The following is a 288,358-nucleotide window of genomic DNA, read 5'->3' as shown; positions in this document are numbered from 1 at the left end:
CAAACTGATGGTGAGATCGGACGGCACCTTGGCACACTCTGTATACAGAAAACCTACGCATACCGACAGATACTTACAGGCATCCTCTCATCATCACCCAAGGCACCTACAATCCGTGATCATGTCCTTGGTGAAAAGGGCACATGACTTATGTGACCCTGAGCACCTGGACGGTGAACTAGCGCATGTCCAAGCTGTACTGGAAAAGAATGGATACCGAGGGGGGATGAAACGCAAGCCGAAGAGAACGGAAAGACAACCAGAGGTCAACAGACAACTAGCGTTCTTACCATATGTGAAAGGGATAACGGACAAAGTAGGAGCAGTACTTAAGAAATTCTCCATCAAGGCTGTCATCATCATTAACTTAAGAGTTATTCTCTTGTCGGTGGAGTATCTTCCAGCTTTCCCTATCCCGCGCCAGCTCTTTGACTTTTTGATACGACACGACCCCTACTTTTTCTTTCACTTGATCTAAAAAGCTGCGTCTGGGTTTTCCTCTACCCCGCTTCCTTCCTATCCGCCCCTCCAGGATAGTTTTAAAGAAGTAGTCGTGTCGTATTAAGTGTCCAATCATTTTCCCGCGTCTATTTGCAATAGTGTTCAGAATAGCTCTTCTTTCACTCACTCTTCTTAGCACCTCCTCATTCGTTATCCTGTCTCTCCAACTCTCCAACTCCAACTAATGTAATACTAATGTATATCAAGGCTGTATACAAGCCGTTATTCAAAGTAGCAGATCTTTTACGCAGTCCAAAAGATGTCATTTCGTACCAAAATCCGGGCGTTTACAAAATAGAATGTAGTTGCGGAAGTGTGTACATTGGTCAAACCAAACGAAGTGTGCAAGAGAGAGTGAAAGAACACATAGCGGCAGTAAAAAATCGCCAAGTAAACAAGTCCGCGATCGCCGAACATCTACTTACATGCGGCGCAAATCACTGGATTGAGCTTCATAAACCAAAAGTTGTCTCCACTGAACGCCATTATTATCCTCGAGTTGTGCGAGAAGCGATTGAAATCAAGAAGCACCCCAGAAATTTTAATAGGGAAGATGGTTTTAACTTATCGGCAACTTGGGGACCAGTGATCCAGAAGTTAAAGCCAAAGGATCTATCTTCGGATGTGTGCGCGGATGTTGTGAGTGTTGTGTGTCGGACTATTGACAATCTTCTCTTCTTCCTACCCTTATCCCACGTTATGTGGGGTCGGCACAACATGTTTTTCTCTTCCATTCTCCTCTATCTTTCGTCACCTCAGCACTCACTCCTTTCTTTCTCATATCCTCTTTTACACAATCCATCCATCGCTTTTTGGGTCTACCATACGCTCTCCGTCCATCAACATTCATCCCTAACATTCTTTTGCCTATATGGCATTCATCCCTCCTCATCACATGCCCATACCACGCTAACCTACTACTTCTTATCTTCTCCGTTACTGGTGCTACTTTCAAACTTCCCCTAATATACTCATTCTTAATCCGATCCTTCCTCGTCACTCCACACATCCATCTCAACATTCTCATTTCCGCTGCGTGCACTCTTCTTTCATCCGTCACTTTCGTCGCCCAGCATTCTGATCCATACATTACAACAGGTCTCACGATCGTCCTGTAAATTTTCCCCTTAAGTTTAAGAGGCATTCGTGGATCGCAAGTTGTTCCAGAGACCTGTCGCCATTTCATCCATCCCGCATTTATTCTATTTTTCACGTCACGGTCGATGCGTCCGTCGCTCTGGATCAATGACCCAAGGTACCGGAAGTCGGAGCAGACTGGTAGGGATACACCATCTAAGGCAATATGGGAAAAACTGGTTAGACCACCGAAATCGCAGAACATGTGCTCCGTTTTGGTTCTGCTTATTTTCAGTCCCACACTTTCCAGCTTTTCTTGCCATTTTACCAGCCTGCTCTGGACCTCAAGTGCATTATCTCCGACAAGAACAATGTCATCGGCAAACAGCATACACCAGGGTGCCTCCTCCTGTATGTTCGATGTCAGAGCATCCATAACCAGGAGGAACAAATACGGACTTAAAGCCGATCCCTGGTGTAAACCTACCGCCACATTGAACTTCGGACTATTGACAATAATTAACTTTTATGTGTAGTGGGTGGTTTGAAAATGTGATGTCTACCTCAAACTTTAAATGCACTTTTCGTGGAGTAGTCACACAAATCTCTGTTTTGACATTTTGCTGGGACGTCACCACGCCCAGTGAAACCTGTGTCGAAACGTCGGTAAATAAAGGTAACAAAATAAATTCGCGATAGACCCGTTTCTAAATGTGATTTAATATGTGAAATATCTTTCAAAATTTCATGAATATTTGTACCCTCAGAGTAATAATGGCTTTATTTTATTTTTCTACGAATTATCACATTACATTTTATTACGTATATTAAATCAATATTTCAAAATTCTATGGAAATAAGATAAAAATGCTCGTTTGGTGAAATCGACCCATTACACCAATCTTCTTCTTGCTGTGCCATATCCTCAGCGGATGTCGGCGACCATCTTACGGAACTTGGTTCTATCCTGTGCCAGTCTATACAAACTGGCAGTGTCATTAATATTGGACCAGCTTTTAATGTTGTCTATCCAGGTTAGCTTTCTCCTTCCTCTGCTCCTTTTGCCGTCGACTTTCCCTTCCAAGATGTTACGAATTATGTTATACTTGTCGTGTCTATAGATATGTCCAAAATATGAGGTTTTCCTTGTCTTTACGGTGGTCAAAAGTTCAAGTTTTTTGTTCATTCTATTCAGAACCCCAATGTTTAAAACTTTGTCTCTCCAGGAAATTTTTAACATTCTTCGGTATAACCACATTTCGAATGCATTGATCTTAGCCTCCATAGTCTTATTAATGGTCCACCCTTCGACACCATAGAGAAATATCGACAGCACGTAGCATTTGACCATGCGCCATCGTAACTTTAAGTTAATATCCTTATTTGTGTAAAGTTTCTTCATTTTCATGAACGTACTTCTGGCAATTTCTGTTCTGATGCGTATTTCTTTTTCTGGATCCCATTTCTCGTTAAGTGCGCTACCCAAATATTTATAACATTTAACTCTTTCTATTATATTACCGTTTATAGTCAATGAGGTCGGCTCAGTTACATTCTTACCCACAATCATGCATTTGGTCTTCGCTATATTCATTTTGAGGCCGTATTCTTCTACTACAGAGTTGAGACGATCTAGTAGCTGCTGAAGTTCGTCCATTGAGTGGGCAAGAATAACGGTGTCATCGGCAAATCTGAGGTTGTTAACTGTCATTCCGTAGATAAATATCGGCGCAACCGCTCATGCTATGATATATTGCAATAAATAAAGTTGTAGCAAATTTAATTACCTTTCATTTAAGTGCATGAAAGGGTCAGTAAGTCCTACAGTTCTCTTGTTATCATAAAAAATGAAATTGCTATAATGGGGAAGGCAACTAATGTATTGTTTAAGGCATTGTCAAAATCCCTACAAAAGCAGTACCAATCGTCGAGAGCGCAATCTACGATTAGCTATTGTCGGCCTTCCCCGATAGCAGCAGAGCGCTGTTAGAGATCAACCATTTTTAAAATGCACTCCACTCCTAAGCACTTCATTCATTCAGTAATGAAATCAGGATACAATCGGTAGTTTTGCTTGTTTTTCGGCCCCACTTTTTGGTCGTAACCATTGATCGTAGTCCACGATGCCGATTCTAATTTAACAAGTTGATCTTGTTTTGATACGACCTTGACGATAGTTCACGCTGATTGGCGAGGTGCTGGTGAACCGCACTGGAATTACTAGAAGTCGTGTCATTAGATATCTAGCTCGCGCTTATTGGTGCTCTTGAGTGTACTGTGAGTCGTGTCAATACAAGATCACGACAAGATCAAAACTATAACAAATTGATAAATCAGAATCAACCTCCATTGCCCACTCAGTCTTGTCAAGTTACCAGTATATTATATTATAACTTCTTCAGTGGTTTACTGTATTTACACAAAACAAATTACAAATTTATTTCCAATGGCTCAACGAGTTGTCAATCCACGGGTTTTAACTAGCAATACCTCTATCACTACATATGTACTAGTATTTACTGTATAAATTTATTTATAGTCTGGACCAATTCAAAAATAAAAATAATTGGTAAGTAATTGGACCAATTTTTAAATAGAAAAAAAAAACGATAAATATGAAATTCTCTGACTTACAAATTGGATTCCCAAACTTTAGTTATACCTAACTAAAATTTGGCATAGTACAGCTATGCTATAGCTTTACATTTCGTTACCAAATGATTGTCAATGTTAACATGATTAATTAATTTTGCCAATAGAATGTCTCATTGATAGAATGAAACGGAGGTATGCAACCCGCCCGGCTTGACACATCATGTTAACACACATAGATAAACAAAATAAGAACTAACCTACTTGTTTCGTTCAGTTCTTCTTCTATTGAGGATTTGGTTTGCCAAACTATACACCTATGTAGTAAAGACTCGTAGTAATAGGATACTGCTAGTTAAATAAAACCCGTGGATTATAGCACAAACGTATATCTAGTGGGTAATGGTAATGGTAGCTGATTCTAATCTATCAATTTGTTATGGTTTACATACATTTAGCCTTAACAGTCATTGAAAATGATTTTGTAATTTATTGTGTGTAAATAAGGTACACCACTGAAGAAGTTATAATATAGTGAGAACAATAATATGGTGAGACCATTTCGTGGCACTTTTTCTTTTTATTTATGTTTCTCTGTTTTGTATAATTTTCTATGTGTGTGTCTATGTTCTATTGTGTGTGCTAACGAATAAATTATTTCTATTTCTATTTCTATTTAATATACTGGTAACTACATGCCAGTAGGACAAACGTATGCCTATAGTGGGCAATCGAGGCTGATTCTGATTTATCAATTTGTTGTAGTTTTGATCTTGTCGTGATCTTGTATTAACACGACTCACAGTACACTCAAGAGTACGCGAGCTAGATATCTAATGACACGACTTCTAGTAATTCCAGTGCGGTTCGCCAGCACCTCGCCAATCAGCGTGAACTATCGTCAAAGTCGTATCTTATCACTTAAATGAAAGGTAATCAAATTTGCTACAACTTTATTTATTGCAATATATCATACATTAGCGGTTGCGCCGATATTTATCTTAAAATGTAAGCAAAACGAAACGGAACTATTAGACATACGGCGCTGTAAATAGGCTTACATTGACCAAAATATAATGTACTTTCAACATTACGAAGCAAGTTTTGACCAGAAACCCATAGTTTTATAATAAAACTGCAAAAACTAAAAAAAGTCCGAAAATTTTGCGGTTTTTTGCATATTACGCAGGGAGCACAACTTTTTTTTGCTTGCAAAATATAGTCTCACATTCCTCCAAGGTCTCCAAACAACTTATAAAAAATACAGAACTACATCACGCATTGTTTTTTTATTGTAAGATTTCACCGATGTACATGAATTTGGAACATTTTTATTTATATATTTATTTTCTTATGCAAGTACTACATGTACGATAATCAGGGCAGATCAGGAATATCAAAAGTCAATATAAAGTCAATATTATACAAAAACCAATGATTATTATAGTTTTATCTTATCAACTAGATAATTGTATCGAATTTGGTAAATTAAAACTAGTACAATATATATTTACACTAGTTTTAATTTACCTGCGGCAAAATGAAGTGTAGGCTATCCATCATTCTGTGTGTAGTTTTATTTGTAATTGATAGCGATGGAGCTGTAGTGTTCCCTGCAGACGAGAATGTGACGTACCCTGAAGTGCATAGTCCCGTAGGGCACATACGAGGACTGCGCGCTGAAGACGGGAACTACTCCATGTTCATGGGCATCCCGTATGCTCAAATTGATCCCGATAATCTGTTTGGTGTAAGTACAACTTTAACTTGGAAGTGTTAGTCAAAATGTCGAATACTTTTTTAGATCCAAAAGGACCAACAAATAGTAATGTGCTTTACAAGGGGGCAATGTTGTTGTTTAACCCCTCGTGCTAATGTTGAAACCCGAGCAAGCGAAAGATTCAAAAAACACAACACCTACTTAGCACTTACTAAAATACAAATCTCACTAACATAATTATATTTAGCAAATAGGCCACAAAGGCACTTTTACACGTCAAGTTGTTTAATAATAAAAGCAATAAAATTCACAAATAATTCAAATTCACCAAAAAAATTATAGTACAAATTATAAATGACGTCAATTCAATGAAATATTATTATTATTAGATAATTATTAAGAGATATACAGTCTCTAAATATCAACTTCTGTAACTTACACAAAAATAAACTTTTATTAATTAAACAGATCATTTTTAATAAATTTCAAATTCTTTAGAGATGTAAAAGTCTCTGAGAAGTGTCAGAACTAAAACAAAAATATACATAAAAACTACATATTATCGTTAACGATTAGGGTATACAAGTCTATATAACTATAATATTCATAAGGTGACTGCTGAGCAGTTGTCTTATGTTTGTATAATTCAACGACACCGCGCCGCGCTTCAAATAAAGTTTATTTAGTTAATATATCACTGTCAGTCATTTAACTTAGAGATTGAATTGCTGTGGACAAGAAAAAATAAATTATGTATGACTTATGAAATGAACCACCATTCCACCATTCATTCCATTTCGATAATTTTTAGATTAAGGATTTATAGAATTTATGTTTATATTTGTACTATATCTAACTTTATGCCAAATATCAAGGCTCCATGTTTTTTGGAAGTACCCTGGATTATTGATGAAGTTGCGTGAATCAGCGCAAAATAAGCCATTCTTCAAAAGCAAAATCTTTTATATGGATAACGACGGAACGTAAATTTTAGGGCTTAGCTATGAGATAAGTTATAGGACAAAATATAGTATCAAAAGATTAGATGCTTGGCTGTACTGGCAAAAAGAGGGTCGAAAAAGTGGCTCAAAAGGGTTCGTGTATGGCTTCTTCTTCGAACTTGGCCGGACACACTGCAGTGTGCCGTGTGTCGATCAATCAAATAATGAATCTAATCAATTTAACTAATCATATTGTATTACTCATATCAGGATTTAAAATAACAAGTCTATGTTACTACGGAACAAATCAAATTATTTTATGAAATAATTTTTATTTGTGTTTTTAGGGTTCCGTACCCAAAGAGTAATAAAAACGGGACGCTATTATCAGGGTTCCGTGCCCAAAGGGTAAAAACGGGACCCTATTACTAAGACTCCGCTGTCCATCTGTCCGTCTATCCGTCTGTCTGCCTGTCCGTCTGTCTGTCACCAGGCTGTATCTCATGAACCGTGATAGCTAGCCAGTTGAAATTTTCACAGATGAGTATTTCTGTTGCCGCTATAACAACAAATACTAAAAAGTACGGAACCCTCGGTGGGCGAGTCCGACTCGCACTTGGCCGGTATTTTTTAACAGTATGACTACTATTATATATTTTATAATCTGAAATAGATAAGAAAAATGGCTTCTTGAGCAGGCGTTCTACGACCACAAGGAGCTTTTTAATTGATTAATTATTAAGTTTAACCTTATGGTTTAGAATTTTATGATATTTGTATAGTTACACGCTGTAATGTAACATACTTATTGACATGTAATGTTATATTATGAATAAATTATTATGATTATGATTATGATACACTAAAGAAAAAGTGACCAAGTCCACCGGTGGCTAAGGCGGGAATCGAACCCGCGTCTTCAGCCGGCCGGTCTAGTGGTCAGGACGTTAGCCGCGTAAACTGAAGACGCGGGTTAGATTCCCGCCTCAGCCACCGGTGGACTTGGTCACTTATTCTTTAGTGTATGTTATCTATTTCAGTTTATAAGTCTGTTAATTTTTTGCAATTCTTTTTAAGCGAATTTAACCCGCCACCGTCCGTGCCCGCCTAAACTAGATTCTTTATCTCACTGAAACAAACTACTGCCATTGTCAAAGTGACACTTGCAGGCAAATCAGGGGTTCTCAAAGTAAGGGCTTGCAGAAAATTTACTCAAAGTTATTCCTTTACTTGTCAATGCACGCCGCGGGTGATAAGATAATATATATATTGTCTGCAGTACTGGATATGGATGGAACCCTTTGGCTTAGTTTCCCTTATTAAATTATTTCTAACTGGATTATTTTAACTAACGTATCAATTATTTTTTTTTTTTTTTCAGAATGCGAAACCCTACCGAAAGTTTGAAAGCACATTTGACGCATTTGACGATTCGTCAATTTGTCCTCAAGAAGAAGAGTTCAATTACACTATCGTCGGATCCCTCGATTGTCTTCATATCAATGTTTACGTGCCGGACTCGGCCAGCGATCAGAACCGCTTACCAGTTTTTGTTTGGATATTTGGAGGCGGCTTTTCCATAGGCTTTCCTGGCAAATTCTTATACGGACCCAGTTTTTTAGTTAGACATGATATAATTCTTGTTACTATAAACTATCGATTAGGGCCGTACGGTTTCATGTGCTTGGATATTCCTGAAGTACCTGGCAACCAAGGATTGAAAGATCAAGTGATGGCGTTAAAATGGATCAGAGATAACATTGAAGCGTTCGGTGGAGACAATACTAGGATAACTATCGGAGGAAATAGTGCAGGCGGGATGGCTGCCGATTTACATTTGTACTACGGAGAGGATGAAAACCTTTTCCACAAAATGATTCTGCAAAGCGGTGTGAGTTTGATTAGGGGCACAGTCGGCCGTCCAGATCCTAATGCGCCGTTTGAATTAGCAAAGCATCTTAACCATAATTCAAGTGACGTCAAAGACGCATTATCTTTCCTGGCCACAGTAGATCCACATCAACTAATTGCAGCAACTCTTGAATTGGAAATGTCAAATTTTATTCCTTGCATAGAAAATCAATTTGAGAATGTTCAAATATTTATAACAGAACATCCGCTGAACACTAATGTGCCGTTAATAAAAGACATTAACGTTTTAATTGGGTTAACTAACGAAGAAATGTGTCATGCTGTTGCCCAATTTCCCGATATCATGTTTCAGTTTGTGGATTTTGTACAAGTTTGTATAAATATGAACTTTGATTTTGAAGATGAAGATGAATTTTATGCCCAAATGCATGAGATTGTAACTCACTTTTATTTCGGTGACCAGGATAATAATATATCTGCCGAATTTAAACAACAGGTCTTAGAGTTGATGTCTGATTTTTTCATCAATTATCCAATTTTAAGAACTGTTAAGAAATATTTGGAAAATGCAGTGCAAACCATGTATTTATATATGTTTTCTTACTCGGGTGGAAGGAATTTTTCTAAACATAGAGTAAACATCACAGGAGGTGGAGCAAGTCACGCAGATGAACTTGGGTACCTGTTCGACATTTCTTACATGGATAAACCCCTAGATCCTGAGGATCAGCTGATTGTTGATCGCATAACAGAATTGTGGGCGAACTTCGTCAAATATGGGTACGTATAGTATATTATTTTCCATTATGTAGGTAAATTATAATTACGAGTATTGTAAAGCAAGTGATCTTCTTGTTTCGTCCAATTTAGGTATACCTATACCTAATGCAGATGTGTTCACAAGGAACCCGAAAGATTTAACCACGCTTTTATGAGGCCAAATGAAGGAAAAAATGCAATATGAATTAGGGCAATTTCGCAAAAAAAATTGTTGTTTTGTTTTTTCGAGTTTTTAATGTAATTGTACATAAAAAAGTAAATGTTATTGGTAAACTTGTCACTTAAAATTGATTTTTACTTTTTTGTAAAACCTAGTTTTTACAAAGTGTTACTTGTATTTTTTTGACATCTATCAATAAGGATATTTAGACTACGTCCCATAGTGGCAACATCGCCATCAAAAGTGCGTTTTGCACTATGTAACAATAAAACTGAAACTAGGCGAATTACAGAAAAGTTTATAGGACATTTTAGTCTTTAAATATAATCAATCAGGAATACGCTGGTAAAATTATTCGGTTTCCTCATGTTACACCTGTATAATTTACCAAACTATACCCTAATAACAACCCCTCCTAGTTAGGGCCGAGGGTGGATAATGGAACTCTTCAATGGTTGATAAATAATATTGTCTTTGGTTACCGTGGATGAAAACGGATTATATCGCGTATATTGAATTTATCGATAACGTCGAGATGTATTTATAATACATCTCGACGTTCCGAACCCTTTACAGCGACGTGGTCAACGGGTGACTGAGGAAAAACTACAAAGTGCTTTTAAATACCCACATAATAAAAATAATGAACCATCATAGACTATAAACTTTAACTACGGTCCGATACGCACGCTGACCACGCGTTGACCACGAACGCTGTAAAGGGTTCGGAACGTCGAGATGTATTATAAATTCAATATACGCGATATAATCCGTTTTCATTGTTTTATTCCATGGTTGATAAATGTTAAATACTTAAGTGATAAATTATCACATCCTTAGGAGGCTTATGTTGCTCTGTGTTCCCTGGCGCTGAGCACCATTTGCACCATCCCACTAACCCGGGGTTAACCGGTTAAATCGTTAACCCAGTGTCAAATGGTACTGGTAACTACAGGTTTAACCGGTTAACCCATGTTAGCATTCCGGTTAGCATTCTGCGCATTCTCCGTCGAAGACCCAACTACTACGACGGAGTCTACCACACCTGTCGAAATGTGCGCTCGCGAGACACACACATTCATACACTTACACCAAGTGAATATCTTCTACTGGGACAACAAGCCGACGGGCCGCGGCCTATTCTTCCTATAAGCGTATGTGGACGTGAAGGTCATGCAGTCGTCGACACGGGTAAATTAATGAAGAACTGCGGTAAGTTATTTACCCCTTCCACTTTGAGTAACAAGTATGCGAAAGGACAAGGAAGTTCTGAAGTAGAAGATATACTCTCCATAAACATCATTTTCATGTTAAAATGAATTTTATATTCTTCCCCGAAGCTACCGATAATGAGACTTTGCTAGGCATGGATTTCATTATCAGATCAGGATTAAGGGCTGATTTTGATAACCATACTTGGAGCTGTAGAGATGAACCCGACATTCAGTATAAACTACAATATGAACGTCAGAGATATCTCAGGCACTTCGTAATTATACACTCAATACTGAACAACGGGACAAGTTGTCCTCGCTCTTTAACAGTCACCGGGATGCTTTTAATCTAGGGGGAGAAGCAACCACTTATGCTGTCCATCGTGTTGAGTTGGTCAATAAAAATATACAGCCCATCTCTGTTCCACCTTACAGATCTGATTACCAGAGCCTAAGAAAGAAGCCCTGCGAGTAGAACTCGAGAAGATGCTGAAAGATTACATCATCGAACAGTGCGAGTCTCCATGGCCTGCTCCTGGCCTGTTCAGTACTAGTACCGAAGAAAGACAACACTATAAGAGTTTGTGTCGACTACAGAAAATTGAATGCTACTGCATTCAATTTCCAACCCCGACCAAGCCCAATCGATACCCACTGCCGAGAGTGGATGACATATTGCATGGAACTGGCAAGTTTAAATACATATCTGCCTTCAGACCGTCGTGCTGGATATTGACAAGTACCAGTCGCAATGGAAGACCGTGATAAAACCTCATTTGTAAAACCACTAGGAATGTACCGCTTAAGGCGAATGCCTATGGGACTGCGTAACTGGACCTACATTCCAAAGATTAATGGATAGATTTCGCTCCAACCTTCCCAGTGTAACAATACTGGCCTATCTCGATAATGTCCTGATCCTCTCAGATAGTTTTGAGGAGCACCTCCAAGACATTAGAAGCTGTATTTCAGAAATTCTAACTTTTCAAGCTGCGAGTGAACAGAGAAAAGAGCACTTATACCTGCGAATCAGTGAAGTACCTTGGACACATACTGCCAGCCGATGGAATCCAACCTGACATCGAGAAGACTAAAGCCATCAGTGAGATGAAGGAACCACAGAATGACAAACATCTGAAGACCTTCATCCAGACTTGCTCACTTAATCCATCGCTTTCACCCAATAGCCTAGTTCATTAATTTTAGATTCCATCAACTATTGGAATAGTCTTTACACCCTGGCGGGTGCTGCCTCTGTGTGCGTCCCATGACACAGGCAAAGGCAGCATCCGCTCGGTGTACCCCTTACATTTCATTAAAGCTTCGGTTCCGCGTACTCCTCCCAAAGGTCCGGAAAACCATTGTTCCGTGATGGGAAAGACGTAAAAATAATAATAAACGTTTATTTATTCAGACAACAAGATCCACAATTTGATAGTTTTCTTAAAAAACTAAAACCTAAAAACTTATCTGATCCATGATTCCATTCTTTTTCGTACAATAAACTTACTTACTATGGTAAATATTCGTAAATCACTAATGACAACGTATTTTTAATAAAGTGTTGCATTATTGAGCCCTCATTCCTTACATTCCTATTCTGTTCAGAACCGGTGCCATCTTTTTACGCAGCAAAACGCACAACACAAACTGTCTACGCATGCTTCCGCGAACATGGTGGATGCACTGCTGAACCGTGACAACTCCAGCAGCGCCCTAAAAGCATTATTGTACTGGACGCGCAGAGAGCTGAGCGACCGTTGCGTACAGTTCACCCACAGTCCAGTAATAATGCTATTCACTTCTGCTGTTCTATTCTCTTGTCGCCTCAACTCAATATTCGTTCCCCATCCAAACTTTCATCTCGTTTATACCAACCAATTTAGATGAAATTTGCAATGGAGGTAGGTTTTATCAATCATCATCATTCTATGCAGATGAAGTTGAGGGCAGAAGCTAGTAATATTATAAATGCCAAAGTAACTGTCTAGTGGACGCTAGTTATTAAATATGTTCTTACATTACTTCCTAGGAACCCAACTCCGGAACCAACCGAGCTGATCCCCGTCGTCTGGCAGCCAGTGACCCGAGACAAATGGCACTATCTGGAGCTGGACACAGAGCTCCGAGTCGCTACCAGACCCTTCCACGCTCGCACGGCCTTCCTCGACCTCTTCTACAAGCATAACGAAATCTATGAGATAGGCTACAGGACGGAACCTTCGTCGGGAAGCAACCTTGTTTTAGATTTAAGTTTACCCTTAATAATGTTCTTGGTTTTCTATTTTCTGCAATAAGCTTACGCAAAAATAGACGTTAGACACAAAGTTCTTTTTCAAGAATAAAGTACAGGGGTACACCTGTGTTGTCATGGTGAATTCTAGGGCCGTGGTCTTATAAAATTAGATACGTAATACAACGTACAGTATTCTGTATATATTAAAAGTGTTTTATATTTTCTTATTAGATATAGGCAATAACTGGCTTGTAATTTTAATTTTTTATTATTAATACATTGATTATGATTATGATTCTTTTCTACCATCTGTGGACGCAGCATAGAAACTAAAATTGAAAATGTATTAAAATATCAAAAATATTTATATATATATATGGATCGCCATATTATTTTGACCAAAGTTATTTCCACATGTTGTTGTTGTTATTTATTGATATGTGTTAAAATAGAAAGAAAGAAAGAAAGACATTTATTCCATAAAGCACACATACACAGGACAATACAATGAAAGAAAAAAGATGTTTAAAAAAGGGAATATAAAAATAATAGCAAAAACAAAAACAGAAAAAAAAAAAAATAGGATATTTTATTGTAGTTAAAATAAATTATTTCACATTATGCATGAAATATCGGATATTTATTGGAAAAACATAGATGAGGAGTTGTTTTTAAACACAAGTTGTATTTAATAAATCAGATAGAAAAAGAAAAAGAAAACAGGTAGTTGAGATGACCGTGAGACCGTGACGTCATTGGGTGGTGTTTCATATTATGAATTCCATGTTAGCGGAGCAATTTGACAATTGTAAAAAAGAAACTAGTTTGACTGGTGAGAGAATAGCTCTATTGTTAAGTACCGGAGGTATGGCGTCATCTGTTCGAGTGACTTTTTCTTGATTTCCGGTGAGCGTTTTTTTGCTTAGACTGCTTCTCCTGTACGAGTCGCATATATCTTTGCTGAAACTATTCCAGTATGGTACTCGAGTTTATCAAAAAAGTACGTCAAATACGTTTTCTTAATGTGTTGTATGGTTATAAATACCCCTGATCAAAGCGGGGGACGGATGATTCTATTTTTGTTCATCGGATTGTCACAATCTCTGGCTTATTCGTAGACGTTAAAACGTTACTTACGTTAGACGTTATTTTGACGGTTGAAAGCTTAACACGACGTAGCTATTATACTGCGTTTTGTCAAACTGTTCAATTGTTACTAAAATAACAATACTTACTTATTTTTGTGATTTTTAGTGTTCCGTGCAAAACTTTGTTTTGTTGGGATCACTTCGGTCTTGCAAATAAATGCGTTTTTCTCAGAGACCATTTGACGTAGATACCTAAAATTTGAAACAGTTGTAGCAATTACCACCACTAATATTGTAAATTAGACAAAATCGCTTATTTTTTATTGTAGGGGGAAGTTTAGGGGGTTGAGAGGGGTAATCAGATTTTTTATTTCATTTGTAAGAATCCTGTAGGGTACCATTAGAAAGCTTGCAAAAAATTGAGTCGATGGAATGATTTTGACTTCATTTTAGACTGCAGTAGTTTCGATAAAAAATGCATTTAAAGTTGCAAGTTTTCATACAAAAATATTCGCCTCTGTCCTGGGGATTTTCGAAAAAACTATAGCTAACCAGACAATAACCAACTAAAACGAGCATGAAGACGGCGGGAAAATTATCAGGATAACGTAACCTGTACTAGTTTTTTTTAACTGCAGCCTGATCTTAGGTTACTTAGGGAATCAGTACATGGTAATTCTGTACTTTACAATGGTTGCCCTATACCTTAAAAAAACAACCTTATTGGAATAGAAATAAGTTTAAATTTAAAACGGGATTTATCAAATACATAAGTCATTTAGTTAATTTGTTTGTGGAATTTATATGTGCATAGAGTTACTAAATCGTAGATAGATAAATTAATTTATTATTTATTTAATAGTGTTGATGATTTCTAATTTTGACTACGACTGACAGTTCAGTATCTGATTAGTCAAATTAATGTCGAGTTAAGTAAACCTGAATAAGGGCTGTGTGATGAACAGATATAGGAACCCAATACATATTACAAATTAATGGTCATTTATACAATATGGTACAACACAGTTTCATGGCAATAATGTATGTGCTACTAAAAAAAGGCGTTTTCCCTAGTTAAAACTAATTTTATTAAAACCCATTTTCACGAGTAAAACTAGTTTTCCACAACGCATTTTCAATAGTTGCAACTCCGATTTTTCAAAACTAGTTGTCTCAAAAGTACATTGGTGAAAACAAGGTATTAGATTTCACTAATTATTTCAAATTTATTGCAGTTAAAACTGTAGGTATTCTGCCAGAGTTAAAGGATAGGTGCGACGATGAGTAAAGCGAGATCCTTCTATGTGTGTTAGGCTAACCGTGACCAAACAGCGCGAATTCGAGAGAATGGCGAGAAATTAAATGTCCCAAAATTTAATAGCTACTGAAACAGGATTTAATGGAATGCACTTACTTTTATCATTTTGGCCTGACGTTTTGAACATCACATTACGTTCGCGGCTACAGGCAAACTCAAATCAATATATCTACCTAAATGTCTCAAGTGTTACCTCCTAGATAAAATGTATTTTTTCTTATTGCTACTTTCATGTACCTCGTGTATACCTCTTATTAAAAATTTCGGTAAAGGGGCATTTGTAAGAAACGAACCTAAGTGACAAAAAATTATTTTCCATTTTGAGTCGCGTCCAGTCTATAAGTTTCAAATACCTACAACAATTACGACTATGTCAATAATTGTCATAAGTTATCATAACTTGAGGTTTTAAACCTACTTACTGTTTTTGACTTATCTGGGGGCACGGCTGTGCCCCCGCCAAGACGAGACAAAGGGCAAAAGGCAGTGCATATCTTTTCTCGGCACGTTTCGCCATATTTTCGAACTCTCGTAGCTTCGTCTTGGACAATGCTAGAGAGCTGTAATTTTTTGTATACCATGTACTCAGTCACAGAATAACTAATAACTCAGTAGACTCAAAAACACCAAGTTTTATTAAGCTACCTATTATACTTAAAATTTTATAGTACCTTAATTTTCAATGTCCGAAACACATGAAATTCGCGTCATAGAAAATACAGACTACTTCCTGAAGTCTTAGAAGGCTGAAATTTGGCATGTAGGGATGGGTCTGTATGCAGACACATATGGTGACCAGAAATCTGTAACTTTCGTCCTGCAACCCCTTAAAATGGGGGTACCTAAAAATACCTCTAATCTTGAAAACATTGGTTCCTGAAGTCCTAGAATCGTGTAATTTTGTGTGGTAGCAGTGATCGGAATGCTAATACAAAAACAACAGTTAAAAAAACCAAAAAGTTTTCGAAGTACCGATTTGAACCAGGTTCACGTAAACCAGCCAAATAGCGCCCTCTATATTGGCACTGTTTCTTGTCGTAAACTTTTCAAAACCTTACTTCAAACACAAGCGCTGGTGGCCTAGCGGTAAGAGCGTGCGACTTTCAATCCGGAGGTCGCGGGTTCAAACCCCGGCCCGGCTTAATGTTAACAGAAGGCTGGTTGGAAAAAGTGATCGTATCTACATACATGTAGAAGCTTATATAGCTAAGTGCAGTGCACACTATGACACTACGGATTGGTTATGAACTATTACATATAATGACATAGCTAAACTAAGCTCATAGAGTACTTCTGCAAGTACACAAGAGTTTCGGTAGATGTCACCTTAATTATTTTAATTATTATATCATAGATAGATTTGAGAGACTTAATCTATCTAGATTAGGTAAGTATTAGGTATTTGCTTTGGTATTTGTATGGACTAATACCTACTTATTGTACCTTGTTAAGATAGGTTTTAACAGTCGCTTGTCCGGAAAGGAAAACATCGCGAGGAAACGGGACTAATCCTAATAATGGCAGTCGCTTTCGTAAAAAATTGTACCTTGATATTAGTTGCCAAGCGGACCCCAGGCTCCCATGAGCCGTGGCGTGGCTAAAAATGCCGGGATAACGCGAGGAAGATGATGAACTTTAAGCACAAGGGAGGTTCTGTGAGCTACTACAACCTCGCGAACAAAGCCTAAATAAATGTAGCCTATTAGAAAAAAAACAAAACTGTATTGATACAAAAATAATTTTACCGAACTTGATTAGCAGTTAAATTGTCTGAATGCCAAGGCCGATGGCGAGCACTTCGCAAGAAGGTGTTTGTGGAAGTCGCAAGAACCATGCATGCATACACTTGTAGGTACTAAAGTTTTGTGTTTGAACACTACAGAAGCGCGTCTCTCTTGGTCACTTCTGACCTTAATATCTTCGCGGAGCTCGACCTTCGGCCAAACCGTTCGCCATGAAGATACTTGGAGACGTTGCGGGTAGCGTGTACCTGTCATACGCTCCGGGCATACGGCCTTCAGTAGCCAAAATGGCAAAAACGGAATCCTTACAGTTTTGTTTAGTCCGTCTGTCCGTCCGGTCTTCCGTCTGTCTGTCAATATGTGACAGCCATTTTGGAACATTATGTGTATTTTGTGAGCAGACTATGATCAGTTGTTTTATAAACTACATTACATACTCGACTGACGACGTTCATGTGACTCGTAATTTCACGTAACAAAATATTGTTAATTAAATTAAATTTTCCGTATTGTGCAGCACAATCTATTTGTGCAGTATTCAGCGAAAGGTGAATAGTCATATCATAATAGGAAGTTTGCAGGCACATACGACTTTTTGTTTTCGGATGTCACAGTACCATCAAACAGTTCCCAACGATTTAGAAACTCGCATGCGTGTAGAGATCTCGAAACATCAGAGTAACGCGACCGTAAGATCCATAACAATGTATGCATATTCGGAGAGCTCATTTATATACCGGTTTCTTTACCTCTTGACTCGCGTGTGATAAGTCAGCTATTTTAATATTTTTTTTAAATAAATTCTGCTTACAAAATTTCCCGAAAATAAGTTGAGTAATACGTACGACTTACACAGAAGAACAGCCGGAGACTAGAAAATATTTTTGCCCAACTGTAACGAATACCTACGCTTAGCTCGCACTTCGCACTCGCTAAATTCAAATTTTAATTTAAAAAATACATGTCTGGGCATCAAACTCGAATCGTCGCACTACAAAGCCGCGGTTTTCCAACAGCACTGCGATAGCACTTACGTACCCACACAAAATTCACAAAAATCGGTTGAGTGAGCTGAATCGGAGACCTTAACTAACGCTTAGGTCATTAAAAACAATTCCGATTATGATAATAATGCTTTAAAATTTCTAGAAACTTACAATTTATAATACATAAAATTCCTGACTTATAATTTGTATAGGCTCTACATAGATGGCGCTAGCAATACGTAACTTTTATAACATTTTGATAAAATCTAATGTTAAAATATTTTAGAATTATGCCTGCTTATATATGATCCTGTATTATCGTAGATTCTTTAAACGAATAAGTAATTTCTAGCTGGTATATCAACTCTTACAAAAATGAATGAAATCCCACCAAAAACATTTCATGTAAAGTGTTGCCAAGACTAGGCGCATAAAGCTTTTACACTCAAAAGCTATCAGATCCCGTAGTAGGTACCAAGACTTTTACTCTGTAAGTCCTAACTTTATTAGCTCTAACTGTATAAAGCCAACATCTTGGTCAAACGTACAGTACGGCTTGGCCGTTTCGTTGCTGTCAAATGGGCAATCCCTTAATGACACTCAGAATTGTGATTGATTGCATACAGTATTAAAATCTTTATTGTGTTAAATGGTTCAAAATACAAAATAAATTAAAATCAAGTTTTGATGGGTTACTGGGGCTCGTACACTAAATATGATTAAAAGGTTTACACATTTTTATATTGGGTCAGATAGGGGAACAAAGCTATTTGAGGACATACAAAATAATTTTGTTATAGGGAGCTAGTAACAGGCGGGCCAGTTCACTAGTGACAATTGAGTTTTTCTATAATGACAAATACATAGGATATATAGGGATAGTATTTCAAATCCATATCTAATCAGTCTGCACATAAAAGATGATGGGTACCATAGAGTAACTTATACTAGAGCGGTACTGTCATAGTAAATTTTGTAACCCCAGTAAATTCACTGCCATCTGTCGACACACTTTAAAACTAAAAATGTAGATTTATAAAAATACGATAGAATATATTTAAATATGGATAAATGATTTTTTTTATTTGCATTAATTATTTTTATGATTTTGACCCATGTTCTTGCACTGATATGCGTTAAAATTGTTAAATAACAAACGAAACCGTCAACGCCATCTATACGACTGTAGGCCAAAGCTAGTAGCGCCTTCTGAACGAGAATCAAATTTTCTTGATTTTCGAGGCACGTTTTTTCCTTAGACTGTATCCATCTATTACGGAGTTATATCTATCTTTGTGGGTACTAAGGTTCACAACGTATTATTAGCACTAGACGATCACATGGCCAAATTTATCAATTTTTCTAAATTTTTCAAACAATTGAACAATTCTGGTCAAGTTTTATTAAAGTAGTATTAGGATAGATAGGTTAAGGTACAATTGGTCCAGTGGTACCTGAGCGTGCAGAAGTAACAAACACACACAAATTTTCGCCTTTATATTTAATAGTAGCGTGACAGCCGGTGCTGCTGCTCGAAGGGTTTGCCAGACTATAGTTAACTTCCGAATTTGACGCTCTCTTTTTCGGACCTATCATTCTAGTTTCCTAACTGGCTCTGTGATATGCTGATATGGCTCAATATAAGTAGATTAGCAAAAAAGTTTACAGTAGATACAGTCGCCATCAGATATATCGGAGCGACCGAGGTGCTAAAAATATCTGAACATGCACTCTAGCGCCTTGACAATGAAGGCATGTTCAGATATTTGTGAGCTCTTTGGCCGCCCCGATATATGGCGACTGTACCATCGGGGTTGTTTATCCGTGGGTGTAAACTAACGGGTGTCCCAAAAAGGACGCAAGATTTCAATTTGCCGCCATTTTTGTATTATAGTGCTGGCAACCCTAAAAAAAACTATTTGACAGCTGAATGTTTAGGGTTTGTAAAAATGGCGGGTTATACGAAAGATCAACGCGTTTTTATCATTGAACAATAAAAAAAATATAGGACATTCTTACACAGATTGACTAAAGTCCCACGGTAAGCCCAAGGAGGCTTGTGTTATGGGTACTCAGACAACGATATAATATATAAATATGTACTTAAATACATAGAAAACACCCATGACTCAGGAACAAATATCTGTGCTCATCACACAAATAAATGCCCTTACCGGGATTCGAATCCAGGACCATCGGCTTCACAGGCAGGGTCACTACCCACTAGGCAAGACCGGTCGTCCACAACAACATTAACAATGTTTCAAAAGTAATGAAAGTTTGGCGTGTACGGTTCGAAAATTCCTAGTGTGATCTCTCGATTCGGTGATCAGAATTGGCCCCCTAGATCTTGCGATTTTAGCCTTTAGACTTCTTTTCAGGGTTATTTTAAATTTAGTCTATGCCAATAAGCCCACAACCACTCATGCTTTAAAAGAGGAAATTCGACGCTGAATCGGAGAAATTCAGCCGCATCTATGCAAAATGGTCATAGAATTTTTTGACAAAAGAGTGCGTATGTGCCAGCAAAGCCTAGGAGGACATTTGCCTGACGTATTATTCCACAAATAACCCTATTTTATGTATTTCAAGATTTTAGTTACAAGTGTATTATAACGAAAAAAAAATGTGTTTTTCATCAATTTCAAATCTTGCGTCCTATTTGGGACACCCTTTACTAATATCTGTGACCAAAGACATTTCAGTGCAGGTGACAGATTTGACGTGCGGTCTGCAGCCGCAGTTGCAATATTTTATTTTATTTTTATTTTATTTATTTGGAAAGCAAACAGAAATAAGTGAGCAGGAGATGAGTTTACAAATACACATTAAGGACATTCACTTGTCGGTTTTTATTTATTTTAAAAACGTTACCTTACAATATCGAAATTCTAAAGCTATGAAATTACTATTTACGTTAAGATTGCTTTTTCTTCTTTTTTTGTTTATAGTATCACATAATAAATAACCGAGTAAAGTAGGATTAAAAGTCCGAGTTAGAGGTTACTTTGGGAATTAATTGTATCGAGCGAAGTGTCATAATTCGTGTATCGGAAGCTATGTTGTTAAAGATAATATAGTCAAGAACTACATATATTTTTTCCACGTCTACGAATATCAACGCCTCTTAGAAAAACATGATCATATAAGGAGATTTTTCTCCTTCTGGCCTTAACAGCTCTCACTAAAACATGTAATGGAAATATACTACACTTAAACTATTCTTAGCGTACTAACAGTTACCAATTTACTAATACTATACACCAAATACGCAAAAATGGCCATGCTACAGGTACAGTTGGTCTTGTCATTCATTTTACTATGGAAATTGACAACACCGACGTGTCGGAGCAGTAGTGCAGCTGCGGTCGGGAATACGTTAAAATCACCATATTACGCACAGTCGATATCGTCATTAATTTTATATGGAAATTGACAATAACACCGACGCGTTCAGGCCGCTGCAGTAGTGTCGGTGCAGTCGTGCAGCTGAGGTCACAAATGGACTGTCACCTTTATAGTATAGTAACACGATGAATGCTACCAAAATAGTAACTGTGGGCTATGACTTCTTTAAAATAGGGTTAGGTCATTTTCACAAATTTAATGTTACTTGCATATATTTCTATGGTCAATGTCCCTTATGCGAATTAATTTACGGCGACGCTTGATACAATCACAAATAGCTTGCTGAACCAATAAATAATGAGGATACTTAGCATTATTTTTATCTTGCTATCTTCTGGAATGTATTAGCGACTCATACAAGTCAATAGTACATTTCGATGCTAGTGCGGAAAGTATGTCATTACTTTACGAGTACCGAGATGCCACGAGCCGCAGGCGAGTGGCAAGACTCGGGACGAGTGAAGAATGACATTTCCGCACGTATATCGAACGACGTTTTTTAATACAGTTGCGAAAAAATAAGAAAAACAACAAGTAAGGAATTCGAAACTTTTATATTATTAATTTTGTGACACCATTGACATTGACATTATGAAGAGGTGTTTTTTTAGCTGGGTGTTATTATTATTGAACCCACTTTAATGAGTTTTTTTTTTAAATGCATGTTCTATAAGACAGAAACAATTGTAAATATAAAACATTGTACTATTATTACCCAAATATCGTTAATTACGATTATTTGTGTATCGTACATTTATAAAAACAATATCGAACGTTGCCTTTGGAAACTTAAAGCAGAAAGAAAAAACGCCTCTACTTTGACAGGCGTTCCGTTCCATTCAGAACGGTTTTTCAATATTCAATAATAAAATAGACGTGTTATAATGATGATGAGGTAAGTAATAAAATATGAAATATGTAGATTTTTCGTATTCTTACATTAACAGTAGGTTTTTATGTTGATTACGACGTTTAAAGGAAACTAATATTAACACTCATCAATAAGTAGTACTAAATTGGAACAAGTATAAATTTAAAAAAATTGGAAAAGTAAAAAGCACTAGTTCGCGAAAACCAACTTTCCGCACGCTAAACAGCTACGTAAAGTAGCACTTTTTGACCAACTGTATTAAAAAGGTTTTATACTGTGTTATTGTTTGAAGTTTGTATTTCTATAGAATCCATCGTCTAACACTTAACACGCTCAAATACGTTAAAAATGATGAAACGTTTTTACACCCTACATTTTGCATACAAATTTCATTTAGCATTACTATTTTGGAGGCAGATAAGCACTTGCTAGCTCTTAATCTAACTTGACTTCACGTTTTGTGCATAAATTTGAGATATATCTACCTTTTTTGCAACATAAGAAGAGATAAGTTTCGGTTTTTATGTAAGAACGCTGTATGTTCCTAGCTTCTTTTTTTTCGCATTTTATTCTTGTGTTTTTCTGCTTTTTGGTTGTCTCTCCATTCATTATCGTCTCCGCAACATTTTAGAAACACAAAACCTAATCTATTCTTGATATATTAATATTTTCACAAGTTTCTTTAACCTAAATCGAATTTTCCAATGCTTTTTGTGCAAAATGATTTCGCACCGTCATTGTTTAAAGCTCGTTATCATAAAAACGAATTATATAATTGACAACTATTGGGGTATCATATGTTCCTCATGCTATAGCGATTTTAAATTAAGTAAACAAAAAAAACACCCGTGACAAAAATTATAAGCAAAAAAATGTGTGCCCACGTTTTGGTGTGTTCAAGCTTTATTACTCTTTACAAAGCATAGTTACCAGGGGCCCCATACACACAAGGTTACACCTGTATCAACAAGATAAATGTAAATATCTAATTACATATATATGGTCAAACAAATCTTGTCAGTAAATTGGAACAAAGAAAACTATACTCATCCTTTTCTTTTGGGTGCTAGTAGGTACTAGTGTAAGACAAATATAGTATGATTCTCTCTGTCTATGTTTGAAATGAGACATTCCCTTGACAAACTATATATATTTGGACGAGATTTAATTTACCTGCGGCAAAATGAAGTTATCCATAATTCTGAGTGTAGTTTTATTTGTAATTGTTAGCGATGGAGCTGTAGTGTTTCCTGCAGACGAGAATGTGGCGTACCCTGAAGTGCATAGTCCCGTAGGGCACATACGAGGACTGCGCGCTGAAGACGAGAACTACTCCATGTTCATGGGCATCCCGTATGCCCAAGTTGATCCCGATAATCTGTTTGGTGTGAGTACAACTTTAACTTGGAAGTGTTAGTCAAAATGTCGAATACTTTTCTAAATCCATAAGGACCGGATTAGGGATTGCAATACCGGGATACCAGGATCCCGAAATACCGGGATCCCGCATGCAATTTGCGGGATTAATCCCGCGCGTAAATTAAGCGGGATCCCGCGGGATTTGCGGGATTGAAGAGCGACGTGGTTCTTACGTGTTACTAAGTACAAGACAAAGTCTGAAAGTTCTTCACGGAGCCTAGATGCATCTGTGGAGGAAGGGGAAAAGGATGCGGAAGAGAATTTCGCCCGAATTTGTCAATTTTTTGCTATCTTGTGAATTGAGTAATATTTGTTTTGATTAAATATTCAAAAATAAATATTTATTTATATGAATAAATATTTTTGCTTGTATGTACTGTTAAGTATGTTGGAGACGGTGTATAAAGAGTATAAAAATACTGGCAGTACAGCAACAGTACCTTCTAGGAAATTTACGCTCTGTGTGAAAGTATTTTCTGAAGGCGGAAGATTCGCAGTGCTAAATGCAAACTATAGGGCGTATTTTATACCAGTAATGCTAATCATTATTCTTTAAGAAGTTAAATAAAGATTTTTTTTAACTCACTTGCTTGTAAAAGGTGTTACCTATACACGTAGGCGATGCGGTCCGTAAATCGTAAATTTCGACCTGGGGTTGTAGTGTATTTCGACCTGGGGTTGTAGTGTATTTTTACGTCACAATTGCTACTGCGGTCCGTAAATCCTAAATTTGGACCTAGGGCTGTAATGTACGTACCGAAATTAAGCAGTAGTTTTATTTTTTCCCTCTTTTTTCTCTTGTGAGGAACATTTGGCGTGCTACGGTACAGGAATTATGAGATCGTGTTATTAAGCCACACACACTCGTTCGTACATTTTTCTTTACCGCCCATAATACACAATGTACTATTTCTAAATTTTGTTTACTTTTTGTTTTAAACCTTCAAATTTAGTACCAATTCGTAAAATTGTATAGTAACTTGCGGGATCCCGCAAATACCGGGATCCCGCGGGACTGAGCCTGACAATCCCGCTAAATACCGGGATTGAATTCCTCATGCGGAATTGCCGTCCCTAGACCGGATCCATAAGGCGCGCGCTGTTCGAATCGTCGATGATCCCAAACTCACAAGCGGTATTGAACCTTTAAAGGGGCCCACTGACTATCAGTCCGCCGGAGGATATCGGCCTGTCAGTTGTTCGGAACTGTCAAATTTTTGTTCTAACTGACAGGCCGGTATCGTCCGGCGGACTGATAGTCAGTGGGCCCCTTTACGGTAGTACTATTAGTTATTATGTGCCTTTAAGTCTAAGGAGAGACTTTGCCTCCTTGTGTGTGTTCAACCGCTTGTACAATGGGCTGTGCTCTGAAGAATTGTTGAACGGCTGCTTTCTATCACCGCACCCCTCGCCGTCGGCAGGGTGTTCATACTGTAACATGGCAAACCTGCATAGTGCAGCCACCGCGCGCACTTGCCGGTTGTAAAAAAAAATTGGCCAAGCCCGCAGTCACAACTGCGGCAGCAGTGTTCCGTGAGTAGGTAATCTATCTACTATCGTACGCATCGTTACGATGGATTAAATTTTAGGCATATATATATATCAAACACGATGAAATGCAGGACCTCATTTCATTTCATTTATTTCATTCACAAGCAATATTTACATCGCATTGGAAATTATACATTAAAATACTCATGCTAACACAAAAACAAATACACAATAACATACAAGGAATAAACGTTAATTTGCTCAAATATAACAAAAATAATTTACTAATGTAAAAAAAAAACAATTACAATTATAAAATGTCAGTCTTAACTTGTACAACTTAGACGTGTGCGCCGATTAAAAAATGATCGGCGGCGGCGTTTGGCAAAAAATTGGCGGCGGCGGCGTATTTTCGGCGTGAAATCGGCGTGACCTTGACTTTCAAGTTTCTTAAGAAAAATCATTAATTTGTTGTTTTTCTTGAAAATTTGATCAATCCAGGTGGCTGGCCAGTGATTCCAGTGAACTAATTATAGTTTAGTAAGCCTGGTGGCTTACTGAGACGTATCTTCTTTTTCCTTTTCTCATTGCTGAGGATCGCGATCACATGTAATTTGTCTCCATTTCGCGCGGTCATAAGCCATGTGGCCTGCACGGTACAGACTGCCGCAAGCCGACCTCTTCATTGCGTTCGACCTTCTCACACATGCTCCAACTCGAGCATGTTTGCCATCGGCCTAAATACATGTGTTTCTCCACATCATGCGTTGAAAACCGCATGATATGTCCGAGGAATCTAAGGGCTCGCCTATGGCATGTTGTGAAGAGGTGAGTAGCGATATTGAGCTCTCAGTTTGGGTTTTTTTTTTGTTCTAGCTGTCCAAGGTATAAGCAGCAGTCTTCGTCAACACCACATCTCAAAAGCACCTTTGTCACTTCGCACTTTTTGAGACTCCACGTTTCGGTATCATACTGGAATATTGAAAAGACGAGAGCACGCAAGCGCACTTAATTTGCACGTCGAATACCTCTGTTCTTCCAGATCCTGTCGAGGTTAGCCATAGCACTCTTAGCCATGCCAGCTCTGCGGCGTATCTCGGCGGTGCAACCACCGGCACTGGCGGCACTGGTTATCAACCCAAGATATACAAACTAGCTCGCTCTGGTAATCGCCGAGTGCTTCGGTAACGGGAAGAATATTTGCCCTGTCTACTACCATTATTTTTTTCCTGGAAAGGTTGATCTTAAGACTTCTCTAGAACTTTTATCTTAAATTTTCTTTAGAAGAGCCGCCATTTCGATGAATTTACTGTTGTTATTCCCGTCAGGCAGGCGACAATAGTAGCACAGTTTGTTACAAGAACTTTTGTACCAAGTCATATAATTCATCCTTGTTAGATGGCCCATTATGGAAAGGGCTTATAAGTTTATAACTATTACAAAAATGTTTGGTTAATTAAAAGCCCCAGTGACCCAGGTGAACTATAATCCATTTACAGCTTGGACTTAAATACAGTTTAAGACGCAAGCAAATAAGCAAGTATGATGGTCGCAATATTAGCCAGTTAGTTTTCCTTTTCAATTCCACCTTGATGGCCCATGGTACACGAGCCCTGTTTTTTCGTTGCTCGTAACTCGTAAGTCTTCTCATGACTGAGGATTCTGCCTTCGTATGTGAGGCAATGTGAATTCACAATTAATAAGAAAAAATCCTACTTCATATACCTATCGCTATCTCATCTTTCTTGACGCTGAATACTGAAGATTATTCAGTTACTTTAATCGGTGTGTCAAACAGTTTGTGCAACTGCCCAACTGGCTCTTCTGTTTTATTTAATTAATAATTAACGTATATCTGACAAAAAAATCCATATCCTAATTCAAATACCAACTTGGAATAGCTAATTAACAACACTCAAGGTCACGCCGAGTTCACGCCGATCATTTATCGGCGGCGGCGGCGTGGCAAAAAAGCCCGGCGGCGGCGGTGCTCCGGCGCGGCGCACACGTCTAGTACAACTACAGTTAAAAAAAAAAAAAAAATCAAAATATGTCAATTACGCAATAATTCTATTATTTATATTGTATATGAATGAATAATTCTAATTTGAGTGTATTTATATTTCTCAAGCTTCATTCTTCAGATATAAAAACCAGGTAGTCCTTTAACCTACTAGGCAACTCATCGCATGTTTAAAGTGGGTAGCAAAAACTTTAACTCAAACAGGTCTATCCCTACTTTTCCCCCTAGTCTTCATGGGGCGCGCGGCTTGCCGCCATTGCTCATTCTTTATTCTTGCGAGGCAACGAACGCACGTAAAATCATAATTTTGTTTCAAAGTTAGTGCAGTCATTATACGATTTATGCGAGAATACGACACGTAAGCTGTGGGATTATTCGTTTCGTATTCGTTGTGCAATATATTTGTTATTAAAATTGTTCATCATCCTGGAGGTTAGTCGAGAACTAACACGAAGGAATAAATCATCCTGGGGGTTGGTCGAGAATCAACACGAAGGAATAAATCATCCTGGGGGTTGGTCGTGAACCAACACGAAGGAAAAAATTATCTTGGGGGTTGGTCGTGAACCAACACGATGGAAAGTCTGTTCGTACTTCGAACACCGATTGCGCCCGGGGTTTGGTCGTGAACCAACCAAAGGTTTAATTTAGATCGGACAGCGCGCAACGAAACAAAGGGCCCTAAATAATCATATTGTGTTGTGTTAAAGAGACGAGGGAGGCTTTCTTTTTATTTGGTTTTAGATGGCCCAACAGAAGAAACTCAAGCAAAATTGCCGAGTGATAATAGATTCTTCAGATCCTGAAGAAAAATCAGATACTTACTTAAGTGTAACTATTTTAACTATTTTTGTAAAAAACTTACACTTTGTGATCAAATACCTTGCACTTACTTAGTACCGCGCGGGCCGTGAGTCCACGACTGGTAACTATAAACCTGGGGGGCGGCCTAGAGTCGTCACGAAGATAGAACTTGCTTGGGGTTGGCCGTGAGTCAACACGATAGCAATGCATAACACAATTTAATAAATCTATAGCGGTTCTCCATCAAAACCACGCACATTTTAAAACACCAAGTTCAAGTTTCTATGTGCAATAAAGAATTATCTTTTAAGTTCAAGTTCAAATATACTTTATTCATGTATAGGCCTATCTATGTAATCTAAAACCTTACGGGTTTTATTTTGAAAAACATTCGAAGTCTACCCTCGAATTAAAAATATTTCTTTTAAATTTTTTCACCAGCGCTCCGCGGTTCATTTTTGATTTGTGCGTGTCAGAGACACGTCGGTCTAGCTGCCGAAACGTTCGGCACAAGACTACATTGCCTTTTAAAATAAATCCTTACATATAAAATATATTTGGATTTTTAATATCCAATTATATGTGACAATAAATTTTACTCACACCTAACCCATAGTACGGTACTTTTATCCGCCCAGAGGTTGAATTTGAATAAACACGAGACTACCTCGTAAATTTATAATTGAAACAATATAATAGTACCTATATTGTTTTTATATTACCCACATAAGTATAACTTGTCTCTAAAATTGGGAATTGCTAAATAGGTGTACCTACATCACGTCACGTGATGTGAATCTGATCGAAATTCCTAAACTTAAGCTGGATAAAATCTCTTTTACCACAAATGAAATGGAATAAACTAAGTGGTAATACCCTGCACAATGCATATATTTTGGTGACGATTTTTGAATGTTTATATATGCATATAACCATACAAATTATTGGGATACGTACGCTAATATTGTTATGGGATATATAAAAATATAAATATATTTATAATACCGTGATCGCTTAAAGGCATAGGCGATGTCAGTATCTAAGTACCTTGTGTCTGTTTAAAAATATGATTTTACTTTTTTAAGTGATATTGAATAATTAAATAATTTGAATCATCCAATTGTAACAAAGACACCTAACTGAATTGAATTACAGGAAAATGGGTTTATTCATCGTTATCTATCTAATAAACCCAATGAAACAATTTGTGAGTACTGAATATGAAAGAAAGAAAGAAAGAAAATAACTTTATTTTGCATGAAATATGGTACAAAAGGTGGTCAGACAATATTATACATAAGTAACACATATTTCACCAGCATCTGGCATGCAAAAAACTAAACTTACAACGAAAGCTAAGAAACAAACGCAAACACGTTTTACGCTTATTTCTTCATAAATACAAGTTCATGCCGAAGCCTGACAAAGTGACCATTAGAGTACCATCTAACTGAGTTAATGATAAAGCGGTTTCGGTACAATTTGGCTAAATACACACACGAATATATTTGTTCGCATCTCTCACAGATATTTAATATTTATTTTTATGGTCGTAAATAATGGGTAACTAGGTAAATACCTATTAACCTGTATCAAAACTACAAAACGATTACCTTCCGATTATCTTTTAAAGGATTTTAATTTTATTAATAAATGATTGTATTGCATTGTATTGATCACCCTCAGATTATGCATATAAAAATATAAATACATAATTAAGAAGCTAATAGAAACCGTAAAAAATCAATAAATGACTAATGCACCTATGGTTCAACTCTCATGTGTCGGTCGCGATACTCTTTCAGCTATCATCAATACGATGTTACCATGCAATACGTTTTTGCCAAGTTTAAAATATATGTGCCTTGATATTATAAGTTTAGTAACTGTAGTTGGTGGGGACCCACCACTTGCAATACCGCTATGTCATTAATATAGCACATTCATGACATAAGTCATGGATTAAAATATTAAGATGAATCCACTTAATATAATATTTGTTTTCTGAACTCAACAATACAACCATAGTAGCAATACAGCAAAGGCAATTTTTATTATTATTCCGGCTTTAATGTTTACATTTTAAAAATATACAACATTACGTCGCACAGTCTTTCGTTCCTTGCAGAGCGAATACTTGAATGGAGGGCATAAGTTTTTAGATTTTCTGTGGATTGATATTCATTTCATTTCATTGATTGCGTGGTTGATTGCTGTGCTTGTCCCGTTCGCGTTGCGAGAATAGAAGCCGCTACACCATTATTTGTGAAAATATGGTCAATCGCGCCTTGCGGTCAATAATAGTAATTTAAATAAAATAAAAAAGGTTCATATCATTTATATATTCTATTTAAAGGTACTCGTCACATGCAGCTATTTATAAATATATGCTAAATTAATTCCTAATGATGTTTGTTAAACGCTGATTTTACCTACTCAGGTTTAACTGGATATTATTATGCATTTTAATAGCTCGAATATATGTACCTAAGGTACGTACATATAATTAAATGATAAATAAATATTCTGTTACCATTAATGGACCTTGGACCATTCATTATATGTAATATGAGCGCAATAATAAACATTTGAGTTTGAGTAAATTACAATCTTATTTGAAAGATTACTTCGAAAGCTGAGTAGACTGCTAGTCTTATAAATTATTTTTGTTTAGAATACCTTTGGTGATGCCACACATATGACATGCTTTATGCTTAATAACTGAACAGAAAGCATAATTTATGCACGTTCATATATTTTTTAGATTTCAGGAACGTGGTGGATTTTTTAATTTGATAAAAATCAAAATATAAACGACGTTAGACATGTTTCGAGCAAATACATGCTTTTTTGTTAAGTTGAAGCTCTCGAAAACGCGCTAGGCCGCGTGAGTCTTTGTCCATTGCACGCCGGGTCACTATTCGTTGATCAGGAGCTGCTGTAAGCCGATTTGCGCGTGCACGCGCCTAATAACTGAATTTTCTCATTGTCGTCGTCTGCTCAGAGATCATCGTAAACAGGATGAGTCGGCGTGAGACAGACATCACACGGCCTACGCGTCATAAGCGTCAAGACGCGGGGAAAGACATCACAGCCACAGCGTATCCCACCCTGTCTGGAGGTAACGCTGGGTTGTATCGTTAGCCTAAATTACGTCTTATCTTCGTAGATAATTACACTTAGACGAGCCTGAATCTTGTCATCAATAGTGTACTGTTCTAAGCGTTCAAAAATTCCGTATCGCGGACAAGCACTGCCAGTGAATTTTAATACATTTCACAAAAGGACATATGTCTTATGAGTTTACTCGTATTAAACTTTTTCAAATCGAATTAAACTTAATGCAAAGTTGACCACTAATTGTATGGAATCTTAGTCAACTAGGTTTTATGAAGAACAAATTAGATTTTGTTTAAATATCCTATCTTATTTTGTTGTATATATATATATATATATATATATACAACCTGGCAATACCTAATATATGTATACCTTTTTGAACCTGCATTGCTAAACTTTCCCGTGCTTCTTAACAATGCCTTATAACTCAATTGGAACAGTAAACTTGTGTATAACATACACATATGTACATGGTAGATAATTATTCATACAAATATGTTTTCAGAAATAAATATGCTATGATAATATTGATAATGGGAAAGAATGCAGCAAAACTTTCAACTCTTAACATCTACCTGGTTTTTATATCTGAAGAATGAAGCTTGAGAAATATAATACATGATCAAACGAACTTCAAAGTGAAGTTCGATCAGTATTATATGAGTAAGCTTCATTCGAAGATATAACTACCCTCCCTCCCCTATACCCGGAAAGAAAGTTTTGCTTTAGAAAGTAAAGTCTCTAAAAATAATGAGCAATGGCGGCAAGCCGCGCGCCCCATGAAGACTAGGGGGAAAAGTAGGGATAGACCTGTTTGAGTTAAAGTTTTTGCTACCCACTTTAAACATGCGATGAGTTGCCTAGTAGGTTAAAGGACTACCTGGTTTTTATATCTTCGAATGAAGCTTACTCATATAATACTGATCGAACTTCACTTTGAAGTTCGTTTGATCATGTAATAATGTCAATTCAATAAATAATTTTAATTAGTAGGCCTTAATTCAATTCAATTTATTTATTTCGCTTGAACATACACAGTTGTTGTTAGCTATAAAGCTTTTATCATTGCTGAAAGTTATTTCGAACAGGTTTAAGACGATAGTGGACGACTGCTTCGAAATCGAATAAATCTAACGGAGGGGTATCGCTGTGATGTGGTTAACATAAAGTCGAAAGTTTTAATTTATGACCCATTTTGTACCTTGTCACAGTGACAATGGTATGAGGTCTCTAGCATACATTAAGAGGATAGGGGACGATCGATTCTCCACACAAACGTAGTCCTCACTTTCCTCCCTAGATACTGACATTATGGAAAATATTTTTACACAATTTGATATATTTTAATCGTAGCTATGTTCGACCTATGGAGGTTTTTCAAAAATTGTATGAAACGTGGTTTTCGCTCCTAAATCTTATAATAATATAATATAATCTGGGGGAACGTGGTAAAAGAACCCCGAAGGCGACGGTGGACTTCGCGGCGATCTCTGCTGCCGCGGCCTCTGGGATCCACAGACGGAGGCATTATTTGATATCCGTGTCGTAGACACCGACTGTCCCTCTTATATCTCACGTCCAGTAGCATCCGTCCCAAAATCCGCCTAAGAAGAGAAAAAAAGAAAATACTCGGAATACCTGTGCCCTTAGTTACCTTGGATTGTTATCCAGTGTTGATTTGGGCTTTATAGACTGGTTGCCAGTTGCCTGATTCTTCACCCTCATTCACACCACCAACTCTACTACACTCACCACCAACTATGTAAGCATAAAGGTATATACGAAACTCTCTCTTTACTTACATCTTTATTTACCAAACACCAAAATAACAACAATGTAATATACGTCAGTTGACAATGAAAATGACACCTTCGTACGTGAAAAACCAAATACGTCAAAAACAGTAAGTAGGTATAAAACCTCATGTTATGATAACCTATGATTGTTGTTTGTTGTAGGTATGTGAAACTTATAGACTGGACACGACTCAAAATGGAAAGCCAGTTTGTGTCTCTTAAGTTCGTTTCTTACAAAGGGGTATTTGTACCGAATTTTTTTAATAAGAGCTATATGAAAGTAGCAATAAGAAAAAATACATTTTATCTAGGAGGTAAGGCTTGAGACATTTAGGTATATTGATTTGAGTTTGCCTGTAGCCGCGAACGTAAAGTGACGTTCAAAACTGAAGTTTTGAACCCAAAATGATAAAAGTAAGTGCATTCTATTAAATCCCGTTTCAGTATTAAATTTTGGGACATTTAATTTCTCGCCATTTTCTCGAATTCTCGCTGATTGGTCACGGTTAGCCTAACATACTCCTTCTCGCTTTGCTCATCGTCGCACCTTTCCTTTAACTCTGGCAGAATACCTACCGTGAAAACTAATTTCACCTAGTGAAAATGCGTTTTCCCGAGAAGTCAAAACTAGTTTTAACTGCAACCATTTTGAAATAATTAGTGGTCTACCTTGTTTTCACCAATGTACTTTGCGTCAACTAGTTTTGAAAAATCCGAGTTACAACTATGTGAAAATGCGTTTAGAAAACTAGTTTTACTCGTGAAATAGTTATTTGTGCAACAAGAGAGGAAAGTTGGTTTTTCTTGCGAGTGTTTATTTTGAGTCCCGAGAAAGCGAAAGATTCTATAATTGAATCACGAGCGAAGCGAGTGATTCTAAGGTAGAATCTTGAACGTAGCGAGGGACTCAAAAACACGAGATGTAAAATAACTTTGCTCTCATGTTGTACACATAATTTTTCACCTCAGTAGTGAGAACATATTAAAGGTTAAAATGTATTTCGAATTACACAGAATAAACAGAAAAAAAAAGTATTATAATATGTACGATACGATAAGATACGATACGATACGATACGATACGAGACGAGACCGGACCGGACCGGACATTAAAAAAATGTAATAAAAGTATGAAGTTCATGGCCTTCACTAAATTAAAAAGCTACATTGTTTCACTCCCTGGAGTGAGGAAAGTCGCACTTTCCTCACTCCAGGGAGTGACGAAAGTAGGCTTGTTCGAGCTGCTGAGGTGAAAATGGTTTTTACTGGGGTGTTACATAAAATTAATCTTAACTAGGGAAAACGCCTTTTTTATTAGCACATACATTATTGCCATGAAACTGTGTTGTACCACTTGTACCATATTGTATAAATGACCATTAATTTGTTATATGTACTAGGTTCCTATCTGTCCATCACACAACCCTCATCCAGGTTTATTTAACTCGACAGTAATTTGACTAGGCGAGACTTTGAGAGAGGGCGCTACTGTGCTACGGTTAACATTCTGTCCGTATAATTTTGCTACCAAAAATAAAAACACTAAGAATTTTAGAATAATTATCAGTTTGGAAGATAGTGCAAAGAAGAAAAATCAAGAAAACATTGTTTAAAGTACCTTAAAAATGTGAAGAATCAGTGCCAAAATAGACAAAAACAAGTTACACAACAAGCGATTTGATCTGTGCTAGTGAAGACTTTTATTCGAATTAAACACAACTGAAAGATCAGAGAACAATACTAGTAAAAAATACTATCATTACGCCAAGGTTATTTGAAAAATGAAATCAAATTCATCAAAATAACCTGCAAATATAACGGTAAACAAACTGCTTCACTCACCGAGGCATAGTTTTACCACAGAATAAGTAATAGTATTATCATACAGAACGGCCACGCACCGCCCCGCCCCGACTCGAATTACCTCGCCCCGCGACACCAGATTGACGGCCGTTTGCCGGCCGCTCAGTTCTATTTTTAAGCAACTCACACTATGACGCATGACGCGTGTACAGACGTGCCGTTCACACATAGAAATGCAAGTGATTTTTGATGTATAGCGTGTCCGCCCTGTGGTTTTGCTACTGCCCAATAGAGGGCGCAAAATTCAAAGAACCCTGGAGCGGTATTCGACATGCGTTAACTGAAGTTTCGTGCTGAACTTCCGTGGAATGGAAGAAATCGTGTGTTCTCGAATAGGTAAATTCGCTGACAGGTAATGAACATATTATCCACACTAGAGGTGGGGCGTTTTACTGGAATAGTTTTTGGAACAGGTATTTTTTAATGGACGACCTTTAGTTTGTCGAGTATTTAAAAGCACGGACTTTAATTCGGCTGCCCCAAGCAGAAAACAAGTATCTCGGTTTTGAAAATTTTTTAAGGAGAGCAAAAAAACGTAATTTGTCCATTTTGTTAGGTATTTTGTCTAAAATGTAACATTTGTTTATGCAATTATATGAAGGACGATAAAATTAAGTTTATACATAGTTTATTTTTTGATATTCTTGTATATTAAACTTTGTACAGGCAAAAATGGTTTTATTTATTTATTTATTTAATCTTTATTGCACAAAAAAAAATACAATCGTACAAAAGGCGGACTTAATGCTATGAGGCATTCTCTACCAGTCAACCTTCGGGAAAAGCAGATAGTTTGTAGGCGGTTGTAGGTTTTCTGTGTAGATTACTGCCCAAAAAATCTCAGAAGCATTCTACACAAATTCATGTATCTCGAGTTTATCTTTGAAATAGCAAGCACTAGCTTCTTAAATACTTCACATATTTGGTTCTCCGCTCAATAACTTTTCCAACTTTCATGCCACCCTGAAGAAAATGGTATCAAATTAAAGCTAATAATATAACCTACCGAAAATCTTGAGCTCTCTTGAGCTTGATTATATTTTGCACTCTTGAGGATAAAATCAAATTTTCTATCTGAATTTAAATAATACATTTTCGAGCTGGTGTGGTAATAATATAATTATATTGTCAGTAGCACAATATAATTTGCCTTAGTTTCCCTTGTCAAATTTTCTCTAATTGGATTTAAACTAATGTATCCATTTTTTTCTAATATTCAGAATGCAAAACCCTACCCAAAGTTTGAAAGCACATTTGACGCATTTAACGATTCGTCAATTTGTCCTCAAGAAGAAGAGTTCAATAACACTATCGTCGGATCCCTCGACTGTCTTCATATCAATGTTTACGTGCCGGACTCGGCCAGCGATCAGAACCGCTTACCAGTTTTTGTTTGGATATTTGGAGGCCGCTTTGCCTTTGGCTTTCCTGGCAGATTCTTATACGGACCCAGTTTTTTAGTTAGACATGATATAATTCTTGTTACTATAAACTATCGAGTTGGGCCGTACGGTTTCATGTGCTTAGATATTCCTGAAGTACCTGGCAACCAAGGATTGAAAGATCAAGTGATGGCGTTAAATTGGATCAGAGATAACATTGAAGCGTTCGGTGGAGACAATACCGCAATAACTATCGGAGGAAATAGTGCAGGCGGGATGGCTGCAGATTTACATTTGTACTACGGAGAGGATGAAAACCTTTTCCACAAAATTATTCTGCAAAGCGGTGTGAGTTTGTTTGGGGGCATAATCGGCCGTCCAGATCCTAACGCGCCGTTTGAATTAGCAAAGCATCTTAACCATACTTCAAGTGACGTCAAAGACGCATTATCTTTCCTGGCTACAGTAGATCCACATCAACTAATTGCAGCAACTCTTGAATTAGAAATGTCAAATTTTATTCCTTGCATAGAAAATCAATTTGAGAATGTTCAAAGATTTATAACAGAATATCCGCTGAACACTTATGTGCCGAGAGTAAAAGATATTGAAGTTTTAATTGGGCTAAACAACGAAGAAGCGTATATTAGTATTTCCCAATTGCCCGATATCATGTTTCAGATGTCGGATTTTGTACAAGAAGGTATAAACAGGAACTTTGATTTTGAAGATGAAGATGAACTTTATGCCCAAATGCATGACGTTGTAACTCATTTTTATTTCGGTGACCAGGATATATCTGCAGAATTGAAACAACAGATCATAGCTTTGAGGTCTGATTATTACTTCAATTATCCAGTTTTAAGGACTGTTAAGAAATATTTGGAAAATGGTGTGCAAACCATGTATTTGTACATGTTTTCTTATTCGGGTGGAAGAAATTTTTCTAAACATAGAGTAAACATCACAGGAGGTGGAGCAGCTCACGCAGATGAACTTGGGTACCTGTTCGACATTTCCTACATGGATAAACCCCTAGATCCTGAGGACCAACTGATTGTTGATCGCATGACAGAATTGTGGGCGAACTTTGTCAAATATGGGTACGTAAAATATTTTTCATTAGTATTGGAACGAAGTTCCTTCGGACGGTTGGCGGATGGGGGCTTGGCAAAAAAAAGTGTATTTTGCTATCACAACTTTGAACCCCCCTTACAGGATGAGCTATCAAAAACATTGATATTCTCGTACCTATTCTAGCATAATGCTTTTTTATTAGGGTTCCGTGCCCAAAGGGTAAAAACGGAACCCTATTACTAAGACTCCGCTGTCCGTCTGTCCGTCTGTCTGTCTGTCTGTGTCCGTCTGTCACCAGGCTGTATCTCATTATAAACCGTGATAGCTAGACAGTTGAAATTTTCACAGATGACGTATTTCTGTTGCCGCTATTACAACAAATACTAAAAACAGAATAAAATTAATATTTAAGTGGGGTTCCCATACAAAAAACGTGATTTCTTGCCGTTTTTTGTGGAATGGTACGGAACCCTTCGTGCGCACTTGGCCGGTTTTTATTAATGCTATTCTATTTTATTATATTCTATTGTCCCTTATTCAAATTCATTCCCAATACAGACTCTCATCCCATTTACCATCCAAAATTGGTATAGAAATAGTTTTAAGTCCGGTGAAGTAAACACATAGGATAGTCTTAAACAATCATCATAATCATTCGATGCAGAGGAAGTTGCGGGCAGAAGGTAGTAATACTATAAATGCGAGAGTAACTCAGCTCTGTCTGTCTGCGCTAGTGGAGCGCTAGTTATTAAATTAAATATTTTCTTACAATACTTCCCAGGAACCCAACACCGGAACCAACCGAGCTGATCCCCGTCGTCTGGCAGCCAGTGACCCGAGACAAATGGCACTATCTGGAGCTGGACACAGAGCTCCGAGTCTCTACCAGACCGTTCCACGCTCGCACGGCCTTCCTCGACCTCTTCTACAAGCATAACGAAATCTATGAGATAGGCTATAGGACAAAACCTTCGTCGGGAAGCAACATTGTTTAGCCTTAATAATGTTCTTGGCGTACTATTTTCTGCAATAAGCTGTACCCCTGTACTTGATTTTTTGAAAAATACCTTTTTAATGTGATTATAATTTATAATTGTTATTACTTTCAAAATATCAAGTTTTCTTAATTACTTATTCTTAGTTTTCATTACTCTCCGTCATTCTTTCTGTTATCCCTTTTTAACTGCCTATGGTATGTTTAACCCCCTTGGGCGTGGAATATTTCTAAATATCTATTATTTCTGGTTCAAATGTAAGATTTGCAAATTTCATCTTTCTAGCTTCTATAATTTCGGCTGCGTTGATGAGTCAGTTAGTCAGAACTTACGGATTTATATAGCGTATATGTACCTTCATCCTACACTATATTCATATCATCATCTTCCTCGCGTTGTCCCGGCATTTTTACCACGGCTCATGGGAGCCTGGGGTCCGCTTGGCAACTAATCCCAAGAATTGGCATAGGCACTAGTTTTTACGAAAGCGACTGACATCTGACCTTCCAACCCAGAGGGGAAACTAGGCCTTGTTGGGATTAGTCCGGTTTCCTCACGATATTGTCCTTCAGCGAAAAGCGACTGGTAAATATCAGATGATATTTCGTACATAAGTTCCGAAAAACTCATTGGTACGAGCCCGCGACCTCCGGATTGCAAATCGCACGCTCTTACCGCTAGGCCACCAGCGCTTCTCCCTACACTATATTCATATAATATATGAATATAGTGATATATATATAATATATAATATATAATATATAATATACTAGTGGCTCTGTGAGCTGTAGACCTCGCGAGCATAGCTTAAGATGATGGATGTGTAGAGCTGTCCTGCCGACTAACCACCAAAAGATCAATAGATTCGTAATGTAAAGTAACCTATATAGCGGATGGAATGTTTATTGTTAAAAAAGATTAAAAATTAAATTAAAATTCTTGTTTGAGACTTTGACAAGGCACTGATATTTTCAGACATTAATTGTCATGTGCTCGTAGCATCCGTAATCTCTGGTTTGAAAAAAAATTCAGATAATAGCTGAGATACCTACATGGTTCAAACCCCGACGGTGCTAATTTTTTTTAAATAATTTTTCAAGTTAAGCGTATGTTATTTTATTATCAATTGAGTGTCGCGAATTCTTCTACCGATAACTACAAAAACGCTTCTATTGATAGCTTAGTGCTGTTGGCGTGCGAGTCAAATTTTTGAGTAGGTAACAAAATTTTACATTTACTATCAAGGAAACGTGAAATTTTATTCACATTTTTCTATCTCGCCAATCAGACAATATAAATCAGACAATAGGTACTTTTTTCATACAATTTCCATTTCGGCAGAAAACGGTTTCCACTAACTAAATCTTAACAAATCACTTTGATTTTGATGTTGATCGCTTCACCATAATATATTGTAGCTTTGTAAATTTCGCTTTAAAAATAATTGTCATAAAAAATAGCATGTGGGGCATTTCACGTCAAGCGGGCAGCAAAAAAATTGTCAGGTTCTGGATTTTGTTCATTGTTGGATTAATTGGACCTATATGTGAACTAAAAAATTTGGCATCATTACTTTTTTAATATATTGCTTCGTTAAAAATTTATACGCATTTGAAAAAACTACAAAATTTGAGGAACGGATTTTTTAAAAATTATTATTGCAATTCTCTCAATGGATTTAATTATAACTAAATAGTGATTATTTGAGAATATTAGTTGATTTCTTTGAAAATTTATAAAAAAAATTTTTTTTATCTTTTTTTCATATAACAAACCGGAAGTTAGTATTAAATATCTTTTTTTTGTCAACTTCGCATTTTTTTATTTTTTTTATTTTTACACAATAATGTAGCTTATGGTGTACTAATGTCCTATAAAATTTTTTATAATGGCATCTCGATTGGTTTTAAAGATTAATGAAGTATTTCGAAAGTACTGCGCGACGCTCCGTACTGAGCGGTAGTTCTATGTGGCAGTCTTTAATGGCCAATTACGGTTTTTTTTACTTTTGCGTAACGGAATTAAAGCAATAAACAATATTTCATCGGTTAAGATGTATAAAAGCAAATCATGTATTATTCAATCGTGCCTTGTAGCGCTATCACTGATCAACCATATCTTGGAACTGAAAACAAAACGTTTATGTTTTAACAAAACGCTAGAGGTAACTTAATAACTAGGTTTAGGCGGGGTATGTCACATGCTTAAGAGGTCACTTTCGAGTTAGGTCACGTTCTGAGGACGTCACTTTCTGTACGTCACATTCTGAGTTCGTCACATTCTGAGTACGTCACTTTCTGAGAACACCACTTTCTGAGGCCCTCGCTTTCTGAGTTCGTCACTTTCTGAGTACGTCACTTTTATAGCAAAGTAATATTTAAGCGTATACCTGCATTAACAATGGATACCAGCAATCATATTAGCTGTACGGCATAAAAACGGCCGTATGCCGTACAGCTGTTATGATTGCTGGTATCCATTGTTCATGCAGGTATACGCTTTAATCTTACTATGCTATAAAAGTGACGTACTCAGAAAGCGAGGGCTTCAGAAAGTGGCGTTCACAGAAAGTGACGTCCTCAGAAAGTGCCGTTCTCAGAAAGTAACGTACTCAGAATGTGACGAGCTCGGAATGTGACAAACTCAGAACGTGACGTACAGAAAGTGACGTCCTCAGAACGTGACCTAACTCGAAAGTGACCTCTTAAGCATGTGACATACCCCGCCTAAACCATCAGTGATAGCGCTACAAGGCACGATTGAATAATACATGATTTGCTTTTATACATCTTAACCGATGAAATATTGTTTATTGCTTTAATTCCATTACGCAAAAGTAAAAAAACCCGTAATTGGCCATTAAAGACTGCCACATAGAACTACCGCTCAGTACGGAGCGTCGCGCAGTACTTTCGAATTACTTCATGAATCTTCAAAACCAATCGAGATGCCATTATAAAATTTTTTATAGGGCATTAGTACACCATAAGCTACATTATTGTGTAAAAATAAAAAATATAAAAAAATGCGAAGTTGAAAAAAAAAAAGATATTTAATACTAACTTCCGGTTTGTTATATGAAAAAAAGATAAAAAAAACTTTTTTTATAAATTTTCAAAGAAATCAACTAATATTCTCAAATAATCACTATTTAGTTATAATTAAATCCATTGAAAGAATTGCAATAATAATTTTTAAAAAATCCGTTCCTCAAATTTTGTAGTTTTTTCAAATGCGTATAAATTTTTAACGAAGCAATATATTAAAAAAGTAATGATGCCAAATTTTTTAGTTCACATATAGGTCCAATTAATCCAACAATGAACAAAATCCAGAACCTGACAATTTTTTTGCTGCCCGCTTGACGTGAAATGCCCCATGTGAAAAATAAATGTTTTCATTTTCATACAAACTGTATGGGAAAAGTTTTCCTCGATAGGCTGTATCAGGGATACAACATTTTTGTTCCCCAATAGCTTTTGTTCCATTCGCGTTTTTCCCCATTCTGCTTTTTAACCAGGCGTTTATTTTTTTAGTAGTTAATTTAATCACACGCGTATGTCCCAGTCGCTTTTTTTCCAAAGAGTAATATTTCCGAGAACAAGCCCTTCTTACCCTGAGCCGACGGAGCCCCGCTACGCGGGGCTCCTATTTCTGAGCGGTTTGCCCTTCGGGCATCTGAAGCTACCTAACGAACCTAACCTACCTATCTATCGACTTAGTGTGACTATCGTGAAAACATTACTCTTTGGGTATACAAGCGACTGGGACATACGCGTGTGATTAAATTAACTACTGAAAAAATTCACGCCTGGTTAAAAAGCAGAATGGAGAAAAACGCGAATGGAACAAAAGCTATTGGGGAACAAAAATTTTGGGTAGCTAATCTAAACAGTCATTGCGAAGACCGCATAGGGCCGCTTAGGGACCTCATAGCGTAAAGCAGGCGCCCTGTATGTAAGACTTAAATGTTGGGCTTTACCCTAACCTACAGTAAAAAGAAAGAAAAAGGCGCCGCAGGCGCCCTGTACGTAATCTTTACAGTGTAAAAGGCGCCGCAGGCGCCATTTACGTAAGGCGCGCTTTTGATTGTCGGGCTTCGCTCGACCCTACAGTGTAAAGCCTGTGTGTAAAAGCGCGCTTCGCGCGCTTGAATGTCGGGCTTCGTCCGATCCTACAGTGTGAAGCCTGTGTGAAAGAGCGCGCTTCGCACGCTTGAATGTCGGGTTTCGCCCGACCTTACAGTGTAAAGGGCGCCGCAGGCGCCCTGTATGTAATCTTTACAATATAAAAATTTGCCCCAGGAGCCATGTATAAAAAGCGCGCTTTGTGCGCTTGAATATCAGGCTTTACCCAACCCTATATTGTAAAGCCTGTAGGTAAGAGCGCATTGGAGCTTTTTATGCCTTAACTTTCGCACACGGTGGCCTCAAACAAACGCAGTCGTGATATTCCTGTAAAAATGCTACATTTTAACTCTTTTCCAGCTCCGCGTATTTTATTTTTATAATATTTCAGAAAGATCTATCAAATGAACTCAATTGTATCGAAATCGGTTAATGGACTGATGAGTAATTATTAAATAAACACTGCAAATAGGGATCATTTTAGCTCCGAATGCGTCATTTCTAGCGCAGAATCAGCGCCATATATGTCAGCAGCACATGCAGTAATGGCTACTTTCGTTGAGACACTGATGAACCAAAAACCAAAACCATTCATAATATACCGCCACCGCGCCATAACACTTTTTCGTTAATATCGGTTTTCGATCCGAGCCCCTCTATGGGTTTTTAAAAACGTGCACCTTACGTTTCACGTTAAAAAAAGTTTGTCAAAAATGACCTTTTTCTCGCATGTTCTTTTCCAAAATCTGTAAACCCCAAAATTCATTAATTTGAAATTGAGGGAAGGTTTTCTAAGACCATTTTCGCGTAGCAGCACGGGATCTGGTAGCTGCCCTCACTGACCCAAACCAACCTGTATAACTGGCTGATTTTTGAATTTCTAAAAGTATTGAAATGCTTAGTAGTGGAGATATGTTGAAGGGAGCCACACGAAATCAAGCGCACGAAACTAAAAACCGCACAAGTGCGGGACGGACTCGCCCACCGAGGGTTCCGTACGTTTTAGTAATTGTTGTTATAGCGGCATCGGCAACAGAAATACATCATTTGTGAAAATTTCAGTTCATTAAATACAGCCTGGTGACAGACAGACGGACAGAGGAGTCTTAGTAATAGGGTCTTTACCCTTTGGGTACGGAACCCTAAAAATCGGCCCGTTTCGACCTGACGATGTCACCACCTGTCGAACAAATTAGGTACTACTTAGTTAGGTCACCTGTGTTAAAGTGACATCTTTGTTAGTTATTATTAACCAACACAAACAGGCGTTGAGTAATATCATAGAGTAACTTATACTAGAGCGGTACTGTCATAGTAAATTTTGTAACCCCAGTAAATTCACTGCCATCTGTCGACACACTTTAAAACTAAAAATAAATATTTATAAAAATACGATAAAATGTATTTAAATATGGATAAATGATTTTTTTATTTGCAATAATTATTTTTATATGATTTTAACCCATGTTCTTTCACTGGTATGCGTTAAAATTATAAATAACAAACGAAACAGTCAACGCCCTCTATACGAGTGTAGGCCAAAACTAGTGGCGCCATCTGATCGAGAATCAAATTTTCGTGATTTTCGAGGCACGTTTTTTCCTTAGACTGTATCCATCTATTACGGAGTTATATCTATCTTTGGTAATATATATTTTCTCAATTTTTTATTGAATTTTTCAATAATATTATTGAATAATTGGCTCCATAAACCCGCTCAGACAAACGAATCTATGCTACATAAACCTCAAAGTTTATGGTGCAAGAAATCTACTTATTTTAAAAGAAAAACTCGAAATAAAATTGTATGAAATTCGGAAAAAGGAGAGAACCACTTAAAGCTAACTAAATGTATGCCTCTGCCGTTCAAAACACTTTAGAAAATTAAAATAACAAAACTAAAACATTTTTTTTAGGGCTAGTTAAATAAAAGCTTGTAAAAATGAAACGAATACGCTAAGCCTGCGCTTGATCAATTAATTTCAAAATAGAAAAATAAAAAACAAATAAAAAAAACAATACGAGATTTAACTTTAAGTGTAAAAGACAAAATACAAAAAGTTATGTAGCAGCATACAATTACTGGGGATCGAACCAGGGACCACCCGGTGCAAACGAAAAAAACGAATGTTTGCAAAACACGCCATGATAGTGCTTACCTAAGCTGACGAAAGTCAGCTACTCATTCTCGAGTAAAAACTAAATATCTAAATACCGCCAAAGCCAGGAATACAAACTTTCTGCATTTTTCGACATTTAATCTGTAAACATATCTTAAAAAGAAAATACTGTTATGATATCGATACGACTATTTGTTTAGGCGCGAGCTATCACGACTCCGCCATTTTGAAAAATTTCCAAAAACCGGATCGACAAAAAAATTCTATTTAGTCATAGAATTTGGTCACAAAATTTCACGAGGATCGGTTGAGAATTGCGACCTGTAGAGGAGAACATCCGGACATACAAAAGCAAAATGCGCGAGTCAAACCGTAGACTTTCGCTACGCTTCGGTCAATTAATCAAACCTTGATGCGGATTCTTACTGTGATTTGTGTGTCACTTCGTGACTTGTTTCTGTGATCATTAGATACAAGGCGCATCGCATACGAAGTGCCACAGAAATCAAATTGATTGACCGTATATTTATGCTACTTAAATTGCCATTCTCAATCAAAAGGGTACATATTGTCGGTTGTGAATAAGGCCCTATTTCCATACAGCTTCAATTTGAAATCAACCTTACCTTATCGACAACCGACAATGTGGTACCTTTTGGTTGAAAACGTCACAAATGTATATTTACTAGTGTTAAGCCTGTTCTTGTAGGTCCATAGTAACATATAAACGGTGATTAAAAAATAAGTGCATTTCCGTTGCCAGGGAGGTTTTAGGATTATACTGAGCAACTTTTACTATGGGACCAACCCCGAAAACGCGAAAAAAAATTGGCTATTTCATACATTTTGGCTGGTCCATTTTCTATGGGAAGGTAAATTTTTGTTTTGCCATTTCGTGGTTGGTCAAATAATATAAGCTGCTCAGTATAATCCCAAAACCTCCCTGGCAACAGAAATGCACTTATTTTTAGCCACCCTGTATACTTACTTATTGGATAGGATCGTTCCAACCTCTCGACCAATACCTCGACCTGCGGCCAATGGTGTGCAAAATTAATGCTCTCCAGTCTTTGACAGGTCCCTATTAGCCGTGGAAATTAATAATCTTGAGGGCATCTCTTATTGGCACAGATAATATATTATTAGACAGCAGCACGTTACTGCACAGCACATCTGGCTTCTATCGAGAAAAAAAGCATTTAAAATTGGCCAGCAGCGTAGATAGAATACTCCTCATTGCACACCTCAAAAAAAAGGTTCTGTAAAATATAATTGGTAGTATAGTTGGTCAAACCAACTTGTCAGTAAATAAGAACAAAAAAAGCTATATTCATCCTCTTCTTTTGGGTACTAGTACTAGTGTAAGACAACGAGAGTATGATTCTCTCTGTCTATGTTTGAAATGAGAGTCCTTTGACAAATGAAAATGGGCACTAGGCCGTAGTGGCCGTGAAGCGTCTCGAGCCAAGTTTCCAAACACCGCGCACCGGACGGTCGGTCTAAAATACCGATATGTTAGCAGGCATTACACATATATAAAAACCGGCCAAGTGCAAGTCGGATCCTCGCTAGTGTGTTGAAAAACGTCGTATGAAACGCGTGTGCATTGGTCAGTACACACATCAGCTTTCTTATTGCGCGCTCGCTTACAGCTAGCGCGCACAATATCGCCTCGTGTGTAATTACCAACGTAGCACACTTGTATCACAATGTACTATTACGGTTTAGACTCACGTGTTGTTGTGTGGTGTTATTTAACCCGAGATATTGATAAACAACACTTAAGGGTCTCCGGCAAGCTCGGTTCTCCATACAAACGATGTTCCGCTCTCATTTTAAAACGACTAGCTAGATTGCTTTGAAACTTTGTACTTACAATAGGATAAGGTATATCTATGTCTGTAATTAGTTTATGTAGCTTCAGATACCGTAGTTAAAAAATACAGCGAATTTAAGTTTTTCTTACAAAACTTGTTTTTGCTCTATTTCGTTTGTTTTATAAACTGCAACTATAAAAACTAATTTCAGACCTAGATATACCTAATGTCATTATATGTAGGTACAATTTTTTATTACAATCCAACACGTAGTTTTAAAATGAGAGCGGAAACACGTTTGTATGGGAGGGTGCAATTCGGCCGAGCTTGCCGGGGACTAATTTGGTTCATATAAATGTTTATCTATCAATATCTCCATTGACACTTTGCTGGGACGTCAGTCTTCCGTGACCCCAACTAGTGCAACCTGTACCCGTACCATGAGTCACTGACAGTGTCAACACTGACATATACGCCAACGTCTGCGTAATTTACTTTCTATACAATACATCTCGCTCGCACTAATATGTCAGTGCGAGCGAGATGCATAGAAAGTAAGTTACGTTCACGCTAGCGTTTATGTCAGTGCAAAACTGGTGGTAGCCACACTGGCTGCAACGTCGGAAAAATGGTAAAATAATGAAATGTAATCGCGATAGACCCGTTAATGACATTAATTTGTGTTCAAAACGCAAGAGTTTACTGTGTGTTACTTACACTTATGCTTCTGAATAAGGCTAACATGTCGCTGGTTGTATATGTTTATTTATATAAAAAATGCAGTTTCCAATGAGTTCCCAGTGAGTGCATAAGTGAATGCGGAGCTGGCGGCGACTCAAAGGCATCAAATAAAACGTCCACCTGGGCGGACATTTTAAAAACTACTCTTAGTCCGGGAGGTGACCTCGGAAGCCGCGAGTCACCAGAACTTAGCCGCCACCATACAATCAAGATTACGCTCTCATTTTAAAACGACATGCTAAAATTGTAGATTTGAAATGAATTAAGTACTTACATGAAACTTGGCATGAACACTGAAAAAATTGTAATACAAAGAAGAAAGAAAGAAAGAAAGAAAAAGCATTTATTAGCACAACATAACATAAGACTAAAACTATGAGGTTGCGCTAAATGGTCCTTACTCAGCTTGGTGTCACGGTGTGAGCCAACGTGGCACACTCCGCGACGCTGATTTTCAGTAAGGCCCTAGACTAATCTGGACTAGTGAACGCAAAGCAATAGAACGAATAAAAGTTACACTCGCAAAAATTCTAGTACCAGCCAGTAATCTAAAGGTAACACATTGTCGGTTACGGATTTCAAGATATTGTATATAGACTTTATAACAAAATGCAAATTTGACGAAATTTTCTTTTATTCAAAATTTGATTTAATTTACTTGTATAAGATATGTATAGAAGTTAAAATTAAAGAAATATATAATTATTTTTATGGGTACTCCATACATGTGCGAAACTGGAAGTTAAAAAAAATTGAGTAAAAATCCACGTAGGGCACCATTCGATAGGTCTTTAAAAATAATATAAAGGTTGCTTAGAGCGTTTTTTTGGTTTAGTGCATCATTTTAGGAATAATCGCTCCGAAAGTTAAAAATAATGTGGGTACATCTAACTTTTGAATCAACCATACAAAAAATATGAAAACATATTCTGAATTAAAACTTAAGTAATAGATATTTTCTACGAAAATTATCTTGAACATGATCAGATGAGCCATTATTGACTTTTTTTTTTAAACTTATCTTCTTATTAACGACTACGACGATATAAACGACGTAAGTGCCGGAATGATATGCCCTTTTGCTGGTATGGCTTTTTGCATACACGCACTTGCCCGGTTTTTAGGGTTCCGTGCCCAAATGGTAAAAACGGGACCCTATTCTCAAGACTCCGCTGTCTTTTTTTATATATCTTTTATATACGCCGGTTTTTTTTATACGACGTCAAAAATATAAATAGAGATAGTAATTCTCTTGTTGACCCGTGTTGTTGAGGTTTAAGGAACCTTATGGGAACCTTAGTATGAGAAAACTATATAATATGTACACATTTCAACACGTAAAATTATTCTCGTTTTCAAGTGACTCCCGGTCCATAGTTCTTAGGTGGCGATCCGGTAGCATTTCCTACCGCTCATGTAATATTAATACCTCGCCTGAACTAGCAATATATATTTAAAACCTCTCACAGAGTGAAACCACTCAAATGCTTTTTGAATTCACTTTGTAATTTTAAATTCTGATACACGATGCAACTACAAAGTAGTCATGTTGTTTTTGTAAGTATTTGTGAATTTTTGTGTCCGCACTGAATACTGAACCTAGAACTAATGGAAATGAGAGACGGCATAGCTAACCCAAGCAAACGACGGCGCTCCTCTACAAGGCGGAGTCGGCATTCGTTGGTGGTTTTAGACGGCAGTCCTATACCAGTGGTTAGTCCGTCATCGCTCCTGGCTTCCCCGGGACAGGTAGCATGCATAAACGCATTTCTCCAACGTTAAAAAAACGGCATATAAGTATAACGTCTTATAAGTAATAAAGTAAAATTATGGAATTCCCAACAACGGCTAATCTGTAAAAAAGTGAATAAGCCGAAACACGATGGATGTGTGCGTATGATGCTCGTGTTTACACTCAGTGCCACGCAGAAATATACAAAAATAGTATTGGCAGTATTTCTTTATTCCTCCTAAATTAGTATTATTTAAAGAGGTCATTACCTACTTTTCAACGTCCTGTACAATCCGTCCGAATCTCTCTGAAAGTTTTACATATATGGCAGATGGTAGTGGTCATCGATGACATCGAGTGTTAACCGAACTCTCGCTGTAGGTAAGGTAAACACTTATTTTACAGTGTGCGCAGTATGTGCAATTGTGGAACAAGTTGCCATTGTCCCTTAAACAGGTCCAGTCGGTAACATCAATCAAGAGAAAATTGCATAAGTTGTGGCTCTCCAAAGACTTATAAGTTCGCCTTTTTACATCGCTTATTTTTTAGTTCGCTTTTTTGCATTGTTGTATGTATGCTATTATGTATTTTATGTATTTTAATCTACATATTATGGGTAAAACGGACAGCCCCATGTGCAGAGCGTGCATGGCAGAAGAAGAAACAACAAAACATATTCTCCTAGACTGTAAACAGGTAGAAGTATATAGGAGCAAATACCTAGGGAATCCATGCACACTAAAGGAAGCAACTAGCAACCTGAAGACCTTGCTAGGCTTCGTGGAGGAGCTGGGGTGGTTAGAGTAGCGCTACCTCGTTTCACGCAAAATAGGCACATTGGATGTCGAGTTGCGGAAAATGCCCAGCAAAACTAACTACTAACTAATGATATTTCTGTATTTTATGAGTAGGCAATATGTTATATAGTTTACTTTTATAAATATTAACTTGTACATCCTGTAAGTTTGTCTATCTGACCTGGCTATAGTTTTCCACTCATCTACTCGAAGGTTAGCTAGAAGAGATTCCTTACAGGGATAAGTTCGCCTTTGTACTTCCATTACTGTAATTTAGTTTTGTAAACCTGTGTTGTGTACAAAAAATTGATTACTACTATTTACTACTACTACTACTACTGTACTTATATATTCAGTTTTTATTATGTTTAATCTATCTTATGTATAATAAAGTGTTTACTTACACACATACAATTTGCTACAGTACAGACCTTGCAAACACCTATGTCCACACTTTAATTGCTGAGCCGTTTGCGTCAGCTAAATACTCACGGATCCCCTAGTTAATCAGCCTTACAGTGCGTGGATGTCACTGCCTCGAATGACTCCCTACGGCCACCTTCGGCCTTCCCCAGAACAACCTAACAGCCAACCTACTTCCCCGACATGCGTCCTTTCATGTCATACACCAAGTTTACTACTTCGTGGCCGAAAATGCATCCAATTTACCCCTAACTGCGGAATGGGGCAAGCGAGAATTGACAATCAACGTGTGATGTATCGTCCAGTTTTATTTCTGCAATTTGTTAAGTGCTTTCTGATTGACGGCAACAATAGTGTAGCTGGTAATACTAGAGAGTCGAGTAGAAAATGGAAAGGCTTTTACTTTGACTTGCATTCGGCTAGCAAATTGAAGTGGATTTTAATTTGCAGTTTGAGTTGAAGTAAATTGGAATATTTCAGTGTTAAATTTTCTTCACTTGTTTACTTACTTTATGTTTTGGAATGCTTAATGTTTTATATGACTAGTTTTAGATTCGTGAAAATATTTCTATTTTTTTTAAAAAAGTTTAAAATTTAAACTTTTTTGGTAAAATAACACTTGGTATGTAAAACAATCGTGATATCAATCACATTCTCAAATCCACCGTCTTTGCATCTCATTACAAGTCAAATCCCGTGGTTCCCATAACAAACTTCCATACTTGAGGAAACCCGACAATTTCTGACTCCCTATTAAAAACAAGACACGTAGCGAATTAAAGTTAAAGCGAAATTAAGCGTAATCAACATTAATAAGAAGCCCGTGCTTTGAATAGCAGACGGTAGAAGGTATGTAAAATCTCATCTCCACATTAAACGATATTAAATCTAAAATGCAAATGCTCACGTCCTTTCTGTTGAGAATACTGGGACCTAAACCGGCTAGAAGCTACAATGGTTTTAGATAATCTTTGTTATAAAATTAATTTTATTATGTAATTATTAGACAATAACAAGTAGGTGAACTTACAAGTTAAGTACTTTCTACTAGAACCAATCTACTACAACATATATTCATCATAGCTATGCGAAAATAAATAAATAAATAAAATAAATGTATTTTCTTTCTTTCTTCTTTCAAAAACAATTACGATACCCCAGGCCTCCAGGGTTGTGCCACACGGATGGCCAGAGGCCTGATGGTCTGACATTGGTTCCATGGCAGAGGGGACGATGCCCCTTGTGGGATGCAATGCAACGTGCGTGAGTACATTTGCGCCGTCCCACTTGAGTCTCACTGTCAGGTCTGCTGGTTCTGCCGCGGAGTATGCCGCCAAAATGAAACATGCCAAGTACTCTGCCCTGGACAACTACGAAAAATAGTAGGATTAATAACAGGACATAACACACTAAACAAATACCTACATAATATGGGTAAAACTGACAGCCCCATGTGCAGAGCGTGCATGGAAGAAGAAGAAACAACAAAACATATTCTCCTAGACTGTAAACACTAAACAGGTCCGAGTAGAAGTATATAGGAGCAAATACCTAGGGAATCCATGCACACTAAAGGAGGCAACTAGCAACCTGAAGACTTTGCTATGCTTCGTGGTTAGAGTAGCGCTACCTCGTTTCACGCAAAATAGGCACATTGGATGTCGATTTGCGGAAAATGCCCAGCATAACTAACTAACTAACTAACTAACTCTGCCCTGGAACAAACGTACGACTTTGTGCCGGTTGCAGTCGAGACTGCGGGACCTTGGGCTGTGGAGGCTAGGGACTTTGTGAGGGATTTGGGTCGGCGGCTGAGGGACAGGGGGTGCGACCCTCGGTCCGGATCGTACCTGGTCCAACAGATCTCGTTGGCCATTCACCGCGGTAACGCTGCCAGCGTAATGGGGACATTTGAGCCAGGTACGATTACGATTCGTGACGGTTATTTTATTTAAACAAAAAAAAATGACGAGGCCTAACTAGTTTAAGATTTTCTCAATTTCTGTATTTTTTTATGTAGTGTTCACATTTTTAAAAAAATTACAAGAGCTTTTGTCACTATATTAACTTAAATAAAAATAGCTGACGTAAACGTCGGTAAATAAAGGTAACAAAAAAATTCGCAGTTGATTAAGATACAACTTTGTAACATTAAAAACCGGAGGCTACCGTAAAAATTAAATGTAGGTTTATTTTAATTTTTTTTTTACAAATTTATACCTAGTGTTCAGATTTTTGACTGCACTTTTAGTGTAAGACGATATTACTTGTCAAATTTAATAGTTCTAGGTCAACGGGAAGTACCCTATACATTTTGATTCCCTTGAGAGTGTCGAAATTTACGTTTTTTGCGGCATAAACGGTCGTACCTTGTTTTACGTTAACTTAGAAGTTTAATTTCTTCACAGCTTTACAGACCTATACTACACTATAGACCTAAGCTTTTGGTTCCCAAGATAAAGGGTCCTGACAGACAGACAGACGAACGGAAGGACGAACGGACGCACAACAAAGTAATCCTATAAGGGTTTCATTTTTTTCTGTTTAGGGTACAGAACCCTATAAATTGGGGAGAAAAAATAAACGAAGGGGTGTATAGAAGTGGCTAGTGGTATATACATCAAATTGTGTAAACATATTTTCTATAATGTTACTAACCAGAGAGGCAAAAGGGGCCTACGTTTGTATGGAGAAGCGGTGGTCGTCCCCTTTTTCTTCTTCTTCCCCGAAACATCTTAGTATGACTAAATGTTTAAAAACCAGCAGCGCCAAATGAGACATGTCCAGTAGTTGTTTGCCTTACATCTGTCGCCAGTGCATACAGAACTAATCTGCTAATGCGTCCAGTTGAGATGCCATTGATAGTCTATTCCTGACTGGATAGAGGAAGACCGCTCTGTAATTCGGAAATGCCATTCAAACAAACTAGACTGGAACCATCTGCAAGAGAACAACTTAGTGTTATATTTAGATTTGGATTTATTGGTAGGTAAACGGTGAATTTATGGATAGAGTTAGACCCAGGGACCGGACAACCCTTTCCGCGATAAAACTCTTTCAATGGGCGACACTTAAACACGGCTAACACATTGAAAGACTTTCCCTTTTGAACTGCAAGCCCATTCATACCCTTACCTTTGACTAACCCTTACCGAAAAGCTAACCAAAAATAAGGCTAGCTCTTAATAAGGGTTACCCTTATCTTTAAGCACTTTTTATAAAGGTTTCCCTTTGCGTGAAAGAGACAGGATTAGTATATATCTACGGTAGTGTATGAAAAGGAAAGAAAATACGTGCCTAGTAAAGAACGCCGCCGTCGCCGCCGACGATCGCTCGGATTCGAAGTAATGTGTGCTTTATGAACAAGGTAGACGACTTAAATTAGCACGCTTATATGCTAAAAGGGAAGCCCTTTATAAGGCTAACCCTTATAAGCAATATGCAAGGTGTTGGTGAGCGGATGATAAGGGTTTTGTAAGGGTATTTGGGCTACCGATTACTCAAATGTGGTAGCTTCATATAAGGGTTTTTAAAAGCAAAACAAAGGGTTTCGTCTGGCAAAGGGTATGGTGAGTTAAGCCTTATGCAATACCCTTATAAAACCCCGATAAGGGATAGCGGGCCGGTCTAACTTAGACCAAGAAAAGTCTGCAGAGATTTTATCAGCACAAGCAGTGCCAGTGTTATTTATACGTCATAATTTCATAGAAGTTTAACGTTTAAAATAACACCTGCACTGCGTGTGGTGTCACAATCTCTGCAGACTTTTCTTGGTTTAACTCAGTAGCATTTTGACATCACATAGTTGTTTTAGACATTATTATTCTCTAAATTTATTTTCGTTATTATTTGCATTTTCTACTCGTTATTCTACTGTATTTGACTTCGTTATTTTTCTTGTAGGTATACCGTTATTGACATTAGCTTCTATTTTTTCCACTTACATATTTACAATGTATTGATTTGTCTTTTTATTTTTGGTATTTGATGTTTATTATTTATTTCTTTTGTACGATCATAATATGCATTCTTGTAAATTGACATAATTTGACAATTTATAATGTTATGCTATAGTTATGCTATTATGAAAATAAGTGTTACGTATTCCGTAAACAAAGTAGACAACACTAATAAGTAGAATTAGATTAATAAGAAGAATTAGTCTAATTTAAAAATTAAATACATGTGGCACATTCAGCGCAATGAACATACAACGAAATGATTTTGATGATTTTGTTTGCTTTGTACGTACGTAACTCAACTCAGTAGGCGATAATAGCTGCAGCACCTCACAGTCCCTTTGGCTTTGGATCGGTTTAATCAACTTCACATCATCAGCGAACATCAGCAATGTACAGTGATGCACTATCGCAGATCGTTGATCAGCAACACGAAAAGAAACGGTACCAAGTTCGACCCCTGACTGATACCAGAGCGCGTGGGGTAGCTTTCAGAAACGTAAGGACCATACTTTTCGTACTGTTTCCGATCGGATAGATAATTCGCAAACAGATTCAAAAGTCTGGGTGTAAGTTAGGTATCCATTATTAGCCTCTGGGTACACAAATGTTAAATCCTTCAAAAACTCATCCACGTATGTGTGTTAAACAACTAATAAGCAATGCAATCATTGCTTCTTGGAAACTCACTTTAATTTCTGCTGATTTTGTGTCGGACAGAACTACATCAAAAATCTTTTTTTTTGGCCTCAAAGGAAAGGATGAATGGGTCATACACATTTTATAGCAAACTCGTTCGCGTCTTTCCTCTAGACATCGCAAAGTTAAGGGAATCTAAAGCTAATTTTTACGCGGCACCTTTAGAGGCGCCAGGCATCAGGCGGGCCGTATGCTTGTTTGCCACCGACGTAGAATAAAAAAAAAAAAAAAGAGGCGGGATACATTTTTTCAGTACTTGAGACTCAAATAAGAAAAACGGGATATCTATGTACCAGTCGTTAACTTTTATTGTATTGTCCACAGAATTCCAATGAAGATGAAAATTTGCATACATGTGTAAGTCAGGTGACAATGCAATATTATGGTACAATCGAGCTGATCTGATGATGGAGACAGGAGGTGGCCATAGAAACTCTGTGATAAAATAACGAAACCTAATTGTGTTTGGTCTTTTTAGAATTTGTCTCTGTATTAATTTTAATTTATTTGTAGTTTTAGTTTATTTAACAAGTTATGATTATATTTATGTTTTTTAAAGTTGATTTACAATAAAGTCATAGCAATAATATATTGTAAAGAAATACTTAGGTACAGAATGGACCAAACCGATTAAATTTTTTACTTGGCTGTAAACTTGTTGGTGGAAAATGAAAGATACCTGACCTGCCACTAAGGTGCTAGAAATTAAAAAAATCTCTGAAAATCTGTTTTTTTTCTTAATAAAACAAAATATTTTACTTCAAACTAAAACAAAAATACACTGATAATTTTATTATGGGCATTATTAAGAACCGTAGCAGCATAGTTGTTGTTTAATTTTATTTTATATTGTAGTTCTCGTGCTATTACTTTGTAAACGTTCAGCCTGAGAAGACTCAGCGCAGATAAGGTAAATTGAAAAAGCGATGATCTTCGTGGGACTGCAAAATAATGAAGAAAATCATGAAACCTGTGAGCTCTTACGGGTCGCCTGTCTAGCTCTTAAGGCGAAAATACACGAAGCGGCAAAGCGTCGCGCTCCGTGGTCTTTCACGATAATCACCATCGAGCATCATGAAGGTTAAGATAAGTAGGCTCAGATCGATTTGTGTCATTTTTAATTAGATTTTCTACGTGACTGACTTAAGAAAATCGAAACAGGGGCTATAATATTCATCTCCAATACCTCAATTGCTTTTGTTTTATTTGATAAATAAATAAATATATCGATAATAAATATAGGACAATCTTACACAAACTGACCTAGTCCCACAGCACAATAAGCTCAATGTGCTATATTTATTGCCTATCTTTGTAGGAAAGTGTAACTTTATATGAAAAATTGTGCAGTCTCAGCACTAGACAGCTAACGCAGCGTACTACGTAGGCGAACAACACCCGAACGCGTAGCGAAGCGATGCGTGGACGATCTCGTTGCGAACGCGAACGCCGTTATGAGGGCCCGCCGCGCCGCGACGCGCGCCGCGTTCGCGAGTTGTTCGCTTACGTAAGACGCTGCGTAACACACAAATAGCCAAGAAGGCGCTAAGGCGGTCTGGATGGATGCAACTGGTTGCGGATCCGCATGCCGCTCGTTTGTGCGAGCGGTGCCTCGCTCTATACGTGAATAGCGCTGTATCTTTCATACACCACCGGACCGGTGTGCAGATCCGCATCAGTGTGATGATAACTATATCGCAACCAGTTAATTTCATGACCAAAATAACAAATATCTTGATTAACTTTAAACAAGCAGAAACGTCTGCGAACGATGCTATTAAGCTTAGAATAAAGATTTAGAAATCAAGGTAGGTATTTTTTTTAAGAGGAAAAATTACTGCCTTAGGTGAGACCAGAAGCACTTGAGAGACTTGAAGGAACTTGGTATACAGAGGCCGAAGCTCCGGTCCGAGGGGTCCTCGGGCCGGAGCTTACGACGCTTACTTTTCTATGACAGATGACCGGTGATCACCTGATGGTTTCCATAGAAAACGAAGCGCCGGAAGCTCGGCTCGATCTAACGAGCGTCATCGCTGTCGCGCTTGGAATGAATCCACAATTTATATTTTGTGAAGTCAATATTTACTACGTGTGTAGGTAACTTCTGTTTTGCGGTGCTACATTTGAGAAAAACTAAGGGCCTCTACACCCTTTTCACTAGACTAGACTTATATTGACCGGGATATAGACCGTGATTACCTTTTGTATTATTTGTGAGCTCCCGATATTTCGACGCAGTTACATGCATCATGTTCACGGGTGACTGAAGATAGCGGGTGGGTGTCAAAGTTGTGTAGACAGCGCTCTGTCTACCCTCATTCTTACGCGTCGGCTGCGTTCACTTTCAACGTTACCAACGGTCGCATTCACACTTGTTGGTCAATATAAGTCCAGTGAAACTAACCGTGAATCATTCAAAACTCTAACTGTCCTAATTTATTTTGCAGTTTGCAGTAATTCGTCAAATGACTTCTCTGTAGACGTTATCGCACTGATGATTTTTGCTCAGCTGTCTTACAAAGTTACGATAGCTCTTCGCAACACTGCTCCGTGTATTCTATATCTAATAGCTTTAACGCGATTTCACGCCGCCACGGAATTAATAGTAGTTGGAAAATACTCCGCAGGCAATGGCAGATTAAGTCTTAGGTACCGTGAACCATCCATTTCGGCCCTAGAGGACTAAGGACCCTCACATTATATGTTTGGCCTAACACTACTTAATGAGTATTTGTGACGTCTGTTGAATTGAATAAAACTCAATTACCGGTTCGGCAAATACACAAAGTGGGTGGGCAAAGGACACTTAATAGGTCCATATTCTACGGAAACCTTTTGAGTAAGTACTTCGCGCGCAAGTATCTGCGCACGTCATGTCTGTAGTCTGTAGCAGGGCTGCCGTGTCAGACGTATCTCTGCTATCTCAAAAAACACAGTTTTGAGTAAATCGACTTTAAAGTTTTTGGTGAGCGTGAAAACTAATAAACTCATATATTTCGTGAGTTTATTGAGTTGTCATTTTTAATATGTGTTTTGTGTTTCAATAGACGTGAAGAATAATATTTCTTTACTTTTTTTTTGTAAAAGTACATAGTTTTTGAAATAAACGCATAAACATAGTTCGGCGTAACCACTGTTTCATACATTTGGTGGTTGCGCGTAACTATGTTAACTTAAAGTTAGACGAGTTCGTTGTATGAGCGCTCATACTATTTCGCGTGGCCACGGCTCGCGGGCTTATTGAGGTTTTCGTTTATCTAAAGTTAGAAGACTACATTGTATCAACTTCTAGTAAAACGTGTAACCAGGGCATGGGGAATATTGAGGTGGTCACGCGTAGTTTTTTTATCTCAAGTTGTAAGAGTTCGTTGTATTAGTGCTCCTAGTAAAACGCGTAACCAGACTACACAAGATAATCTATTTTATAATGTGCTAACTCACATTACATACAAGGAGCCCGATTTCCGTCAGTCCTTACATCATTGGTTATAAAGTAGATCAATCGATTGGTGGAAAGAGCCTTATGTTTAATAGCGTATGCATGTTTTGCGTGTATGTATGTATGTATGTGTGTATGTATATATGTATGTATGTGTGTGTTTGTATGTACTTTATTTAATATTGAATCCCAGTAAGTGTAAAAGGCGGAATTAACGGCAGAAGGTCAGTTACTCCAAAATTTTTAACCGCCTTAAAAAAAGGTTCTCAGTTTGACCCGTATGTTTGTCCGCGATTATCTCGCGTTTGGCTGAACCGATTTTGATGCGGTTTTCAGAAAAGTGTTTGTTACATTCTGGAGAAGGTTTTAGTATACATAGAGCTGAGCTGATGCTGAACCCTGGCTGTACCTAGTGGAACTCAGGTTTGGTGCAACATAGGCACACGCTGTTTTGGTCATCCAACACGTCTTAATGAGCACTTGGGGGAGCAGTACCCAAGATAAAGCTGATGCTGAACCCTGGCTGTACCTAGTGGAACTCAGGTTTGGTACAACGTAGGCAAACGCTGTTTTGGTCATCCGACACGCCTTGATGAGCACTTGGGAGAGCAGTACCCAAGATAGAGCTGATGCTGAACCCCGGCTGTACCTAGTGGAATTCAGGTTTGGTGTAACATAGGCACACGCTGTTTTGGTCATCCAACACGTCTTAATGAGCACTTGGGAGAGCAGTACCCAAGATAGAGCTGATGCTGAACCCTGGCTGTACCTAGTGGAACTCAGGTTTGGTGCAACGCAGGCAAACGCTGTTTTGGTCATCCGATACGCCTTGATGAGCACTTGGGAGAGCAGTACCCAAGATAGAGCTGATGCTGAACCCCGGCTGTACCTATTGGAACTCAGGTTTGGTGTAACATAGGCAAACGCTGTTTGGTCATCCGACACGCCTTGATGAGCACTTGGGAGAGCTGTACCTAATAGTGGAACTCAGGTTTGGTGCAACGTAGACAAACGCTGTTTTGGTCGTCCGACACACCTTGATGAGCACTTGGGAGAGCAGTACCCAAGATAGAGCTGATGCTGATCCCCGGCTGTACATAGTGGAACTCAAGTTTGGTGTAACATAGGCACACGCTGTTTTGGTCATCCAAGACGTCTTAATGAGCACTTGGGAGAGCAGTACCCAAGATAAATTCACCACGAGCCGCCTATCGCCGTACTACCTGAGTGTGGTTACGCGAAACTATGATAACTTGAGATAGTAGATATCCAGTTTGCCGTAAAAAAACTGTGAAGAGTTACGCATAATTATTCTAACTCGAGTTAGAAGAGATACGCATAACTCAATGTCCAAAAATTCGAAAACGTCTATCTTAAAACATGAAATATCTCAGTAACTAAAGACATTTTTTGAAATTTTGTTTAAGTATTATGTAAAGGATAGTGTCTAGTTTCATTTTGCACTGGTTAGGCGTATCTCTGCTATCTAAAGATAGCAGAGATACGTCTGACACGGCAGAGGGGTGCGAAACTGCTAGCTTCGGGCAAAGTCGGCTCCATTCGGCTCAGCATTGCTCCGAGCAATTATTAGGGTTGACTTCCCTTTGCGTGCACGACCACAGATAAGATAATGACTTGAATTTTGACAACCCTAAATAGACGAAAGTGATAGTGCTATATATTAGAAAGAGCCATCATGATTGATGATATAAGTCTAGTGAAACTAACCGTGAATCATTCAAAACTAATTATGATTCGACCCTGAACCGCTGTCAAACTTCGGTTTTGTAGGAAGTTTCGTTTCTGTACGGTAGTACTATTATTTATTCTGTGTCTGTAGGTATACGCATCAATGTGTGTGTAAGCTCGGGGTAGTCAGTTGACAATATTTTGGCGAAATAATGGCAACAAAAAAGTTTTCTTAATTTTATTTTAGCTTAAGATGCAGTAGCTTCAGCCGGCAGAGTTTTTGAAAAATCGTAGGGCATTTTTAGATCATAACACGGTTGACAAAAAATTTGAAAAGCAATCTTGAGGTATTTCTCTAGTAACTTTATCGATTCGACCCTCGTCACCTTCGTGGCTTACGCTCGATAGAAAAAAAAACACTAACTAGGTCTAAACCGCACCTTAAAATTTGTAGCAATTTTTGCACAAAAGCTATAAATAGAAAAAATACTTCTAAAATGCGCATTTTATTTTTTTATTGAACTCGTAGATTCCTTTTTTAGGGTTCCGTACCCAAAGGGTAAAAACGGGACCCTATTACTAAGACTCCGCTGTCCGTCTGTCCGTCCGTCTGTCCGTCTGTCTGTCTGTCTGCCACCAGGATGCCACTGCCACCAGGTGATAGCTAGACAATTGAAATTTTCACATATGATGTATTTCTGTTGCCGCTATAACAACAAATACTAAAAACAGAATAATATAAATATTTAAATGGGGCTCCCATACAACAAACGTGATTTTTTTGCTGTTTTTTCCGTAATGCTACGGAACCCTTCGTGCGCGAGTCCGACTCGCACTTGGCCGGTTTTTTATTAAAACATACCAAAAATAAGAATTCATAAACATGATATCCGCAGTCCGGAGCACGCAGATCCATCTCGCTCACGCTTACGCTCAGTGAGAGTGAGAGAAGAACACGATCCTACTGGGCCTTAAGCTAAAACAACAATTTATATTTCAAAATAAAAACCGAACTGTGGATATCGCTATTGACGCATTTGTAAGCGTAGCCTATTTGTAAAAAAAACCGCGTTGAATCCGACAATAACTGTTCTGTTCATGCCAACGCTTTAATAAGCTTCACAAATTACGAGAAGTAGTAAAACGAACCTTATTACGTCCACAGAAGAGCTGTAACATTTTTTGGCATATGTAGATAGTTTGTAAAAACACCTACCTAATACCTAGTGACAAAAATGAATGACGAATACTTTGATGGAAGATATGAAAAAGTAGAGGAAAAAAAACAAAATGCAGTGAACTATTTATTTCGTCCGTTTGAATTGAAAAGCAGTCTTGTGAAGAATACCTGGATTAAACTATTTTTATAGAGTTGACCTACCTACTAGGTAACTATCACTATATACATAAGTACATATAGGTTACATTAAGGTAACTATAGTCTGGGAAATCAATTTGTCTTCCCTTCGTGCCTACATTTTTCAAATTTGCCGCCTTTTTCTACTGACAAAACGGATTTGTAAAATTGGCAAAAAAAATGTTTCTTTAAAGTTTAAATTATTTAATTTAACAACAGACTATGAATTGAAAAGTTGGAATACTAGGAAAACTTGGAAATTAAAATGTAGAAAAGTAACTGGGATCAAGATTATTTAGCTCAAGTCTACTTTAAGCAAAACCGGGTGCTAATTGTTTTATTACCTACCCTATTATAAAAAAGCTATTAGCGATAACATTCACCGCTGCAAATAATATTTCTTCAACTATAAGTTATAACAGAAATAAAAGGAACAACGCTTTTTATATAGGGGTGGGTTGTTCGAATAGTGTTTATGGGTTAGTTTAGGTTTAGTTTTATTTATAGTTAAGTTTATTGCTAATTTATTTCTTAGTTCTTAAGTATTTTTAATGATTGTATTTCTTTTATTGTATCAGAAGATGCTGAGAAAATGTTTACATATTATAAAAAATATCTGGAACTTAGGTCTGAAGGTTAGTTACACACGTGAACTCCCCTATGAGGCTGGCATCGTCACCACGAGTGTACGGAAGCCTCTATAAAATTAAGAATAAAAAATAACTTTTATTGTGATTAAATAAATATATTGGATTAAATAATTATATTAAATATTTTTACATAGGTAGGTACGAACAAAGCGCAAAACTTCCTCATTCGAAGTTAACAGCGATTTAACAATCAATAGGGAACTTGCAGTATTTTTATTTTTACTTTCATTATAAATTATCCCATCTATAGTGGTACATACAATTGTAGAAATGTATTGAGGGCGCCACTGAGCTTCAACAGGCAACACGATGATGCAAACATTCAAACATCCATCTCCTTCTGCCGCATAAGTGCGTCCTTTACGCTTATTGTTTGACGTAGTTGACATATATTATACACCGTGGGCTAGAGTAACCCCACAGATTTTAACCACGCATTCCTGAGGTCATAGGAGCAATTTTTTTTTATCGATAATTGATTTTATCTATATAGGAACTCTCTACCTGTCAATAAATTATACCCCATAGATTCCGATGTCTGCATGGTTATGTGAGATGAGGTTAATATGACTTTAGTCAAATGCGACAAAAAAAATTGTGTGTGTGTGTTTTTTGCACACGACACGTTATATTTATTTTTACATCTTGGAACGAATTTTTTTTTTTTACAAATAACTTTGCGAGTTTCTTTTAATCCTTAAATGTCTGTCAGTAGGTATGTCAAAACCAAGTCACAAAGTGGCAGTTCAAGAGGACATTCGGAATCGCGGAAATGTCAAATTTGACATGAATTTCTTAAATATCCTAGCCACAGTCGCAGACAGGATAGATGGCGCTTTCTGGAAGTACTAGAGTAGCCTACATGTTTATAATAGTGAACGTATACATATATTACATACAAAGATATTGTCACTAACATAGGTTAAGAGTTATAATAATAAGTTACTAATATTACGGAAACTGAATTTCTGAAATAAATAATTATTTAATTAAATTTAAATATCTCGTTATCGTTTCTGTTTCATATCTAGTAGATATCTAGATCATTGTTCGAATTGGCCCGTAAGCCTGACCAAGGCATCTATAATATCAAATAATATCTATCCAAGTATCTTTTAAAAGAAACGAAATACAATAAAGATACTTTACATGAAAAACATTATTTCGTGTTCAATAGATTGGAATGGAATAAGATAGGGCAAGCAGAGAAAAATATTTTGACACTTTTTAGGATTCCCTCTAGAGAATTTATCAACGCGTGTATTCGTCGATATTGGATCCGCCCAAGATTATATACCCCGGATAGTAAACTAAATTAATATGTACCTATACATATTTTGCAATTTATTTTACTGAAACAATTATTTTCCATTTTGGAGAACAGTATTAAGGCTTAGCACGAGTGCACCGCGATACGGCAGTTAGTCTGCCTCAATGTTGTATTATTGTGTTTGATTAACGTGTCTATTGGATTTATGTTTATATTTTCGAAAATAAAAATTCTCATTAGGTACCTACTTTAAGCCAACCTATTACCCATCTGTACTTATTTATTGCAACTGAAAAAAGTTGGGAGGAAATCGCCAGCTCCATGATCATCGTTACAAATTGTGGACGACCTAAAGATAGCATTCCGCAAGACGCTGCCGCGACCCGGCAGCCGCGACCGACCGCCGCCGCCGAACGTGGCTGCTGGGCAGCGCCGCCGTAAGCATTCCGATAGGCGCGACCGGGCGGCGACTGCCGACTGCCACGTGCAGTAGTCATACCATACAGGAGTCAGTGCTAGCAGTTGTGCGGTTCGAAAAATAACGATGCCTGACAATTTAAATATACAAAAGCGAAAACTTGTAGAGCAACTGCTTCAGGACGAAGAAGATGATGAAATAATGATGATGATTTTACTTTCATCAAAGAGGAGTAGAATCGATTCATTGTATACGTCCAGAGTTGATGAAGGCAGTTATCAGATCCTGATAAAACGGCATTTGAATTTAAAGGACCAGCAATTCAGAAAGTACTGCCGATTAAATAAAACACAATTTCAATTTGTGCTTAGTTTAATTAAAAACGAAATTCAACCTCTGAGAAAAGAATATATCACAGCTGAGGAAAAATTATTCCTCACCCCGTGAGTTTATTGAGTCATTTTTAGGGTTCCGTACCCAAAGGGTAAAAACGGGACCCTATTACTAAGACTCCGCTGTCCGTCTGTCCGTCCGTCTGTCCGTCTGTCTGTTACCAGGCTGTATATCATGAACCGTGATAGCTAGACAGTTGAAATTTTTACAGATGATGTATTTCTGTTGCCGCTATAACAACAAATACTAAAAACAGAATAATATAAATATTTAAATGGGGCTCCCATACAACAAACGTGATTTTTTTGCTCTTCTTTCCGTAATGGTACGGAACCCTTCGTGCGCGAGTCCGACTCGCACTTGGCCGGTTTTTTAATGTGTGTTTTGTGTTTCAATAGACGTGAAGAATAATATTTCTTTACTTTTTTTTTGTGAAAGTACATAGTTTTGGAAATAAACGCATAAACATAGTTTGGCGTAACCACTGTTTCATACATTTGGTGGTTGGGCAGCGCTGCCATACCGCTACGGGAGCGGCTCGGCGGCGCCGCTCAGCCGCCTGCATCGATCGGTGTGTCATACAAATCCCTATAAAGCAGTGCGGCGACGCCGAGCAGCGACTGCCGAGCAGCGACTGCCGGGTCGCGGCAGCCTCTTGCCGACGCTTACCTGGCGAACCAGGAGGCCAATTCGAACGTCTTAAGAGCCAACAGGAGTGGTCATTTCTCCATACAAACGTACTCGACTGTTTCCTCCGTGGTTTTTGAAGCTAGAGCAATGATTTTTTCAACACAGATTAATATTGTCAATATCTTTTTTTATTTTATTTTTTTTATTTATCTCAATGTACATCACAACAATTTTCTTATAATTATATTCCTCGCCAAACTGCGATTGCAGTTTGTTGGCGAGATAGCGCTCATTTTTACGTTTTAAACATTTATGCACTTAAAAAACTAAACTTAAACTTACACTAAACTTAAACTTAGATACTATCCGAAAAGCGAACATGCATGGCGATAGTTTATGATGACTATAAAAAAAAAGATATATTATTTTATCTTTTTGTTTAATTGTCACTACACCTTTTAAACTATTTTAACAACGAATTAAGGTATATTCAAATATAGTTTACAGTTTTAATATTTGGGTATCTTTTCCAATAACGTTTTTTTTAACTCATTTTTAAATTTAACCATACTACATTTATTTTCTTCCCTTAGGTAGTTAATTTCGTTATACAATTTTGGTATCAAAAACAAATTAGTCCTTTTGCCATAATAGTTTTTAGCAGTATTTTGTACAACTTTTTTAAGCCTTATGCTCTTTGTTCTATATCTATAGGTACTTTGTTTCAGCACCTTAAATTTATCATCAAAACAATTTTGTACTGCTATCCTATATTGCACCTTTTGATGTATAGGAAGTATTTTACATATCTTATACAATTTGTCGTAATTTCCTTTAAGCTTATTTTTAATTTTTTTATGAACTAGGTATTTCATAGATCTTAACTGTAGTTTTCTAATTTCATCTAAATAAGTATGAAAAGTTCGACCATAAACACTAAGACCGTAACCAATGATTGAGTCCACTAACGCGTAATAAACAACGAGCATTGTTTTTTTATTAACTAATCTATTTAAGTGATACAACTTACTTAGACTGAACGGAGTTTTGAACAAACTGCAGTAACGTGTGTTTTCCAGTTAAAATTGTTATCCACATGCATACCTAAATATTTATATGTACTAACATATTCTAAAGGTTCACAGCCACAAATATATGTAGATATTATTTGTTCGGTTGTGGAGACATTCGTACCCGTGACCTACAATCCCATACTCATTGTAATTTATAGGTACAGTTTTTGCCTTTCGATTGTATGGGGAATGCATATGCATACACTTCGTCTTTGATAAATTGATAATTATACCGTTATTGTGGGCCCACTTCACTACATTGTCAAGGTCACTTTGAATGTTATTATGGGCTACCGATATATCTGTATCTGAAGCAAGTAAGCACATGTCGTCCGCGTACATAAATACTTTACATTTGTTCACGACGTTTACAACACTGTTGACCAGCAGTAGATAGCCGACAGGGCCGTACACTGAGCCGGTCGGCACCCCGAGCGTGACGTCACACTCCGCGCCCGTGGCGCCGGCGATGCTCGTGCGTATTGTCCTGCCCGCTAAGTAGCTGCGGAACCAGTCGTTGACGGGGCCAGCGATGCCACACTCACTCATGGCCTGTAGTATCTCTTCATGGTCTAAGGTATCGAAAGCCTTTTTATAATCTATAAAAAGTGCGAGGACTTGCTTACCTTCGTTCAAGCAGCTGTTTTCCTTTCCTCTGAGAAGTGTGCCAGAGCCGTCCACGTGCTTCGACCTTGCCTGAACCCATGCTGCGCGTCCGTAAGTACATTGTGTTTCTCCAGAAAACCTGATATATTTGCTCGACGACCACCTTCTCAACTATTTTATTAATTACCGACAAAATTGCTATAGGCCTATAATTCGTGTATGAAAAAAAAAACTCATTTTACTCCAAGTGATTTCCATTTTTGTAAATAGGTCTTATAATGGATTTTTTCAGGTTTTGTGTCAAGTGACAGGATCTGTGTCGGTCTGTTTTGCTTTTTTTGATATTTTTGTTTTTTTAAGGCGCTAGAGCCCTTCAAACATGGCCAAAAATGGCCTCACTGACTATGCCGCAATGAGAAGCGTGGTGCGTGGTATTCAAAACTGATATCAATTGATGTTGCAAGATGCGCAGATATCAATAGAAAATAAACCTTTTCGAAAAACGAAATACAAGTAAATAAAACAAAATAAATACAGTTAAATTAAAAACTTATAAATAAAAAATTGCTCTAACCTAACTGACTCTTCTACGAAGTATAATCTATAGCGGAAGTGTTATCACTGGCATGCGAAATACGCAGTCAAAACAATTTTATCAGGACACGTGTCGTTGGTAGGCATTTGGGTAACCTGCAAAAATAAAAGCCCAACGCCCAACGGGTTGCTATTGTTAGACTAAACAATATTAGAAAAATGTGCTATCCGATATATTTAGTGCCTATAAACACCGTGTTTGCGCAACAAAACGCCTCTGTATTTTTTTTACTTATAACTTATAAGGATCCTTTTTCGCAACTTATCTTCAAGATAGCTACCAATTATTTGTTATTACCAGTAGGTAGGTAAAGTATGTATGTATGTCGGTGAAGGAAAACAAAGCAAGGACAACCGGGTTAGTTTTCCTCTCTGGTCTGGTACTTGGTAAAACTGTGCCTTCACCGATTTGTGCAATTAAGTTGCAGTGTGTTGTGTTGCAAACTTACTTTTTTATGTAAAAAAAACTATATTTTTTTATATAAAGTATTTTTCTTTCAACTGACATATGACTCAAAATCCTTTGATCCGTGTAAGTTGTAATTTTTTTATTAGATATTTTTAATAGAAAACGCTGAACCTAAACCTCGCTAAAATTTCGGCTCCTAATTAGTAAAGTTTGAAGTTGCTTCGATAAATATCGTTGACCGAAGCGTAGCGAAGGTCTACGGTTTGACTCGCGCATTTTGCTTTTGTATGTCCGGATGTTCTCCTCTACAGGTCGCAATTCTCAACCGATTCTCGTGAAATTTTGTGACCAAATTCTATGACTAAATAGAATTTTAAAAATTTTTCAAAATGGCGGATGTAATGTACCGTATTTACCTCAGTATATCATACGATGTAATGTATTTCCAACGATTCGCCAACACCAACATCACGCGGCACGACCGGCTCTGCTCGTGGTATAATATCGACTGACTGTAACTGTCAGTGACGTCGCCATGACGTAAGCGCTCGAAGCGTCAATACACTACATCCCTTCCTTTGTTTATTTTTCGAGAACTAAGTAAATCATAACAATACGTAATTACATACCCAACGTTCTATGAATGCGCTGGTACCATTGCCTTGGGTGGACATCTCCAAGACTCCGAGATCTATGACTTACCCCACTTGGGACTTTTGTAATCTTCAACTTCTCTACTGTATTGTCGATAACTCCTGTAAGTCTGATACCTGAATCCCTTTTCCTTTCCCCCTTTTTCCGTATAGTCTAGTGCTTATACTTAATCCCCTTGTTTTTATAATCGTCAAAACCGTTCCTAAAATGTTCGTGATATGAATAGTGGACTACATCATCAGGTAATGCCTAACAAAATAATCCGTAGCCAACTCAGTCTGTGATAATTAACTTATTTAGGTACTGAGTTTATTATCTGTATTAATTATGAAATGATTTAATGAAGCTCCAACTGCTCCAAGAGTTAGTAGTTTCCCTCTAGAAACCTCTCATCTAAGTCACTGCATGAGCTAATGAGCTTATCATTTGGGAGTGGTCTGTGTGGAAATACTATGATGCAAGGCCTTTAATTTTTCTTCGCCTAGTTGTCCAAAACAGTTCTACCAAATAAAACTGTGGCCCCAATTCTTTATATTTGATTAGCTAGACAATAAGAGCTGAACAATCATTACAGTATTAATGACATTCTTCAATTTTGGTGACAATGACGGTTCATTTTTTTTTCTATAACCCATGACGATTGAATGCTGACATGATGATCATGTTTTAGTTTATCTCTGGTCCGTTTGTTATTTATTTACATTTCCTATTGTTAAATTTAATTTTTCTACACCTTGTGTAGCTTTCTACGACCCGAAAGTGACTTAACGAATCCTATTTGAGTACTCGATAATGGCTCACTATCTTTTCAACTTTCAATACTGTACAAGTGTACTTACAGGTTACAATGCCACTTAAGCTATAAGCTACACTGCCAACCTAAACCAAGTTGTGCTTATATACAATGCATTATTATTAATACAATATACAGAACTCCAACCAACTTTGACAAGGTAGGGTTGTGGACTAAACAGTATAATTACAAAATTCAAAAGTTCATTTTTTCAAGTGGGCCTCAAGACTTGGAAGTTTTTTATAAGAAAGACAAGCAGGCAAGGTCACTCTTATACTTCTGTGTAAGTAAGTGGCCTTACAGGACTCCATTTACGCTTCTAGTTTTTATATGCATTTAATTATGTTGAAATTCTCCTTTTCTAACTGCATGTTTTAACTTCTGACACAATTAACAGTCTTACAGAAGCGAATGCCACTTCTAGTTTTTACATGCATTTAATTATGTTGAAATTCTCCTTTTCTAACTGCATGTTTTAACTTCTGACACAATTAACAGTCTTACAGAAGCGAATGACAAATCATCCGAATAAAAAGATCTAATTATGCTTACACTAATAATATGAGATATTATAACCACATTACAAGATACACAGTACCCACAGTGCAGTGTAATTACCTTGCTACTTTCATCTTTATAGTGAATACAGAACGGAGCTACGGAGCTGTATCTTTTCTTTCAGTGCTACGGATTAGCTATTTAAATTCCAAATTCCTTGTCTCAGAAAATCAAGAACCCATATGTGATTGTTTGTAGCACATCTCTTTCTTTTTTTTAATACATAGAATTAATAATTAATTGACAATCATCAGTATAGATCAATCTAACATTGATTCTGGTGAAATTCATGTTTACCTTTTTTATTTTGAAACGTGATTGTTTAGTTACTTACGCTTTGTGCACGTACATTTTCTGTTTACTTTATTATGTGCAACATTTATACAAATTCATGAAGATAAGCTTCCTATGCAATTTGTGCTGAGTCAGTGATACAGCATGTTATACATTAAATATTGAACCAACATGAGTTTTGTTTTTATTATCACTTTCAGAAGGTCAATGATAATTGCTAGCTTGTGCAATTTTCTGTGTATGTTCAAATAACATGTATACCTACATTTTAGACCAATAAAATCTTATTTTATAATATTTATTTATTGTAATCTTATATTTTATACACAAGATGCTTTATAAATCGGTTTTCAAATGTATGAGTCCCGTCCATTAACTACGAGTTATATACATAGTATCTATAGACCTGCAAATGTGTTTATGTGGATATATATATATATATATCTACAATACAACGCAACGTCCATCAATCTAGAGCAAATTCGTTAGATACTTGTGGTAATGTGAAACCAGGCAGTTGCTTATTCATTACCCATATTACATACCTATATATGATAATGACTGCACTGTTCGCTATGTTCTTTGTACATACATATAAATATATTGTACATGGTATCGTGTGGTTCACCACTAAAATGGACTTCATGTTTTCTCTAGAATTCTTTATTTTCCCGCATGTAGTCTAGTATGCGTGTGCAGACGGTTAAAACTACGAACCACATACATACGTAAGCTAGCTGCATAGCTTAATTATTTAGTTTTTATTTTATTTATTAGTTGGATTTATTTTTATGGCTATCTACTTAAATTTAAACATATATTCACATTTTCAACCTTTGACATACCAACTCGTAGGTAGAATATGCCTATGGAAGATATCGGACGTAGGTTTAATAAAACATTCAATGTTTTTTATTTCATAATTTCTTTTTTATTTTATAGTAGCCGTGTGACATGTGACGTTTGGTCTGAAGTCACAATGTTATTTTAATATCACTGGTACTTATTTACAAGTATCCATTTATGTACCGTAGTTGTGTAATGAAACATTCACAATTTAGTTTTTTGCTATATATACACTGTATTCAAAAGTTGACCGAAGCGTCAGCGAAGGTCTCCGTTTTAACTTGAGCCAAATGCTTTCGTTTCTCCTCTACAGGTCACAATTTTCGACCGATTATCATGAAATTTTGTGACCAGATTAAATATATTTTTTCCGATCCAGGTTTTGGTAATTTTCCAAACTGCGTAGATTGGCATTAAATAACTAGTGCAAATAGCGTCCATGGCGCTTAAGACCCTTGTGAGTTCACTATGATAATGACAATGACTCAACGAACCAAGTGTTTCACACAGAGCCACTAGTAACTAATTATAGTGATTATTATGAATTTGCTAAATAATCACGACTTCAAGCAGACACCTTCATCCCTTCCTTTTCAAATGAATGCAGTGTCCATGTAAGGTTCTGCGAATTTCGTTTAAATCTTCGAAGCTTATTAGCTATGTAAAATAAACGTCGTGAATGACCAGTAGGTAAGTGTTTTCCTGCAACCGTTTTTTTATATAATTATTGGATGTCGCTGACTAGCAGCCAAGTTAAAGTATTTGCAATTGATATCCACTAGATTATGGAATAAGCTTACTTAACTCATTGTTTAATTAATTTATATCTTTATGTCGGCAACACTCCTTTTTTTTATTACATATTACTGTATTAGGTAGCTGTTTGATTAGCTAACCTCATTTAACACTTTAAACTCTCGCGTTTTGTAGACATAATTAATGTCTATACCGGGTCTAACGCGATTAAATTTCATTATTTTACCTTTTTTCCGACGTTTCAACTAGGTTGCACTAGCTGTGGTTACGGAAGACTGACGTCCCAGCAAATGTCAATTGAGATTTGAGATATTGGTAAACAACACTAAACTACCCGACATTAGTTTATATAAATGTTCGGGGTAGACAAATAAATTTTACCTCACCTCATTTATTTAAAAATTTCATCAAAAGTATACTGACTAGATTGGAGACTATCCAGTTTTTTTTTATCAGTATAACTGGATGGATGGTCATGCCAGTACCTCAAAATCAAATCTATAAATAAGCCAGATACATTTTACTTTATTTGCGTTCGCTGATAATTTATTATATCTGCACAGTTCACTTCTTATTGTTTTTTTTAATATATATATATATAAGTAATTTCGTTTGGATTATAACTTTACCCCGCTCTTAAGGTCTTCAAGCGATTTCTCGCGTCATCTTAGAAACGCTTTATTGGGTGACCTATTACAGGGTATACCCATTTGTTTTAATAAAACGTGTGGCCTTGCTGTCAATTGTATGACCATATCATACAACATCGATGTATTAAACAATAGGCCGTACTATAGTACGATGCCGATTTAATGAACCTGTCGATTGACATCAATTTTGCTATACACAGCATGACTATTTAGTCCTGGCTGTAAAACCTGGTGTTTTCAGTCTATATTTATATTATTTAATGAGCAGACAAAAGATATGCCTATTTGCATTGACCGATTCAATGTAATCAGATTTTAATATACACGTGACAATTTAATGTCTAGGTTCGGGAACCTGCTAGGGTACTAAGCACCTATTTTAATTTAATGAACAAATCAATTCATCTGTATTAACCGATTTTGTAATCAGATTTGTTATTTCCGTGACAATTTAATGCCCAGGTACGGGAACCTGCTATCTCAATTTAATGGCCAGATCAGTTTATCTGTTCTAACTGATTTTGTTGTCAGATTTGTTATTTACGTGACAATACAATGTCCAGGTACGGTAACCCGCTATCTTAATTTAATGGCCAGATCAATCTATCTGTTTTAACTGATTTTGTTATCAGATTTGTTATTTACGTGACAATTTAATGTCAGGTCTGGTAACCCGCTATGTTAATTTCATGACCAGATCAAATTATCTATCGTGACTGATTTTGTAATCAGATTAGTTATTAACGTGACAATTTAATGTCCAAGTTCGGTAACCCGCCATGTCAATTTCATGACCAGATCAAATTATCTGTCGTAACTGATTTTGTAATCAGATTGGTTATTAACGTGACAATTTAATGTCCAGGTTCGGTAACCCGCCATGTCAATTTCATGACCAGATCAAATTATCTGTCGTAACTGATTTTATCGTAACTGTTATTTGCGTGACAATTTAATGTCCAGATTCGGTAATCTGCTAGCTGCAGCTGTTTTATGTCTATCTAATTACCAGATAAATTTATCTGCTTTGATTTCATAAATCATGACAATTTAATGTCCAGATTCGGTAATCTGCTAGCTACAGCTGTTACATGTCAATCTAATGACCAGATAAATCTATCTGCTATGTTTTCATAAATCGGTTTCATTATACCATCCATAATGTTACGTGTGACAATTTAATGTCCAGATTCGGTAATCTGCTGTTTCAAAATAATCAAGTCACTTGGGCTCCTGATTGGGAATCACCTTACATATTCACATTACTCGTAGCAAAGTAAATATTTTCTTCCTCTCACTACAATAATGTTTAAATAAACCAACTATGTATTACATTTGCATCACACAATTGCGTTCTGATGGAACTAAGTTGCAATAATAAAGCTCCAGTGTGAACATGTCAACCATGAATGTAGTGTCATTGTACCTACCTACCTACGTTTAAAAGTGGAAGTCAACATGCAATTATTTGCAGTGTTGATGCCTGGCAGGCTATAAGCTTTAAACAGTGCTGTTAACACTGGCTGCCTCCGAGATGATTTTTTTATTTGTAGGTAGATCTAATTGTTGTTAGTCGCACATTCAACTTTAAAGCCTACAATTATAATTGTAACGTTCAACGCTTCAAAGATCATATTGCTAGATGGCGTTACCGAATGGAAATATTGTTTTCTTTGTTTTTTAGAAGTGAGTGTGAAAGGTGTACCACCACTCACCAGTGCGTACTCTCACTTATCACTTGTTTGAAACAGTGGATTCGATTTTAAACCAATTTTTTGCACACTGACAAAACTTGATAATTAATCGAGATCGACTAACCTGTCTTCCCTTTCCTCTTTTCTTGTTTTCCTCGTCGCCACATGTAATGTACCGTATTTACCTCAGTATATCATACGATGTAATGTATTTCCAACGATTCGCCAACACCAACATCACGCGGCACGACCGGCTCTGCTCGTGGTATAATATCGACTGACTGTAACTGTCAGTGACGTCGCCATGACGTAAGCGCTCGAAGCGTCAATACACTACAGCGGAGTCGTGATAGCTCGCGCCTAAACAAATAGTCGTATCGATACCATAATAGTATTTCTTTTTGAGATATGTTTACAGATTAAATTTCGAAAAATTCAGAAAGTTTGTATTGCTGGTTTTGGCGGTATTTAGATATTTAGTTTTTACTCGAGAATGAGTAGCTGAATTTCGTCAGCTTAGGTAAGCACTATCATGGTGTGTTTTGCAAACATTCGCTTTTTTCGTTTGCACCGGGTGGTCCCTGGTTCGATCCCCAGTAATTGTATGCTGCTACATAACTTTTCGTATTTTGTTTTTTACATTTAAAGTTAAATTTCGTATTGTTTTTTTTAATTTGTTTTTTATTTTTCTATTTTGAAGTTAATTGATCAAGCGCGGGCTTAGCGTATTCGTTTCATTTTTACAAGCTTTTATTTAACTAGCCCTAAAAAATATGTTTTATTTTTGTTATTTTAATTTTCTAGTGTTTTGAACGGCGGAGGCATACATTTAGTTAGCTTTAAGTGGTTCTCTCCTTTTTCCGAATTTCATACAATTTTATTTACAGTTTTTCTTATAAAATACGTAGATTTCTTGCACCATAAACTTTGAGGTTTATGTAGTATAGATTCGTTTGTCTGAGCGGGTTTATGGAGCCAATTATTCAATTGAAAAATTCAACAAAAAATTGAGAAAATATTACTCAACGGCCGTTTGTGTGAGTGACCTTTACACTATACATGTCAAACAAGTTGTTTAATAATAACTAACAAAGATGTCACTTTAACACAGGTGACCTAACTAAGTAGTACCTAATTTGTTCGACAGGTTGTGACATCGTCAGGTCTAAACGGGCCGATTTTTAGGGTTCCGTACCCAAGGGTAAAAACGAGACCCTATTACTAAGACTCCTCTGTCCGTCTGTCTGTCACCAGGCTGTATCTAATGAACCCAAATTTTCACAAATGATGTATTTCTGTTGCCGATGCCGCTATAACTACAAATACTAAAACGTACGGAACCCTCAGTGGGCGAGTCCGACCCGCACTTGTGTGATTGTGTGCGGTTTTGAGTTTCGTGCGCTTGATTTCGTGTGGCTCCCTTCGACATATCTCCACTACTAAGCATTTCAATAATTTTAGAAATTCAAAAATCAGCCAGGTATACAGGTTGGTTTGGGCAAGTTTGGGTCAGTGAGGGCAGCTACCAGATCCCGTGCTGCTACGCGAAAATGGTCTTAGAAAACCTTCCCTCAATTTCAAATTAATAAATTTTGGGGTTTACTGATTTTGGAAAAAACATAGGTACCTACAGGATGCGAGAAAAAGGTCATTTTTGACAAACTTTTTTGACGTGAAACGTAAGGTGCACGTCTTTAAAAACCCCTAGAGGGGCTCGGATCGAAAACCGATATTAACGAAAAAGTGTTATGGCGCGGTGGCGGTATATCATGAATGGTTTTGATATCAGTGTATCAACGAAAGTAGCCATTACTCGGACCTGCATGTGCTGCTGACATATATGGCGCTGATTCTGCCCTAGAAACGCCGCATTCGGAGCTAAAATTACCCCTATTTGCAGTGTTTATTTAATAATTACTCATCAGTCCATTAACCGATTTCGATACAATTGAGTTCATTTGATAGATCTTTTTGAAATATTATAAAATTAAAATACGCGGTATTATAAAAAGCTGGAAAAGAGTTAAAATGTGGCATTTTTACAGGAATATCACGACTGCGTTTGTTTGAGGCCACCGTGTGTGAAAATTAAGGCATAAAAAGCTCAAATGCGCTCTTACCTACAGGCTTTACAACATAGGGTCGGGTAAAGCCTGATATTCAAGCGCGCGAAGCGCGATTTTTATACATGGCTCCCGGGGCGCCTTTTATATTGTAAAGATTACATGCAGGGCGCCCGTGGCGCCCTTTACACTGTAAGGTCGGGCGAAACCCGACATTCAAGCGTGCGAAGTGCGCTCTTTCACACCGGCTTCACACTGTGGGGTCGGACGAAGCCCGACATTCAAGCGCGCGAAGCGCGCTTTTACACACAGGCTTTGCACTGTAGGGTCGAGCGAAGCCCGACAATCAAAAGCGCGCCTTTTACACTGTAAAGATTACGTACAGGGCGCCTGCGGCGCCTTTTTCCCTTACCTACAACTTTTTCACTGTAGGTTAGGGTAAAGCCCAACATTTAAGTCTTACATACAGGGCGCCTGCTTTACGCTATGAGGTCCCTAAGCGGCCCTATGCGGTCTGTTTAGATTAGCTACCCAAAATTTTTGTTCCCCAATAGCTTTTGTTCCATTCACGTTTTTCTCCATTCTGCTTTTTAACCAGGCGTTAATTAATAAAACGCATATGTCCCAGTCGCTTTTTTCCCCAAAGAGTAATGTTTTCACGATAGTCACATTAAGTCGATAGATAGGTAGGTAGGTTAGGTTCGTTAGGTAGCTTCAGATGCCCGAAGGGCAAACCGCCCAGAAATAGGAGCCCCGCGTAGCGGGGCTCCGTCGGCTCAGGGTACGAAGGGCTTGTTCTCGGAAATATTACTCTTTGGGGAAAAAAGCGACTGGGACATACGCGTGTGATTAAATTAACTGCTGAAAAAATAAACGCCTGGTTAAAAACCAGAATGGGGAAAAACGCGAATGGAACAAAAGCTATTGGAGAACAAAAATTTTGGGTAATTAATCTATACAGTCTTCGCAATAACTTCCACGTCACGTTTCACACCAACCACTGCGGCTGTATCCCTGATACGGCCCATCGAGGAAAACTTCTCCCATACAGTTTGTATGAAAATGAAAACTTTTATTTTTCACATGCTATTTTGTATGAAAATTATTTTTAAAGCGAAATTTACAAACCTACAATATATTATGCTGAAGCGATCAACATCAAAATCAAAGTGATTTGTTAAGATTTAGTAAGTGGAAACCGTTTTCTGCCGAAATGGAAATTGTATGAAAGAAGTACCTACTGTCTGTAGCTATTCTACCCTCTTAAACGTAACAGGACTGATTGGCGAGATAGAAAAATGTGAATTAAATTTCACGTTTTGTCCATAGTAAATGTAAAATTTTGTTACCTACTCAAAAATGTGACTCACACGCCAACAGCACTAAGCTAGCAATAGAAGCGTTTTTGTAGTTATCGGTAGAAGAATTCGCGACACTCAATTGATAATAGGAATAACATACACTTAACTTAAAAAAATATGAAATAAAACTATGAAAACGGATTATATCGCGTATATTGATTTTATAATGTTAAAATTATTTAAAAATAATGTTAAAATTATTTAAAAAAACTATTGTATATTGAATTTATAATGTTAAAATTATTTAAAAAAAAATTGCACCATGGGTTTGAACCATGTGGGTATCTCAGCTATTGTTTTTTTTTTTCAAATGAGAGATTACGGATGCTACGAGCACATGACAATTAATGTCTGAAAATATCAGTGCCTTGTCAAAGTCTCAAACAAGAATTTTAATTTAATTTCTAATCTATTTTAACAATAAACATTCCATCCGCTATCTACTGATCTTTTGGTGGTTAGTCGGCAGGACAGCTCTACACATCCATCTTATCTTAAGCTATGCTCGCGAGGTCTACAGCTCACAGAGCCACTAGTTTATTCTGTAGAGGAAGCCGTATTAGCGTATTGGCATAGTGATAGTAGTATCATTATGCCAATACGGCTTCCTTCCATCTCAAAATGCTACTTTTGGACCAAAAATTATTACACGCAGTGGGACAGAATAGGCATATAATTACCTGCGATTGGCAAACTGCGAAATGTCCTTGTTATTAGAATTAGCGGATAAGGGAGGGTGTTCGTGACAAAGCGGGCGGTTAATCCTTTAATTAACCTCCGAGCCCTTCAATTGCTTACGAATCAAATAACCCGAGGGCCAGGAAACGCACGCCAGAGCGTCAGGACCGTGCACACTCAACGCTGACGCCACATGGTATGACGGACGTTGAGCGTTCACGCTCGTGACGCTCGGAGCATGCGTTCCGTGGTTGAGGCATACGTACTGGGCGCGTATTCGATACGTATTAAATTCATGCTAACATTCGGCCTCGAAAACGGATCGGATCTTATGCAAATTTTATGTGTGTATATAGCTGAAAAAATATTATTGGCACCGATGAATGTTATCGCTAATGGCTTTTTTTACAATAGAGTAAAAACTATTAGCACCCTGTTTTCCTTAAAGTATACACAAGCTAAATAATATTGATCCCAGTTACTTTTCTACATTTTAATTTTTAAGATTTTCTAGTATTCCAACTTTTCAATTCAGTCTATTGTTAAATTAAATAAAATATTTTTTTCAGTCTAGGCTACAACCTGGTGGGCAAAAAATTAATAGATATGATTTGCTTCTCGACATCCTTTTTTTTAAATATGACCAAACTACAAGCCTTCAACCAGTTACTTGACCATAAATAACTTCTTACCAACCGCCACTTCTTGTCTTTAAATGTTTTGATGGCATATTTGACATCTTCCCAAACGGATTATATCGCGTATACTGAATTTATAATACATCCCGACGTTTCGAACCCTTTACAGCGTTTATAGTTTTATTTCATGAGTAACTATCGCGGTAACCGAAGACAATATTATCTTCCCAAAGTTTAATGTACTTCCAGCTATCCGGCGAGTACAACACCAAGCATGTACTTAGTAGTAGTTAATATCAGGTGAACTTTTCCGCTTCGGCTAATGAAGTAAAAAAAGTTCACCTGCTATTAGTCCAATTACCTATTCTTAAAAGGCTGTCTGCTTTTGTTGCTTACGGTACATTCACAGATTCACACGTAGTCATTACGCGGCTCCCATTTATTACCTTTGGGACATTTTAATTAAACCCTAAGTGACATATTAACATTTTTCGTGTACAATTACACTTTGTAGGGATCAAATGACTCTGCAGAAATAAGGGTTAAGTAATAAGGGTTTGTTAAGAACGGGCTATTTACTTCCATTTACTTAATATACATACTACTTTAATTAAAATTGGCTGTTCGATATTTTCAACGAGATGGTTGTCGGACTCCCCCTATTTGCATCTTTTAAAATAATACTTATATAAGAGCACAAGACTCGTCAAAATAAAATATGTAGGTACAATCCATTTTGGCTGATGTATAAAACCCATATAATGTAAGTGTAAGTATATATTTCCTATTTGGTTATTTTATTATTTTAACGTCACCCTTCCATGTTCTGTTTATTTAGCGGGATCCAAGAAAAATATGTTTGTAAGAAAGATAGCATTTCTCGCTTACACCGCGATATTGCTGATCGGAAATGTTCGTACTAAATTGGATTTTCGACTGCCACACATACGAAGAATAAATATTTAGGTTACGTGACTGAATGTCGTGAGGAATAAAGAGAGGTGTTTGATAAGATAACTAGTCTACATGTGCACTCAGGCTATAGTCGGTTTTCCATACTTTATGGTACCGAGACGTGGCCGGTTCTTGGAAGGCACGTTCAAGAGCTACGCGTTACAGAGATAAAGCGTTGCCCACGAACGCTGTAAAGGGTTCGAAACGTCGGGATGTATTATAAATTCAATATACGCGATATAATCCGTTTTCATAGTTTTATTTCATAAGAAAAATATTCCAAAAAAATATTGTCAGCGTATTTTTGGGCCACCTCTTATATTTTGGGGTTTCAATATTTTTAGTAGGTATTTAATTTTCTTACACAGTATTCACACCATTTGCGTAAATTTTAAAATATTTTTTTTAATACGTTTGCACCTCTTCATAAAAACTCATATTAGATAGGTACTTATCCAAAAAAAAGAAATATGTTTGACCTCCTGTTGATAGGGATTTGTTTGTTACAAATTAACTTTTGCATTAGGTACGTCGCAAACCTGTCTCCTTCAAACTGAGAAAAAGAATTGCTACAATTAGTTCTGAGAATTCTTTAATTCTCAGAAAGCAATAAATCTAATTGTAGTTGGCATTTATCGTGCACAGTAATAAGAACCCAACTTCTATTTCTTTAAAACTAAGCCTTTTCACGTGGGTTTGTCACTAGAATATAAGCTCGTTGGAGACGGATTTAAAATAATGAATTACGTCATACAGCATCCTCAAAAGCCGATTACTACTTGCCTTGGGGTGTATATGGGTCATGGGGTAGCCATGGGTCACCATGAGGCCATGGGGTTGACGATGGAGTGGTTATGGGATTCACCATGGGGTAGTCATGAGATTCGCCGTGAGATGGTCACGGGATTTGCCATGGGGTAGTCATGGGTTGACCATGGGGTAGTCATGAGATTGGCCATGGGATGGTCATGGGGTGATCATAGGATAGGCCATGGGGCGGTGATGGGGTTGGTAATGGGTCATGGGGCATGGGTCATATGGGTACGATATGATTGTATGCTCTGGCAAGCCAGCTTTGTCAGTAGAAAAAGGTAACAAATTTGAAAAATGTAGTCACGAAGGATGGATCTCGCATACAAATCTAAAATTTCGTGCCTTTTCCTACTGACAAAGTTGGCTTGCCAGATACATAACAGGGGGGCGATTTTTTAATTTCGATCGCTCGATTTCGTCACTCGAAAAAAGGTGGAAAACGTCGAAATGCTATTTTTTGAAAAACGAGCGATAGAAATTGGGAATCTAGTGGTATTGGCCACTCGTTTTCAATTCTATTAGTAGAATTTAAAAGCCTAGTAGTGGATATATTATTGAACGTAATACACGAAATCGAGCTGTCTAAATTCAAAAATCGGCCCCCTGGACGGTTTTTTTATAATTTATTATCTGTAGATACAATGTCATACAATTTAAGTAAATTTGAGTAATTTAGAAAATGAATGATAGAGCAAGTATTTGAGGAGAATTATAACACGATGTCCATACGACATGTGCTCCCTTGGGACGTTGGGACAAATTACGCGTAAGACTTGGACTAGGTGCTAAAATGTTGCTGATGATGTTAACTATGTACAGAAATACTATTGAAACTACTAGATTTTTTGACAACTTGGTTCATAGATTGATAGGAGTCAGTCAATCAAATATCATCATTTTGTACCGTTCATTTACATCAGCTGTTGCTATTTGGGTCCAATGAAAAGTTAATGCTTTGTTTTGTTATCTTAACAGCCATTAGAAAGCACATTTCATTGCTTTTTTTTTGTTTTTTTTTATTACAAAAAGGCAAGCATTTGACCGCAATCTCACCTGATGGTAAGTGTCACCTGATGGTGGTGGTTTAGCGGGTTTTTGCGTCCTAAATCGAAGTTTTCCAGTGTACGTTACCGCTGTCAGGCCTGGTAAGTTGGTGTCCATTGTTGTTATCATTATTATGTGGCCCTTCGTTATCTTTTGTTGCATCTATTTTCTGTATAAACTGATGTATAATCTGACCATGCAATAGTCCACTGTATGTAAATTTAATTTATTTTTATTTTATGTTTCTGTTCTTTTTGTTTATTACTTGTGTTACCTGCCGTGATACTTTCACTTGGTGATATCATCGGAAGATCAGTGCTATCGTGCTGGATGAGGCCATTTCGAGGCACGTTTTTCTTCCTACGTTTTCCTTTTAAGTATAATTGTCTCTATTGTGTTTGTCTTTACCAATAAAATATTTCAATTTTTTATCACCAACCTATGAAGCTGATAACTTCGTTGAGATTTGAAAACGGTTACAGTTCGGGGCCACAAGCAATAAGGAACGACGAAAAGAGAAGCAGCATTTTAGCGTAAGAAAAACTCAGTAAACTCGCTATGTGCGACGCGGTACGGTACGTGAGTCGAACAAATAAAAGCTGAAGTTAGATCGCAAAATTGTTTTAAACATCGCTAAGTAGAGATGTTGTTGTGCGTCCCCGCGGTACCTTGTTCGGAACTATAGTACGGCAGTTTTTGGTCTAGAGGTCTTCTGGAAATCGATTTTCGCTCATGTCGTGGCAGACATGGACATATTTGACATCAGGCATTCAGTGTGATGTCCTGAACACAAATATATAAGATGACAAGCGCGAAAGTGGTGGGGGTAGTTGCTGTGACGTCAAAAAGTCGGCAGTACAAAGTTTTTTACTTGTTTTCTTTACTAGACTTATACTTTCTTTTTCTTTTTTCTTTCTTTTCTTTTTACTAGATTTGTTTTGTTTTCTTTAATCATACCATGTGGGGTATCAAATGAAAGGGCTTTGTGAGTAGATCACAAACATATAACATACTGTAACATTTTTATGTATATGTAAATAGTCTGGTTTTTTGTTTGTTTTAATAATAGTTGCAGTTTAATGTAACAGAAAATTATACTTTTTTTAAACTTGATGTACTTTTCTTATTTTTGGTTATATCTGGTTAATTATTTTTAACGTTAATTCAATTTTTTTTTTTTTTCAATTTATTTAGGTAAACAAACAGCCACTACAAGTAATACATATTATACTAATTACTACAATGTCTACAATATTATAAAGAGGATATTCACAGTCACTTGGTATATATTTTGGAATGATCCATTCAGTCATTTTCAATTTAGAGCAGTTCAAAGTCAACGTTTTCTAATAATTTGTTAGACGAAGTAGTGAAAACGTTACAGTATGTTATATATTTATGATCTACTTACAAAGCCCTTTCATTTGGTACTACACATGGTATGATTTTAAAAAAAGTAAAAAACTTTGTACTGCCGACTTTTTGACGTCATAGCAACTACCCCCACCACTTTCACGCTTGTCATCTCATATATTTGTGTTCAGAACATCACACTGAATGCACTGATACCAAAAATGTCCATGTCTGCGACGACATGAGCGAAAAGTAACCTAAAGCCTGTTCCGCCAAGCCACTACTACGTCGACTTGGACTATTGATTGTTAACCAAACGCATCTTAAAGGGGCCCACTGACTATCAGTCCGCCGGACGATATCGGCCTGTCAGTTGTTCGCAACTGTCCAATTTTTGTTCTAACTGACAGGCCGATATCGTCCGGCGGACTAATAGTCAGTGGGCCCCTTTATGTTCAGTCATCCGTGAGAATTCTACCAGAAAACTGTAAGTACCTTTTCCTTTTTCCACTGAACGTCTACCGCTCATCTCAGGTGGCTGGTAAATAAATGGCGCGGGGAATTTCAAGTAGAAGGTAGCCGACTTATGGGATTAAAACTAGTTGGTTTATAAATTAAATTTTCACTTACTTAACATAAATACAAAACAGCTTAATGCAGCCAATCGTATTTGATTAAAATAATTTCTTTTCATTATCAGTCACCTGAGTTAAACGATAAACTTATAAGGACTATCGTTTATTATAAATACAGATAAAACCTGGTCCTTACTTAAAGGGGTCCACTGACTATCAGTCCGCCGGACAATATCGGCCTGTCAGTTAGAACAAAAATTTGACAGTTCCGAACAACTGACAGGCCGATATCGTCCGGCGGACTGATAGTCAGTGGGCCCCTTTATACTTGGTACTAGTTCCTATTATTCTTCTAACAGCTTTAATGATTCCAAACCTATTGTGTTTGCTTAGTGTCATTACAGCAGGAAATAGAAGGGATGATATAATTGATCGATTTGCAAAATTACCAATAATATATATTACTTACATTTAATTATTTATTTCACGATAAAAATAACACTATAAATTAGCAACAATGCATTTGCATCAATGTTATACAAATTCTCATCATAATCGCTAATTAAAGTTTAATACCATTTCTTCACCTTAATCCATTGCAAGAAGGTGAAAAAATGTATACATATTTATGAATTCAGAATAAAAACAAAACAGAATAAAATAAATATTTAAGTGGGGCTCCCATACAACAAACGTGATTTTTTTGCCGTTTCTTGCGTGGTGGTAAGGAACCCTTCGTGCGCGAGTCCGACTCGCACTTGGCTGGTTTTTTATTTTATTTATTTCCCAATAAGGATCGTCATAATATTATCAAAATAAAGTGTTGTGTAATGTAAATGCGCCTTGTGTTTTGTGTTGTGTAATGTAAAACTTTCTCATGAATATAAACGGTTTATGTCATTCTACTTGAATACTACGTTGTATTTGGTATAATTATCTGCGAATGGGCTGTATAATATTTTCATCCTCATTCCAATGAATTTTGTTGGATAGTAAATCAGTGTTCGACGCTAAGCCTGTTTGAGCTGCAGGAGAGAATGTGCAGGAATCCCCATGATATGTTGCATGTATCACACATACGCGAGAAACAATCCCTCATCCCCTGGCAATTTGCGGGAGTACCGGCGAGCCGACAATTCAGCTCGAAACTGTACTATTATTTCTAATATCTCGATTTGTGATCTGAAAAGCTGCATTAACCAGTTGGCGTACATTTATGAGTTTCTCGGTATTTATGACAATGCATTTGAAATGTACTGCAATTTAAATTCCACACCACAGTGACAATTTATAAAAAAAGTGCGTAGGCAGAGGAGAAGAGCCTATTCTGTTCGAACCTCAAAGTTGATACTTAATAAAATTCCCTGAGCCAGAAGGCGAAAAATCTCCTTATATGATCCTGTTTTTCTAAGAGGCGTTAATATTCGTAGACGTGGAAAAAATATATGTAGTTCTTGACTATATTATCTTTAATATCATAGCTTCCGATACACAAATTATGACACTTCGCTCGATACAATTAATTCCCAAAGTAACCTCTAACGCGGACTTTTAATCAAACTTTACTCGGTTATTTATTATGTGATACTATAAACAAAAAAAGAAGAAAAAACAATCTTAACTTAAATAATAATTTCATAGCTTTCGAATTTCGATATTGTAGGGTAAAGTTTTTAAAATAAATAAAAATCGACAAAATTCGATCAAAATTGACACTTGGCGCGCATGATCTTTCCCGTTATTTCTTTCGAAATGTGACAGAGACAGCGGCAAACCGACGGAACGGCCTTAATGTGCTAAATTAGGACACAACATCCTGCAAGATACTCATCATTTATACAATTCTAAATCGGCAATATTGATGCGATTTATGTTTATTGACAAGAATTATTTATATTTATTTCTAATAATATAGTATTAGAATACATCGTTGTAACTTTTTGCGCATAACAAAACGTCACTTACTCTCACAGCATTTGATCAAAATCATCACCCGACTTCACCCAGCACCCTATCATCAAACCGATGATAAATGGCGGAAGTTTTAACTAAAAACGTAAACAAAGCAATTATTCGGTGGTCATCAATCGGGCCAGCAATTTGTCAGCGTGCAGCGATGACAGACCGTCGGCGATTTCCATGATTTATTAAATGCACTGACGGGTGCAGATCGCACCGCCGCGCCGACGCAGCGTGCTCACGCAAATAAGTTTTCGGTGAAAATGTTCATACATATACATTATGCACTTCGAGTTCAGGTTCTCGTATGGTAAATTGCTAGTGGTAGCGTAGTTTATTTACCTATTTTATGTTTAGATCATTACCGCAAACGTGATAATAATGGTTACGTATTTTATGAAAATATGGGTTCCAAATGGGGCAGTAAAGGAAAATCTCTACTATCATTATTTGAGATCCTAATATTTATAGTATTGTGTTGTTGTATATCTAAAAACAAATTAAGAGTCACGAGAACCCGCTATCAAAAAGCCGCGCCCATACAATCGGAGTTACGCTCTCATTTTATAACGATATGCTGAAATATAAGTACATACGAGTAGAGGGCTGATCCGAAAGTTTTTAGCTGCTCCGGCTCTTCTCATGCGATCACAATATTATTTATACCATTGTGAGGGATCTTTCAGTACTTATTAAAGTGGTGTATATACATTTTTAGAAATCGATGTTTTTTTTTTGTTTTACTTCGAAGCGTCGAAGCCTAACGCCTAACCAGCAGTCATGAAAATCAGTAATTGAGACTCCATATGTGCTGCCATTTTATAACAGTATTGTTAAAAAAACAATTAGATTTTTTAGCTGCCGCGTTAATTACGAATCTCGACCGTTTTTTTACATGTAAATCGTTTTAATTGAGTAAACATTATTGTCATTTAATAGGTGTCAACAATGAGTCATTTCATTAAAAGTAAAAATTTCTGATATTTAAAAATATATATACATATAACATTATTTATCGATTTATACATTAGAAATAGCAGAAGGAACAGAATAATTAGACCCGGGTAAATTTATGTTCGATTTTCAAAGATTTCAATACGAAATCCATTTAATTGTGCCTAAATTGCCGTTTTTTCTAAGGAATTCGTAATTCCATACAAAACAGCTTTCAGTTAAAAATATATGATAAAAAATATATATTCGCATTAATTAAAAAAAAAATAGGCATAATTAGCATTGAAATATTCCTCATAATGATATAAATAATATTGTGATCGAATGAGTAGAGCCGGAGCAGCTAACAACTTTCGGATCAGCCCTCGTATCGGTTGGTAATAGTTTTTGTTGTTAAAATTTGTGTGTGTCTATTTCATTAAGCTTAAATTGCATATTTTACTGAAATAATTGTAATCTACTGCAGTGTATTTGACAAGAGCGTTTCCTCGCACTATCTAGCTATGGTTACATGAAATTATGTTGTGGAATAGTTTCTGCGTTTTATAAGCAAGTGTGATGAAAAAAAAGTAGTACCTATTAGTCTTCTTGAAGTAAAATAGCAGCGGCGGGCGTCGGGTGCTAACTTCATTCCCGTGTTGACGCAAGCAAACAGGCACTTAAGGTACAAAATGCACGTCCAGATTACAAATGAGCGCCACGGCAAATATACGAGCTCACACTATTTACTCGGCTTGGGGGCAGAGGTTCACCGTTAAACGTTTCGTTTCGTTGCTTCGCTACAAGTACATGCGGCCTACACCAATTTTGGTGTCAATTTTGGTGTTTTAGTTGCCGCGCACTGCTACGGAACGGACGCCTGCTCGCGTTTGCGCCACCTAGCGGTCATATCTGTCGTAATTGACGCGATTTGTTAGAGAGTGAATCTTCTGTACCTAGTACTATTATTTATTCTGGTGCCACAGCTGTTTTTGATTTTTACGATTACGTTGTGTACGATCGATTGTGTTGAAAGTTGTAAGAAGCCCAATATGATTGGAGGCACAGCAATTTCATGACATACGAGTTAAATTGCCGACCCATTCCCAAAAGTCACTCTTAGAACACCGTCCCAGCTCTCACACTAACACGTAATGTGTCAGCCATCGAATGCTCGGCATCGCAATAAGTCAGGGCGGCCGCCCCAGTAAATCTCGTGTGACAATATTGGTCGGCCGCGTCAGTGGCTCAAAGACAGTGTCATACGCCCGTGTCGGGCTTATGTGCGGCATTTGTTGTAGAAAATGTAGAAGATTGACATTTTACACGCTTTCCGGTTTGTTTATTGATTTCAGCGCACTTTACTCCAAAATAACAAAAATGCCGCAAAACCTTTCAATTGTTAACCCAAATCATAACTAGGAAGCAAACCAAATTGTTCTGGTACTCGCTGAAAATTCATGAGTTAAGTTTAAAGAAAAAAACCGGCCAAGTGAGAGTCGTGCGTCAAGGGTTCCGTACATTACACAATTTAAACAATGTATTTCTTATGTGAAATGTCTTTATAAAACCCGTACGGGTCGGATCAAAAACTAAGTAATTAAGTCCGACTCACGCTTGACTGTACATTTCTAATACGTTTTCCTGTGATCTATAGGTAATTTTGTTCAAAAATTTTGACCCAGCAGTTTCGGAAATAAAGGGGAGGAATGGTCATTTTTTGCCTATTTTCTTGAATAACTTCTAAACTGTTTATCTTAAAATTATAAAAAAAAATATATTCGTGATTCTCACAATGACCTCATTCATATGATATGTAACACGATATAGTTTGAAAAACTTTATTTTTTATATTCTCATTTACCCCCCCAAAGGTGGCTCCCGTGTTTAAAATTCATTTGTTTACGTTACATGTCCGTCTTTGGGTCACAAACTTACATATGTATACCAAATTTCAACTTAATTGGTCCAGTAGTTTCGGAGAAAATAGGCTGTGACAGACGGACGGACAGACAGACAGACGCACGAGTGATCCTATAAGGGTTCCGTTTTTTCCTTTTGAGGTACGGAACCCTAAAAAAAAAATGAGAAAGAAGTTTCATGTGTATTTTATGGTGATATCACAAATAACCTATTTTCTCCTAAAAATAATAGTATTTTAACAGCATAAGTCTTATCCATTTGGCTGCATAAATGAATTTGTTTAAAAATGTCTTTTTGGATAAAAATACCCCCCCTATAAGATATTGGAGGCAAAGTTGGCTAGTTTGACGGTTCTAGATAATTATTTTAACGCATGCCTCCGATTTTAATTAAATTTTCCTAATTAAAGCTAAGCTATAGAGTGCCTTCTTTAGATTCCTCATTATAAAGCATTATTTTTTCCCGCGATCTCGTTAGCGCCGAGTTCATTGAGCTTTTTTTGTTGTTGTAAGTTCATGTCAAAAAACGCCCAATTACATTTCCATAAACACACACACCCATCATACCTTAAGGGAAGCCATTCAGAGATGGAAGGTATTAGGTGTTTATATTATTGACTGAGCGTTAGCGAAAGTCTTCGTTTCCGCTTGAGCAAAAATGCTTTCGTAACATACGGATGGATGTTATGTTCTCCTCTACAGGTCGCAATTCTCATTCGATTCTCTTGAAATATTCTTAATCGAAAAAATCGAGAATAAATAGGCAAATTTCACCCACTTACGTATCGTGGTGTAGTTGTAAAACAGACGCCATGTACCAGCGATGTCCGGGGCTTCGTTTTTTTTCGCACTTTTATTTTGTATTTTTGATTGAAAAAGCAAATGCGAAGCGCGAGGCTTCTCCGTTTTAGGCTGGACAAAAATGTTTTCCTACAAGTCGCATTTTTCTGATACTTCATTTAATTGAACTTCAAATTTCATATACCTAACTTTCTTTTGTCATTTGCGGCGGTAATTAAGTCGGCAGTAGGTAATGTCTCGCTTCAATACTGCAGCAGTAATGCTGGTGCAGCCTGAATCGGAATGTTACCTTTATAGTTTGGTAAAAGTCGCTTGTCAGGTCAGTGGAGCGTAGGCAGAGAGAATCAAACTGTCTTTTCTTATGCTAGTATTATAATCCAAAATAAAGAGATGAGTACCTATTAGTTTAGTGCATTACTACAAAGGCCGGGAAGGGGTGGCCGGCTGAATACATATAGATGGCCGAGCGTAGCGAGAGGCCAATTAGTTATGAGGCTGGCAACCCGTTTTCACGCCGAGATACCTATATTTTCCTAAACATGCAATGAAATAAATTAAGAAAAAACTCCAACTAATCCGTTTCTAGAGAAACTAAAAGAAATAAAAATTCAACTTTGCCTCCAATATGATTAGTAAATTCCTACATTTTTTTGCGGATTGAATAGACATTTTTACCGCTAATGTTTAGATGAAATATTTTAAACTAGTTTTAAATGTGTGTTTGTGTAGTTCCATTTGCAATTTCAAATTATTGGAATTTGTTATTAATGTCTTATTTGTTATGCTCATGTCGATTAATAAAACTGCAAAATATACCAAACATCGTTTATTGTTTTTTATTTATATTTAATAGGCGCAATGGCAGAATGTCATAACAAATCAAAAAGTAAATATTGCCTATAGTTTTTTAAATGGCTGAACGCCATGATGCTGTGTCATAAATGTATGTGAAATAGAAATTAAAAACCGGCCAAGTGGAAGTCATTTAAACAATGTATTTTTTATGTGAAACGTGAGCGAAATGTCTTTAAAAACCCGTAGGGTTCGGATCAAAAACTAAGTAATTAAGTCCGACTCACGCTTGACTGCACATTTCTAACAGATTATCCTGTCATCTATAGGTAAAGAACTATTTAGTGCATTTTTTCAAAATTTTAGACCCAGTAGTTTCGGAGGTAAAGAGTCAGTCAGAGGGGAATGGTCATTTTTTGCCTATTTTTTTGAATAACTTCTAAACACTGATTCTCACAATGAGCTCCTTCATTTGATATGTAACACAGTATAGTTTTAAAATTTTATTTTTTAATCTTCTCATTTACCTAAGCCCTATGTTTAAAATTCATTTACAGTACATATGGTGCTACTTTCTCGCACTAGTGCGTAAAGAGCACTTTTCGTGCATATGTCGAAAGTTTAAAGGGCCATATGTACTGTAAAACGTTGTACGATACACGTGCGAATCCCTGCGGTCGTGTTTTAATTTATCGCCGCTCGTTTCAGATTTCCTCTTTTCCGCACTTGTATCGTAAATAACTATTGTTTACGTTACATGCCCGTCTTTGGGTCAAACATAGCAAATTTCTACTTAATTGGTCCAGTAAGTATAGGTAGTTTCGGAGAAAATAGGCTGTGACCGCCTGTGACAGACGGACAGACAGGCAGACAGACAGACGCACGAGTGATCCTATAAGGGTTCCGTTTTTTCCTTTTGAGGTACGGAACCCTAAAAAGGCCTAATTTTGTATGAAATTCCATTAAAGACCTCTCGTCTAGCCGCAGTCCGCACCCGAAACATGACATTCATACATAATTATGTATAATAAGGAAGGAGCCTATAGGTATGTAATAGGAGCCTATTTTAACATGTTAGAGAAAAGTTTTTTATTCTACTGTTACTGATAAAATTGGTATGCCAGACATAACATGCTTCATCTGGTTAAGTGGTCCGTGTTGTAAGTACACACGCTTTATAATGCAGTTTGGTCTAACAAACCCGGAGTAATTGAGTGTCAACAGCTCCTTTTGTGGGCGGTTGCAAGTTAATTACCTATTAATTACATGGACACGGCGGCATACATTGTGGCAAGTGTCATTATTACAAACTAATAAGAGTAGGTATTCAATTCGAGTTTGAGAGAGAATTCCGTCTAGAATCTTCTTCACAACAGCTAGCCTCAAACAAGAGCAATCGTAAAATATCTCAGAAAAACCTCGTTTTTTTTTGACAGCTTGTTATAATCCCACGTATTTTATTGTTATAGTAATTAAGTAAACTATGAAATGACACAACTTTTTTCTAAATACGTCCATGGACTGATGGGGTCGGGCCACTAAGTAAACACCGCGCGTAAGGCTTATTTTAGCTCCTAATGCGTGGTTTCTTTTTTAGCGCATTATCAGCGTCTTCTCTGTCAGCGGTAGGTACATTCAATTCCATGTAATGGCTTCTTTCCTAAACATCGACGTAAAATCTATATCAAGATTTTTTTCTATTAAAAATTGCGTGATGTACGGAACCCTTGAAACGCGAGTTCGACTCGCATTTGTCCCGTGCTTTTTATTCATCCTTTATCCTGGGATATTGGTCTATAATGTTAATGTGAGCCAATGATGCCATTACCATTATTATTATTTACCTTCAATGAGATTAATAATAAAACGCGACCCTACTGTAAATAAAAAAAAACTTGTACTAACTTTTCAGGTTAATTATGTACTTTTTAGGGTTTCGTGAGTTTCGTCGTCAACTAGTTTACAATTAACTTGACTCTGAGGCCTTAGAAATGAAGTAGACAAAATGAACCCCAAAAAATATACTTTTATAAATCAGCAATATTTTTATACGGTTGCTCAAAAAGTAATAGTTTAAATCTTGGCGTGTCGCTTGGGGTACAAGCGGGAACGGAACCCGACGACGTGTCGCGGTGACGAAATACCTTAGTTGTTAGTACCTATTTAGCTGTGCGCAAAGTTCATTTTTGGGAACTAGTGCATCTAGTTTTTCATTTTTCGATCAAGCATACGCGAAGCAAAAACGTCTCTGTTTCAGTTTGGCCAAATTCATTCGGGTGAAACCATTTATAAAAATTAAGATAAAAAATATCTCATCAAAGTTGGCTGCCATTTATCCCTTGGTAACCAATCTATTAAATTTACGTCACACGTCCGTCTTAACCAAACTCAATCGGTCAAGTAGTTTTGGAGCACATTGGCTGTGACAGACGGACTGGACGGACAGACACACGACTGATCCTATAAGGGATTGATTTTTTAGGGTTCCGTGCCTCAAAAGGAAAGAACGGAACCCTTATAAGGATCACTTGGTTGTCTGTCCGTTTGTCCGTCTGTCCATCTGTCTGTCTGTCCGTCTGTCCGTCTGCCCGTCTGTCCGTTCGTCTGCCTGTCAAGACCCTCTATCTCGGGAACGCGTGGAGATATCGAGTAGACCATAATATATGCTTAGGTCTATGGTCCCTTAAAGTTGTGAAAAAATCAAACTTCTAACTTAACGTAAAGAAAACATACGACCGTTTATGCCGCGAAAAACATATCTTTCGACACTCTCAAGGGAATCAAAATTTATAGGGTACTTCCCGTTGATCTAGAACTATAAAATTTGGCAAGTAATATCGTCATACACTACAAGTACAGTAAAAAATCTCAAAACTCAAAATTTGCAAAAAAAAATTAAAAAAATCAAATAATATAAAAAATAAGTTACATTTTTACGAAACCCTCGGTGGGCGAAGCAGTTTTTTTTTAGCGGTACGGAACTCTAAAAAGAGGAGGTACCTGAAGTACCTACTTTTTAGAGCAGAATAGTTAAGTAGTAGTAGTGAAGTACTTACATTGTTTTAGTTTACTTAGTTAAGGTGCAACTGTTTGACATGCTAGAATTTAAAGCAACATCATATATTATATAATACATACTAGAATGTACCTAATACATTAGTGCTCTTTGGCAGGCTCTTAATACAGGTTTACTGATGTATATCGGAAATTACATACCTACAAAGCGCTTAGCGCTTACTCGCTTCTGAATTTACTGCCGTTTCTAGGTCCCTATCGGAATATTTGATCTTGCTTAGCTACAAATAATTTCAAGTTATGTGCGGTAAGGGATACCTAGGTGGGTTGTGTCAGAGGAGAGTTAAGCAACTTTTCCGTCAAAATATTTATTTAATTTACATCGTGACATTTTAACGCGTTATTATAATATTATTTCTTATATTCTTTGGTTTTAGTTTTAAAAAGTGACTTTGTTTTTTAGTGTTTTCACATTGTTTAGCAATTAAGAATAATTACTCTGACTAGTTCGTGATTTTCTTCATTTAGGCAGCTTGTCACAACTCTCCAATATATCTTTATTTTGCTGGTTAGGTTGTTCATTGGGCTTCTAATGAGCTGTGGCTTCTAAAATGCTATTTTTTGATTGAAATGGTTAACAATTGTACCTACTAAACGTCATACCCAACCCAATAGCCAACATATTGAATTTTAGGTAATACGGTGATACCCACAGAGTAACCTTATCAAAGATGAAATTGTGGCTCTATAATTATAAGCCAGTAGTAAAAATTCGAAGGACGTGTAAATTCGGTTTCAGGCGAAGAAAAGAGCGTTTTTACTTGTGTTGCCTTGAATGAAAGAGAAGTGGGTTGTGGGTTGAACACCAAAGGTAGTCTCACGAGATATGCACCGAGGGCAAACATTCGGATGACATCTGCAACACCTTTATTAGTGCAACAGCACTGCTAGAACGCTGACGTGGAGACCCCAGTAGCATTTATACGTCATTATGACGTAATAATGCCCTCATTATGACGTCGCTGACGTCATTTTGCTACCTGGGGAATGACATCGCCCACGCCAACACTGAAGCAGTAATGTTAAAACAGTGACACAATATTGCAATACTTAGTTGAATTTGACAAAATCAGAAGGCATAGCCAGTGCCCAGCCCATAACGTCCAACCATGATACGGCCCCCGGTCGGGCCCTCGAGTAAAGACATTGCTTTACTATTTTAAAAGGTACGCGCTTTAAGGAGTTCTATGCATAACAAAAAGGGTACAGTAATTTCATTTGACGACGCAAAATATACTGTTGGACCTTGTAAGCAGGATTTTTCAACTAAAGTCTTCTACACTTTTCCGAGAACTTTCTTTTCAACATTGTGTACCTACTGTTTCAACTGTGGTTATATACTTATTATAGAGTACGTCTGAATGTTTAAGCTACATCTTGGTGTGGTTGGTGGTGGTTGGTTGGTTGGTTGGTAGGTTGGTTGGTTGGTTGGTTGGTTGGTGTCATGTTGCTGTCGTTTAATCGGGAATCTTCTCGATATCAGAATAGAGATAGAATCTACTCCGATGTTACTTTGAAGATATCTTTTTACAGCAAGTGGATTATTATAAAGACTGAAATGGCAACAAAGTACAGTCACGTCACGTCTGTAAATATCGATATGGACAAAGTGCCAAAAATATGTATACATATTCGCGATTCTTCGCCGGCGTCAATAAATTGTAATTAATACTTCGATATTCAGCTCAATATAATTTAGCGGAAAAGCAAAGTATTATGTATGTACTTAGCAGAGATATACGAGTATATTTCGCAGGCAAACATGATTATAGCGACACCATAATCTATATAGATATACTAACTCGCTTAAGCATAAATAAATAAAAGGGTTGGGTTGAAAACCATTACACTGCAAAATAAGTTGGAAAGGGTCAATCTAACTGTAATAGCACTCAGGGGTAAGCAAGGAAAACAAGTCACAGTGACAAGTGGAAACTTTGGCCATGTCCCTTCGGTACTCATTATTCTGAAACTCAGTATGTATGTAGGTAAATCAAGTTGATCATCGTCAAAACTACTTTGGTAGGGTGTGTAAATATATTCATAATGAAAGGATTGATTTATTCGATTCCAGTATATTTTTACTGGTGTCAAAAAAACCGGACAAGTGCGAGTCGGTCTCGCCCACCGAGGGTTCCGTACTTTAGGATTTGTCGTCATAGCGGCAACAGAAATACATCATCTGTGAAAATTTCAACTTTCTAGCAACATGAGATACAGCTCGGTGACAGACAGACAGACGGACAGTGGAGTCTTAGTAATAGGGTCCCGTTTTTACCCTTTGGGCGTACCCGTAGAATGCTAAATAGCACAGAAATGGTGTTTGATACTTAGAGAAAATTGAATATAATCATCTCATTTAAAAGCAATTTTAATAATCTACTTTCTGAATCCAACGAAAAAAACATACGTACAATAACGAGATAGCAATGTTTTTTGCAACGCGGACTCATTATTTGATGATTATGAGTAACACACAAAAGTGTCGTATGTATTGAAATATGTACGTAGGTATAGGTACGATTTGTTATTGACCGAGTGTTAGCGAAGGTCTCCGTTTCAGCCTGGGCAAAAGTGCTTTTTTATGTCCGGATGTTCTCCTCTGCAGGTCGCACTTCTCAACCGATGAAATGTCAACGTATAGTTGCGTCCCTGTCGTCAGTTACTGATCTAAGCAAGGTCACAGAATAAATAATAGTACTAGGTACATGAGGTTCGCTCTCTAACAAAACGCGTCTATTACGACAGATATGAATGACCACAAGGTGGCGCAAGCGCGAGCAGGCGTCCGTAGCGGTGCGCGCCAAATACTATGGCTAGACACCAAAATTGGTGTGGGCCGCATGTACTTGTAGCGCCGCGGCGACGCGACGAAATCGCGGAGTGAGCCACGACTGGTTAAGGTGTGTGAAGCGCTTTTTAAGCGTGTTTTCTTCATCTGCATGTTTTGCGCCCAACTAAATCGTTTATTTATTTATAAATCGGCACTGAAGGCTATAGGCGTTACAGGTTTTATATAAATAAACATCATTAAGCCTGTGTAATCAAATGATAACATTTATAGCCGGGTAATTCTCAGCCTTGTAATTTCCTTCACCGGGCTAATTTAGCCCTGGGGCATCCAGATCTAATAATAGTACATCTATTCTGCTGTTAAGGCCTGTCAGTTGTTCGGAACTGTCAAACTTTTGTTTTAACTGACATGCTGATATCGTCCGGCGGACTGATAATCAGTGGACCCCTTAAGAATCCAAATGAGTGGTAAGGAATTTGCTCATTTAATCTACTCTGGGCTGGATAATTGGATGGAAGCATCTCAGAAATTACAAGCGCTCAAAGAGTTTACAATCTTACGTGCATCTAAATGCTTCTTATTATGGCATAAAGTAAATTCGTTTGTCTTTCTTCCGTGTAGAAAATGGCTTAATTTGTTTCAAAAATTATGACGCTTAAGATGTTTTTGTAGTGGGTGAAAATACTTGAACCTCCGGTCTCAGTAGGTAATTTAAATACCTACAAGAAAACTTAAAAATTACGTAGAAAGCTAAAAGAAATAAAATAAAGTACGGAACAGGAAAAAACTAAAGTGCTTGAGTATTTTTCGGTGTTAAAAATGTTTTGAAACGCGTAATTATTTTGTAGTATAATTGAAATATGTTGTAAATTATAATTTTCTTTTTAATATTCTTCCTTTTTTTATGTTTTTGTGGGATCCTTTATACTGTGGAATTGGCTGTGTTTAATGGTTAAAATGTACTTAGAGTACTTCCTTTTAACTTTGTTATTACCGTAATTGAATAAATGTGTACCAGATTTCTAGAGATTATTTAAGAGGGAGCATAAAGCCAGGAAATTAGAAAGGAACACACGATATGGTGCGCCGCGCGTAAATTGCCATGGAAAATTTAGTGATCGCGCGGGTTTTAACGTTTTACTTCAATAGATTGATAATTTGAGAAACACAATGCGCCACCTGGCGTAATAAAATGTCAGTCTTCCTCCCAATTAGAAAAAAGCCCCGATTTTCGGTAAAACTTAAGCAAGGTTTAAGGATGACTCACGTTAGACCGGGCCGGAGCTTCCGGCGCTTACTTTTCTATGACATGACAGGTGATCACGTGGTGCTTTTCATAGAAAACGAAGCGCCGAACGCTCCGGCCCGGTCACGGCCCGGTCTAACGTGAGTCATCCTTTAAGAATCAGTTGTCTGAATACGCCGGCGCCGTTTAGGATAGAGGGTACTGTAGTAATATAATGAAAGATGCATGCCGCGGGATGATGCGTGTTACGCAAGGCGCTATATTTTATTCACGGGTTTCTTCTTGCCTTGTGATTTTTTGATGGCATTCCCTTGTTTCTGTTAACGGGGGTTTTATTTCTTGGATAAGTTGAGTGCAAGTAGGGTGAAGGTCGTTGTGGTAAATGTTCGTATGCGCGTTTCGATTAACATTTTTTTTAGGTATAATATTTTACGATCACTTCGGATGCTTCTCCATATAAACGAAATCCCCATTTTCCTCTAGATTTTGACATTTATATGGAAAACGTTTTAACATATTTTGATGTATTTTAACCATAGCTATAGGGGATGTTTGACTTTTTTCGATTTTTTTATTTGTGGAAAAATTTGGAGCGAAAAATAGATTTCATACAAATTTTTTAATGCTTCTTACTCTTATAATTAATACCTAATTAAAGATTCGAAAAAAAAAACATAGGGGCATAGCTGTGGTTGATATAATATAACACAATAAATAGACGATAGACAGTTTTGTATGAATACCTACGTTAATAAAACTGCTATAGGTACATGCATTAATTTTCTATGGTAGAAATAGGTATACTTGAACAGTAGTAGCTGTTTTATTGATATTATTTTTGTGCCAAGAACGTGGAGTGACAGAGAGTGATTGACAGTATACCGATACCATAGAGAAATAAGTAAGCTTAGAGTACTCACTCTATACATAAATAAAACGTATTTATAATAAGTTTAGCGAGCTTTGTCTAGCACAGTCACGTCTGAAAATATAAATACGGACAAAGTGCCAAAAATATGTATACATATTAGAGAAGCAGATAAAGATTTTCGATTTCTCCATGCGGGCGTAGGCTCTCATTCAATAAATATAAATATATATCGTTCACCTCAGTAATAAGTATTGCTTTATATTAACTCATTGAGTCATTGGATACATACCTACTAAGTAAGTTATGAATTATTTGTATGTATTTACCCATCACGGAACAATGGTCGAACCGCCGAACGACGAAGAGTCCCATTTGGCACTTTAATATCCTGACACTTTAATTTCCTGGCTTAAGTGTTGAAGCAAATATAGCTAGGTATGGTAAAAAAAAAGAAGAGCGCGTCCTAGGAAAAAGTGGGTAGATGACATTAAAGCGATTGCAGGAGAGGATTGGAGAAAGAGTGCGATGGACAGAGAGGCCTGGTATAAGCTGGAGGAGGCCTATACCCAAGAAGGGGTTCCGATCACTGGTAGTAGTTAAAAAAGAAAAAAAAGTTACAAACTAGAATTTAGATAAATGTACTTAATCAAAATGCATGTAAAAATTTGTTGATTGGAAATAAATGGGCTTTATTATTATTATTTATGGTAAAACTTTAGTAGGTATAACCCAGGATAGTGAAGAAACGATCACGGAAACCAGTAAAGTAACGCAAGCACTGGGCAAGTTATAATTACTTCAACTAGCGGTCAAAGAGTCCGCAACCGCCGGGCAATAAGTAACCCGCAAACGCTGTAGCTATGTTCCAATGTTAATATTTATAGTCTTAAGTGGAAAAAGGACGACCGCTTTTCCATACGAACGTATAGTCCCCATTTTCGTCTCTGTGTGGTGTGGGACGGAAAAACAAACGACTAGCGTCGAGTATATTACGTATAATGCATTAAATGACACGGTACAAGGCCTTAAATACTAAAGTAGATATGCATGTGTGTGTGAGGGTAAGGTGTAGGACACACACTACATCTGGATATTGACATTATGACCTATTAACCAGCTGTGCCCCTCCCGTTTGTCTTTTTTCGATTTTTTTTATTATTATAAGAGTAAGGAGCGAAACAAAATCCATACAAATATTTACAAACCTTTGTATATTATATTTTATTTTATTTATTTATTATTTTGTGCCATTCTCATACTAAAAGTAAGTTATGGTTCTGTATCAAATACCTGAAAATGTATGTGTCATCTATTGGGCATTATCATGTCTAGCACTAGGACATTTACCTCATTTACTAAACTTAACAAACGAGCACTATACGAGTACATATATCAGTATAGTTAGGCGGATTTGAATTGGAAACCTATCGGTATCATAGCTATTCATATCAGCTAACTCATCTCCATAATAATTCTAACACGCAGAACGATGTATCAAGATTCAAGTATCTCACGTATTCCGATTGTTGGTAACTGCTAGAGATCAGCCATTTGAGTAAAACAATGGATCCAAATCAGGCATGCACCGATACCCTGTAATTTGCACCAGGCTATCATAGCCGCTAGAGGTCCTGTCGACAATTTACAGTGTCTAATTGAAAGCAAACAACCGAGTGGGACACAAAAGGGTAGCCAGGACCTCGCCTGAATTGTTAAACACACCCCCGCCGACGCATGCTGCCCTAGTACTTTATCTTCAGTGCATTTGTGGGATTTCCCACGTGGGGCAAAGTCTTCGCTTCGTAAAAGTGCTGTTTTAAAATTCCTCTAACGATGTGCTGAGTTAAATATTTGAAGACTTGTCCGTAGTCGTCGGGCCTTTGTTTTCTTAAGACCCAGAGATCCAGTGCAAAACAATGGAAAGGCAAACTTGTTCTTAAAAAGGCCAAGAACATTTAGACCTAGCTTGGTAGTAGGGTACCGAAATAGTTATCACACACAAATATTTTATTTGAATACTTCGGAAACTATACACGTATTAGCTCAACAGGGTGTTTTCCCAACCCTTCGTCATAATTTGCGAGATGAATGTATACATACTGAGTAAGTTGAGTAACTTTTACTATGATGATAAGTTGGCTGTTTCATACATTTAGATTTATTTTTTCCAATTTTTTTGCGATATCGGAGTTGGTCCCATAGCAAAAGATGCTCGATATGACCTACATATACAATTATGTTGCAAAAGTGTTGGAAAATAAAAACACAAAGACGACCCCGTATTTATGGCGAAGTAAGCACGACCACCTCGTTATATGTATGAGGTAAGAGAACATTAAATATTAAACGCTTATGTATATAGTCTGATACAGTTTTTCTTTATTTCGTTATGTATGATGTATAGTGAAAATCCGTTTAGTTGAAACTAGGTTTCTGAAATGCGTTTGTTAAAAGTAGTTTTAACTACTTTTTCAGAGAACACGTTCCACAAGCTGCCTTGGTAAAACAAGAATCGACTTACTCTTAAATACATCGGTTAGCTAGTTTGGAGTTGGAAATACGTTATAATTTATATTAAAACTTCAGTTCTTTGTAAAGAACATAACTTTTAGAATGTTTTAAATTAAAATGTGCAGACGCTTTGCTCTCTTGTAAACAAATGTTTCGAAATGCGGATCTATTTTGTTTTAAACAATTTACGAACTGTACAGAATTTGTATGTTATATGTGTATATATGTACGCCGACAGAACAGAAACGTGGAATAAACTGATGATAGATCGATCCCAATAGAGCGTGGCACGACCATTGTCGAGAACTGGCGCAGGTAAATAACGTCTACATGGTTCTGCATGCCGCATATTTAAGAAAACGCGCAGGCACTTCTTTTGCAATATAAACAGGTCGTCAGCATCTGTGCTAGCTCCCCACAAAATTATTCCGTATCGGAGCCAGGCACATGCGTGCGCATAGTATGCTGAAAGTGCCTTTTCATAACTAGTATTTATTAGTCTTTTAAATACCGAGTGCATAGGTAAATCTTGTCAATTTTGTTTTTGTTTGTATAATGTGCATTTTCCAATTTAGGTGTGTGTCTATTGTGATGCCTAACAGAGCAAAATGTTCTACTTCTTCTATTTGACCATTACTTGATGTGAAGTTAAGATCTAGAGGACTTTTTGGTATGGCCCAAATTGTTTTTTTTTTAATTAATTTCTAAATCTTATTTAAATTCATATAAAGTGTGATCCACAAGCCAATTGTACGTCTACTGTCAGGAGAGTGATTTCTAATTTATCATTACAATGGTCGCTATTATTACTTTTAAACATCAGAGACACATCGTCCGCGAACATTACACACGCCATGTCTATTGCTTTTGACAACGTATTGATATATATCAGGAATAGTGTGCATCCCATCACACTACCCTGTAGTATTGAACCTCTGGCAAGTCTGGCATAGCAGATTTCCGATTGAATATTTTGCACTTCTCTTAAGCTTGCATTATAATGGTCTATTTGTCTACGGTGTTCTAAATATGATTTAAACCATTTGTGAATGTTTCCCCAAATTCTGGAATCATACAATTTATATGAATTTATTTAAGAGTATGTCATGGCGCACTCTGTTGTATGCTTTTGACATGTCAAGCAAAATACCGACAGCGTAATTCTTATTATTTATATAGTCAGGTACCTATGTAATGCTTGGACGTAATTAGACATGTGCGTTTTTTTTCTGAAGCCATATTGTTTTTTGTCTAAGATATTTATTTTTTCTAGGTACTTGTAAAGACGGTTCGTCATTGCTTTTTCGAAAACTTTTGTCATTGCCGGTAATAGAGCTATTGGTTTATACCGCGCTTTTTCCTCCCGCTTCCATGTAAAGACAAGTACAGAAGAGTCAGGTCACGTCGCGTTATCAAAGTAATTTACACCGTTCGTGCAACTCCATCAAACTTCGGAGAAGTTGCTTGATTAGGCGCGTGCCGCGACTACGCACCGCGTCCGCTAATTTGAACCGCTCGTGAGTTGCGGCCTTTAGGCTGCCGCAAAACGCCGCGTTTTTTTAGAACTAGCAGTGCCTGCCCTGCACCATTAATTATCCTTGTCGGTTTTTCTCTTCCATTCAATAAATTTAAAAAATAAAGTCTATGCCCATCCTTATACGACTAAATAACCTACATATAAAATTTTACCGAAATCCATTCAGTAATTTAATCAGAAAAATTATAGACACCAACGGGTTATAACTTTCACATATTTGAAGTAGATGTATTGTATATTTTATTTACGATTACATTCCCTTACATATATTTACGATTCATACTTTAATACTCTCAACATTCAAATTAGGTAGGTACATCAAATTCAAAAACAACATGTAACAACTACCCTAACCCGTCTGTATTTGTAATTTGTTCGAGTTGTTCGAGGGTAGGTGTGGTATCATATTATATCATTTATTAAATGCCAACCATGGTATTACGATGTGTTAACATATAATTACATTATAAAGTGCAACATGGGCCCTGCTGGGGCGGAGGGATAAAGGGAGAGTACGGTTCTAACTTAACATACTTACTGGAAGTCAATCGAGTTGGTGAAGATTTGTAGCTCTAATCTCACTCAACATTGCGATCCTCCACTTACGGCTGCAGATTAAGGGGCAGCCGTAAGTGGAGGATCGCAATTCTGTTAACCTAACGTGACCTAACCTACTTCACCTACTGACAAGTTATGAATTTGATCTGGATTTGTTATGGATATGATCAGTCAGCATCAAAAGTTTATTCAACCAGAAATATCACTTTACCATCCATAACAAATCCAGATCAAACTTGTAACCTGTTGTTACAATCAGAATATGTCTCCGGGTTGATGGGAAGTCGTGGTTCTATCCAAACCTAATCCACTTTTTACAAACGAGAGTACAGTTAAATCGCGATGGCTTGCCGGAGCGATTTATAGACTCGAGTTTGCAATACTATTAAATCCCGAGTTACACATTATGTTTTTCATCACACTTGCGATACAAAAATGAAGTATAAAGACAAAAAACAGAAACTTCATAACTCCCTAGGGAAAACGCTTTTTCTGTAGTTCCCGCTAAGCCTGCGTGCAATTCCACATTTACTAAGCGAGTGTGACGAAAATACATGAGTTTGCATCCAATTTTTGGCGTACGTCCAGTAAAAGCTACTGGAAACACTCCCATTAAACTATATAACTAAACTGAATCCTGTTTTTTACTGGGAAATATCATTCAGTTTGTAGAGGCAAAACCGAATAGCAAAATTCGAACGGATCGCTTTTTTGCCGGATGTTATAAATCAGGATGCCCGTGTGAACGTTGGTAAGTATATAAACACCAAGGGTCGGTTGCACCAAACTGTTTGTCATCGTTAAAGATTTCGCTAAATTTTATTGTAGGTATAGAAAGTTTCATTAGGAAAACGCCGCGACGCGCCGGGTGATGTTGATCAAACTGTCTAGTGCGGATGGTGCAACTGGCACTAAAACTACTAAACGGGATCCTGCAGAAAACCATACCTGCAAAAAACGGGATGGTACCGTGGTAAAGGGCTCTAACTTTTGCAAAATAAGTTGACATGTTCTGTTCTGAATAAACGGCGCATTTGTTGGTGTCATGGTGGCACGGCCCTTACCCTCCAAAGAGCAACTCTTTATTTACGCGCGACCTTATGTGACAGTTCTGTAATGAACGATTTGCTTACGAAATTAACATGCTCTGTATAAACGGCGCGTTTTTTTTCTGTCATGATTGCACTGCCCTTGTCCTCATAGGAAAGTAACTCTTTATTTATTATCATAAGATGGTTCGGAAATAAACAACTTGCTTACTTCCCTACTCTTGCGATCTTGTGGCGAAAGTTGACATGGTTTTGCCTGGCAGCTATGGCTCATATGAATGTTTCGACAGTTTAGTACGAGCCCATTAAAGTTCACATTTTTCACATCCCACAGGTCATTTGTGTATTATTTTTTTCAACATATGAAAAACAAACAAACAAACAAATCAGCATACAACCACTCACTGGTAATGGGCCGAATACTCGGTAACAGGCCGAAGCGAAGCGAAGGAATCCGTTCAGTTTGTTCAGCTTGTGCAAAAATGCTTACGTATGTATGTACGGATGCTTCTCTACAGGTCGCATGTCTCAACTCTATAGTTTAATAGATTTTTTGTTTATGCAAATGTTTCAATATTGCGGAGCCAGTTGCCAGTGGCATTATCACGCTACCAGGTAGACAAATGCGACAACCATATCCGTACTGACATGATAGTCGCACGCAAAACCGTCCTTACCATAAGGGTACACGGGGCCCGTACCCAGGGGCCCCAGGGCCTCCATCCTCAGGGGGCCCCGAAGTTCAGACAGTAACAGTATATTTGAATTACCCATAATAAATAGAAGATCATAGTAGAATAATGTTATATTAGTTTAATTCTCTTTCTATACTTTCCAAAGGAGCCCCAAATTCTTATGTGCCCATAAGGGCCCCAGCATAGTTTAAGACACATGTGCTTAAGTGCTTACGTTTGGAAAAACTCAACACAAGCAGATGCGAGGGATCGCCATCGCCCAACGGCGAATTTATGCCGCATCCCTTTAGGACAGAAATGGAAATAAGCTCCCCAGGGCAGGTGTTACTATATTGTTTCGGAAATATTGAATTTCCTGAATGATTTTACATCCAAAATTAGAGCGTAATATTGTTGCGGTTGCATAAATTTGAATAGAGTTCGCTTGAGAATAGCAAATAGTTTTGTAAAGCTTGGAACCTGAATGCAGCAGAGCGGGCTGTGAAGCTCTTTTGTTTCTATGTGTACGGGCTTTCAAATTGTACTGTTTGTCTCATAAAGGTGACGTTCAGGTGGCAACTGCGAGTACTGCGACATTACTGCAGCCGCGTTGCTATCGCCTCTATCGCCGCTGTATCTGTCAAATTCCTGGATAAAACGGACGTTAGCCGCCGCATTACTGCCGCGTTTATAATCAATCCTACACTCATTTTATCAAGCCGCGAGCAGCAGAAATGTAGCAACAGTAGTAATGCAGCTGTACTTGCCATCCCACCGTTACCTTAACAATATTTTAATATGTAAAATGTGTAATAATGTAATAATGGAGATTTTTTCGCGCAAAGAAGTGTTTGTATAGTTTGACAAGAAATTGTAGAAATTTATAGAGGGCGCCACTTCCTACGTAACTGTCACATTTTTGACGTAAAATGCTTAAACATGGCACCAATTTAGTATGGATTTTTTTTAGTTCTATTTTATTTACTTTCTACTATTTTATGTCGCACTATAAAACGAGGTTTAGACTAGCAAGAAAGGTAAGGTATATGGTAAGGTAACCATGACCTGATCAGCCGTTTAAAGATCATCAGCTCTTTAATAGTTGATGAGGGGATCTGACTACCTTCCATATGTCCTATCGATTCGAAATTTGGTACCGTGTTACTTTAATGATATTGAAAGAACATGGTAAGGTAAAGTACCTAACTAAGTTATTAACTCAACTATACAACTAACTATAAATATACCTTCCTAATATTTACAATATACCTACTTTAAAAAGGACAAAATAAAAGTAAAATTAAAAAAATTAAAAACCCCGACACAAAAAACAAACTAAAAACTAACAAACAATGTTTTAAACCTATTTTAACCGCTACCGTACGATATTAATTAATTAGCTGTTGATGGAAAAATACTTTATAAACTTAAGCGATCCCCGACGCGACGACGCTTGAAAAATAAAAATATTTGAACTTACATAATTTATGTGACGATAATAATTTTGGGTCGGGGGTTTTTAAATTTTTAATTTTACTTTTATTGTTTGTTTCGCTTAAGTAAAATAAGCTAACTTAAGGTTTTAAGGCACTTTCCCTCCAGGACCCATTTTTTTTCCACACTGTATATCTATCTAAAGTCACCTCTCTAAAACATGGAATCAATGGGATTACGATGGGAATTCCAGGAAGCAATGAAACACCGACCGGGCCCGGCGGTTCCAAAATCCAATAGGATTAGAGGCTCTTTTTAGAGAACCTGCGTCTAACAGAACATAGAGGCCAATTTCAAACTTTTGTGACATCAATGTGATACATAGGTATTTGTTTAGATAGCTAAATAATGTCAGTCGCGCGTGCATCGCTCGTACTTGTCCGTACATGTGTTACGATTAAGATACCTATACCTACCTCCACGCTCCACGGATCATGTACCTACATTATCATCATTATACTATTATATAGTTCGTGTCATTCACGATGACTTGTTTTGTCAGATCTAACTTGCAGATTTGACAAATTTAACCTTTATTGCAACTTTAAGTTATAATATTATAGACATTATATACCTAACAAAAATAAAACTAATTAAAAACTAAACTAAATAAATCTAAAATAAAAACTATTAAATCTAAAAAAGGCCCCTGCGTCATAGTACAGAAGACGCTGGCAGCATTTCCTCGCTGGATAGTTAAACTAATTCGCTGAGCGAGGAAGCTGCCAGCTCTTCGGTCTCCTGTGGCGTCTCTGAGTCTTTTCGACAGGTAATCAAACCTTTAATAATATTACAATACGAGTCAAGGCACGCGTCTTCTTGAATGACACGATCTATGCTTGTACTCGGTTCTCTGAGGTGCTCTAAAGTCGATGCGAGTACCGAGTAGCATCCAAGCGATCGGGAGCGCGTAGTCAGGTGTCTCATAATCATTGAAGTGGAGGAGCACCGTGCCATATCGCAAGATCGCGCCGAGATAAGACCCAAGTTCGGAGCCGTAGACAATGGAAAAATATTCATTAACATAATGGGTACTTCAAGAAATTTTAATCAGTAAAGTTGCCTACCTTTCCTGTAATAATTATAGAGATTAAATTAATCAATAAAGTGTAAATACGAGACTACGAGTAAGTTAGTGTGAAAATACTTATCAAATTACTTAGTCGGATTGGTAAACGTTAATGAATTAAAATTTTACCACGACTGATTTTAACTGGTGCATACCAAATTAAGTAGGTATAGGTATAAATGTGTATAACTAATCGGTTTTCAAGAGATAGCCCCGGAAATTTTTACAAAAAAAAACGTTGGTAGCATAGAAATAATGGTTGGTAGCCTAGCGGTAAAACGTGCTACTTTCAATCATGAGGTCGCACGTTCAAACCCCGGCTCGTACCAATGAGTTTTCGGAACTTAGGTATAATATGTACGAAATATTATTTGATATTTGCCAGTAGCTTTTCGGCGAAGGATAACATCGTGGGGAAATCGGGCTAATCTCTCTGGGTTGGGAGGTCAAATGACAATCGCTTGGGATAAGTTGCCAAAGCGGACCCCAAGTTCCAATGAGCTGTGGCAAAAAGCCGGGACAACGCTAGGAAGATGATGATGAATCAGAGCTACATACTTGTCAGTTACTTTGCTGTATAATACTATCCTTATTACTGGATCCCGGCGTCTGGTAGGTGTTCATGGTGGAGGTTAAAATGACAGGTCAGCAAATGACCACAGCTCCCCAAAGCGAAGACTCAAATTCAAGTAACAGTTCGTGTGTGGGCCAATTTTTTTTTGTTGTCTATTTGTTTTCTTATCAGATTTCGATAAAATTCTGAATAAATGAAAAAAAAATTGGTGGTTGAATTGAGTTAACTATTTTGCCTATTTTATACAAAATACGCACAATTTTACCATATTTCCGAAAAATACTTTCTCAAGAGTTAAAAAACCTTTTGCAGTTTCCGTAACTCAACCGGAATATCACATACGTTTTTTGGGGGCAAGTTGAAATTTCGCATTAATTCCACTCAGAATGAGGAGATTTTCATACCAACCAAATGTTATCGAAATCCAACGAAAAAAACCCAACAACAAATATAAAATCGGCCCGTGCTGTCCGCATGTTAGGTAAGTGGTCTTCGGTTCAGGATCGCGATATAATATATCATTGTCTGAGCTCAGTTGCAGTGGTCACTCGTAACATGGATTCGTTCCCGGCGTTATCTAACGTCATTAACATGAGTGAGGGCTCTACTAAACCGATTATGTATGTTTTCATTCATAATTCATTTATTTCGTCCATGGTTGGTACATTGTAGGTGTTACATTGTATCTAAGCATAATTTAGATTTAAGCGTATTGCTGTGCCCTATCAGGGTCCATGTGAAATTTACTACTGTAGTAAATTTAGTAAATTTCACATGGACCCTGATAGGTCCTTAAGGTACCGCTCGGATTCAGACTACACCAGCGTTACTGTTGCAGTATTGCGGCGTGACATTCCTGCCAGCTGAGGGCCTACCGCGAACCACGTTCGACGTCTTGCCTCCCTGTCACACTTACGTACGAATTTACAAGTGCGACAGAGAGGCAACACGTCGAACGTGTTTCGCGGTAGGCCCTCTGCTCTGGTGCAACGTGCGACACTAATACTGCAGAAATAATGTCGTGCCGCAATGTTTGCGTTGCTAGAAATTGTAACTTACAAATAAAAGTGAGTAGAAATTTTACATACAAAATTACAAAAAAAATTCTCGCTCTATTTTCTTTGAATAACAATTTTCTGTTTTGCGTTAACCCTCTTAAATTATTCTCATCGTTTGTAAGTCTGTTCAAACAGCCTGCAACTGAAATCTCCACTAATAATTCACGTGGAACTCTCGGATTTGCATTGACCAAACTTGTTAGTGGCTGAGCAGAATAACGGCCGTTCCGAATGAACAAAGAGCTTAACAAGCCACTCTAATTTGTATTTCGAGAGCTCCAGTTGTTCTTTCAAGACGCCGGCAATGTTGTCTTCTTACACATTGCAGACCGGCGTTTTAAATGTTTAAATGAAACTGCCTTTACCAATTTTACTCCCTTCTCTAAAACCCGTTTTAGACTAGGGGCCGATTTTTTAATTTCGAGCGCTCGATTTGGTCACTCGAACCTGTGGAAAACGGCGAATTGATATTTTTGAAATACGAGCAATAGAAATTGGGTATCTAGTAGTATTGATCACTCGTTTTCAATTCTATTAGTAGAATTTAAATGCCTAGTAGTGGATATATATTGAAGGGAGCCACACGAAATCGAGCGCCCGAAATTAAAAAATCGGCCCTAGGTACACAATTTTTCGGGCTCTATTCACGGATACGGTGTAATTAGAATTAGTAAAAATAAAACTTTTTATCAAAGTAAAGTAAGCCTTACCTTACGTCATATTCCAATATTCAAATAAAGAACTTCTAGTACACACACGCGTCACTGCTAAATACTTGACTGCTAAATACTTGAAGGAACTATGGAGAAGACAAGGGGGAGGAGGAAGATGATCGAACGGGATGATCTTCTTATGGAACCTTGAATAGGAGTACCAGATTGTCCTTGTCATAGTCTCACTTCATGTCATTTTTGCCTAATACCAAAAGTCCTAAGTGACACGTCAAAACGGTAGGCGTCTTGTTGTTCACCACCAAAGCTTAGTGGGCAACAATGAACCCGACTAAATTACGTAGAATGTTTTTGGTATATTGTCTGTATTGTATATGATCTTTCTGTCCCTCACGGGCGCACGTGTGACAACAACCTTAAGGCTCCAGTCCTGTACACCGTGGCCCAGTGTAGGCCAGTCCAAGGGACGCATTTATGCGTTAGAGGGAGCAAGTGATATTGCTATCGCATTCCACCGCATAGCTGCGTCCCTTAGACTGGCCTACGCTGGGCCATGGTGTAAAGGAGCCATTAGAGATACTATAAAGTTGCCACTGTATACATTTGCTTTTAGACTAAATACAAAAGGGTTTTACCTAAGTTCCATATAGGATAAGTAAGTGCCTAGTCTGTATTATTACTTTCTTTCCTAGTGGAGGCCGAAGGTAGCTAAGCTGTTATATCTCAAACACTAAACTGACAGTTCAATTGGCCAATTTACTATCCAATAATTTTGCTTTTGTACCAATTTTGTACTAAAATGACAGATCGGTTGGACAAATTAGGTTATCACCCTGATGCGGATCCGCACGCCTCTTCAGAGTGTGAGCGAGACAGCGCTACGCACGTATAGAGCGATGTCTCATTCGCACACCGGAGCGGTGTGCGGATCTGCATGCAATGTGAAGACCGTGTAATGGCTTATTAATAATTTATCCATCGAGAATGTGCTGCTAGCTAGACGGTGTATTAGTACATAATTGATTCCTTCCAATCTGCGCTATTTTCCGGATTAATATTTGATTTATTCGATTCCAGTACATTTTTACGATTTCTTTAATCTTCCAAATTTTTCCTGATGTTTAAAAACCCGGACAAGTGCGAGTCAGACTCGCCCACCGAGGGTTCCGTACTAGTATTTATTGTTATAGCGGCAACAGAAATATCTGTGAACAATCATGTCAGAATTTCAACTGTCTAGCTATCACGGTTCATGAGATACAGCCTGGTAACAGACGGGCAGACGGACAGAGGAGTCTTAGTAATGGAACTCTAAAAACCAATGTCTTGAGGATACATTTAGATGGCGATGGCAGCAGCGTTGCGGCCGCAGCGTTGTAGCGATTAAAATAAGGAACTAGCGATGTCACTGTTTGATTAATTTAATGGCGATCGTCGACGGATTGAACGTTGTTATAGTGACAGCAATGTGGCAACGACGCCAACGAAATTGACAGTGACATCGCTTATTCCCGCGCGCCAGTACAGCAGTTACAGCACCTTTTATACTTAATTACTTTACTCTTTGGTACAGCAGTATCGCTGCTGCAGTCGCCATTCGATAATAATAATAAAAAACGTTTATTCAGATCTTGCGTACAACCAAATACGTATATTCTTCTGCCAAACCACAGACTGGTTTGTTGGCAGACGAGGCTCCTTTACGTTTGTGTAAGCTAGGTAGGTAGTTAATATGTAACAAACTTATCTTTAAACTATCTTATCTAACCCTTCTAACCCTTTACCGCATGCGCAATGACACCTTAAAAAACGCCCGCCTGCCAACACTAAGAAACAGCTACGAAAACTCCATGCAAACCGAATGCACTGCGAACGCCTAGAGAGCGACGTGACCCGCGTACCAAACAAATGTAGATACCGATCTGCTGTAGGTGCAGTACGAGATCATGTTTCAATCCGTTTCTATTTTTCTATAACAACTATTTCGTACTTTTCTATAGGTATCTTTTTAACCTTTTTCTTCTTCTTCCTAGCCTTAAATCCCATTTACTTGGGGTCGGCTCTCCTTATACGGCGTCGCCAGGAGCGTCTGTCCTGGGTCGTCTCTGGTGGTATTTTTTTTTCTTTAAGATTGTTTTTTACAAGACCTATCCATGTTATCTTGGGCCTCGCGCGACCCCTAGGACCAGATGGCATGCGTAAACGCATTTTCCCAACGTAAAAAAAAAGGTCGGGAAATATTAATGCAACTTTTATGAAGTTTCCTGGAACTGTAAATTGTACTGAATGAAACAACTTCTAGCGCAACAACAATTATATTTTGAATTTAATATTTAACATAGAAAACCGTCGGTCTTATCTATCTAGTTATCTTATTTAGTTTCATTTACATAAGGAGCAGGGAGCATATACCCTCAATTGAATAACAAATATTGTAGTCATGAAATAAAACTATGAAAACGGATTATATCGCGTATATTGAATTTATAATACATCCCGACGTTACCAGCCTTAAAGTTTATGATGGTTCATTATTTTTGTATGTGGGTATTTTTGCACTTTGTAGCTTTTCCTCAGTCACCCGTTGACCACGAACGCTGTAAAGGGTTGAAACGTCGGGATGTATTATAAATTCAATGTACGCGATATAATCCGTTTCCATAGTTTTATTTCATGAGTGGCGAAATTTTAGTTTTTCTTTTATCTATATAGCAGACTGATAATTTAACGTCCACGTTATCATTAGTGAAAGGGCATAGGTATAAGTTTTGTATTTTATTTGGGGACCCCAAATATTTTCATTCAGATGAAAGATTTTGTGCTAACCCAGATGGATGAATGAAAATATTAAATAGAAAAATCAAATGCTTCTTATTTGATGTTTAGGGTTCCGTACCCAAAGGGTAAAACGGGACCCTATAACTAAGACTCCGCTGTCTGTCTGCCTATCTATCCGTCTGTCTACACTTGAAATTTTCACAGATGTATTTCTGTTGCCGCTATTACAACAAATACTAAAAAGAGAATAAAATAAATATTTAAGTGCGGCTCCCATACAAGAAACATGATTTTTTTGCCGTTTTTTGCGTAATGGTACGAAACCCTTCGTGCGCTAGTCCGACTCGCACTTAGCCGGTTTTTGTTTATTTTTTAAAAGGGAAGAATAGCTACCGACAATTGGCATTTTTTCATACAATTTCCATTTCGAGAGAAAACGGTTTCCACTAACTGAATCTTAACAAATCACTGATTTTGATATTTTATAGGTTTTGCTTAATTTTTTTTTTTTGTATTGCAAATTTTGAAAAAAAAAAGGAAAACCTATAAACCTAGTTTTTCAATGTTAATAACATACAAAAAAATCATGGAGAATGTAAAATATTAAGAAGTGGAAAAACATTTTCGCTTTTTGTATGGACGAGTACGAGCTACCTTCCCTCTTAACAACAACAACAATAAGAGCAGGAAGACGGAGCGTGGAATCACGGAACAGCACCTTAGGACAAGACGGTGCCTTGGTACGACGGGGAATCGTGCCGTACGGTACATCACCTAGCAATAAAATTACGGTTTCTGCCTCTTTATCGGTCGAATATACAAGCGCGATAGAGAGGCAGACACCGATATTTCGATTATCGATGTTCGCGGTAGACCTTACGGCAGCGTATCCACGGCACATCGCCGTGTAAATAACGTTAACCACCAAAATTATGTGGTTATGCGGCTAGGTTCGTTCCAATCTTCTAAAACTCTATTATAAATATTCAACTGCTAACAGTTATAATTTTATAACAATTCATTAACAAAATCTTTCAAATGAGCTATAAGATGTTATCTAACCTAATTACAGTAACCGAGCATTTCTTCCATGCTGCAGGGCTTATTGCAGCATTCGTCAACGATTCCGTTTACGAGCCTCTTGCCGCGCGAGGGAAGCGCCAGGCCTTTTGCCTGCTGGGGGGGAAGCCAAGGATAGCCAAAGTCCTCTTTGTAGTAGGGGGAAATGCCAGTACCTGTGAAGCAAATCACCACATCATCATCTAAACTCGGAGTCAAGAGGGAGAAGAGGCAGTAGTAAGTAGGTAAGTATCAGTACTATTAGGGCTGTGGTTTTCTGTAAGCCCATAATACCTATAGGTATATCTGTATCTGTGTGCCCATAATATATACGATGTATCCCAAGCAACCAGAAAATGGCAGATAAAGTGTTGCGTAACGGACTTTTTGTACACATTAAGCTAGATAAGTAAGCTGTGACAAAGTCCAGTAAGCTTAATACTCAACCTTTATACAAACGAATTGGTCAATTTATTTATTGCTTTTGGTAGCATAAAAGCTGTACCTATGAAGTCTGAGTAAAAGTAAACTAAGTTCGTTGAAAGTTATATAAAGGCTTAATTATCAGTTTTTGCTCTTTCAACCCTATATCTTACATGTCTCATACAGCTTTAAACTTATAGAGGGCCGAGTTAAGGCTATATAAACATATTAAGGGGATCCCATGCCCCAATGAACTTCGATTTGAATCCCTTAGTTTTCTAATGTTTTTTGTAGCTTATCATATTAACAGCAACGGATTTTAGCAATATAGTATCCCATATTTACTTCAAAGTTCATTGTTTTCGAAATATTTGGCATCAAAGTTGAACAATTTTAGGCCAAAAAACTGGTTTTCTGGCCATAACTTTTGTGTTAATTAGTTTAAAATTAAAACCTTAGACAAATTTTTAGAGACGTCTAATACAAACCCAAATATGTAGATTTCGTATAAGTCAGATCTTTCACAGCAATCGAGATACGAAAAAAGTGTTTTTTTAGACAATGTTTAAAACAATCATAAATAAATAAGTATTCATTTTTTTCACAATCCGGTAGACAAAAATGGAGATAAAAGATTGAAGAACCGATAGCCGCTTGTCTTATAATTCTATATGTAGTGCAAAAGTAGGAGATAAGATTCAAAACTTGTCAAAAATCGATGAAAACCTCAGGTAGCTCCTTAAGAGGAAACATTTGTGATCATTTTTCCATACAAACGTTCTCGACATTATACTCTCTGGATTTTGGCCCTAGATTAATATTTTTTAGGGTTCCGTACCCAAAGGATAAAAACGGGACCCTATCACTGAGACTCCGTTGTCCGTCTGTCCGTATGTCTGTCACCAGGCTGTATCTCTTGAACCGTGATAGCTAGACAGTTGACATTTTCACAGATGATGTATTTCTGTTGCTCGCGCATGAGAGCGGTAAAAACTGCCAATTTTATACCACGTCGGTGGCAATCAAGCATACGGCCCGCCTGATGGTAAGCAGTTACCGTAGCCTATGGACGCCTGCAACACCGGAGATATTACACGCGCGCGCGCGCTGCCAATTAAATGCGCTGTAAGTAAACAGACGCCTATAAGCATACAAAATCGGCAACAATAAACGCAGAAAACAAAACGGTCAGACACAGATAATATCTTTTCCCCTCACTAGCTCGGAAAGTTGTCTTTTATCCTTTAAAACAAGCGGGGAAAAACGCATTTTATCCACTAGTGGGGAAAGTAATTTGACCTTGGATGGAGCGTGTTTAAGTAGCTTGACAGATAACAAAACGTAAAACGCTCATTTATAATAATGATTCGTTTGATATTAATTTTCATTAAACAAATGGTTTGAGAATCTAATAAAAAATACCAAATTTAGCTTTATTTAATGATTTTATGTTATAAACCTCAAAGTTCCATAAGAAACGTTTGTTTTTTAATAATGATGTTAAATATAAGTTGAGTCGATGCAATTTCAAAACGCATCATTGACATTTCATACGTCAGAAATGTCAACATTGTCAACAATTTTTTTTACTTAAAAACTTCTCACGTAAAAATACAGAATTTCCAGAGTTTTTTGTTATAATATCGTAAAAAATGAGTGATTTCAGTGATGAAGATGATCTAACGCCTGTGGATGTTGCACTTTCCTCGCTATAGTGAGGTGAAAAGTTTTGTGTTACACACGGGTGCAAATGTATTTTACTTCTCGTGTGTTGAAACACTCGCGGGTAAAATACAACTTTGCACCCTTGTATAACAAATAACTATTCTCATTCCGTTCCCAAAATTTCGTTACGATTGGTTAAGTTTTGGAGGAGGAAAATGTCGAGAACGAAACCTCGATTTCTGAGATTTTTACGCAGGAATTTTTGCCCTTATCGCACTAATTTTAGAAGCCGCCCCCGTCAGCGCGACGGAGATAGTTATCTAAAATTCTCAAATCTGAAAAGGGGCTCAGCTGGTATTTTCTCTTAAAGCTTACTTAAATACTAAACCATCGAGTTTTGTTCTCCTAATCCTATAGATAGATAGTTAGAGAGATTTATTATTCCAAAATTATACATACAATTTATACAGTTTCCTGCAAAACTGTTGTTCACAGTTTGCCTGCTGATAAGATAGTTAACTAAATTATTCTACTTGCTATGCTACTTAACTTATTGCTTGTTATGCTAAATGTTAATTATTGGCACACTTAAGCGACATCCTATGTCCATCATCTGCTATTCAGGTTTTAGCTCGTACTTATACCGCTGAATTAATGCTGTCTTAACACAGTAAGGCTAATTAAAATACTAATTAACAGCTTTTGTCCTCCGAGTCATATCTTAAATAGCTATTACAGCTTTTATATTAGAGTGGGTTATTAAAGACTTATAGTTTGTCAAGGGACTGTCTCATTTCAAACATAGACAGAGAGAATCATACTCTTTGTCTTACACTAGTACTAGCACCCAAATGAAAAGGATGAGTATAGTTTTCTTTGTTCCTATTTACTGACAAGATTTGCTTGACCAACTATATCTCATATATCTACTCACCGAACAAGGTCTCGGATCTCTTTTGGTGTCTCTGCATAAGACAGAGCTCCGATATCGCTATGGCTAGGTTTCTGCCGCAGTACACCTGAGGACTGAGGTCTTGCATCATCAGGCCTCCGCCGATATGTCCGGCGCAAAGCGCCAAAGTGAACAGGAATACCATCAATATCAGGACTTTCATCTGCAAGATGGAACAGTTCAGAACAGGGGCATAGATAGAGATTAGAAACATTATTCAAGGTACAATCTGGCAAAAAAGAGTAGAAATTAAAAAGTGGCAACACGGTAGTGTCGTCCCGTTTTTTCTTAGATTGATTTGAAAGGGACGACACTACAGTGTTGCCACTTTTTAATTTCTACTCTTTTTTGCCAGACTGTATGTTACTTTTTCTTTGTTTCTCTTACAACCTATATGTATAATCACTCACGTTCTTTAAGTGAAAACATTTCGCCTTAAAAACGTGAGCGACCTGTTTTTAGTAGATTGTTAACCAAGGGTTGAAAGGCTTTCATTTCTGTAGAGGTAGTTTGGCGCGAACGCAAGACTACTTTTCATATCAAGTGCGAGGAAACCAAACAAGACAAGAAAATTTTGCAAAATCAGTAATTAAAGTACCTAATAGACCTACGGCCATGATTGTTTTCCTTAGGACTTACTTGCAATCGGAGACTTTAGATGTGTGAAGATAAATAACCCCTAGCGAAAATCATTTTGATTGCAATATTTACAAAAACACACACATATTTTAACAAACTGCAGTAATTTTAAAATGATTTGTTTATTTTAGTATGAAAATCAGCGGGATTGGCTGTTATATTTTTCGTTCTAAAATTACCAATAGTCAATGGCATTAGTCATTCTGCCAACATAATAAAGGTTACTATTTTAAAGAATTTAAATATTAAATAACAATTTAATGAATTCAAATATGCAATATTTATCTTATTTTTTATTTTATTTTCATGAATATAGTACTAAACAGTCTAAACACTAAACAACTTTAAAAACCCATTTAATATCGTACAAACGCTTAACTGTGGCTGTGTAAGATTCTGCCTGCTTATTTACGCAAACAATATTTTTGGTGTACCTATTCCTTTTGGTTCCTGCCTTATAAAGATTCAATGCGGGATTAGTAAAACGTGAACAATTATCAATTGTTACAGGCGAGGAAATATAAAGACACAATTTTTAAATTTTGTTTCCACCCAGTTCGTCGTGGGACGGGGACGCAGAGGAGCACTATTTTTCTGCACTAGAGCAGAAACGTATCACTTTCTGCTCACTTTTTAGAACATCAACGACCCACTTTCAGAGTATGAGATATGAAAAAGATATTTAAATGTCAGAGTCTCACGGAAGTTTCGTTATAAAAAATAAAATGCAATTAATGTTTTGGTATCATTATGTGAAGTGTCTGCGAGACAGATTACAATGCCAGCTAGTCGCCTCATAAGTTATTTAGACAAGTTTGTTCCTAGAATACCATTCGTACCTATGTACGTCAAAAGTATTGGTTACAAATTCAAACGAGACTAGAAGATGTTGAAAGTATGCAAGTTTTTAAAATAGACTTAAGGTTAACGCATAGTTATACATCCAGGTATGTACTTGGAAGAGAAGTATCTTAAAAGTACATACCTTATGTAATGCAACACCGAGCTACAGATTCGAAGGCCGGTAGCGAGACATCGCGCTTGCGGAGCTGTGATGTGACAGCTGTTTTACATGAGATTATTTGTCGTCGATACTATTGCCAAGACAACGGAATAACGCGTCGAAGCGATGCTTTCGGTAAAATTCAAAACAATATACTGAGCTGACCGTGAACTGGCGTCGATCGGGTGCTACCTCGCTACTATACTGAGTAGATACTACCGAGGCGTTATGTGAGCGTCAAACTTTATTTGAAAACGGTTTCTTGAATATTTTGCAAAACGGGCTGACAACAGCATTGACATTTTGTGGAAATTGAATTGCTTTGTGGTCAAAGTTGCTTATAAAAGCAATTTGTTAGCATATCGAATAAATTTGTTTATAGCGGCCGAACGCGCTTCACGATACCTACATATTGCACAAAGGCAATAAATACATTTACGGTGTCCAAGTACCTAGATACCTAGTCGTCATACTTCGGTCTATTAATTAGATAGTTCGAGGCTTGAGCTAATTGGCTATTCCGTTATCCGGGATTACGTTATCTTGAAACAGTAACAAGCTCGAGAAGACCGAAGGGCTTAACCTAGGCCAGAGGTTAATGTCCTTTTCAGTGGTAAAACTTCTCTTGTCTGGGATGGTGTACCTAATACCTCCAAAGACCACACAGCCACATGTCGTTTGCCGGCCCCTTACCAAGGCCTTTTTTCGACCTGGAGCAAATCGCACCACCGTACCATCGTCGATTCGTCGCCCCACGCGAATTCTTTACTTCGCACTTCGCAACGAATTGCGGCGGCAGTGTGATAACCGCCTTAGCGGTGAACATGTCCTCTGTGTATTATACTAGAGTCAAACCAAGAAAGTCTGCAACGATTTTGATAACACACGCAGTGCAAGTGTTATTTTAAACGTCAAACTTCTATGAAATTATGACGTACAAATAACACTTGCACTGCGTACGCTATCAAAATCGTTGCAGACATTACTTGGTCTAAATCTACTTATGTTACGCTTTGAGTGAATGGCTCAATAGGAGTACTCTATACCTATACTACCTGTGTGTTTGTGTGCGAAATCAGTTAGTCATGAAGTTATAATTTTATCTTTGTCGAATGTGACAGTTTCAGTTGGTTTCAGTTGTCAGCCATTTTGAAACGTGTTTTTATTATCGATACATTTGTTCCATGGAGACTATATAAAGGAGCCAAATCTCTATGTATGAAAAGTGTCCATCAAAAAACAGTAATTAGGCGGCGCCACCATACACCGAAATACTACCAAAAACAACCTACGTAATTTGGTCGGGTTATTTGTTGGTTCATGTTATACTCATGTCCCAGAGCCTAACTAGCGCCACCGGAGAGATTAGGAACTATTATTTAAAGCTGAAAGCGGTCACTTTTGCAACAATTCTGCCATAAGAGATTGGCATCCTTTCTATACCATCCATAATTTGTTCCCCAAGGGTATGGATGGTATAGAAAGGATCGCAATCTCTTATGGCAGAATTGTTGTAAAAGTGACCGCGTTAAGCTTTAAATAATAGTTCCTAATCTCTCCGGCGGCGCTAGTTAGGCTCTGGGACATGAGTATAACATGAACCATATAAGGCAACAAATAACCCGACCAAATTACGTAGGTTGTTTTTGGCAGTATTTCGGTGTATGGTGGCGCCGCCTAATTACTGTTTTTTGATGGACACTTTTCATACATAGAGATTTGGCTCCTTTATACAGTCTCCATGCCCAAGGGCCTGGCGTACCTAATACGCGTGTAGCGACTCTATATTATACTTGCTTTTAAGCTTTTGCGGTCTATACCCATAATTTGACAAGCAAAGCTATGGCTTTAGTAACTGAAGGTTTTGACATGTGGCTACGGCTTTGAGGTTGGTCAATGAGACGTTAACATAATGTGTGCCGCTGGCGTGTGGCTACCGCTGAGGTTCGAACACTGAACCTCGGTTTGATTGGTAGCATAGCTTAATTAGACTATTAGCTTAGCACTCACATAATTACAGCAGGCAAATTATAAAAAGATCAAAAAATTAACCGTATTTATTCACGCTAGTTATTTAACAAAACGCATAAACATATATTATACATTTCATATTACATCATACACGTTACAACCTCAAATATTAAGACGAAAGTGGAGGACCCGCGCGAAATCGCCTTTTCATACAAACGTAGTCCTCATATAGTACAGCGGCCCGATGGCCTAAAACACCATTCGATGTGACTGGACAGTATACTACCGACAAGTGGTATCGTTGTGTTCGGTAGACTCTACTGAGTACGAAATAACAACTTGTCACTTTCTAAGAGTGTGGGGGGGATAACTGTGACGTCACAAAGTCGGCAATACAAAGTTTTTAACTTTTTTTAACATACCATGTGGGGTACCAAATAAAAAGGGCTTTGTGAGTAGATTACAAATATATAACATAGTCTAACATTTTCACTACTTGGTCTAACAAATTATTAGAAAACGCTCAAAAATTTCACAATCCTGAGTTGATTTTGAACTGCTCTAAATTGAAAATTTCTGAATGGATTAACAATGACTGTGAATATCCTCTTTATTATGTCTAAAAATAATTAAACTGATATATCCAAAAATAATAAATGTACATGAAGTTGAATACCAGTATAATTTTCTGGTCTAATGTATGTAAGTATTTATTTTGGTATAAATAGTATAACAGAAAATTATAGTGTTATTCAACTTGATGTACCTACTTTTCTTATTATTGGATATATCTAGTTAATTATTTTTAGACATGATATAAAGGATATTCACAGTCATACTGTATAATATTTGGACTAATCCATTCAGCCATATTCAATTTAGAGCAGTTCAAAGTCAACTCTGAATTGTGAAATTTTTGATCATTTTCTAATATTTGTTAGACCAAGTAGTGAAAATGTTAGACTATGTTATATATTTGTAATCTACTCACAAATCCCTTTCATTTGGTACCCCACATGGTATGTTTAAAAGAAAAAAGTTAAAAACTGTATTGCTGATTTAGTGACGTCACAGTTATCCCCCCCACACTCTTAGAAAGTGACAAGTTGTTATTTCGTACTCAGTAGAGTGTACCGAACACAACGATACCACTTGTCGGTAGTATACTGTACAGTCATATCGAATGGTGTTTTAGGCCCTCTGGCCGCTGTACTAACAGGTACTCTCTGGATATTATCATTATTGAATATATTTTGACACAATTTGTTGCATATCAACTAACAGCTGCCTCCGTTTAATTTTTTTTAATTTTTAATTATTATAAATTTATAAAAGTAAGGAGCATTTTAAAATTTGTATTCAACCTGTTTTTTGCTCCTAATTTTTACCATAATCAAAAAATGTAAAAGTCAAACGTAAGGGCATAGCAAGTTAATACACATCGAATATTTTCCATAATGTCAATATCCAGAGAGGGAAATGGGGACAACGTTTCTATGGGGAAACGGCCATCCCCTTTCCTCTTAATTTATCGCCGCCACGCGCCGTCAACAGAAACTTATCTTGTTTAGCAACTTACCTTTGAGCTTTGTACTTAAACAAACCACACACCCTGAAGGAATGCGGTACAGGGAACCTCGGGACCCTTATATACCTCCTGTCCGTTGTTAATATTCAAGAAATGTCAGAACGGTGTATGTTAAGTTTCCCTAATGCTTTATGAAATGCCCACGCGTAAACATTTGAAGCTAAATGAGAGAGCATTTTCAATTGAAAGGGGTCTGTTTCAGAATTGGGTTTAATTTGCTCTGGATTTTGGAGTTCGCACATATTGGATTTGTGTTGCGTGCTAAAAATAATTCTGTTTAACATAGGTTTACGCAGGTTTAATTGGACTGCGTTATGGAATAACGAACTAAGCGACAAAATCGAAAAAAAAGTTATTCATGCGATTTTAGTATATATAGAGCGTCGCTGTTGAAAGAAGTCCATCTTGATTATCTTCCGTAAGATTAATACGAAAGCGATTAAAATTATAAAATCTAATACAAACAGTCGCATGAAATGTGGGAAGCCTATTATAAGATAATACTCGAAGCGGTATAACTTTGTTGTCGAATGAGGGCACATTAAATGTCGTAAAAAAAGAGGGTTAATACCTATTATAAATCAACATACAATTTTCAAAGTGCCGGTACCTCTGTTCCTAAAACACTTCACACCCAAATAAATTGTACCTCAAAAAATAGATAGTTATATTTTCAAACAATAACGTTTACTTCAACTATGTAATCTCTAAGTACCTCATTACAGAAACATTCAACCCATCATATAAGTATAAGTAATATACCTATATTTTCTCGTACAATTAGGAAATATTTTTCTTAACAAAATGACGGGACACCGAGCTTAAGTTAAAAGTCCTTGAGTTACACCAATGTGAAAATTTGAAATGCTGTCAATGCAGTGCGAGTCGCATCAATGTTTATAAAAGTATAAAATGTTCATCGAATTGACAGCGTGTTACATGTCGTTTTATTCACGAGTGTGACTGGTAACGTAACAAGTGAGGCGCGCAACGTCGCTTCCGATGTTCCTGCTCATCGCATCTGACGGGTTAATGGCGCGGTCGTCGAGTTGGCGCCTGTCTTTGGGTATTTCTAAACATTTTAAACATCGACTGTACCGCCAAGTCGAGCAAAACAAAGAGTACCATCCTTTTCTCGAAGCCATTGAGGCCATTTTCGACGTCATGTAATTTAGTGTATATGGTTTAGGTATATTCCCATTCCCAAGAACATTAAATTTGAACTTGTAGCTTAAGAATTATTATTGCACGTCAAAGTTCCTTAGTTTTGTCACTGACACACTCTTTCAATTACGATCATCATAATTCTAAGATACTTTTAGCAGACCCACGAGCTTCAAATTTTAAACATAAGTAGTTTTTAGCTTACCAAGCCATAATAATCCTAAAAATATTGCAATATCAGTCTCGTTTTTAAGATTTAAGAACTGCATAAGTAAGTGTGTATTAAATATATGCCATTACAAAGTTACTTTTGCAGTTCGTACAAATAGTAGGTAAAGTTAAGGTCTAAGATGTACGATGTCAGTATGAACAAAGACAGATATAAAAATAAAATAAAATAAAAAATAAATAAAGTTTTATTTCAGGCAACACGTACAGTTGTACACCCATATCAACATACAATTTAAAAGTTACAATGCCAAAAGGAATACTTAACTAAAAACAAAACACTTAAAATAAAAGTTAAACAATTAAAATAGTATTACACTATTTTTTGTTCCCGTTTTGGTGCACGGAAAGCCAGTGCCTAAACATATGACAACTAATGTTGCGATACACCGACATAAGGATGGTGTTTTGCGAGCGGCGCATCCCCTCCCAAAAAGAAGCAATACGCGCGCGTACCACTGCGAAGAAGTCAGGGATTCTGGCTTCCGCGAACATGGTGGAGGCACTGCAGGAACGCGAAAGCCCCATCAGTGTCCGGAATATATTATTATACTGCACACGGATGGCGCTGTACGTTTTCCTGCTGTACCTAACCCACAGTTGACAAGTGTAGAAAGAGAGACAATATGCATTAAATAATGTACATTTGACCCCCATGCTACACCCGGCAAACCTACGGGCTATCATGTTGCCACGGACAGCCAGAGCTCTTCTCTCTCGTTCCATGTCACTGTCGTCTCTCATGTCATCCGTTAGTATATGGCCAAGATATTTGAACCGCTGCACAATACGCAGCTTCTCTCCATTCAGTTTCACTTCCGGTATGTATCCGGACCTCTTCCTGCCTTAAAAATCATCAGTTCTGTCTTGGCTACATTGTAAATCAGCCCGTGAGAATTTACATAATTTTCACAGACAGAAACCAGCTTTCTCAGACCCTTAATGGAGGGGCTGAGCAGCACCATGTCGTCAGCGTAGCTGAGACTGTTAATACAGACGTCACCCACGTGACAACCGACTCCAGTGCTCCTCAGCCTCCCCATCAACTCATTGACGTAAAGGTTAAAGAGGTCCGGAGAAGTGAGTCCACCCTGGCGTACCCCGCATTCTAATATATAACTATTAGATGTCGTGTCGCCCCATTTCACACAGTTGGATTGGTTTCCGTACCAGTACTCGAAGACGCGTACCAGGTCCTCAGGTACTCCCGAGCCACGCATTTTACCCCACAGAATTTCATAATTCACAAGGTCAAATGCACGGCTAAGGTCGAGAAAGCATGCGTAGACCGATGTATTATTACTTACGTAATGGTCCACAGTATGTTTCAGGCTTACGATCGCGGAATCGGTCGAGAGACCGGGACGGAAACCAAATTGCGCGTCGTCTATTCTTAAAGTCTGTAGCAGTCTGGGCTGCAGCAACCGCTCAAATATCTTGCCCACTACTGTTCCAAGGGAGATAGGTCGATAGTTAGCCGATGATGACAAATCCCCTGTTCGGTTCTTGACTATCGGGACGACAATGGTACGTATCATGTCGGCCGGAAGATAAGAGTACCGCAAACATAAATTGAATAAGGCACAAAGTTTCCCATAGATGACGTCACCCGAAAAAAGTATGTGCTCAAGGATAAGGTCATCATGGCCTGGCGATTTGCCTCGCTTCATGCTTTTAACCACCTTCGCGATTTCTTCAGCAAAGAAACGAACAGGATGCTGTGGCTGAGCATTGACGGTACTAAATACGGTATAACTGCGTAATTATATCCTCTTTGGTATGAAGATGTGTATAGTATGAGTATGGTAAGGATATGAATATGGTATAGGTATGAGTGCGGGTATATGGTGTGGGGTGGGTAGGTACATACTTGTGTACAATATTGTATGAATACAAGTATAGTTTGGTATGGCCATGAGTATTGTATAGTATGAGTACAACAAGCTATATAGTGAACATTGAGCTGAACGTGGAGTTTATGGGAAAGGCACTGAAACACAACCCAAACCCCAAATACCTAGGTGTCACCCTAGACCGAAGTTTAACCTACAAGAGCCACCTAAACAAAACTGCCGGGAAACTAAGGACCCGTAATAATATAGTCCAGAAGCTGACCGGAACAACCTGGGGAGCCAATGCTGCGTGCCTCCGAACAACTGCTCTCGCGCTGGTCTACTCTTCTGCAGAGTATTGCTCACCTGTGTGGATTAACAGCACCCACGTTTCAGCTGTTGACACATTGGTCCGGTGAGGGGCCTGTTCGATCGCGTGGAAATTAGTCAAGCGAGCCTCCGTTAAGGACGCAGTTATAAGACTTATAAGTGCGAGAAAGACATATGCTGACCGGACTAAGGACGCGGTGCGGTACGCCCGTCTGTTACGATCTTTGTTATATTTGACGCAAATTTGAGGTTGTACCGACATTAGTAAAAATAGCGGTAAGCGGATGTGGCAACATTATTGACAGCTGACTAGTGACAGCTGGCTGGCTGACAGTGACAACGACAACTAATATGTACCGTTTACCGTTTAAGAATGGTAATGGTATATTATTATTTATTTGGGACGAAACGAAAGTGTCGAAAGTTCAAACAAGTTCCTTAGTCCCGTTATAAAATAGTAAAATTACTGTTTTGTGATTTAAAGACATACTTCTTATCCCAGAAATATGCTGAACACGCTAGATGTTATATTTCTAAACCTTGCCTTCATGGTTACGTGTACAGGATATCTAATAAATAATTACGAAACTTACTTGCCAGCATTCGTAATTCAGGGTTTTAAGTATGGCAGTTTCGCGTATCAAGGGAATGGGGCCATTTTCATACAAGCAATTGAAATACCGAAGTCATACTACAAGCATTTCTATTCATTTTCATCGGTGCTCAGTGCATTAACATTAGTTTACATGTATTTGACCTATTTTCTGGATTTTAGTGTGAATAAGTATGTTGTGCTAGTTTTGAACAAGATTTTAGAACAAAATGAACCAACAGGTAAGTTTTTATTTAATGGCAATTGTTAAACAACATCTTAAGGAGCTTATGGGACTTAAAAACTAATGACACAGACTGCATTCTTAACGTTTTAAAAGTCAATATGTATGTATGTAACAGGGGTCGGAAACCGGTATTTGCTCCATACAAAAATACCGGTATTATTACGTTCTTTTTCGTTCTTTTGTTTATAATTTCATTTTTAATGGGACGTTTTAATAATGCAAAATTGTTTCCTAAATACATGATTCAGTCCTAAGTAATGAGCATAAAAAAATTAAAAATATTGGGCTATTTCGGGGTTTTTAAAAAATACCGGTTCCGAGCCCTGGTATGTAATACAAAACATGTAGAATAAATAAAAATAAAGTTACCATGTTTCAATGCCACAATTTCTTCAATTCTAGTGTCAGCAACTGCAGCACTTGTTGCCATGTCCCTGCTAACCATTCAGTGTGCTCGGAGATTCTATGAGACCCACTACCTTCAGGTGTTCGCCAAAAACAGCAAGATGAACTTGAGTCACTACTTCGCCGGCATTATCCACTACTTTGCCTGCATTATAGCTGGTGTTGGTGAAGCTCCTTTGTTTTGTGGTAAGAACCTTATTATTGGAGAAGTCTCACAAATTTCACAAATTTTGGACATAGTACATATACGTAGGACATATTTCATTTGATTCGATATTATTTTCATTCCGTAGATCGGTGAAGGCTGATCGTACTGCGGATTTTAGACTATGAAATATGGTGACAGTAAACTTACTAGCTAAGCTCTTTCGACGAGTGGTATTACCAACATGCCATAATATTACTATATATCTGCTTAAGTTAGAATAAATGTTCTCATAGATTTGGAGTAGTTAGAGAATTGTGTTATAATTGAATGAATGATGTCGTATGTGACATAAAATCTTCGTGTTTTGACAAGGCATTATACACCTAATTGTGACTTGTGACCTATTGATATATTCTAAGAAAGCAGCTAAAACCTATTTACAATACCAACCTGAAAATCATGAAATTTCTGTGTATTATCTAAGTTTTCCCGCATTGTCTTAAAAACATGATGTACATGTGATGTACCATGATGTGCCTTTTATTCTCGTCATATTACAATCGGTTTATTGCAAATAACAGTTTATCGGTTTATTGGAACGTCAACCAACCTCCTTTCAAGTTCAGGTACCTACCTATACAACAAGAAAGGTTTTGAAATTGTATTCCTTTTGTTTTCAGGAAACCAAAACAGAGACACAATGATATGGACCGACACTCGCACCAAGTACCTCTCCATTCCCTGCATCCTAATCTTCCTGTGGGCGTGGTACGAACAGTACCAAAGTAATGTCATCTTTACAAACCTTCGCAAAGACAAAAAGTCGGGTAAGAGATAACATTTGAACGTCATACAGAGTCTAAATAAACCGGCCAAGTGCGAGTCGGACTCGCGCACAAAGGCTTCCGTACCATTACGAAAAAAATGGCAAAAAAATGGCAACAGAAATACATCATCTGTGAAAATTTCAACTTTCTAGCTATCACGGTCCATGAGATACAGCCTGGTGACAGACGGACGGACAGCGGAGTCTTAGTAATAGGGTCCCGTTTTTACCCTTTGGGTACCGAACCCTAAAAATGGTAACGCAATAAAAAAAACTTGCGACACTTTGTTTTCTTAGTTATAAGACTTATAAACGTATAGGAATAAAACAGAAAGACTGACAATGTCTATACAAAATCTCGTTTTTCTAATATTCAGCTTATACAGTCTACTAATGCAGCAGGTCTCAGTTCCATTCGTTTTTTCCGGCGGCGGCGCTTAGATCCAGGGCTCTGTTTATATAGTTCCAAAACAGTTATATATTATTTCGTTCATTAAAAACCAGTTAATTGATGAACGTGAACTAAAAAAAACATAGTTCTAGGTATCTCCTAACCGGTAAAAACAGGGAATGTTATGGTTCGCGGGGAACAATATAATACCGGTTATTCTCATCTCTCGGAAACTCCGGTTAAACTCGTTAACTTGTCATACGTGAAAGAGACAGCAATACTTACTCGTTCTATCTTGCTTCGATATTTTGAATTTAACCGGTTAGTTTCGTTCCTTAAGAACGAAATGAGAACGTATTTAGCATAAACCGTTAAGTATCTCAAACAGTTCGTTAACCGGTAACCGTAATCGGTAACGAAATCCTTTTCGTTCCCAGGTGAATGAACAAAAACGGTTTGAAAAATAAAACGGTTTCCCTGCTTACATCTCTGCTTTCGTTTCGGGTTCCGCAGCGCCATTTATTGGACGTTAGTTGAATTATCTTAAAGTTACAGGTGTCAGTTCCGTCCCTTTTGTTCGGTGCTTGGACCTCTGGTCAAAATAACTCAGCTTCCGTTCTATAGATGGCGCTGAATATTGAAGGAACGCGACTTGGTATAGATTAGTCTTATTGTTTTAATTCGTCAATGATGTAAAGGACAAAACACCTCGTGATTCGGAATAGAAATACCATAAAATTTTCTAAATTGAAAAAAAGTGTAGAGTGGATAGCATATCCAAATCATATCATTATATGGGAAGCTATGCACTCGACCATTGCCCAAATCAACATTTTTTATCCATCATTTCAGGCCAAGTGGTAACCGAGGACCATGGGATACCGCACGGAAGGAGGTTCGAGCTGGTGTCGAGCCCTCACCGGATGTGTGAGGTGATCATGTACACAGCGCTGCTGGTTCTGGTGCCGACGAAAACATACTTTTGTATTTATCTGTGGGTGCTTGGAAATCAGGTCAGTTTTACCACATAATATTATAATAGTACTAGGTAGAGAAGGTTCACTCTCTAACAAAACGCGTCTATTATGACAGATATGACCGCAAGGTGGCGCAGTGGCAATTACTATGGCAAGACACCAAAATTGGTGTGAGCCGTGTCGGGCCATATGTGAGCCACGCCTGGTTTTACTAGTAAAGTAGGGCCTATAAAGAATGTAAAAACTATGTGACCGTTACCAAGTTCAATTGCGATAGCCAATATCCCCGCGATAGCGATTACATACTATCTCTGTCTTTGAAGTTAAACTCTCAATAACTCGCAATTTCACGTCTTTCCTCAATTCTTATCACCATCACTATTCTTATACCACGTCGGTGACAAATACCGCCCGCCCGGATGGTGCAAGTCCAGGAGTCATTCATGCGCGTAGCCGACCCTTTCAAAACCTTTACACTCCTTTCGTTTTTTCGATCATGGTTATCGAGTTTAGCCATATATTTTTTTTTAATATATATATTAAATCCCACCTCTTAGCTCTAGCTCTGCGTAAGCTTACGTCCAACTGCTGGGAACAGGCCTCCTCTCAAGCACGAGAGGGATTGGATTTTCTTATTAATTTTAGGCATTTAATGTTTGATCTATTTTTCAGATCCAGACTGCAATTCAAGCCAACGAGTGGTACAAGGCAACCTTTAAAACGTATCCAAAGGATAGGAAAACTATTTTTCCTTATGTACTTTAAGACTGAACCAATTTTGATTGAATTTTAAAAAGGCTAAACTTACCACCGCGTAGGGAGTAAGAAGAAATATAGGTAGTCGTAAAATGCATAGATACCTAGTTCATAATTTGTTACTAGCTCAAATATTTATTTAAATTAATAGGGACATTCCAATGCCTTTATCAAAGAATTCTTAACAAGAGAAGCTACTTAGGTACATATTTTATTATTGTTATAGGTTACGTAGTAAAAATATTAATTATTATTGATAATATTGTCTTCGGTTACCGCGATAGTTACTCATGAAATAAAACTATGAAAACGGATTATATCGCGTATATTGAATTTATAATACATCCCGACGTTTCGAACTCTTTACAGCGTTCGTGGTCAACGGGTGACCCGTTTGGGATGTATTATAAATTCAATATACGCGATATAATCCGTTTTCATAGTTTTATTTTATTATTGATAATTTATTCATATGTTAAATAAATTTATTATTTTGGACTGTTTTTTAGCCATAGGAATATAATTATAATAATTTATCGCCATTTAGGGAAATGGATCCATCCTCTAAAATTTGCCATTTAAATCAATGACTTTTCGTTTGACAGAAAGTTCATATTCTATTGACAGTATTTTGTGGATTGGATCCTTTCCCTAAATGACGTCAAATTGACAGATGACATTCTGACTGTAGTTTGACTGTAGCGTACAAAATGTAGTGCATAATTATTTTCCATCGTATTTTCTCGGAAACGTTCGTATTTGTCATGCTACTTCAGTCAACGTCAGTACGTTTTGTACCGAGACTGGCTGAAATAGCAAGACCACGTTCGTACGTTTCCGTGAAAATACGGTGGAAAAATTATGCGCTACATCTGTAGCATCGTATTACTTAACTGAGATGATTCGTGGGCCGGTTCTGCAGATCAGATCCTTAGAAGAAAGTTATTCAAAACAAACATAATTATTTATTTCATGTAAGTTACACACATAGAAAAACAAGACAATAAATATTCAACATAATTACAACACATGAACACATAATAAATTAATTAATTTGGACTCGAATATACAACAGTCTTTCATGGACCGACTCAGTTAAGTCAAAGATGGATATAACTCCGTAATAGATGGATAGTCTTAAGGAAAAAACGTGCATCGAAAATCAAGAAAATTTGATTCTCGATAAGATGGCGCCACTACCTTTGGCCTACTCTCGGATAGGTGGCATTGACGGTTTCGTTTGTTATTTAACAATTTTAACGCATATCAGTGAAAGAACATGGGTCAAAATCATATACAAATAATTAATGCAGTAAAAGAAAATCATTTATCCATATATAAATACATTTTTTGATATTTTTAGTTTTAATCGTGTGTCGGTAGGTGGCAGTGAATTTACTGTGGCTACGAAATTTACTATGACAGTACCGCTCTATCCTATTATATCCTCTTTGGTTAAGTCTATAGCGAGGCCTCGTGCCAAGTGTAATGTTAAGACTTGGAAAGCGATCGAATGTTTATTTTATAATATTTGGGGTTTTTATTGACCTTTTGACCACCAAAACTATTTTATATAAACGTTTATTAGACTGTAACTTTTGTTGGGTATGGCCGACTGTGGCAGTTAAAGGATAAATATAAACATGTTCAGTACTCCTAGCACGAGTGCACCGCGACATTTTTCTAGAAGCTGCTGAGATGAAAATACATTAGTAAAATATTACTCAATATATATATTTTTTTATTTTTTGGAAGACAACATCCGCCCATTTTACTAACCAAGCCTGACGCAGCAATTCATTTAGAAACTGAAAGTGAAAGGAGTAAGTTAGTTATTTAATATTAGCCTTGATTACCTACTACAGCTGATTTAGAACCTTGTCGCTTTAACTACTAGATACATGAGTTACATGACATACATCACTCAATAACCACTATCGTAGAAGATAAATAAATTGATCCATTATTATATGGCCTAGGAATCAAATCGGTTGACTTACACACTTTAATATAATTGTGCTGGTTTGATAAATTAATATTTACCTACCCATAGGGATACCAGGGCATCTTGACTCTAAATGCAGTAAGAATAACGGCGAAGGACGCAAACATCAGCCCGATGCCCGCCAGCATTTGGAGCTTCCGTCTCTTTCTTTCACCCCTTCCGCCTCTTTCCGTCCTCACTCCTCCCGCCCCCTCTATAGTCATTATCATGCCGAGCACTATCGCGCCATCTGTTAGATATGCCTAGTCAAGAAATCTTCATTCCTAAAGTACCTACGTGGGCCCGCCGCTTCGCGTTTGCGAGTTGTTCGCTTACGGAAGACGCAGCGAGCCAGCAAGAACATTTTGGCTACATTTGTTTAGCAACTTTTGCTTTTCACTTGCACCGTTGTCGGCTGTAAAAATTCATTTAATTTATTAACCTTTTTTGACCGACACGTCTATTTTATCACGCAATAATAAAATTCATTAAAATGTACTAAGGTTCATTTTATACTGTTTAACGCATTCACTGCCAGGGGCGTGGCCTAGGAACAAACTTGTATGACGGTGAACGCGCATGTGCGTTGGGGGCAGTGAATGTGATAACCTATGGCCGACTGTGGCGGTCGAAAGGTTAAATAAATACAGTCGCCATCACACAGGGGCGTAGCTAGAGTATATGGCGCCCGGGGCAGTCACTAAATTTGCGCCCCCCGCTGCTGCCTTTTGCCCATTTTGGCGCCCGGGGCACTTGCCCCCCCCCCCCCCCCCCCAGTTACGCCACTGCCATCACATATGTATATCGGAGCGGCCGAGGTACTCAAAACATCTAAACACGCGCTCTTTGCAGTTTGGTAAACACCTTGGTAGTTTTTCAAAGGATACTTAAAACAGCCACAATGTAACTCTCGGCCAAGAACTGTATTTTCTGTCCATTACTAATAAGAATAGGGCCTTCGTTGGTCTTGTAAGAAAATATAGGTTTTCTAATCTTATTCCACGTATATCCAGAGACCATAGTGAAACAGAGTAACATCGCTGCCACGGCCCAAGTGTCCTTTTTTTGTAAAAGGTTCAGAATTCGCCATCGGAAATAAAATGCTAGGATAATAAAGGGGGTAATCGCTCCCCAGTTTTGTAAGATGATTCTATGAATCTGCAAAATAGTGGAGAAAGGTAAGTATTAATACATATAACGCAATTTATATTTATAGTAGTACAAATCAAAAAATATGTATAATATGTTTTTCCCTAGATGCAGGGGCTTATTTAGGTACCCTAGTACCACTAATAATTAGTAGTACCACTAGTACCTACTTCGTTTTTCTTTTAACGCCAGGAAGATGATGATAAATAAATAAATAGTATAGGTATTCATTTGATGTGCTTGCTTAGTACTTACCATGAACACTGAGTAATAAACCTACCTACCTGCGAGCCAATAAACGTGATTATAGCTAGTGAAGGTACTTAAAATACTACTTTTCTAGTGTTCAAATAGTACCTGTGTTGCTAAACGAATGCGGCTATAAAAATACGCAAATGAACGAATGCAAATTAACGGTTATAAGAAAGTTTTATGATTTGTGGCATAATAGTTTATTACATGTGTGTTTGCCTACATCAGTTATGCTGTACAAAACCTATACTAACCAATATATTTAGGAAAACCGGCCCAGTGCGAGTCGGACTCGCGCACGCAGGGTTCCGTACCATTACGCAAAAAAAATCACGTTTGTTGTATGGGAGCCCCACTTAAATGTTTATTTTATTTTAAGAATTTGTTGATGTTATAGCGGCAACATATGCGTGCTTGGCGTCCTTACTATAGGGATCAATGCTAGAGCATACCAAAGGTGCAAACCCCATGAATATTTTTCTTATATCTAATTTATATCGTCGGGTGACAAGCAAGTCACTAAATACCACCACAAGTTCATATCCATAGTGAACCGTATTATTATCCGAATAAGGTTGATTTTTGTTCAATTATTTTTCAGTAATTAGTGAATTTTGCTTGTCATTTGACGATATGCTAAAGTAAAATGTTTAAATAAAAGAATTACTATATTTTAATACACTATATTTCATCACGCCACTGCACTGTCCAAATGTGTACATAACATACTTAAATAAATAAAGTGTTGGATAAAAATAACTTCACTCGTATTATTGCAATTGACTTATGTTATTTAACAGCCTTCTTACTTGAATAGAAAACTGAAACAAAAGAGTTTTAAAATTAATAGATATATTAGTAAAATTTACACACGTTGTACAGTCGCTATCAGGTATATCGGAGCGGCCAAGATGCTCAAAAATTGCTTTAATTTAACGTCTTAATAATAGAGGCTTTGTTCAGGTATTTGTAAACACTTTGGCCGCTCCGATTTATCAGCACTGCACATACTACATACTCGTAGAAATAGAACACGGAAAAAAAACCGGACAACTGCGAGTCGGACTCGCCCACGAGGGTTACGCACTTTTTAGTATTTGCTGTTATAGCGGCAACAGAAATACATCATCTGTGAAAATTTCAACTAGCTGTCACGGTTCATGAGATACAGCCTGGTGACAGACGGACAGTGGAGTCTTAGTAATAGGGTCCCGTTTTTACCCTTTGGGTCCGGAACCCTAAGGTTCTACCAGGAGTCAGAGGAGAATGCTATGCACATTCTCGGTTCCTGAGGACCACTAAAAGAAGAACCTACCTAGGGCGACACGTAACCACAGAATAACTAATAGTAGTACCGTACGTAACCCCATTTGCAACCCCATGAATGGAACCCCTGGAATTTCCTGGATTCAACGGGCATTAGTAGTGAACTTTAAAGGGCCGTCACAATATATCACTGCTTGGTCGTCGCTCAAAGGCCCACAACACCCCAATAATAATAATAAGTTTCCGACCACAGATAAAAAAGCTGTCTCTTTCCCTTTGCTGCAATGAGAGGTCCTACCGCGAACACCGAAGTTCGCAAATTGCGGACATCTCTTCTACTCCAATTAAGCCGTAATTATAGGTAGAGAGACAGAAAGATGACCGCAATTTGCGCACTTCGGTGTTCGCGATAGGCCCTCAGGGATCAGAACTGGTATTGAAATACCTGTTGATATTATTAACCAAACCAAACCTGTTAAATATTATTGCATTCAATAAAAACTGGTTATATTGATGGAATGCGAACTAAAACAATACATTCTCTCGGAACCGGAAAGTGGAGGGAACGGAATCTTAATTTTCTATTTGGTTCGCGGGGAATGATATAATACCGGTTACTCTCGGTTAAATTCGTTGTCATACGTGAAAGAACTAGCAAATCGTTCTATCTCGCTTCGATATTTTCAATTTAACCGGTTAACCTCATTCCACAAAAACGGAAGGCGAACGAATTTGGCTTAAACCGGTATTTCAATAGAACAGTTCTTTAACTGGTAACCGCAAACGAAATCCTTTTCGTTCTTGGGTGAATGAACTCGGGTTCGGTTTGAAAAATTAAACGGTTTCCGAGCCCTGGGTGCAATGCGCATGGGTTTTGCACATTTTACCATTTGTACTCTACTTTGCACATTTTACCATTAAATTTGTACTCTACTACTTATTATAGGACTAATTCTCTGTAATAATTAGGTTCAAACTCACCTGTAGGGATATCCCTGGGTCTTCGCTCTAAACACTGATAGTAGTAGAGAGAAGAACACGCACACTAGTACAAGCCCGACGACAGATTGGAAGCGCCGTCTCTTTCCCTCTGCGGCGCTGCGCACTGGTTCTGCACTCTTCACTCCTCCCGCCGCCTCTATCATAAGAATCATGCCCACTACTACTGCAGCATCTGATTTATGTGTTAAGGAATTTATAGATACAATGACAATATACTTTTGCAACAAGGGAGAGAGGGAAAAATTGGTTCGGGTCGCGCAGAATAGAATCACGTATCAGAGGTACTATACTTGGTCAAGCAAATCTTGTCAGTAGAAAAAGGCGCGAAATTCAAATTTTCTATGGGACGATATCCCTTCGCGCCTATATCTTTTAAATTTGCCGCCTTTTTCTACTGACGAGATCTGCTTGCCCAACTATATATATATATAGGTTTAATCTTCGTTACATTTATAATTTACACCGTAATATAGTTAGTATTTAATTTTATTAATTACTTTTCCTCACTGTGCGCAGTGAACAAAATTGGATTTTGCTTTCTGCAACTCGCAGCAACGTGAACGCTTGTACCTTTAAAATGATATGCCCCCACCCACCTTCAATACTTTTGAACCAGGCGTATAATAGAATTGAAAAAAGTACTTTCTACGAAAACTATATTGAACATGGTTGGTATAGCCATTTTTAAGTGACACACACATGGTAGGTTTTTTTCGATGTCATTTTTAACTTTTATTAGTAAACAAATAAATGCCAAACAAAAAAAACTCTTGACACTTTGAATGCTGACTTTCCTTCTCATTTGTATGTCGATGAAGTATACATATACCTACTTCTCGAGATATTTCTAATTTCTAATGAGCCTAAACTCAATATGTTTATGTTTTTATATATTATTGCATTGAAATCGGATATACGGAAGTAAATTTCAGTTCAATCAGACCCTGGGAAGTGATTAAAATTTAAGTTACAATATTTGAAGAACATATAGTATATGCGGTGAAGCTAAATAAAAGTGTGTACAAAGTTAAACAAGTTCAGTCAGACTTTAAAAAGGATACTTAAAATAGCTACAATATAGCTCTCCAACACAAACTGCCCATGTGATCCGCCATTAATGTAGACCGGTCCGTTCTTACTCCTATGGAAGAATGGAGGGCCTCTTATCTGGTTCCACATCTGACCGGACACCATGGCGAAACAGAAGAACACAGCAGCGACAGCCCACATCTGTTTGTTGTACAGGAACTCAAGGTTGTTCCGTCTGAGGTACAGGAAACCAGCTACTAAGACGAACAACATGAGGAATGCAACAGCTCCAGAGTAGTTTGGTGGACGGAATATCCGGATCTGTAATGATTTATTAATTTTTGTTTAATAAAATGCCAAGATGTCAGTCTGGCAAACCAATTTGTCATTTAAAAAACCGGCCAAGTGCGAGTCGGACTCGCGCACGAAGGGTTCCGTAGCATTACGCATAAAACGGCAAAAAATCACGTTTGTTGTATGGGAGCCACTTAAATATTTATTTTATTCTGTTTTCAGTATTTGTTATTATAGCGGCAACAGAAATACATCATCTATGAAAATTTCAACTGTCTAGCTATCACGGTTCATGAGATACTGGTTCATGAGCCTGGTGCCAGACGGACAGACAGCAGAGTCTTAGTAATAGGGTCCCGTTTTTACCCTTTGGGTACGGAACCCTAAAAAGCAATGCATTGAATTGGATGAACCGATTTTGATAAAACATACCGCTAGAAAACAAAAACCTGCTTTCAAACAAAAATATGCTAACAAATTACTTCACCCATTTAACCTTTTTGACGCCAATGACGGATATATCCACACCGTAGGTCCAGCGCCGAAGACGTATTAATCCGTCACTGACCACAGGGCAACATAGTGCATGCATAAAGTTAAATTTCAGTTTTGACACTTTGGTGACGTGGCGTCTGAGTGACAGCTTTTGTGTTTGTCAAGGTGTCGAAAAGGTTAAAAGCTACAGTGCCACAGTCAGACACACACAACATAGCAGTCGAATTCATAGCCCCCTTTTTGCATCGGAAATAAAAATAGATTGCATGTTGAGGATAAACATGCAAGAAGTGAAGTGTTACCTGAACATCAGTCCTGTCTTGGATCCACTTGGAAATAGCCTCAGCATGAATGCCTGCCCTCTCAAAGTCCATGGAGTCGGCAGGTTTAGGTTTCCCCTTGGCGGGGAAGTGCATAATAACTGGAGCTGTGTTGAGCCGTAACTGTAATTACATTACAGGTTGATTAGCCAAGGCTGGCATTAATGATTTAAGGGTCTCCGACAAGCTCGGTTCTCCATACAAACATACTTCCGCTCTCATTTTAAAACAACTAGCTAGATTGCTCTGAAACTTTGTACTTACAATAGGATAAGGTATATCTATGTCTGTAATTAGTTATACCATAGTTACAAAAATACAGCGAATTTAAGTTTTTCATACAAAACTTGTTTTTGCTCTATTTCGTTTGTTTTATAAACTGGAACTATATAAACTAATTTCAGACCTAGATATACCGCATGTCATTGTATGTGCAGTTTCATTACAATCCAACAAGTAGTTTTAAAATGAGAGCAGAACTATGTTTGTATGGGAAGGTGTAATTCAGCCGAACTTGCCGGGGACTTAAAAACATGACTAAATTTATCTACAGATATGCAAAAAAGTATGTTGGTAAAACATGTAAGTACCTATAGTTTGTTTTTAAGGATTAGAAAGAAGTTAGTGTATAAGGATGGTAACAAAGGCACTCACGACATTATTCATAAACGATTGTCAAGTCTCACAAGCCCCTGATCATCCATAAGTTTGACATTTGTGTTTTTTATATTTAACAGAGGTTTGCTAAGTTTCATGACATGAATAAGGTTAGAACTCTACCAGCGCTGCACTATAAGAATATAGCCGAGTCAATGATCAGTGCACCCTCGATAAACTCTTTTAAAAACAATTAAGCTCGATGAACACTTTCGAAGACTACAAAACACAAGTGGACATTGATGTGCACGTATCAGCTTTAAGCTGCCTGTGCATTCACATAATAATAATAATAAGTAAATCAGGTCAAGAAATGTACAGTCCTTCCTTCCTTCTGATGCTTCCCTTTAAAACCTAGTAACAAAAGATATTTGTAATTCATATTTCTCTTTCACACTATCCGTTACGTTTACTTTCCTCTACAAATACCCAATAAGAACTGTAAAAAAAATGTGGCAATCAATTAATGAAACTTACCATTTGGAAAATATCAGATCCTTCATCAAAATCAACCATTCCAAAGAACAGTTTGTTATTGTAGGACGGGGAGAACCTGAAGGAATTGGCGACGATCATGAACTCGTCGTAAACGTGCTGGCAGATCGCGCAGCGTCTCGAAGGTGCCATAGCAGTGAACATCACTATGAAAGAATAATCCCTCGGAGGCGATCTCACGTAGTCCTTAAACTTGTTAACGTTCAAAGAAATAATAGACCGCTTTGCCGTCATATCCGTCAACTGCTGCACCTTCTCTTCCAACTGAAAATTGAGGAAAATTGTTAGTACAAATTCAAGCCGGTTGAAGTGTAATTATCTAAAAGAACACCCACTCCTTTTGCCCGAGTTTGGGCCTCGCCCTGGTAGTAAGTAAGTAATATCATGAAACATAATAATCCTTTATATTTCATACTGGTTTTATTTAAATAATCGAGTTAAATAATTATATTAAACTGCGCCAAGCCAACTCAAGTCAATAGAGCTGTCAAAGAAATTAAACGTCAAAAAATCTCTGACGTGTACTTGGTTAGCATTTATGGAGAGTGCTATTGATAGTATTGATGTTTTTGGGATGGGATCTCATTTTACCATGCGTATAGTCCGACAAGAAATTGTGGAAAATGATTGAGGGCGCCACTTCCTACGTGTAAAATGCTTTAACATGGCAACAATTGAGTGGATTTTTTTAAGTTCCATTTTATTTAATTTCTACTATAGTTGGTCAAGCAAATATTCTCAGTAGAAAAAGGCGCAAAATTCAAATTTTCTATTTTCGTTCGTGCCTACATTTTTTAAATTTGCCCCCTTTTTCTACTGACAAGTTTTGCTTGACTAGCTACATTTTATGTCGCACTATACGGCCGCCCGCATCCATTGTGAATGAAGACCGTTGAAGATTTTCTTTTCGCGATTTCGGGGTTAGCCCCATAGTAAAAGTTATAGTTGGTTAAGGCGCGGTGTATAGTAAAATGCGCTATTTTGAAGCTATATTAGCAGACTTTTACAAGGATTTTTTGCATTCTTTTCTAGTATGTATAAGTATAATTTCAGTCCCTGAACTAGTTATCTGCTTGTCAGAAACACGATGGCTCATGATTTCCTTGATAGAATTTTCTTTTGGAAATATGCTTAACATTGACTTTTTTCCCTTATTTTGGAAGTACTACTCGCACGACGAAAATTAATGTGAGACTTACTTCATTCGATAGCTTTCTTTATTTATTTATTTAAACTTTATAGCACGATATAAAATGATACAAATGGCGGACTTAATGCCTTAAGACATTCTCTACCAGTCAACCATTAGGTTTTTCTACTGACAAGATTTGCTTGACCAAATAAATAATATCCACCCCTCAGCGTATAGTCAAACCTACCTATTATACTTACTTTAGTGACCATACACGAGCGCTTTTTCAACGGGCGTAAAAAGCGCTTAAATCTGCCTGCACGCTAAATTCGATTTAACGACCAAGGCTTTTTAAAGTTGAATTCCAACAACGCTTGATAAAAAGCGCTACCGCCATCGTGTGAATGTTTCCATTTGTGTCATTCAGACGCTTTTTTAACGCGCGTTGAAAAAGCGCTCATGAGTATGAGGCTCTTTGGGTCAAACATAACAATTTCACCACAGTAGAAAAAGGCGCGAAATTTAAATTTTCTATGTGACGATATATAACTTCACGCGTACATTTTTTAAATTTGCCGCTTCTTTCTACTGACGGCAATGGCTTGACAGAGTATAGTAGGTAATTTATATTCTTCACTGAAAAACCTGTCTTCTATAGCCCCCAAAGAGTATATAGCCACTACGTTTTAATAGCCCCAGGAAATATTCTTTTGTTTGATTCCAAAGTTCAAATCAAATTAACAAGAAAATATCAACACCACAAATAATGCCACAACACACCTATCCATCAAACTAAACACAATATATATTCATCCCAAAATTTTTAGTAACTGTAGCAATTATTACAAATTTTTCTTCAGCTTTTTCAATATCTTATGTGCCTATCAAGATTGTTCAGCGCTGCAAAGGTAGCGCTGCAAGGAGTAACGCCAAGTTTCTTGACTTCGAAACGGAAGCCAGAGCCCCTGTTTCGGGTGCCTGCACGCCAGATCTTCGGCCTGGTTCCCGAGAACCAGTATGAGAATAATATTATACCGAAGAGGCTTCAGATCAGCTACGCATTGCTGCACTATTGGGAGACCATTCCACTGTTCTTTTGCGTGGCTTTTGATATAATCTTCGTCCTGGGCTATATGGGATTATATGGAGGCATAATGCACAGGGTATGAGTTTTTACGCATAAGTATCGGTAGAAGGTCTGGTGGTAGCTACCATTACTTTTCACTCATAATTTTAAAACTAACACATGACTTAAGGTAAGGCACAGGACAGGCTCGGTTGACTAAGAATTATTCTAAATGGAAGTAGGTGTCCTGTTCGTAGGTATCAATCGCATAAGTACACTTTTTAAAAGATACCATTCTGTTCCTTAGGTAGACACCCAGTTCTCGAAGCACTGTTGGAACAGTATCTCGAGAAATATGGATCTACGGAACCCCACGATTCACAAGTTCGTTGTGCATTACCAGCGCTACGAACCCTGGCCCGAGATGCAGAATGTTCTGGACAAAATGACACAGGCTGAACACCGTTTGAAGGTGCGCATGAACAGCTGCGCGACCCCCTAACCCTAGGCCCTTAACACATTCACTGCCCCCAACGCACATGTGCGTTCACCGTCATACAAGTTTGTTCCACGCCCTCTGGCAGTGAATGCGTTAAACACCTGGACTTTTTTATACCCATCCTTTGCTGGGTGTTCAGAGGAAATTTCGCTATCTGCCTTTATTGCTTTTGCATATTCGAGCAAAAGAGGCATATAGATGAACGAAAATCGTAATCGAATATGCAATCTAGAGCCCTCTGAAACTAGCGTCGTAAGAGATGGATATTAAAAAGGCTAGGCAAAGTGAGTCATGCAAAAAAAGAAGTAATCTTATGAGAAAATCTGTGATTCACTTTTTCCAATGTAGATAAGTGTAGGTACCTAAGTATAAGTAATTATGTATTTCGCACATTGACATAAAATACATGCTCTCGCATTAAAAACTACTATGTCAATTTGCACTGTGCAGTGTTATTAAATTTGGTGTATATAGTTTAAGTGAACTCAATTGTGTTGATATACATTAACGCAAAATTGTAGGTTTATGGGTTTTTGTTTGCATTGGCTTAAATTACAGCCCTGAAAGGGTCAAACTAAATTGCCAATCTGCTCGGAACTTGACCACGACATTCCCTGTTCCCTCCTTACCCAGCCGTTTCATACTTACTCACATTTCAATTATGTTGATGATAAAGCCTTCCTTCACTCTGTGCATTTATCAATTCTTCTTGGACTCTGGGTAACAGTGGACAGAGAATATGACAACTTTGTATTAATTTTATATTTATTATGGATCGCAAATACATAATTTGTTGCGTGATGAGTTTTTTTATTTCACTGACAAAGTAAAATGTCCCCAACATTGAACTATATTTTACTATAGCGTACAGTCAAGGGCATAAATATACACAAATATATACAAAGTTTCAAAAATAAGTGTACGCTCTTACACCTTAGACAATAGTCGTGTTCACATATTTTTGAGGCATTTGTCAGGATCGATATTTTTGCCTTCGACTGTACAAATAATAACTCAATGTTGTAATCTCATATGTATGTGCAGGACATCATATACTATCATACTGAATGCACTGATACCATATATGGGTATCCGAGATGTGCGGAAATCGATTTCTAGTTTTATCTTAGAAGATTTTTAGACAAAGTACCGACTGACTAGGTACTATTAGGAATAATTCTTACTTTACGAATGTATGGGTATCACTGATGCTGACCCGCACGTCTCTCCGTTGTGTGAGGTGAACGACGGTGCTAACGAGCGACCAGAGGTAAGAGAAAGACATATTCATGTATTGACAGAGTATTGACAACATATTGACAGGTTAATGTACGGCACCATAATCCTTTTTCTCTTTCACTCTTATAAATTTCGGTATTTCGCCATCGCCTCCTACCTATGCTGCCATAACCCGACCATGAAAAAAAACCCGGTCGGTGATAAGGACAAAGCATGGCACAATTTTTCTTTCCTTTTATAGGAATCGCAATAAGACTATCTTTCTCTAACAAAGAGCGTCAGGCCCTTGAATATTAGTAATACTCCCTGGCCCCAGGGGCCCATTTCTCAAACGATATTCATCATCATCATCATGTCAGCCGATAGACGTCCACTGCTGGACATAGGCCTCCCCCAAGGCTCGCCACTCCGACCGATCCTGTGCCACTCGCATCCACCGAATTCCCGCGACCTTCACCAGGTCGTCGACGATATTAGTCTAATATTATTAGTGTGTTGTCATGGAAACCCATACGATTTGACAGTTCGTGGACTAATCATATTAGTCCAATATCTTTCGAGAAATGGGCTCCAGGGGCCTATTTCTCGGACCTCGCTACGCTCAAGATTCTAACTTAGAATCTTTCGCTTTCTCGGGACTCAAAATAAACACTCGCAAGAAAAACCAACTTTCCTCTCTTGTTGCACAAATACAGCTTCAGCCCGAAACCTTGTCCGCGTGAGATGACGATGTCCGTCCTCAGGTCTCAAACTATCTCAATACCAAATTTCATCTAAATCGGTTCAGCGGTTTAAGTGTGAACAAAGAAAAAAGTCACTTTCTCATTTATACCTAATATTAGTAGGGATAGATTTTAACAGTAGGCCAGATGAATGGACGCAGGTGTGTTTTGTGTAATCCACCGTAGCGTCAAAACTACTAAACTGATTTTGGTAAGCGAGGCGAACAGATTTTATTTAACCAGTTTTATTTTTTCCAAAAAGGCGTAGTCTGGTTATGTTTAGTAAATCGGTAGACATGAATAATTCCGGTAAGCATTACTACCCGCCCTTCGTATCGGATGTAGGTCAGCTTTTCAACCATTAGCGACTCTGATTGCTCTTGTATTGATTTGAATGTAGTGTAGTGTGTAGGGCCTACCCCGAACCAATTCGTTGGTTCATTTCGTCTATTTGTATCTATGATATCTATCGTTTGATTTTATACAAGAGCGAAAAGGGTGATAACGAAATGTAATTTTCGCGGTAAGCCCTCACATGTAGTTTTATTCGTCGCGTTCTCGCGCACCAAACTAAGTTTCAACGGGGAGAAAACCCAGGATCTATTGAACTATAGGCGTCTTTAATAATTAATTCGTAAGTACTTTGTTAAAAAAAGTGGGGTCTGCAGCATGGCGTGACCATTTCTCATGAACAAACCAAAAACCGGATTCAACAGAAACACTCCATTCATAATTTACAGTAGTTGTTTTCAAAATATTTTATTAACACAATTCATTCATTAACACCAAAGATTATAACATTCTCTAACATGAACCTAAAACAAAATACAATTTCACCTAATCGTATTTACTTACCAATTTATATCATTCAAACATCATTTTGACTATGAGGTATACAGAATAAATATTATATTTATATTTGAATTATATTATTTCACATAAATTATTCATCAGAAGTGTATAATATTTTGCTATTTTTGATTATAAGAGCAGCTAGTGTCAGATTAGCATATATACCCTTCCTTACTCATTCGTTCGCGTAATAGAAGATCGAAAAGGAAAATAAAACTCGTAAAACGATTAAGTAGAAACAAAATAATATGGAATGTACAAATCATGTTTATTTACTGATTCCTGGCGTTACAATATTTGTGACTCGCTTTTGAATTTTCAGTGGTCTCTCGAGTTAACAATGATAAGCCCAACAGTATAATATAAGGATACATAAAACCCAGTATAACACTGAAAGCTAAGCAAGTAGTTTCCGAGCCAGGTTTAACCTTAACATTCTCAGCAGACGCGGTACACAGTACCTTGGGGGTTTTAACGGTTTATAAATTATTTTTAAGATAACTTGTTTGGACTTAAATTTCTATTCTAACTGTACATTAGTTTCGCCTTAACGCTAACATAATCTAAACTCGATATCGTCAGTGGAACCGTGATATCCCTAGGATGGTAGGACCGTTCGCGGTGGAAGGAACGCGCAAATAAGTTGATATGTCGAGTGGTGGAACGAAATTCTCCTGTCACCGAAATGTTTAAATCGAGCCGGCAAAGAAAAAAATATATTGTCGTCGCGCGGTAGCGGGGCTCCATGATTAACATTTAGATAGTTTCAAAAAATATGAATAAAAAATACTGAAAGGTCCTTGGCTCGAGGCGACGCGGCCGCAGCATCCGAGCCGCGCCGCCGGAGCTATGCGGACCGACACTGTACTATAGTGCTCCGCGGCTCTATGCGGTGACCCGGGTGACCGGTACCGGCGACGACCGCAAGCACGCCTAGCGCCGAGAAGCACGGGCGACGGGAGACGAGGGTGCAGATTTACTGTTTCGTGTAGAGGTAGATGGCCACGATGAGACCGTATAGACCCAACACTTCGGCGAAAATGAGGATAAGGATCATGCCGACGAATAATCTGGGCTGTTGCGCCGTGCCGCGGACACCGGCGTCACCCACGATGCCGATGGCGAAGCCGGCCGCCAGACCGGAGAAACCGACGGCCAGGCCAGCGCCGAGGTGGATGAACCCTCTGCAAAAAACAAAATACTCATTTATTCAATCTGTCATATCTTTTTGTCTATGGTGACGTTATAAATATTAAAGTTTTCATAAGACTCGTTAGGCAGGGTGAAGCGAGAATATTTTTCTTTACGGGAGAGTTCTCTCAGTGACAATAGAAATGCACACTATGTAATACCTAAGTGCCGTTCTTAAGTTCTAGCCCACTGACACAAACAGACAATGAACAGAACAGCGTAAGCTTTAATAATAGGGTTCTGACTGTTACCGTTTAGATATGATACTGATTCCTGGTCTAAGCTAGCGTCCAGGCGGTCCAGGTGCCTCGCTTACTGTGAGACTATGAATGAGTGAGGGCTGAAGAATAATTTCTACACTGTTACTTGTGTATAAGTGTGTCAATATTCATAAATTGCAAGTGTAATTGACGTAAACCGTTCTTGTATATAAATAAATTGATGCAAGTGCAACATTCCTATAATTTTTTCGATATCCTTGAGTTGTTTACTGTTTCAGAGAATAAACAAACATAAAGTTAACGTCATTAACGGGTCTAACGCGATTCAATTTCATTGTTTTACCTTTTTTCCGACGCTTCAGCTAGGATGCACTAGCTGTGGTCACGGAAGACTGACGTTCCAGCAAAATTTCAATTGAGATATTGGTAAACAACACTTAACTACCCGACATTAGTTTATATAAATGTTCGGAATGTTTTCGGACCAGTGTGCGGATATTGTTAGTGTTGCATGTCGTGTCGTGGGAAACGGGTAGATAAATTTATTTGTCTACCCCGAACATTTATATAAACTAATGTTGGGTATTTAGTATAGTGTTGTTTACCAATATCTGAATTGACATTTTGATGAGACGTCAGTCTTCCGTGACCTACTAGTGCAACCTAGCTGAAACGTCGGAAAAAAGGTAAAATAATAAAATTTAATCGTGTTAGACCCGTTAATGACATTAATTATGTGTACAAAACGCGAGAGTATAGTGTTAAAAAGAACGTTGTTATATTACAAATTATAAGTATATATCAGTTATCATTTGCAAGAATCTTGAACTGAATCATTTAGATTTTATCATGGAAGGTGACCTACAGACTAGATCATGGCAATTTACTGGTAATAGCATAAAAAGTGACCTTGTATTATGTCAGCCATTATAGCTTGTCATGACCAAGGTCTGAGGATGTGAATGTGACACCAGACTTACTGAGGCAAAGAGTGTAGAGGACACTTCACATTTCCATCTTACAGTACAGGGAATACAGGTTATATTGAATTAAAGGCAAAACGAGGAAACATTTGCATTTTTAGGGTTCCGTACCTCAAAAGGAAAAAACGGAACCCTTATAGGATCACTCGTGTGTCTGTCTGTCTGTCTGTCCGTCTGTCACAGCCTTTTATTTTCGAAACTACTGGACCAATTAAGTTGAAATTTAGTACACATATGTAAGTTTGTGACCCAAAGACGGACATGTAACGTAAACAAATGAATTTTAAACATCGGGGCCACTTTTGGGGGGTAAAATGAGAAAATTAAAAAATAAAGTTTTTTAAACTATATCGTGTTATATATCAAATGAAAGAGCTCATTGTGAGAATCTCAGATATATTTTTTTTATAATTTTAGGGTAAACAATTTAGAAGTTATTCAAGAAAATAGGCAAAAAACGACCATTCCCCCTTTATCCCCGAAACTACTGGGTCCAAAATTTTGAAAAAAATTTAGAAATTGCAGTCAAGCGTGAGTCGGACTTAATTACTTAGTTTTTGATCCGACCCCTACAGGTTTTTTAAAGACATTTCACTCACGTTTTACATAAAAAATACATTGTTTAAATTGTGTAATGTACGGAACCCTTGGAACACGAGTCCGACTCGCACTTGGCCGGTTTTTTTTACCAGAATTTAAACAGTCAAACTTCTTTTAAAAGGTAAACTTTCAGCGTCAGAAACTCTTAATTCTATAGATGAAAAGCAATTATGCACTACATCTGTAAGCTCTTCTCTCTCTCTCTTTAGCCCTTCCTACCCTTCTTCGGGAGTAGGGCCCTCCTTCATTTTACGTGACTTGTCACGGTTCTGTGCGACCTGGACTCCTGGAGCCACTTCTTTCGCAGTCCTTTTTTTTACATCCTAAGGCCCAGCCATACAAATGAAAAATCCAGAATTTGCCACTGAAATTTAAACCTATAATGTAGGAAGTAGAGTTGATTTTGCGTTGTTGGAAAATTGAACAAAAGAAAACAAAAGCGACTGTTCCAATAGGATAGGATTTAAATTTTATCGAACTGTAGAGGTACTATAGGTAGGACCTTGGGCCTTAGGAGGTTTTAGTAAGTATAGTAAACTCTTATCTATAGTAAACCAAATGAAAAACAGATCTTACTTGTAGAGGGTGTAACCCATTGAGGGTGACTCCAGGGAACCAGCGATGAGCACAGCCACCACCAACCCGTAGATGGCAATGATACCCGCCATGACAACGGGAATGATGGACTTCATGATGAGCTCTGGCCTCATCACCGACATGGCGGCAATACCGGTTCCTGACTTGGCTGTGCCATAGGCAGCTCCCAGCGCTGGAATTAGACAAATATACTTTTTAAAACATTTTCTACCATATTGGAGATAATACTTTTAATGGCTCATGGTGTAAGAAAAATATAACACCTGATAAGTATGATATTCAAAAATGTACATTTTTCTTACTCTCTGGAATGAGGCTAGTGCTGGTGGAAACTGTCACATAGTATTAAGTAATTTAACTGATTTACTAAGAGTTTGAAGAGGATGTATGGTTTCAGGTTCTAATTTAACTCACACCTATAGGTTTTAAATATCTGATGTTCCGTGGTAGAGAAATAAAGTTAAGACTGATTCATATAACAGACATCCTTACAAAGACCTCTGAGGTAACCGAGACATTTAAGATAGCCGAGGTTGACATGTCAAACTGATATATTAATTGTCTTGACTTACAATGATAAGGATACATACTCCAGTGTCTAACTTTTGATTCAACATCACATGATTTTTGTCAACAATATAAGTGCAATTAGACTATTATATTACTTATATCAAGATAATAATCTGATAAACTTTTGTAGGTATAATATCTTTATTAAAAAGTATAGGTACTAAGTATGAAACCGTGTGTTATACAAAGAGTCTTCCTTGTATGCTGGCATTAACTCAAGACAAAACTATTAAACTTAATATAATAGTGGCTGACAATAAGAATGGTTTACCCTTATTAGGGTTCCATACCCAAAGGGTAAAAACGGGACCCTATTACTAAGTCTCCGCTGTCTGTCTGTCTGTCCGTCTGTCACCAGCGTCACTCATTAAGCGTGATAGCTAGACAGTTAAAATTTTCACAGTTGATGTATTTCTGTTGCTCCTATAACAACAAATACTAAAAACAGAATAATATAAATATTTAAGTGGGGCTCCCATATAACAACCGGGATTTTTTTGCCGTTTTTTTGCGTAATGGTACGGAACCCTTCGTGCGCAAGTCCGACTCGCACTTGGCCAGTTATTCTGAATTAATTAGGTATCTGCACTCTAGACCTTAGACATAAGTTTTAATTATGTGTAGGTAATAGAATCGTCAATGAGTACGGACATGTCAAATTGATTCCAATGAAGCTGTGCAATTGACATTGTTAAACCTTAAATTGAATGTATTTTAAGGTTCTGATTGGTAATGTTTTATTCACAATGATTAATCATGTGATGTTAAACCATAAACTATAATAAATTTATGGGTTCTCTAAGCAATTGTTATAAAGCTTGTAAGAGATATAATAATGTTTTACGTGTATTTAAGTTCATAGTTAAGTTATGGTTTCATAGTTAACTTTATAAACATATGACTTGTCACATGATGTCCTTAAGTTAGGTCATGTGACATGGTCACACTTTAGTTGGTATTTCCCTAAATCTGAATCACATAACAACTAAATAAGTAGGTTCAAAATGGTAAAACCATACTGTAAGGTCATCCAAATTCTGTCTGTAAGAAAAATGTATTAATGTGCCTGCTATAGTTCTGATAATCAAGTCTTATTTCCTAGAATCAATGATTGCGTGACAAATTTAATACTTATTATGCATACAGAAATAATCCAACAATAGCCTAGATTGTTGAAAGGAGGCTTTCCAGTCCTTGTGATTTTGGTTATGTATGTACACCTACCAACATGGCAAAACTTAATTGTCAATCACATGACTATGCTTATGATTCTTATGAATCATAACTTGCAATGATACAATTAACAATTATTTCAGGAATACGCCCCTCGTTCGCTCCAGACATGAAACCCAGGCTGCGACACTCATCACGCGTATTTTCGAATGTCTGTCTGTCGTATGGCACAAGGTGCGGCTATTCCTATAATTAGGACGCCTAAAATAACATCACTTCATACTTTTTATACTTATAATCGATATCTAGGACGGGTAACTAATATTGAGCCTTGTAAAGCATTCAATGATATCATCGCGAGAAAGTAACACTTTTTCGACAGATCGATAAAAACGAATCTAGACAGCCATTCTAAAACAAGTTACACAGAATCTCTTACCGCTAAAGATGATAGCGGACGCCGCCCCCATAACTCCAAAGAAGGGTCCATAGATGGGACTTTCAGCCGACATTTTGGATTAGTGTGGGAGTATTTACAGGTCCCAAAAACTGTGATGACTATCTGCACACACTCACTCCACGGAACTACTTTAGCACAGACAAATATGGCCCAAGCCTTACAGACTCGATAGAATGGGTCATATGACGATTGATGTTCAAGGTAGTGTTCGATATGCCTCTAGTTCTGATTGGCTTTCATACGTCATTTCCGAAATGCGCGACCAATCCTGAGCTCAAGATTTCGCAGCGTTATGACGTAGATCATCGATGTGGATCGCTGGCCAGCAATATCTGTCTGCGCATGTACACTTTAACAAAATCACTTCTTTTTAAGTTGTAAACTATTCAATGGACACACAATTTCTAGCTCTAACGCACAAACAATATTTAAATAATATTTTAAATGGCAAACACAATGTAAATAATAATTAAATATAAAATTTAATATTAATTAGATAATGTACTGAACCTTTTCGGGTTGCCATGCAGGAATTGGCTACTACTTTGGTAGTTATTGCATCCTTCTATAGGGAATATTACGCGAAACTCTGCGAAGGGGGCGACACTAAAAAGGAAGGATTGCATAATTTTTATACTTTTTATGATTTCTAGAGCATGAAAATTATAAAAAGTATAAAAGTTATGCAATCCTTGTAATCAGAGCCGCCTGCTACAGATTTTTTTTTAAATTGCCGCGTTTTTTCAGGTTCAACTTTCACTAGCCAGACTCTACCACAATCAGAGGGTCTATCGCGAAACAAGAAAATCGAAATTTCGTTACCTTACATCTCTGGATTGAAGTGACCACTGATGACATCGTGAATACTGAATAAAGTCCACGATATTGTTTTGTATGACCGTCGAGTGAAGATACGTGAGATAGCCGAGACTGTACGCATTTCATCTGAACGAGTTTTTCATCTCTTATACAATATTTTAAGTATGAAAAAACTTTCCGCAGGATGGGTGCCGCGTGCGCTGACAGCCGACCAAAAACGACATTGCGTAAGAACTTTCGAGCAATGCTTAGCCAAATTGATTAGGATTACTAATTATTTTTTTCTTCGATTCGTGAATGTGGACGAAACATGGATTCACCATTATACGCCAGAGACGTAAAATCAGTCAAAACAGTGGTCTTCTGCTAGCGAACGGGACCCGAAGAAAGCGAAAACCGTTAATTCGGCAGGAAAGGTAATGGCCACTGTCTTTTAGGACAGCCAAGGGGTTATTTATATCGATTACTTGGCGAAAGGTAAAACAAGAACTGGCGTTTATTATGCTGCTTTGTTGGAAAATTTTAACGCAGAAGTTGTGAAAAAAAAACGGCTACATCTGTCAAAGAAGATAATACTGTTTCATCACGGCAATACCCCTGCACACTCGTCGGCAGTCGCAACAGCTAAATTTGTAGAATAAAATTGCGTTATGAAATACTGCCGCACCCACCCTATTCCCACACTATTATATTTTTAATTCCCAAACGTGAAGAAATGGCTGGGGGGGAAAAGATTTTCATCGAATGAGGAAGTCATAGCTGAAATTGAAGCATATTTTTCATGGTTTGACAAAAAGTATATTTTCGAGGGGTTACAAAAGCTGGAACATCGTTGGACGAAATGCATCGAATTGAACGGAGATTATGTAAAAAAAAGTGTGAAAAAAGTTTTTTTTACTAAAAGTCACTGACTTATTAAACCGCTCTCGTAGGATAGGTACGAGTATTTATCAAAACTCTCTCACAAATAAAAAAAAAGTAATATCTCGTTATTATACTTTTTTTTGTCTAAAACGACCGAATAACGATGAAGCGATGAGACCGTCTTGCTACGGTATGTAAATGAAGAATCATCGTGGCACCCGGCTTGTCTAATTCACTTTTGGAGAGAAGGTATCGGTAATACTTAACCCAATAATATAATAATATCTAACCCAAAACAAAAATACAACATCACACGATCTGGGTCTAACTAGACAGATAGAGTTAGACCAAGATAAGTCTGCAACGACTTTGATAGCACACGCAGGGCAATATCTTAAACGTCAAACTTCTATGAAATTATTACGTATAAATAACACACACTACGTGTGCTATCAAAAGCGTTGCAGATTTATCTTGGTCTAACTCTAACATTATTTAGGTAATAAACCATAATAAAATTGGTTAAGAGATACTGGATGCGTTCGTGAAATCTCGCTTACGCTTGAAAGCCTTTACGAGGGTTGACAAAACCTAAAAGAACATCAAACTGCGTCAAGACGGATATAAATGATTTCAATATAAATCTTCTAAAAGCAAAGGACTTTAGATGATCCTTTACTTTGAAAGTATATTTTCGAGGGGTTACAAAAGCTGGAACATCGTTGGACGAAATGCATCGAATTGAACGGAGATTATGTAAAAAAAAGTGTGAAAAAAGTTTTTTTTACTAAAAGTCACTGACTTATTAAACCGCCCTCGTAGGATAGGTACAAGTATTTATCAAAACTCTCACAAATAAAAAAAAAGTAATATCTCGTTATTATACTTTTTTTGTCTAAAACGACCGAATGACGATGAAGCGATGAGACCGTCTTGCTACGGTATATAAATGAAGAATCATCGTGGCACCCGGCTTGTCTAATTCACTTTTGGAGAGAAGGTATCGGTAATACTTAACCCAATAATATAATAATATCTAACACAAAACAAAAATACAACATCACACGATCTGGGTCTAACTAGACAGATAGAGTTAGACCAAGATAAGTCTGCAACGACTTTGATAGCACACGCAGGGCAATATTTTAAACGTCAAACTTCTATGAAATTATTACGTATAAATAACACACACTGCATGTGCTATCAAAAGCGTTGTAGATTTATCTTGGTCTAACTCTAACATTATTTAGGTAATAAACCATAATAAAATTGGTTAAGAGATACTGGATGCGTTCGTGAAATCTCGCTTACGCTTGAAGGCCTTTACGAGGGTTGACAAAACTTAAAAGAACATCAAACTAAAGACGGATATAAATGATTTCAATATAAATCTTCTAAAAGCAAAGGATCATCTAAAGACACAAATAATCAATCAGAGTAGCGTAGCTAGAGACAGTCTATAATGCTGAAAGCATGAATTAAAGCCGTGGCTATATTGCAGGGACATGACAGATGATTTTTGAAAAAAAAAGGCTTAACATTATGCCTTTCTTTGTTTTATTTCTTTAATTAAGGTGTAAATTAATTTATTAAATTTGAGATGTGACATATTGCCGGCACCATACCATTTTATAGTATCTAGTAAGAAGGTAACATTCAGACACAATTTTATTGTTTATGAATAAATGAAATGATTTCACGGGCCTATAAATCCCGGTCTTTTGATGGGCTTGCGTGGGGATATAGATCCACCACGTAGAAGCCCTTTGGAGAGCTTTAATGTCATGTAGAACGCCTGCTGAAATCCGTTCACAGCGCAACAATAGACACCCATCAAGGGATCGCAGCAGGCATTGGGACTATTGTAAAAAAAGTGAACAGTATACCGGTCTATGGATTGAAGTTTGGGTGGACAAGAGACAGGGATATTGTAAATAAGTCCGGACACCTGCCAAAACAATGCTAACACACGCTATCGAGGCAGGTGTTGACTTGCCGCTGACTAGATGGGCCCCTGAAACTGCCGTCGTGAAGACGACCAGGAGGAACGGAACACCGGTGTGAGCGGCTCAGGGTTGTCGAGAGGTGCGTGCCGCTTTCTACCACTGGGTATAAAGCGGCACACACCTCTCCGGCTGTTAACAGCCAACTCGCGTCTTATGCATGTTTCACTTCTATTCTGGAGCATATATAGTTTGTCAAAGGACTGTCTCATTTCAAACATAGACAGAGAATCATACTATCTTTGTCTTACACTAGTACCAGCGCCCAAAAGAAAGAGATGAGTATAATTTTCCTGGTTGTTACTGACTGACAAATTGGTTTGACCAACTATAGCTCTAACGACTCCTGTCTGGACGGCCAATGAAGGCAAGCCAAAGCCGAGAGTCCTGCGAGTCCCCTTGGGGTCCACTCCGACCGACGAAGACACGCCGGAGACGGAGACACTGACTGACTCTCGGGAGCACTCGGGTCCGTGGGGTCGTTAATCTCCAACAGCTCGCCAGAAGCTCCCTGCTGACAATATACACTAGTAATATTTCAAATTATGTTGAGGATGATTGTTAACAATAGTAGTTTCTGTAATTTTTCGTTGGCTACACTATCCACGTGCGTTTGACGTCTGTCAAAAATGACAAATGACAGCTTCAAAAACATTGAATTAAATTGAACATGCTGCCTTTGCCGCATTTAATGCAATGCAAGTTATGATTTGATGTTTATTTAATTACACAGAAGAAATATAAAAAACAAAATGAAATTTAATTACAAGGTTGGTTCAAACTTCAATATGTCTTAAGTTATAACTTGCTGGTAAAAGACTTGCATCCTGTTTATTTATGTATTGATAATTTTACAAAGATTTAATAACCCAATTATATATTTCTAAACTAATTTTATGTCAACATTATTCTGGTACATATATTTATTATGACTCCTATACTTGTAACTACAAAAGTGCATTTTTTTATGAGTAAACAAGAACAGATCATAACCTACATGTATTTAACTTTCTAGTTTCAAAACCTTCTGGGCACGGTGTACCGCCGCGGCGATATCCTGTTCATGAACAATGGCAACTGCGTAGTCAGCCCGGTGGGAAACAAAATAACCATATACAACCTTATACAGTAAGTATATTGACTGACTTATTTATATTTGACTACCATGGCTCTGGCGGATTCTAAAATCCAATAATCCAGTGCATAATGAATCATTACAATTTTAGTGAATTTTATAAAACATGACTAGTGGTATGGATGTGTAAAAAGCGATGCTGGCCAGTCATACCTAAGTCTAAAATCACAAAAAGAACTAAAACTAAAAGTTACTTCCCAAAGTACTTGAACAAAGTGAGAAAGTTCAATATTATTTAAAGTATACATGGTTCATTCCTGCAGTGTCGCTAATCCACTACTCTTAATTTTATGAAAATGGTAATACTAAGAAAGAGATATAGCAGTCAACATAGTGTGCATGCAACATAGTATTGGATAGAATTTTGTGACGTGACTCACTTATCCAAGTCTATGAGCTGGGACAGGGGTTGGCAAACCACAGGTAGCGAGCAGAATTGGGCTCTTTGGAGGTAGAATTAATGCTATTCAAGTCATCCAAAACATAATAACATTATACCTCTCTCTTTGAGCTTTCTAAGACTGGTGATTTCTACTGTGGTTGGCTCTTCTACTTTAAAGTTTGTTGATCGCTGAGCTAGGATTGCACCTGTATAATGATGCCTTTGGTTATTTTATTATTTTCTTAGGTAGGTAGGTAGGTTTTACAGCCCCAGGTTACATCAAATAGTGTGATCCTCTAGCAATACACTTAAATTAAACTGCTTTTTTTTTACAGAAACAAAAGTGCAACCCTGCCTGTGGAAAGTCACTACAACTACACAGCTCTAGACGTCTCTCCCAATGGTTCTATATTGTTGGCAGTTAATGAACGTAAGTTATCAATAGGCTTATTTCCTATAGATAAATCAACACCCGGACACATTTGCCATATGCCTACATAAACCTTTGCCTATAAGTACTTCTTATTAAATAATTTCAGAGGGTGAAGCGCAAATGATAAGTCTTCAAACATGCAATGTGGTGCACAGATACAAGTTCAAACAGGAGGTGGTTGCTGTTCGGTTTAGCCCGGATGGGAAATACTTTGCCGCCTGTTGCGCTGAAACTGGTATGTTTTTTTATATTGCATAATAACATATAATATAGGTATTGGCACCAGAGTTCAGGTAACGCTCATAACGACGTGTTAAACTCGACCTATGGCTGCATCAGTGCTGGTGGCGGGCCAGAGGAAAGCGCAATGCCTCGCTCACCACTGGCCAGCCATCGACACGGAAAGGGCGGCCATGGGGGGAGTGGGCAATCAAGAAGGCTAGTCTGAGGCTGAAGTCACAGCTTTGCTCACATAATTATTTGTATAATATATGTTTATATATATTTGATTCAAATCTTGTAACTTAAATTTGGACCAATTCCGTGTCTGAGATTGAATACAAAGCGTATTTCCTAAATTCCCATGAGGCCCATGACAATGCAATAATATTAGGCGGATATGGAGCTGTTAAAAAGTTGCCAACGTAACTCCTCGATGAAAAATCACAAACACGTTTAGTTCACGCTAATCCCGCTCATAAGGAAGGGCTCAAATAGTCCTTGATAGAAATACAAGGGAAGCAAATTCATTCAGCAATAAAAGTGTGTATCAAAAACCGGCCAAGTGCGAGTCAGACTCGCGTTCCAAGGGTTCCGTATATTACACAATTTAAACAATGTATTTTTTATGTGAAACGTGAGTGAAATGTCTTTAAACACCCATAGGGGTCGGATCAAAAACTAAGTAATTAAGTCCGACTCACGCTTGACTGCAATTTCTAATATGTTTTCCTGTAATCTATAGGTAAAGATCTATTTTGTTTATTTTTTTCCAAATTTTAGACCCAGTAGTTTCGGAGATAGGGGGGGGGATGGTCATTTTTTGCTTATAAAAATATATTTGAGATTCTCACAATGAGCTCTTTCATTTGATATATAACACGATATAGTTTGAAAAACTTTATTTTTTAATTTTCTCATTTACCTACCCCCCAAGAGTGGTCCCCATGTTTAAAATTCATTTATTTACGTTACATGTCCGTCTTTGGGTAACAAACTTACATATGTATACCAAATTTCAACTTAATTGGTCCAGTAGTTTCGGTGAAAATAGGCTGTGACAGACAGACAGACAGACGCACGAGTGATCCTATAAGGGTTCCGTTTTTTCCTTTTGAGGTACGGAACCCTAAAAATGACAGTTACTTGTATGACATCTATTTCAGTTCAAGTAACTATATTCCAGTGTTCATCATGACGGCTCCCTGCCACTTCACCGGCGAGTTCCGCTCGTTCGTGATGAAGCGTGTGTTCCGTAAGGCCCGCGACGACGTGACGTGCCTGGACTGGTCGGCGTGCTCCCGTCTCCTGGCCGTCGGCTCTAAAGACACTTCTACTAAAATATACACAGTTGATTACTTGGACAATCTCAATATGTACTCGTTGGGTGGACATACCGATAAGGTATTAAGTTCTTTGTTTTCAAGTGATCTTTATAAGCACCTGCTAGAACTGGCTTAGATAATAGAAATTCGAAGATATATAGGGAATTCTCCGAAAAACCACCACTCGCACAAAAAGTAAACAAACGGCCTTGATCAATGTCATACTGTCATACTCGATTTATTCGTAACAAAAAATGCGTAAAAACTTGTCAAAAACTTGTATAAAGTGTATAAGTTACTCTATGGTTTATGGTTTTGTGCTAGTGCTGTACTCTGGTGGCAGTAATACTCCCTATTAGTAACCAATGCTCCCAGCCAGAAAGCCGCTCCCAGACAATCGAAGTTACACCTCATTTTAAAATGACACGTCGAAATAACATGTAATTTATCATGAACATTAAACTAATATACCTCTGTTTGGTGTTAGTTTTCGTTGCTAAAAATTGTAATACAAAGAAAAGTTTTGCGATTTTAACTTATACTCGACACAGTGACACCTTTTGAAAACTTGGTCTTTCTGAGAACATTGATGAAAGTTTCTCCTATAATTTCAGATAGTAGGCGTGTTCTTCGAAAAGAAAAGTCTCGATCTAATAACAGTGAGTCGTAACGGTCAAGTCTGCCTCTGGGAGGCGAACATAGACATGGACGATCTCATTACTTCCGGTGTCCAGATCTCTCATAGCAAGAGACGGAAATTAGAGGAAAGTGATGGCGAAGATGACGTGGACAGGAAGAAGATAGTCGAGAAAGAGGATAAGGATCAGGTAAGGGATTTTGAGTCCTGTTGCGTAGTTGATAAAGTTGTTTTAAGAATGAACTACCTCGGAATCATCCTGGTAATTTTATTGGAAGGTATTCCCGAAGTGCCTTGGTGAAAACTAGTTTCTAACACCAGTAACCCCCGACGCAAAAAGAGACTGAGGGGTGTTATACGTTTGACGCCAATTTCTGTCTGTCTGTTGCAACGTAACTCTCCAACGGATTGGCCGATTTCGATGCGGTTTTTTTACGAGAAAACGTGTTTTCCTGGGGTGGTTCTTATATATGTTTTATAGGAAACGATCCAACAGTTTGAAGAAAGTCAGCTCTTCCAAAATGATAAAAGGCTAAAACTTTATTATGTTTGTATATATAATATATATAACATTTGACTTTTTGGTTCAATTTCTCGTTATAATTTATGAATCTCTCCTGCACCAACATTTATGTCTCTGATTGACCTAATGGTTGACTGGTAGAGAATGCCTTTTGGCATTAAGTCCGCCATTTGTACATTTCTCTTTGTTGGTGCAATAAAGTTAAAATAAATAAATAAAAGGCATTTTTGGCATAAAATGGATATAGTTTTCATATGCATATAGCGTAGGGAGTTTTTAAAATGTTTATTTTTAGATATGTGTTATAACTAATGAGGGCTAACGCGTATAAATTCGCCGCTAGGGGCGCTAGTGTAGATGGTGGTCTTTTCCATAGTTCGAAATGTCAAATGTCACTTGTCACTTCAATGACTGACACCTGTTCTTTAGTCTTTTGGACCACCATCAACAGAGGCGCCAACTGGTGAGCAAAAAAACGATAGCCCTCAAAAATAATTTCTGTTAAAACTAATTTTCGAATAGGAAAGACGCGTTTTTACTCGACTAAAGCTCGCTAAGCTGTTCGCTATGATACCATTCGTCGATAGTGATTGTCATTATTGTTTACAGGAAAGCGAGAACGACGAAGAAATGGAAGAAAAACAAAAAAGTAGCACATATGAGAAGCGGCTGCTGTACAAGAAGTTAGGCCGGCACTACATCGGGGATGCCATTCGCAGCGCCCACCATAAAGTCAAGCTATCCGCCGCGCAATACCACAAGGAGAACAAACTGCTTGTCACAGGTCTATAATATTATACTGGCAACGCGCATGTAACACCCCTGCAGTGTCACGCGTAGCATACGGCCCGCGTGATCGTAAGCGATCGCCACAGCCAATGGCCGCAAGGAGTGTAACATGCGCGTTGCCTGTACACCCCGTACACTCCGTTATCGAAGAACCCTAGGGGTTCATCCATTAATTACGTCACACGAATTCCGAGGTTTTTTGACCCCTCCCCCCTCCTTGTCACACTTGGTCACATTTGGCAAACCCCTCCCCCCTCCTTGTCACACTTGGTCACATTTGGCAAACCCCTCCCCCCCCTGATGTAACGTCACATTTATTCAATAAAATCGCAAAATTTATCGAAATATATTTGACAAAAGAAATATTAGTAATTTTATAACCCAAAACAGATTAGGAAAGAAAATTAAACGATTAAAAACGATTATGGTTCCAAAAACAACCACTACCTTAATATATGGGGGTCGTGTCTACATATTTTTGGCACTTTGTTCGTTTCGTATCGATATTTTCAAACGTGACACACCCCTAAAGCTTACTTTTTGGAAATATTTTTAATATACATGAACACTGATCGTAATTGTGGGTACAACTGAAAATAAGCGGTCGTGCTCCCATACTAAATTTGTACGGAAGCGCTTATGTGCCCTGTGTGATGAGCGTCTAGGAGTTGAAGTGGTCTAATTTATCCTAAATTTAACGTTTATTTTTGCTTCAAGGTTTCACAAACGGCATGTTCTTCCTCCACGAGATGCCGGACATGAACTTGATCCACACGCTGAGCATATCGGAGCACCGCATCAGCAGCGTGGCCGTGTCCGCGCCGGGCGACTGGATCGCGTTCGGGTGCCCTAACATCGGCCAGCTACTCGTTTGGGAGTGGCAGAGTGAGTAATATATATCGGAGCATCGCATCAGCAGCGTGGCCGTGTCCGCGCCGGGCGACTGGATCGCGTTCGGGTGCCCTAACATCGGCCAGCTACTCGTTTGGGAGTGGCAGAGTGAGTAATATATATCGGAGCATCGCATCAGCAGCGTGGCCGTGTCCGCGCCGGGCGACTGGATCGCGTTCGGGTGCCCTAACATCGGCCAGCTACTCGTCTGGGAGTGGCAGAGTGAGTAATATATATCGGAGCATCGCATCAGCAGCGTGGCCGTGTCCGCGCCGGGCGACTGGATCGCGTTCGGGTGCCCTAACATCGGCCAGCTACTCGTTTGGGAGTGGCAGAGTGAGTAATATATATCGGAGCATCGCATCAGCAGCGTGGCCGTGTCCGCGCCGGGCGACTGGATCGCGTTCGGGTGCCCTAACATCGGCCAGCTACTCGTCTGGGAGTGGCAGAGTGAGTAATATATATCGGAGCATCGCATCAGCAGCGTGGCCGTGTCCGCGCCGGGCGACTGGATCGCGTTCGGGTGCCCTAACATCGGCCAGCTACTCGTTTGGGAGTGGCAGAGTGAGTAATATATATCGGAGCATCGCATCAGCAGCGTGGCCGTGTCCGCGCCGGGCGACTGGATCGCGTTCGGGTGCCCTAACATCGGCCAGCTACTCGTCTGGGAGTGGCAGAGTGAGTAATACATGTTACTTTCTTATTTTTAGTTACAGGAATAAATAAATATTATAGCACATTCTTACACAGATTGACTAAGTTCCACAGTAAGCTCAAGAAGGCTTGTGTTATGGGAACTCAGACAACGGTATATATAATATACAAATACATAAATACATAGAAAACACCCAATACAGGAACAAATATCTGTGTTCATCACACAAAATAAAAGCCGTTACCGGGATTCGAACCCAGGACCATCGGCTTCACAGGCATGGTCACTACCCACTAGGCCAGACCTCCACCAGAGGAAATACCTCCAAATTAAAGTTTTTGATATATGTAGCTGTTATTTTTTTTGCAGCTTTAATACTGCATTTTTAATTTAATAAACAATATTTGTTACGCGAGCATACGTGTCACCATGTTCTGTGGTGATACATGAACGTCATTCGAATATGTAGTCAATCATAGTCTGTGCATAAAGTGAGTCGGACGCTAGTGACTGTCGGGTATACGAGAACGCCCACTTGTCATCTGCATCCTACTCCGTGGATATAATCGTAATACACTAAAGCAGTGTTTTTCAAACTTTACGGTGTCACGGCCCTTTACGACCACTAACAATTTTTCGCGACCCCCCAAACCCCGTTTCTACGACAAATATAACTATAACAAATTTGGAACGCACCTTACTATCATTCACTCAGTTACATTTTCTTATTATGTTTGGCTATTGAAAGTAGCATATTTTGCCGATATTTTTGACCACTTAAATGCTATGAACGCAAGTCTACAAGGAAGGGACGAGAAACTAATAACAGCAAAAGATAAAGTTAATGGATTTATAGCAAAAATTGAGTTATGGACAACATCTTTACACAGTACCTATGCAGTTTGATTCCTTCCCTTGCATGGCTAAAATTCATTCAAGAAATAACATCAGATATCTCAGTGAACGCGGAAATTCATATTCCTGTCATGGTGGAGAGCTTGCAAAGTTTAAAAAACAACTTTTAAGTTATTTCTCAAATGAAGCACTGATTGGTGATGGAAAATCTTGGATTTTAAATCCTTTTTTGAATAAGTCTGTTGAGCTGGCCGATCTCAACGCCCCGGTGAAAGAATCACTTTTGGAACTTTCAGCTGATAGAATGCTTAAATTGGAGTTTGTATCAGTCTCGATTGGTGCGTTCTGGGTTAAAAGAATGGCTGAATATCCCATCTAGCAAAAAAAGCCCTTAAAGTTTTGATCCCAATTGCTACTTCATATTGCGAGCTGACGTTATCAACAATGGTCGATATCAAAACAAAAGAAAGGGATAGATTGAATTTGGAAAATGATTTAATCGTCTGCTTGTCGCGGCAGGAACCCCGGTTTGACAAACTAGTCTAAATGAAACAAGCTCATTCTTCACACTGAATACAGTTCAAATTTAAACATAAGCATACACATAAATACCTATCTAAAAATGATTTGTTTTGTTAATATTTACATTAACGACCTTTAAATTTTAAAGGATTGGATTTTATTTAAGTTAAAAAAAAACTAATCTGCCTTCCAAAAGTTTTCTCAAAGCTGAACTTCGCGACCCCTTTGGATAAGTGCCGCGACCCCCCTGGGGGTCGCGACCCACACTTTGAAAAGCACTGCACTAAAGTAACATTTTTTTTGAACACGTCAATCGGGAACGCAGAGTTTATAACGTATCTAAGAGCAGTTTGTTCTCACTCGATCTCTCGCGGTGTGGCAACCGATCACTGTGTATTTGACAGAAACTTAAATTTTGTTATATTGACAGGCGAGCAGTACGTTATGAAGCAGCAAGGGCACTCCTTGGACATGACCTGTCTCGCTTACTCTCCGGACGGCCTGTACATAGTCACTGGCGGCTACGATGGAAAGGTGAATTGCAAACTGAATCTCAATAACATTAAAAAAAACTTTCAACATACAAATGGATGAACCGATTTTGATAAAACATGTTAAAGAACCACCGCTAGAAAACCTGATTTTCAATAAAATAAGTCGTATGCAAATCGGTTTACCTGTTTAAGACCTACGGTGGAGGCGGACACACAAATAGCACGAGTCTTTGAAACCCTCGCAACGCTCAAGATTCCACTCGCTACGCTCATGGTTCAATTTTTGGAATTTTCGCTTGCTCAGGAGTTAACAACTTTGCCCCCTTCAAATAAATATTATTTAAATAAAATACTTTTGAAATTTCTGAATGTTTGTTTGCATTCTTTATCTCGCTATTTCTTTAATTGGTTAAACTATTATTTAGTTTCCTTGTATAAAGCTGTCACGAATGGAATGAACGAAACTTTCAGTGCATGATTGACACCTGTATCGGTATACAGTCAGAGCCCCCATTTTATTGGTTGATGTGATGCACACATAGATATTTTCGTTCACTCATTCATTCCATTCGTGCCAGCTCTTTTAAATTGACCTCTAAGGCCCACTTGCACTATCCCACTAACCCGGGGTTAAGCGGTTAAACTGTTAACCCAGTGTCAAATTGTACTGGTAACCATGATAACTAGATTTAACCGATTAACCCCGGGTTAGTGGAATGGTGCAAGTGCCGCTAAGTATCAAGCTGAACGCGTATGGATATTACACTGACATTGCATTTCAGGTGAAAGTATGGAACACGACGACCGGTTTCTGTTTCGTGACGTTTAGCGAGCACACGTCATCGGTGACGGGAGTTGTGTTCAGCGCCAACAAGAAATTCTTCGTGTCCAGCTCGCTAGACGGCACCGTGCGGTGCTACGATCTCACCAGGTCGGCCACAATACATAGTATTTATTAAACACATACGGGATAATAGAATTTCAACCTTAGCAATCCGATTTAAGGTTCAAATTAGACTGGACTGTGGTAAAACTTGATATAGTATGGAACACGACGACCGGTTTCTGTTTCGTGACGTTTAGCGAGCACACGTCATCGGTGACGGGAGTTATGTTTAGCGCCAACAAGAAATTCTTCGTGTCCAGCTCGCTAGACGGCACCGTGCGGTGCTACGATCTCACCAGGTCGGCCACAATACATAGTATTTATTGACCACATACGGGATAATAGAATTTCAACCTTAGTAATCCGATTTAAGGTTCAAATTAGACTGGACTGTGGTAAAACGTGATAAAGTATGGAACACTGAGAGGCTTTGTTTCGTGACCATCAGCGAGCACAGGTCATCGGTGACACTCGACGGCACCGTACGGTGCTACTACCACACCAGGTCCATTATTAATATTACAGTTGCCAATATATACGGAGCGGCCAATATGTTCATAAATTGTAATTTTTGGTTAATTTTATTGCTTGTAAAAATTTACATGTAAAAGTTTCCCTGTGGCCTATTTGCTGAATAAATGTTTGATGTTTGATAAATGTATAAACAAAGCCTCTATTATCAAGACGTTAAAGTGCATGATCAGATATTTTGAGCACAAAAAAAAAAACATATTTCGGAAAACTAAAAATGCCATTAAACTTCGGCCGCTCCGATATATCTGATGGTGACTGTACCTAGATTATCCCTTTTCCAGGCGGATCACAACACACACAATTAGATTAGGCAAATAGCATGAGGCATTTTTTTTTTCTTTTATTTAAAAAAAAAATGGAAAAATTCTCCGCCTTGAGCGAAATTTAAACTTACTCGCACCGTGTGAATATTTCCATCACAGAAAAAAACTTAAGCGTAACCATGGCAACGTGGTAGAGAAAAAAAATTTTATTTACCAAAATTAACAAGCGCACGTACAACGGCATTTTGAACTTTCCGTCATCGCGTTGCAAATCGAACTGAGATGCTTTCAATCTGTAGACAATCTACTGCCGTTGGGCGAGATAATTCCATTCGGGGCGACGTGGCGCGTGTCCGTTCATTATTAAATATTACTTATTCGGTGGCTCAGTACAAAATGAACTTAACGCTAACGGAATAAAATTTATTTTTAGATATCGCAACTTCCGCACATTGACGTCGCCGAGCCTCGTGCAATTCAGCTGCGTGGCCTTAGACTCCAGCAGCGAGCTGTGCGCCGCGGGCGGCCAGGACGTGTTCGAGATATTCCTGTGGTCCGTCAAGTTTGGGAAGCTGTTGGATGTGAGTACTGACTTAGACTCCAGCAGCGAGCTGTGCGCCGCGGGCGGCCAGGACGTGTTCGAGATATTCCTGTGGTCCGTCAAGTTTGGGAAGCTGTTGGATGTGAGTACTGACTTAGACTCCAGCAGCGAGCTGTGCGCCGCGGGCGGCCAGGACGTGTTCGAGATAATCCTGTGGTCCGTCAAGTTTGGGAAGCTGTTGGATGTGAGTACTGACTTAGACTCCAGCAGCGAGCTGTGCGCCGCGGGCGGCCAGGACGTGTTCGAGATATTCCTGTGGTCCGTCAAGTTTGGGAAGCTGTTGGATGTGAGTACTGACTTAGACTCCAGCAGCGAGCTGTGCGCCGCGGGCGGCCAGGACGTGTTCGAGATATTCCTGTGGTCCGTCAAGTTTGGGAAGCTGTTGGATGTGAGTACTGACTTAGACTCCAGCAGCGAGCTGTGCGCCGCGGGCGGCCAGGACGTGTTCGAGATATTCCTGTGGTCCGTCAAGTTTGGGAAGCTGTTGGATGTGAGTACTGACTTAGACTCCAGCAGCGAGCTGTGCGCCGCGGGCGGCCAGGACGTGTTCGAGATATTCCTGTGGTCCGTCAAGTTTGGGAAGCTGTTGGATGTGAGTACTGACTTAGACTCCAGCAGCGAGCTGTGCGCCGCGGGCGGCCAGGACGTGTTCGAGATATTCCTGTGGTCCGTCAAGTTTGGGAAGCTGTTGGATGTGAGTACTGACTTAGACTCCAGCAGCGAGCTGTGCGCCGCGGGCGGCCAGGACGTGTTCGAGATATTCCTGTGGTCCGTCAAGTTTGGGAAGCTGTTGGATGTGAGTACTGACTTAGACTCCAGCAGCGAGCTGTGCGCCGCGGGCGGCCAGGACGTGTTCGAGATATTCCTGTGGTCCGTCAAGTTTGGGAAGCTGTTGGATGTGAGTACTGACTTAGACTCCAGCAGCGAGCTGTGCGCCGCGGGCGGCCAGGACGTGTTCGAGATATTCCTGTGGTCCGTCAAGTTTGGGAAGCTGTTGGATGTGAGTACTGACTTAGACTCCAGCAGCGAGCTGTGCGCCGCGGGCGGCCAGGACGTGTTCGAGATATTCCTGTGGTCCGTCAAGTTTGGGAAGCTGTTGGATGTGAGTACTGACTTAGACTCCAGCAGCGAGCTGTGCGCCGCGGGCGGCCAGGACGTGTTCGAGATATTCCTGTGGTCCGTCAAGTTTGGGAAGCTGTTGGATGTGAGTACTGACTTAGACTCCAGCAGCGAGCTGTGCGCCGCGGGCGGCCAGGACGTGACGTGAAGGATAAATCATTGTAAGCTTTTGGGGTTGGCATCGCGCGTATAATAGGGTATTTGACTGTATTTAAAATTAATTATTTTACACCATGCATTTAAATAATACACCAGAAGATTAATAGAGAAACGTAGACATCAGTTATTTTTTGACACAATTTCTATTTTAAAACCCGTATAAAACTATAAAGAGTAAATAATTTGATTGTGACGTCACATGCTAGTGTTTAATATATTTTCCATAGTAGCAAAATCGTTTTGACAGTTCGAAAAAAGAAACTGACTAGTCATATCACTTTCATTTTTAGAACTGTCAAAACGATTTTGACACTACTAGTAGTCAAATAATAAATCTATTTCACTAGAATTGTAAACTTCCATAGGCTGTGGTGGCTGCTTAGCATCAGGCGCGGCGCGACGAATATAATGTTTCCTTCCAATTTCCTGGCTTTACGGCGGGCGCCTCTTGACACTATACTATTAAAGTAGCTGCGAAACCCTTCCCTAGTGTTAATCTTATTGTCACATTTGCTACTTAGATAAGACTTTTTTTGGATTTTATTAATTTAATTACTCCAACTGTATCAGTGCATTGGCTTGGCAAAAAATTGTTTTAATAATAGGTATTATATAACAGGTATTGGGAGGCCACGAAGCTCCAGTGTCCAGTTTAGCCTTCAATCCGGCTCTGTCAAGCACTCGTCTCGCCTCGGCCAGCTGGGACAAGACCGTCCGTCTCTGGAACTGTATAGAGAACAGCTCTGAGAGCGAAACTATACAGATGACTTCCGACGCACTGCAAGTCGCGTTCAGGCCTGATGGGGAGCAGGTAAGGCAATCTCAACTCTATGTCATACTTTATACGGTTCTAGATTGGTTAGCTATGTATGAAACTATTGTTATCGAAAGCTTGGCTCGTAGCGGTTACATGGATGAACACCGTTCTAAATTTGAAGTTAAATGTATATGAATTGGGACGCTTTTCGACCTGATGTGGTATAGATTTAAAAAAATATAATATATGTCGTACGTTTAGGATTTTAAGAACCCTGATTGATCGATTAATCTAACATTAAAGTGAACCAAATTGAAGTATGTCTGACGTATTTAGGTGAATCAACCTACTTTTTACACCCGGTTGCCATGGTTACATTCTCCTGGATCACCCTTAAAACCTGCATGTTTGGTGTTTGATTTAACCAAACTTAATTGTATTTCTGTAGTAATTCTACTAATTCTTTTGGGATGGGCCACTTACTGAGCATGTTAGTATATTATGAATCTTCTCAAATTATTTTTACGCCTAAAACCCTAATCTGTTAAACAAAAGCCATTGTTTCTTTTGTGGTTCGATCGGCCATTGTGTCTGAGCGCGTAGCCATTGTGTCTGAGCGCGTGCCACGCGCTTTTGTTTAGCAGATGTCTTAGACGTAAAAATCATTTGAGAAGATCCATACTATACAACGTGGTACAAAATTTCTTACAAGAAATAGTTTGTTCACCCGTCTGTTAGTTTCATTTAACTTAAGGTTCTTCTCAGATAGCAGTATCAACGCTTGACGGCGCTATCACATTCTTCGACGCGACAACCTGCGAGCAAACGGGCAGTATAGAGGGTCGAATCGACCTGGCGTCGGGCCGGGGCGACCGCGACTTGGTTACACCACAGCAGATGCTTAAAACCAAGTTAGTACCTAATGTTGATAAAGGTTGACGAACTGGTTCGAACAAGATCGGCTCACTTTATATTTCATCAACTTTACCTATAAAGTGTCTGTGGAGCCATGGCGCTCTATGTCTCTTCAAAAACCTGTCGAAGACACTTAGAGACGCCAGTAGGCCGAGCACATGATTGGCGCGACAGTATCTCGCCGCGAGATAGACTACCCGTCTTTTACTAATTGTATGAATTAAAGAGGGACGGGTAGTCTATGTCGCGGCGAGATATTCTCGCGCCAATCATGTGCTAGCCCGGCAGGTGACATAAGAACTGGCAGCGAGGAAATGCTGCCAGCATTCTTGGCACTATGCTGCAGGGGCCTTTTAGATTAATTTAAGTTATATTTTAGATTAATTTAGTTATATTTTAGTTTTAGTATTTTTTTTTGTTTTTATATTTAATTATCACTATTATTTTGTAATTATTGAAAATAGGTTTATAAACAATACAATATGTTAAAGATTAATGCATTGTAAAACGAATGCATTATACAGTCGTGATAAGTTGATAACGCTACATTTTACTCCCGTAACATTCGAGTTTGACTGTATGAAGAAAGCGTTGAATCGTCTCACTAAAGTCTCGACTACCGATAACATTGACCTTCACCCCTTGACTTGTTATTTATTCAGAACGCGCCCTCCTAATGCTGCTGAATAAATTTAACACTTGTAGCCCGGTTTAACATTTGATATCGCAATCAACGTTTGATTCTAGGTTTGCTTATAGTTACGTGATATGGGTGCTTGAGCTACATTACAATTTTTAGGGTTCCGTACCCAAAGGGTAAAAACGGGACCCTATTACTAAGACTCCGCTGTCCGTCTGTCCGTCTGTCTGTCACCAGGCTGTATCTCATGAACCGTGAGTGCTAGACAGTTGAAATTTTCACAGATGATGTATTTCTATTGCTGCTATAACAACAAATACTAAAAACAGAATAAAATAAATATTTAAGTGGGGCTCCCATACAACAAACGTGATTTTTTGCGTTATGCTACGGAACCCATCTTGCGCGAGTCAGAGTTGCACTTGACCGGTTTTTTTAGTTTTATTTTTCAAAACAGCGAAGTCATGGGGTTTGTTGTAAGAGGAGGAGAGGACACTAAATGTAATCATCTTAAACATACAAACAATTTGCTTTACCATATGTTTAGTAGTACCATTGTTTGCCGGAGCGTGCGTTCCGTGGACCTCAGATACAGTATGAATTTTCTCAAATGATTTTTACGCCCAAGATCCTAATCTGTTAAACAAAAGCCATTGTTTCTTTTATGCGAGCGGTCGGCCATTGTGTCTGAGCGCGTGAAAATCATTTGAGAAGATTCATGGTATAAGTGGTTGTACTACAATGATTCCTCGAATTCCAGGGCGTTCACAACAATATGCTACTCTGCGGACGGTCAGTGCGTCCTCGGCGCCGGCAACGCGAAGTACGTGTGCCTCTACAGCGTGAAGGAGTCCATCCTCATCAGAAAATTCACCATCACGCAGAACAGGTCCCTAGATGCGATCAATGTAAGTGCTTTCATTTTTAGGGTTCCGTACTCAAACGGTAAAAACGGGACCCTATTACTAAGACTACACTGTTCGCCTGTCCGACTGTCTGCCTGTCTGTCTGTCTGTCTGTCTGTCTGTTACCAGGCTGTATGTCCCCAACGACACCTATCCAAATAGGTCTTTCGAAACGAATAGGTGTCTTCGACAAAATCATATGTGGTATTTTCCATAAAAAGGGACCTTTTTGTCGATGGCGCTTACGCCATTATTAACGATGCTACGATATAAATATATACAATGCCGCGGGACGCTGTGCGGCGTAAGCGCCATCGACAATAATGTCCCTTTTCATAGAAAATGCCTCATATATGTGTCCCTCTCCTGGAAACATGGGTCCAAGAAGCAGCCTATTGTGACGGACGGGTAACTACGGAACCCTACACTGAGCATGGCCCGACATACTCTTGACTGGTTTTGTCTACTGACAAATTATTTTGCCAGACTGTATATTTTTTGTGATTATCAGGATTACATCAACCGCCGTCACCTGACGGAGTTTGGAAACATGGCGCTGGTGGAAGACAGAACGCACCTGGAAGGCGGCGATGTGGCCATCCGTCTGCCTGGCGTGAAGGAGGGTGATATGGCTGACAGAAATGTCAAACCTGAGGTAAAATTACAGTATCTTCGTGATAAGTGTACTTTACTTATCACGTAGTTAAAGTGGGGTCCCTATATTATTGAAAGTCATAATGTAATGATTGTCAGGTAATCATTAGTGATAATTCTGAAACCGTTAACTTTTCAGGATTTTCGTAAGGTTATCCTATGAATAGGTTAGGTTTGTTTTATGGCAATCCTTAAAAGTTACGCGTTTCTAAGAAAAACCAAATTATGACCAAAGAAAATGCGGACAAATAAAACATTATGACTTAAAACTTTATGGGCTAAATTATTATAGACACAATAAACAACAACTCAATCTTTCGGTTTAGCCCTTGCTTGACTTGTATAGAATGCCTTCTGGCATTATGTCCGCCATTTGTACTTTTCATGTATTGTGCAATAAAGTTTAAATAAATAAATAAGTAAAGTAGAATAACTATAAAAGCCTGACTAGAGCTATTACTGATATTGTGCCGCGTAATAAATACTTTAGTAAGTATAACGGCCATTCTGAGAGAACTAAAAATCACCAAACGACTCTCAACTCTCTCTCAGATTATTTGGGCACATAATGCGATCGCCACACTAGAGGAAGAGCCCCGGCAAGATGGTCGGATTCCATTAGACAAGCATGTGGTTCCATGCAGAGGGCAGCCCACATAGCCCTTGATCGCGTTAAATGGAGGGATATAGTTCTTGGTCACGATCCTCAGTCATGAGGGAACGACGAAGAAGAGAAGTATAACGGCCGGGTTAGCACTAATTGACTAGCACGTTATTATACATTCATTTCGGATTCGCAAAGAAATATTGCAACTGACGTGTTATCAAAGTGTAATATTGTATTGTATTGTACATATATTGTTTTATTGTATTTTTCATAGGTACGCGTCCACTGCCTGCGTTTCTCGCCTACTGGCGAGAGCTTCGCTTGCGCGGCCACTGAGGGCTTATTCCTGTATAGTCAGAATGCCGGCATTGATGGGACTTTCAGGTTAATAATCGGAGATTTCTACTCATCCTTAGGTATCTTTCTTTTTAGAAAAAGGCTCATATTGAACTTGGACAGTCGACGAGATATACTTTTGCACCTTATCTCTTTTCCTTTGTAATAAGGCGAAAAATGTTAACATATCTTTGACGTCGTCTGAACATAGCAATAATATTTCAAAATAATACTGTAATGGTGTGGAAATCAACCTTGTTATATTACTAGTACGAAAAGTTTTAGAAAAGTGGAGGGAAGCTCTGGAAACATCAGGTCTGCGAATAAGCAGAGAGAAGACCGAGTACATGCACTGCAACTTTAGTGGCGTCAACAGCAAACACACCATCTGTCTGCAGAACACCCAGCTAAAAGAAGTGGACAATTTCAAGTACCTAGGGTCAGTCATCAGTAAAGATGGGTCAATAGACACTGATGTCACCCATCGCATAAATACCGGGTGGTTGAAATGGAGAGAACTAACCGGCGTGCTATGCGACAGCCGAATGCCCGTGCGCATAAAGGGACGAGTATACAGAGCAGCCGTCCGACCGGCCATGACATACGGAGCCGAATGCTGGCCACTCAAAAAGCAGCATGAAAATCAATTACACTGCGCAGAGATGAAGATGCTCAGGTGGGCGGGTGGTGTAACTAGGCTGGATCATGTCAGAAACACACACATAAGAGGCACCTTCAAAGTGAGACCTATCCCAGATAAACTACAGGAGAGCCGTCTGCGGTGGTACGGACACGTTATGAGGCGACCATCCGACCACATGACCAGGAAAGTGCTAGATATTGAAACTAAACCCCGAGGACGAGGAAGACCCCGAATCACATGGATGTCCGTAGTAGATAAGAACCTCAAAGAAGCCCAAGTCAACAAGGAGACGACCCAGGACCGAGCTGCCTGGAGACGCATGATACGGAGGGCCGACCCCAAATAAAATGGGAAAGGGCCAGGCAAAGAAGAAGAAGAAGTTATATTACTAGTACGGTTTACTTACTAATATGACACTAAACCAAATACCTACATAACTCTGTTTTCAACCAAAAGGTACCACATTGTCGCTTGTCGATAAGGTAGATTTCTAATTGAATCTATATGGAAATAGCGCCTTACTGACCAGCGACAATAAGTACCCTTCTGGTTGGAAATGACACATAAGATGAAGTCTATGACAGTACCCCTCTATCCTATACATTCTCGTTGCACTGAACTTATGGTAGTAGGTAATGTTTTGGTTGTCACCTGACCTGACATTCCTTGATTTGTCAGAAACCATTTAGATTTCATATTATTAAACTGTATGATAATAAAAATAGGAACTTGAGTATATTGATTTTTTAAGTATATCGCTATCTACATAGGTCACTAGATAAGTTTTGCAATAGACAAATATGAAACAAAGAAATGGTCTATCACATATACTTTTTAAAACTATAATACCATAGACAATGTTTTGTGGGAAAACATTTACTTTCTTTTTGAATCTACTGATTAAAAAATAGATTTTAACTTTGTATGAAATGAAAATTTATTGTATAAAATATTCGTAAGTTGTCTCTAGCCCACGCCGACATTTTCAAAGTTAAAATCTTTTTTTTTATAAGTAAAAAGACAGTAGGGTTCAAATTCTTTTCGTTGTCTTGTTTCTGACCACTCTGTCACGCTTCTATTTTTTTCTTTTATCAAATAAATAAAAAAAGTTGAGTGCTATTGCATGTCTTTCTAGCTGTAGATTAATATATCTCTTGGGAAAATTTAAAAACTTAATTTCACCCAATCACATGCTCCACGTCATCAAAGCTCCACTCCGTCACATTTTTTGGGGACAAAAACCAGGCCAACGAATAGAATTTTGACCCAGTAAATGTTTTCCCGCCAAACGTTGTCTATGGGAATATAGTTTTATAAAGTATACGTGATAAGCCACATCTTTGTCTCATATTTGTCTATTGCAAAACTTATCTAGTGAGTAGTGACCTATGTATTTTTGTCCTTCTCCTAGGCCATACCGACTAGAAGCCGATTCGACGCCAGGCGCGGTGAAACAGAAATTATCTGAGCGCTCCTGGGGCCCGGCTTTAGTGAGCGCGCTGCAGCTCAACGAACACAGCCTCATCAGGGAGTGTGTGGAGGCTGTGCCCAGCACAGATAGTAAGTATCTATATGATGTTACTGTAAATGTTGTATTGAGTAAAGAGCCCTCGAGGCCTACTTGCAGAATACATATATAAATTTTTATTTCAATAACAAAATATGCATTTTTGGCCACAGTCGAACTGACAGTGACATCACTGGATGAGGACTATGCTCACCGCCTCACCGCGTCCATCGCCCGCCTCATCGAGGAGAGTCCTCACCTCGAACACCTGCTGATATGGACCAAGTGCATTCTGACCGGGAAGAATAAGTTCCCGCAAAGCGCGCTGCTGGCTCTTGAAAAGGCGCTGACGGTCAAGTACTCGCAATTGAGCAAAATGTAAGTACATAGTGTTATTTAACACATTCACTGCCAGGGTTCGAAAGGATAATTATCAATGATACTTATCTTGATAATTATCCAGATAATTATCGTGATTTTTATGCCTGATCATTATCGATTTGATAATAACCTAAAATTTACGAAATATAATTAGATTCTTACATGATGATTATCGTATATTTCAATGGTTCATAAAAAAGATAATTATCAATGATACTTATCTTGATAATTATCGTGATTTTTATGCTTGATAATTATCGAATTGATAATAACCTAAAATTTACGAAATATAATTAGATTCTTACATGATTATTATCTTATATTTCAATGGTTCATAAAAAAACTAATCAATATTAGGTCAGTTTTTATTTGTACGTAGCGAAAAACGCCCCAATCATTATTTTTGACTATCAAAAAATCAAAGAAAATAAATATAGCACCGTCCATACCTAGGATAATTATACGATATCGCGATAATTATCAAAGACTAATTATCTGGATAACTTCGAACCATGAGATTAGCTATCAAATTCGAATCACGAATTTGTTTTATGGCGTTATTCATAAACATCTGTCCAACCAACCTATTATGCCGCTGATAACCGTTTGTCCCTATCCGTCACTTTGCGATTTGTGTTTGTTAGAAAGAGACAAAATGTAACAGTGATTTGCTAAGTTTTACTAATAAACCCTATAGACTTTACACATTTAATACAACGAAAAAATAAATGGCTAACTATGTTTAAAAAAAACAGTTTTTTGACAAGTTTTCACTATGACAATTGATTGATGCATCAAAGCGGTTTGTTTACAGGTGGCCTACCGCGAAAATCGAAATCTATTTCTCTATTGATCGAAAATACAAGAGTGATAGAGAGGCAGAAACGAACTTTCGATTTTCGTGTTTCGCGGCAGGCCTTGTGATTGTGCTAGTGACGCCCTCTACGCAGAGTTTTGCGTAATATTCCCTATTAGACATGTTTTCGTGATTTTTTATTATCGAGCCAACTTTAACCTTATAAGTTTTTTCTTGGAGTCTGCCCTCGGAAATACGTATCCATGTGTATTCCATATCCAGTCTAGTTTCCATGTGAATTTTTTCAATGCATTTGCCCTTCATTAAAACGTGTAAAAATCCAAAATAAAAACTACATTTTTGCCCCCTCTTAATATCTACGTCAATCGAAATAAAGATGGTTTGAAGAAGAGCCAAGTTAGATAATACTATTTATTCATGTCGGGCAAAACTAAATGACACACCGACTGAACGATAGGGAACCTTAATGCAACGTGTATAGAGTCTATTTCATCATTGCTGTTGCGCGGAGGCGGAGAGTATCATCTTTTATGGATTTCGACAAAACAAGGGATGTTATAGTTCGTGTTACCGACCCGACACACGATACCGATTATTGTAATGTAATGGAGAATCAATAGTAATGAATAATCATTAGCACATAGGCCACAGAGCATAGATTTAGTATATTAAGACTTAAGAGGGGCTAACGTAAAATGTAATTTTTATATTGAATTTTTACACATTTTAATCGAGGGCACATGACTTAAAAAAATCTCACAAAAAATAGATAATACATACATGTATTTGCAAGACTAAAACCAAAACCTTAAATGGTTAAAGTGCCAACTTTAACCGCACCCCTGTATTTTTGGCAGCATCGGTTTCATGAAAAAATTGCTCTATAGTTCTTTAGACATTAGCCGTTCTGTGTCTTCATTACGAATAGTTTTTGACCAGAAAACGCGAAGCTTTCATTGTATGAGTGACAGTCAGAACAGTGACTTTATTGGTTAATGTGAATCACATAGATATTTTTATTCACTCCTTCAGTCCATTCATGTCAGCTCTTGTGAATCGACCTGTACGGTCATACTGGTCATAGACTTTAATTTTTGACCCATCGAAGGTTTAAGCTAATTTGGTTGTCAATACTAACGGTTTAAAATGATTAATGTAAAGTAAACCCTAAATGGCTCAACAATGAAAGACCGTAATTGTACCTATCTGTCAATGTACAATTTGCGGAAAGTTTTTAAAAAGTTTTCGGAAAAAATACAGGAAACAAAGTAGATTAAAATTTTGGAAATGGTAAAATTTCGATTCCCCAACAATAATATGAGAGGTCTCCGAAAACTATGTGGATGTTTCGCAATTTTGGAAATTCGTAACACCATATCAGTATGGGTATCGAAATCGTTACTTCCCTAGTTCCCTACCGAACTATAAACAACTCGAGAATTTTCGGTCCCCGCTCACGCGTGAGGACGAAACGAAGGTGTTGAAGTTTATGGCCCGTAAAATATAGTTCGACAATAGATTTATGTTCCAAACCGTCAAACGTGTCGAGCCTAGATTACCCCATTACCTACGTGGGTAAATTCTATTGCTGGAATTCACTTTGTTTTCGAGAGCTTTTAAAATACGTAAAAAATAGGTAGTGCATGGATCTCGATAATAGGGATGTTGACACATATGAATGGTAACATCATCAATATCTTCCTCGCGTTGTCCCGGCATTTTGCCACGGCTCATGGGTGCCTGGGGTCCGCTTGGCAACTAATCCCAAGAATTGGCGTAGGCACTAGTTTTTACGAAGCGACTGCCATCTGACCTTCCAACCCAGAGGGTAAACAAGGCCTTATTGGGATTAGTCCGGTTTCCTCACGATGTTTTCCTTTACCGAAAAGCGACTGGTAAATATCAAATGATATTTGAGGGGTTTGAGCCCCCGACCTCCGGATTGCAAGACGCACGCTCTTACCGCTAGCCCACCAGCACTTATTTGCTTATTTTATTATAAAATAGTTTTATATTATAGGATAAGATTATATACTCGGTGCTGCTGGTATGCAATAATGAATATTAGGTCAAATTTAATTAATCGGTCCTCGCTCAGCTGCCTGTTCAGGCGGTAAGGATGCTTTTGGATGAGCCGGGAATTTAAAAACTCAAACAACGTGTTCTTTGGATGCTCCTTTATTCTATAATAACTTAATATCGACGTGGACTGTATATTAATCTATAACTAGGTATGCACTCGCACGTATAGCATAAATACTTAACTACTTAGACTAATTTGGGCACTGCCTGACGAAATTAAATTGATTAACGCTAAATGGCCCTAAAAGCTTTTACTTATCTCTTAAAAAGGTCTCTAGCATGTGACAGTTATATTATTCTTGAATATGATTTTGCCGCATTAAAATTGTATCGGAAATTGGTTGTGTGTCGCAATATAGTAAGTATATAAAGTGTTTCCGTCCGGTGGATGGGCAGCAGCGTCCTCCGAGAACTACCTCTATCAAACTGCGGTCGCCAACCCGCCTGCCAAGCGTGGCGACTACGGCAATCCCCCCCAAGGGATAAAAACAAAAACAAAATAATGCAGACACAAATAAAACCCAGACCCCTAGTCCCCGGCAGCCCCGCTATTCCTGGCTCCGGTAGCGGCCAGGGTAATGGCGGGGCAGGGGGTGCTACAGTGAATCACCGGCAGAGGCCCGGCTACCATAACCGACGACCCTTGGCCCTGGCAACATACAACTGCCGTACGCTGCGGACCGACGAAAAGTTATTAGAACTGGAGGAAGAATTAAGCAGGTTACGTTGGGGAATCATAGGGTTATCGGAAGTCCGTAGAGAGGGGGAGGACATGATAACTCTGAATTCCGGCAACTTGCTCTATTTCCGGGAGGGCGAACAACGGTCCCAGGGAGGTGTCGGGTTTATCGTCCACAAGTCCCTCGTAAACAACGTTGTGAAGATCGAGAGTGTGTCGAACAGGGTAGCGTGCCTTGTACTCAGAATGACCCAACGTTATTCGTTGAAGGTCATACAAGTCTACGCACCGACCTCGACACACTCCGACGATGAGGTGGAGGCTATGTATGAGGATATCTCCAGAGCCATGCATAGCTCCAAAACTCACTTCACAGTTGTTATGGGGGACTTCAACGCTAAGCTGGGCAAACGAGACGGTGAAGAGCTGAGAGTGGGGCAATTTGGAGTGGGGCGTAGGAATCACCGGGGCCACCTACTGGCTGGTTTCATGGAGAAGGAAGGACTCTATATGATGAACTCCTTCTTCAGGAAACGTGAGCACAGGAAGTGGACCTGGGTGAGCCCTGACGGTGCAACAAGGAATGAGATCGACTTTATCATGTCGACGAAGAAGCAAATATTCAGTGATGTTTCTGTGATCAATTCGGTCAAAACCGGGAGCGATCACCGTATGGTAAGAGGCACACTGAATATTCAATTTAGGCTTGAGAGATCTCGACTGATAAAGTCTACGCTCCGCCCGGCACCGGCCCAGCTCCAAAACCCCGAGAGCTTTCAGCTCGAACTTCAAAACCGGTTCGAATGCCTAGCTAGCGACCTGGACGATTACAACGACGGGTTTGTGGAAGCTGTTCATACGGTCGGGTCCAAGTTCTTCAAGACTCGTCGTACAAGAACCAAGAAACTCTCGGACTCCACTCTCAAGCTCATGGAGGTGAGGCGTGAGATGATTCTGCAGTCGTCAGGTGACGTTTGTCGTTATAGGCAGCTCAACGGACGGATCTCGAAGTCTCTGAAGCGAGATATACGCCGATTCAATACTAACAGTATTGAAGAGGCTATCAAGCGCAACAGAGGCTCGAAGGTGTTTGCCAGAGATCTGTCTATTGGCCAAAGCCAACTGACAAAACTGAAGACCGACGACGGCAGGATCATCTCATCCAAACCTGAGCTCTTGGGAGAAGTCGAGAAGTTCTATGGACAGTTATACACAACAACCCGAGCACCCGTCGTGGATCTAGCTAGAGACCCTAGAGCTAGACTAACTCGACACTATACCGAAGATATCCCGGACGTCAGCCTGTACGAGATTAGTATGGCTCTCAAACAACTTAAGAATGGCAAAGCCCCAGGTGATGACGGAATTACGGCCGAACTCCTGAAGGCGGGTGGTAAACCAGTCCTTAAGGCCCTTCAGACGCTGTTTAGTTCCGTCATGCGCGAAGGAAAAACGCCGCAAGCGTGGAACAGAAGTGTGGTGGTGCTCTTCTTCAAAAAAGGTGATAACACCTTGCTGAAGAATTATAGACCCATCTCACTTCTGAGCCATGTCTACAAGCTGTTTTCGAGAGTCATCACGAACCGTCTCGCACGCAGGTTTGACGACTTCCAGCCTCCCGAACAAGCAGGTTTCCGTAAAGGCTATAGTACCGTAGACCACATACATGCGTTGCGGCAGGTTATACAGAAGACTGAGGAATATAACCTCCCCCTTTGCCTTGCATTTGTGGACTACGAGAAAGCCTTCGATTCGATCGAGACTTGGGCTGTGCTGCAGTCTCTCCAAAGGTGCCAAATCGACTACCGGTATATCGAAGTGCTGAAGTGTCTGTACGAAAACGCCACCATGTCCGTCCGACTACAGGGCCAGAGCTCGAAGCCTATTCCATTGCAGCGGGGAGTCAGACAAGGAGATGTAATCTCCCCAAAGCTGTTCACCGCTGCATTGGAGGATGCCTTTAAGGTTCTGGACTGGAAAGGACGAGGCATCAATGTAAATGGCGAGTACATCACTCACCTTCGGTTTGCCGATGATATCGTAGTCATGGCTGAGACCATGGAGGACCTCAGTGCGATGCTCGCTGATCTCAGCAGAGTATCTGAACGAGTTGGTCTGAAAATGAACATGGACAAGACGAAGATCATGTCTAACGTCCATGTTGTGCCAACTCCCGTATTAATCGGAGGCTCTGCGCTCGAAGTTGTTGACGATTATGTATACCTAGGACAAACAGTCCAGTTAGGTAGGTCCAACTTCGAGAAAGAGGTCACTCGTCGAATCCGACTCGGTTGGGCAGCGTTCGGGAAGCTCCACAGTATCTTTTCGTCCAAATTGCCGCAGTGTCTTAAGTCAAAAGTCTTTGACCAGTGTGTGTTGCCAGTGATGACATACGGATCTGAGACGTGGGCGCTAACGATGGGCCTCATAAGAAGGCTCAAGGTCACGCAAAGGGCAATGGAGAGAGCTATGCTCGGGGTTTCTCTGCGTGATAGAGTCAGAAATGATGATATCCGCAGTAGAACTGGGGTCACCGATATAGCTCGCAGAATTGCAAACCTTAAGTGGCAGTGGGCGGGGCACATTGCTCGCAGAACTGATGGCCGGTGGGGCCGGAAGGTTCTGGAGTGGCGTCCGCGTACCGGAAGACGAACTGCCGGTAGGCCTCCAACGAGATGGAGCGACGACCTGGTGAAAGTCGCGGGAATTCGGTGGTTGCGAGCGGCACAGGATCGGTCGGAGTGGCGAGCCTTGGGGGAGGCCTATGTCCAGCAGTGGACGTCTATCGGCTGACATGATGATGATGATGATGATGATAAAGTGTTTATCCAAATTGGCCTGCGAAAAAAAATCTGAAGAAGAGATATGAAACTTAGTTCTTAGAAGTGACCAGGCCGATTTAATGAAAAATGGAAAATACAGTGTCATACTATCTAGCGGTGACATGGAATTCAAACTCACATCAAAATAACTGATTTGCAAGATCGAAGTGATTCCATAAGTGTTCCGTTTGTCAAAACAAAGTTTTGCACGGAACACTAAAAATGTACGAAATTGTACGCTAATTAAAAAAGAAATACTAAGTACACGTACTTACGAGAAAACAATGATCAATCTGTCACCGCTAGGAAGCGTACTTTCTGGCGGGCGCTGTCTATTTCATTATGTAGCAGTCGAGTTTTCAACTGTGTTGTGAATCAGAAAATACATATGTACGACATTTCGACAAAACGTTTCATTTGAACGTATTTATTATTATTTTTTAAATTAACCTCATAAACTCTAAAACCACATTTATGTATCTCATAATTTTAATTAGTACTAAGTAGGTATTGAATATAATTAGTGATCGGTAATCTCGTTTGAATTTAGGATTCGTTAAAACCAATTTCAGCTAAAATTATAATTTAGAGTTAATAAAGTTTCTAATTTGATTAGTTGATATGGACTTAATTGACAGATCTATAGAAATTGCCTGTACCCTTTAACTCAATGAAATTGAAATATAACCGAATAATAAACTGGTATTGAATTTTTGTTCCAGAATGAGCCGAATAAGGCCAGATTTTCTTCTTATTATAGTAGAAAAGTTATTTCAAGCTTGCCTTTCGTGTTCGTGACTTTTTTGTTGACTTTAAAAATGATTCGGATATATTCAAACAATGGGTTGTTCTATAAACCTACCGGCTTCTGTCCGCGACTTCGTCTTTAAGTAAAATGATGATTTCCGTGATAAAAACTTACCTTTGTCATTTCATAAGATTCAAACTATCTCCATACCAAAGTTCATGTAAATCAGTTCTGAATTTCTGAGTTTCTAAAAAAGACAGACAGTTACATTTACATTTATGATATTATAGGAAATAGCATCTGCAAGCAGTTTCATCTGCGTAGAACTTCCATATCCCACATCCGTAGTAAATTCCACCCCTCTTTTCACAACCTTAAGGACTCACCTTGTTTCATTTCCGTGATAAGAACTGATCAATGTAATTTTCTAGGATTCAAACTATCTCCATACCAAATTTCATCTAAATAGGTTCCATAGTTTAGGCGTGAAGAAGTAACAAATAGACAGAAAGAATCACTTTACGAGTAAGTATATTACTAGTACGGATTAAAACATTTTGTAAATCGTAAAACTTTTTTTGTTGTTAAACAGAACTTCGTTAAGTACCAAAGTTAGGTGCTTAGCTGCCTAAGTTAGGTACTTAATCTCGATTTATTATTAGCTGTATTAGCTCTGTATTATAAATAACATTATAAGCTGTATTAATATGTGGTAGTTTCTATAAAACGGGACCTTATTGTCGATGGCGCTTATGCCATTATAAACGCCGCGCGACGCTGTGCGGCGTAAGCGCCATCGACAATAAGGTCTCTTTTCATAGAAAATGCCCCATATAATTGTATCGGATAACAATAGTAGATTGTTAGCCAAGGAATGAAAGGCACCTATTTCCAACGAAATGTTTTTCACTTAGTTCAAGCGCCAATTTAGAATTGAGTGCCTTTCACCCGAGTTAAACCTCTACTTTTTATTTCGAATACGAGAAAGTAAAATACAAGTGTATACAACTATTTTTATTGAATTCCGTTTACTTCAGGGTATGGTTGAGTACATACGTTTAAGAAAACGAAATGGCATAGTTAAAAAAAATGTATTTATAAAAAGTAATTAAATTTTGCATATAGCGTTGTTGTAACACGGGCATTACGTACTTAACCAAACAATTGAAAACTGTGGCATATTAATGTCTTTTCGAACATCGATCGTCCGAAATAGTACTTACGTTTAGTAGCAAATGTATGAACTCGTACTAAACACTAATTAATATGTAAACAGGCCCTAAGGCAAGTGGTCACGCTCGTAGGGGCCTTATCAGAAGATTTTTTTATTGATTATCTCAGTAATGGAGTTAGTTAGAATACCGGTGTCTTTGAGAAAGTTACATGATTTAAGCTCAGGAATGTACCCTTAAAATTAGCGAAAAAAAAAACACGGTGTATTTTACCTACTTGTATTTGTGTATTTCTTGAGAGTACTTTCAATTGACAATTTAGGTAAAATGAACCTCAAATTAGCCCAATCATCAGCCTCACAGATGACAGACACAGTATCTCATATCGGGCACTATCAAGATGTACTCCTATCATTTGATTGATCGAACACGCTATCAGTATTGTGGTCAAGGTTGAGGCATTATCCAATGACTTAACTGGCCGATTTGCGTGACTTGTGGTTATATAAGGATATGATAAATGCAAAGAATTACACTACAGTCCGTGTAGGTATCGTTTATACACGTCACACGTGTAATAAGTTTTTGTAACTAAGAGGAAGATTTTTTAGTAGGTGTAAGGTGTACATAAGGTGTAATTGCGCTTATATTGTACAGTTCAAAATAAGGAATTCTATCAATCCACCAAATTTATCGAATATAACGATAAAGAAAAGACGACAAGAAAATACAAATCGGCCCATATTATAATTGATTAATTGACCGTTCTACTTAAGTAGAACGGTTCTTAAGAGCCCATCGTGCTCACTAGCGCCACTGCTTAATAATTGTGATTATTTAAATTTAACGATAGATATTTAAAAAAGGGGGCTGCTACGTACTGTATTTTGTGTTCAAGTACCTTTTGAATACATGAAACTAGTTAGGTTTCCGTACCCAAAGGGTAAAAACGGGACCCTATTACTAAGACTCCGCTGTCTATCTGTCTGTCTGTCCGTCTGTCACCAGGCTGTATCTCATCAACCGTGATAGCTAGACAGTTGAAATTTTCACAGATGACGTATTTCTGTTGCCGCTTTAACAAAAAATACTAAAAACAAAATAAAATAAATATTTAAGTGCGGCTCCCATACATGATTTTTTGGCGATTTTTGCGTAATAGTACGGAACCCTTCGTGCGCGAGTCCGACTTGCACTTGGCTTTTTTTTTGTTGCTGGATTCCTCGATCTATGAACTCAAAACAAAAACGGCCGTTTTAACTTTGGACGCATAGATTGACGAATCCAGCAACGTAAAATCTATTATAATGTGTTCAAAAGGTACTTAAATACGAAATACAGTACGTAGCGGCCCCCTATTTTTAAATATCTTTCGTTAAATTTAAATAATCACAATTATTTAGCAGTGGCGCTAGTGAACACGTTGATGGGCTCTTAATATCTTAATTTGTTTCAGATGTGACTTCAACAAATACACAATTCGCTGCATAAAAACCGTGGGCGAGATCACAGCGAAACAAGAGGCTGAAATGGAAATAGATAACGAAGACAACTCCAGTGGCCGCGGGTCGCTCTCTGATTCTGATTAGTTCATACATATTTATAAGATCAACAATGTTTTATTCATATCTTTTGCTGTGAAAAGCAACTTGACCGTCAAAACCCGCAATATTGACTGTCAGTTTACGAAGGTGTGTCGAAAGGGGTTGGGGGGAGCGTGGGGGGGCATAGTGGGGTACTTAACGTTTAAACATCCCTAAAAACTAAAATAATGTGATAAAATTAAAAGTTTCAACGTAGAATCATAGCTTAATTAATTGCGAATGACTATGGATACATTTATGTTGATAACGTAATTAATCTACGAGATGTGAATACTTAGATGAAAAAAGGCATTGGCTCCATTATGCCCCGTGCATAGGGGTAAATGGGGAATGGGGTATGGGGTACTAATGGGGTTCCATTTCCATGGGGTACTATGATTTATAATTAACTATAACACGCCACAGTACATAAATACGTTTTAGAAAGAATTGCTGTTCAATTTCTCTATGCCCCGTGACCCCACTATGCCCTCCCCCTTCCCCTACTAATGCGCCCAGGCCACCGTGCACCCGTAACCCGAATCCGAAACAAAAGCAGAGGTCTAAGCGCCGAACAAAATAGATGGAACTGAGACCTGCTGCGTTAGTGACTCCATCTGGCAATAAGCTGAATATTAGAGGAACGTAATTACGTTCAAAATCTTTTATAGACCTTCTCGGTCTTCTTTTTTTATTCGACCATGATAGTAGCGAAGGTAATTGAGAAAATAAAATCAAGATCGACCACAAACTCAGTGAAATTTATTGTTACCATTACCAGTAGCGGACAGCACGAAACTGACAGAATTTGTATGTTGCCCACACATGGGGAGAGCGCCGCTTTTTGCCAGTTTGAACAGACTGGCTAGTAATACTAAAATGGCTATGGACAGCAGGATCCAGCGCGCCATCTCCACGTATCCCAGCAGGGTGTGGGACTGCTTCAGCTCCTGTTGGACTTCTGGCGGCAATTCTGCGCCCTGAAAAGAAACAAAGTAAAAGCAAGTATAAGAACAGATGACAGGGTAATAATGACGACCGGTCTGGCCTAGTGGGGAGTGACCGAAGTATATATATCGTCGCCTAGCTCCCATAGTACAAGCTTTGCTTAGTTTGGGGCTAGGTAGATCTGTGTAAGATGTCCCCTAAAAAAAAAAAAACGGTGTTATGAATCTTTCAAAAGGAGTACTAGGGTAAGCGCTATTATCGTTTATCCTTGTTCTTTTTTGCCTAGGAACTTCTTAAGTCCTAAGTACCGTGTCAAAACTCAAAACGGTAGAGTCGGACCAACACAAAAAAAAGAAATAATAAGCAGTAAATCGGTAGGTAATCATGGCGATGACCGAACAGTTCTGTCGACACGAGGTTCCCATGGAATTGGTGTCGGATATGGGCCCGCTTACAGCTCTCGAGACTGTAATTTTTATCGGCTTGGGAAATAAAACATATCACATCTTCGCCTATCGCAAATCTGAGCGTACGGTAAGTTACATATAGATACTACACTACAGTTAACTCGTGGCATTTGAAATGACAAAGCGTTCCTCCCTCGTGCCTTGACTCCTTCCCAACGCTCATGATTCCACTCTTTGAACTACGTGATTCAATTTTGGATTCTTTGTTTAAAAAACAACTTTGCCCCCCTATAAAATAAATAATTAGGTAACTATTGTTGTTCAGCCATTTTTTCCGTAACGCAGCGTACTACGTAGGCGAATAACACGCGAACGCGATGCGAAGCGATGCGGCGCGGGGTGAATCAATCTTTTGATACCTATAGAAGTGTCCTACGTACGTGGGCGATCTCGTTGCGAACGCGAACGCCGTGGGTCCGACGCGCCACGCCGCATCGCTTCGCGTTCGCGAATTGTTCGCTTACGTAAGACGCTGCGTAAATGAGAAGGAGCTGAACCATAAAAATAAATGATCTTAATTCATAATGAAACCTCCCAAGCGCATTGTATTGTGTAGGTCCGTCACAATAGGCGGATATTATTGCCATCATGCCATCTTTTGTATGATGAGGGCAATGAAAGTAAAAGGAAGTATTTTGCGGCAAAAAGGCCCTTAGTAAAATTTGCAAATGAATGACTCATGAACTCACCAAACTGATCATGTTCAGTATAGTTAATTTTCATTGAAAGTTCTTATGAAGCCATTGTTGCCCAACTGTTTTTAGAAATTTTGGTTTCACAATTTTTTTAATACATTTTTGAGAGATCAAGGCTGAACATCCGCTGCAGGACTTTTAAAAGCGTGTTCATCGCGAATTTTCAAAACTATATGTATTGTTTTGATTTTGACTTAAGTCGGTCTCAAGCTAACTCTGTATGGTATTTGCAATGATAAAGTGTGGAATGACATCATAAATATAAATATTCTATGAAAATTATGACGTTTACTTCAACACTTTGTTCCGTTAATCCATGGAGACTATATAAAGGAGCCAAATCTCTATGTATAAAAAGTGTCCATCAAAAAACAGTAATTAGGCGGCGCCACCATACATCGAAATACTAACAAAAACAACCTACGTAATTTGGTCGGGTTATTTGTTGGTTCATGTTATACTCATGTCCCAGAGCCTAACTAGCGCCACCGGAGAGATTAGTAACTATTATTTAAAGCTGAAAGCGGTCACTTTTGCAACAATTCTGTTATAAGAGATTGGCATCCTTTCTATACCATCCATACGTTAATCTATTCGCCGCCACGTCAATAAAGTAATAAAGTGTCATCAAAGTAAAGTCACACATTGCATGTTAACAACCCGTATAACATATCGTCGTACTGACTATACAGGGTGTTTCTGACCATGGGGCTTTAAATTCAGGTCTCGATTCTACTCGCTAAACTGAGCTACTTTTATTATGGGACCAACCCCGAAATCGCGAAAAAAAACTTGGCTTTTTCATACATTTTGGCTGATCAGATGTCGACGTTTTCTATGGAAAAGCAAAAAAAGAAAAAAATCGCGATATTAGGGTTTGTCCCATAATTAAAGTAGCTCATGTATTATAAATTCAATATACGCGATATAATCCGTTTTCATAGTTTTATTTCAAAATTAGCTCAGTTTAGCGAGTTAAGCGAGTAGAATCGAGCCCTGAATTTAAAGCCCCATGGTCAAAAACATACTGTATATCAAGTCAATGGCGGCGAAAAGGTTGAAGTCGGTGCAGAGTTCGCTTAGGACTATTAAACATGAGCCACCTCATCGAGCCAGAGCAACGGGAACACGCCCGTGCGCACGTTTTCCAGTTGAGGGATCCCGTTTATCTGCCGGAGCTCGATGTTGAACTGCAGACGCCTGACGCCTTTCAACACGACACCGGTTATCTGCAAACGGAAATGTTTATTTGCCGTGTTTCTGCATATTAACTATCGTCAGTCATAGGTACACTTGCCATCAGATATATCGGAGCGGCCAAGGTGCTCACAAATATCTGAACACGCCTTTATGAGGGCTAATGCGTATGAATTCGCCGCTAGGGGCGCTAGTGTAGATGGTGGTCTTTTCCATAGCTCGAAATGTCAAATGTCACTTGTCACTTCAATGACTGACAGCTGTTCTTTAGTCTTTTAGACCACCATCAACAGAGGCGCCAACTGGTGAGCAAAAAAACGATAGCCCTCAGGGCATGTTCAGATATTTTTGAGCACCTCGGCCGCTTCGATATATCTGATGGTGACTGTACTAACACTGAAAATGGTGAGACTCCCATGATGCCATCACACTAACTTAGGTACTTCGGTTGACTATTCGATTCAGTTTTCGCTGCCGATAAAAGTAAAAGTAGTAAAAAATTCTGAAAGGGCTAAGGTACAGTCGAGTTCATAAATATATGTACATTTCTTCACCTTAATCCATTGCAATAAGGTAAAAAAATGTATACACAATTATGAACTCGACTGTACACGATACACGTTAGTGCTGTGCTTCTTTTCGGGGCTAATGCCTCCAGCACAGTAGGTATTCGAGAAGCAAGAACAAAAAAATGAGGAAGCCATTGACGCAAAATAAAGAATCTTTGTAAAAGGACCCAGAAAGATCAGATACCTAACGTACGTACGCGTGTAATCTGCTTCTCTTTATAAGTGTTCATGTCCTGTGCTGAAGTACTTGAGTGACAAGTGTACGAGCAAGTGTGGCAAAATGGCTAAACAATCAACGAAAAACATATAAATAGTTATTTGTGCAACAAGAGAGGAAAGGTGGTTTTTCTTGCGAGTGTTTATTTTGAGTCCCGAGAAAGCGAAAGATTCTATAATTGAATCACGAGCGAAGCAAGTGATTCTAAGGTAGAATCTTGAGCGTAGCGAGGGACTCAAAAACACGAGATGTAAAATAACTTTACTCTCGTCTTGCACACATAATTTTTCACCTCAGTAGTGAGAACATATTAAAGGTTAAAATGTATTTCGAATTACACAGAATAAACAGAAAAAAAATGTATTTTAATATGTACGATACGATAAGACGAGAGAGACGAGACCGGACCGGACCGGACCGGACCGGACCGGACCGGACCGAACCGGACCGTACCGTACCGTATTGTATCGTACCGTACCGTACCATACCATAAAAAAAATGTAATAAAAGTATGAAGTTCATGGCCTTCACTAAATTAAAAAGCTACATTGTTTCACTCCCTGGAGTGAGGAAAGTCGCACTTTCCTCACTCCAGGGAGTGACGAAAGTAGGCTTGTTCGAGCTGCTGAGGTGAAAATAAAATTGTTTGTAGGTACCATAGAGAAATATAAGTAAAGAAAAGAGTGGTGACTCCAGTCTTCGGCGAAGTACTTTAGCAGCTCTTCGGAGGCGAGGTAGAAGAACAGCAACTTCCGTTGCTGCGTTAATTGTCTAGTAAAAGCGAATGATCCTAATCGGGTCAAGGTACTTATACATAAGTGTTGTTCTCTTACAGCCTAGGCTCCCAACGCTAGGCTCTCAATAAAGCTGCCCAAGAATACCAAAAAAGGAACAAAAGTGTCCTTAGTTTGAGAACATTGGGCAGAATTCGCCAGTTCCTTAAAAATGCTTGGGCAGGACAAGGCTAGCAGCTCCTTATAGAAAATTACCAAGAACAGGGAATCTCACCGGGTCAAGGTACACATAAGTGTTGTGTTTCTCTTTATCTGGACTGATGCCTCCGGCGAAATACTCCAGTAGTTCTTCGGAGGCTAGGTAGAAGTGTGGCAACGTCGCTAGCGCCGGCGCGCCCTGACAAGGCTCCAGGTTCAGCACGCCCATCAGTAGGCAGCCGTCGTGGTTGGCGCTCCAGTTCCTGTCACAGAACACTTTCCTAATAAAAAACTGGTAGGTACCTCCATACTATGGATGAACATGTAAGATGACTAGTTTACACCTTTATGCCTTACTAAAAGAGTGAAATCCCTCTTTTAGTACGGGGCTTCATTCTCTTTGCATAGGTATAATATGTACGACCTGTACTCGTACATTTCGGAAAATCAAAATTTAACCTTTTGGACGCCAATGACCGATATATACCGATTAATCGGTCATAGACCGCAGAGCAACATAGACCTACATATCATGGAGACTGTATAAAGGAGCCAAATCTCTATGTATGAAAAGTGTCCATCAAAAAACAGTAATTAGGCGGCGCCACCATGCACCGAAATACTACCAAAAACAACCTACGTAATTTGGTCGGGTTATTTGTTGCCTTATATGGTTCATGTTATACTCATGTCCCAGAGCCTAACTAGCGCCACTGGAGAGATTAGGAACTATTATTTAAAGCTTAACGCAGTCACTTTTACAACAATTCTGCCATAAGAGATTGCGATCCTTTCTATACCATCCATACTACATATAAGCATATGCATAAAGTTCATTTCAGTTTTGACACGTCTGTAACGTGGCGTCTGGATGACTGCTTTTGTGATTGACACGGCTTGTGATTGACACGGCGTCGAAAAGGTTATATATTTGGGTCGGGGGTGAGGGGGGGGGGGGGGGGGGTTAGGGGTACTTAGGGCTGTTTATGTGGGAAGCAACTTAGTTGTACGGCTCGTATTTGAAAAGTAAAATAAAGATTATGTTACCGTTAATATTTCTAAATGCTTCATGATGCACTTACGAAGAAAATGCATCATGAATTTTAATTGTCATGATACTCATGATACATTATTGTCATGAAAATAATCAAATGTACATACTTTCGACAGAAGCACTTGTTATCCCGGTTCGCAGTTTTAGCTGCCAGTGCTTCTTCAGCTATTTCGTAGTAGATCGCCTTCATATCGAAAATGGTGGTTGGGCCGACTAGATTGGCGTACAGAGATCTGAAAATAAGAGATATTAAATGTTATAGGGGTAAGACTGGTTTGGTGGTTTCAACTTTGGTTGGGCATCTTGATAACAGAAGTTGTACAAGTATGATCAAGGTTTCTGAACAAGCCCTTGTACGGTTTGTACCTATAAGGTGGTCTTCACATAAGACGCAGATTCGCACTCCGCTTAGGTTTGGCGTGTGGATCCGGAATCATAATCGCGAAAAAATACAATACAATACAAATGAATTTATTTCATTACTTTTTATAGCTATTCTTAGTTATAGTATAAGGGTTAGGTAGGTAATTAGTCCATCTTAAGTATAAAGAGCAGAGAGCAGAGTAAAAATAGTTTGTTCTCGTGGCCACATTAAATATATGTCTTTGTCCCAGGGAAAGGCTAGGTTTTATTTTATCTCCTCATCGGCTCGGACAAGAGTGCTTTAATGCACAATAGAAACAATCAGCAAAATTCGATTTTGCTCACTAAGCTTAATTGAGCTTCCTGTGGGAATAAGTCGATATATTATGTAAGATTGTCCTTACCTGCATACTTCGGGTTCAAAGGTGTACAACCGATTAAGAGGCGAGTCCGCAACCGGTGGAAAGACGGACGCGTCAGATCCGTTCAGCTGGTTACAATACGGGTCCCGCCAGGTATTCATCACTTTCTTGCCTTTGTAAGAAACGATGTGCCCGAGCTCCTGGACGTCTTTCGTACCACGCACCATCTGGTATGGGCCGGTTTCTGTAAGATTCATCTGAAGAAGAAAGTCAATGTCAATTGAAAGGTACTACTGATGTACTAGCTACCTATGTATGCCGCTAAAAGCTAATAAATAAAATAAATATCATAGAACATTATTACACTCCCACTGTAAGCTCAATAAAAGGCTATAGTGTTGTCGGTAAAATTATTTATTTTTTTATTTCACCATTAAACATTTATTACGTACAAAAACTAATATTACACGATATAAAGTAAATATTTATCTCTGTTCTGTAACATAACATAGCCTGTAAGTTAATACTAACAACTATGGATTGTAACTGTTTGAAAATAAATTATTTTTATTTTTATTTTTTTATTTTTATTTTATTTTAAATATGTTTTTGTTATTATATAAATAAAATGCTAAATAATACGATATTTATTTAAAAACGTAAACAGAAAAACTGAAAAATTAAAAAGTAAAGCCGGCGCTTGGTATTTTCTCCTTGTATAAAATTAGTTATTGTGATGAGTTTTTGCAATGTGTTTATCATCGCATCGCGAAACGTTTTATACAGGGTGGCTAAAAATAAATACATTCCTGTCGCCAGGGAGGTTTTGGGATTATATTGAGCAACTTTTACTATAGGACCAACCACGAAATCGCGAAAAAAAATTGGCTGTTTCATACATTTTGGCTGGTCCATTTTCTATGGGAGGGTAATTTTTTTTTCTCTATTTCGCCACAGACAGACAGACAGCCGTTCGTGTTGGCTAAACGAAAAGGCATCTTTGCACTTTAAATAACAAAACTTCCGTAAGACACGGCGTCGGGTCAAATTACTCAAAATGTTTAACTCCATATCATCGGGAGCACGCGTTGGCGGACTAACGCAGACTGAGGGCTGCAGCTCTCCCGATGATGCTCCTGGGTATGGAGTGAAACATGTTGAACAATTTTCTACTTAAAATACGGTAGAGACCCGTTTTAATATACCGGGTGTTTCCTGTAACAGGAGCACTAAATTAAGCTGTAGGCTGTACTCCTCAAACTGACCAACATTTGATCAGCAACTTTTAAAAATAACTTGTATCAAACCACAAGTTATTTTTAAAAGTTGTTGATCAAATGTTGGTCAGTTTGAGGAGTACAGCCTACAGCTTAATTTAGTGCTCCTGTTCAGTACACTTTAAAGTTTATTCTAAGACGCAATGTATTGCAGAATTTGTTATGTTTAAAGGGTGACAAGCAACGTCAAACACACAGATGGCAGCGTACATTGAAAATAATATTTAATTAGTATGAAAAAGGTATAATCTATAAATTTCATAGTTTAAAAAAATTGCTGAACAAATATTGGTCAGTTTGAGGCATACAGCCTCCAGTTTAATTTATTGCTCATGTTACAGGAAACACCGTGTATATTTAATATATTGGCACTTATTTAATTTAAATAATAAAGACACACTACTATGCTATTACTACACTTATACTTACATGACTAAACATGGAGAAGTAAAACCCGTTTCCATCTTCAGAGGGACGCATTGTGGCAGGTTTATCGGATTTCAATTTTCCGCATACTAGACCTGAAACAAATGTGAAAAAGATTAAAATATCGTATCGTATCGTATCGTATTGTAAGAAGAGGCGACACACATACCCTCACATCTTCGATAGAATGACTGTTAAGGGGCCCACTGATGATCAGTCCGCCGAACAATATCAGCCTGTCAGTTAGAACAAAAGTTTTACAGTTCCGAACAACTGACAGGCCGATATCGTCCGGCGGACTGGTAATCAGTGGGCCCTTAAATCGGCAACTTTATAGTCGGCTAACATTTTCATCTTAATAATGATTTCTCGTTTCAATTTTACGGACCGGCAGCTGACGTACACAAAATGCTTAATTATCATCATCATCATCTCCTAGCTGATTTCGGCCACAGCGACTGCGTTTTACCACTGAGAGCGTCGCTGGTGCGCTCTCAGGTGACTGACATAGGCAATTTTTGCAGCGAATGTGCGACCACACTCGCTGCAGGTCAGCACCCCTCCGACATAATTGTAACTTATGGCCACAGGTGGTCTGGCCTTTAGCTCGTCGCGCTTAGCGTCGAGTTCTGTGCGCCGCCTAGCTTCAAACTGACGCACCTGCGTCTGCACAATATGCCTCCAACGTGGACGGTCACTGGCTAGGCTCTCCCATGTCGTTGGCTCTATATGAGCACTCTTCATATGCCGCTTCAACACATCTTTGAACCGCAAGAACTGGCCGCCTTGCTTGCGCTTTCCATCTTGCAGTTCGCAGTAGAAGATGCGTTTCGCGACTCGATCCTGGGACATGCGGGAGACGTGACCGCACCATCGTAGCTCTCGTCTCATTAGGTAGGCCTCCATTCCAGCGACATCGGCACGCCTAAGGATCTCCGTGTTCCTAACACGGTCGGACCAATGGACGCCCATAATTTCGCGGAGGCATCTCAGATGGAAGCTGTCCAATGAGCGAATATGCTTACGATGCAGGCACCACGTTTCTGAGGCATACAAGAGATTTGGCAGGACAATAGCCATGTATACAGCTACTTTAGTCGGAATCTTTATATCGTGTGACCGAAACACCTTGGAACGAAGTTTGCCAAACGCTGCTGCAGCGGCTCCTATTCTGCAGTTTATTTCGTTGTAGTACATTCATCGCTTCGCTTCATTATACATCTCCCTTAACTTAAATGCGTTTAGTATTTATAGCCAACAAATAACTTGGTCATAAAAATCTGTAATAGCTGGCTCGGGGTGTTGGTACTTATAAGTTAATTTTGGTTTAGGCCATATCCTTGCGTATTTTTTAGATAAAACCATAGGTATATTGTAAGTGTTGTAACCAACTTCAGAAAAAGGAGGTTATCGATTCAACCGTTTTTTTTGTACCTCAGAAATTTTTACTTATTTAGTGGGTATCTACTTTTACTTTTTTTTTGGTTTGTTATATTTATTTGCGTATTTATTTTTGCGGTGGGAAAGTGGGAAAATTAATTGCATGTAATCAAAGTGTAAAGTGTAATTGCATGTAAAAATACGCAAGTAATAAGTATAACAGTTAGCACTGATTGACTAGCACGTTATTATTTCGCGGACTAGCAAAGTAATATCTTTGTTTCAATTTTGATCAGAGTTACTGCATAATGCAAGGGGCCGTAAGATTTACTTCGCCTTTCAATTGCGAAGCAATATTTCTTCATTGACTTTTTACTTTTAATAGTTTGGGATTTAGGAAGCTGTCATGTTGGGATCGGACCTATCGGGAATTAGGCACAAATGTGTCTGCAGACAGGTCTCCAGCAGACACCACACATGTGTGCTGATTCCCGCAGTACACTGATTTGTCCGTCAGACATCCTACCCAGGTACGTCCTTAAACTACGCCCAAAAGAGAAGTATGGATGCTGTAAATGTCATGTAGCTTTGTGTGGTAGGGCACAGCACAGCGGATGTCATTCCAGGTCTAGAGCAGAGCCCAACTGGGGAAGTACCTGCACCTTACAGAAATCCAAAGCCAAATAACATAGTGTTGTGTTCCTGCCGGTGAGTAAGGTTGCCAAAGCTCAACGAGGGTGCGGGGTGTCAGGGTCGGTAACGCGCATGTAACACCTCTGGACTTGCAGGCGTCCATAGGCTACGGACGTACGGACACTGCTTACCATCGTAGTATAGTTATTCAAGTTAGGTACCTACCTAGGCAATCACTTAAGTTTTTTTTTGCGTTAAAAATATATATACAAACAGATTGTAGGTACTTATTATGCAAACAATACATCAAATAAATATTATCATCGTCCTTAACCTTGAGAGGACGTTTTTTTTTAGAAAAAAAAATATGTTATTTAACATTGAAGTAGCTGGGTACTTGTCTCATTCGATGTCATTTTCTAAACTTGTTATAACTGCATTTACTTCATAATGCTTTCTTAATACTTAATACCTTATGTGCTATTACACGTTTCAATAGCAACCGCTATAATTATTTTGTGCACAAGAAACATGATAGTTAATATAAGTAAATAAAAGGGACATTATTATATATTACGTTGACTGAACGTTTTTAGGTGATACAAGATATATTTATGCGATTATACTCGTTTCTATAATTAACTTTTACAGCAGCAACTCTAAAGAAACCTGCCAAGCGCGAGTCGGACTCGCGCGCCGAGGTTTCCGTACTTTTTAGTATTTGTTGTTATAGCGATAACAGAAATACATCATCTGTGAAAATTTCAACTGTCTAGCTTAATAGCTACCCTAATACTAAGACTCCACTGTACACGGCTGTGGACGGACAGCGCAGTCTTAGTAATTAGGGTCCCATTTTTACCCTTCCTAAATACCTGTTTTCCATACATTGTGTAGAATTGAGCTTTAGTATGGAACACCTAATTTTTTTTGCGATTTCAGGGTTACTGTCATAACAAAAGTTGCTCATAGTAGTGGCTACAGTCGCGTTGTCGCGTATATATATCGTGTAACACCTAAAAAAATATACCCCATATATTTCAACAGAAAGAGTTGGTCAGGTTCGTAAAAACATGTCCAGGTAATCGTCTGTAGCAAAAGAAAAGTGGGGTAATGTTGACGAATGACGAAATATAAAGTGAGCCGATCTTGTTCGAGAGATCGGCTCACTTTATATTTCGTCAACCTTACTTTTCGCATTATCATGCTCACCTAAAGCTGAGTTTTCTCCCACACAGTTAAGGTGGATCCCATCGAAGAAGAGGTCTTTGACCTTGACTCGCAGGAACGGGTCCGTCAGGTTGGTGAACATCTCCCCTAGCGCCCCGTTGATCATCCCCACCAGACCCGGCATCAGCTCTTGGACTTGAAGCAGAGCCGCCTGCACCATAGCATGGTTTATAGCCCAGGGGCAAAAAAAAAAACGGAATAAGTTTTCCACAAATTATGCGTAATGTATGTATGTAGATTATAGGTGCACCTGCCAACGGACACTGGTCCTAAGTCGAAAAGTGGGACAATAGTTAATGTTAACTGTAAAAGAAATCGCATTTATTGACTTGGATTACAAAAAAAAAAACATATGCTCTAGGTTCGTAACTTAAAAAAAACTAAGGAAAAAATATATAGGAATAAAACTTTTTTCAATATAAAGAAATTCAAAATGGTTGTTTTGTGAAATTTTATTATTTAAAAGTACAAAAATTCTGGTATGCGGCCAGGTTAACAATATAGCATAGTTTTTAAAGAACAATCGAAGTCGCGGGAAAAGTTAGTTTGTGCCCTCACCATGTAAGTGAAGTTGATGACAGTCACTTCATCGTCCTCCGACAAGGACCCCGTCTTCTGCTGGTCGAATACGAAAGTCTTCTTCAGCATGTACTCCACCGTGTCATTCTCACCGTAGCCGAGAATTGTCTTCTCTCTGTATTGCCTGAAAAATAATTCTCGTAAAATTCGGTGGCGTGTCCCGTGCCTAGGGGTTGCGCTTAAACTGTCTGATTGGTATTTAGGAGCTAACCGATGAATGATATTCAAAATAATATTTATTTATATTTATCGTCACGAAAAACCAGGAAACCTTCATTTAGTAGTTATTAGGGTTCCGTACCTCAAAAGGAAAAAACGGAACCCTTATAGGATCACTCGTGCGTCTATCTGTCTGTCTGTCCGTCTGTCACAGCCTATTTTCTCCGAAACTACTGGACCAATTAAGTTTAAATTTGGTATACATATGTAAGTTTGTGACCCAAAGACGGATATGTAACGATAACAAATGAATTTTAAACATGGGGGCCACTTTTGGGGGGTAAATGAAAAAATTTAAAAATAAAGTTTTTCAAACTATATCGCGTTATATATCAAATGAAAGAGCTCATTGTGAGAATCTCAAATATATTTTTTTATAATTTTAGGATAAACAATTTAGAAGTTATTCAAGAAAATAGGCAAAAAATGACAATTCCCCCCTTTATCTCCGAAACTACTGAATCTAAAATTTTGAAAAAAAATACACAAAATAGATCTTTACCTATAGATTACAGGAAAACTTATTAAAAATTGCAGTCAAGCATGAGTCGGACTTAATTACTTAGTTTTTGATCCGACCCCTACGGGACTTTTAAAGACATTTCACTCACGTTTCACATAAAAAATACATTGTTAAAAATTGTGTAATGTACGGAACCCTTGAAACGCGAGTCCGACTCGCACTTGTTTTACCTTATATAATTGAAGACATTGATAGTGAAGTGACATTACTGACCTACTACTGGTCAATTAAGAGTAGTTTTGTTTTTTAATTTTTTTATTTTATTTATAAGTTGTTATTCTTAGTTACTTTTAGTTTTACTTTTAATTGAATAATAATAATTGTTAATCCGATAATAAACCTATGTACCAATTTTTGATATAAATAACTTACTACTAACTATGTATTAGGTATTTTTCATTGAAAAAAGCAAAACAGCCATGTAGACATTAAAAGAAGATTGTCGTATCGCTTTACTATTATGTAGTGTTTCAATGGACCAAGTGTCCAAAATGATAAGAATAAGAATAAGAAAACATTTATTGCCACACAACAGAAGAGAAATTACAGGAAACGAATAACATAAAAAATTGGCATGCGCGACAAAAGGAGCGGGCTCAGCATATGCTGCGCCAGCCACTTCACCAGGAATTGACCGCACAGCGCTGATTTTCAGTCCGCCCCCTTACTGAACCACATTGATATGTGCGCGGGATATTATTTTTACAGATATATATATATGTATATGTATGCAGGTTAAATTTAGAATAATTAGATTACACGATGATCTCTACATTATACACAGATGTTATTCTCTTAACAGCAAAGTTGTGTTCTGTACATCCGGCCTAGCCAAGGTGACAATCGATATCGCTACGACAACGAAACGCTTTGTCTCTCTATCACTCTTCCATATTAGTGCGACAATGACAGTTGCGTTTCGATCGCTAACAAGCGTAAGCGATTGGCATGTTGGCTACGCGGCCTGGTCAGCAACAGTTGCTGACTAAAAGAAAGTTATACCTAGTGCTTACCTTAAAAATCATAATCATGACTTCAATCAGTAAGTTCATTTCCATGTGAATAAATAAAATATCCATCGGCCTTGGCATTTTTCATAATGAAGTTCAAGCTAAATATGGTTTGATATTTTACACGCAACATAATTTCATTTGATAAAAATGATAAATCACTAAATACCCCACTGGGTACCAGCGATTAAGTTCCGATAGTTACGCACAAGGTTATTTGTGGTAATAATAGATGCAGATGCTACAATGCCTACAATTATATCGTGTCGTTGAATTCTGGTAATGGATTTAATTTTTATAACGTCGTAGGTTAGGTAAAACCGCAATTTAATTTGTTTTCATCACACTCGCTCAGTTGCACGCAGGCTTAGCGGGAACTATAGAAAAAGCGTTTTCCCTAGTGAGTAATGAAGTTTCTAGTATTATAAATAATTAACAGTTTTTTGTCTTTATACTTCATTTTTGTATCGCGAGTGTGATGAAAAACTTTGTGTGTAACTCGATGCGTAATAATATTGCAAACTCGAGTTATAAATCGCTACGGTAAGCCGTCGCGATTTAACTATACTCTCGTTTGCAATATTTAACTTACGCCCCCATAAAACCGTTCAGGGTCATACATAAAATCATTAAAAAGTCAGTCATCTGAGTTGTGAGATGCTCCATAATGACAAGTTATCGGATTCTCCGGAAGAAATGGGTGGAAATGCTTTCGGACTTCTTTAAATCGGTGTTCGAACCATGTCTCCCAATTGATTATAACGACCTTGAAAAAGTACCCTGCTCTGAATCGGCCGCAAAAGTAGCCGATGTAATATTATTTAACTAAATCTAATATCCTTAAAAAGATCAAAACTATTGCCATACAGAATCCATTCTTTTTTATAAAAAATACGGCTCACGCTTTACTTAGCCCGTTACACATAGTATTTAACAAATGTCTATTGGCGGGCACGTTTCCGCAACGTTGGAAAGTTTCTTATGTAACTCCCATACATACCTATATATAAATCGGGTTCTAAAATACAGGTTTCAAATTGTATCCCTAAACTTTTCGAGGGTCTCGTACATGTATTGTTTACCCTTCCGTTGAAAGTGCTCTTCTACCTGAGCAACATGGATTCATGAATAATAAGTCGACTGTCACAAATTTGCTGCTTTACAGTAATTCCTTGTTCAAGTTCATGTATGCGAGGGAGCAAGTTGATATCATATATACCGATTTTCGCAAAGCTTTTGACAAAGTTGACCATCTGCTCCTACTCAAAAAAGATCCTCCTATCCAATATCCAATAGAACTCAAATCATTGTCGTTAATGGCTTCAAGTCGAGGGAAACCGATGTCACATCCGGCGTAATTCAGGGATCGATATTAGGACCACTGTTGTATGTTATTTTTATTAATGACATCTCGCTTTGCTTCTAGAAGAGTAGCTTTGTTTCATTTGCTGATGACCTCAAGATTTACAAAGCCATCAAAAATGATAATGATTACACAATGCTCCAAAGTGATTTAAATTCGTTTCTCAACTATTGTCAGCGTAACAAACTGCAACTTGCTGTAGACAAATGTATGCAAATTACCTTTACTATGAACCGCAAAAACATTTTCAAGTCCGAGTATAGTATTGCAGTACCTGGTACCTGGGCGTATTATATCATGATAAGCTGCATTTTAATGTTCATGATGATAATATTGTCTCCAAAGCTATGCGAATGTTAGGATTTATATTACGTTCAAAAAAACCTTTTAAGACTGCTTCGTCTTATCTCAAGCTTTATAAGGCACTCGTAAGGCTTCTCGAGTACGCTTCCGTAATTTGGAACCCCAAATATAATAAATATTCCAATGCTATTGAAATGGTGCAAAAGCGGTTCCTGAGGTCAATGCACCGTAGACTGACAGGTAAAAAAATGTCCTACATTGCTCTTCTTAAAAAATATAACCTTCCAACTCTTGAAGCTCGGCGTAAAATGGCTGACGCTACAACGCTATTTAATGTTTGTACGGGCTGTTATAATTGCTTTGTTTATTTTTATTTATTTATTTATTACTTTGTCTCTTTCTCCCTTAGTAATCATAATTCTGTTTGATGAGCTTAGCACCTAGAGTTAGTAAATTAATAACTGTATTTAGTACCCTAAGAGTAGTTTAAGTGTAGTATATTTAATATATTTATATTACATGTTTTAGTGAGAGCTGTTAAGGAAATAAGTGAATTTCCTTAATGTGTATTCGTAAACTCATCTCCTGATCACTTATTTCCGTTTGCTTTCCAAATAAATAAAATAAAATATTGCACAATGTACTAGGTATTATCTTAGTCGCGCACTTTTGGTAGTTTCCACGGTATTCAAAAGATACCTTGCTTGACACCAAGTTGAGTGGAAACCTTTTCAGTGACGTTAATAAGTGTTTATATGGTATTATTAGTGAAGTTGTTGTTGTTTAAGCGTGCTGAATAAAATTATATTCTATTCTATTCAATAAAAACTTAATCCATGTAGTCGTAGTTACTTGCACAAATCATAAAAAGGTCAAATAGGTACGGACGGCGTTCTCCGAACAAAACATTTTCTTTGGCGGAATTAATCTTTGTCTTCCTAAAGCCACCCAGATTTTTGATTCAACATGGGCGTTTTGGCACTATTGAGCGCACTAACAATTTGCCTTCGGCAATTTGCATAACGTTTCACGTTTGTAAAATGACGACGCCGTTTGTAAAATGCCAAATCTTACAATTTGACTGCGACATACCTTATGTATAGGGAGCGTGCATGAACTGTAGATGGCAGCACAGGAGCCCCCCATTAATTGGCGCGAAGCATTATATCGTTTTCATTTTTAGATTTAAGCCACTAGATGGCAGACACTACTATGCGAAATAGAGTCAGCGTGAAGTGTAGGGGGAAGCAGCTGCTTAGAAGCGTGAATTGATTTCGCTTTCTATTCAGGCCACGAGATGGCAGACACTTCAACACGCACGGTCTGTATAGTCTTACTTATAGACGTAGGGCCCGATCTCTTCAAGCTCGGGCTTGGCGCCGGCGCTGATGTCCTCGGCGTTGGTAACGTTGAACACGTAGATCTTGAAAGTGAGCGGCATCGGCAGCTTCCGCCACTTGTCGAACATTTGCGAGGACGGGTCGATCTGCACGTTCTGAAACAATATGCGTTCTTATTCTTAAGGTGCTGATACATTTGAGGATTCACTTGTTACAGAATATCGAGCTTTCGCCGTTTTTAAATTTGTCGAACCGCCTTTACCTTTGCTTTTACCAGTAATGTAACATTCGCTAGAAGCTCATTACAAGTGAATGCTCAAGCTTACCTTTAGGCGGTCTTCTTGGATGCGGTTTGGCATTTTTTCCACCAGTTTTTCAAGTAATATTGAGCATGTTTTAACATGGGACCGCCCCGAAACGTCAAAAAATTTTGGCTCCCATCGACACCTGACCAGACAAATTGTAAAAAACGGTCAATATAGGGGCACGGTAGTGCCCCCGCCAAAATGAGCAAAGCGAACAGAAGCGCAAGGGCACTACCTAACTTTTCGCGAAGCGCTTCGTCCTTTTTTTTAACCCTCATAACTTGGGTTCGGATTATACCAGATAAACAAAATTCTCGGGATATGATGTCATTATTAAGCATAAAATTACCTAAGCCACATAATTTGACTAAGGTGTAGAGTTTGTGAAGTTAGGGCTTGCAGAGTTAGAAGCTTGGCTCTACAAGAGATCTGATACCTTTTTGACTGTGCGAGCCTTATGATTTCGTCTTGGCAACATTTTACATGAAAATGTTTTTGATGGGATTTTTTTTCTCTGTCAGACCCTTTATATCGGGAACGCGTGGAGGTATCAAGTTGAAATTAAAACCATATACTCAGTACAGTCCCTTGAAGCTGTGAAAAATCAAACTTCTAAGTGAACGCAAAAAAAGATACGACCGCTTATGCCGCAAAAAATTTATATTACGACACTCTCAAGGGAATCATATTTTATAGGGTACTTCCCGTTGACTTAGAACTATGAAATTTGGCAAGTAATATCGTGTTACACTGTAAGTATAGAAAAAACCCAAAAACGAAAATATTTGTAAAAAATAAAAATTTAATGATAAATAAGTTAAATTTGTCATACGGAACCCTCGGTGGGCGAGTCCGACTCGCACTTGTCCGGTTTTTTTTAAAAACACGGCGTCCTCTGCATAGCGCGGATTGCTGGGACCTAACTGAAACATGTTGGCGGTCGGTCTCTTAGCTGAGAGTACGCCCAGCTAACCCCTTCTAATCTTACCGATTTCCTGCAAATTATAGGAACCGGATCCACTTGGCAAACTAATTTTACCCAAGTATTGGAGCAGGCACTAAATTTTATGAAGGCAGCTGCTATATAAACTGGGAAACTTAGGCCTTATTATGATTAGGACGGTTTACGATCGGTCCACGATTATTATTTCGATTGGCGTTTCCTATCAACGATTGACATCATGGCTAGGCCCCGGAAAATTGTAGGGTAATATAGTGAATAATTATTCACTTTGGCTCGCTAACATTTTGCATGTCAAGGCACGTAAGCATGACTTGTTTGTGACGTTATACTTAGTACCTACATAATGACTTGGCTCATGAGCTCGTGGCCTTCTGATTGTCATAAACATAGAATTTTTCTAAAGGTCACAGGCTAATGATGACATGAGGATGACAATTATTGTTTTTGGAAATACGTGAATCTCCGAAACATGTCGCGCGAGTGACTAAAACAAGTGAGTCTAAACCGTGAAATTATTTAATGTATCTTATGGCTCGTTGTATAAAGACCCATTTAGACGATTCAGGACTTGGTTGCGATTTTTGTTACATTGCGGTGTTTGGTCAATCGACCGAATTCATTGTACTTATCTACTGTAGTTAGCAATGTATCGAATATTGCATGCAAGTTCTTGAAACGTCTATATGAAGCTTTAGACTTAAAAACTAGGTGGCGGTTACTTTGCTTACAAAGATGTTAAACCCGATTGGATCCCGGTAAGGGAAAGTGTGTGATGACAACGATTAATTTACTTGACTTTTAAAAGGATAGCAGAGGACGGCTTTCCCATACAAACTTTAACTCTATTTTACACTCTGGATATTGACATTATGAAAAAGATTTTTACACAATATGATGTATATTAACCATAGCTATGGCCCTTTGTTTGTCTTTTAGCGATATTTTTACTAAGTATTATAAGAAATTCCATACAAAAAATTAAAAGTTAACTCCTATTGTAACAAAAAAAACGAAAAAAAGGAAACGCAACGGCATAGCTGTGGTTAATATACATCCGACTGTTTAAAAATGTTTTCCAAAATGTCAATATCCAGATAGGAAAATGGGGACTATGTTTGTATGGATAAACCGTCCTCCGCTATCCGCATACTGCCGGTAACATCTATCTAAGACAAAACAGTCGAGTTCAAGGAAAAATCGCTCGTAAAACCATGGTTTAATGGGATATTTATGCGTTTAAGTACATGATCCACCCGTTTAATCCTGTTTTCGCAACTTCGGAAACTGCTGTTATACGAGGAAACTCTTAAGACATAACTAAATTTGTCCAAGGAATTGGGTTGATTGGGTTGTTTAGAATTGTATTGAGATTAATTAGTTTTGTTTCCGTACTAAATCTGCCACACTTTCCGTTCCACCAACGTTTTGGAATAAAGAGAAGGCTCACGCATAATCTATCTGTAAATATATTCAATTCATGACGCGATTTGTAAACGTCTGGAAAGTTGGAAACTCGTCGTTAAGGCCCCGTAGGTGTTCATCTCTCAGGCCCAAAATTCACTTGTAAGTTTTACTTACGTAAGTAGGAACACAGCTATATTACAGAATGAGAGATGAATATCGTTATCTCATTCTAACAAAAAGCTTTGTCCTCACTTACGTAAGTAAAACTTACAAGCGTATAATCTCAGGCATGTCTCACTGAGCGAAAGCGTGAGCGAGATGCATGTGCGTGCTCGGGACAGCGCATATCATGTGTCTGAATTATAATTTATTGTGTTTTAACAAAAAAATGTATTCGATGAATTCCCTTAAAAATAAAATTGCGCATTTTTTGAAGCAATTTTCATATTTTTAGCTTTTGTGCATAAATTGTTACAATTGTGTTTTAGACCTACGTTCTATCAAGCGAGAGTCAAAAAATCAGGATTTGAATCGATGAAGTAACCTACTAGAGAAAATCCTTAAGATTGCTAATTAAACTTTTTTGGCAACCGTACTGTGGTCTATAAAAGTGGTACGATTTTTAAAAAAACTCCTTTTTCTGAACCTACGACACCTTAAGTAGGGACGTAAAGCCAGAAAATTAGAAGGGAACACAAGATATGACGCGCTTGAGAAACTTGCGACGGCTCAATAACTCTGAAAAAATACTTTACTAGGATGACTCACGGCTAGACCGGGCCGAGGCGTCCGACACGTCATTTTCTATGACGGCTGATCGGTGATCACGTGGTGCTTTCCATATAAAACGAAGCGCAGGAAGCTCCGGCCCGGCCCCGGCCCGGTCTAGCACGAGTCATCCTTTACTATAAATGTTGCTCGTTACGTTTCTCGGCTATATCACTTGTAGTTATTTTATACGAAAATTATATATTATTATATGCAATTGAAATTAAATGAAAATTAGATATGTTTTTGTGACTCTTTTTCTATCGAGCCAATAAAAATAATTAAATTCATAAAAAGCGTTTTGAGTTTGAGGAAGTAATTCCCAAGCAATTGTGTTTTAGAATAATAAGCTGATGTATTTTGATTTACTCGCAGCGGCCGAGCACCTCAAACGGCGCAAATATGCCGCCATTGATTCTGGTTGCATGTTTGAGCCGTTTGGGGTGGAAACGCTCGGGCCTTGGGGACCCGGAGCACACTATATATTTAAGGAGCTAGCGAAGCGTCTCATTGATGCTACGGGTGACCAGAGGGCTGGTTACTTCCTTGCCCAGCGAATTGGCATCGCAATTCAGCGTGGCAATGCTACCAGCCTTCTGGGCACCTTACCATCCGGCGCCGAGCTAGCTCCCATTTTTTACTTGTAAATATATGTAGATATTTTTAGTTAATTTAATTATTTATGTTTTTATATTTTTATATTTGTACAATAAAATCCTTAACAAGCACTTTAAAAAAAAATATTCCCAAGCTGGAAATCATAATTAATGTCATTACCGGGTCTAACGCGATTGAATTTCATTCAATCAATCAATCAATCTTTTATTGATAAAATATAAGTAAATATTTTACATGTCAATGCAATATTTACAGCTAATGGGAACAGCATTTTTTTATATTTTGAATTAAATATTACATAATTATCTAGGGTAAATCATTATTTTTGGGTCAAATTTTATTTTATTATATTTTAATTCAAATTATGCAGGATATTTTATAATTTTATATTTTCAACTGAAAAAAGAATTCAAAGTAACTTATTTCATAACATAGAATCTATAATTAATTTATTGTTAAAGTCTAAAATACATTAATCCCCATCCCAAACCCATCTTACACTAGTTATCCTAAACTTAACAAATACATAACACGAATTTAGGACCAAATGAAGGTATTACAACGATTACCAGCTTGCTGGTAATAAATTCTTCGAAAAAATCTTATTTTATTGACCTATATCGGCAAGTTGATATTTTTTATTATTATTGGGGTGTTGTGGGGCCTTTGAGTGCCACGTCGACCAAGCAGTGATATATTGTGACGGCCCTTTAAAGTTCACTACTAATGCCCGTTGAATCCAGGAAATTTCAGATTCTTTGGGACGTAATGCTCTGTTCCTCATAGGGTTGCAATACGTGTCGCCCTAAGTAGGTACTTCTTTTTGACATTAGTGGTCCACAGGAACAGAGAATATGCATAGCAGTCTCCTCTGTCTGACTCCTGACAGAACCTGCATGTCGCATCGTTTCTTTCCAAATTGAAACCTTGGTTTTGTTCAACTTAGTGTCCAGTCAATATTCTAGTCACTGCGCAGATTTTGTGTCTTTTGAGCCCTAGAAGCTCCTTAGCAGTTTTGCTGTTTAAACCCTTTGATTAGAGCTTTGTTGATACTTTATTTTACGCTAAACTTTTCCGCTTACATTGTTCGGATGCTAACTTAGAGGATATAACCAAACGGAGTAGCCATTAACAGGCGTTCCCCTCTGTTGAAAATAGTCGGGCAAAGGTCATACACAAATGTATGGACTGACGTTTATCTGACAAGGCTATTTTTACGTTACGTATACATTTGACGTTCCCCTTCCCCGCAAAAATCGGAAAACTTTTTTGTACAGAAAATTACAGACAAGGCGTCTCCGTTTGGTTATATCCTCTAAGGATGCTAAAGTTTAGTATAAACTATACAAACAACACATAGGTATGTTATGTATAGTTTGGCATAAATCGCTTGTCAGTGGACCATAGACAGAGATAATCACACTGTTTTTATCTTACGATAAAAACTACACTCCATTATTCTATTGTTACTGACAAAATTGTTTTGCTAGACTATAGTATGAATTGTAAACATTATAGTACTTACCTTTTTTATTTGGCTTCTGACAATCTTTGGTATACCCCACGTCGCAAGTAAAATCGCTAACATGAGCCCACACAGGGATATCAAAAAAAACATTCGCGATTGTTTTCCAATCATTGTTCTACAATCACTATTCGACCACTTTACTAAAAGCAAACAGGAACTATCGACCGCATTCAAACACGCTTTAATTCCAAAAAACAACTTTTTTATTTAAAAAAACATATTTTTTTTAGATTATGTTCGAATTTGAAATTTTGTTTCAACTATTACACAACACGGTCAGGCTTTGACTGCCTTCTTACGGATCGGAAACTATTATAGTTTGATTATAGCTTGTCACTTAGCATTTTCCTCTTGTTTTATCATCGCACGATGACAATTAAGAAAACTAAGTATATGTTGACACTGAAGGTGGTATGTGTTGTGTTGGAAAAGGAAAATGAATATCAATGCCGAATTTTGAGTTACAGAGAATCGTGTTTAGTGACGTTTAAAATTAATAATTCTGTTTGAGCAGATAATTCTTTGTCGTGTCCTCTGCTAATTGTGCTATTGTTATAAACAGGTTTCACTGACTTATGTTTTGACCTTCACTTGAACATACAAATATCTGATATTGTAAATATTTAAATAGTTTTAGATTTAATTTGTTTTAGAAGAGGGTAAAATTGTTGTTTAACCTCTCGTGCTAATATTGATACCCGAGCAAGCGAAAGATTCCACTTTACGAACCACGAGCGTAGCGGTGGAATCTTGAGCGTTGCGAGGGTTTTAAGGCACGAGGGTTAAACAAATTTTGCCGCCGAGTGAAACACAAAAAATTTTACCACACCAACGCAAGGAAAATACTAACTGTAAAATAACAAACAAAATCAAACCAAATCAATTCAAAATGAATGTTATTAAATATTTATCATTCAAAATCATCATTTAAAAGTCAAATCTACCAGCCAACATAAAGAAACAATTCAAAATCTGCATTTAATTACTTAGCCACACATGTGGATAAATTGCAACTTTCTCATTAGTTTTTGAACAATCAAGAGCCCCTTTAGCAGCTGGTGTGGTAAAAAGAAATTTTCACACTCAAAGCCAACATTTTGTTTATTTCCTCGTTCTAAAGTCGATCCAAACTCGGGACGCTTATTTTTCTTATTGGTTTTTAAACTTAATGCAATACTCGTAGTAGGACTAGTAGGTGTAATAAATTTTCTGTATTGTTTTCGAACTTGGCGTATATTTTTGTTAACTTAGGCAAACTTAGACAAAACTAAAACAAATATGGTTAAATCACTGCAATGCGAAAAAACAACAATATTTTTACACGGTATCGATTAAAACGAATTCATGCAGCCAGCCCAAGGCACGATAGACACGCCACTGTCATAGTTAATTAGATAGTATCATTCATAATTGACAGTATGTCACCCAGAGACAGGTAAAGTATATAGATCACTAGCCTTCATACAAACAATCTTTATCATTATGTAAATAGAATGAAATATCTTTATTTTCAGACACGATATACAAAAAAAGAAGAAAAAACAATCTTAAATAATAATTTGACAGCTTTCGAATTTTGATATTGCAAGGCAACGTTTTTAAAATAAAAAAAAATCGACAAATATCGATCAAAATTGAAACTTGCCGCGCATGGTCACTCCCGTTCTTTCTTGCGAAATGTGATAGTGATAGCGGCAAACCGATGGAACGGCCTTAAACATAACTTAAAACTAAAAACACACACACACACAGCTTCGATGTATTACTAAACTTGTCTTCGGCCAATACTTCTCCTCGTTGAAAGTCGCTAGTCGTTCAATCGAAACCCTCCCACAACAGAATTATTGTAGCGTCGCTACTGATGTGCCGTCGGAAAGTTTCCAAAAATGCGGAATTTCCACATTGAAATTTTTCGGTAACTTGTCATATTTTTGTAAGGGGATCGACGTTTTCCTTTTCCAAAATGAAAGTTTACTTAGTGACCTATGAAATTTTCCAAAAATTTCTAAGAACATCTTTTTTGAAACTTTCCGATATTTGCACATCTGCAAGTGTCGCGACGGAAAAAAGTTGTATCCACATCCACACTTTAAAATAAAGTATGGCATCGAAAAAATCTGGTCACGCATGACATGGTAAATCTTTTAAATGAATAATTTTCGAGTAGCACTTTTTTAATGATTTGTGGATATCAGACTACATAATAAAAATACAATCATAATATAACGCTGTTCAAAAAAACATAGGTATGGTGGAATAAATAATGCTAAAAACTTACAAACAACTTAACGTTATAATTATTATGATTGTATTTTATTATGTAGTTTGATATCTACAAATCAGTAAAAAAAGTGCTGCTTGAAAATCCTCATTCATTTAAAAGTTTTACCATTATTTTTTCGTATCCATACTTTAATTGAAGGAACCACATTTGTATGGGGATTAATAGACTATACTATTGTCTCGTCTCTAATTATATCTACCTACATAATTTCCCTCAATGGTCGTGTTATCTAGAATAATATGGTCATCTAGACTAATCTACAGGGAATCAAACTACATTAACTGAATTGTTGTGGAGTGGATTGGGAAATTACCAACAAAAGCCGGAAAATAGCTATTCACCAAAAATTGATAAATAATGACCTATCAAATAGCGCGTTTTATGTACATGTTGTATTTCTGGAAATGTTATCATTATGAGAGCTATGGCCATCTGTAGGCGAGATTGGCGTTTCTATCATCACTAATCATAGTGATGCACATCAGTGCAAACTGAGTGGACGCTCGTGCGGGGCGTGTGGCGTGGCGTCCATGTTAAACAAGTGTGAAAGGTTTCAGTGCAGCTTGACGTCATGCTGCACGCCCCGCTGTATGCTCAGCTAGACGCCTAGGCGCGCCTTTCACTTAGGCCATACCCAACGCCCCTATAGTTATGGTTTTTTGCTCAGTTCGTTGCGTTGTGAGGAAACTAAATTGACAATACCACAATTCGTAAGAAAGTAGGTAAGTCAACTGTGTAGGTACAATACGAAATTATATATAAATATTTTTTATCAAACGAAATCTATTTTTTGTTTGCAAACGATATTTTAAATTTAAGGAAAACTGGAAAAATTCACCGCTTCGGGCAAGATTCGAACTTGCCACCTTTGGGAAACACCAGCGAAGCTTACCAGAAGCGCACGAATTTTTCCATTCCTTCCTTTTGTTTACACGCCTTAGGGAGGCGCATAGCGACAAATTCCGTAAGAATATTCTATCTTAAAGGCACCGGAGTCTCAAGTTAAATTAAGAATTCACCAGTGTGCTAACCATAGCACCCCATACAAATTTTTAAAAGCTCCTAACTCTAGCAACAATTACAAAAATTGCTATGGTAAACCAATATACATTAAATTGTGTAAAAATATTTTCTATAAGTAATGTTTGTATGGAGAAGCTGTCTTTCACTATCGTCTTAAACAAATTTAATAAAAATCTAACTATTTATGTGAGTATAGTTTCAGTGTAGGTACGCTGCTAAAATCCCGTGGAAGCTTGACGCCACGCTGCACGTCCCGCCGAACGCTCCGCTCAACGCCTACAACTAAGGCCGTACCCCCTTTACTTGTGGTTTGTTTCTAGGTGCGTTGTGAGTTGACTAAATTGTCACTGCAAGTCGTAGAAAAAATGTAAGTCTACTGTCAAATATAGACACATACACAATACATGTCGTACAGTCGCCATCAGATATATCGGAGCGGCCGAGGTGCTCAAAAATATCTGAACACGCACCTAGCGCCTTGACAATAGAGGCGTGTTCAGATTCTATCTGATGGCGACTGTACAATAGCGTACAATATTTTTTCTTGTCAATCTTGGCACAATATTTCATTTTAAGTTTAAACTATCATGAAATTAAGGAGTTTTAGTTGTAATTTAATATGTACTTTAAATTTCATTTTGTTGAAATGATAACTTTGTTTTTATCATTCAGCTGCTAGCCGCTCGAAAGGATAAAAAAATAGAAATGTAATTTTGTTATTTTTTAATTTGATGGTCATAATCACAACGCGACTCTAACGCATAAATCTCGTCTTAGGTATTTTTATCAGTTAGTTACTCAGATGGATGCATTGAATGAAAGCACCAGTAAATCATTACTACTTTACTTCATATTCTCTTTAGTCCACTTCATATACTTATAAACATTTGTATAGTATCCTATTTTAGAAGTCCCGCACTTCATAGAAGGTCCATAGCTGACAGTGCCTGACAGGTAATATTTTTCTTGGTAATACATGAGAAGCGGGCCGCCGGAATCTCTAGGACAGGTATCTTTGCCCTTAGCGTCGCCCACATACATATGCTTAACAGGAACATCAGATTCTTGCCTCAAACATTCTGCCTTAGGTATGAGGCTTAGTTCTGTGGCTAGGAGGATATTAGATGAGTAGGCAGACTCCGTTTCGCCCCAACCGACAATAGCGAGTGAGACGCCTTTATTTATGGGACGGTCGACGTCAAATGGTGGCAGAGGTATAGGCTTGATGTAGGCTAAAAGAACGAAAATTAAACACTGTAATTTTATTATTATCGAAGGAACAATCTAAGGGTGGCTAAAAAATAAACTGCATTCCCGTTGCTAGGGAAGTTTTGGGATTATACTGAGCAACTTTTACTATAGGACCAACCTCGAAATCACGAAAAAAAAATGTACCCTTCCATAGAAAATGGACCAGCCAAAATGTATGAAACAGCCAAATTTTTATTCGCGATTTCGGGTTGGTCCTATAGTAAAAATTGCTCAGTATAATCCTAAAACCTCCCTGGCAACGGGAATGCACTTATTTTTTTGCCACCGTGTATATAGACTGACTGACTGATTCATCAACGCGAGCAGAAACTACAGAAGCTAGAAAGTGGAAATTTCTTAATTTCATTTATTTATGATTTTAAAAGTGAAAGGAGTTCGTCCATTTTGTTAGGCATTTGGGTCCAGAACAAAGTTGAGTGTTTTGGATTGAACGAACGTCTTATTCGTCATCGTCGTCATTCGTCATTTAATCGTCATAATCTCTTGATTACGATATTGAAAACAGAATCACAAAATAAAACGGCAAGGTGTTGAGAAATCCTGCAGTAAAAACATGAATTTAGAAAGAAAAACTGGAACACCTAGATATGCGTTTTACCTGAAATAAAATATATTGTATTACAGAAATGAATAATATAATGTCTTTTTATTATGTATTTCTAATTCCCGTTTCATTTACACCCAATATTAAATTTTATTCCGTAATAAAATGCGCATATAATTATTAATTACTGTAATATTCTGTACCATATACGCGATGGTTTTTCCTCCGGGCCCAAAATCGACGATCTCCTTTGAACGATTTAGTAACTGATTTAATATATTTTAGGTACATCATTTTAAGACATGACTGTTTTCCGAATGGGGGTCTGCCTTTCATGCCTTTACGTGGAACAATGGTGGACGATTTCTGTAATTTTACAGTATTTAGGTAGCACTTACTTCTCTTAAAATTGTATTTATTTCTTCGCATGTGTAATAAAAAACATTGTGTGTAACGCGAGAGGTAGGTATTAAAATGGCAAAGTCGTATCTATTTCTATTGACTCGTTAAAAATTTTGCCCATGCCTCCCTTATCACACAATATAATAAAATAAATAATAAAAAATAGCCTTTATTACTGAGATAGGGTACAGTTATTTTGAACAATAATTAGATTATATCTCGCAACTCAGTTTGCCTCCAGGCAAAGGCCTCCTCTAAATCTTTCTAGTGGGTCCTGTCCATAGCTGCTCTTCTCCAAATCTCTATCACACAATATAATATCTATTAATTAAATTAGGTGAACCTAGTGAGAGCAGCCGCAAAATTAGTTTATAATGCATCCATGTAATTATGCAGCTCGCTGTACTTAATACCTACATACGTTAACAGGTCATTCACCCCTCGATTAACCAGCGACTATTTTATGAATGTAACATACCCGAGAGCGGTGCCCGTTTCTGCAGTCTCATCAGTGCAATATCGTTTTCTATCGTAACGCTGTTATAGTCAGGATGCTTCACAATCTTGTCCGGATAGACCAGTTTGTTTTTGATGCATTTGTGTTTAACACAATCCACTGGGTAGCTCCTGCGGTCGTACTTGCCTAAATAGATGGAGATGCTGCAAAATATTACCATCCAATTTGAATTTCTTGACTTTTAGACTGATTTAAATTTTGGAATGTTAGCTACGTCAAATTAAGCCGAAAATGGGCGATCTGCGGAAATAATTCCTGTAGTTTTGAAAATTGGTATAGTTGTACCTTGTGGTGTCCAGATGAACATACTAAAAGTCCTCGGGGGTGGGGGGTGAGCTTAGGGTGTAGGGGGGGGGGGGGTTTGAAGATACCTTTTTTCAGATTTTTGCTCATATCTCGAATATCTGTACGAATAGCATTATAATTACTTCGGACAAAAGATTCTACATAAAATTTTCTACAAATTAGGTCATATTCATTTTTACTCTACGATTAATACTTTACGAGGTACTGGATGTTTAAATTAACAAAAAGATAGACGATTTTCATCTCTTTGTTAACTTAAACATACATCCTGTAGCTCCTAAAGTATTGATCGTAGAGTAAAAATAAAAATAACCTAATTTGTAGAAAATTTTATGTAGAAACTTTTGTTCGAAGTAATTATAATGCTATTCGTACCCCCCCCCACACCCTTAGCTAACCCCCACCCCCGAGGACTTTTAGTATGTTCATCTGGACACCACAAGGTACACCTATACCAATTTTCAAAACTACACGAATTATTTTCGCAAATTTCTTTAATTTTCTTGGGTTATGTTAATTAAAGACTTGGAAGCAATTAAATTCCAACTTTATATATAACCAAAATCCAAATCTAAATTTTAAAGACAAAGGGTTTTAGGAACTCTTAATAGAAAATGACAATATCTAAAATTATAAGCCTCTTATAAAGGTCTCAATCTAATGACAATAAGACTAATTAGTTTGCTAGGTAGGGAACTCTCGAATCTAAAACTGAAGATACAACAATTAGCAATATGCATGAATTGTTTGGAAGATTTCAATCGATTCTACCTCCTGTGAAATTTAAACGTTTCTAATAAACCTTCTAGCTATTGTATTCCAAAATTTTCCAAAACGCGAAAATAAAAACGCACCGCGAATAAAAACAGCCCGGCTGCGCCATAAATGTATGGACGACATCATAAAATGTAAGTTTTTCGTTATTATCGTATTAAAAAATGTGTTTAAGTGCTGCTTTGATAGTAGGTACTCGTACTTGATGTCCTGTCGTGGTCGGGTCGGTCCAGACAGTATGAGAGAGCGGGCGCATAGGAGTGTGTCGGTGGCGGTCTAGATGGACAGGCGCGCTATGCTGAAGAAACTTACTCCCGATAGTACTTGACGTCGTGGTCCAGACAGTGCGCGGCGGTCAGAACGTGGCGCTTGCCAATCAGAGAGCCGGCGCATAGGAGGGTGTCAGTAGTGGTCTTGATGGACAACCGAGCTATACTCGGGAACTGGCCTATCGCCGCTGGGTGGCCACCTGGAGAAACGATGAGATATTAACAGGGATCAGAAATGAGGATAAACGCGCTGATGGCGCTGAAAACGGTACATCATGTCTTTAGATTATGAAAAATCCAAAGAAACAATCCATAGACTGCAGAACAGACTCAACAGACTAAATATTGTTTGGGTCCAAGACAGTTGGAACTATTATAATTATAATCTATGGGTTTTAGCCTCTTTCAGACATACTGTGATATTCTTCTACACTTGGCGAAATCTCGAAATAATCTAGGTACCTAAGTAATAGTAAGTCGGCTTATAACTTTAACTAATGTTACGGTTTAACTCACGTTAAGTAGTCACTTATGCTATGCGACATGTTTCGGAGAGCCTAATGGCTTGCTAATGGCGTTAATCATAAATGTGGTGTCCCACGGGAAAAGGTACCTTATGAGGGTTTCTGGTTTCGGAGATATTAAATGTTTTGTAAAAAGGTGAAAAAATGCTCAATTTTTTTATTATGTGATCTGAAACCTTAATGCTTAACGTTTGTTTACCTGTTTTTATTTTTGTTATAAGTAAGTTATAAGGCTAGTAATGTCGTCTTAAAGTTTAGTAGAAAAGGTACCTTATGTGATTGAAAATTCCCAAAAAGAACTAGTCAATACGGTAGAAGAAGTTTGGTAGCGAACCGTACTTGAAGTCGCTCGCGAGAACGCAAGTCATGCTAGGTGGTCAGGTGGTCAAAGTTGGCACGTAGCAAACAGACTCACGGCTGTTTAAATTTTATTTGACAATATCTTTATCGGAATTCCGAGGTTGTTTTAAACGATACGAATGTAATACGTTTCAGAATAACGAAAAGCTTAGAAACAGAGTAGGTACTTAGATATTGAACGCAAACATTTCTGAAACGCTTATTTACCACCCTAATCCGGGTAATCCTAATACCTGCGAAATACTTGGATTTGTCCATGAAGGAATATTTATTCCCTTGAAAGTATATTATAAAGCTTTATTGGATAGGGACTTAGGGACACATAGTATATGTGACTGATTAGGTATCGACGAATTACATCAAGCCGGCAAAGTTGCAAAAATGTCTTATTCAATTTGGACGAAACTGCAAGTTTTTATTGGCGGGAATTGAACAGATGACTGGATGACTCACCTTGGTGGATCAGTCTGGCTCCGGACCAAGGCGTCCTACACTTCTTTTTCTATAGAAAGCATCACGTAATCACCGATCACCCGTCATAGGAAATGAAGGGTCTCACGTCTCGGCCCGGACCCGGACCGTTCTAGCGTGAGTCAACCTTAATACGAAAGGGGGACGACCGCCTCGAAACCGGTTTTCCATACAAACGCAACCGCAGTCAAATAACACTAGACCCTACTCATAGTGTTGTGTTCCTGCCGGTGAGTAAGCTTGCAAGAGCTCAACGAGGTTGCGGGGTGTCAAAGTCGGCAACGCGCATGTAACACCTTTGGAGTTGCAGGCGTCCATAGGCTACGGTGACCGCTTACCATCAGGCGGGCCGTATGCTTGTTTGCCACCGACGTAGTAGGTATAAAGAAAAACGTATTCCCCATTTTCCTCTTATTAATATTAACATGATTGAAAATATCTTTACACAATTTGATCATCATCATTCGCTTGCCCTTCTCCCATTCACTTGGGGTCGGCGCAGCATGTCTTTTTCTTCCATACCTCTCTGTCACCCGTCATCTCATCCTTCACTTGCGTTAGTTTCATATCATCTTTCACACAGTCGATCCACCTTTTCCTCGGTGTTCCTCTCCTCGTACCTCCCTCCACATTCATTCTCACACTTCCCACACTTTTACACAATTTGATGTACTTAGGTATTTTAATCATAGCTACGGTCGGGCCGTTTGATTTTTTTCGATTTTTTAATTATTATATGAGTAGGAGCGAAAAACAGGTTTCATACAATTTTTTAAAAGCTAACTTATAATAAAGTATAAATCGAAAAGAAAAACACGGTCGGGCATAGCTATGATTAAAATACGTCAAATTGTGTAAAAATACTTTTCATAATGTCAATATTCAGGGAGCAAAATGAGGACTACTTTTGTATGGAAAATCGACAGTCCCCCTATCCTCTTAAAGCCCCATTTAAGGATGACTCACGTTAGACCGGGCCGTGACCGGGCCGGAGCTTCCGGCGCTTACTTTTCTATGACATGACAGGTGATCACGTGATGATTTCCATAGAAAACGAAGCGCCGGTAGCTCCGGCCCGGTCATGGCCCGGTCAAACGTGAGTCATCCTTTAGACGGTTGAATAATTTACATGTAATATTCGATACATTACATTTCATTTCGATACTGGCAGAAGAGTGTCAAGTATCGGCGGTTCTGCGGCCGGCACCCTGATACTGCGGGGTTGCGAACTGCCTCGCAGCCATAATTGTGTGCTTTTAGTTTTAGTTTTTTTTTTAGTTTTAAGATATATTTTATAATGATACGTATGCTAGTTTCATTGTATTTATCTATGGACCAATAGTTGCCTGAAAACACCTGAAAATAAAGAATTTCATTTCATTTCGTTGCTAAATACAAAGTACCTCCAATAAATTCAGTCGATCGACCAAATACCGCAATGTAACAAAAACCGCAAGCAAGTTCTTGAACCGTCTAAATGGGGATTAACGCAGCGTCTTACGTAAGCGAACAATTCGCGAACGCATAGCAAAGCGGCGCGGCGGGCTCACGGCGCTCGCGTTCGCAACGAGATCGCCCACGTAGGGAACTTCTATAGGTATCAAAGGATTGATTCACCCCGCCGCTTCGCGTTCGCGTGTTTTTCAATAACTCGACGCACACACGAGATTTTCTGTGACTTGTAAGGCAACTTTAGAAACGCCATTATAAGGTGTATAATATAATTAATTTCCAGCCTATTAGAGGTTGAACCCATTTTTAGGGTTAAGATGACTAAACCATTTGCATAAACATTGTAATCCTGACCGGTGCTTCAGAAGCACCTACTGAAATCTGATGGATACCCAATTGATTGATTTGATTGATATGTTGTGTTATTTTATATTTTTGACAAATCCCGTTTTGATAGCGAAGGCCCTATCATAAATACCTTCAATACAAAATGAAACCAACATCAAATTAAATACTCGTACCTGGGTACTAAAAAACAAGGTAAGGTGTATAATGCTTGTTATAAGGCCAGGATTACACTTGTAAGTTTTACTTACGTAAGTAGGGACACAGCTATACTACAGAATGAGATATAAATATCGTTATCTCATTCTAGCAAATAGCTTTGTCCCTACTTATGTAAGTAAAACTTACAAGTGTAATATAAAATGCGTGTAATATTCAAAATGGAAAATCAAATATGTAATAACTAGGTATTTATCTACCATAAACTAAAGACATACTTACGCAATTTACATATTGTACCTATTTGATTTCCAGCGTCCAATCCAAATGGAATCAACACAACGCAACAGCTGCACAACGCCTCGATTGCCCCAGATAAATATATAGCAGGTAATGTTACTACCTGGCAACATACTAGCGACATACTGGCGACATATTGGCGACTAGCGACATAACGGCGACATACTTACAGACTTGCGACATACTAGGATTAAAAAACAATCAAACTGCGTAATTTTCTAATTTGCAAAATACTATACTTCATTCCAGATATCATGAGACAGAACGAAAGATATTAAAATTATTTTAAAACGGGTTAGTCAAGTATTATTAAGTCGAATAAATTAAAATAATTTTAATATGTTTGAGTCTCACGGGAGTCGGGTGTGGTGCGGGAAGGAAAGATGATTCTTTTTAGTGCAGTTTAGTGCATATCATTCAATAAAATACCATTCCTCAATTAGATGTATTTTAAATGTAATATGTATAACACCCCTAAGATCAAGTGTTAAGTACTGGACATACGTACGGGAGGAGACGCGACGTCATCGCGCGACCCACACTCTCACCTACCTACCTCGCCGGCAACGGACGAGTACCGAATTAGTTTTTATAATTGTTTGGCCGGGATTTATAGTTGTAATTAAGGCGGAATAAACCAGCCTATTTTGATACAGTCCGCGATTTTATTTATACGTCCCTGTAGGACCCTAACATCAAGTCTCCCCTTCAGATGGTGTTATTATTTTATAAACGTACTATGAGACTCAATTAGCTAACTTGTAATAGTTTGTCTGTCATTTTGACTTATGTACTCGTATTTGTTAGAAAGAGATATAACATAACTTTCATAAATAAAGGGAGCAAGTTTATAGCTTCATAAGGGTATACGTCCTTCTAATCAACCACTCAATATCAGTTCACAGTGGCGCTGAAGTGGATACACCTGTCACCTGTTCTTCCACTCGAGAGATAACGGATTCGGAGAAATCGTGAAACTAAGTCGTCAAAGCAACAACAGCTTAATCACAGCGACTCTCCAATCGAAATATGGCGTTTTAGATTGGTCACTCTACATTTTAGCTCAAACTAAAGTCGGGGTGTTAAGGAGCAGATACACATGCTACTAGTACAATAAAGAGTTTACTACTACTACTACTAGTTGAATAGAGATGATGTTGATTATTTTTATCTTTTATTGGAACGAAGTTCCTTATCGGACGGTTTGCGGATGGGGGGCTAGGCGAAAAAACGTGTAAGATTTTACCGTAAGACTATACGAGTGCGATAGATGCAAATCGTCACACCATATTACTACGATAGATACAAATGTTTGATATTGGCGTCACATACCATACTAGTGCGATAGATGCAAATGTTAAATATTGGCGTCACAAGCCATACTAGAGAACAGAACAGAACAGAACAAAGCTAAAAACTAAAAACAAAACGAAAAACGAAACACGAAAAACGAAATACTAAACACTAAACATTAAAAACTAAAACAAAACAACAACAAAATAAAACAGCAGAGCAGAGCAGAGCAGAACAGAACAACACAACAAAGCATGAACACGAGCAAGAGCACAAGCATGAGCATGAACAAGTCTCCAGCCTTTCTTACCTTCGTTTCAACCGCCGAGTGTTTGGACACACCACTTGAAACAATGTTGTTGTATAAAACAATTGAAATTACTTTCTTATTTCCTAATAAAGTGAACGAAGTTCGAAGTTAGCGAAGTGAGTTAGTTAGTAAAAATTTTTGAACGTTGTTCTTGTATTTAATATAATGCATTTTTACGAAGTTTCAAGTCCCTTAGAAGAATACGTTCCTTATATTAGGAACTTTTAACACATTTTAAACCCCTTAGACCCACTTGCACCATTTCACTAACCCGGGGTTAACCGGATAAACCTGGAATTGGGGCAAAATTATTTTCGTTGTCTTGTTTCTGACCACTCTGTCACGCCTCTATCTTTGTCGATCGAAGTTTCAAAAAACAAAAAAAAAATCTTGTTCGCACCTTTAAAAATGGAACTCCCCGTACTTAAAATTGTAACCAAATAAAGGCAAATGTAAATTAGGTTGACAGTCGCTCTCGCAGCCGTCCAATATACAGAATGAGCCTATTTAGTATCGAGTCTTATGGATATATGTCTGCACATGTATATAATGTAACTTTTTTTGATAATAATAATTTGTATTTGTATGATGGTTTTGTAATTACTTGTATGTATGTATATTTTCGTCACATTTTGTTAGCTTCATCACAGGTGTGAAATTGACGCCCGCCTTTTAATTGACTATGTTATATGAATATATAGATAAATGACAACATACATGAATAGATGTGTTCGCTTCTTAACTACTCATAGAATATGACACATTGTCAATTAGTAAATTAGCATACACATATGTGGGTGATATATATTCAAGTGGAATGGCGAACTGATAATATAAAACGGTGTCCCAGTTTTATTTCGTACTGATTGTTCAAATAATGGCCGTGTTCGGGTTCAGTTTAATTGCTTTAACTGTGATTACATTATGTTGTGCATTAGGTAATTTTTTTCGTTCCTAATTACATGTGTTAATGGTGCTAATAATGAAATTATTAACAAGTGTGGGAAAAAAACAAATTATTTTATTAAATATTTAGATTTGTGTTTTTTTAAGTAGTCACACTACTATATATAAATTAAAAACTGTAGTAAATGACATCTATTACAGTTTTTATTGTAATTATGAGTTTATTTATTATTTAACAAACATAGAACAATCAATAATCCTTTTAACTGATATAATGCAATGCAATTGTGGTTTATATTTCTGGGTTATTCGTTTATAGTAGATTGTTAACCAAGGGATGAAAGACTCATTTTTGCCGAGGTAGTTTGGTACTCGAACGCAGTGAGAGCGCCAATAGTCCGAGGCTGAAATGATGCCTTTCACTCGATAGTGGAAGCCGCTCGACCCCAATTTCAAAGAAAAACCGCAATGTGATGTACAGGTTAGCCGTTTGGCACACGCATACTAGAGGCCTAAACAAATTTTTTGACCCGCAGTTCTTAAAAAAATGTCCCTTAGGAGGGAGTGCTGAAACATTAATTTTTTTGTATGGTTTTTTTTTTAAACCTATCGTGTGTGATATCATACAAAATGGCTTTTGAGGCGATTTTAAAAATATACCACATCATTACATTTTAGCCGTTTTTTAATAAAAACAAAAAGAATTTTCAAAACATAGAATAGAATTTTATTGGTATTAATCATACCAAGTTTGGGCTCCTCCAGATACGAAATGGCCTATTTTTTTTAGTACAATATACCAGAAATGATACGTGGTATCCTCATATCCAACCCCAAGAAAGCAATTTTGAAAATAATATGATTAACATTTTTTTATTTATTTTTCAATTTTACAAAGTGACACAGTTCTACTTCAAAACCTGTTTACGAGACTTATGGAACTGTACTGCAGATACGGTACATATTAATCATAAAATGATACGTAATATCCATATATTCAAGGGGAAACACCTCTTTAACCCTTTAACTGCGCCTTTTCATCAGTTGGTATAGTTTGTTTAGTTTTTGACACAAAATATCAAGATTGTATCCTTCAAATACGATATATGTACCTTACTGATTTTTTTTGTACAATATACCACAAATGATACGTAATATCTTGATCTAACCCCAAGACAGCAATTTTGAAAATAATTTCATTAAGATTTTTTTTTAAATATTTTTCATGTGTATAATTTTTCAATATTACAATATTGAAAAATAAAATTGTAATAAGTTTATCAGAATGGCACTTATTCTCTTTTTGCAGAATTATCGACTTTCGATATAAAACCAGAGCCTATACCTATTTTGGGTCACTGGTGGGGTTCCGAAGCCGTTAACGAGAACAATAAGATCGTGGGAGGACAAGAGGCCTGGATAGAGGACCATCCTTACCAGGTTTCCTTTATCGTGAACAACTCTTACTTCTGCGGAGGATTCATTGTCAGCGAGATATACATACTCACGGCAGCTCATTGTGCTCAGGAGTAAGTTACAATATAAGAACAAATAAATCAATTAAAATCCTTTATTGAAAATATGATAATAACTACTTACATTAATTTTATAAAACAAAACTATGACAACTTAGAAAAAAAAACGACTAATACTAAACCTACCTAGAAAAAATAAAAATTCCTATAACAAACCCTGGCCTTTTGGCAAGGTGCCCATCACGCAGGCACCATTCCCGCGCTGTATCGCGATAGCAAGCCTTTGCGCGAGAAAGCTGCCCGCGCGATGGTCCCCCGTTGCCTCCCTCAACAAATAAATATACAGGATGGCTAAAAAATAAGTGCATTCACGTAGCCAGTGAGGTTTTCAGATTATACTGAGCAACTTTTACTATGGGACCAACCACGAAATCACGAAAAAAATACCCTCCCATAGAAAATGGACCAGCCAAAATGTATGAAACAGCCAACATCGCAAATTTTTTTCGCGATTTCGGGGTTGGTCCCATAGTAAAAGTTGCTCAGTATAATCCTAAAACCTCCCTGGCAACGGGAATGCACTTATTTTTTAGCCACCGTGTATATTATGGTAAAAAATTGCTTTGAATAAGTATAACAAGTAATTAATAGTTTCGTTTACTGTTGGGTTAGAATAAAATATGGATGAGCTATGATTAAGCAAGTGCTATTTAGTTAAAATAAAAGCATAGAGGACCTATCCTAACCAAGCGAAATTCATCTCTACATTCATTTTAGACATAATGGTTAGTCTGATGGAGCCATTATTATTGCGAAATATCCAGCTTATGTTAAATAATTATGATTTTTGTAACTACTTACCGTTACACTAGACTTATATTGACCGGGATATAGACCGTGATTACCTTCAATATAAGTCTAGTGAAACTAACCGTGAATCATTCAAAACTTTACTTACCGGTAATCATTGTTTTACATTTTTGTTGTATTTGCATGACTACAGTTCTATTCCCATGCCCAAAGGTTGTCTGGAAGAAATCGCTTGCATGTTCGCAGTTATCTGCCTATCTATTTATTTTGTTTTACATTATTTAACAGAGGAAAGGAATAAAATGTTCTTATTTGATAACAATATTTCAGTGTGGACCCAAAAACAGTGGTACTTCGAGCTGGGAGCGCCTCGCGGAAGAATGGAACCATAATACCTATTGCGGAAGTCATTCCCCATCCGGAATACAACGATCCTCCTTTCGACAAGGACGTGGCGGTCATGAAGACCGTAGAGCCCATTACCTTCTCTGATACCATGCAACCAATACCACTTCCGAAGCTTCGGCGGCCTATGAGAGGAGGTACTAAGGTTGTGGTGAGCGGCTGGGGGAGAACCAAGGTAAACATCTTGTTAGCATTCGAGTAACAATCTCCCAAAAAGCATAGTTTCCTCTCTGTTGGAAGGTTAGACGGTAAGTAAATATGGATGGTAGTAGCTGAGGAGCCGGCGATGCTAAATGTGTAGTTAGTAGTTACTCTTTTGGTCCAAGTTAATGGTATAATTTTTCTATAACTTAATATGACACTTATTTGTACGCATTTCCTTAATCTGACGACCACAAACTCGACGCCCGATTTTCACATTGAAACCGTCAGAGTAAGGAAATGCGTACAAATAATTGACAGATTTAGTAATAGCACAACTATAGCGTTAATTTGGACTAATATGACCGAATCCACAATCTGTTTAACGATTTGTTGAACCCCCCACCAACCAATGGCTATAGGTATAAAGGAAATAATACGAGTATAAAGGAAGTTTTCATTTAGGGAATGGAAAATTTCGTTCTTCATACGATATGGTGACTTATGAGCATATTCCCGAATTTATTTTATGTGGAAATTTCACATACTTATTTCGAAACTTAGTAGTGACGTGTGACCTGCATATGCCCAAATTAATTACCTTCATATGTTTTACTAAAAAAATATGACTTTTATTTTTCCTTATAAAATTATTTAGCACGCAATGTATGATCATTTTGTTTTTATGCAAAACTTATTGACGCGATCGACGTTCAAATGTGATAGTTAAGGCTAAATTGAAAATTTCTTCTACAATCGTTAGTAGGCACTAAAACATACGCCTCGATTCAATTTGAGGTTTTGTTAAAAATTCAACTTTATATTTTTATGTACCTACAACCCGGTCACAATATCTGTGCACCTGACCTCGTGACGTCATATCGGCGGTCTGGGTACGGTGTGAAAAAAAGTTTTTTCGAGAAATGTGGAGGTGTAGCGGCAACGAAGATGCTAACCGTACTGTCGCACCGGGGAGTGCGCGGAGAGGTGACAGGGGAAGCGGGAGAGGCGCCACATTCCAGCGAGGTGCACAGATATTGTGACCGGGTTGTACTTAATGCACTTATTTACTAGGTTGTTTGTTTGCAGCAAGGTGCGTCTAGCATTCCTGAGAGGTTGATGGACGTCGAGATTCCCGTGGTGTATTACGCGGCTTGTCTTGCGTCCTACCCGGGGATTCTGACCGAAAACATGTGGTGCGGAGGCAACTACTTCTTAGGCGGTCAGGGAACTTGTCAAGTAAGTAAATAAAATGTGATATAATCTTGTGTTTTTAGATAAAACATATCAGCACATAATTACTATATATATATTGACAGTCGTAACAAACTACAACTTCAGGATCTTACGTAATTTAAGTCACTATAAAATCACTGAGTATATTACTAAGTATATTAACATCTGGTTTTCATTCAGCATTTATCCCCTTAAGGGATGAACTTCGGGATAGAAAGTTTTCCGTGTGTTATCCAGGTTATAAAATGTGTTATATGTCAAATCTCACCCGAATCCATGGAGCGGTTTTTGCGTGACTAAACAACAAACATACATAACATCAAAACGTTCACATAAATGTTATTGAAAACGGAGTATTTACTATATAAACCTATGTTTATGAGTTCTCTCGATATTTTAGCACTTTTGCAAACCCATCTTCACACAGTAAACCACATTCTTATTATATTAGTAGGATCACAATAAACTTGAGTTGGACCTAGATAACTGAACTGAACATTACAATAATAAAATGCGGAAGCATACACGCCAATTTTATTTTTTGGGTGGATTTTAGGGCGACTCTGGTGGCGCTGCAATCCAAGATGGGATGGCCGTGGGGATCGTGTCGTTCGGCCGCGGCTGCGCCCAGCCGCTCTCGCCGAGCGTGTTCGCGAACATCGCCGCACCTACCATACGGAACTTCATCGAGCAACACACTGGTCTTTGAATAGATTACTCTGGAAGGCCGTCTACAGCCTGCCTAGAGGCCGCAATTGCATTATCATTTTAAGAAAATAAATAAAACACACAACTTATAATTTTGGTATTGGTAACAAAAAAGGCAGTTGGTATTCTCAATAAACTTTGATTCGTACCCATTCACAATTACACCTTCCCAAAAAAAAAAAAACTATCTATACAATCCCACTAATTCGAGGCTCCAATTTGTTGGTCAAAAATATTTCAATGTTGGGACTGATGTCATAATATGTGGTATTTTCTATAAAAAGGGACTTTATTGTCGATGGCGCTTACGCCATTATAAACGATGCTCCAATATAAATACAATGCCGCGCGACGTTGTGCGGCGTAAGCGCCATCGACAATAAGGTCCCTTTTCATAGAAAATGCCCCATATTTCACATGATTACTGTCCATTGCATGTATGTTTCTTGAACACCCAAGAAGGAGGTACATAAAACAAGCTATGGATACACGCAAACGAATAGTACTGTCCGAATATTTAAAGGGTGGTTAGTTTAGGACCTAAGAAGTACATTGAGATAAATTTTGCTTAGAAATACAATAAAAATATTAACCATACAAAATAATTCGGCCCGCAATGTAAAGCAACACATAAGTTACGAGCTTTTTAAAGTAACTGTCAACGCTTGTTGGCCGTTACTATAAAAAGCTCGTATCTCGTAATGTCTCATCATGTCTCGTAATGTTTGCAGTACATTGCTGCTCGGTAAATTTTCAAAAATTAATTAGGTACGCAGTCATAATTAAGTGTAACTTAAAAAAACTTAATTAATAACTACACTGATAAATTATATATCTGGTTTAATTTATCGCCCGTATTGGATTTACACACTGTATATTAACTTTTAAATTATGTATTAACAACGGATTAACAACAATTTATAAACTCGTTGTAAAGATATTTTTGAACATGGCTTCAGAAGTTGATTGTACATGTAGTGTAGATATATATTATGTAAAACGATATTTCTACAACACTGATCCAGTCCACTCCAGTATCCAGATTTTTAGTTAAATATCCCAGGTAGCAAAGTGACGTCAGCGGCGTCATAATGACGTAATAATGACGGCATTATTACGTCATAATGACGTCGCTAACGTCATAATTTCGTATAAATGCTACCTGGCAGCAGATACAGTCGCGTGTATTGGCATATCAGCATAAATATTTTTACACTCCTTTTCAATACACAATAAAACTTATTTTCAATAGATATCCAGTGTTACCTATTTCATTACAGTTAATTCGTAATTAACAACAATTACAACTAAATAAATTCGTATACAAGATTACCAACTGGAACTATACCAATTTATTATCCACGATTGCTTGAAAACATACCTGCAAAGTACGGCATTTTTCCGTCATTATCCACAATCCACAACAATCATTAATTGTTATTTAGTTAGGTACAACTGGCACTATTAAATAAAATAAAAAACCGACTTAGTGCGTGTCGGACTACGCATAATGAAGTGTTACACAATAGAAAAAGCTATACAAGCACAAGGGCGTATCTTCGCGGTACTTAAGTTGTTTTAATGAAAGGATAAGTTTTTGGAAAAAACTCGTTTAGTATGCTTAACTTTCTGGCTACGGAACCCTAAAAACAGTGTTCAGTATTTTGAATAACTTGTATAGCATATACCGTAATTTTGGGACTGACCGTTTTTTTATACCACATCGGTGGCAAACAAGCCTGGTAAGCAGTCACCGTAGCCTATGGCTGACGTGTGACATGGTAGACAGCTCCAGGGGCCCCTGTCCTTCGATGATGAATGTAGTATCTCATAGGCTGGCGTCGTAAATGTCTTCTATTTGTGTTTGACAAAATCCTATTATTTGGAACCCTAACATTCCGTACCCAAAGGGTAAAAACGGGACCCTATTACTAAGACTCCACTGTCCGTCCGTCTGTCTGTCTGTCTGTCACCAGGCTGTATTTCATGAACCGTGATATGATACAGTTGCAATTTTTACAGATGATGAATTCTATTGCTGCTATAACAAAAAGTACTAAAATTACGGAACCCTCTGTGGCCGAGTCCGACTCGCACTTGTCCGGTTTTTATTTATGGTGTTCGTTTGTGAAAGCGTCCCGTTGTAGGATTGTCCCGTTTGGAATATGCTAGTCGATTAAGTAGTAACCGATTTAAAAAAAAAAAATACGTAGTATTTGTGAGTACATATACTTACAAAAGTAACGAACAAACAGGGTTCAGTCTCCGGACCTGTATGACAAAAAAAAAATTTTTTTGTTCTATGCCGCAAGTAAATTTTTGGTCAGGTAAAAATCATACTCAGGTAAAAATTATGGCTTTAAGCGGATCATCAGTAGGTATTTAATTACACCTTATATTACCACTAAAGGGGCCCACTGACTATCAGTGACGATATCGGCCTGTCAGTTGTTCAGAACTGTCAAATTTTTGTTCTAACTGACAGGCCGATATCGTCCGGCGGACTCATAGTCAGTGGGCTCCTTTAAATCTTAACATGTATTAACATTAACAACAATAAACTCGGTTTAAACATGTTTTTAAACACGGCATCAGGTTGACTGAACATTTAGATATTTTGTGTAAAACTACATTTAAACAACACCCATTTCAATAACTAAATCAAGATTTTTTAAAAGTTGTGATACTTGTAATCATACAGGTATAGTTAGCATATAAATATAACCATAATTGTTTTGCAGTGGACTATACAATATACATGTACATGTAGTGAAGATTTCTAATTTTATGTATGTATGTAAAACTTATATAGGTACCCAGAAATACATTAAATTATATTAGTCGTGTTCGAGGGGCACGGAAGTTTTATAATTATTTACAACAATAAATTCGTATACAAAATTAACAACTGCAATATAAGTACAATACATAATACAGTACAGGCCAAATAATTTAACATTTTAATTCAACCCTTAATAATGAAGTACACTCGAAAGTAGGTACGTCAACAAGCTGCAAGTGACGAGCTATGGAATGAGCCATGTAAGGGATCTCTTAGAGATTGAATTAAGATGAAAGTAGAAGTGGGCAGCACACATTATGCTGTAGACATAGAAGATTTAAGTGGAGAACTTGCTTTGATCGCTGAAACGTAGGTAGATAATAAATAAGGCATACCGGCGATCATAGCTGGTATAAAATAGATAGGGATAGTCACAACATCGACGCCGTGAATGAAGTTCGTTAGAAAAGACCTACACTCGGCGTTGGGTGGCACTGGCCACGGGCCATAGAAGAATAGGAATGCGGAAGCTAAGAAAGTATCTGCATTTTTATACATTTCAGTATTTTGTGGGCTCAAAATCCTAATTGTTTACTTAACATGGTTTAATTTACAATTTAGGTGCATGGTACAAACATAAAAAAATATAAAACCTTTAGAAAACTTTGTAGTATTCTTTATAGACTAACTAAGCGTAGACATTACACAGTACACTTGAGTAGAGCGTGGACATTATTTTTTATAAAATAATTTGTAAGGATTACTTAATCATTTTAAAATTAATAGGTATATTTTTTTACGAATACTAAAGCTAAAAAGGTAAGCATATTGTCGCTGCCCTATTATGGGTTAAAGCTCTTCAACATAATAATAAAAATGAAAATTATGAATTAAATAACTTTCTGAAATAAATATATTTACAAGTAGCTACTTCAGATCACAATTTGATTATTACATAAGTTAGTTGTAACGATATAATTATTATTAACGATATCAAGTATAAAAATAGGACAGATTTTGTAAACCGCTACAACCAACTTACCATGTAGGTAATATTCCGTTCGTGAAAGCATCGCTGTACAGCATTGCAGTTATAGGAAACGGGCGATATAACTGTCAACCTCTTTGATAAATTGAGAAACGAAGTTGAAATAACACTCCATATAATGGGCCATCCATCCACGCTTCGTCGCCCCATAAACATTTCAGTCTTGTGCCACAGTCCCAAAAGTCTCAATAGCAAAAGTTCACTTGGTATATTATACAGATCAATTAAAATATGTACTAAAACAACTAGCGTCAATTAATCAAAATGCGTGAATGTACCTGTGTAAATCTGTTTATGAAGGCTTTTCTGTGCTTATAAATATTTAGTGTGAGAGTCATACTAAACAAATCTTACAATTGGACCAGCACCAAATTCGCGAAAAAAGAATGTTCGTTTCATACATAATATTAGCCGATCGGATACATATCGATATTTTCCTCAACAACCAATTTTTATTCATGATTTCGAGGTTTATGCCGTAGTGAAAGGGTTGAAAACACCTTGTTATTTATTATGATCAAAGGTTACTAACACAAATAAGTACAGGAATAAGTAACTAGTTTAAATTACTAGATCGATCTGTAGGTACATGTAGGTACTTACTCTTCTTTTGACTGACCTTAAATTACCATTTGCACCAAGCTTTTCTCACTTCATTAATTTCGATTGGTCGATTCATTTTCCAGCGCGCCTGTGATTGGCGGATTCAAATTGGATTGGATAACGCGCATTTAAATTGGAGCATTATACGAAATTGTCTGCCGTATTCCCGTACAAACGCGAATTTTTCGAAGACATGAGTTTTCTCTCCAAATAAATGTGAATAATGCTCAATAAAATAATGATGAACTTGAAATGTTGAAATAATGGAGGTAATAAACGAAATAAAATGCGTTTGTACGGGACAACTCATGGAATGCCCCATTTGTGGTTAGCCGATTCATGATAGGCGCGCTTGTGGTTGGCCAATTCATTCATAGCGTGGTTGTGACTGACCCGTGCTCTTTGTCAGACCGTTTCGGGCCCAGGTGATACGATACAGGAACTGGCTGCCTTCTACTCCCGTTTCTATTACCTGGCAACAAAAAAAATACTACATACTAACATTGACTTACCCGTAAGGCCCGTCTTTACATAGTAATATATAAGTCAATGATATTATCATATTGGGTACACTACATAATTCCGAAATTTTTTATTCTGAATTTTAGAATGTCGATTTCTATCATTCCGATTTTTAAATGCTCGACCCATCAAAATTTCGACTGTCGTAATTACGAATGATGAAAATCACGAAGGTTTCTATTTCCGAAAACCCGAAATACCGAATTTTGTAAATTCCTAACCACATAATTCCGATTATAACAATTCCGATGGTGACAAACACCGAATTTAACAATTACGATTTTTGAAATCACGAATTCCGAATTGCCATTATTCCGAAATTTTAAATTCCGAACCACATAATTCCGATTAAAACAATTCCGACAGTGACAAACGCCGAATTTAACATTTACGATTTTTAAATAAATAAATAAATATTATAGGACATTCTTACACAGATTGACTAAGTCCCACGGTAAGTCCAAGGAGGCTTGTGTTATGGGTACTCAGACAACGATATATATAATATATAAATACTTAAATACATAGAAAACACCCATGACTCGGGAACAAATATCTGTGCTCATCGCACAAATAAATGCCCTTACCGGGATTCGAACCCAGGACCATCGGCTTCACAGGCAGGGTCTCTACCCACTAGGCCAGACCGGTCGTCAAAATTTTTAAAATCACGAATTCTGAATTGCCCTTATTCTGAATTTTATAATTCCGAATTGACGTGATTCCTATTTTAAACATCCCAATTTTTAAATTTCCGAATAACGATATTCCAAATATATTGTTAAAGTTCGTTTTCTTGAGGATCGCAGTTCTAACCTAACCTAATCCACTTCTGGCAACAGTTCGTTTTCTTGAGGGTCGCAGTTCTAACCTAATCCACTTTTGTGGCAACAGTTCGTTTTCTTGAAGGTCGCAGTTCTATCCTAAAGTAACCCACTTTTCTGGCAACAGCAGTCGCAGTTCTGCCGAATTTTTATGCCAAAAATATTTTATATAAAAGACCAAATTTCTGAATACCGAATTATTTTATTTCCGATCGGACAATTATTTTTCGGAATTTAAGAATTCGGAAAAAAATATTTTAGGAAAAGTGTAAAATCGGAACTTTAAGCTTTCGGTCAAATGACAATCGGATTTTATGTTTTCGGAAATAGCACATTCGTGATTTTATTCCATCGCGTTTTTAAAAATCGTAATTTTGATATTTCGGGATTATGAAAATCGAGCTTATAAAAACCGGAAAAACATATTTCGGAATATTTGGGTGTTCCTTATCATATTATGTAATTATGTATAAAGGGGCCCATTGATTAGTCCGCCGGACGATATCCGGCCTGTCAGTTGTTCGGAACTGTCAAATTTTTGTTCTAACTGGGCCCCTTTAGAAACTACAGTCTGTTCTTAATTCGGAAATGAAGCATTCGAGCTATAACCATTTTAAATGCTTATTTATCCATAAATATTATTATGTATTTCTAATAGAAGAGGCTCCGTGCGGTTACCGATATTTCATTTCGTCATATAAGCACATGTGGCGGTCCGATATTTTTTTCGCATTTACTCAGACATTTTGGACTGACCATTTTTTATTGGCTTTGAATTCGGGAATATCGGGGTCAGGTCACATGATTCAGCTCCATAAATCAAATATTCTAGAGGCCGATAGTGATGTCATTTGTTACGGTTTTGACACGACCACAATCCATGATGCCTAACATATACGTAACGACACAACACAACAGTCATTACATTTCAAGTGCTCAATACAGCGTGAGAAATCGTCAAGATCTTTAAATCAAAATCGGCCTCCTAATTTAATTTTTTTATTATGAATATCGAGCATTTATAGTTGGTCAAACCAAATTGTCAGTAAATAAGAACAAAAAAAAACTATACTCATCCTTTTCTTTTGGGTGGTAATACTAGTGTTAGACAAAGATAGTATGATTCTCTCTGTCTATGTTTGAAATGAGACAGTCCTTTGACAAACTATACATTCAAGTACGTAAGGCCATTCCATCGGTTTGCCGCTATCACTGACACGATCATGCGCGCCAAGTGTCAATTTTGAACGAATTTTGTCGATTTTTATTTATTTTAAAAACGTTACCTTACAATATCGAATTTAGAAAGCTATGAAATTAGTATTTAAGTTAAGATTGTTTTTTCTTCTTTTTTTGTTTATTGTATCACATAATAAATTTAATAACCGAGTAAAGTTTGATTAAAAGTCCGAGTTATAGGTTACTTTGGGAATTAATTGTATCGAGCGAAGTGTCATAATTCGTGTTTTGGAAGCTATGTTATTGACGATAATATAGTCAAGAACACGTCTACGAATATCAACGCCTCTTAGAAAAACATGATCATATAAGGAGACTTTTCGCCTTCTGGCTCAGGAACCGCCTTAATACTTAATTGAATGTAAATGCTTGATTTGATGACGATAAAAAAACACTACTTTTTCCACTTTTAATTTATTTTTTAAGCTTTGGAAGCCGTTTCTGCTTGATACTCGTACAAAATTAATTTAGTATGGGGTGGTGCATCGTTAGATCGTTACTGTAGAATATCTGTGATGCGCTTTTTTTCGGCGTTTAAAGCAGATGATTATTTCTCTGTGCATATCTTTGACCATTTGTCACAGAAAAGGAAACTTATACCTGCAAATCCTGAGAAAATTCGCGTTCGTACGGGACAAGGGTAGACAATTTCGTGGAATGCTCCTTTCAAGTATTAAAATAAATTAAGAAGCTTAATAATAACAAAAATGAATATTTGTTGATTTTTAAATAAATGAATGCGTAAAACGGTGTTTGATATTTTCAATTGATTTCATGACCACTGTGAGCAGCTGGTGATAAGATTATTATTTTTTACTTGTTTCGTTGAACAATTATAACAGCGAATTATCATCACAATAGTCTTAAGTGCCATATACCCTACTTTCCAAAAAACGAAACGACAGAAGAATTATATCTAACTACTAAAACTGCTCACAAAATTTCCCAAGAATCTGTTAAGAAGCCTGCAGATAAAAATATCCGCACATACGAATTTAAGCCCAAGCTGAAACGGAGACCTTCGTTAACGCTCGGTCAATAAAAAAAAGTCATTACTATTAAACCTAAACTCGAAGCCATGGTTCCTAACAACAGATGTCGCTATCTCTCATAGTTTCTGACTTCTCCCTACTGACCCATTTGGATTGATCACCCTGTATAAAGCTCTCTATCTCACCTGAGTGATGGGCCTTGATATGACGGCCGGCGCGGGCAGGGCCGGGTGGTTCCCGCTTGAGGAATTGGCCAACGAGACGCTGCTAAACGCATTCCTCCCCCTCCTGCCCTTCCAGCTCTGTAACAAATGCAATTGCAGTTTTATCTAAACAACTGTAAAGCCAATATTGCTGCAATTTCGATTATGTAAATACTAATGTTTGTACCTATTAAGGGTCCCCGGCAAGCTCGGTTCTCCATACAAACGTAGTTCCGCTATCATTTTAAAAAGACTAGCTAGATTGCTCTAAAACTTTGTACGTGTCTATTGTAAAATAGACAACAACATATTGTTGTTTTATCACAAAGCTAAATCGGAACGGGAAGTGGGTCAAATTTAGCTTCCAAGATACTGGATTAGGTTAGCCGATTTGGACGACCTACCCCATAAAAAAATTTTTTTTCGTTTTAATTTTTTTTTCTTCTACAGGATCCTTATGAAATGTTATAAATACCTGAGCGTCCAGTGTGACTGCCCCGGATCACGCAAGGCGCGACTTCCTGGCTGGAAGGTGGAGGTGTTGGCTGCTTGCACTCCAGCTTCTTGTCGAAACAGTTCCTGCAATACTCCGTATATTTAACCACCATCATTTTTATTCATGGCGCTTTCAGTACGAATCAAATTTTGACCCCTATGTATGTTTAGCGAAAATTAACGGTTGCGGAAAAATGAATTAATTCCACTGGGATTCCTTTTAGAGCATATTAAAAAATTTGTATGTTAAAAATATCAAAGTCTTACGACAGTAAAATTCTACCAAATCACAGAGGAAAGAGGAGGACGGCCGTTTCTCCATACAAACGTAGTCCCCATTTTCCTCTCTGGATATTGACATCATGAAAAATATGTATTTTCTTTCTTTCTTTTAAAATATTTTTACTTAATTTAACCCTATGGTTAAATTTAGATTTTTGATTTTTGTAAAAATTAGAAGCGAAAAACAGATTTCATACAAATTTTTATATGCTCCTCTTATAATAATTAAAAATTCGAAAAAAAACAAACGTAGTGGCAAAGCTGTGGTTGATATACAACAAATGTCAAAATGTTTTCAATAATGTTAATATCCAGGGAGGAAAATGAGGACTACGTTTGTATGAAAAGGTGATTTCGCGCAGGTCCTCCACTTTCGTCAAAATTATTTAGTACTGTCTACAGTTTGTTCGGTTGCAATTACTCGGAAACTCGGGAGCATTTTTTAGGGTTCCGTACCAAAAAGGTACAAAGGAACTCTTATGGTGCGACTGCCCGTCTGTCCGTCTGTCACATCGCTAAATATATCGAAACTACTTAAGCTATCGATTTGAAATTAGGAATAGTTATTAAAAACGCTAACCCAAACGCATCGAAAGTATTTTTTTTTTCAATTAACTAAAAGGTTGCAAAATTTTAAACTAGATACTAGGTCAAGTCGCACTTGACTGGTTTTTTTACATCTTGATCACTCCCCCTACAGTGCAAGTGTGAGTGAGGTGCAAAAATTCATAATAACGGCGATGACGCAACATTCAACTGTTCGTTAATAATCACCCCTATTTTGTTATACCCAATAATTTCCAGCGGTTCCGGGCACACTCGAACGCAATCCTTTCTCGCAAACATGTTAAATATTTAAAGAGTGATCCTCAGACAAAGCATGGCCGCTGTCTACACTCGCGTGCATCACTGCATTTTTTCCGTCCGCACCCAATATTCGTCTTTGTAATTCTATACCCGAGTCTAAAAATCGGAAAAAGCTGGGGGCGATCACTAGCATATGGAAAAGTAACAACATTTTAATTTATCGATATAAGAGCTGACATATCTAGGTAGGGACCTGATATTAAACTTTGCCCCCGAGAATCAGATGTCTGTAGATTACTTACCTAAATAGTTTGCAGTTCTTGATGAGGTAAAGGAAATCCTGGCGGAACCTGTGATTCATGAAGCAGTATGTTATTGGGTTGCTAAACGATGAACAATACGCCAACAGTTGCAGGGATATGATGCCTTTGGAGCCAATGTACTTGTATAATTCCTTTGGGTAAAATAGGTAGATCTAGAACAAACAGTATTACATTAGAAACGTGAAGCTTATGCTAAAACTGTTTTTTATTTAATTTATTTATTCTATAATAAAATCTTACATTAAATTAAACAGAAAAGTGGCGCTGGCGTGAAACCCTATCGGGCTTGTATCGACACTACATTTGTGGATACAAGCCCGATAGGAACTTTAAAGGAATTTGGTTTCTGTGCCACTTCGTAGCTTCGTACCTTGTACCAGTGACAATTTTGATATCCCGGCTTTCAAATTGGTAGTTTGTCATTGTGACATTTGTGACAAGGTATGAAATGGCACAAACATTAAATTTCTTAACTATGCTACGTATTAAAAATGTAAAAAAATTAGTAAAGTAGTTAAGATTAGAGATGGGCCCAATATTCAGTAGGTAATTATTCGGTATTCGCGTGACATCGGCATATTCGGCAAATTTTCCAATGTTCGTATTCGGCCGAATTATTAAGTTAAAGTACCGAATAGCAAATTTTTTTTATGTTTGTCTTGTTGCAAGTAGATACCTACTCTCTTTCATCAGGTTACGTTTTTCCGTTGCCATTAAAACACAGTCATGATAAGATATGTTGAATCTATAAGGTGTTTTGATTATTTGGAGAGTGTAGAAAATTAATTATTCACAACGACGGGACTTAATTGAGTAAAATAAGTTTTAAATTTACCTCCGAGAAGACCAAGTGCGGGTAGTTCGAAAAACTCGCGCGCCTAGAAGATGTTGATGTCAACTTTAGCCAGTCTTCTCCGAGACCACGGGACAACGCCGTCCCCGAAACGTCGGAGGTAAATTTAAAACTTATTTTACTCGATTAAGTCCCGTCGTTGTGAATAATAATGAGTAAAAATCGTGAAAGTTTAAATCAGTGTGTTGAGAATTTGTTTGCAACTCCCTTTGTATTTGACCTGTTTGTTTCTAGGGAATTGCTTAGGAAACGATTTATCTTAAGGATGTACTTACCTACTCGAAGCGTTTTAAAATGGTTTATTAGAATGATACAGATGAACCGAATAAGACGTCAGTAGTCGGTAAGACCTGAAACGAACATTTGTCCGAATATTCGTACTTGACAAACTTCATATTCGGTCCATATCTAGATGAGATCATTCTAGGTGCCTCGCGAAGGTAGGTACCCCCGTTATATGTATAATAGGATGAACTTAGGTAGATAGAAAAAAAAACAAAAGCCTATTTTTTACAAAGACCCTATTACTAAGACTCCGCTGTCCGTCTGTCCGTCTGTCACCAGGCTGTATCTCATGAACCGTGATAGCTAGACAGTTGAAATGTTCACAGATGATGTATTTCTGTTGCCGCTATAACGACAAATACTAAAAAGTACGGAAACCTCGGTGCGCGAGTCCGACTCGCACTTGGCCGGTTTTTTTTCTAAACAAGACTAGTGTATCATACGGTGTAAGTATATTATAGTAAGTACTTACCGTATTTATTACATGAAGTGGTGTCCAGCAGATAAAGAACTCCAACATTATAACGAAAAGCATTCTTATTACCTGAAAAGAAAAAAAATATATAATTGAAAATGTATAGTAGAGTCCGTCTTGTCTACGGCGCGATTCGAGAAATGAATTAGAGATTCACTAGATATGAAAATTTACCTTATGACGGCTAGCGCTTACGTCGCATAGCGTCGCAAATTATTGCGGCGCTATGCGACGTAAGCGCCATCCAATATTAATTAAAGCGGCGTTAATAATAGCGTAAGCTCCAACCACCATAAGGTACCTTTACCTCACACACACACACACACACACACACACACACACACACACACTTCATACTGTGACTTTGACGTCACATATCTTTACTATTTCATATCTAGTGAATCACTAATTCATTTTCCGACTCGCGGCGTAAGCTAAATAATAGGCAGGACCATTAAATCACAATAACGATTAGGTATGTGCAAAGAGAAATTAAATCCAATCTAAAACAAACTAAATATTTAACTTTCAAATAACCATCTCGTTATATATTGTTTTTTTAAACATGTGCGGAAATATTCGCGATAATTGACTATGGATTTTAAAATATTTAGATAGATCACTACGGTTTCACTCACTATTATTTTTATTTTTAGTCGCGTTTGGCTTTTTTTTTAAATAGTGAGTGAAACCGCAGTGATTTAAATGGAGGCGATGACGCCGATGACTACAAATAATGTTCTTTTTTACATGTTCATGTGACCAGCTGACGGTCTTTCCACAGCGATACAATCGGCTGAAGATTTTGTTTATTCACAATAGCATCTAAATTATCATCTGACAAAGTATCAAGCGGTAGGCGATGATAAAAAAAAATATAGACTTTATTTGCTGCCATTCCTCAACACATCAACGGAGCGGCAGCTGACGTTCACGAGGGTTCATCATACATAGCCGTTAACCACTATACGAGTTTTCGCCCGGGAGGCGATTGGTCATGGAAATCTGTTCCTGGCCCGCGGTCAGCATAATCATAATCATAAATTTTTATTTGCAAGAACACGGTTACAATAAAAGCTCTTAAAAATACAGTAGTTCCACATGTCCAACCTGCATGCAGGTGTGCAAATTATACATGCAGTGTGCTGCTAAGCATGTGTGTGTGCGTCGACATAAAAAAAATGTTGACTATAGTTGCTTTACTTTAATATTAATTTCTGTCCAGGTACATAACGAAAACTCTTTATAGCGTCAAACAACGTCCGGTCCCTTGAGTGCCGCTATATAGTTTGCACCTTATAATATAAAGGCTTATATTATTTATATTATAACTTACTTTTCTTTTCGCCTCAATGCTTTTTCCCGTGTGTGTAGACCGGATGGCGTGTCTAAAGTCTAGGCCCATTGTGCTCGTGTTGTGCATGGACTTTAACTCTTTCACTACGTTCGTGTCCACGTCCTGAAAATCGACATAATTGTGACATTTTCAACCAAAAGGTACCACATTGTCGCTTGTCAATAAGGTTGAGATCAAATAGAAGCTGTATGGAAATAGCGCCTTATTGACAACCGACAATAAGTAACCTTTTGATTAAAAATGCCACAATTAACTGGAATTCTAAAATTCGATTTTTTAATTATTGTAGTTAAAAATTAGGAGCGACAAACAGATTTCATACAAATTTTTAAATGCTCCTAACTCTTGTATTAATTAAAAATTCGAGAAAAATCAAACGTAGGGCATAGCTGTGGTTGATATATATCAGATTGTATCAAAATATTTTCAGAGGAAAATGGGGACTACGTTTCTATGGAAAGGCTATTTCGCGCGGGTCCTCCACTTTTGAAAGTTGTAAAAAATATGTAATGCGCCATTTTTTAGCGGCAGCAATCTTGGATTTACAATGCAAATTAATATATTAAGCTGTATTTTCACCAGAACTAAAACTTGTTTACCAAATATCTGATCAATCTGTCAACAGGAAGGGGGTAAAATTTCAATTACAAAAGACCCAAACAAATAAATGACAGCTTGCTTGCTTCCCGAAACCCGCGCTTATCCCGATACTTGGCGCTTAGTGAATTTGCTTTTGCGCTAGCTTATTCTATACGGTCGTATACGGAAAAATGGGTTTTACCGTTTAAAGTAAAAAAACCAAGCATTAAACGAAAAATTACAACTACAGAATTGAAGTGTGTGTTTAGACTAATCTAATACGTGAAATGGACTCCAACGGACTAATGTAAAAGCGGGCGGAGCGGCGGAAAGCGCCGTAATTTTAAAACGTAATAAATATAAGAGCCTCGGTAGAGAGTATCATTTCGTTCCATTTGGAGTTGAAACTCTAGGTCCATGGGGTCCCAGCGCGCATAAGTTGTTTGCAGAAATCGCGAAGCGTCTGGTTGACGTAACTGGTGACCGAAGAGCTGGCGGCTTTCTCGCACAACGTATCAGCATTGCGATACAGCGGGGAAATGCCGCCAGCATCCTTGGTACAATGCCTCAAGGGCCTATTTTAGATTTAAGCTAGTTATTAATTTCGTTTACGTAGTACCACTGTATATATCTTGTATGTAAATAAATGTTGTTAATTCCAAATAAACTATTATACGTGAAATATTAAGAGGCTTGAATCGGTCCCATTTGCCTGTGAAATATAAAAATTTGTTTAAAAAGAGGCATCTTTGACACTTTTTTCCCTGTTATAAAAGTTAACCAATCGTGTAATGTAACGGCAACTACAGAAATGAAGTCGATGCCAGGAATAACCAGTTCACCAAACAATACTTTCGTGAGTTTTGTAATTACTGAGATCCAGTGAGATCAATCAAGATACCTAACTGACGCAAAAATTTACAACACGTCGTCATAATAATAATAATGATCAAAAGCTTGTCGAATTTAAATAATACCGAATCTTCGGTCCATCTCGAGTTAATTGCTAGGGATTAACGGCCCGATTCGAACTTGTTCGAAAATTAGAGGTCTAGAAACGATATGAATTACATGTGTCAGTGTCAACAGTGACATATTTGTTTGAAGAAACGTCACTTTTGACTTTGACATATCAATCTATATCGTTTCTAGATCTAATATTTGTTAGAATCGGGCCGTACGTTAAGGGGCCCACTGACAATCAGTCCGCCGGACAATATCGGCCTGTCAGTTATTAGAACAAAAAATTTACAGTTCCGAAAAACTGACAAGCCGATATCGTCCGGCGGACTGATAGTCAGTGGGCCCCTTTAGATACCCACACGCCATTACCATAAAGTAGCGTTTCTCTCGCTCTTATTGCTTTTTATTGTTGTTTAACGACATGTGTCTAATAAACTGGAAACGACTACAAAAATCGTAAAACAAAGCCTGAACAAAGTGAGATTAGGTGTTTCAGCGAAATTAAGAGCCGCTTCTCCATACAAACGTACTCCTCCATTTTCTTCTTTGGATATTGACATTATGGAAATTATTTTTTCATATTTTGATGTATGTTAACCACAGCTATGCCCCTATATTTGACTGTTTTCGGTTTAATAGGGTCCATAACAAAGGGTAAATAATAAATAAAATAAAAAAGCCTTTAATTCCACACAATATGAACTATACTTAAAAAATAAATAAATTATAGCTAACATACTTAATTATTAATTTTATAAAATAACTTATAGGGTCCATACCAAAGGGTAAAACGGGACCTTATTACTAAGACTCCATTGTCCGTCTGTCTTTCTGTCTGTCACCAGGATTTATCTCATGAACCGTGATAACTATAGTTGGTCAAACCAAATTGTCAGTAAATAAGAAGAAAAAAACTACTCATCCTTTTCTTTTGGGTGCTAGTACTAGTGTAAGACAAAGATAGTATGTTCTCTCTGACTATGTTTGAAATGAGACAGTCCTTTGACAAACTATAGACAGATGATGTATTTCTGTTGCCGTATAACAAATACTAAAAAGTACGGAACCCTCGGTGGGCGAGTCCGACTGGCCCTTGTCGGATTTTTTATTTGTGTAAAAATTAGGAGCGAAAAACAGATTTCATAAAAAAATAATAATACTCCTAACTCCTAAAATAAATTAAACATAGGGGCGTAGCTGTGGTGGATATAAAACAAACTACTTATGTCAAAATATTTTTAATAATGTTAATATCCAGAGAGAAAAATGAGGACTACGTTTGTATGAAAGCTGCAATCAGCTGCATGACAGGCATGTTTTATGAAACAAGTCTTTGCGTGAATAGAAGAAAAAGTATTCAAATCAAATTCAAATGCTTAAAAATCTGTTTACAAATACATATAAATGTTCAATCTATATCTAATTTATATCGATAGATGTAGAGGGACAAAAAAACAATATCAACGGTTTGTTGAATTGAGAAATTGACGGACGTTACGGATAAAACCATTGACAGCAACATTTTTTCTCTAAGCCTATTGCCATGCTGAGTATTGGGTCTCTAATGTACGCTTTCCACCCAATTGTAACGTATTCTGGAAAATACATATTTATATTTCTAGACAATTTATAGTTAATTTTGCGAAACTCTGCCATGGACATGGCCTTTTTAGGGAGCTAAAATTTCATTTTATGGAAATTCCTGAGGTCCAGCCGCCATCTTGGTGTTCACAAACAAAGGGACAATATTCCCAGTCATATCGTCGGGGATAGTGCAATATCGCGCAACCAAAAAAACCGGCCAAGTGCGAGTCGGACTCGCGCACGAAGGGTTCCGTACCATTACGGAAAAAAACAGCAAAATCACGTTTGTTGTATGGGAGCCCCATTTAAATATTTATATTATTCTGTTTTTAGTATTTGTTGTTATAGCGGCAACAAAAATACATCATCTGTGAAAATTTCAACTATCACGGTTCATGAGATACAGCCTGGTGACAGACAGACGGACGGACAGACGGACAGCGAAGTCTAGTAATAGGGTCCCATTTTTACCCTTTGGGTACGGAACCCTAAAAAGTCAATAGAGTTAGTAAACAATGTACAAGAAAATTGGCCTAACTGCATTTGGTATTGCACTATTCCCGACGATATTGAAAGAAAAATGTTTGTAGGGCGTAAACAGCTTCAAAAGGGAAGAGATTCTCAATTCGTCCGGATTTTCGTTAGGAACCCTTTTAGTTTCGCCATATCCGTCCTCGGCTTAGCTCACTGTAACATACCTTTTTTTTATCCAGCCCGTTTTTGCAGCAGGTTTCAGTTGAATTACTTCCCGTGTCCCGTCCACTGGATTTCTCAGATACTGCAACAAAAAATACACATAAATGCGTATTATATATTAAGGTCATATACCTACTGGGTGCTTTTGCCATCCCTGTCCGTAATTTGCGAGGTGAATAATTTAATATATATAACCAAGGGAGACTCCACGTCTGTAATTTGCTGTACAAAAAAGTATACGTAACACCAAAATAGCCCTGTCAGATAAACGTCAGTCCATACATTGTGTATGACCATTGGCCGACTATTTTCGACACAGGGGAACGCCTGTTAATGGCTACTTCATTTAGTTATATCCTCCTAGATATAGGTCATACTGAGCAACTTTTACACCAATCATATTACGAGTAAAAACATGCGCCGCAACAAGCATCTACTTCAGATGATGTAGCCAATGATGACGATGTTCTGTGTGAGATAGATACATTTAGCTTCTCGCTATATATCTCTGTGTGTCATGGCACTGCTAGGCAGCACGTTATGTTGCAGAACGCAAAAGTGCTCAGTACTTACGCTGCCGTTGCAATTTGAAGTTGTTCTTGATCTCATGCTGCATTCCCCTCCAGAGCTTGGTGACGATGAGGGAGTAAGCGAAGATCATAACGAAGATAGGGATGAGCAGTAACGCCGCGTCCAGGCCCAAGTTGAAGGCCCTCTCCAGCTCGAGGCTTGGCCAGACCTCCCGGCATTTGTAGGCTATGGACAATTAAATATAAATTTATTTATTTCTCGATAAAAAATACACTATAACTTTGCAACAATGTCAAAATTATATTACTTCCTCATCAATATCGTCAATAAAAAAATCTAAGGCGAAATAGGCGATTCATGGTTAACCAGACATTATACGGTATGTATGACTGAGCACTGCTGCGTGGTCTTCAGCCTCTACTTATATTAAAAACGGTATAAAAAATGCTTTGCTCGTAATCTCTCGTAAAGTATCTAAATTGTATGCAATTTTTATGTAGATGTAATCATCATTATATACGAGTATGTTAGACGTCTTACTGTTTTCTCTCATCGGCTGTAGGGTAGAAACAATGAGTATGGGCAAGTTGAGCATGACGGACAGGAGCCACACCAGGCCAATCATCTTGTAGGCGTGGCACTTCGTCTGCCATTTGCGGGACTTAAGAGGTCGGCAGATCGCGAAGTATCTCTCCAGGGAAATGGCGACCAGCGTCCATACGTCTACTGACACCGACACCGCTGAAACAATGATATCACTGGTTTAGACTAGGATCTCTAGGACAGTGTCTTATGCATAATTATTATTAATTAATAGACCGCAGTTTGAATTCTGATCCTTGTAGTGGTATTCCCAGGCTTCATGAAGACGGGGTGCGGGATTGGTAGACCTCCTAGTGGTGCACCCTGGGAGGGGGAGGATAGCCGCTCAGTTGCGCGTTGCTATTCTCCCTCTGCGAACTACCAGTCGGTCGTGGTCGCAGTTGAGCTTGCTCCTGCGTTGGCTTCAGTGCCGTGTTGTTGTGGTTGGCTGCTCCCGAGATGCCTCAGCTAGTCTGAGATGTCAGGGGATGCAGCCGTCTTGGAGGTGGTGCGTCTGCACCGTTTGCTTCGGGGCCCGGTGGAGGGCCAGCGGCCGCTTCGGCGGCGTGGGATGGCGAGCCTTCAAGGCTTGCGGCGCGGCGGGTCTGGCGGTCACAGTCATGTGGCTGCTGGGTGGGTTTCGGCCTCCCGTCGGGCAACCCGTAACCCACACTGAGCGGGCCGGGAGCGCTGCTCATTGAGAGTAACGCTGCGTGGAGAAAACCACTATAATAAATCCCCAATCCCAAGGTGAGCGGATCGTGCCGATGGGATGCGTGGCTGGAGGGAGTTCAGTGCCTAGCGTGCGGGGGAGCTCACCCCCGAAAAAAGAGATCGATGGAAGAAAAAAAATGAACAAAGACGATTGCGAAAAAGTTCCCCTGGCGGGTCTCCGAAAGGAGGATGCCCGCCCGCTCACTTCGATGGGCGGCTGCCCTTCGTATCCAGGGGTGGGCAACAATCGCCTCGTAGGCCGGCAGGGTGCCGGTCTCCGTGAACACAACCTTGGCGCAATGAATACGGACATTGATGCTACCAATAAGGATTTTGCTGATCTGGAGGTGAAGGACTGCGACCCGATGTCGCACTCTAACACCAACGACCTAGACCCGAACGCGGAAGAGTGCTCAGAGCTGGGCACCTTAAGACTGAGGGGTGGCGGTTCGCCGCCGCGAGATTCTAGGGGACGATTCACTCGTGGATCGGCCCCTAAGAAACCTGAAGAGGAAATAACGGAGTTGACGGCGCCTCCATCAGACGCTGAGTTGTCGGAAACCTCCAAAAATACAGGGACCCGGGGTCGACCTAGAAGCAGGCAAAATAGGAGGAAAAAAGATAAAAAGAAGGATACAGGGGAGGGAACTGGTACAGGTGAAGAATATACGGAGGAAAGAGGGGGGAAATCTCGCTCAAACGAGGAAAACGCCAGGAAAAATTCCAGAGATGAGTCAGAAAAGGAAGGCGAAAGGGGATACATGGGAGGAGGAGGGGGGGATTCACGCTCACCCTCTCCGACTCCTTCCTCAGGGGACAGGCACCGATTCTGGATGGCAGAGGATGGCGAGAAGCTCTTGTCAGAGGCCTCCTCAACCGAGGAAATCAGCTCAAAGGTGGACGACTCGTCCATGGAAGTACAGGAGGCTAACCTGAAAAGGCCGAAACGCAACAGCGACGATGACGCTCCAGAGCGAAAGAAGAGCACTGCTCAAAAAGGCCGGTCAAAAGGGGCCTACGTTGGTCTCCAAGCGGCCAGAGCCCGCCTGCAGGAGACACAATTTGAAGACTTTGCGAGGGAGCCAGAAAAGGAAGCCATCCATACTCCACACAAGAGACGTGGTGGTGCTTCACAGCTGGTGCCCTCGGACGTAACAGCCCAGGGACCCAGCGCAGACAAGGACGAGAATAATAGTGGTGGGGGAGACCCGGTGGCACGGGTGCGACGCTGCGCAAGAACGGTAATGGAGGAGGCGGCGAAAAGCAGCAACCTAAAGGGAAGTGTATGGGGCAGCATAAACAGAGCATGCAGGGAATTGATAGAAGTAGCGGACTCCTTGGGTGAGTCAGAGATTGTCCGCTCCTTAAGGGCGGACAATAAAAGGATGAGAGAGCAGCTAGCACAACTCCAGACTGAGACTAAAGCGCTGCGCAAAGCGTTCTCGGAGCGACAACCACAGGCTCCGTGTCTCCCCGTGGAGCCTACCGGGGAGATCAACATGACAAGGTTGATGCAGGAGATGACCACTAGACTGGACGCAAGCCTGGGGGAACTCAAGAGGGAGATGGTCATATCCCTAGGGGAAAAACTCAACGCCCGTATAGAGGGCATCGAACATCGCCTCCTGCCCGAAACCATCCTGCGGCCTCCACTGGCGGGAGACCGAGGAAGGGAGGAAGAGACGGTCGGTAATAAGAGAGGAACGGCGGCCAAAAAGGGGACCGCTACTTCCCAGACCCATCAGTCGCCAACAAATAACTCACCAGCTGGAGGAGACAATATGGCCAAAGAAGTAAGGCCTACACCGGCCCTGAAATATAGGAGTATAACAAGGAAACACACAGTCACGAAGCAACACTGTATTCGGAATGCTACAAGATTTAATCTACCCGCTTATATAGGTATCTAAAATATAGATGTACCTACACTACACCTCCACCCTTATTAAGAACCTTAAAACTAACATTTTAGGACTAATGAGTAAAGTTACAACTATTACCAGCTGTCAATTATACAAAACTATAATCTGAGATCGGCATAGGTATGCCTGATACATTTTTTTTCGGTGTTGAATAACACTTATTCTATAAGCAACAACTAATAATACTTATGGCTAATACATGTTATTATTGACTAATACATTTATATTAATTACTTATTACAGTTGTTACACCTTATAATGGGGCGGATTATCCCTACGACATTGACGTACCGGACGGGCTCGGAGCGGTAAGGCGGTTGGCGGGTTCGACTCCGCTACGACTTTTCCCGCAATAATGTCGGACTCTTCATCTGTGAGCCCTAGTGGCTTTGCATTTTCTACATAGGGGCACACACTGCCCGCCTCCGGTGTACTGTCAACCATCAAAGACCTAGCGACCTCCGGACTGCAGTCCCTCGCAGGCTGAACCTTTCCTTCCAAAGATGGGCGACTCCCCTGCCGCGGTGGACTGTCAGGGCAAATCAACGAGTACCTAGTTCTACGTTTAAGCTGATCACTATGTCTGTGTGCTGACCTACCCTGCACGTCTAAAACCTGATAATCCCTAGTGCCTAGCTTTTGCGTGACCTCACCTGGGACCCACTTCGTCCCCCCTTGATACTGACGCACCCACACAGGTTCTCCGGGCTCATACATTCGCCCTGATGTGCCGCCGCAGTTCCGCTCTTGCCTCTTTTGTGCCGCGCGGACTCTGGACTCACAGTCGGGCTTTAACGCGTCTAGCTTAGTGCGCACCTGTTTACCTAACATGAGCGCTGCGGGACTCACCCCGGTTGAGCAGTGCTCGGTATTCCGATAATATAGCAAAAATTTATTTAAGGCTAAATTAATGTTTATATTTTGACGTACCGCTTTACGAATAACCCGCTTAATTGTGCGTACACTATTTTCAGCGGCACCATTAGACTGGGGGTGGTACGGGGCGGCAAAAACATGTTCTACACCCTCGTTACTTAAGTAAGTAGCCAGTTCTACGCTAGTGTATGGAGGTCCGTTATCAGAAACTATCTGTTTCGGTATACCCCACCGAGCAAAGGTTTCACTCAACTTCGCGATCGCATGTTGCGCAGCCGTACTTGGTACTTCAAAGACCTCTAACCATTTTGACCCCGCGTCCACAATCACCAAATATAACTTTCCAAATAGCGGCCCTAAATAATCCATATGTACACGTGACCAAGCTTTTCCTGGCCCCGACCAAAGGCTCGGCGCTTGTCTCGGTGGCGCGTCGGCCTCCGCCGCACACACGGGGCACGCACGGCACAAACCTTCGACGGCCTCGTCCAGCCCCGGCCACCAAACATAACTTCTAGCCAACGCCTTAGTTTTAACTATGCCCATATGGCACTCATGCAACGCTTGTAAGACCCTACTGCGACACGAGTCAGGAATAACGACCCTATGGCCCCACATAATACAGCCTAACTCCTCATATAACTCCGCTTTCCGATTAAAGTACGGTTGCAATGTTTTGAATTCATTTGTTGCCGGCCACTGATCTCTTAAATACCCTAATATGCGGCTCAAAGCTGGATCACGTTGTGTATACTTTTTAACAGTATTGCAGTCAAGAGATAAAGCGTCTTGCGCAAAATGCAAAAAGGTTTGTTCCGGAATCTCTCGCGCGTCCCCGCTACGGCTATTTTTTACAGGTAAACGCGACAAACCGTCCGCGCCGTTCGACTTAGTATTAACGTACTCAATGTCGTAAGTATACGCTGATAACTTGACTGCCCAACGCTGTAACCGACTCGCCGCCATAGTGGGCACACCGTGCTTAGGTCCAAATATGCTAACTAACGGCTTGTGATCTGTACGTAAAACGAAACGTCGCCCGTACAAATATTGATGCAATCTTTGTAAACAAAACACAATGGCAAGCGCTTCCTTATCAATCTGGGAATAGTTTTTTTCCGCATCCGTTAATGACCTAGATACATACGCAACCGGTCTTTCGATTCCCCCCGCGCCCGGCTGGGTCAACACCCCTGCGACGCCCCGGCTTGACGCGTCACAGGTGCAAATCAGCTGTTTACTTGGGTCATAATGTACTAGTACCTCGGCGCTAGTAAGAATTTTTTTTATCGCGCGAAAGGAGTTTTCGCAGTCGTTATTCCACTTCCACGCCACATTCTTCTTTAGCAAATTATATAAAGGGGACAATATCATACTATTGTTTTTAACGAATTTGGCATAAAAATTGACTAAACCTAAAAATGAACGCAACTCGTTAACATCGCTCGGCCTAGGAATATTTGTTATCGCCTCCACTTTATTTGGATCGACCTTTAACCCCTCCTTGGAAATAATATATCCCAGGTATCTGACTTCCTCAACCATAAAAATACATTTTCCTTTTTTTAACTTCAAGCCGTGCCTATGCAATCTACTAAATACCCGTTCTAACGTTTCGAGGTGCTCCTTCTCTGTCTTAGTGGCTATTATAATATCGTCAAGAAAGAACTCCACATTTGGAATATCTTGTAACAAATTAGACATAATACGTTGAAAAATGCCAGGGCTCGATGCTAGCCCGAACACTAGCCTATTATATAAAAATAGACCCCTGTGAGTATTTATAACTGTATATTCTTTAGAATCGTCTAATTCTATTTGATTGTAGGCCTGCGAGAGATCTATCTTAGAAAAAACTTGGGGTAGGGTCTAGCGACGGCCGGGTGGCGCTCGTGGCCCCGGCGCCGGGGGAGGTCCTAATGGGCGTGGAGAGAGGGGAGGGATTCGTGGCGGCTAAATGGGGGGGAATCATGGTAGTCGCGGTGTACTTTTCCCCCAACCTGCCGCTGGATGCCTTCCAGGGCTTCCTTGGCGACCTGGAGGGGGTGGTGAGAAGGGCCGGCCAGGCGCCCGTCCTGGTGTTGTGGGACTTTAACGCCAAGAGCCGAGCGTGGGGGTCCCCAAACACCGAACCGAGAGGGGCTGAGGTTGAGGTTTGGGCGGCGGCGGCGGGCTTGGTTCTTCTCAACCGCGGCGACGCGCAGACATGCGTCCGCTGGAATGGGGGGTCTATAGTTGACCTATCCTTCGCGACCCCAAATCTGGCAGCGCGCGTTGCCGAGTGGCGAGTTTTGGAGAACGAAGAGACCCTCTCGGATCATTTATATATCCGCATGAGGGTATCTCCACTGCAGAGGGCCGCGCCGACCAGTCCTTATGGCCGACGGGACGGGAGAGGGGGGTTCCAAAGATGGTCGTTGGCCCGCCTCGACAGGGAAATGGCGGAAGAGGCCGCCATCATTGAGGCGTGGAACGCTCCCCAGGCGGCCCCAAGAGCTGTAGAAGAGAGCGCCGTCCACCTCAGAAGGTCCCTGGAGACGGTTTGTGACGCCTCCATGCCCCGGGCCCGGCCTGCCCGGGGCAAAAAACAAGTCTACTGGTGGACCCCGGAGATCGCCGCTCTCCGCACGGCCTCCCCGGCGGGCCTACACGCGGTGCAGGAGGAGGAGGCACACCGCTGAGGAGGAGGAGCTTCTCCGCACCGCATTGGTAGAAAAGAAACGGGCCCTCCAGCAGGCCATTAAGAAGGCGAAGAACGAGGGGTGGGAGGAGTTCTTGGCAACCCTCAATAGGGACCCATGGGGCCGCCCTTACAGAATGGTACGCAACAAACTGCAGAGCGCCCCCTCCATGGAGTCCATGGAGCCAGAACTCCTCCGGAGAGTGGTGGAGGGCCTGTTTCCGGAGGCACCGCCGGACTTCGTCCCGCCAGCGATGGCCCCCCCAGCAGCAGCGGACCCGGAGGAACTTCTTCTCGCCTTCCCCCCCGTTACCGATGACGAGTTGGAGTGGGCCATGGAACGGCTCAGGGCCATGCGCAAAGCGCCGGGACCGGACGGAGTGCCAGGGAAAGTACTTTTCCTGGCACTCAAGCACCTCGGGAACCGTCTCAGATCCCTCCTGAACGACTGCCTCGAGGAGGGGCGCTTCCCGGGATGCTGGAAGGAAGGGCGACTGTGCCTACTGAGGAAGGAGGGGCGCCCACCAGACTCCCCCGCTGGCTACCGCCCCATCGTGCTGCTGGATGAGGTCGGGAAGCTCTTCGAGAGAATCCTGGCCTCCCGTATACAGCGGCACCTAGTGGAAACGGGCCCGAACTTGCATGACAGCCAGTTCGGGTTCCGTAGGGGGTGGTCTACTATAGACGCGGTGGGCGCGCTGAGGGATTTCGGGGTGCTTGCGGCAGGCCAGGGGGAGGGAGTGGTGGCAGTGTCACTGGACATCGCCAACGCGTTCGGGTCCCTCCCCTATACGGTCATTGGGGAGGCACTCCGTTACCATGGAGTGCCTCATTACCTGAGGCGCGTTGTAGAGCATTACCTGACGGGGCGGGTAGTGCTCTATGAGCGGAGGGGTGTCCGGGGCGCGAGGGCCATGGCGTGCGGGGTCCCGCAGGGGTCTGTCCTGGGTCCCCTTCTGTGGAACCTCGGTTACGACTGGGTGATCCGGGGGGTGCAACTTCCACGCACGGTCACCGTGTGTTATGCGGACGACACACTGGTGGCCGTGCGGGGAAAGGAGCTGGAAGAGGTGCTCAGGAGGGCAGCGGTGGCGACCGAGCTCACGGTGCACCGCATAGGACTCCTGGGGCTTCGGGTCGCACTGCCCAAGACCGAGGCCGTTGTCTTCGGGCGAACGAGGGCATGGGGGCAGCTGCCGGTGGGCACTGCAGTGAGGGTGGGGGGCGAAGATGTCCAGGTCAAGCCCCACATCAAGTACTTGGGACTTGTCCTGGACAGAAGATGGTCCTTTAAGGAGCACTTCACGAGAATGGCTCCTCGTCTCGTGGGTGCTGCCTCGGCTCTGGGCCGCCTACTACCCAACCTAGGGGGGCCGAATGCCCCATGCAGACGGCTGTATGCGGGGGTCGTCCGGAGTATGGCGCTCTACGGAGCCCCAATCTGGGCCGGACGACTCACGGAGGCCACGAAGGCGCTGCTCCGCCGGCCGCAGAGGGTGGTGGCCCAGAGGATGGTGAGGGCCTACCGCACCACCTCTCACGCAGCGACATGCCTCCTTGCCGGCACCCCGCCTTGGGAGCTGGACGCGGGGGTGCTGGCCGAAAGATACTGGCAGAGGGCTGAGGCCAGGAGGCGCGTGGCGCCCATGGATGCGGAGGAGGAGGAGAGGTCGGCCCGAGCAGCCGCAGAGCGCCTGAAAGAAAGGTGGAGGGATGCCTTAGAGGACGGCCGTTATGGAACCCGAACCATAGAGGCTATCCTCCCAGTAATGGATGAGTGGGTAGGGAGAAGGAAGGGGGCCCTGACATTTAGGGTGACGCAGGTGGTGTCCGGACACGGCTGTTTCGGACACTACCTGCACAAGATACAGAGAGAGCCGGGGCCTCAGTGCCATGAATGTGGCGCGGTGGACGACACGGCCCAGCACACTCTGGAGGTGTGCAGTCGCTGGGCCGTGGAAAGAGCTGCCCTCAGGGCAGCGACGGGGGTGGCGGACCTCTCGCTACACATCATAATAGCGGCGATGCTGTGTAGCGAGAGGAAATGGGAAGCGGTGGCCTCCTTCTGCGAGGAGGTCATGTCACAGAAGGAGGAGGCGGAGATGGAGCGAGAAGCGGCTGCTGACGCGCTTCCTCTCCGACGCAGGCGGCAGGGTCGAAGGCTGAGAGCATATGCTCGCCTCGAGCCCTAGGAGGGCCAGCGGGTGTCGAACCCGCATTGTACGTCTGGGGGGGACCAAGCGTTTCTGATCCCCCCTCCATTGTGAGGGTACTCTGGCGACAAGCCGGGGATGCCGGAGGGCGCCGTGGTGGAATGTTATCGATCCCAGTGCGCCCTCACGAACGGCCAAGAGGTTGAAACGCCGGAGTGGGTTTAGTGGGTAGGGCCAGTTCTCCCCCCCTCTCGCCAAGAGAGGGAAAAGGAGCGGCGAGTCCCACACACCGTGCGTAAGTGCATTCCCACTCTGACAAAAAAAAAAAAAAAAAAGGCTTCATGAAGACGTACCGGGTGTCATTTAGAGTATATTTCCTTTTTTTATTGTACAGTCAGCTGCAGAGAAAAGGTACCCCACGTCCATACTAATTTACAGAACTTTGTATGCAGGGGGGGGTGCCTTTTCTCTGCAGCTGACTGTACCTATTCTTTTTAATTGCTTTTTTTATTGTGTATTGCCGATGTGTATTGTGTGTAATGTGATCGGTTGTCTGTCACCAACAAGGAGCAAGGTGAAAATCAGCGCTGCAGCCTCCGTACTGTAGCTCAATCCTGAGCTTGAGCCTTTTTGCTGGCACACATATTTTATTGTTTTATACCTTATTTTTTGTGTTTATGTGTTTTTGCAAATAAAAAATGTTTTTTTCTTTCTATTTAAGTGTGCTCATATCAATGCAATATTTCGAATATCATCGGATTTTTCATGTTGATCCGATTCGCCTCCGTCTACCGTATATTATGTCAACTGAAGTCAGCCGTTTTGCCAATTGTCAAGTTTGTGCTCCAAGGGAATGCAAAACTTCATTTCAAGATGCTAAAATAGGGGTTCCTAGTTTGCACATTCCTTTGGGCCGACTATGCTTTTGCGCACTGGAACCCGGCCCTTCATTTGCGACTTTTTTCAATTGTCTTACACTCAAATTAGTAATATATTTTATAGATATAAAATATATCAATATAATTAATTAAAAAAAATATACGTGACTTAAACTGATAGCTATCAATATTGGTGGCGCTATTACAATAAATTCCCTTTCGGCACTAACATTTTTCGTATTTTAAACTCTGAAGGTGACTAACTGGCCACTGAGACAAGACGCTGACATAAAAATGACTGACACAATAAATTAATTAACGCAAATAACGAGACGTATTCATCGAAACTATATTATTTTATTAATCCCCAATATTTAATAATAGGCCGATCTAATGAATTTTTTAGGAGGATTTTTCATTATGATAAGAGTAAATTTTCCGCTGGACGTACCGTTTTTGAGCTACGAGTACAAGCAAAAAAACAGAAAAAGAGCAAAAATGTATCCACACCTGAATTCTTCTTCCTCGGTTCCTCATGGCTGCAGGCTGAGGGCCGCGACCACATGAGGTCGTTATTTTGTGCACCAAGGTTCTCCACACCTGGGATTGCGCAAACTCGGATAACACGCATTTAGGACCAAATGACCAAATGAAGGTATTAAAACGATTTCCAGCTTGTTGGAAGTTAATTCTTCAAAGCGCCTTTTTTGGAACTAATTTGATTGTCCTATAAGCCTAATTGAAATTATAACCCGCTTAAATCAACATATCGTCGCAATCGCCGCATATCGCAATAACATTGTTATTGCATTAAAATTTGGAAATAATTATGACGAGGACGAATCGGGACCAAACGGGGTAAATTATCTTCGAGTATAAATTTCTACTTACTTGATGAGTCATCTAATTGTAAATTAAAACAAATATGATAATACAATTAAAAACTAAAGTAAAATTAAACTATATTAAATCTAAAAAAGGTCCCTGTTGCATAGTACCGAAAACGCTGGCAGCATTTCCTCGCTGGATTGTTAAACTAATGCTGTTGCCAGCTCTTCGCTCTCTTGTATCATATCATATCATATCGTTTATTTTGATAATAGGATTTTACAATCGCTTTATGACGTCAAACATTTGTATTTACTTAAAAATTAAATATTAAATAATATCTATGTTACACTATGCACATACTTATTAACTCCAAGGGTTAACGTCTTCTAAATAGTCTGATATTTTATAATATCCCTTTTTGCACAACTTTCGTTTGATGACCGATATAAATTCATTTAATGGCAAACTTTGAATATGACTCAGAGCGCCAGGGCCCCACGGACCAAGTGGAATAAAATTATACTCGGCGCCGAGACCGCTGTATTTTCCTACCTTGGTGTTCTCTGCCACCGCTGCCGCTGCCCTCACGGAGGTTCGTTTGAAATGTGACGGGGTCAGTGTGTCTACACACGTAGCATCTCAAACTAGCACCCGTCCCATACTCAACGGAACCAGTGACATCCCATCCGGTCTCTTGCCGTTCGTTCTTGATATGCCGGTCGGCTCCAAAAGCGCCGGCACATTAACCGACGCAAGAGACCGGCGGATAATGTCATTGGGGCAGCATGCCTCTAGAAGTGGCCAGCGCTTCGTTGGCAGGAGAGGCCGTGGTGCCCTAGTTGGTCAACATCATTTCCGCAGGGGCAGCCATGGGGGGCGCAGACCGGGACCCCGAGACGGGGGTGTTCGAAGGGTGTCGGAATTTAAAAACGTACCTAAGTTTGGGGAGGAGTGTGCATGGAGTCAGTGCCCTGTTTCCCTGGTACCTACTGCTAGGAGTCTGGCTCGTCCCTTAGTGTCAGATTGGTCTAGAAGGGAGGTTACGATCAGTTTGCACGCAATGTCGTCCCAGCTTCTTTGAGAATAGGGTGTTCGGGAAAATTTTGACCAGGGCAAGCGATGGACTAAGCATTTTTGGCGTCAGCCAAGCCAGCAGCCTCACAGTTTGTTCGCAGGATTTTCCCTATGAGACTGGATGAGCTATTGGGCTGACGACAAAAAAGCTGGTAACGCCACACTGTAAATTTTGCGGATCCCTAACCCACCATAACGAATGGAAAGGGAACCTTGGATCCAAGACTGCTCGCCTAGCTGGACATTGAGGACGGATTCTAGGGTATTTTTAACTAAACAGTCTATCTGTGACAGAAGATTTTGATTTTTTCAAAGGGGGCAGCAGCGAAGCGCGTAAGTTAATTTAGGGACGAACAGGCAAATTTTAATAATACTTGATGCGTAATGAGGGCTAATTTCAAGCAAACGTTGTGAGTGATTTTAGAATTTGGAAACAACAATTTAACTACTACCTACTACTTGATTCATTTAAATATCCCGCCACCACCCGGTATCGGCTCAGATCCTCATTCCTCAAAATTCAAACCGTCAGTACGACAAAGTATATTAAATAATAACCAGATAGTGCAATTAGGTACGTAGAGCTAGATTCACTGAAGTCCAGTTCGTGAAAACAGTGTAATTTTTTCGACAGCGAATGTATGAGAATTGTAAAGGTGAAATTCAAGGGGCTGGTGGGGGTAGCAACACTTTCAGCCTGGCAACATCAGGTTTCTTAAAGCCTAGGAACACTACTACAAGGCTTTTGTCAGCGTCAAAGTTTCGGCTGTACTTGAGCCCGTAGGTCTGGCAAGTGAGGCCCGATGGTATGACGCTGGTGCCTTGGAAGATGGGACAACTCTAGTCTATGTCTGTCACAGTAAAATTGATCCAAAAGTACTGGACCAATTGAGGTACACCATTATGTAAGCCGCAAAAGATGAATTTTTGTGTGATTACGGAATCCTTGGGCCGCGAGGCAAATGAAATCAAGCGGTTGAAATCGCGGGCAAAGCAATAAAATACACAAATATAGAGTAACTCACCTTGAAGAAAGGGTATTATTTTGCATAGAACTGGTCCGAAAAGAAATCTCCGGTAGATCTGTCCAACGAGCGTGAATGGAACACAGAAGACTCCCAGCAAGAAGTCTGATATAGCCTGCGAAACAATGTTCAAAGGTTAATACGGAGGCCAATTCTAATTTAATAATTTCTTATTGTTTTGGTCTTGTTATGATACGACCTTGACACAGCTCGCAGTGCATCTCATGGGCACCAATACTTGCGGGCGAACTGCCTAGTGACGTAATGACACTACTCTGTGACGCGCGTCTGCGGGGATCAATCAGCATACCTAAGCGTTTGTCAAGGTCATAATTATGTGGTATTTTCTATAAAAAGAGACCTTATTGTCGATGGCGCTTACGCCATTATAAACGATACTCCGATATAAGTAAGCGATATAAACAAGTTATTTAATCAGAATCGGTTACATGGTATTTTATTTTATTGTGCTTTGATGATTCAATCCTTGTGTTACAGTTTATTTAAAAAGTAGATATTGGCACCAGAGGTCACGTACACAACAATATGTTAAGTACGTTGATGTAATTGTAAACACAGCGCCATCTGTTATATACTGCGTTAACTACGTGGCCGATTGTCAGAGCAGATACAATCAATTCTTTTGACCAGAGACATGTACTAAAGTAGACTGCACTCTCGCTTCCAAAAAACGTGTCTAGAAAAATAGCTCGAGGGAGACCTTAGTCCCTTTCTTTCTTCAGGGCGGTGATGAAGTGATAATTGAATAAATGTTATCATTATTGCCACAGCTAAACAAGCCATGCTACTATTTTTATTAATATAAATATCATTATTATAGATTACGCCGTGCTAGTCTATTAACTTCACTTAAGAATATTAAGTAGGAATAAGTGAGAGTTAAAACATATTAAACTGTGTTAGATAATAGGTACATTCTTTTTTAATTACATACAAAATACTCCATAACCAAATAAACATAATATTTACTGAATGTCAACATTTAGAAAGGGAGTAGCCTACCTAACCCATAAATAAGGCCTTTATTTTAATAAATATGGTTATAGCAGAAGTCTCCCTTGAGTTATCTCGCTCGGCGCCTTTATTAGAGGCGAGAGTGTAGTTTACTTTAATATGTGTCTCTGTTTTTACGTGCGCCGAGCAAGGTCAACCGACCGTCATAATGAGACAAAAATAAAATGATCGCTTAAAATTTATTTTAAGCAAGAAATTAATGTAATGGAATGATTTACCGATGAAGTGTAATAACCACCGCCACTACTGTGCAAAAATGACAATATTAAAATGACACCAAAAGAGCAGACAAGTTTATTTTAAATTTAATAATGTGTTTGGTACACCATACAAATTATAAACCTTCTGTCTAAAAGCAAAGAGGTTGAAATACCAGCAAGTGTACTTAACTACTATCTAGTTTCATTAAAATAATGTAGGTAGGTACATAAGATATTTGTAGCAGACAGTAGGATACATACTTAACAATATGTTGATGCATGTCTGTAGCAAATTCTTCTACAGTAGTGCGATGCGATGCGATGAATAGTACTCTTATCTTACTTTTACCAATACGAATACAAGTAGTGGCTATGATTAAAGTGCAAACTTACCTTTGCAGTTGTCACTATACACTGGTATGGCTCTACCATCTACCAATATGAGTTTGTCATCAAAAAAGTATAGAAAAAAAAAACATTTATTTGCCACACAAAAAAAAGATTACAGAATATATTAAAAATAACATTAACAATTTGCATGCGCGACAAAAGGAACGGGCTCAGCATATGCTGCGCCAGCCATTTCATTACAAATTGACCGCGCAGTGCTGATTTTCAGTGAGTCCCCTTACTTAACCACATTGATATGTATGCGGGATATTTTTTTAAAGAAATATATTGAGTTTAGAATACCTACACTAGTGGCTCTGTGAGCTGTAGACCTCGCGAGCATAGCTTAAGATGGATGTGTCTAGGATGGTTTAAACTAGTGGCTCTGTGAGCTGTAGACCTCGCGAGCATAGCTTAAGATGGATGTGTCTAGGATGGTTTAAATAAGAGGGTAGAATAGCTACAGACAATAGGTACTTTTTTCATACAATTTCCATTTCGGGAGAAAACGGTTTCGACTAACTAAATCTTAACAAATCACTTTGATTTTGATGTTGATCGCTTCAGCATAATATTTTCTAGGTTTATAAATTTCGCTTAGAAAATTATTGTGGCTTTTTAGTAGGTACATTACCATTAGTTGAACCCTATGAAACTATTGATACTGGATAGGAATGGAATCGATTGGGATAAAAAATAGCATGTGAAAAATAAAAGTTTTCATTTCATACAAATTGTATGGGAAAAGTTTTCCTCGATTTGTGGCTTTCCTAGGCGAAGTTTTTTATGGTCCCATAGAAGCTTTTGATAGTTGATAGGAATGGGATCGATGGGCATTAAAAAAACATGGGAAAAGGCTATTAGGGACACAGCCGCAGTGGTTGACGTGAAACGTGGCGTGGAAAAGTTATGACCGCATAGGGCCGCTTAGGGACCTCATAGCGTAAAGCAGGCGCCCTGTATGTAAGACTTGAATGTTGAGCTTTGCCCTACCCTACAGTGAAAAGCTTGTAGGTAAGAGAAAAAGGGCGCCGCAGGTATTTGTCAAAAATGATCTTTTTCTTGCATCCACAGAAAACCACAGAAAAAACATAGGTACCTACAGGTACCTACAGGTACCTATGTTTTTTCCAAAATCGGTAAACCCCAATCTTCATTAATTTGAAATTGAGGGAAGGTTTTCTAAGACCATTTTCACGTAGCAGCACGGGATCTGGTAGTTGCCCTCACTGACCCAAACCTACCTGTATACTTGGCTGATTTTTGAATTTCTAAAAGTATTGTAATGCTTAGTAGTGGAGATATATTGAAGGGGGCACGAAATCAAGCGCTCGAAACTCTAAAAACCGCACAAGTGCGGGTCGGACTTGCCCACTGAGGGATCCGTACGTTTTAGTATTTGTTCCTATAGCGGCAACAGAAATACATCATTTATGAAAATTTCAACTGTCTAGCTATCACGGTTTATTAGACACAGCCTGGTGACATGCAGACGGAGAGACGGACAGAGGAGTCTTAGTAAGTAATAGGGTCCCGTTTTTACCCTTTGGATAAGGAACCCTAAAAATCGGCCCGTTTCGACCTCACGATGTCACCACATATCGAGCAAATTAGGCACTACTTAGCTAGGTCACCTGTGTTAAAGTGACATCTTTGTTAGTTATTATTAAACTTAGCTTCACCATCTTGTTTAACATGGATGATAACTCACATGGACAGGCGTTGGGCAAAATTTGCTCATTTTTTATTGAATTTTTTAATAATATTATTGAATAATTGGCTCCATAAACCGGCTCAGACAAACGAATCTATACTACCTAAACCTCAAAGTTTATAGTGAAAAAAATCTACGTATTTTAAGAGAAATACTGTAAATAAAATTATATGAAATTCGGAATAAGGAGAAACACTTAAATCTAAATAAATGTATGGCTCCGCGGTTAAGAACACTAGAAAATTTTAGGTCTAGTTAAATAAAAGCTTGTAAAAATGAAACGAATACGCTTAGCCCGCGCTTGATCAATCAATTATATTATTTTCATTTTTTGAAAATAGAAAAATATAAAATAATTAAAAAAACAATTACGCAGCAGCATACAATTACCGGGGATCGAACCAGGGACCACCCGTTGCAAACGAAAAAAACGACTGTTTGCAAAACACGCCACGCTAGTTCTTATATTAGCTGACGAAATACAGCTACTCTTTCTCGAGTAAAAACTAAACATCTAAATACCGCCAAAACCAGCAATACAAAATTTCTGCATTTTTTGCCGTTTAATCTGTAAACATATCTCTAAAAGAAAATACTGTTATGATATCCATACGACTATTTGTTTGGGCGCGAGCTATCACGACTCCGCCATTTTGAAAAATTTCCAAAAACCGGGTCGACAAAAAAAATCTATTTAATCATAGAATTTGGTCACAAAATTTCACGAGAATCGGTTGAGAATTGCGACCTGTAGAGGAGAACATCCGGACATACAAAAGCAAAATGCGCAAGTCAAACCGTAGACCTTCGCTACGCTTCGGTCAATTAAACGAAGAATAACAAAGTTAAGTGGATACATTAGTGGCCATTTTTCCATACAAACGTCCTCGACATTTTCCTCTCTGGATTTTGGCCCTAGATGAGTAATTTTTATATGAGTTCAATATTACCAGTATATGTGTCTGTATGTTTTGCTTTTTTGATATTCTTATTTTTATACGAACTAGGTCACTTCAAAGTGCGCTAAATACGGCCAAATAAATGCGCCGTAATCAGACCCCTAGAATACAAAATCGGTAACAATAAACGCAAAAATCAAAACGGCCCGACACAGATAATTTCATTCTCATTCTGTTCCAAAAATTTTGTTACGATTAGTTAAGTTTTGGAGGAGAAAAATGTCGAGAACAAAACCTTTATTTCTGAGATTTTTACGCAGGTTTTTCGCCTAAGCTGCAATTGTCCTGATCGCACTAATTATAATTAAGTTGCCGTCAACGCTAGGGAGATATTTACCTTAAATTCTCAAACCTTAGAATGGGCTCAGCTAATATATCCTCTTAAACTCTAGTATAAGTAGGTATTATTACAGTTTTATACAGTATTAGTTTATACAGAAGTATACAATTTTCGGAGTTTATATACTTGTGCAACACTCTTTCTTGACAAATTTCATGTGAAAAAAAATCAGCAAAAATTAACGTGCGGCACATAAATAATTTAAGAGCCCATATTTTTTTTTTTTTATAGATTTCTTAAAAAGTTTTTTGACTAAATAAATACTTGTGAAAATAATCACTTCGAAAGTCCATTGTAATGTGCGTCCCTCGAATATTTGAACTATGTATAAAAAAAAATATAAAAATTTACATAAAGCTTAAAATTTACACTTTCCACGAACAATACGGGTATTTTGAACATGATCGGTTGCGCCATTAATTCATTTTTTTTAACGTAATATAATAACTATTTAAGTCTGACTACTGTGCCGCGAGCGACTGAACTGTAGAGAGCGCAGTTTGTCAACACAAAATGTGTAATTTATTTTGTTGTAGTTTTTTCATTTTTCTCAGATTTTAATAAAATTTGGTGGATAGATAGAGTTCCTTATTCTGTACAACATAAGCGCAATTTCACTGTATGTCCTACAAAATCTTCCACTGTGTTAATACGGAAAACGTAACTATGGAATATTCCGTAACTCAATGGGAACATTCATACAGTTTTTTTTGTCCAAAATTTGGATTTCGTGTTTATTTAAACCAGAGTAAGGAGCTTTTCAAACCTACCAATTTTTATCAAATCCTGACAAAAGAATAAAATCGAAAAAAAAATGGTCCAAAAATTGAAATGTCGCGCGTAAGGTTTGACATAAGTACTTACAGAATTTTATTTTAGCCAATCAAAGCTTTTATTGACCAATCACAAGTTTTTTTTTACAATAATGTGGGAAGTTGTAAATTGGGTAATAACATTGAAAGCTGTGGGCGGGGTATATTTATGGAAAAGGGATAACTGACAGTGATTATTTCATTAAATATTTTGATTTGCATCTGACACATAGATGCAAATCAAAATATTTAATGAAATAATTTGATTTGTTCCCAAAGTTGTACATAATACTAGTAAAACAATTTTTAGGTATTATTGTACAGAATACCTAGATTATCCTTGAATTTTAAAAACCCAGCCTCATTCGGTAGTTATTTATTAACTTATTTTGCCACTAGCTAATAATAAAACTTACCAAATTAAGCAAATATACGTCAGTGACCGTTCTCATCCTCTTATTATTAGCCAGCGTCGCGATCACAATACAGTTCCCAGATATCGACAGTGTGAAAATGAGGATGTACGGTGGCAGTATGAAGCGCCATTCGTACGCGTTGCTCGAGACGTTACGCGTAACGTTGCGTGTTACGTTGTGGACGAGGTCTAAGGCCGTTGCGGCGGTTGGCCGCTCGTAGAGGTGGCTGACGTTATACATGTACGTCAGGTCTGTTGACTCCATATTTGTAAATTATCTGCAGACAAAAACACAGGAATATATTTTATTGTAAAAATGTAAAATTGATAGATTTAGTCGTTGAAATTATACACGTTTTGTTACGTAATATCTAAATAACAAGTATTGGTTTATATTAGCACGATTTCTCATCTTGCCTATTAATAATGAGGTCGCGAGCGTGCGTCACCGGTAATGCATGAAGAGAAGGGGCAGTTTTTAAAAAATCATCAAAAAATCATGGTGGTAAATTATACAAATTGATGTATAAGAATAGTTTCAGCAAATGTTGTAGATTGTTTATGTATCAAAATTACGTTAAAATTAAGTCGATTTTCAGAGAAATTGTCACTTGTTTTGAAGTAATTTCTGGAGAAAATTGATTTCGTCTAACTTTCATTTACACTACTTCAAAGTCATAATAATAAAAATGTAGTCTGATAAACGTCAAGTACAGGATATGTGTAATACAAAATTACCATTGTAACCAGTATATTAAGCTATAGACTCTATTTGGGTTCTCTCAGGGTTGTGGGTCTCGACGCTGCTATCACAATACACGTCTGACAGTTTCCAAGATATCTCCTAGTAGGTAAAATATATGAAGCTAAAGAAAGATTGGGCGCCAGCACGCATAAAGCGTGCAAAAGATTAATATGAGATAAAATAAACTATTGTTTGAGCTCAGTTACACATTTAATTACAATCCTTAAATAAATAGATGACGGGCAGTAGGCCTGTTACAGAATTTACATACTTATGGTAATTATGCTAGGGTGAACTATGCTATAATGAGACGTTAAACGTTAGAAAGTCTATGAAGTCCTGTTTTCACGCTTAGCACTTTGCACTTGAAATCAAATCTAAGAGGCCACTATTATATGTTCCTTGCTAGGTTAATTTAAGTCTTAAGAGATCACTAAAAGAAATTAGAGTTGACCACACCTGAGACACGTGTTGCTACAGAGGCAGCAGAACTGCGGCTACATGCCGCTCCAGTGGCGCGCAGCAGACGGCAGGAGTCGCGATGATACGCAGCGAGACCGTCGTTGCGTATCCAGCCAGCCGTTCTAACCGGTACGCCACAGCCGCGATGAACAGCATGGAGTCACAAGAACAATACTGCAAGGGCAGGCTGCGCCAGCACGTTCCAGAAGACAAAGCCAGGTGTGCAGGGGCGAAAGGAAGGACCCGGGGAAAGGACCGGCTTTCAAGCTACAAACAAAATTACACATTGAAACACATGTTGGCAAAAGCGCATGCCCATGTGCACCTTGATTTTATCTCCCACGAAAACAGACCAGACAATAATTAAAACTCCTACATAGTAACATACTAGAGTACATATAGAGTACTACCACTCATGAGAAAACGATTAAATTTCGTACCCATGGTCATTATTGCCACGTATGCACAAAGACAAAGAAAAAAACTACACTTTTCCATATTAAATCACTGTTCCTTACCCGGACTCTTGATGAAATTGTTGGTATCAACCTCTAACATGTTGACCCGAAGCCAAGTTAAAATCATTCACAAGGAATTCAAAAGAAAGGACGCCATTGCCACGTTGTATGCTTTAACAAAGAAACCAAAAATTAATACAAATCAGCACTATAGAAATTGCGCTTTCACGATAACAAACATCAAGAAACTTACCTCGCTACGGGTTATAAGCTGCAGTGTATTTGCATTTTAGAGCTGCTCGCTCGACCAGAATTGACTCTCCATCGACGATGTTTCCCTCTTCACGCCATGCCGAATCGAAAAGTGACGAAGCAGCGTCCCCTCCACGTCCCCACGTATTTAAGTTGCCATATCAAGAGGACAAAAAAAAAACTCACACTCAGCCATCGAAATTATCGTTATAGTCGGTCAAACCAATCTGTCAGTCAGTGACAACTGGAAAAATCATTCATCCCTTTCCTTCGGACGCCAGTACTAGTGCAAGACAAAGACGGCATGATTCTCTCTGTCTATGTTTGAAATGAGACAGACTAAAACCAACAACAAACAATTGACAAACTATGAGTCTAAAATAATTTGAGAAAGACGATGGAATATATGGGAAAATAATCCGTGTGCGCTATTTTCAATTATACTCCCAGAACAAGACCTTAAATAATGTATCGAAGCATCTGAGAACACGCCTTGCAGTAAATGTTGCCAGGTTTATGCGAAGGTGTTATCAGACCCCGACAGATGGCGTTAAACGCCTTCGACCCGACTATCGTTTTAATCTACTCAACACTATTCATAATCTCGCTGCTAGATGTCGCCAGGAGTGTCGAAACGAGATTGGTTCCAAGTTACGATTTTGAACCGTAACACCATGTTTAGCAGTCCAAACTTTACGAAATTTACAAATAAGAGCGACAAAATCAGTGCTTTACGCGCGTTTACCTAAACGTCCATCAGAAAAGCAAACATTACTAATTTAGTGAGTCTGTTTTCAAAAAACTGATCTGATAAAAGGTAAGATAAGAAGACGTGCTAATAGAAACCAGTACTTGTTATTAAATTAGGTAACAAAAGGTGTAAAAATTCACGGACTAAATCTATCAATTTTACATTTTTGCGACTAAAATCGACACCGGCCTCTTAAGGCCGCATCCGCTCAGAATTTAAAAAAAGTTTTGCATAGGTACTCTACGCATAATTTTTATTTATCGAAGTATCTTTTGTCATAAAATTAATGTCCGAATTCAGACCTGTTATCTGTTTCATTTCGTATAATTTTATTTGTAATAATGTATGATTGCATAATTCGCTATTAAGCATAAACTACTACAAGCATTCTTATGGCATATAAAAGTTTTGCATACTTACAAGAATATTTAGGCCGAATATTTTTTGGCAGAAATTAATTTGCCGAATATTTCGCAATTGAGACTACATTTTTTCATAATTTCACTTCGCCGAATGACCATGTGGCAATTCAACCTAAAAATTCATCATTTCCCAACCTAAGGGTTACCAACTGTATATTTTGTTTTCGTAGGGTCGCAGTTCTAACCTAACCTAACCCACTTTTCTAGCAACAGTTTGTTTTCATGAGGTCGCAGTTCTAACCTAACTTAACCCACTTTTCTGGCAAGCCGTCTGGCTTGGCCGGGGCGAAGGGTGAAGCTGTTGGATGTGGGTAGCTCCGGCGCTGCGGAAGAGCAGCCCTTCCGCCCTCGCGTGACGAAGCACGGTCACTACACTCGGCTCCGCAGCTTACAGTTGGTGCAACGCATTTGGTTTAGCTGTCTATAAGACCCTCACGTAAGCGTTCAAATTTAGCGAAATGTGCTTACGTTAGCAAGCGGTTTGGTGCAACCCGCCCTAAAAGACCTTCCGACACTGACTGGATTATGGGAAGGCAAGTCAAGTACCTACTAAAAACCGGTCAAATGTTCGTTTAACTCGCGCACCGAGGGTTCCGTACAAACTTTGAATATTCTCATGTAAATAAAATCACAAAAGACTTGACTAAGTATACTAAGCGTAATTGTGTACAGCACCATCTATCAGCAAATTGGCTAACTAATTTGCGCGACCTGTATGTATGTTGGTCTTTCAAGGATACTTAATTCTTTATCATGTGAACTGATTTCAACAATTTTTGTTTTATTTGAAAGAAGGTATTTTTAGTTTAATCTCATAGACATTTCAAGTATAACAAACGCCCGCAAATGGGCTTAAATTGCAAATAAAATCAGAAAAGGTTTTTTTTTTAATAAAAAAAAAAGTTTTTAAGATAGTGTGATTATATTTTTCCTGTAATATTTATGATAATGCTATTATTACGTAAAAAATTCAAAAATTTTCGTTAGTAAACTTCGGAGACAAGGGGGGGGGGATAGTATTTTTTTAATATTTTCCTTCATAAGTCAATTTTTTTTCACTATGAAAAACAAATAAAAACTTGTTTTGTAATGTTTAATTCGAGCTCTTTCAAATGATATCCCACTCGACCTAGTAAGTAGACTTTTTGCCCCCTCTTTATATTGGGCATTTTTCATAATTAATAAAAAAATAAAAAATACACTTCCAATGTGTTAAGGTTAGCGCTGTTCATAACTATTCCAAATTTCAAATCGATAGCTTCAGTAGTTCTTGAGATATTTAGCAATGTGACAGACAGACAGACAGACAGACAGACAGACAGACGGACAGATTCGCACCAGAAGGGTTACTTTTGTACCTTTTTGGTACGGAACCCTAAAAATATTGAACACTTTACTAGCGTTTTTTTTGCTGGTATTTCAACCTGTTTGCCATAGAGACTATATAAAGGAGCCAAATCTCTATGTATGAAAAGTGTCCATCAAAAAACAGTAATTAGGCGGCGCCACCATACACCGAAATACTGCCAAAAACAACCTACGTAATTTGGTCGGGTTATTTGTTGCCTTATATGGTTCATGTTATACTCATGTCCCAGAGCCTATACATAACTAGGGCTACCGGAGAGATTAGGAACTATTATTTACAGCTGAAAGCTGGTCACTTTTGCAATAGTTGTGCCAGTAGTGATTGTCGTCCTTTCTATACCGTCCATACTATTTGCGTTTACACAGTTGGTTTGTATATAGTCTATTTTTTTATTCCGTAGAGACGACCGGTCTGGCCTAGTGGGTAGTGACCCTGCCTGTGAAGCCGATGGTCCTGGGTTCGAATCCCGGTAAGGTCATTTATTTGTGTGATGAACACATGCATATATTTGTTCCTGAGTCATGGATGTTTTCTATGTATTTAAGTATTTGTATAAGTATTATATATATCGTTGTCTGAGTACCCACAACACAAGCCTTCTTGAGCTTACCGTGGGACTTAGCCAATTTGTGTAAGAATGTCCCTATAATATTTATTATTATTTATTTATTTATTTAAAATGACATTTCATGTGTGGCTAGTTTTTACGTCTTATATTTATATTTATATTTATAAGACGTAAAAAACTAGCCACACATGAAATGTCATTTTAGTCTACGGAATAAAAAAATATACTTTAGTGAAACTGAAGGGTTTTTCTTTAACACATAATTTTATTTTTTCTACCCTTTTGGTGTAATTTTAATGATGAATTTTTTTTGCAAACAATGAACTATTTTTATTCATTCTGCAAGGCTCAGTTTTGGATATTCCAACAATTTTATACACTTAGCAGTTATACTAGTGTCGCAGAAACAATGAGCGTAAACAATGAAATTACTGTAAGTCAAGTTGTAGTTGAAAGAGTCAGTAAGTATGTGTATCTACAACATGAAATTGTCATGGGTAAGGAAAACCAGGGCATGAGAAAGCGCGACAGCCAGAGACTAGCATGGGCAGCGTACTCCAACTTAAAACTTAAAAATTAGCTTTTAAAATGAACTTCAGAGCACTACAAAAGGCTCGCATATTTGACCAGTATGTCCTACTCCTACCAGTACTTACTTACGGAGCGGAAACTTGGGTCTACAAAATAAATCTTGCACAGATTACAAGTAACCTAAAGAGCGATGGAGAGAAGAATGGTAGGAATCTCACTTAGGGACAGAAAAACAATTAAGTGGCTTCAAGAACACAGTAAAGCCACTTATGTAACGGGACAAATGGCGAAACTGAAGTGCAAATGGGCTGGGCATGTGGCCCGTAAAGACGGCGCATGGTGCAAGAGGCTGATAGAGTGGAGACCTGGAGACCTTGGGCAAAGTGAGGAGAGAGTCTCAGAATATGGTCTACAGCTATGAGGTTGGCACACATGTGGATAAAATGCAAATTTCTTATTAGTTTTTGAAGTTTACAAAGAGAGCCATTACGATCCTGGTGTCGTGATTTTTTTTTCTAGATCTTAATGTTCAAGTTGGCGAAACAATTTCATGTCTCTGAATGTTTTAGATATAACTGAGATAAAATATCAATCAATGCCAATGAAATTAGATTTTTTTGAAGAATTAATTCCCAGCAAGCTGGAAATCATTTTAATACCTTCATTTGGTCTTAAATGCGTGTAATCCGATTTTGTTCCCAGGTGTGCATAAAATTTTGCTCTTTTTCAGTTTGTTGCTTGTAGATTATCGAAAACGGTACGTCCGACCTAAAATTAGTTCTGACCATGATAAAAATGGATATCTGAGGATCCGAAAGGTACCTTAATATTAATTTGTAGTCAAAGTTTGTAAAAAATGGCCGCCACTTTTAGTTCACGAACAGCATTAAAATTACTTCGGACAAAATTTTCTACAAATTAGGTAATGATTATTTTTACTCTACGATTAATACTTAAGGAGCTTAATGGTATTTACTTTAACAAGGGTGGGGGGTGTCCCTCCCCCTACACCCTCAGCACACCCCTGGACACCACGAGGTATAATTGTACCAATAGGGATGTTGACATGAATCGGGAATATATAATATAATATATATTTTTACCATAGCAGGGAATATTAGAATGCTGAAAATCATATTTTGTAAGTGTAAATATGCGTAATAAATTAATTAAAAATAATTTAAAAGTATTTAAAATAATGCCCAGCATCACGTAACTGCAAACGCAAATCGGAGCGCGTGACGTCACGTTGTTAAAAACACGCACAGACAAGTTGTCAAACCTGGTGGTGGGGACCACCAGGTCAGTGCCAGAGGTGGCACTGACAGCAGTTTGTTTATAACTTCGTTACGTCATCAAGATCACGTGATTTAAACTTTCACGATTTTTACTCATTATTATTTACAACACGCACCAACCAACTCACACGGATAGGTATTTGAGCGCTTTTTCTCACCACCATCCCCGACACTTACAATCAGTTGTCAGCTCGCTGGTGAACAGAGCACAAGATCTGTGTGACCCTGAATATTTAAAGAGCGAGATGTCGCATATTCAGGAGGTACTTAGGTGGAACGGGTATAAGGTGAGAAAGTGGCAACCCAGACGAAAAGCAAGAGTGAAGCGTCCTGATGTCTCCAGGCAACCGGCATTTTTACCTTATGTGAAAGGAATAACGGATAAGGTTGGCACAGTACTTGAGAGGTACTCTATAAAGACGGTATACACTCCTTTATCCAAAATTGCAGGAAACCTGAGGTCACCGAAGGACGTTATCCCGTTCCAGTCACCTGGCGTTTATAAGATCGATTGCAGTTGTGGTAGTTCCTACATCGGGGAAACGAAACGTACCATTGCGGAGCGAGTTAAGGAACATATCGCAGCTGTCAAGAACCGTCAGGTGAACAAGTCTGCTGTTGCTGAGCATTTACTAGAGTCAGGGCCAAACCACTGGATTGAGCTTCACAACCCTAGAATACTTTCTACAGATCGTGGGTTTTATAGTAGAAAAATCCGTGAAGCCATTGAAATCAAGAAACATAGAAATTTCAATCGAGACGAAGGTTTTAAGATCTCATCCACATGGAACCCAGTCATTAGTAAGTGTAAGCGAAACCAAATATCGAAAGTTGAAAAATCGAATATTGTGAGTGTTGTGTGTCGACCCGGTAACATCCCTAGTGCGCAAAACGTTCAAGTTAATAAACAAGACCAAGTGCGGGTAGTTCGAAAAACTCGCGCGCCTAGAAGATGTTGATGTCAACTTTAGCCAGTCTTCTCCGAGACCACGGGGACAACGCCGTCCTCGAAACGTCGGAGGTGGGTTTAATACTTATTTTACGCGATTAAGTCCCGTCGTTGTAAATAATAATCAAGATCACGTGACAGCTTGGAGCGTTTTTGCGCTATATTTAAACACTAAACTAATTAAGTCGATTTTTTTATTAAAACATGAATAAAAATTATTTGTCAACATCCCTATTTACAAAACTACACAAATTATTTCCCCTGATGTACTGCAATTGTAATTGATGGTGGGTTCCTTCTACTTCGAGTGGTTAGGCAATCAAAGGAAAAAAAAATCTCCTAAGGCTCTCAAAATTTATGCACATTTCCAGGGATGGAGCAAACTCTGATTACACGCATTTAGGACCAAACGAAAGTATTAAAACGTTTTCCAGCTTGCTGGAATCTAATTTGGAAATAAACGGTTTTTTATATTCCTTTTCCCTTTAACTATGCGATTTAGCACTCAAAGAAGCAAACTGCATAAATGATTTTCCATTACAACATTTAGCATAACCATAGCAATACATATATCGCCCAAACATTAACTATACTTATACTATGTACATTAAGTGCCAGTTGCACCATCCGCACTTGACAGACTGATCAACGTCACCCGGCGCGCCGCGGCGGTTTACTATAAAACATTCCATACAATAAAACTTAGCGAACTCTTTAACGATTATGTAAACAGTTTGGTGCAACAGACCCTAAGTGTACATAACTGCACGCACAGCTTAGGTATTTGTATATACCCACTTACCCTGTCTAGGGTACCATAAATGAATTCAGCTTCAGCACCCCCGATTTATACGAAATTACCAAACCCGGCCTAGCAGCTTTACTGATGTAGATAATCAAGAGAAAAATGAGAGCCCTAAATAAACCTTCAAGAGCGGATATCTCAAAAACTATACAAGATATCGAAAAACTTGACTGAATAAAACTTGTAACAAATTAAATCTCTTTTCATTTTGTATAAGTGGCCAAGTCGCTGAGACGCATAGTAAAGTTTCCGAGATATAATCGAAAAACCGAAAAATGGAACCTTCAAACCTCCCTCTCCCCCCCCAGCACCAGGATTACGGCCGGGGCCTTTTGATATGTTCATCTCCTAACTAGTCCAAACAAAGCTACGAAGTTAAAAATTGAGTTCCTAGCATTTCCCTCTATACCTTCTTATTGCTTGGCCTAATAGTAAATACCCATAACACAAGGCTTATTGAGCTCACTGTGGGAACACGTTGATCTGTGTAAAACTTTCTTATAATGTAGTATCTAATGTTGAGCTTGTCTCCCGTTTCACATCTCTATTTTAATAGGATCTGTTTTATTATAATTCACAACGACGCGAAGGGACTTAATCGCGTAAAATTTGGAGGTAAATTTTATTTAAAACTTAATTTTACGCGATTAAGTCCCGTCGTTGTGAATAATAATGAGTAAAAATCGTGAGGGTTTAAATCAGGATCTGTTTTATCCTAAATTTCCCTATTTTATGTAAACAATATTATATGGAAGGAACACCTGTTTCTATAATTCAATTATTAGGACATTTTCTGTTAGAATAACTATTAACTATGCTATCAATACAAAAATAAAGATTACAAATATTTTTTGCCTATAAATATTTAAAAAAGGGACAATACAAGGTATTATAGTTTTCATTCTTTCTAATATAACTTTTTCCTATTTATGTTCCTATAAAAAAATTGTGCAGGCTAAGTGTCCAGTCTTGCTATCTTCAAAATAGAGTCCTATTTTGTTTTAATGGCTAATTACAGAACGTGTAAACTAAAAGTAAAAAAAAAATTGTTTATTAAAATGTTTTTTAAATATTATAACAATTTACGTATTTTAATTGGCACATTTTTTGCAAAGGTGAAATAGTAGATTGTAAATAAAAAAACTTAATTTAAATCTATTTATATCACGAATTATGATTACAAGTTTTTTTTTTTCTTACTTTTTTGTCACATGCAGAATCCTCATGCTAGTCATGCTCGTTCAAAACTTTTACAAGTTCACCAACTTATTCAACATTTTATACACAAACTTTACACTACATTTATTCTTATTTATTACACTAAAATACGCAATCAATTTAAAATTTTCACACAAAACACTTGTTTTTGGAGTCGCGAAACTTTTAGTGAAAAGCTCTTGGGTATGGAAGTTATTAGGTGCGTAACAGACGTTCGCGAACTGAGGCAGCGAGACCTACGCAGAACGAGCGGGCTTTGAACAACGCATGCGTCAACTTTGAGCCACTTCATATTATGTTCGCGAGTATATTTTTAATTGCCTGTGTTAAAAACAGTGTGGAGGAAATTCCTCTTATCAATTCAAAAGTGGAAAAATTACTGCCTTGGGTGAGATTTGAACTAACGGCATCTGGATCGATACTCCAGCGTTCTGCCAACTGAGCCATCCAGACCTCATCCATAGTCACACTTAACTCCTACAATAAGTCGATGAAATATAAAACAACGCTAGGTCGGCCCAGAGCTATCAAATTTTATTATGGTTTTAATTTTAATTTTTAATTTTAATTTATTTATTTGGGAAACATACAGCACATAATAATACAATAAGGTAAAAGATATAGTAAGAACATAGGCCAAAAGAGTTTCCACTTATAGTTAATACAAAATTCCTTTGCTCCGAAAAAAAGTACAATAATTAGGTATTTTGAATTTAAAGTTGAATTTAACAATAACATTGAGTAATATTCCACGAGCACGATTAAAAATATAACAAGCATAATTTAGAATTTGGAAAATAACAAGCACAATTTTCAATTTAGAATTTGAAATCAAATAGGTACAATTACAATAACAATCATAACAATACAACACAAGATTACAATTTTATTACTAGCTACGAGTTAACGAAATTTGCCATTTTTTATATTTTTTTATTTTGTTTGATGACAGAAACAAATCTATTACACCTATGCTGGAACAAATCAAATCAATCAGTTTTTTTTCTTTGCATCTTAACTAATCTAATTACGTAATATGACCGCTATTCCCAAGACACATAGTCACTTTTTGTTTAAAAAGTGTCAAATATCACCAGTACTTCGAACAACTATATTTGACACCCGTTTTGCATGTCAACTCTGGTTGCCACCCGTAGGTCTTAGGTGTTAGCCTCACGAACAGTAAAGTGAAACGGATGAAAGGCAGGCATAGTACATTATTGTCGAGGCTCGGAAGTAGCTACTTTTTTTTTTTTTTTTTTTTATGAAATAGGAGGCAAACGAGCAGACGGATCACCTGATGGAAAGCGATTACCGCCGCCCATGGACACCCGCAACACCAGAGGGGTTGTAAGTGCGTTGCCGGCCTTTAAGATGGGAATACGCTCTTTTCTTGAAGGTTTGAAGGTCATATCGGTCCGGAAATACCGCAGGCGACAGTTCATTCCACAGTTTAGCTGTGCGAGTACTTGCTGGCTGAGGATTCGTATTCGATTCGGATTCGAGTCGAAGCCAGCAAGTAACCTTCCAGCCGAAAAATGGCACAATAAATACAAATATAATATAAATAATTTACAGAAGCAACGTTCTTATGTATATATTTTTACAGAAAAAAGTAAAAAGATTTGCTTTGCCGCCTTTTTATTTTTAACCGACTTCAAGATTTCAAAGGAGGAGGTTCTCAATTCAGTTGTATGTTTTTTTTAACCGACTTCAAGATTTCGAAGGTTCTCATTATTATTTTTTTTTTTTAATGTTTGTTACTCCATAATTCCGTCATTTCTGGACCGATTTTAAAAAATCTTTTTTTTATTGTAAGTATATACATACAGATTCTGATGATGGGATCCATGGGGAATCGAGGGAACTCCTCAAATGTTAAAGGCATACATATAGTGATTTTAGTATTTTCATCAACAAATCAAGCACATACATTTAAAAATGATGAAGTGGAAACTGCTGATAATGATCAGAATGGAACTCTTCAATGACACATAGTTCACGTTTCGCGATTTGTTCTCTTCCTTATGGACCCAGACCTAAACTTGGACCCGGACTCGGACCCGGACCCGGGTCTGGACGTGGACCCCAACTCGGACCCGGACCCGGACCGAACTCTGACCCAAACTTGGACCCGGACAGCCGGACACGGACCCAGACTCTGATCCGGACCCAGACCCGGACCCGGAAATGCTGCTAGAAAAGTGGGTTAGGTGGGTGGTTGGGTTTTGAACTGCGATTCTCACAGAACAGAACTGCTATCAGAAAAGTAGGTTAGGTAAGAGCTGTGACCCTTACAGAAACAAAATGCTATCAGAAAAGTAGGTTAGGTTAGGTTAGAACTGCGACCCTTACAAAAACGAAATGCTACTAGAAAAGTGAGTGGTTTTACCTCCTTTTCTACATAATTAGGCAAAAGATGCTGTCTTTTTCATTTCATTGTCTGGAACTTAAGAGTGCACCATCAACAATAAGTGAACTTTCAGCGGCCCCCATTGAAGTCGGTTTTTTTTTCTTAAAAATTATTTAAATTAAAAATAGAAACACAATAAACACACATCTATTCACACAACACACACACACACACACACAATACACTTCTATTTTTAATTTAAATAATTTTTAAGTCGCGGTCCCAACATTATAATAATAAGTACTGATCATCTGTTTGGCTGTTTAGTGGACCCATGCCTTCATTTGATATGGCCACTTCAACTTTTAAAAAGTTTGAAACTCCACAAATAAAATACATGGTGTTCACGAGTAACCCGAAAGATTATAACAGTAGTGTATTCCTGATTCTTGATCATATTTAAAATGTCCTGTAAACTTTTCTGTAATTCGCTTAGTTTTAGAGTTAATACCAAAAAAAAACCATGTGTTTATTGTTACATAGTGAAAAACGCCTATTTGATGGCGATGTTGCCACTACGGGACGTAGTCTAATAGTTATTTACGATACAAGTGCGAAAAAGAGGAAATTCGAAACGAGTGGCGATAAATTAAAACAGGACCGCAGGGAGTGTCTTAAAACGACACGAGTTGCGAATTACCTATTCGCACGTGTATCGTACAATGTTTTACAGTACATAAGGCCCTTTAAACTTTCGGTATATGCACGAAAAGTACTCTTTACGCACTAGTGCGAGAAAGTAACTCCATATGTACTGTAAAATATCCTTATTGATAGATATCAAAAAGTAACAAGTAACATTTTGCAAAAACTAGGTTTTACGAAAAAAAAAGTAAAAATGACATTTACTTTTTTGTACAAATACATTCAAAGAATCGAAAGAACAAAACGAATTTTTTTGTTTGTAACTCATGTTACATTTTTCTCCTTCTTTAGCTTGTCTACATATGTAACATCGTGTCTATATATGTTACAAAATAATTTAATTTATCTATAGTTCAATAAATTGTATCTTAAATAAATAATGAATTAAATATGAATTAAATAATTTCCTACGCTTCCTTGGGTACTACATGTTTATAATGATAATTATCTGCGATAGGTACTCACAAACCAAATATTAAGTGACCACATTAACCTCCAACACAAACGTGCCATCTCTCGTTATCATGCCCACCGTGAGGGACAGTGCGCACTATCTCATGAACGTTAATATGTTCAGCCCTCGACTGTTGTCCTAAGCGAACTTTGATAGGACCATCAGGGAAGAATCGGCTCGAGAAAGTTACCTCGCCTTCTCCACAAAACAGCTCAACAGAGCTCGCATCCACAAAGATTCTCCATTTCAACTGCCCTGAAGGTTTCCATTCTGTGCGACGAACACCGTCGGTGCCTCCACGATCCAGCGTCACCTGGCCCTTGGCTGCATCGTAAGATAGGGTCACTCGCACAGATCCGGACTCAATGTATAAATAAAGGTTATTGGAAGCATCAGCACGAACATTAATTTCTCCGGCTTTGTTTCGTAGAGTAAATATTCTTGAGCTTCCCCTGTGCTCTCTTCCGGGGGTGAAACTGCGCCCTTGAGCTCTAGACATTTCTTCTACTGGCTTCTGAATAATAGTTCCATCTGAAGACAGCTTCAATTCTCTAGGTAAGGTCATGAGACCAGTAAAACCATCGTAGCGTTCCGGGTAATTTTGGTCCCACATATCAAACCAAGCAATCACAATTCTACGACCATGGTTGTCCAGTACAGTCTGAGTTGCGTACACATCATGACCGTGATCGAGTTCCTTGAATTCGGATGTAGGAGTAAATTTAAGAGTCGAGTAATCAAAATCACCAACTATATAACCAGTTTGGTACAAGTTCTTGTATTTATCCCCCTGAGCCGCAACACCTTGTGGTGAAAACAGAAGTACATATTTTCCGTCGAGCTCGAAGAAATCAGGGCATTCCCACATGTAGCCAAGGGTGCCGGTAGATTGGTCGAGAACAGACACTTCGTTCCAATTTATCTTATCAGTGGAAGAGTATAGAAGAATGCGACCTAAGCTGTCGTTATTGTAGGAATTTCCCAAGACCATGTAGTACGTATCTTCGTGTTTCCAAACTTTGGGATCACGGAAATTTGGCTGGCGGTCGTCACCAGGAATGATCGGGTTACTTGCGTATTTAGTAACAGTGACTCCATCTGTACTCGTTGCGTAAGCTTGCCGATTGGCATGGTCAGGCGTTTGTCCTTCAAAGTTTACATTTCCGGTGTAGAATATGTGCATAGTATCATTTTCAACTAGCGCACTTCCAGAAAATACTCCACCTGCGTCGTACCACTGGTCAGGGTACATGGCAATGGGGAGGTGTTCCCAACTGACGAGGTCGGGGCTCTTGGCATGACCCCAGTGCACGAGCGTGGACGTCAAGCTGCTGTTAGGGTTGTGCTGGTAAAAGAGATGGTACTCGTTGTTGTAGACACAAAATCCATTGGGATCGTTCATCCACCCGTAGGGCGGAGCCAGGTGGTAACGTGGGTAGTACCTGTCTTTAACTTCTTGTCCATGAGCTCCAATATTATATACAAGTGAAATAAATGTAAATTTTAAAAACGTGTCCATCATGTTGTTTAAGCGCAGGCGACCAGCGCCTAAATTAAACTCAGATTACAATGATGCGCTTCCGCCGTCTCGGCGATTATATAGTTGTTTTGTCGTGTCTGATTGTTATCTAGTTACATATAGGTGCGCTTTAGTTATTTCCTTTGGTTGTATATTTCAAAGGTTCTACAAACATTACTGAATATACTATTGTTTGTAATTCACACTGTTTAACCAAACATAATTTACCTAACGTATGCGGAGTGAAATCTGTACAAAGTTTTGAACATGTAAAAAGTAAATTAAACTGAAATTATATGCAACTGCCAATTTAAAGTCTGTGTTTGCCTAAAAGTTATTATTTTCCATAATGTCAATATCAAGACAGAAAAATGAGGAGGAGGAGAAGCGGTCGTCCGCTTTTCTCTTTTTTTCTCTCCAAAAGTTTTCGTCAACATTTTGAACATTCGTTTGGCTGATGATCACTGCCGTTTACATATTATTCCTACCGAAAATTTTAAGTTAAAGGGCTACCAAAAATTGATATTTTTTTATCGGTCCTTACTTTAATTTTATTTAGAATAAAGTTAACGAAGGGATGCCCAACGAAAAATATTTTCCATGTAAATTCCAGAGAGGAAAATAGGAACTACGTTTGCACGGAGGAGCCTTGGACTGCTCAATTCTAATCCAACTGTATGACATTTCACTATGTACCTTTCTTTATTTGATCTGTTTGTTAGTTCCGTCAGTACAATCGATTACGACTTCAAAGAAATTACTTGTAAGCGAGAGTTTCACGTTAAACTGATTTTACACAATCGCACTACGTAGGTGTGTTATTACTGTTATTCTCAATACGCTTTTGTAATGCGTAATTGTTCGCAAAGTTGTGATTTCCGTTACATTTTCCTCGTCACGACAAATTTCCCACAGTTTAGAGATTAGATTATAATGGGAAATCCGTAACATGAGTTTCTTACCTCATCTGTTATTTAATTCAGAGCATGATTAAGACTGGATCGACCGTCCAGTGGCGCCCTCATTAGCGGATTTTTTTTCTCTAATAAGCCAATTATTTACTGCATAGATCACTATATTAATATTGTTGTCCTACTAATTCCCCAACTGTTGGTCTTTGTCAAATAGTTTTATTTTCCTTTTTGTTTGTTTTATCAACTAAACGGCAAATGCTGGCCACATTTTTCCGTTTAGGTGATAAAGTAGATATACCAAAAATTGGGGAATAAGTAGGACAACAATTAATTTATACAGAAATTTATGGTTCATTAGAAAACACAAACTTTTACTGAGTGAGGGGAAAAAGCAGTTGATATTGTTCAAATATTGAAATATACCTGCAATGATTAAGACGATAATGGACGACTGTATTTTTATGTGAAACGTGAGTGAAAGGTAAATTGCGGTTTACGATTTATGACGTATTAAAAAAAACTACTTATTAGATCTGGTTCAAACCAATTTTCGGTGGAAGTTTGCATGGTAATGTACATCATATATTTTTTTTAGTTTTATCATTCTCTTATTTTAGAAGTTAGAGGGTTGGGGGGGGGGACACATTTTACCACTTTGGAAGTGTCTCTCGCGCAAACTGTTCAGTTTAGAAAAAAATGATATTAGAAACCTCAATATCATTATGGAAGACCTATCCATAGATACCCCACACGTATGGGTTTGATGAAGAAAAAAAATTTTTGATTTTCATTTCTAACCCCCAAAATTTATTGTTTTTTTTTCTATTTTTGAGTGAAAATCTTAATGCGGTTTACAGAATACATCTACTTACCAAGTTTCAAGAGTATAGTTCTTATAGTTTCGGAAAAAAGTTGCTGTGACATATGGACAGACAGACAGATATGACGAATCCACAAGGGTTCCGTTTTTTGCCATTTGGCTACGGAACCCTAAAAACCGCATCAGAATCCGTTGCGTAGTAATACATACATACATCCAGATAGCAGGAAGCGACTTTGTTTTATACTATGTATGACATCAAATTGCGTAAATAGTTATTTTTTGTACAAGGGGGCAAAGTTGATGTTGTTTAACCGCTCGCTCGTGCTAATATTGATACCAGCAAGCGAAATATTCGAAAAGTGGAATCTTCAGCGTTGTGACGGTTTCAAAGCACGAGGGTAAAACAAAATTTTGCCACCGAGTGAAACACTAAATTATTCTCCACACCAACCCGAATAAAATAGGTATTAACCGTAAGATATCAAACAAAATCAAATCCAAATTAACGTTATTCAAAATCATCATAGTTTTTTATAATGTTAATAATATTCAGAGGAAAATGCGAACAACGTTTGTATGGTGAAGTGGTCACGTGACATTTGTCCTCTTTCCTCTTAACTTCACAAAAATCAATGCAAGATTATTATTTGCATTGAAGAAAAAAATGGTTAAAACCATTATTTTTGGATTTCATTAATAGTTTGACACGAATACAAATAAAAGGAGGTTGCCGTTCAGTGGCAGATTTACCACTAGGCTGAGTAGGCTGACGCCTAGGGCGATTGCCGTTCCATCTATGTAAACCGGCTGGTACGCGTACAGAACGGACTGTAATATGACGGAAGTAAAGGACATATTATGATTAACTAAATTAAATAAATTGCCATAACATTTTAACAACACGAATATTTAATTTCATACTCTAATAAAACTAAAGAAAAATAATGATATACTTAATTAAATATTTACAATTAAAGTGAAAGTCAAATTATCATTTTCAATGGGATGTTCAACAAAAAATTCATCTATCATACCGACGACAGATACATAGGCTCCAGAGACAAGCACAAAGATGGAGAAAACTCCAATGACAATGTTCTTGAAGATAATGTAGTTGAATCGGCCGGTGTCCCTGTCCCAGCGGTAGACGGTCTCGACGACGACGGGGAAGAGGAAACCCAGGGTGGAGAAGAAGATGGCACCTACGAAGCTGATCACCAACTCCAAATTCGGGAAGGCTGCGGCTACGCCAACTGTGAAATAAAGATATCAACCGTTTATTTGAGTCTTTGCTTATCTGGCTTGGTAAATATTATCTTTTCAAATAAATTTGTTAATTTTTTTGCACATACATCCCTTTTAGGGTTCCGTACCCAAAGGGTAAAAACGGGACCCTATTACTAAGACTTCGCTGTCCGTCCGTCTGTCACCAGGCTGTATTTCATGAACCGTGATAGCTAGACAGTTGAAATTTTCACAGATGATGTATTTCTATTGCCGCTATAAAAACAAATACTAAAAACAGAAAAAAAAAAATTAAGTGGGGCTCCCATACAACAAAGGTGTATTTTTTGCCGTTTTTTGCGTAATGGTACGGAACCCTTCGTGCGCGAGTCCGACTCGCACTTGACCAGTTTTTTCTTTATAGTAAAGTCGAAGGCAAAAATATCGATCCAGAAAAATGGCTCAAAAATATGTGAACACGACTTTATTGTGTAAGAGCGTACACATATTTTTGAAACAATGGGAATGTATATATATTTATGCCCTTGACTGTACCTACCTAACTTTGTTTCTGGCTTTTGTTGATCAAAGCAATATAAGTACATTAATTAATTTTGTCTCAAGCCGAAACTTCTGCGAACGATGCTAATTATTATTTCAAGTCCCACTTTAAATTTATTTCTAAGTTTCATAGTATCGTTTGCAGATGTTTTTGATTGATACCATAGAGTAACTTATACTAGAGCGGTACTGTCATAGTAAATTAACCCCAGTAAATTCACTGCCATCTGTCGACACACTTTAAAACTAAAAATGAAGATTTATAAAAATACGATAAAATGTATTTAAATATGGATAAATGATTTTTTTTATTTGCATTAATTGTTTTTATGATTTTGAACCATGTTCTTTCACTGATATGCGTTAAAATTGTTAAATAACAAACGAAACCGTCAACGCCATCTATACGATAGTAGGCCAAAGCTAGTAGCGCCCTCTGAACGAGAATCAAATTTTCTTGATTTTCGAGGCACGTTTTTTCCTTAGACTGTATCCATCTATTACGGAGTTATATCTATCTTTGTTATACAAAATTAATTCAGTATGGGATAGCCACTTTAGTTCTGTGGGGATAGCCACAGAACTAGTGCATCGTTTCTGGTGAATTACCAATGGGTCAGTCGTCTTAAGCCTAAAAAACCGGCCAAGTGCGAGTCGGACTCGCCCACCGAGGGTTCCGTACTTTTTAGTATTTGTTGTTATAGCGGCAACAGAAATACATCATCTGTGAAAATTTCAACTGTCTAGCTATCACGGTTCATGAGATACAGCCTGGTGACAGACGGACAGACGGACAGCGGAGTCTTAGTAATAGGGCCCCGTTTTTACCCTTTGGGTACGGAACCGCAAAAAACCCATAGGGGTCGGATCAAAAATAAGTAATTAAGTCTGACTCACGCTTGACTGCACATTTCTAATAGGTTTTCCTGTAATCTATAGGTAAAGATCTAAATAGTTTCGGAGATAAAGGGGGGGGGGGGGGGGGAATGGTCATTTTTTGCCTATTTTCTGGAATAACTTCTAAACTGTTTTAACTTGAAATTATAAAAAAAATATATTTAAGATTCCCACAATGAGCTCTTTCATTTGATATGTAACACGATAGTCTGAATAACTTATTTTATTATTCTCTCATTTACCCCCCAAAAGTGGCCTCCATGCTTAAAATTCATTTGTTTACGTTACATGTCCGTCTTTGGGTCACAGACTTACATATGTCTGCCAAATTTACAACTTAATTGGTCCAGTAGTTTCGATGAAAATAGGCTGTGACAGACGGACAGACAGACATACAGACAGACGCACGAGTGATCCTATAAGGGTTCCGTTTTTTCCTTTTAGGTACGGAACCCTAAAAAGGGGTCAACCTCGGAATGAGAGATATAAGCTGGAAACTCGTATACACCTTCATTTCATTTCTTTTATTTATTTATTTCATTTATTGCATAGTCATGATACATAAAATAAGGTGTTACAAATAAAGTTAGTAAATTCATGACACCCTGTTAGGGCACAACAACAGTGTTTAACTTACTATCTAATACCTATTAAAATGTCAGCTTTTCATCATTTAAAAATTCCTCAATTGAGTAATAGCATTTGTGAATTAACATGTCTTTTAATTTCGTTTTAAATAATTTGTCACTTGGTTCAAGTTTAATAGTGTCCGGAATTTCGTTATGACGTATTAAATGTTCTCTTAAAAATCGACGCATAGATCGTGTGCGAGTCAAGTTATTCAAGGTCAAATGTCATACAAATCGGTTTTTCACGGATATCAAAATTTTTATAGCTCCGATGTTATTTACATGTAGGAAAGAGTTGTAGAGCGTAGAATTTACGACAAATTAGGTATCAAATATTTTTTCATGAGATGAGACGTTTTCAAGATATAGGGCACAGAGAGCGTAGTGATCATGTGATATGGAACTCATGGCCGTTTAAGAAGCGTAACGCTCTTACGGTAGATGTCGCTAGGGGTGGCTCCCTGAAAGGCCCATATTTATGGGCCTCAGCAAAATATGCTGTGTTGGGTGGCGTCTTGGTAGCTCAGATGGAAGAGCACTGGGCTAGCGATCCAGTGGTCGTGGGTTCAAGTCCCACCCAAGACAGTACATTTTTCCACTTTTAGTTAATATGGGGCATTTTTCTATGAAAAGGGACCTTATTGTCGATGGCGCTTTACGCCGCACAGCATCGCGCGGCATTGTATTTATATCGGAGCATCGTTTAGGTCCCTTTTTATAGAAAATACCACATATAAGTAAATAAGTAAGTGAAAAATATTAGTAGAGACCTTCTACCTACTGGCTACTGGCGGTAGGAATTAGTAAGTCCTTGTACGCGTTTAGTATTTTTTAAGGTCGCTATGAAATGTTTGGAATTCTCGCCCCACTGGTATATTTGGGGCATTTTCTATGAAAAGGGACCTTATTGTCGATGGCGCTTACGCCGCACAGCGTCGCGCAGCATTGTATTTATATTGGAGCATCGTTAATAATGGCGTAAGCGCCATCGACAAGAAGGTCCCTCTTGGGGTGGTAAGGGTGGTACGGAGGGTTCTCGGGGGTGTAAAGCAGAAGACCGTGCGTTCAGTACATAGGTTTATTAACGGACTAACAAGCCATTACAATAATGCCGGCGCTAGAGGGCGCGCGGAGAGACCTAACCCTACCCTCCACCAATATACATACATAACACCTACCTGAAAGTAAAACTAAGAAGGTCCTGATGCTAACTTGAATGACATTGTCAAACTTGTTCGGTTGGTACTTTTTGAGCATTCTCGTTATTATTTCCATGGCCACGTAACACTGTAGAGGATACGTGAAGTATATTACTATGGCCATTAACAACTTTGCTACTTGCGCAAATCTGAAAAAAGGGGTAAGTACAATTCTACTAAGTTAAAAAAAAACGGAAAGAAAATCATGAGGAAAAACTAAAATATTACGTGCGAGATAAAAAAGACAAATACCTTAGGTAATACTTAAGGTGATTGATTTCGTAACAGTCACATTTTTTTTCAAGTGTACAGTTGTAAGTTTACTTTGGTTGATAGTTTATAATTTAGTATGTCAAACGTGGAGCATTTTTCTTAACAAAGGCTTATAAAAACATTAGTGGTAATGTAAAGGAGTCAAGATACTCCAAAATTAAGGCAAACGGCTGTCATCGATATTTTACGATCGGATGTTATACTATTCAAGAGCATAATGAATAAACAATTATCTCTCTCGGGTGAAAATTCAGAACAAGTATAATTCATAGAAAGAAACTTTGAAGTCGACAATGATTTCGAGGTTACCACCAATGCAATGGAATAATGAAAGGTACTTACATATCGCCATCAGGCAAATTCAACGTTATACTGCCTTTAACGTCGTCCCCGAATTGCACATATCCGAAAAATCCAAAAACAGTGAATAGAGAGATTACGACGGCCATGGAAATGTATAAAACGCTTGGACATCTGAGGAAATGCTGCGGTTTTTTCATTTCATTTTCTACAGGCATAACGACTCCAATTCCCTCCATAGCGAATACTACGGTGCTGCGGAAAAAAAAAATACCAACTATTTTACGAAATCGTAGATCACACCGTTGTCGAGAAGAGGAAAGAAGCCATTGTTGGCTAGTGTCCGATTAATTTATTACGGAGGCAGGACATTCCAGCGAAGTCAACATTTTTTTTTATTGGTGAAAAAAGAAAAAAATATCGCAATTATTAATAACTACATACAAGTTTATAGGTTCCTTATGATCAGTAGTATTACCCATGTCATGTCCCTCATAAGACTAACAGACAAAGCTAAAGTTAGCATACATACTATAAGATACCTTTTGTTTTATAGTTAATTATTGATCTAATTGTTATAGTTTTCATTATACATACGATCCGGGAATTATTAATTATTCATCCCGCTTTAGTTAATAAAGTTCAGTAGAACAATTGAAAATGAATCGTGTCATTTTCTATAACTAAAAAAGTATTCTCCCATTTCCGTTTTTCAATGAGCTATCATCATCTTCCTCGCGTTGTTCTGGCATTTTGCCACGCCTCATGGGAGCCTGGGGTCCGCTTGGCAACTAATCCCAAGAATTGACGTAGGCACTAGTTTTTTCGAAAGCAACTGCCATCTGACCTTCCAACCCAGAGGGGAAACTAGGCCTTGTTGGGATTAGTCCGGTTTCCTCGTGATGTTTTTCTTCACCGAAAAGCGACTGGTAAATATCAAATGAGCTGTATTTCAATGAGCTATAAGCTCAGGAAATACTTACTTATCAAAAAGACCTCTTGAGATAAAGCATGAATTTTAGACTCTTGAGTTTAAAAACTTACCTAAAAAAGAGGGGCCACGTCGAAACATTGGCAACCATCTCTCTGTCACTCACTGGAGGCAGGTCGGAGAACATGTAATACATGGTGATGCTGAACACAATGACCACGAGCACATTGGCCAGAGCCGAGAATGGGACTAAGTACTTGAGGTTCCTGATTTGACATATGAGTACTAGAGGTACGCAGATTATAATACAGTACATCTGGACGGAGAGTTGCCATTCCGGCTGAAGTACATCCAATACCTGAAATGATATTTTTTTACTTGTCGACTGAAATGGTTGAATTAAGATTTCGTATACCAAACTATAATTGGGTACTTTTCATATATGGACTCCCAACTCAACTATAATATTAATTTCGAAATGGTTTAGTCAACTATAATGAATTTGACCAATCACTTGGCGCCGCGGTCCAGTGGAAAAGACACCAACTATTTCATGAGTAATACCTATTCATATATTATGCACGCGTTGATGTATTTGGTACTACTACTGAGATACTTACCTAATTATTTAAATTATTTAGGTTTTACAGTAGAAAAAGTATTGTTTTAGATGACTCGTAGAAAATGAAGATCGATGAAAAGAATATGTACGGTATTCCTCATATATTCGTTTTGCATTAGTGCTACATGATAGTACTTACTTAAATTCAATTCAATAAATGTATGTTTCTATCATATAACTTAATAACAAAATTAAGGTAACATTTCTCTTTTACGGGCGTATTCGAAATTTAGTTATTCGATCTTTTTCTGATATGTCAGTGATCTGTAATGCTAGTGTCAAACGTGATATTTTTGGTTAAAGAAATGTCACTTTTGACACTGACAGACCAGTATCATATCGGAAAGAGATCGAATAACTAAAATTCTAATACGCCTGTTAATAAGTTTATTATTCATTTTGTTATTTAATTTTATCCTATTATTAACTTGATTATTGCTATTAGGATAAAAATAATCACGAAGTAAAAGAAATGCACGATGACGTTCTCGAAAAAAATATTTTAAAAATCCATATAAATGTTTGAGGCCTCTACTGAGAATTATTTGATTTATGATACACCATTGAATTTTTATTACTAACGTACGTACCGGCACAGGGAACCAGTATTTTGCACCATAAGTTGCTGCTGTTTTGGCATCAAACCATAGAAGCGGAGCGTGAATCTCGCGACCTAAACGCGTAAGCGCCATGAATTTTACGGCGCTTACGACATCTTACGACGTTTTTCGCGTGGTACAGGTTGTGATTGCGACAATTTCATTGTTTGGTATGTCGCCTCTATAGTACTCGTAATAATAATTCAATGTGATACACCCGCACTATTAACATGTCCATTATTATGCTTCATTGAGGGATGCAATATGACAGAACACTGATTTAAACTTTCACGATTTTTACTCATTGTTATTCACAACGACCGGTGACATCCCTAGTTCAAGTTAATAAACAAGACCAAGTGCGGGTAGTTCGAAAAACTCGCGCGCCTAGAAGATTGATGTCAACTTTGGCCAGTCTTCTCCGAGGCCACTGGGACAACGCCGTCCTCGAAACGTCGGACGTAAATTTAAAACTTATTTTACGCGATTAAGCCGTCGTTATGAATAATAATGTGCAATATGACAGATTCGGGAAATATGTATTTATATTTACGAGTATAAACTCCTACCTCTTTAAAAGACGAAGCGATGAAAACCACATAAACACATAAAGTACTTGCGTAAGTCAGCATCATTGCGAAGTCAACTAGTGCCCTGAAAGTAAAAGTAAATAATATTACGCTAGGGAAATAGTGATATATACCTATGCAGATGTGTCCGTGATATATGTCTGGCGGACACCTCGATGATCAAGATTAGTAAACCCAGTTATCCGGCAATAAAAATGAATAGGGGTTCAACTGGTCATTCTAAGCACAAGTTAAAGATCTGCGCTTACATTAAGCCACTGCCTTCTCTTTATAAATGGCTAAACATCACCAGATAACGGTAAAATTTTCTTTGATTTTATTATTTTAGTGTAGATTTCTACGACATACTTTTAAGCACATCAAAATATATGCAGATTTGCTTTCAGTAATCCAAATTTCCCACTAATACGGCTCTCTTGTCTCGGCGTTAGTATCTGATTAGCGAGATTGTACTGTATATGTTAACGGCAATAGTCAAAATGTCAAACAACAAACGTAAAGAACGCACTTATGCGGCAGAAGGAGATGGATGTATGGATGTTTGCATCATGTGTTGCCTGCAAAATAAAACCTCAGTTGCGCTCGCAATAAATTTCCACAATTTTTTGTATATAGGCATGGACCAATTGGACCCATTGGACCCGGGTATGTCCTTAAACTACGTCCAAAAGAGAGGTATGGGCACTGTGAATGACATCTCACTTTGTGTGGTAGGGCACAGGACGGCGGATGTCATTCCAGATCTAGAGCAGAGCCCAACTGGGGAGGTACCTTAGAGAAAACCGCAGCCAAATAACACTAGACCCTACTAATAGTGTTGTGTTCCTGCCGGTGAGTAAGGTTGCCAGAGCTCGAGGGAGAGGAGTGTTAGGGTCGACAACGCGCATGTAACTCCTCTGGAGTTGCAGGCGTACATAGGCTACGGAGGCTGCTTAACATCAGGCGGGCCGTATGCTTGTTTGCCACCGACGTAGTATATAAAAAAAAAAAAATGATATAGGTAATTGTCACCCGTGTCACCGTAAAATTGTAAACATTGTTAGATTATAATCTATCTCGCGAGATTGTAAACTGTCGAAAGATTGTGAATCGTAAGATACTGCTTACAATTTAACGCATTATTTTTCAGCATATTATAATCTATCGATGTGAAACCGTTAATTTGTGTAATGACATGCGAAGGAACGCACCTTGAGCGCTGATTGGTTAAAGGACGTGCTCCTCGCGTCCCCATATTTGTCGTGTATGTTGTCGAATGTAGATAAACAAACAGTGTTTTGGTGATTCTAAATGATTACGTGTTGAAAATAATGAAATCGCTGTGCGAGCTTAAATGTATCTGTGATTAACCAAAGTGCAGTTTAAATGATTTATTTATTTATTTAGTCGTATGGCATTTTTTACAAAATAGGCAATTACAAAATACGATTTTACAGTTTTATCGCGAAATGATAAAACGGGTCGAAAAGAATACAAAACGAAAAAGTTATAGGTCAACATTTAAGCAATTGAGCCACGCTGCTGCATCAGGTGTGTGTTGCAGCAGGTCTTCTCTAGCTGTAGTCAGTGTATGAGTGCAGAGGGCAGCGTGCAATTATATGTTGTATGGTTTGGATGTCCTCGCCGCATTCGCACAAGGCTGAATCCTTCCATCCCCACTTGTTTAAGAAGTAATTGCAGCGACCGTGGCCCGTTCTGAGTCTGTTAAGGCGGCACCATAGTTTTCGGGAAAGATCGAACTCCGCATGACAGGGTAATGAGGCAGTGGACTCAATCTTAGCAGCTTTTTTTTAGCAGGTGCGGCGGGGCTATATGGCATAGTGTTATATGCAACCAGTGTGTAGGAGTGCACTTGATGGTACCCGAGATACATCGCATCGCATCGTGTCGTTCAGCTTGGTATCAACCTTCGCCTCGTGTGCGCTTTCTAACCAGACGGGTGAGACGGGTGCACAGTATTCTGCTACTGAATATACCAAAGCTAAACCAGTGGAACGCAAGCAATCGGCAGATGCTCCCCAGGAGGTACCACAAAGTACGAACATAACCTAAATTATATTTTGCATAATTTTAATATTTTTATGGCTGTTTACCTATAGTTCTCAAAATATAATTGATTGATCATAATACTTAATCTTTACGAATACATAAGGACATAACATAAAAAGACGAAATAAGCTATGTACCTGCCACATCCAATATAACTTATGTGCCTAAATACTGACCTGATAAAGTTGCCCCATGACCGTAGTTTCTTAGGTCCATATGTAAAAGCTGCTCCACACGTTTCGGCAAAACTCATAGACGGCACTTTGGCATCCACGCATACTTGTCGCGATGTTGTAACCTACATAATATTAATATAAGAAGATGTAAATAGGCGTAACATTTTATTTACCTATTTGTATATATAGGTATAACTTTATTTGAAGTATATTTTTATGTAGGTAGAGCGTATGTACGATTAGAACGGAACACATCAACGACACCTATTTCACGTGCGGCGATATTTGTCTTCATGGTTAAGTTTGTTCAGCAACATTTTTGAGCATTTCTGAGCATTTTTAAGAACAATGAATGAATAACTTACCAATATAGCTACCGTGTGTGTGCAGAGATATCCTGCCAACAAAGTGCCTATAGTTCCTGCAACCAGTCCTGCATTTTTGAAGGCTGCCGGCATCGCGAGTATGCCAGAGCCAATGCACGCTTTCAGCAAATGAAGTATTGACCCGGTTGTACTGAAATAAGAAATAGCCACTTAACGTTAACGTAATCAAAATATTCAAAAAATTTAAAATAAAAACGTCTCTAGACAGCTGCTTCTTAGTTTTGCGGTTAAGTCAAAAAATATATATAAGGCACATACCTATCGTACAAAGGTAACTGAAGATCAAAAAACATTTATTCAGACTATCTATATTCAATATGACATTAATAGTTATGTCTTACTTTCCGATCGTTAAGTATTTAGGGATATTACGTAGCTTGTCAGATTTAGCAAATCTATGACTTCTAGTATCCGATTTATATAGATCCGTGAAAAAAATAACTTAGTTATATGCCAAAGTTTCAGATAAAAAAACACAAATATTTATGTTTTAACGGCCTCCTCGCCTAGTCGGTAGTGACCCTGCCTACAAAGCAGAAGGTCCCGGGTTCGAATCCCGGTGAGGGCATATATTTGTGTGTTTATCACAATTATTTATTCCTGAGTTATGGATGTTTTCCACATGTTTTCTAGGTATATAAGTATTAATGTATACCTATATATTATATATGTATAATCGTTGTTTAGTGCCCAACAACACAAGCCTTATTGAGCTTACTGTGGGACTAGGTCGATCTGAGTAACATTGTCCTATAATATAATATTTATTTATTTATCTACTTAGACCGGTACATTCAATATTTCATTAATGGTCACTTACGAATTAGGATGTTGGAGATGTCTATGCTCGAACGGGTTATATGGCTTCTCATTATTTTCGTCATACGAAGCTATACTCAAGGTTGATTGGAATCCTGGGTTACTTGTTAAATCAGCTCTGGAAACAAAAAATGTCTCACTTTCCTCCTCTTCTCACATGTTTTTTCTGAATTTAGATGCCAAAATTACCTATAAATTGACTCCAGTTTGTCATTTGTAACAAATGTATGATCTATTGGTGCATTCCACGAGAATGTCCCTTACGAAACGCCGTTCTTCTAATAGTTCTGAAAAGGCTGAGAAAATGATATTGGGTCTGGTAATATTTCATGACTTTGTTAACAAATTGGTATATTCTCGAGCATTACGGATTTGATTGAATTAGCTGCCATACAAGGCAAAAACATTTCGTAAGGGACATTCTCGTATTAAGGGTTAAAATTTCTTGGCAAAATAAAGAAATAATTTTAATTTAGCCGATACTTACGTCGATTTGAAGTTATTAACTTCTTTATCCATATCGAGCACTTAAACCTGTAATAATGTTTTTTTTTTTTTTTTAATTTATAATAATAATAATAAATATTGGGAGACACCTTACACAGATCGACCTAGCCCCAAACTAAGCATAGCTTGTACTATGGGTACTAGGCGACGATATACATACTTATAGAGATAATAATATACTTATACACATAGATAACCACCCATGACTCAGGAACAAATATCTGTGTTCATCACACAAATAAATGCCCTTACCAGATTTTCAATAATTAAATTTGATATTGTCTAAAATGAAGAAATTCCTGTTTTGTTTCTGTTACAATGACGTGAACAAAACTATGAGCATTTTGGAGAAAGATACCGCTTTTAAGTGAAGGTTATTTATATTATACCTGTTGTGTTGTTACCCGGGTCTAAGTCCAGGTCCAGGACCATGTCCTGATCCGGGTCCGTGTCCGGGTCCAAGTTTGGGCCCAAGTTCGGTCCGGGTCCGAGTTCGAGTCGGGGTCCGGGGCTGGTTCCAGGTCTAAGGACCAGGTCCATTTCCAGATCCGGGTCCGGGTTCGAGTCCGAGTCTAAGTTTGAGTCCGGGTCCGTAACGAAGAGGACAAATCGCCAAACGTGAACTATGTGTTGTTGAAGAGTTCCATTCTGATCATCATCAGCAGTTCTACTTCATCAAATGTCACTC

The 288,358-nt window shown here is 38.4% G+C and overlaps 14 protein-coding genes and 1 non-coding gene across 16 annotated transcripts; 7 read left to right on the top strand and 8 right to left on the bottom strand.

Annotated features, from left to right (window-relative positions):
- The first annotated feature begins 5,710 nt into the window (after positions 1-5,710).
- Positions 5,711-13,154, top strand: LOC134741754 (juvenile hormone esterase-like). The gene is made up of 3 exons (XM_063674648.1): positions 5,711-5,920; positions 8,213-9,483; positions 12,890-13,154. Exons 1-3 carry the CDS (start codon positions 5,711-5,713, stop codon positions 13,152-13,154), a joined length of 1,746 nt encoding a protein of 581 aa, XP_063530718.1.
- Positions 13,155-23,689: 10,535 nt separating this feature from the next.
- Positions 23,690-38,476, top strand: LOC134741753 (bile salt-activated lipase-like). The gene is made up of 3 exons (XM_063674647.1): positions 23,690-23,893; positions 36,243-37,507; positions 38,263-38,476. Exons 1-3 carry the CDS (start codon positions 23,690-23,692, stop codon positions 38,474-38,476), a joined length of 1,683 nt encoding a protein of 560 aa, XP_063530717.1.
- A 74,041-nt stretch (positions 38,477-112,517) lies between these two features.
- On the bottom strand, positions 112,518-115,774 carry LOC134741847 (bombyxin A-3 homolog). The gene is made up of 2 exons (XM_063674741.1): positions 115,591-115,774; positions 112,518-112,744 (listed from the first exon to the last, which is right to left on the bottom strand). The coding sequence occupies exons 1-2, from the start codon at positions 115,769-115,771 to the stop codon at positions 112,572-112,574; spliced, it is 354 nt and encodes a 117-aa protein (XP_063530811.1). The 5' UTR covers positions 115,772-115,774; the 3' UTR covers positions 112,518-112,571.
- Positions 115,775-124,717: 8,943 nt separating this feature from the next.
- On the top strand, positions 124,718-128,953 carry LOC134741846 (polyprenol reductase). Its single transcript, XM_063674738.1, has 5 exons — positions 124,718-125,197; positions 125,605-125,793; positions 126,436-126,582; positions 127,825-127,985; positions 128,622-128,953. Exons 1-5 carry the CDS (start codon positions 124,870-124,872, stop codon positions 128,712-128,714), a joined length of 918 nt encoding a protein of 305 aa, XP_063530808.1. The 5' UTR covers positions 124,718-124,869; the 3' UTR covers positions 128,715-128,953.
- A 1,538-nt stretch (positions 128,954-130,491) lies between these two features.
- Positions 130,492-138,135, bottom strand: LOC134741381 (tumor suppressor candidate 3). 2 transcript variants are annotated; one of them, XM_063674144.1, is made up of 6 exons: positions 137,984-138,135; positions 137,631-137,912; positions 136,479-136,619; positions 135,420-135,708; positions 134,338-134,530; positions 130,492-130,513 (listed from the first exon to the last, which is right to left on the bottom strand). In XM_063674144.1, exons 1-6 carry the CDS (start codon positions 138,059-138,061, stop codon positions 130,507-130,509), a joined length of 990 nt encoding a protein of 329 aa, XP_063530214.1. In that variant the 5' UTR covers positions 138,062-138,135; the 3' UTR covers positions 130,492-130,506. The 2 variants fall into 2 exon arrangements, with proteins under 2 accessions (XP_063530214.1, XP_063530213.1); XM_063674143.1 differs by lacking the exon at positions 130,492-130,513 and adding an exon at positions 132,764-132,911.
- A 1,499-nt stretch (positions 138,136-139,634) lies between these two features.
- LOC134741752 (uncharacterized) lies at positions 139,635-140,348 on the top strand. The gene is made up of 2 exons (XM_063674646.1): positions 139,635-139,943; positions 140,154-140,348. Exons 1-2 carry the CDS (start codon positions 139,656-139,658, stop codon positions 140,346-140,348), a joined length of 483 nt encoding a protein of 160 aa, XP_063530716.1. The 5' UTR covers positions 139,635-139,655.
- A 3,059-nt stretch (positions 140,349-143,407) lies between these two features.
- Positions 143,408-149,164, bottom strand: LOC134741354 (V-type proton ATPase 16 kDa proteolipid subunit c). Its single transcript, XM_063674109.1, has 3 exons — positions 148,933-149,164; positions 146,730-146,922; positions 143,408-144,342 (listed from the first exon to the last, which is right to left on the bottom strand). Exons 1-3 carry the CDS (start codon positions 149,003-149,005, stop codon positions 144,135-144,137), a joined length of 474 nt encoding a protein of 157 aa, XP_063530179.1. The 5' UTR covers positions 149,006-149,164; the 3' UTR covers positions 143,408-144,134.
- A 4,111-nt stretch (positions 149,165-153,275) lies between these two features.
- On the top strand, positions 153,276-182,334 carry LOC134741391 (periodic tryptophan protein 2 homolog). Its single transcript, XM_063674158.1, has 19 exons — positions 153,276-153,409; positions 153,655-153,767; positions 154,492-154,586; positions 154,696-154,824; positions 155,995-156,212; positions 156,748-156,960; positions 157,903-158,077; positions 158,800-158,967; positions 161,436-161,539; positions 162,282-162,430; positions 163,616-163,763; positions 165,681-165,872; positions 166,584-166,729; positions 168,134-168,281; positions 168,790-168,933; positions 169,814-169,923; positions 171,930-172,078; positions 172,199-172,403; positions 182,183-182,334. The coding sequence occupies exons 1-19, from the start codon at positions 153,392-153,394 to the stop codon at positions 182,313-182,315; spliced, it is 2,757 nt and encodes a 918-aa protein (XP_063530228.1). The 5' UTR covers positions 153,276-153,391; the 3' UTR covers positions 182,316-182,334.
- Positions 182,335-183,049: 715 nt separating this feature from the next.
- On the bottom strand, positions 183,050-205,169 carry LOC134741373 (sensory neuron membrane protein 2-like). Its single transcript, XM_063674133.1, has 10 exons — positions 204,981-205,169; positions 199,394-199,551; positions 194,618-194,762; positions 194,042-194,210; positions 190,820-190,911; positions 189,156-189,370; positions 188,496-188,621; positions 187,411-187,597; positions 185,523-185,648; positions 183,050-183,289 (listed from the first exon to the last, which is right to left on the bottom strand). The coding sequence occupies exons 1-10, from the start codon at positions 205,092-205,094 to the stop codon at positions 183,062-183,064; spliced, it is 1,560 nt and encodes a 519-aa protein (XP_063530203.1). The 5' UTR covers positions 205,095-205,169; the 3' UTR covers positions 183,050-183,061.
- Positions 205,170-209,021: 3,852 nt separating this feature from the next.
- LOC134741719 (melanization protease 1-like) lies at positions 209,022-213,516 on the bottom strand. The gene is made up of 4 exons (XM_063674613.1): positions 213,492-213,516; positions 212,418-212,574; positions 210,987-211,168; positions 209,022-209,522 (listed from the first exon to the last, which is right to left on the bottom strand). The coding sequence occupies exons 1-4, from the start codon at positions 213,514-213,516 to the stop codon at positions 209,134-209,136; spliced, it is 753 nt and encodes a 250-aa protein (XP_063530683.1). The 3' UTR covers positions 209,022-209,133.
- A 4,873-nt stretch (positions 213,517-218,389) lies between these two features.
- Positions 218,390-223,347, top strand: LOC134741845 (trypsin-3-like). Its single transcript, XM_063674737.1, has 5 exons — positions 218,390-218,526; positions 219,804-220,023; positions 221,110-221,359; positions 222,415-222,564; positions 223,118-223,347. Exons 1-5 carry the CDS (start codon positions 218,466-218,468, stop codon positions 223,268-223,270), a joined length of 834 nt encoding a protein of 277 aa, XP_063530807.1. The 5' UTR covers positions 218,390-218,465; the 3' UTR covers positions 223,271-223,347.
- Positions 223,348-228,078: 4,731 nt separating this feature from the next.
- On the bottom strand, positions 228,079-259,577 carry LOC134741751 (cholecystokinin receptor type A-like). The gene is made up of 11 exons (XM_063674645.1): positions 259,314-259,577; positions 253,448-253,562; positions 241,253-241,453; positions 240,749-240,937; positions 240,184-240,263; positions 236,339-236,461; positions 235,000-235,071; positions 233,369-233,541; positions 231,958-232,061; positions 231,465-231,581; positions 228,079-228,174 (listed from the first exon to the last, which is right to left on the bottom strand). Exons 1-10 carry the CDS (start codon positions 259,575-259,577, stop codon positions 231,547-231,549), a joined length of 1,356 nt encoding a protein of 451 aa, XP_063530715.1. The 3' UTR covers positions 228,079-228,174; positions 231,465-231,546.
- Positions 259,578-271,886: 12,309 nt separating this feature from the next.
- LOC134741375 (sucrose-6-phosphate hydrolase-like) lies at positions 271,887-274,205 on the bottom strand. The gene has a single exon (XM_063674136.1). The coding sequence runs from the start codon at positions 274,172-274,174 to the stop codon at positions 272,687-272,689; it is 1,488 nt and encodes a 495-aa protein (XP_063530206.1). The 5' UTR covers positions 274,175-274,205; the 3' UTR covers positions 271,887-272,686.
- A 2,660-nt stretch (positions 274,206-276,865) lies between these two features.
- Positions 276,866-287,682, bottom strand: LOC134741750 (proton-coupled amino acid transporter-like protein CG1139). Its single transcript, XM_063674643.1, has 9 exons — positions 287,651-287,682; positions 287,165-287,281; positions 286,324-286,474; positions 285,959-286,080; positions 283,713-283,797; positions 282,036-282,280; positions 281,034-281,246; positions 280,398-280,567; positions 276,866-277,161 (listed from the first exon to the last, which is right to left on the bottom strand). The coding sequence occupies exons 1-9, from the start codon at positions 287,680-287,682 to the stop codon at positions 276,866-276,868; spliced, it is 1,431 nt and encodes a 476-aa protein (XP_063530713.1).
- Trnaa-agc (transfer RNA alanine (anticodon AGC)) lies at positions 279,732-279,804 on the top strand. Its single transcript has one exon. It is a non-coding gene; the product is annotated as a tRNA-Ala (tRNA).
- Positions 287,683-288,358: the final 676 nt, after the last annotated feature.

This window comes from Cydia strobilella, chromosome 5 (assembly GCF_947568885.1).
Source record: "Cydia strobilella chromosome 5, ilCydStro3.1, whole genome shotgun sequence".
NCBI classification, from domain to species: domain Eukaryota; kingdom Metazoa; phylum Arthropoda; class Insecta; order Lepidoptera; family Tortricidae; genus Cydia; species Cydia strobilella.
The sequence above is the reverse complement of the archived record's forward strand: the minus strand, read 5'-3'. Positions and strand labels throughout refer to the sequence as shown.

Bases quoted from the DNA above. Each gene is read 5' to 3' on its own strand.
- LOC134741375 (XM_063674136.1), bottom strand. From the start codon at position 274,174: ATGATGGACACGTTTTTAAAATTTACATTTATTTCACTTGTATATAAT.
- LOC134741753 (XM_063674647.1), top strand. From the start codon at position 23,690: ATGAAGTTATCCATAATTCTGAGTGTAGTTTTATTTGTAATTGTTAGC. The intron at 23,894-36,242 runs GTGAGTACAACT...TCTAATATTCAG, and splicing joins ATCCCGATAATCTGTTTGGT to AATGCAAAACCCTACCCAAA. The intron at 37,508-38,262 runs GTACGTAAAATA...AATACTTCCCAG, and splicing joins GCGAACTTTGTCAAATATGG to GAACCCAACACCGGAACCAA.
- LOC134741354 (XM_063674109.1), bottom strand. From the start codon at position 149,005: ATGTCGGCTGAAAGTCCCATCTATGGACCCTTCTTTGGAGTTATGGGG. The intron at 146,923-148,932 runs GTAAGAGATTCT...GTCTAATTCCAG, and splicing joins GTCCGCTATCATCTTTAGCG to CGCTGGGAGCTGCCTATGGC. The intron at 144,343-146,729 runs GTAAGATCTGTT...TGTTTTTTGCAG, and splicing joins ATGGGTTACACCCTCTACAA to AGGGTTCATCCACCTCGGCG.
- LOC134741381 (XM_063674143.1), bottom strand. From the start codon at position 138,061: ATGAAATATAAAGGATTATTATGTTTCATGATATTACTTACTTACTAC. The intron at 135,709-136,478 runs GTAACACTTCAC...AAATCATTACAG, and splicing joins AAGACAGGACTGATGTTCAG to ATCCGGATATTCCGTCCACC. The intron at 134,531-135,419 runs GTATCCTTTTTA...CACATAAATCAG, and splicing joins CTATATTGTAGCTATTTTAA to ATGCTGCAGTAGTAGTGGGC.
- LOC134741373 (XM_063674133.1), bottom strand. From the start codon at position 205,094: ATGATTGGAAAACAATCGCGAATGTTTTTTTTGATATCCCTGTGTGGG. The intron at 194,763-199,393 runs GTAAGACTATAC...ATTATTTTTCAG, and splicing joins ATCGGGCCCTACGTCTATAA to GCAATACAGAGAGAAGACAA. The intron at 194,211-194,617 runs GTGAGGGCACAA...GCTATGGTGCAG, and splicing joins TCATCAACTTCACTTACATG to GCGGCTCTGCTTCAAGTCCA.
- LOC134741719 (XM_063674613.1), bottom strand. From the start codon at position 213,516: ATGGACAAATCCAAGTATTTCGCAG. The intron at 212,575-213,491 runs GTATTAGGATTA...TCGTTTCTCCAG, and splicing joins CAAATCCAAGTATTTCGCAG to GTGGCCACCCAGCGGCGATA. The intron at 209,523-210,986 runs GTATGTTACATT...TCGTTCTTTTAG, and splicing joins GAAACGGGCACCGCTCTCGG to CCTACATCAAGCCTATACCT.
- LOC134741846 (XM_063674738.1), top strand. From the start codon at position 124,870: ATGCTGAACACGCTAGATGTTATATTTCTAAACCTTGCCTTCATGGTT. The intron at 125,198-125,604 runs GTAAGTTTTTAT...CTTCAATTCTAG, and splicing joins AGAACAAAATGAACCAACAG to TGTCAGCAACTGCAGCACTT. The intron at 125,794-126,435 runs GTAAGAACCTTA...TTTTGTTTTCAG, and splicing joins TGAAGCTCCTTTGTTTTGTG to GAAACCAAAACAGAGACACA.
- LOC134741752 (XM_063674646.1), top strand. From the start codon at position 139,656: ATGTGCCTATCAAGATTGTTCAGCGCTGCAAAGGTAGCGCTGCAAGGA. The intron at 139,944-140,153 runs GTATGAGTTTTT...TCTGTTCCTTAG, and splicing joins ATGGAGGCATAATGCACAGG to GTAGACACCCAGTTCTCGAA.
- LOC134741845 (XM_063674737.1), top strand. From the start codon at position 218,466: ATGGCCGTGTTCGGGTTCAGTTTAATTGCTTTAACTGTGATTACATTA. The intron at 218,527-219,803 runs GTAATTTTTTTC...CTCTTTTTGCAG, and splicing joins TACATTATGTTGTGCATTAG to AATTATCGACTTTCGATATA. The intron at 222,565-223,117 runs GTAAGTAAATAA...GGTGGATTTTAG, and splicing joins GCGGTCAGGGAACTTGTCAA to GGCGACTCTGGTGGCGCTGC.
- LOC134741754 (XM_063674648.1), top strand. From the start codon at position 5,711: ATGAAGTGTAGGCTATCCATCATTCTGTGTGTAGTTTTATTTGTAATT. The intron at 5,921-8,212 runs GTAAGTACAACT...TTTTTTTTTCAG, and splicing joins ATCCCGATAATCTGTTTGGT to AATGCGAAACCCTACCGAAA. The intron at 9,484-12,889 runs GTACGTATAGTA...ATTACTTCCTAG, and splicing joins GCGAACTTCGTCAAATATGG to GAACCCAACTCCGGAACCAA.
- LOC134741847 (XM_063674741.1), bottom strand. From the start codon at position 115,771: ATGAAAGTCCTGATATTGATGGTATTCCTGTTCACTTTGGCGCTTTGC. The intron at 112,745-115,590 runs GTGAGTAGATAT...TTTGCTTCACAG, and splicing joins GAGATCCGAGACCTTGTTCG to GTACTGGCATTTCCCCCTAC.
- LOC134741750 (XM_063674643.1), bottom strand. From the start codon at position 287,682: ATGGATAAAGAAGTTAATAACTTCAAATCGAC. The intron at 281,247-282,035 runs GTAAGTTTTTAA...TTTTTTCCGCAG, and splicing joins ACGTGGCCCCTCTTTTTTAG to CACCGTAGTATTCGCTATGG. The intron at 280,568-281,033 runs GTAAGTACCTTT...CCCTTTTTTCAG, and splicing joins AATTTGCCTGATGGCGATAT to ATTTGCGCAAGTAGCAAAGT.
- LOC134741391 (XM_063674158.1), top strand. The intron at 156,961-157,902 runs GTAAGGGATTTT...TATTGTTTACAG, and splicing joins AGAAAGAGGATAAGGATCAG to GAAAGCGAGAACGACGAAGA. The intron at 162,431-163,615 runs GTCGGCCACAAT...ATTTATTTTTAG, and splicing joins CGGTGCTACGATCTCACCAG to ATATCGCAACTTCCGCACAT.
- LOC134741751 (XM_063674645.1), bottom strand. From the start codon at position 259,577: ATGGAGTCAACAGACCTGACGTACATGTATAACGTCAGCCACCTCTAC. The intron at 253,563-259,313 runs GTAAGTTTTATT...ATTGTTTCGCAG, and splicing joins ACGTATATTTGCTTAATTTG to GCTATATCAGACTTCTTGCT. The intron at 232,062-233,368 runs GTAAGTAATCTA...GGAGTATTGCAG, and splicing joins AAGAACTGCAAACTATTTAG to GAACTGTTTCGACAAGAAGC.